This window comes from Dermacentor variabilis, chromosome 6, assembly GCF_050947875.1.
Source record: "Dermacentor variabilis isolate Ectoservices chromosome 6, ASM5094787v1, whole genome shotgun sequence".
NCBI classification, from domain to species: Eukaryota; Metazoa; Arthropoda; class Arachnida; order Ixodida; family Ixodidae; genus Dermacentor; species Dermacentor variabilis.
The window spans coordinates 21,721,979-22,010,336 of NC_134573.1; the positions used below are offsets into that span (position 1 = coordinate 21,721,979).

General features: G+C 47.5%; 1 protein-coding gene across 1 annotated transcript; it reads left to right on the forward strand.

Moving 5' to 3' along the window:
* The first annotated feature begins 28,646 nt into the window (after positions 1-28,646).
* On the forward strand, positions 28,647-235,964 carry LOC142584684 (seizure 6-like protein 2). Its single transcript, XM_075694871.1, has 7 exons — positions 28,647-28,836; positions 87,131-87,484; positions 115,014-115,395; positions 116,684-117,118; positions 124,850-125,095; positions 134,722-134,841; positions 228,028-235,964. The coding sequence occupies exons 2-7, from the start codon at positions 87,147-87,149 to the stop codon at positions 228,481-228,483; spliced, it is 1,977 nt and encodes a 658-aa protein (XP_075550986.1). The 5' UTR covers positions 28,647-28,836; positions 87,131-87,146; the 3' UTR covers positions 228,484-235,964.
* The last annotated feature ends 52,394 nt before the right edge of the window (positions 235,965-288,358 follow it).

Sequence of the window (288,358 nt, forward strand, 5' to 3'; positions counted from 1 at the left end):
TACTAAAACGCAATCCGCATAAGTTCTGGGGTTCCATTTGGCCTCGTGACAGCTCTTCTTTTTGTGCGAACAATGAAACGACTAGTGATTCGTTAATAATCTCCAACGCCTTCAACGCGCACCTTGAGTCCGTTTTTATTTGAGATAACCATATTGTTCCTGCTTTTTCAAACATTTATTCAACTTGCCTCATTGATGACATCTTAGTTAGCGTAGAAGGAGTCTTAAATCTTATACTGAATCTTGACACGAAGGTAAGGACCTGATGCTACCACGAATTTGTTTCTTGTTCGGTGTGCCTTATGGACTTCACGCTATCTAACTCAACTTCACACTAACTCATGGCATAGCGCCGTCATCATGGAAGATGGCTAAGGTGCTCCGGTTACCTAAGTCAGGTAGTAAGCAACATATTTCTAACCACCGGCCTATATCTCTAACTCCACGTTCATGCAAAATACTAGAGCATCTAATATACAAACACATTATAGAATTTCTTGAATCAAATAACATTCTCTCTAATGTACAGCATGGATTCAGACGTGGATTTAGCACAATAACACAACTTGTCAAGTTTACGCATGACGTAGCTTATAGCCTGGTTAAGGGGATTTCAAATTGACGCTACGTTCATAGACTTTTCCAAAGCCTTTCGATGCCGTACTTCATTCAAAATTACTTTACAATCTAAACGCCATTCTTAACTACACTCATTTAGTAAACTAGATAGAGAGCTTTTCGTCTCATCGCTCTCAATTAGCTTTAACTCGAGCAATTCCTCGGTGGTGCATGCCCCATCAGGCGTCCCTCAAGGATCGGTTCCTTTATTTATTACTATATATTATTGATTTACCGCGTGAGATATAATACAAAATCCAAATTTATGCAGACGACTGCGTATTATACGACATAATATCATCTCCCCTTGATCATATTCACCTTAACGAATCATTTGTCAGATTTTCCTAATGGTGGGCAAATGAATATTAACTTCCGTAAGACTGTCTTATGTCATTTTCTATTAAAGCTTGCCCGTTCTTTTTCAGCCGCAAATATAGTGATAATTCAATTGAACGCGTTTCCAAATGTAACTAACTAGGTCTCCCCTTTCACGACTAACGTGTCCTCGTCAAAGCATATACACATATTTATTCCATTACGACTAAACCTCTACAAGAACTCGGCTATTTACGTCGTACGCTCCTTAATTTTCCGCGCGATACTAAATTACTATTATATAGAACTATTGTCCACTGTATTATTGAGTATGGTAGTATTGTTGGGAAGCAGTACGAACTAGACGGAGTTGAGGCCATCAAAAGGAAAGCACTTAGATTTATCTACCATCGTTATGGCCACCAGTTCTTACCGTTGTCAGCCATCTCCTCACTTAATCTAACATCTCTCCTTGAACAGCGACATGTGAATTAAAAAAAATAATTTCACGGCCTTATTCATTCTTCCCGTCGCCTCTGCAGTAATATCACCTCTGGTAAATTATTTTCTAGTAAGAGGCATCATGGGGCGCTTAAAATTGCAGCCCTTTATGCGCGAACTAATAGTTTCAAATACAGCTTTATCCCTTAAACACTTGAAACTTGGAATTCACTACCAGGTGCCAACAGTTCTCTCCCACGAAACGAGTTCTTGTCTGTGCTTCCTGAACACTGCGCTTAACTCTTGTTGCTATATAGTCGTCAAGAGTTCGACGAAAGTTGGTCTGGTCAGGTATGAAGATGATGAAGAAATTGTGGTCACTGACGGGTCACTACGGGTCCCGAAACGTCTCTGTGTTATTTTCACCTTGACTTGGTCAGTGACCACAATTTCTTCATCATCTTGTGATTTTATTCTTTTCGTAAATTTTTTTACTATCCACTCCTGCTGTAGCCTCAGACTGGGCTGCGGCATGTGAAAATAAATAAATAAATAAATAAATAAATAAATAAATAAATAAATAAATAAATAAATAAATAATGTTCCGATTCTTGAGGAAGGGGGGCAACTATGTCTTAAAAAAGATGTTTTAAAAAAACTATGTCTTAAAAAAAACAAGGTTTCGGACGTGCTCCAGGTCTTTAAAGAACATTCCGGGGGATTCAAATTCACATTTGAGTTACCTAAAGACAAATTAATGCAGTAATTAGGCGTCATTCTTTCTTTTTCTTTTAATGAACATACTTGTTGGTGCTATCAGCCTAAGCATAAGAATGTCCTCCCTTTTGATAGTGGCCATTCAGAGTTAATAAAAAAAGGCATTGCCACCACGTGTATTCAGGTTGCCCTTAACAAATCATGTGAGCACAAGGCCGAAATCAATTTAGGAAACCAGACAGAAAAACTGAAAGCTGATGACTATCTTAACCGTGCTATCGCACCCGTATGTGAAAACCTTCTTAAGAAGGTGAAATGTAGAAAAACTGCTCATAAATGGGAAAAAAGGGGTGAAAGACCATTGCATGTTATTCCGCACGTTAATAAGCTTTCTCATAATTTGAAGAAAATAGTGACCAGATAAGAAATCAATTTGTTGTTTACCGCCCTTCGTAAACCTTCAAAATTGTGTCTCCTAAATAAGAATAGCAACAAGACTATTCGGCATTGCAACTTTGGTCATGGAAACAGGTCTACTGATTGCGAATCAGAAGTCGTGTACGAGATGGATTGTAGAAAGATATATATAGGTCAAGCAGGCCAATGCGGGGACTTAATAACAGAGCCAGACAGCATGCCTACCACGTAGAAAAGTGGGTATGGTCGCCATATGGCTGTGCATTGCAAAGAGTGCACATGCGAGCCATTATTCCACAGGCAATGTTTCTGAAAAAAAGCAAAACGATCAAGAAAGAAATTTCAGAAGCATTTTGCCGCGGATCGGTGCATTAGTACACCTTGACTTCCCCTATCTGATAGATGGATGGATGGATGCAAAACTTTAATAAGGTCCTGAGGTACGCGACTCAGCGCGCTGCGGGCCGCTCCCACGTTGGGACAGTCAGGCCTTGCCCGACCGCCGCATCGTGGGCCCTCTGGACAGCCCATAGTTGCGCCCCGGCATTGGGGCTCTTGATAGCGGAGAGCCACTTGTCCTCATTGATTTGTTCCGTGCCTTGTAACGAGGGGCAACGCCAGAGCATATGGTCTAGGCTAGCGATGTCATTGCAGTGCCTGCAAGAACTAGTGGCATAGGTGTCGGGATAAATTTTGTGGAATAAAGCCGGGTTGGGATATGAACCTGTTTGCAATAATCTGAGGGTCAATGCCTGCGCTCTATTTAACTTCTTGTGTGGAAGGGGAAAGTCTCTCCTGCCGAGATAAAAGTGCTGCGCAATTTCGTTGTATGTGGTCGGTTGATCTCTGTTCTCCACCACTGCGGGCCGGCGTTGGAGTTCTCCGTGGTCGCGGAAAGCGAGACCTCGCGCCTTGGAGTGGGCCAGCTCGTTGAGGTTTGTTGGGCCTCCCATGATGGATCCCATGTGAGCGGGGAACCACGTGAGAGTGTGGGTCGCGATGCTTTTGCCTTCGAGGATGCGACAGGCTTCCTTACACACGGCGCCAACGCTGAAGGCGCGGATGGCTGCCCTGGAGTCGCTAAAGATATTGGCATGTCCGTCGTCCAGGAGGGCCAAGGCAATGGCCACTTGCTCGGCCGCATGCGACGACGTGCTTCGTACCGAAGCGGCGTTGACGGTCGAACCTCTGTGGTTGATTGAAACTACCGTGAAATTGTTGCTGTTTGCATACTGGGCCGCGTCAACGAAGCAGCTGCCGCCTGGGAGTTCTGTTGCGCGGCGTAGGAGCGCTACCGCTCTGGCCTTCCTTCTTTCTACGTTGCGCTGGGGATACATATTGCGCGGGGCGGGCGATATCATGATGTTATCTTTCTGCTCTTTCGGAAGGCCCTGGTAGGCATCTTTTACAGTGGCCGGGGGGACGCCCATCTCAGTTAGGAGTCGTCTGCCCGCCCTGGTGCCCGAGAGCCTAAGAATCGGTGCCCTTTCTTGTGCTTCTGCAATCTCTTCCAGGGTATTATGAATACCCAACTGCAGGAGTCGGTCAGTGCGTGTGTAGTTGGGTAGTCCGAGCGCGCTCTTGATCCCCTCCTTATCATGGCATTTAGCTTGTCTCGCTCGGCCCTCTTCCAGCCGTGCATGGCCGCTACGTACGTAAAATGGCACAACAAGAAAGCGTGGACTAGCCTTAACAGATTCTCTTCGCTCAGGCCTCTCCTTCGGTTAGCTACCCGCCTGATTAGACCGATGACGCTATCCGTCTTTTTTGCTAGTTTTTGAATGGTGATGTTATTCGAGCCCGCCCCTTCGAGTGTCATTCCCAAGATTCGAATGGACGCGACTTTGGGAATGGGATCTCCGCAATTGGTGTAGAGATTAATGTCAATTTCAGAGGGGGGTTTCCAGTTCTGTGGCTTGCGGCCCTTTCTACTTGGGCTGTAGAGAAGGAGCTCCGATTTCTTTGGGGAGCACCGGAGTCCCGTGTCGGTTAGAAAACGCTCTGTAGTGTCGACAGCTTCTTGGAGAGCGGCTTCGACTTGTCCGTCACTGCCACCCGCGCACCAGACAGTGATGTCGTCCGCGTAGATCGTGTGACCGATGCCCTGGACCTTGCCTAGATACTTTGAGAGGTCGACCATTGCGATGTTGAAGAGGAGTGGTGAGATGACTGACCCCTGGGGTGTGCCTCTTATGCTCAGCTCCATTTTTTCCCATTCCAAATCTCCAGCCTTGAGGATGGCGCATCGTTTGTTCAAGAAAGACCTGACGAAGGCATGGAAGGACGAGCCCAGGTCGAGTTTGGAGATGGCGTCGAGAACGAACTCGTGACGGATGTTATCAAAGGCCTTCTCCAGGTCCAAACCAAGGATGGCTCTCGTGTCCCGAGTGCAGCGTTCCAGGATTTGGATCTTGATAAGCTTCATGGCGTCCTGGGTGGAAAGGCCTGGCCTGAAACCTATCATGTTGTGAGGGAAAAGGTCGTTGGTCTCGATATACTCGGCAATTCTGTTATGGATGGCGTGCTCTGCCACCTTCCCTACACATGACGTCAGTGAGATTGGCCGGAGGTTGTCCAGGCTCGGCGGTTTACCGGGCTTTCGGATAAGAATGGAAGTTGGCGAAGGTCATACTAATCCCTATCTGATAGAGAGCTTTCATTCCTCGGTCAACACTGTTATCGTGTATAATCGCATACGTGTTGTTCCACATGCGCCCGGTTCTTCCCCTGCATAAAAGCGCCCGGAAATTCTTCAATAAACTCAGTTGAAAGTCAGCGTTCTTTCCTGTCTCTTTGTTTTTTTTTCTTGCCAAAAATCGTTGGGCTGTACCTACGCGATTAAGTATGAACCAACTCGCCCGAATCAAGCTGTTGTGGCGGTTAGTTAATGTGTTGCAAGTTACCTTGGCAAATATTTTATGAAATACTGAAAGCAACAGTTGAATTTTATATTCTTTAACGTCTACCTTCATATGAATTTATATAACGTTGGCATTCTTGCGAAAATTATACTCATCGCCTCCGGATATACAACTACTTCTACCGCTGTGGTTGTATCGTCTGTTGCTCGGCGTCGCATTTACTAACACGTATGCTTTCTCAATGGCAAAGCGGACATTCTGGTGGCAGTTATTGTGGCAGTTTTGGCATCTTTTATTGTCGAAGAAGCTCTTATAAAGGCCTTGACGCGGTCGATATGCTTGTCTACGGTTTCGAGCGCTTCTTTCACAGCGGTTTCCCATGTGGCGGTGGTGAGAGGAGCAAAAGAGGCGATTTTTTCGATTGTGGTCATGACGGTGGTGGGCTGGGTCTCCCACACGGTGAGCCCTGAGCACGAGTGATCGATGCGTGCCGACTGTCGTCTGAGTCGGTTCACACAGTCACTGACGTCCGGCGGGCGCACGTCGACCGTTTTGGCATCGACGAACGTTGTCAACAGATGCAGGCGGCTGGGGAACTGGCAGCTTGAACTTAACCTCTATTCAAGTCGGGGTCTGTAGGCCCATGCAGGGGATCAACTTGTCTTAAAGGGCGCCTCACCAGGCCCACATTTTGGTTATACGCTGGAAGTTGTTACGTGTCCTGCAGGGAGCATTCTGCGTTAAAGATTTTTCAAATCGGCTCATTAATAGCCGAGGTAGCAATATTTCAGTGTGGCGAACCCACGATTTCAGGAGGCGAGCTTCACCGCAAACTTAACTGGAACAAAACAAAACTGCAAGCTGCTGCTCTACTACTGCACCCGCCAGTTTCTGTGAGAGATTTAACCCGATATTACTTCCTTCTAGCGCCCTTTCCATCGTCCCTATGTACACCATAGACAGCAGTGGGGATAAAGGTCACCCTTGCCTCAGTCGCTTGTTAATATCAACTTTCTACTCTCACCTCATCCCTTCCCATTCAACGCAAACAGTATTTCCTAAGTGCATCTTTCTCAAAAGCCGTGGACAATCGTCACCTAAGCCTTTCCCTTCCATAATATCCCACAAGGTGTTGCGGTCTACGTTGTACATACGCTCTTTTAATGTCTAAAAAGGCCACATATAACGTTCTGGTTTCTACTCTTGATATTTCAGTACACTGACTAAGAACAAATGAGTTATCATCTCAACACCTACCTATTCTGAAGCCATTCTGGAGTTCTTCCAAAATGCCATTATTCTCTGCCCAATCCTGCAGCTTTAATTTCATTGCCTGCATTGCTAATCTGTATATTACGACGTAAAGGTCAATGGTCTATACGAGTGAATTCTATCTTTCTCCTCCCCCCACCCTTACCTTTATAAATTAAATTCATTCTACTTTGTCGCAAACTGTCTGGTATTCGTCTATCTTTTAAAGTGTTTGCACTGTCTTCACCAGAGGTCCCTTACTTCTTGGTCCTAGTTCATTAATCAGCGTAACGAGAACCTCCTGTAGCCCCGTGGCTCTGCGCTTAGGAATTTTCTCTTCGGCTTTCTTCCAATTGAAATTTGCGAGCACCATCTGGTTCTCTTTCATGCTCTTTTTTTCTTCAAATACAACCTCGTCATTGCCATGGAAAAATTCGGCAGTTATTTTTTAGATTTACTTTAATGCCACTTCCCCTTCCAATTTGTTTCCATCTTCGTCTGGAATATGTTTTTTTTTTATTGATTTCCTGCCTAATAATTTTATGTGTTTCCAAAATATTCTAGGTGCGGGCTTCTTTTTCTCACGTATTTCTGACAACCAACGTTCCCTTTCACCTTTTATCTTTCCATGCACCAGTACTTGAACCGTATATTATTTTCTCCCTGTACCTTAAGTCTGTGCGGCATTGATTGCTTTTGAATTACTTTGCGACATTTTGAGGATTTAGATCCTGTGCATATCGTTTTTTGCTAGAAGGCACCTGTTCGGCATTATTATAGTATTATAGTATTTTCATTAGAAAAAACTGGCCATTTACTGGCCACTTCATCCTGCGGCAACTGCGCCTTCTTTGCCTGCCTGTGCTCTCGGAATGCTTTCTGTCGTTCTGCGACCGCTTCTCGTATCTCCCTGTTCCACCAGCCTTTCGGTTTTTTTTTCCTTTCCAACGAACATGCTGTTTCTCATTCCCTATTTCTGTCTTTATTACACTTAGAAGCTCACAATATTCCCACTTTTTACTTGATCTTTTGCCAAGTTCTTTCTCGACTCCTGTGACTGTATTTGTTATTTGTTCAGCGCTCAAAATTGGACTGGCCATTTTGTACTCCTTGCTTTCTTTCTCAACTACATATCCTATATTCGAAATGAGGCGCTTATGGTCCCTCCCTATGCTGCTATACCCATCCTTATCAATGACCATTTCTCTGAACTTATCATGAATTCCTTGTGTCATCAGACAGTAATCAATGGTCGTTTGCCGGTTTCCCACTTCCCACGTGATCTGTCGTTCATACTTATGCCCTGCATTCAAGATAACAAGGTTATGATGCTCACAAAGATCTAGCATTGACCTCCCGTTGTTGTCAGTATAACCATCTAGTTCCTGTGTGTGGGCGTTCAAGTAACATAACAGCATAATTTCGGCGTCATTCCCGAAACCCTTAATATCAGCACTTAGGCATTCCACTGAGTCTTGATTCTTTTCTGTGCAATCATTTCCGGCCCACAAATACGTTACGTCTAGCCAAGTTTTCTTTCCACTCACTTTTCTCGTACAGGCCCCTCCGGATCTGTGCGCACCACGATCTCCACTTGAGGGGGGAGCTCGCGCAAATCGTCTACCCCCGTCGCCAAGCGATGGGCTAGTCCTGTCCCTTTCTTGTTTAGGATGTCATTTAACCCACCTGCCACTCTTACAAGATTGCGCAAGTGGGCATTTTCCGCGAGCTTTGCCTGTGTTCGCTCCATGACAGAACCCAGTGTCAGCCCTCCAAATGTCCCTACTGCCACCCTTTTATTGCCTTTCGAACTCTCCACGCTTGCTTCTGAGCACCTAGGCAGGTTTAAGTTGACCGGCGATGATCACCATTTCACTCTCTCCTACGTCTCCCTGCTTGCCTTTGTCCTTTTCAGCGTGATTCGGATTTGGCAAGGGGCATTGCGCTTCCCTGCGCTCCTGGTTTTTTAGTGTGGCGTCTTCAAGGTAGGTGGCCCTCTTTTCAGCTTGAGCTTTCGCAGCGGATGGACGAGCCTTTTAGGGCTCCGTGGCGGCGACGACGACATCATAAGTTTTTCTGCATGCTTAGAGCTTGCTTCTGCTTTTAATTTGCTGATTTTTTTAGCCTTTAAATAATATTTGGGTAGTTTTTTTTTTGTCCCTCTTTTTTGTGTGCGCGGGTGAGTTTCGTGTACATTTGGTATTGCAGGATAGTCAGAGCGTCCTTTCGCGCCACGTGCTTCAACACGGGCAACCGGGTGGGACGTTAAGTCTTTATATCCTTTAAATAGTAGCTTGGAAGTCACAAGACTAATAGCTATTAGTAGTTTTACTGTGTATGTTGGTAGGAAAGAGAGAGCGTGGCCGTATGGTTGAACACATGCGAAAACGTGTCGTACCTTAAATCTGTGCGGCATTGATTGCTTTTGAATTACTTTGCAACATTTTGAGTATTTAGATCCTGTGCGTATTGGTTTTTGCTAGAGGGCACGTGTTCGGCATTATTATAGTATTATAGTATTTTCATTAGAAAAACCGTGCAATACATGGCAAGAAAGGCGGGAAAGCAGGCAGTCCCTCAAGGCAGATGAGGGGACGGATGAGAATGGAGAGGGAACCGAGTTAATCGGCAAACACAGTGATGTCGATGCGAGGCTGAAGAAAATGGAGGCTTTCCAGGAAGAGTTTGTCAAACAGGTTGAAGAGCTCAAAAATGATCTAAATAGGGTGCGTGATGCACGGAAGATAGTGGAAAAAAGACTTGAAGCAACCAAGGAAAACCTGAACAGGGTCGCCATTGTGAAAAAGAATGGTCGTGACAATGGAACGCAGCCCCCTGACGTGAGAGGAGAGGGAGTGTCAGCAAAGTACGTGGAATGCCGGCAACGTGGTGAGGGGTTAGCTGGAAAGAGCGGCACCTACCTTGAGGTCGCTAAGCAGAAAAAAAGCAGGAGCGCATGGATGAATGCGCCTTGTCAAGGCTGAATCACTCGGAAAAGGACAAAGGGAAGCAGGGAGAGGTAGGAAAGAGTGAAATGGTGATTATCGCCGGCGACTCAAACCTGGATAGGTGCTCAAAAGCAATTGTGGAGAGAGTGAAAGGCGATAAAAGAGTGGCGGTAGGGACATTTCCGGGGCGGACGCTGGGTTCTGTCATGGAGCGAGCAAAAGCAAAACTCGCGGAAATTGTCCACGTGCGCAACCTTGGCATAGTAGCAGGTGGCCTAAATGACGTCCTAAACAGGAAATGTACAGGACTAGCACATTGCTTGGTGAAGGGGGTGGACGACTTCGTCATCGTCATCCAGGGGCGGCAGGGTGGGCGCGCCACAATGCATTTTTTGCTGGGAAACGCATTGAATGAGACGGCCGGAGCAAAACCTGCCAGCGAACAATCTCGGAGGCCACGAATCCATCCACTAACCTGGGCATCCCCCCCCCCGCCATGGCTCCGACTGGCGCTGCATAACATCCTAGAGCTGGATCTAGTGATCATAAACACCTAGGTTAGTGAACCGATTGGTAGCCTTCGCGGTAGCAAATTTGATAGTGCAACGCACTCGCAATATGGATGTTGTGGGCTCGAATCCCACCGGCGGCAAAAGTGGACGGAAAAGTAACTTGCCGTGTGCTGTGTTCTCGCTGCTCTTCGCGTTAAAGCGATAGACAGGCCGCAGGTCACTTAGCTCGCTGCTGCGGCCGCGCTTGCTGACGCCAGCGTTTTGACAGCTACTATATCCGCGCGCTCATCGAGTGTGACGTGTCCATGCTCGCCTGTGCGCGCTGGCACCATGCTTGTTAATTCAGTTAGTAAGCGATTGTTTCCAATACGGCCGATAAAACGACTATGCTTACGTTGTCTAGTAATTTACCTGTTAATTTGCTATCGGAATTGATACTTCGACTTCCGGGCGAAGCTGCGACTTTTTTATCTCTGGTGGAACTTTGAGCTTGAACTTCTCCAGAGAGCCTCAGGCTTGACATGTAGACCGTTTTTGGAAGCGAAGATCTTTTTTACAGTGACCGTGTACGCGGCTGGGCGACCGTTTACACAGTTGCTTCGCATCTTCAAGTGTGCGCGCAACTGGTTCTCTTCCCCCCCCCCTCTCTCTCTCTCTAATTTTGCCCCTAATGTCTTTTCCTAAGCGCAGGGTAACAAACAGGACGTGGGTCTCGTGAACCTCCCTGTTCCTTTTTTCTCTGCAATATTTCTCTGTCTACACTGGCGTCGTAATTTTTTCATCGTCCAATAAGTGCATATCCAAGTGAGCTAGTAGCTCCTGAACGTTGCATACCGGCTCAGAAATCCTAATGCTTTCCAGTGCATAAATAAACTTGTCAAGAATTATAGGAGACAGCAAAGACTAAACGGCATACTTCTGCCGCACTTACTGCATTAGTGTGAAGTCTCCTCTGATTTCAGGGACTTTTCTACAGGTTATCGTGTGGAGCATTAGAATCACTGAAATTAAGGAACGACATATTATGCCCTCGGCGTTAGAGTTATTTGACGTTTTGATGCACAGGTTCTCCGGCCATTTGGCTACTGCTCCATTTGCGGTCACAGCCTTTTGATAGAAGCGGAATATAAGAGCGACGGCATATTTATGTTCACGTGACTGTAATAGAACGCTAGGAGGTGACAGATGACGCGGAGTCGTCAATTGCGGTGCCCTAGGTGTTGCTTTTGGATGTTAAACTACACCTATGTAGTTATCTGCATGCCTTTGAGGCGGACAGGTGCTACAAATTATGCAGGTGCCATGCCCATACTGGAATCTAGGTGAAGAGAAGCTTCCGTGAAGCGCGTATTCAAATGCTATAAACTTGGCCTTTCATTTGTGCGCCTTAGGCATAAAGGACGCTGGCGTGGGCATGTGCTTTCGCGCATCCGTGCTGTATACGCATTGTGGGATACCCTATATAGGCTTGTATTTCTTCATTTCTTCTTACTATTGTTTAACACATCGGCAGCTTCTTGGCCAGTCCCCGTAGTTCGTATGCGCCACAGTGTGCTGCATGGTGTGCACATCGTCATTTAAAGGTCCTATCTTGCTATCAATATGTGACATGTTTGCTAATGCTTGCGCGTTTCTCGCATATAGTTGTGGCGGTCGCACAACAGCGTCCAGACACCATTTCCCCTTTTTTGACTCGGTAAAAATCTTAGCGCGGAGTGTAAGGGAAAGGGAAGTGGTGCGATGGTGCGCAACCGAGCCGTAGAGGCAGGACGAACACAAAAATAAAGTCGGTTGTTGCTTGTTCTTCAGGGACGCATCACTCGCTTCTTTCTGCTGATTTCCAGCCGCGCTCGAGTTATCGCACAACATTGGTGACCCGAACGAGCACCAAGTGCTACACACCAAGTGCTACACACCAAGTGCTACACACCAAGTGCTACACACCTCAAGTCACCGAAATTCCGACTCTCCGGCGTCGACATCAAACTGCCTCCGTTTTGTACTCCGGATCCTGCATTATGGTTCATTCAGGTAGAACCACAATTCGCTGCACGGCGCATCACAGTAGATTCTACGAAATACCATTATGTGTTGAGCAGTCTGCCCCCATCAACCGCAAGCGAAATTCGACACCTGTTGCTTTTCCCACCAGCAGACAACGTTTACGAGGCGTTGAAGGCAACACTCATTCACAGGATCACGCCCCCCGAAAGCCAACGGCTACAACAACTTCTCCATGAAGCCAACCTCGGCGACCAAACGCGAAGCCAGCTGCTGCGTCATATGCAGCAATTATTGGGCAGCAAAGTGGATGGTCTTGATAGCCTGCTGCTCCGAGAAATCTTTCTAAAGAAAATTCCCTCGAATGTCAGAATGGCCATGACTGCCTCAAATCACAACGATCTAGCCAAGCTGGTCGAGTTAGCCGACAAGCTCATGGCGGTAGCTCCCACATCTGTCGCGGCCGTCACAAGCGAACCGTCTCCACATGAGCAGCTTTGAGATGAAGAACGAAATCTCGCTTCTCGTGGATCCCGTGGCCGCAATCCATACCGCATCACGGTCAACCAGTCAGTACGCTCAGCAGTCGCCTATAAAACGTCAAAAACTATGTTGGTACCATCACAAATTCGGCAAGGCTGCACGCAAATGTGTACCACCCTGCGAATTCTCGGGAAACGCCCCGGGCAGGCGCTGAGGGCGACCAGCGTTTCTGCCGTGCAAGAACGTCGCTCATCAGTATTTCTCCTAACCGACCGCAACAGCGGTTTCCGCTTCCTCGTCGATACAGGCGCCGAAGTGAGCGTACTACCAGCATCGCACGCGGACCGATAGCGCCCGAACACATCGCATTTGCAAGCAGGCAACAACACGGCCATCGCCACGTATGGAAACCGCTCCCTAACCGTCAGTCTTGGCCTGCAGAGAATGCTATGATGTATTTTCATAGTAGCCGACGTGAAATTCGCCATTCTCGGGGCGGATTTCCTGCGCCGCTTCGGACTGTTAGTCGACGCGCGTTACCGGAGTTTATAGGACCCTGTGTCACAAAGCGCTGTAAAAGGCCAGCCTTCAAGACATACGCCGCTCGGCCCTACGCTGATAAAGCCAGCAGGCCCTCTTCGTTTCACTTCCATATTGAACAAATTTTCTGACCTGACACACCAGCGCCAAGTCCAGTAGAACACGACGTGTTTCACCACATCACTACTACCGAACCACCGGTTCACGCTCAACTACATCGATTGTCAGAAACTGGGGGTGGCACGGCAGGAATTCGGCCATATGTTGGAGTTGGGTATCATCCAACCTTTTTCCAGTCCTTGGGCATCTCCCCTTCACATGGTTCATAAGCGATCATCGGGTGACTGGCGTCCTTGCGGGGACTATCGAGCGCTGAACAGTGTCACAATGCCCGACAGGTACCCCGTGCCACATATTCACGACATACTGGCAGGTCTGCATAGGGCCAAAGTTTTTTAAAAAAATTGATCTCGTGCGGGCATACCACCAGATACCTGTGTCACAGGAAGACGTCCCCAAGACTGCTATCACTACACCCTTCGGTCTATTCGAATTCCTGCGCATGCCATTCGGCCTTCGCAACGCGGTTCAAACGTTCCAAAGGTTTAACTATGGTGTTCTACGGGGCCTCAATTTTGGTCACGCCTACCTGGACGACTTGCTTATCGCGAGCACCACACGAGAAGAACATGAAGAGCACCTTGCGGTTTGTTTTTCGGCGCCTATCTGAGCACGACGTTGTCGTCAATGCGGCGAAGAATGAACTAGGCGTGCCTGAGTTATCATTTCCGGGCCACATCATTTCGAGCTCGGGAGTACGGCCAGTGGGGGGAAACTCCCCGGTTTCGGTGGCAGAGCTAATTGGCGCCATCTCTGTAATGGGCGAACGCAAAAATCCGTTTCCCTTGCATGACCTCGTAGATCGTCGCGTGCACGCGCGCCGATCCAGGTGGCCGAGCCCTTCCCCCTCCCCACCTCCTCTCCAATCGCCCTCCCTCGTTGCTACCCTCGCAACTCCCTCACCTTCGACCATAGAGTTAGTAGAACAACTCTAGAGGAAAAGCTGGGCCGGAAAAGTGGGAACCTCTAGGGCGCCGCCCTGTTGCTACTGGTCAATGTGGCCAGCGCAATTACTATTGAAAGAGCTGAAAACAAGTACAGATCACCTTATGGTTTGTCATCTAAAAACGCATACCTGATGGCTTTATGGACACAAGAGTAGAGAAGTGGACGGCGCTCGTGTTGTCCACTTAGACTCTACTCTTGTGTCCTGTCTGCACGCCTCACCTCCGTTTTGCATAACGAGTGCAGCAACCCACATATTAATAGCGTAGGCGTTTTATTAACTGTGCAATATTTTCAACACTTCCTTGCATGCCATTTCATGTGGCATATCTTTTCTGGTCACAAATTTGTGCAGCGAATCTATTTGCATGATCGACTCCGCGCCTGTGGGACCGTTCACTTGCACTTGATGCTGAGTCTTTTACATGTATCCATAAACTGCAGATATTCACATCAGATCCCTGCGAGCATTTTCAAAATTCAATTATTTTGGACAACAGGCACATATTCAATACTGACATAATCTCAAATACCACTAAGCAGCTGGGACACATTTTTGTTGACCATACTCGCAGGTAAAATAAGTAGATCATGTGGACAGCTCCAGCTCATTTTCCTTAAATCAGTGTGTACAAGGGGTATGCAAAAATATTTTTTTTCTCGCGCACCGATTATTTTGCTGTATAAGCAGGAGAACCCACCACGTTAGTGTAACATATCTTGTACATCACACTAATATGTGCTTTAATTTACCAAGTGAGATGAGTTGCTTTTATGACTCATTCAGTCAAATCACGCTGCAAGCTGCATTCATCAATCTTCAATTGGATTTTGCAAATGTTTAATGAAACATGTTTCCCTTTTATGCAGATATGCAATGGCAAGCCCTTCCGTGTGTTCCAAAGGTAAAATTTAAGCTCTAAATTAAAGAAGACATTTCTAGTCAGAAACAAGCAAAAATGGTGAATGCAGAGTATCAGAAGCCCAAGGTACAGAAATTATGAGAAGTGTTGAATGATTTTAAGGAAAGAATGCTATTTCAAAATGCAAAACTCTTTAGTGGAGGTCAAGCAAGTCACTATAGGTAGAATACTCTGCAAAATTATGCGAGTGAGGGGATGTCAAACAATGGGTCAGGAAATGCATTGTTTTTCTGCAAAACAAAAGCTGATTTCCATTACATGAGTCACTTTCGCATCATGACACTGCTGCTTGATAAATTCAGAAATAAACCAAAAAAGAAGACACGCAAAAATAAAGAACAATTTAATGATGCTCTATCCACACTGGGATAAATAAAAACAAACACATCAAATCTAATGTGGACATATTATACGCTTGTGAAACACTAAAGGAAAAATTCAGTTTCAAGCTATGGCACTTGCCGCATAGATGTGGGGGGCCTTGCACTAATAGTGATAGTTACCACTGCATTTAGAAATTGAAAGCATTCATGCAGACAAGGATGATTCTTTATATTTTGGCTACCACTTCAAATGCCTCCACCAAGTGTTACAATGCTGCACGCAGCCATACTAAGGATCTCGCAGCAACACCTGCTGGTAAAAAGCAGAAGCAGTCAAAGTGCTGGTGTGTTCTGGACACTATGTTTGAAAACTTTTAGGCAAGAAGAGTGCAAGAAGCAGACATAACAACTGCATTTATTTCCATAATTCCCCATTTGAATGGCCTTTTCTTTTCGCTTAGATAATGCCTACGCCTAGCCACAGCAGCTCCCTCATACAGACTCCGCAAGCCAAGAGGCCATGGAGGCAAATGCAGGTAAGAGGCAAGAAGCAATAGCACTGGTATCGACATTCATCTAATTTATTTCTTTTTCTTTCGTTTAGGCAGCCAGCACACCTCGAACAGCCACCTTGACTGCGGATGTGTCACCCTAGTCGCCAAGGAAACATTTGAGGGAAAGGGACAATCAATGTGATCAGCCACTTCTCCATGTAAACGATACTCTTTCTCTCGGATGACTCCTACGCCTCGCCACGCCAGCACACTTGTGCACAAAGATGCCGCGGAGGCACGTGCAGGTCAGAGGCAAGAAGCAGTGGTACTGGTGTCGACATTCACCCAATTTCTTTTTCTTACACTGAGGCAGCCAGCATACCTCGAACAGCCACCTTGACTGCGGGTGTGTCAGTAGATTCCTGTTGTACATATGCTCATAATAAACTTCAGTAAACTTGAACTTGATAATAAACTCTAAGGCAAATGGGACGTTGATGCATTGTTATTTTGAACATTTATTGTACACATACAATATATGTTATACTTTGCAGTGCTACAGAGCGTATTTTGAAGCTTCCACCTATATTTTGCACCTTTAATTACGTATGTGTTGTGTGGCCCTCAATGCAGTTCATGTTGTAGCAGCTGCTTTGTCTGTGTATCGCACATTGGCTTAAGCTCGTGATATCCATACTTCTCTCACATATACAAAATAAAGTTCCATGTAGTCCTCAGTGTTACAACAAAAAATGGAAGTAAGCAATCCGATCGTGGAATTGTATTTATTACAGTGATTCCCATGGCAGTTACTGACAAGTTGACAACTTGAACTGGTCAATCCGTCCACAGCCTCCTCTATTTTTCAAAAATAAAGGAGGCTGTGATCCGTCATGGCAAGGAATTGTATGTATACATTTAAAAAAAACGGGTGTGTGTGTGTTTGTAGTGGGGGGTATAGGATTAGGGCGGTACGAAAAAATGTACCAACACCGTCCTCTAGTCCCATTCCGTTAAGGTACCGTAACAAAGCGTATTATGCATAAAGTTCATACAACCAACTCTAATATTACTACACACGCCAGGCGACGCGAGCTACATTTGCCATGACGCATTCGCGACTGCACCAGATGCCCTCCATATTATTCTCGTTAATCGTGCTCACTGCACCGAGGCAAAAGAAAGATAATGGGCGCAGGCGCCTTTAAAGTATCTCGACCTTGCGAGGCACTGCTGCGCGTGCCAGGGGAGCTGTCCGTGCGAACACTCCCTGGCACACACCTGCCTCGGCGGCCCCAACCTACGTACCGTTCTGCTTCGAGCTTTGATCCCCCCACTGTCCCTTGGGTGCCCTGGAGTTCCTGCGCCGCCTGCTTTATTATAATCTCAGGTGCTCTCCTGAGACTTCCGTTTGTCGGTTACATGTGCCCTACAGCTGGATCAGTACTTATAATAATAAAGAAACCCGATCTATCGTCGCGACGATAGATCGCGAAAGCGGCTTTTGCAACATACCGCGCCCGTGCGAAAAGAATTACGGAACGCTAACGAGGAATCTGACCACAGCTTCGAGCTCGTAACCTCGTCGAGTGACACTCCTGCAACAGGCGTGACCGCTGAAAACCGCATACCGCCGAAAACTTAAACAGGATCATCCCTCGGTTGCATAACTGCCACCTGTACGGTCAACATGGACCACACCCCACACCGTCCCGCAACATAGAACAAAGAATCAACTTATAAAGCCCAAACACACGGCTGCACCCACACATCACGACACTACAAGCGAGACGCTGCTACGCTGCTACGGTTGCCGGATTAAAACTGACTGCTGTCACCAAGTCTAGCAAGCGTCTCAGGAGCTGGCAACCTCGGCGCGTAGCAACATGGCGCCGCTCTTGCGGTTCCCGATTTCAATGCATGGGCCCTATGGGTAGCTTGTCTTCTAGAGTTAGTATAGTAACTCTATGCCTTCGACTGTCTCCGCGCGCACGCCGTGCGGCCCCGCCGGCCCGGAGCCAGCTCAGCTCGCTGCATGACGTTTCATGTTTCGTTATCTGCTGTTATCGCGAAGCGTGCGCTGCTGTGCGTTAACCGGCGTGGCTAGTTTCGTCAGTTTCGTGGTCCTCGGTAGCTGTATGCTTGTGCTCCGCGATGTTTCACCCGTTTCGCGACTCGTACCGCTCGTGCACCGTGCAGTGGTGCACAAATACCTCAAAAACAAGCCCTGCAAGGTTGTTCCGGGTGCCTAAAGACAACAGGTGAGCGCTCAGACCCAAGGACATCAGAAGGCGCATGTACACGAACACAGCCCTGTCCATGTGTGTGCTCCATGAGGCTCCGGACGTCGTTGCGCCTTGATTGTGCTACACTTGTCTCTTCCCGGTAGAAAAAGCGGACAAATAGATGTTCCTCCTCATTGTCACCTGGTCTACGACTTGTGTTTTTCTGTTCCAAGTCTCATTCTGCAGATTCAGTGACTTGCCCAGCTTTCCATACCGCCTTCAGTGCTTTTTCTGTGTGTCACGTTCTACAAACCTACTAACAGCTGAAAAATTACTGTTCGTGTTTGTGTACTATCTCAGTAACCCCCGATGGGAAAACCGCGCGAACAACCTTCATGTGTAGGCATGATACGCTTCTTTTTTCTTCTGGAAAGCATGAGCATTGCAAGTGTGCTACATGCAGATTTTTGCAGTTCGTGTTTATTATACAAAGGAGAGCCCAGTAGGCACGACTTAGTGCCTTAAGTGACGTAATTTTATTGCTAAGCATTGCATTCGGGTCTAAAGAAAAGTTGTGTTGTTGGCTTATTTTACCTGAGGAATAAGCCTTTCTGCGAATGTTTTTCTATGTGCTGCTGCAAAAGCCGACTACCTTCTGTTCCCCTTGCCACCGTTACTCAAGTTGTGGCCAAGTGCAAAGTAATGTGATAATGTGTGTTTCAGTTTTTAGTACCGTGTTATTTTTTTCTGCCATGTTTTTTTTCAATTTGTTCAGCAGTAATCAACATGTCACGCATTTCTTATACTTTCGTGCAGGTTTATAAGTAAGCTCTTTCTTTTGGTATGGCTCTCAATCAAACAATGTTAGCATTCTATTTTTTAGGTATTTTCAGTTTCATTGTTTTTGTCATTACCAGTGAGTTTTCCCTTTCTATAGTTGTCATGACTATGTCATACAGGTCGTCCAATTTTGTGCAATATCTTAGTGCACATATCAGGAGCTCGTCTACATTTCGGTCTTGAGGAGGTTATATAAAAATCTTTTTTTATGTGTGTACATGAAACGGCCTTCGCGTTTTCTAGCGCTTTCTTTTGTTATTTCACCATCTGGTGAACTTTTATCTTTAGTACTCTTGTATATGTCATGCACCTTTCACGTTTGCTCATTTTTTGAGCGTGTATCACCACCACGTTGTAAGAAAAATCTGTTTTCGGAAACGAAGTCAATAAAGCGAGACTAAACATCTGTTCAGTTGGAAGTGGAATTTTTTTATGTCCCGGAACATGCTGGTATAAGTATGGGCAAGACTGCGTGCATGCCAACGCATAGCCCACTGCGCACCACGCGCCAGCTCGCAAGCAATGTCAATGCGCTGCGTAGCGCGCGCATTGCTGGCGAGCTGGCACGTGGCGCGCCGTAACAAGCGCGCTATACTAAAAAAAAACGCGCCGCTTAAGGGTAAAAACAAAAAAAAAGTGAGCGGCGCGCGCGGCATGGCGGAAAGGGAAAAAGGGAAAGGGGAAAAGGAAAGAAAAACGTTTGGGAGAGGAGGTGCCGAGCGGCTGCTGTTGCCATGACAACGTAAACAATCATGTGCGCCGTCATTTTGCTTCCACGTCGCCCATTGGTTAGGGCCGTAACTGAAGGGGACCTTGGCGCTAGCGTCGAAAGAGCGTCCGCTCGAAAACGGCCAATGGGAGCCATACGGAGTGTCCCTCCCCCCCCCCCCCCCCCCCGTTACGGCCCCACCCATCTAAAGAGCAGGCCATACAAGATTTTCCACTGCCAACCACGAAACGCCAACTACGTGAACTTCTCGGCTTGCTAAAGTTCTACCGCTGCATTGTGCCTAAATGCGCCCATATCATACAACCGCTTCACGGACTGCTTAAGGCAATGCAAGATCTTCGAATGACCTGCCTTGGTGCGAAGAAGCGAAAAGGGCTTTCAACCAAAGCAGGCAGGCCTTGGCAAATGCGGCTCTCCTGGCATACCCACGGCCAGGAATTCCCCAGTATTTAATGGTCGATGCCTCAGACATAGCCATCGGAGCCGCGTTGCAACAGCTGAGCGACGGCACGTGACACGCAACTGCATTCTTCTCGAGGAAGCTGACACCTACTGATCACCGCTACAGCACCAACGGGCGTGAACTGCTGGCCGTCTACTCGAGTTTACGCAACTTCCGGTATTTCTTGGAAGGCGACGAGTTCTTCATTTTAACCGACCATAAGCGGCTGGCCTATGCTCTCCGCTCTGTGCTTTCGGACGGTGGCACGCAGATGGCCCGTGAACTTCGGCAACTGGCATACATCTTCGAGTTCACGACAGACATCCGCCACGTAAAAGGGAGAGACAATGTTGTTGCCGACGCCCTGTCGCGGAGCGATATAAACGTCGTCAACGCCCCAGAAGGAGTTAATTTCGACGCGCTTGCGGCAGCCCAAGGAGAAGACGAAGAGCTAAAAAGCCTCCTAGCAACAAAAACGGCCCTCAAGCTACAGTGGATGCAGATTCCGGGATAAGGCGGCCAGATTTGCTGCTACACCTCCACGGGCAACTCGCGCCCCTTCGTCCCTGCCTATCTACGTCGCCTCATTTTCCTTTCTGTTCACAAGCTATCGCATCCAGGAATCAAAGCTATGCAAAAGTTGCTCACAGCAGGGTTCATCTGGCCAGGTATTAACCGAGACGTGCGTTGCTGGGCAAGAGGATGCGTACCGTGTCAGTGTGCCAAAATTCATCGACATACTGTGACCCCGTTGGCAATGTTCGCGCCTCCAGGCGCGGATTTCGACGTCTTAGACCTCGACATTGTCGGACCTCTGCCGCCTTGCCAAGAGTATGCCTATTTACTGACGTAACTTGACAGATTCACGCGCTGGGCGGAGGCCATACCAGCAGCGGGTATCACTGCTGACACGGTAGCCCGCGCCTTCTTGCACCACTGGGTTGCTCGTTTCGGTGCACCATCTACAATAACAACGGACGGTGGAATGCAGTTCGAATCATCACTTTTCGCCAGCATTACACGTTTCATTGGTGCTTCTCGCATCAGAACAACCGCCTACCACCCGATTAGCAAAGGCATGGTGGAGCGTTTCCGCCACCAGCAGAAGTCAGCGCTCGCCGCAACAGAAAAGCGTAGCTGGATGAAGGCACTACCACTCATCCTCTTGGCAATCCGGACAGCTGTCAAGACAAACATCGGCTGCAGCGCGGCCGAACTGGTCTACGGAACGACTTTACGCTTTCCAGGAGAATTCTTTACGGGCAGCCCGCAAGACGGTTGCACAGCCATCGCGGCCTACGCACTTAGGCTACGAGCCATAATGGAAAACCTTCGCACTACGCCACCGCGACGGGCAGCGCCACGCGCGGTGTGCGTACCATCAGTACTCGCTTGATGCACACACGTGTTGGTGCGCCACGACGCATTTCATCGGCCACTCCAACCGCCGTATAACGGGCCATTCCGAGTGCTGCGTCGAGGGGAGAAGCAGTTCACCCTTGACGTGCGCGGTCGTCACAAAGTGGTATCGCTCGATCGGCTGAAGCCAGCGCACATCGAAGAAGCAGACACCGTTTCACATGCACCGTCATCTCTGACCCTCCAAGGCTCTACTCGTCCAAACACGCCAACTCACAAGGACACGCAGTGGACGAGTCCCCAGGGCGTCCCGTCGTATGGACTTGTGAACAATTTAAATCGTCCTATGAACGTTCGCTAACTCACTAGGAGGGGAAGTGATGTGGCGGTCTCACGGTCGCACAGCAGCAGTGAGACACCCTTTCTCCTTTTCGACTCCATAAAATATTATCGCGGAGTGTGCGGGAAAGGGAAGTGGTGCGAGGGTGTGCAACCGAGCCGTAGAGGCTGGACGAGCACAAAAATAAAGCCAGTTGTTGCTTGCTCTTCATCACTCGCTTCTTTCTGCTGATTTCCAGCTGCGCTCGCGTCCCGCACAACAAAGTACAGGATGCAATAGATGCCATGTACAGGGTGCTTCTTTATGGAAGGGAACACGCGAGCGCGTGGCCTGTGTTCTCCTAAGGTAAAGTATCCTAGGCACTGTACCTGAGGCTGCTTAGAGCGCCAGCAACAGGCAACAAGGGGAAGCACTTCCACTTGTAGCGCCATCTCTTGGCGGCCAAAATAAGCAGGCACGGCTGATAGGCAAGCGGCTCTGGACTTCCTCCCACGCCTGGTAGATGCGCGACAGGCGGGGCCTGCAACCAACGCAGCGTCTGCTGCTATCAAACAGCACTTGGTACGCTAGCAGATTGGAAACGTGGAAGGGCCAACATTTGCCCGCTAGTTAATAGGCACTCCCAGCGTATTTGAATGCGTAAGTGTGCTTCTGCGAGCCCGCAGCACGATCTGTCCGCCACGCAAAAAGTGTAATGCCTGCCCAAAAATGCGTAATGTACGACGTTACGGCATTTATTCATAATAGTGTAAATGTGTAGCTTTATAAGCGACGAGCAGCAATTGAAAAAAAAGTTGATGACAGAGAATAACAATAGGGATACATAGGGTCCACAGAAAATGCACGGGAAAGCCTTTAGTTGAAGTGGGCCAACATGACATTTGGGTGCGGGCCAACATAAATTTGGGAGTGGCCCAATTTAAATTTTTGGATGCGCCATGGGCCAACTTGAAATTTGGATGTGGGTCAACTTGAAATTTGAGGGTGGGCCAACTTAAAGGGACACTAAATAGAAGAAGGATTTCTTCTGGATCAGCAAATTGCCTTCCTACTACATCAAAGAGACCACTCTTACCACGATAAGACGCTTAGTAAGCCAGAAAAAGCGCAAGAACGAAAGACGAGTGGCGGTGCCCCTGAAATTTCCGCACCTGGTCGCTGTGACGTCATGGATTCTGATGGCGTCTTCTAGGGCCTACTTAATTATATAGCGGTACAGATTCACTACATTGTGTTCTAAAGGAACAAAATATTCAACAAGGCAAGTTTTGGGAACCTTTACTCAGCCAACGCGGCCCCAACGCGGATCCAGCTAATTCTCGCAGGCGCTTGCCTATCGGCCGTGCCTGGTTATTCTGGCCGCCAACAGATGACGCCACAAGCAGACGTGTTTCCCAATCGCTACCACTTGCTAGCATTCTAATCAGCTTCCGCAGAGCACGGGCCACGAGCTCGCGTGTTCCCTTTCATAAAGGACTACCCTGTACACTCTTACACTCTAAAAAAACGTTTGCACCATTTGAAGTGTATCTCTGCCGCACAACGATAATCGTCATCTGCCGCGATGCGTTTCCTTTCTTGAAAACGCCGCGCCCAATACTTTCCTGTCCGGAATGCTATGTCATGCTGATAACGCGCATGCCATTCGTTACTGGATAGTAGCGGGCTCGTAGCGTTAAAGAAAAGAAACGCATCAAGGCTGAAGACGATTATCGTTGTGTGGCAGATATACACCCGAAAGGGTCCAAGCACTTTTTTAGAGTGTACACTCTTAGAAAAATTTACACCCTTTGGGGCTTATCTTGTCCCACAACGATAATCGTCATCTGTCTTGCCCGCGTTTCCTTTCTTTAACGCTGCGAGCCCTGTACTTCCCAGTCACGAACGGCACGCGCGTTATCAGTGTGACGCAGCATTCTCGACAGGAAAGTAGCGAACACCGAGTTTTCAAGAAAGGAAACGCAAGCTAGCCAGATGACGATTATTGTTGTGGGACAAATATACACCCCAAAGGGTGCAACCGTTTTAAGAGTGTAGGCAAAAGTACACCCCTTGGAGTGTATCTCTGCCACACAACGATAATCATCATCTGCCTTGCTTGCGTTTCCTTTCTCGAAAACGCCGCGCCCAATACTTTCCTGTCGGGAATGCTATGTCATGCTGATAACGCGCATGCCGTTCGTTACTGGAAAGTATCGGGCTCGCAGCGTTAAAGAAAGGAAATGCGGACAAATCAGATGACGATTATCGTTGTGTGGCAAAAAGGTGTAATTTCGCTTAAAGGGACCCTGAAACGATTTTGAAGATTTTCTACAAACGTATTGAGTCGTTAGAGTAGGTCCTTCTGGTCATTAATTGACACATCCAAGTGTTCCGGCTAAAGCGCGTAATTTAATAAAAGGCTTTAAAAATGTACACCACTGCTGATCGCAGCACACTGCTCGGCGGAATTTTCATCCGCCCCTACCCAGATGACGTAAATCACCCATATGACGGCATGTGGGCGAGCTATCCGGTTTGCTGCCCAGTATGGACAGCTGGGCTAGTTGGTTAGGCATTATGAAACATCGTTCCAGCGCACAATTGAACACAGACGAGAAGAGAAAGACAACACGAACGCCGGACTTCAACTAGCCCAGCTGTAACCAACCAGTTGAAGTCCGGCGTTCGTGTTGTCTTTCTCTTCTCGTCCGTGTTCAATTGTGCGCTGGAACGATGTTTCATATTGCTGACCAGGGCGTGTCATCGACGATTTTTCCACCTTTATGGTGAACAAATGATGTTCGTGAAAAAATTTCGAATGTTAGTTAATTTGTTTCTATAAAAAGAAAGTTACAGAAAGATAATGTATAAGAACAATTTATCACTACACTGTAGTAGGCCCCGCACACTCTCAAGTTCAACAAATCGCCACAGAGGGCGAAAAGTCAATCGAGGCGCGTTTCAGCGTAAGCGCGCAAGTGGAGCTACTGTAATTTGGTCGAATACTTTAATTTGTGCTTTCTCTGCTAGGGGCGCTGAACATGCCGAATTTTTTACTTTACCCAAACCATTGACATAAACAATCGAGGTGTCTAAGGATGTTTTGTTACCTCAGACAGATAGGCAGTTGATCTTTCTTCAATTTGATTGTTGAAGCTGCTTTTTAGTCATAGCATCAAGGTTTTTGTACTTGATTAACCACCGACAGCCTATTGGTATCGATGTGTTTCCTGGCCGTTGGCGTTCGAATACTACGGCGGTAAAACATTTTCGAAAGCATGCTGGTTTCGTCTGCGAGTCATTACATAGACTTGCTGTAAAGAGGTCTACTCTTGGCAAAAAATAGTGCCTCATTTTGTTTAGGCGTTGATTATCATAATGAATGCGGCGGAGGTTGAGGGAGTACGCTTGAAGGTACGTTTTTATGCCGTTGATATCCATAACATCGTAAGTACGCAAACCGATGTCACAGAGCACCCGATGCATCATTGTGTGTTCTCCGTCATCGCTTGTTTGCTGTACGCCTACTAATTCTTCATTTCTTCAAGTGTTGTATCCTCCTTTTGTCCTTGTTCTCTTGTGCTTCACTTACAGTATGTCGTTCCGTCAGCTGTAATGCGCATTTGCAAAACCAATACGTTTGATAAGACGCAGTGGTTATCATAATTTCACTACACATGTATTAAGCTGGCACATATGGCTCAGATACAGATGCCTGTATGCGCACTTGCACGACGTTGATACGAAGATTAGGATAATTATGACACCCGTAAGGAAGAGGCAGCTGACGGCCGTAAGCTGTTGCGTTCTTTCCGCCAAACTACCCGGCCTGGTAGTGCTGTAAAGATGCTGTATAGAAGTGACACGCGGTGACAGGGAAATTATTATACTTAGCAGCCGACCGTACGTTTTGTAGCTTAGGTCTTCTTTCTTGTGCGTTTGTGCCTACCCTTATTAATGAGCCATTTCTTGACTATGTTCTTGACTATGTAACCGCGTTTGTGTGGATGCGTAGACGTGTGCTTTTTGTTGTACTTGTAAAATGCAAATAAAATATTTTCAGGCTTACTCAATCTTTGGTGGCGTGTGCGTTTATTCCAGTCGAGGCCATCGTGCCACCTGGAAACCGCATTCTGTCAGTAGCCCTACACGAAATGCAACAGCTGGAGCGCGGCGGCACAACTCGGGGTAACGGTGGCGTAATAAACGAAAACCCGCTCAGGATGCCCTTAAAAGTCAGTTCAAAGTGTGCCTCAACTCGATATGACTCAGCGCTACATGTATTCTGCTGCGCCTCGATCGTGCTACCGCCAGTTTGGTTGCTGTGTGGCAAACGTAGCGCCTACATATACATGTAGGCGCTACGTTTGCCACACAGCAACTAAACTGGCGGGAGCACGATCGAAGCGCAGCAGCCAGAAACCCAGTAAAGCCACAGAACACCTGGTAAAGCCAACGGCCATACTGTGCAAAACCCCGTTTCCGCTTCCTGTTGTACAGCGCCACCTGTGGTCGCATACTTTAGTTCACGACGCCACCGCTACGCTTATTTCTGTAGCACTGTGGAAGGTACAGTTTCCCTTCTCTAAATTTGTATAGGTGTTCTGTGGTAGTACTTCCGGCACACAGCAAGCGTCGTCTGCTTGTGTTACAACGTGCTACATTTTGACGACAGCTCCGCGGTCAGAGTCGGTCGCAGTCTTTTCGCGGGCACTATGATTCGACCTTGTGGCGTTGTGGACTGCAAACGCAGCGACTGGCAATATGTCAAGCTGCGACATCGTATCCCTCTGCACGGCAGCAGACGAGTGGACTGGCTTCAGCGCGTCGGACTGCCGCTATCCGATCGGCGCCAGGATTTGCGCGTTTGCGGCTGTCACTTTCCCCCGGATAACGCAATAACTAACGGAATATCGTTTCGCGAGTCCGGTGTTAGGGTAAACGCAAGCACAAGGGGACAGGGCCTAGCCGTGTCCCCTTGCGTGTTTTTTCACGGGATAAGCAGAAGCGCAAATTTGAATGGTCTGTATGGTGCAGCCACCTGGTGGCACAGAGATCAACCACGCACAGTAGCAGTAAGAAAATGTATTCTTATTTAATCGTTAACACGTTGTTTTTGTAAATGTTTAAAATGTTTTACACTTGGTTAGAACAATGTCAGCTCTTTCTTTGGCTGGTTAAGCTCTGCGCCAACAGGTGGCTGGACCGTGGAGACCGATCAGGCAGCTCACGTACGTCTACGCTAAAGTTTCTTCATCAGCTTGAGTTTATGCTTCCGCCGTTCCGTCGAAACACCCGGGTAGCCTGTGGTTACCGGAATACCAGACACTTTCGGCGCTGCGACAGAATGCTCGCAACGCACACTGCTGATAGCTCTCGCTTGGGATTCACTGCCAAGCAGCTGGTGGAGAGTTTGGGGAGGCTTCGCGCGCTCGCTCCTAGAGAACAGGAAGTCGACGACACGACGTGCCATCATGACGCAGAGCCAGCGATGGTGGAGCTTAGTCCCGATCACTCGGTGAGCGAGTTGAAGACAAAATGCATGGCTATGGAGGAGGGTAAATTGTAATGATCCATAGCTGTCTTAATATGAGGCGTTTCACACAAATTGTGGTACGAATGATTAATTTTAGCTGTACCCTACGCGTCTACAAAATTTTCCGAACCGTTTCAGGGGCATTTTAAGAGTGTAGGAAAAAAAAGAAAGGAAGGTTGTGGCCTGCACTCTAAAACGAGTTTACACCCTTTGGGTTGTATTTTGTCCCCAAACGATAATCGTCATAAGTCTTGGCCGCATTTCCTTTCTTTAACGCTGCGAGCGCGGTACTTGCTAGTCACGAACGGCTTGCGCGTCGTCAGCGTGACACAGCATTCTCGACTGGAAAGTAGCAAGCGAGGAGTATTCAAGAGAGGAAACGCAAGCAAGGCAGACGACAATTATTAGCCAACAACGACTGGCACAGGGCGTAAACTTTTTTTTAGAGTGTAGTGGTTATCGTATCGGGGTGCTGCTTTCGGCTGCCGAGGTACGAATTCTGTCACTGGACGCGCATCTATTTTAACAGTGAGATGGAATCTACTCGGCGAGATGCAGACGAGTGACCCAGGCGATACTGCTGGATGGTAGACAAAAAAGATTTGCTTTTACATGAGTTTATCCTGCCTTTATAAGCTTATAATTCCTTGCGTGAATACTTCTATTGGCTGTTGCAGCTTTCCTGCGACATCACAGCAGTGTGAATGGGCTACTTCTTGTGTCCGAGTTCTCCCGCAATTCTGTTTTGGTTTTGCATATTTTGGGCTTTTATAGTTGGTTAACACTAGGCCTTCGTCAGAGTGGACCCCTCGCTGCGGCGGCTGATACAAAACGAATGGGACCGAAGGAAAAGAACGCCTATTATGGCCGTGATAATGCAATCCTATTCCAGTGGCGTTACTGTTACCGCTTCACTAGTGGTATCGGCCAGGTATCGGCCGTGACTCGTGGATGACAAGGAAGAATCGAGCGAAGGAGATCATTGCATTGCGCCGCTTACCGCATAACTACTGCCCAGCCAGTGCGCACTACCAAATAACGTGTCTGCTTTTCCCACGAACTACTATTCCAGAGACATCGCAGTGACTATTATTCTTGCCTGCTTGCCGGTGCCCGTAAAAATTCAACAACCCAGATTGAAAATGCACCTCCTGCGGAAGAGGAGCGGACATTCGCGAGGGGACACCTTCGACGACGCTCCGCCAGGGGACGCTCGTTTCGCCAGCGGGTGAGCGCTCGTAGCGGGTTGTTGCTTCCTCCTCGCCTTCGCGGCCGGCCGGGTGCGAAGTGGCGGCAGCGTGCGTCGCCGGTCGTTCGTTGTGTGTGCGGCGTCGCCTGTTATGTCGCGTGCGCCTTGCGTGAGGTTCCCGTCGCATGCGTGGCGCCCGACCACGCGCATGACGGCTGCCGTGCTCCAGTGAGCGCGCACTACGCCCGGCCACGGAGCAGCGGTCCCGCCGGCGCAGCTCGGTGAGTGCCTCGCCCTGTGCTCACAGCGCCGCACGCTGATCCTCGCTGCCGCCGCGTCACATCGAAGAACACTTGTTGAACGTAACAACCGGTAGGGGTCCAGTCAAGCAACTGGCGACGGTTTGTGTACTTTATACGGCCCCGAAAAAAATCAGGGGCAAAGTCGAATCCGTTTTTAATCAGAGATTACTTGCGATTACAGACGACCACGTATTCTTATGAACGTGACGGTTGTGCGGCATTTGCGTGTTTCTGTTCATATTTCTCCGACAGGTTATTCGCGCACTCTAGATCTGAGCTTGTCACCGTGCGAAGATTTGTCGAGCGGCAGCCTGCCGAAACGGCACTAGCATATTGTGTACAACATTGTAAGCGGCGCGCAAAGAATGTTTGTATACACTGCGGGGCGCCTTTTGCAACTGCATAGCATTCGATCCAGTTGTGACAGAATCTGCCACGCTGTCAGTCGTGTTCACTGCCAACCGAAACGGCATCTGTTGTTGAGCTGGGCGCAGATTGCCCCGGTTTTGCGTTTGCGCGATGTGCAAATGAAGACAACGTGTATTCGGCCAAATTGTAACTGTGGATATTGGAACCCATGTATAATGGTTTCCAGCAAGTACGGACGCGAGCACAAGTAAGTAGAACCCATGTAACCGTGTAAAATCGGGAGCACGTGCATATTCCTTTGAGCTTAAATCAAATTATTTCGCATCAAAGTTGTTCCGTTTACACAGAAATCTGTGGAATTTCCCGTTTACTATGTTTATGTGAGGATGCAGGTGAAAAGGCCAGAACACCACTCAGTGGCAGATACGGCAATGATGATCAAAATAGTAATTTTCGCGCAAAGTACATGCATTGAGGAAAAAATAAATTAACAGTTGTGTAATGCATAAATTACGGAAATATGTTATTTTTATTCGTTAATTCCGAGAAAAGTGCTGCATCTCAGGTTTGGATGGATAACCGTGGCGCCGAATCCTCAACTGAGCCACTTTCGAATATGTGTGCATAAATTACGATGGCGCGTAATAAGGCAGACGCACGGATCTTCAGACAAAACTGCTCATGAAGTGGAGCCGAATATCGCGCATTTCCAGCCTGACATTGCTTTTCAATTACTGAGAGAGTTGACTGTACATCTGAAGCCAGCAGATATATAATGAAGCCAAGGAAAGCATAGGGAAACTAACTTGTAGTTTTAATTGATGTGTCGATAGGATCGGCTGTAATGGAGAATAAAGTGGACGAAAGCATAACTTGCCGCCGTTTCCACTTATCATTTCTGCACTTCAATTAGAACTACAAATAATTTTCCCTATGCTTTCTTTGACTTGTGACTAACGCAAACCGGCCCCTCGGTTTCCTTCTCGTACTTGGCAGAGTGAAATTGCGTGAATAGATAGTAACCGAAAATGACATCCTAGGCATTTGAAGTTGCATAGAGAAGCTCTTCACGAACTAACGCAATCGAAGAAGCAGGTTACCATAAGCTATCGTCTCGAAGCATAAAACGCGTGTCGTCGAAATCGCATACATGCCTTGTTCTTCAACACTTGCGTCGGACTTTATTTGGCTCTGCTATATACGTGAAAGACCATCCGTGGGCGCCGAACCGAAAGATAATTGGTCTGGGCATGGTACAACGAATGGCAAATTATTGTCGATGTAATTCCGTTTATAGTGAATATTAAAGAGTAAATGCAAATTTGGTTTCACACGTCGCAGCGACTATGACTTCTAGGCGCGATGTCGTCGCTTCGATTACGGGGTGTGTTTTGGTGTGAGTTGAATGCTGAAAGAAGGAAGCCGTTTTGGGCGCAATGCGAAGCACCGCACAATACAGATGTCGCTTTAGGGCATTCGATCATCAAATGGAGGGAAATCTTTCTGGGCACGGAAGGCGCCGGGAAGTCGTCGCCGGGCCGCTGTGGCGATGCGTGCCGCGGCGAGCGGGGGTCCGGCGGCGAAGTCCGATGTGCGCCGTCTGCAGGCGCGCTCGATTCTCGCCGGACGCATTCTTGTGAGGCATCGTGGCTAAGGTTGCTAGAATATGAACCTTTTATTGAATGCGAGCATTAAAATAGTCCCTTCGCATACCCAGTCTACTTTGTTCATTTATTCATTTCTTGATACAACCATGCCGCCGTACTGTAAGGTATCCTGGATCGTGGAGGCCCATGCCACACGATCTACGAGTCGCAGTTCCCAAGACTGACTGCAGTCGTAGGAGCGCCTGCACACGTATATCAACTGCTGCTTGACACCGGAGAGTCACAGCTGGCTTAATGCGCATACTTGAAAAAAGAGCGCTCAGGCAGACGGAACAAACCTGAGCGTTCAGCCGCCGCTGTGGCTTAGCCGCTGTGACTGAGCTCGAGGTCGGGGGATGAAATCCCTGTCGCGCCGTCCTCATTTCGATGGGGACGATATGCAACAACGCGCTTGTCCCGTGCATTGACGGCGCATTAAAGATGTCATGCTGGACAAAATAAGTCGGCAGTCTCACACTACGCCCTGTCTCATAACGAAATTCTGTTTAAAATCGATTCAATCAGCGCCCAGCGTCCGGGTGAGGAATAAATTCTGTCACGTGGTTTACGCCTGATATTTTGGTTGAGATAAAAAAAAATTGCGTTTTTTTAGTCTTTGGAACATTTGCTCAGTAGCTTTGCAATGAAGTACAACACATTTTATTCAATATGTCCGCCCTTTGCCTTGACAACGGCATTTGAACTTTCGGGGTACGCTTCTATGCAGTTTGCCATTGGCATTCGGTAATAACATGTACAGCATCAGGACTAACTGTAATATTTTCTTACTAGCTATACATGAGTGCTTGTGTGGGCTAGTTGGTGGAAATTCCGCATAATGAAAAAAAAAAAGAACAGTGCACACAAACGACTTAATGAGGACAACAACACGATGGGTGACTATCACCTGGCGCTTTATCCGAAGGAACAGCGAGTGCGTGAGATATGGGAGCGTATATCATCAAAAGGGAGGTTCCGCGTGTGTCAGTGCGGCTTCTGGTTTACCGCTTAACGAGGATATTGCACATGTCGACGAGCGACATCAGTTCGAACTCTTATGCGCATTGTCATCCAAACAGGTCATTTTTTTTTACTATTGTTGCCTTTACTTTCGGGTTTGTCTCTTTTAGGGTTTTATTTTTTATTGGTATTGCGTCTTTGGTTCCTTTATGTCGCACCCCCCCCCCTTTCTTTTGAGCTTTCTTCTATAGAGATGCTTTCACTTTCATCGAAGGATGTATTCTGTCATAGTTGTCGGCCGGCCGTAGCTCTCGCCTCGTTTGGTGCCTGATAACTAGCCGCTGTTTCTAGGTTTCCTTCTTTTTTTTTTTTTTCTGACGGTGGCTGTCTGGTTACTTGCTGCCATTTTCCTGTGTGAACATAATTTCCTGTATCTGTTTTTGTTCCTTCGAATAAACCGCCACCAGTTGGCGGTCAGCCACCGTGTTGCAGGATTCCTTAACTATTTGCGTGTGCTGTCTGTCTGTATGGTGTCGAACTTAGCGTGTGTCGTGTCTAGATATTTCTAGCGTCTTGTGCGTTTGCTGCTTCGGTAGGATGCATCTGTACCCAAATAAGCAAGCTCTGTCCTGCTACACTGGTATTGGGTTCCTCATACATCTGCTCAGCGCGTACTCCGCAGAGCACCCTGGCTGGCTGCACCCGTGTACAGCGCGACGCTGCGAGCGTGGCTCTCTCCGTGCACCCCTGTGCGCTTCGCAGCGTGCGGAAGGCGTGGGCCGGTGACCGGCGTGGCAGCGAGACGACGCTGCGCCCCTCCCGCGACGCACTCTTGTGCGCCGCCGACGTTGCGTTTCCCGACCCTTCTGTGCGGCGTTTCTGGCTTTTGTGAAAAGAAACGGAACTGAGCGGAACGAGGGCGGCGCCACCATCGTCGTCACAACGCGCCCCGGCGAAACGTTAGTAACTGGGCTCTATTACGTGGCCCGAACTTGCCCCACCCGGCCGCGTGTAAAGCAGCGTGCATAGCTGACCATCAGCGTGAGAAACGAGGATAGTGACAACGGTCACCGTCTGTTTTTGTTGTCTTTTCTTGGGGGGGGGGGGGGGGGGGGTGGTTAGCCATTTACACGCATTCTTTATTTAACTGTTACTTCCTTTATTGCTTTCTTTCCTTTTTGCAGTGTGCCTCCAGTGTGCATCTGCGGTTTGCATACGTTGCCGACCGGCTGGCAACCTTAGTTGTTTCTGTGACATTGGCTGTATTGTTTGCCTCCAGTCTTCTTCCTGCGTATGCTTAGTCAACCATTATTTGCGGGGTTTTCCGTGCCAAAACCACGATATTTTATTACGAGGCACGCCGCACTGCGGCACTCCGGCTTAAGAGACGCGCAAGCGCATCCTTGTTCAGCGCACCGTTAATGTGAACGGTTTCTGTGTTGTATTTTTGGATCGCAATGCCGAACGGCTTCCGCGTTTGGAGGCGACGCCCACACACAAACCACAGCAGGAGCCGAGTAGGTAAACGGGACATCTGGGAAGCCCGGGGTCGTCAAGCGGTAGCGGTGGCTTCGAGCACACCCTTTTCCTCTTCAGCCCCGTCTAACCCGAACGCTTCCCGTTGAGCATCTTCCCGTTTGTTCCGAACGAGGACGTGCACTTGGCGGCTGTTCTGCGATGCAACCACTGAGCCGAATTTCTTTCCATGCGTGGGTGTCTTGCGCGTCCCCTATTCGCGGAGCCGACGCGCGTCCTTCGTTTGCGGCCGATAGAGCAGCGTGTGAAATGGCCCTGCGTTTTGCTGTACTCGCATAGACTGGGCCATACAACAACAGCAACACCATATACCTCGTGCTGACCGTTGCACTAGAAAGCAAGCACGGCCGGACATTCGCCTACAGTGGGGAGAGACAACAAGCGTTTGCTTAGACTGCTGTAGTGTTGCGTTCCTAAGCACGAGGTCGCGGGAGCAAATCGCGGCGGCCGAATTTCGATGGGGGCGGAATGCGAAAACGCCCGTGAATTGAGGTCACTTTAATGACTCCCGAACGGTCAGAATTAATCCTGAGTCCTCCACTACGGCGTCCCTCGTAATTAAATCCTGCTTTCGGGAGGTAAAACTCCACAATTCAAGCATTCACCAAAGCGAAGTGCAAATGAGAGGGAAGCCAAGCTGGAATTTGTAAGCAAGCGCTTGGAGGAACAAAAGAGGAGCCTTTTCCTTTGCTATTGCCGAGGAAATGCGCACTGTGGCAAAATCGATGGACGGACTTGGTTTCCGTGGTGCGCATTGGGTCAAAGGCTTCCACGCTGTGCACGACGGTGGCACGGGCTCGTGCGGTGCGAGAACGGGTGGCGCGCGTCGGCTCGAACCACGCGACCGACAGCGGTGGCGAGGTCGGTGCACGCAATCTCGAGTACGGATTTTGGCAGAGTGGAAAGCGCTCCCTGAGGAAGAGAAACTGGCAAGTTAAGCACACGAGGTGTAGCAGAGGAAGAAAAGTAAGATAGATACGAACGTATAAGTTTTAGGTAACGCGTAATGAAATTACAAGATACATGACTAATTACAAAAAAATATGCCGAACATACGACAGAATGGAAGCGACAAGCAACGCATAAGGAGGCTCTGGATATATTTACAAATGCGATACAATCAATGGTGCGCATGATTTGAAGCATTGATATACTTATTCACCCGTAGTCTTACGCTTTACATTAAAAGAATAGATTACTCCAGTCAGTAGGTGGTTCACGTGCTCACGGGATCTAAATTAACTCGATGCCATGCACTGCACGCGGGCACTTGTTGCATGCATTTGTGGGATTACGACGCGACAAATCTGTCGCACAATTGCAACATGGGCTCGTTTCTCCGTGAGTAAATGACCAACGTGAAATGAATCGCAGCAGAGTCTTAGGAGAACAGCAGCAGCGGCCATCCTGGAGCCCAGGGAAGCCACCCCGAGCCAGTCATGTCGTGAACGCGCCCCGCGGAAGCATCACCTCGCTGGGCACGCGGAAGCACACACGTGGTATGTTAAGCCCAACGTGCGAGCCCCACGATAACAGGAAATGTGGCATAATTTAAAATTAATTAAATTCGTAGGCTTTACGTGCGAAATCTGCGTTCAGATCACGAGGCGCACTGCAGCTCGTCCAGCGCCAACGAGGAGGCGCACTCGGCTGCACGAGGTTTGACCGACCGTGCGCCGGGTAACGCGTCCTCCCCTGGCCCGACCCGAGTCTCTCTGCTCGTACAACGAGATCTGCTGCCACAATTAGCTATCAGCAAGACTTTTGCCGCACTCCTCGGTGTGCAGGGCAGTCACTCTCAGACTTCTGCAAACAAGCACTTACCCCGCGGCGCTGCACACAATGTACCCCCAACGGTTCCCAAGCCCGGACTGCCCCCTGTGTGTTGGTTATGCGGACTTGGAGCATGTCCTGTGGGGCTTGTGGGGCTGCGCCTGTGCCGGTCGCCCTTTCACAAAAGAGGAAATGATGAAGCTCATTAGGGCCCAGGGCCAGACCTCTCAAATCCTGGTAGTGCAGAGGGCTCGCGAGAGGGCCGTCAGGTTTCACCTGATGGTCCCCGAGTCAGGGGGTGTTGAGCTTCCTCGCGTCTATTGTGGATCAAATAAAGTTGTTTCACTCACTCGCTCACCAGCTAGGATTCTTAACGTGCACATAAATGCAACTACGGCGTTTTTAGCAAGTCGCCCTTGCAACACGTGGCCACCGCGGCCGGCGTTGACCGAACGACCGAAGAGCGGTGCTGCAACGCCGCCACTGCCCCACCGCGGCGGGTGGCCCCTGAACGACCGCGCGATGTGTGTGACGCCGCCGCGTGCTGATTTTGCTAGCAGCTGCTTTATTTTTCGCACATTACGTTCTGCGGGAAACTGCTCAGTTCAAAAAGTGGGAATAGCCGGCATGCACACCTAGGCGGGAAAACTCTGGGAACAAGAGTGGGCTGGCTCCACATACTGCGCTCGTCCGCTCAGCCTTTTTAAGAAGAGCACCAAACCTTAATGTGCTCAATGTTAACGCCACTAATGAATGTTCAAGTTTTGCATATCCTAACAATAAACGCCAGCCACGAGTGTAGATGGTGGACATCGGGCCGTATTCTGGTTTTTCTGGCGAAACGAAAGAAAGGAAGGAAAAAAAGCCGCCTTGAAGCGACCGCGCCAGAAATTTGGAGAGGTTCTGTAACCTATACTCAAGTGGAACTTGATTCATTCGTGGTTGCAGTAATTGGTTTGGCCCTCTGAGTCAATTTATCAATATTACAAAAGATGGCAAGAATGAAAAAAAGAAAGGGGCTACGGGAACTTTAAGTGCCAACCATTCGTCAATGGAGGTTGTAATTTTAGGAACCGAATAGGAAAAAACCGGCACGTTTCACTTTGTTGCACGAAATAAACGCAGCGCTAACAATACTTGCTACATCTGGTATGTGCGTCTCAGTGCGTGGATGAATGCGCCGTGAACTCTCACAAACGTGTCAGCATGAAGTGCTCTATGTGTGGTGGTTTCGAAAATTGCGATGCCTGCTCGTGCTGAAAGGTCACGGAGGTGCAGGTCTCCGGTTTCTTTGTTGTTTACCAAATTGCGTGAATCTTCACCTATCGGAAAATAATTTCCGCGTCCCGTAATCGTGCTCTTTCCTGCATGAATCTGTACAGGAGCAAACATGATTGTGGTGCAGGGTACATCGAATTCTCCAAGAGGGAAATCTGACAGCATCAATGAAAAGTACGTCATAATAAATTACGAGAATTGGGCATTTTCTTTTTAATGTGAGAGGACATACGGCACAACGTTTCCGCGTCGATGTTCTTGCGATATGCACGAATGCAGCGACGGACAGCCGCAAGAGATCTGCTGTTTCGTCTTGCTGTCTGTCAATTGGTTGGTCGGCTGTGCAGTCGTTCTGGAATGGCAGCGCGCTAAGTTTTTAACTACTGTGTTGACGCCAGCGCGAGAGCTAACCGAAATCGCCTTTGAAGAAGCTTCCGCGTCTATGATCGGTGGCCATCTCTCCAAACGTGCATCAGAGCCTCAGACTGCAAATTTGTATGCGCGTAAGCAGAAGCGTTATTTTCCACACTCTAATCGCAGGAGTATGTGCTAGTGTTCCTCGTGCTGACGTGTAATCGTCTCGCGCGTGGAGGCGTCCGAGCCATGCGCAGCAGCGGCACGCCTTCTCTCCTCTTTGGGGGGTCGCCATTGATCAAGTCCGGCCACTCAATCGATGCGGGCGCCGGGCGAGTCCGCGCCGCCGCGAGCCTTTTCGGGTCGCCACCTTTAAGCGGTGCACCGACAGATGCGCCCCTCCGCTTCCGCCACACTGCAAGCGGCGCGCCGTCAACACCTCAATTAGCGGGAAAGAGAATAAGTGCATTGGAGCGGCTCTTCTTTTTCTTAGTCACATCCATATGAAGTAAGTGACAACGAAGTTGTTTGACAATATTAGTTTTTCTATTTAATTAAAACAAAATTCTCACCAATAGCAGGATCTGGTTGGGGCATACCGGGTTGGCGCACTATGGATTCATTTTTTCGCAATTTGAGGTCATCCTGCGTGCACACTAGCGCTTCCGGCATCGAAGCCAGAAGGTCGCCAAAGGCGGGAGTGCACCAAGGCGTCTCACACCGTCTGAGCTGGTCATGAGCGCTATCGTCCAACAGTGGGAAGCCCACTCTGTACAAACTACGCTTAATTAGTGTCACGTGGTGGTGACGTTGAAGAACACAGTAGCAATACCGTGAATCACAAAACCATCTTTTATTGGGCGAACCTGTGCCCACAAGAGAGAAAAACATTTATTCGGACCATCGAGGTGGTTGCTCTTGAGGTCGAGTGGGTGGTGTCCTCATTCCAGGACTCCACTGGCCATGGCTGCGCGACGTACTTGCTGGACGAGAGCTTCTTGTCCCGCCAGGGTATCGCCGGTCAGCTGTACCTCCCACCGCTCAAATGACGTGCTAGGAGTCTTTAAGTGTTGAGGTTTGCCCTCGCACCCCCACGAGATGTGAAAGAGTGTAGGGCGTGTGTCGCCGCACCAGGGGCAGATGCCGCGATATGTATGTGGGAACATTTTACTGTATCTGTGTAGGTTTGGAAATGTGTTAGTCTGTATAAGTCGGAGAGCTACGGCATCTTCAGTGCTGAGCTTTTTGTGAGGCGGAGGATAAATCCTGGAGAGGCTACACTTATAGCACAACGATAGCGGCGAACACGGTCGGCGATCGTCGGAAATCTGATCAGCGGGTCAAGCGCGTCGGCTTTTATAGAGCAGTCGTCGAATGTTCCAGACTAATCGTTGGGACCCGCGTGCCTTCCACAAAGTTCTGCACCATTCGCGTCAGGCGATGAAATCAGATAACATGAGGTTCGGCCACAGCAGACAGCGGATAGAAGCATCAATAACTTTCCAGAAACTTCGGATACATGCAGGCGCGTCCCGCGCTGTGCGATAACATTTGTTAGGCGGCGAAACGTGGTCGCCCGATAAAGATAAGTACACGTGTCATTACCCCCCTCAGAAAAAGCATGGACCCGATGCTGCAATCAAACGAAAGTAATAAAGAAAAGCACTCGTAGCAAAGAAAACAACAAAACAAGGAAGTTCGTCAGCGTCCGTAAAAGGGTTTAAGGCATAGAGTTTCTAAGTTAATACCCTAGAGGGAAATGTGGCGCGAGTGTCTACGGGGGCTCTCAAGAGCGTTGCCTCAACCTACATGGGAATGATGGGAAGTACAGGCTTCGGATTGACTTCGATCTTTAGACTAGTGGCGTTTGCTTGCGGCGCATTAAACGAAGCTATACTTAAGAGGAAGTTTTAGCTCGGCCTCAACTCCGACGCGGCCTATTCAAATACATGTAAAAACGCAAAAACGTTTTTCTGAGATAACCCCTGGACCGATTTTAATGAAATTTGTTGCATTTGAGAGGGAAAGTGAAATTCTAGTGACTGTTGGTCGCGGAATTTCTATTTAGGTCCTGAATTTTGTTAAAAAGATTTTCAAAAATTCGAAAGTTTGAAAAAAATAGAAGCATGAAGTTTACAAATTTATAACACTGCATCAAGAGCAGATATCGCGGTTCTGTAAACGAGATCCATCAGATCATTGAAAGCGGACAAATTCGATACGTCATTTTATATCTTACGTGAATTTTTTACGTTGTTTACAAGGGTTCTGCAAAACCTCTATTTCCATTTTACAATATTTTTTGACATTCGAATGTAAAAAAATATTGACAATTGATAGGTTACACATGATCATGTGTAACCTATCAATTTTGTCCGCTTTAGATGTACTATTAGGTGCAGTTCACGGAATTGTATTATCAATTTTCGTTGCTGAGTTACAGAGCTGTAAACTTGAAAGTTTCGTTTTTTGAAAATTTTCAATTTTTGCCAATTTTTAATAAAAAATTGACGACCTCAATAAAAAATCCGAAACCAACAGTCACTAGATCTTAAGTTTTTCTTTTAAATGCAACAAACCTCGTCAAATTTGGTGCAGTGGTTGCCGAGAAAAACGAATTCTGCTTTTACATGTATTTAGATAGGAGCACCCGAGCTAAAGCTTCCTCTGAAATATTATCGCGTAAAAACAAATTTTATTTTTGCAGTATATCATATAATGTACAACACGCTACATAAACTTTGTATGACTGTGAGATGGAAGCACAGTTTACTATGGTTTATCACCAGGACACACCAGGGTATGCATTCTTGTGCGATTCTGTTCCCGATTTAACGCCAGAGAATAATTATTTATTTATTTTTGCAACAGCTATAACAACCGTGCATTTACTTATATAAAATACTCATCAAGTATTTATGGAAATAAAAATGTTGTATTGTGAGAAAGTTTTGCGCCCTTGAGCGGAATGCTGCAAGTGTCGTCTGCTGCGGCACTTGCTCGCTGCAAACGCGAGACATTTCTCGCAGACGACAGGCACTTAAGAACTCTCTCGCTCTTCCGAAAGGCTGCGTCAGCTGTCATGATTGCTGAACGGTTTCAAGTACATTTAAGCACATCTGCTGCAGTGCTAGCTAGGACGCTAGTGGCCTCCTACGAGTATGCTTCATCATACTTTATATTGAGGTACCGCTTCCGAAGCGTTACGGCGTGGCTTTGCACGTACCCATTTTGCGACACTAGACTACAGCCAGGAAGCAGCAACCTTTCCTACCGCAAGTAAGTTTGTTTTCAAAGTCCTAAAACACGCATTTCAATGAGCACATAAACTAGCAATGCATGATGAAGCCCTCAATAAAATTTGATTGTCAAACCACTAGAAGTACAACTGTATATGTTTTGTATCAGTAGTGCCTTCTTTTCCCTATTCTGAAGTTTCATAAAACACGTAACGCTATAGCGCCAATCTAACACACTTAACAAACCAAAGTCCAAACGCTCAAAACATGTTCTTTCAACGTTTACGATGCCGTCGCTTTCTCGTCAGGACTTCGACACCACACCGCGACAAAAACATCGTCTCAGTCGCTGGCCTAGCGCGCTATCGCCACTTCGAGCAACATAACAAAGGCAGAGAGCTTTGCGTTGCACTGTCCCACTGCAGGTTATAGCAATTAAGCTTGAAGCGAAACCAAAACTGAAAAAAAATACTTGTTGGCTGGTTCGCCAGTCAACAGAATGCCAATGCGAAGCCTGTACTTCCCATCATTCCCATGATGGTTGAACGATCGCAGCGCCAGATTTCCCTCTAGGTATACTAATATGAAACTATGGTTTAAGGCTGTTAGATACGGGACCGTTTCCTGAGCCTACTTCGAGTTCACCAGACCACATCGAATCGCACCAGAGCTAATTAAGGAGCGCAGAAGCACGGATACCACATTCCTGAGGCGCGGCACGTGCAAACAAGTTGGCGGCCCCCACTTCGTGTGCCGCAGGTGGAGCTATTCACTGCTTGACTCTTCCCGAAAGTGAAGCGAGAGCCTGGCAATATTGGGGGTAAAGTGGGTCCCGAAGCAAGACGGCTGTAATGCGCCGTGAAAACATGACAGCGTCGCCCCCCATCCGCCTATTGTGACGGCGCATTGCAAATCAGCAAGACAAGACCGCAGGGAGAAATAAGCCCTCGGACAATTGAGCACCAAACAGCGACTTTCTCCGCCGGGTGTGACACCATCGCACGGGCGCCTACCGTTGGCCGAAAATGACGACACCCGAGCAGGCTCGCCGATTGGCCGAAAATGGCGTCACCTGAGCGGCCTCTCCCATTGGCCGAACGTCACGTGTCTTCGAGACACCGAAGGGCTTAAAATACGCAGAACAAGAGCAGCAGAAGAGGATTCCTAGAGCATTCCTTGAGTCATCTCTTTCGAGCTTCATGCCACGGGCCGCAGCGTCCGAGTTGCTGCCGGCCCGTAATGACTTTAAGACTGTTAATTGACTCTCACTGTAAATAATGTAAATAAACCTCTCAAGTTATCATCCCGACGTCCTCCTCAACTGTTACAAGGCGCACTACGTGAACCACTTCAGATCGTGTGCGACGCCGCTCTGAATGCGAAATGCCGTCTGGAACGACCTCACAGTCCAGCGCACAAATACGTCGGATGACCTTGTAGGGTCCGAAATAGCGTCGCAGTAGTAAACCACTGAGTCCTCGTCGGCGTATCGGGGTCCATACCCAAACACGGTCGCCGGGCTGGTACTCGACGAAGCGTCGTCGCAGGTTGTAGTGTCGGCTGTCAGTACGCTGGTGGTTCTTGATCCGTAGGCGGGCGAGCTGTCGAGCTTCGGCGCGCTGGAGATAGGTAGCGACGTGCGGCAGCATGGCGTCGAGCGTGGTCGTCGGGTTCCTGCCGTAAACCAACTTAAATCGCGTGATCTGTGTTTTATTGCACCGCCGTGCAGTAAGGGAATGTTACGTGCGCCAGGACCGCATCCCACGTCTTGTGCTCGACGTCGACGTACATTGCTAGCATGTCGGCGAGGGTCTTGTTCAGGCGCTCCGTGAGACCATTCGTCTGCGGATGGTAGGCAGTTGTCCTCCTGTGACTTGTCTGGCTGTATTGCAGAGTGGTTTGCGTGAGCTCTGCTGTAAAAGCTGTTCCTCTATCGGTGATGAGGACTTATGGAGCACCATGTCGCAGCAGGATGTTCTCGACAAAAACTTTCGCCACTTCGGCTGTGCTACCTTTCGGTAGAGCTTTAGTTTCAGCGAAGCGGGTGAGATAGCCCATCTCCACAACGATCCACTTATTTCCGGAAGTTGATGTCGGAAACGGTCCCAACAAGTCCATCACGCTCTGCTGAAAAGGTCGGTAAGGAGGCTTGATCGGCTCTAGTAATCACGCTGGCCTTGTCGGTGGTGTCTTGCGTCGCTGACAGTCTCGGCATGTCTTGACGTAACGGGCGACATCGGCGGTTAGGTGCGGCCAGTAATACCTTTCTTGTATCCTCGATAGCGTCCGGGAGAGACCGAGGTGCCCAGTGGTCGGATCGTCATGTAGGGCGTGCAGTACTTCTGGACGCAGCGCCAACGGAACAACAAGAAGGTAGCTGGCGCGGTCTGGTGAGAACTTCTTCACGAGTAGGTTGTTTTGAAGCGCGAACGAAGACAATGCACGCTTAAATAAATGTCCTAGGGACAACGTCAAGGTGCCCTTCCAAATACTCGACTAGGGTTTTTAGCTCCGAGTCTCCTCGTTGCTGTTCGGCGAAGTCTTCCGCGCTTATTATTCCAAGGAAGGCGTCGTCATCCTCGTCATCTTGCGGCGGCGGTCCATGGGGGCGCGTGATAGGCAATCGGCATCTGAGTGTTTTCGTCCGGACTTATATGTTACAGTGATGTCGTATTCTTGTAGTCTGAGGCTCCACTGTGCCAGCCGTCCTGAAGGGTCCTTTAAGTTAGCTAGCCAACAAAACGCGTGATGGTCGCTGACTACTTTGAATGGCCTGCCATATAGGTAAGGGCGAAATTTCGCTGTAGCCCAAACGATGGCGAGGCATTCCTTTTCGGTTGTAGAATAATTGCCTTCCGCTTTTGACAACGTCCGGCTAGCGTAAGCTATCACGTGTTCATGTCCATCTTTTCTACGGACTAGGACGGCACCGAGGCCTAGGCTACTGGCGTCAGTGTGGATTTCGGTATCGGCATTCTCGTCGAAGTGCGCAAGTACGGGCGGCGACTGCATGCGTCGTTTGAATTCTTGAAATGCGTCGGCCTGCGGCGTTTCCCACTTGAACTCGACGTCACATTTAGTTAGCTGTGTCAGCGGCTCAGCAATGCGTTAAAAGTCCTTGACAAACCGCCTGTAGTAGGCACACATGCCAAAAAATCTACTTGTCGATGGGCTGCGGGACCCTTGCGATGGCAGCTGTCTTCTGTGGGTCAGGGCGGGCTCCAGACTTGCTGATGACGTGGCCTAGGAACAGAAGCTGATCGTAACCGAAGCGGCACTTTTCTGGCTTCAGAGTGAGCCCTGATGACTCGATGGCCTCTAGTACTGTGGCAAGCCGCCTAAGGTGATCGTCGAAATTTCCGGCGAAGACAACGACGTCATCCATGTAAACGAGACAGGTCTGCCACTTAAATCCTGCTAACACCGTGTCCTTGACGCCCTGGAACGTTGCTTGCGCCGAGCACAGTCCAAATGGCATAACTTTGAACTCGTAGAGGCCGTCTGGGGTGATGAAGGTGGTCTTTTCGCCATCTCTTTCGTCGACTTCTATTTGCCAATAGTCAGACGAGGTCCATCGACGAGAAGTATTTAGCGTTGCAGAGCCGATCCAATGCGTCGTCTATCCGTGGGAGGGGGTATACGTCGTTCTTCGTGATCTTGTTCAGACGACGATAATCGACGCAGAAACGTAGGGTTCCGTCGTTTTTCTTCAGCAGGACAACAGGGGATGCCCACGGGCTTTTCGACGGCTGGATGATATCGTTGCGCAGCATTTCGTCGACTTGTTCTCTTATAGCTTCACGTTCTCGCGGCAAAACTCGGTAAGGGCTCTGGCGGAGTGGTCGAGCGCACTCCTCGGTGATTATGCGATGCTTGGCGACTGGCGTGTGTCGAATCCTCGTTGACGTCGAAAAGCAGCCTTTGTATCGTCGGAGCAGACGTCTGAGCTGCTGTTGCTTAATCACGGGGAGACTTGGATTAATGTCGTAGTCTGGTTCGGGAACCATGGTCGTCGGGGTAGATGCGGCGGAATCTGAGAGGACAAACGCGTTACTGGTTTCCAGAATTTCCTCGATGTACGCGATCGTCGTGCCCTCGTTGATGTGCTTGAACTCCTGGCTGAAGTTTGTCAGCAACACTTCATTTTTCCCTCTACGCAGTCGAGCAATCCCGATTGCGACGCAAATTTCATGGTCTAGCAGTAGACGCTGGTCGCCTTCGATGACGCCTTCTACATCAGCGGGTGTTTCGGTGCCGACCGAAAGAACGCTGGAGCGAGGCGGGATGCTCACTTGATCTTCGAGAACACTCAAGGCGTGGTGGCTTCGAGGGCTCTCCGGCGGTATCGCTTTATCTTCCTACAGCGTTACTGACTTCGACTTCAGGTCGATGATTGCGCCGTGTTGTTTCAGGAAGTCCATACCGAGAATGACGTCTCGTGAACACTGTTGGAGGATAACGAAGGTGGCAGGGTAAGTCCGGTCATGAATGGTAATTTTGCCGTGCAGATTCCAGTCGGCGTTATGAGGTGTCCTCCAGCGATCCGAATTGACCGGCCTTCCCATGTAGTCTTAACTTTCTTCAACTGGTCAGCGATGGGTCCACTCCTTACGGAGTGATCAGTCCCTGTGTCCACTAAGGCGGTAACTGCGTGGCCGCCGAGAAGCACGTCGAGGTCGGTGGTTCTTTGTCTGGCGTTGCAGTTAGGTCTTGGCGTCGGATCACGGCTGCGTCGTGTTGAACTGAAGTTGGAAAGTCGCGTCGTCAAGTCGTCTTTCGTCGGTGTAGTCTTGGCTTCCTGACTTAGTCGGGACGGCGGCGTGTCGTTATTATGTCGTCAAGATGGTCTCTTCGTCGTCTTCGTCGGCGGCGGAGGATCTTCGTCAGTTCGACGAACAGCAACCGCACCTCCATCGGTTACTGCTTTTAGTTTTCCCGATATGGGCTCGCTGACCGGCCCCGGGCCAGTCCAGTGTATGGTCGGCGCTACGGCGACAGGTAGCGGCCTGGTGATGGCGAACGAGACGGTCGTCGAGGGCTCCACTGCGTGGCGGCGAGGTAGTCGGCGATATTGCGAGGTCGTTCGCCAATCTGTGGTTGTGGCGCGTTAACGGCGAACCCTCGGAGTCCCATCTCCCGGTATGGGCATCGGCGGTAGATGTGCCCGGCTTCTCCGCAGTGGTAGCAAAGGGGACAGTCTTTGTTGGAATGTCGCGTGGGGTGACGGGTTGGCGTGCTGGCGGCGGGTGTGGTGGTGGACGACGGAGCTGTGTAGTCACTGGGCCCTGCCGTGGGCGCGGAGGGGGAATGTGACGGCGGGCTACAGTGGCGTACGTCATCGCATGCGGCTGAGGCTGCGGCGATTCAGGGTCTACTCCGAGTTGTTGTTAGAGCTCCTCACGTACGGCGTCGGCAATCGAAGCCACTGGAGGATGTGATGACGGGAACAGCTTCTGTAGCTCCTCCCACACGACCGCTCGGATAGTCTCGCGCAGGTCGTTGGTGGCCAGTGAGTGAATTCCGGCGTAGCTTGTAGAGTTCGTGCGGCGGTTGATTTGCCGGTTCCGCATTTCCAGTGTCTTCTCGATGCTAGTGGCCTCGCGAAGAAACTCGTCGACAGTCTTCGGTGGGCTTCGTACCATTCCGGCGAGAAGTTCCTCCTTTACACCACACATCAGTAGGCGGACTTTCTTTTCCTCGGACATTTCTGGGTCGGCGTGGCGGAATAGACGTCCCATTTCTTCTGTAAAAATCGCGGTGGTCTCATTAGGCAGCTGCACTCGGGTTTCTAGTAGTGCTTGGGCTCGTTCTCGGCGTACGACGATTGTGAATGTCTGCAGGAAGCCGCTTCGGAAAAGATCCCAGGTCGTTAAGGTGGCTACTCTGTTCTGGAACCATGTCCTGGCAGCGTCTTCCAATGCGAAGAAGACATGTCGCAATTTGTCGTCGCTGTTCCAGCTGTTAAACGCAGCGACCCTCTCATACGTCTCAAGCCAGGTTTCCGGGTGCTCGAATGTTGAACCGCGGAACGTTGGAGGCTCTCTGGGCTGCTGCAGCACGATTGGGGACGCTGGGGCTGCCATTGACGTTGCCTTGGCTACAAACTTCTTGTTTTCTTAGGTAGAAGTCCGTGCTCCGGGAGCAGCTACTGGAGACGGCGGCTTGCTCGATGTTACGGGACTACATTGGTGTTCTCTTTGCGGTCCGGCTTGGACCACGGCTCGTAGGGGGCGTCCGGTACATGAACGAAAAGCACCTCCACCAGATGTCACGTGGTGGTGACGTTGAAGAACGCAGTAGCAAATACTGTCAAAGTCAAAACTAACTTTTATTGGGCGAACCTGTGCCCACAAAAGAGGCTACACTTATAGAACAACGATAGCGGCGAAGACGGTCGGCGATCGTCGAAAATCTGATCAACGGGTGAAGCGCGTCGGCTTTTATACGGCAGTCGTCGAATGTTCCAGAGTAATCGTTGGGACCCGCGTGCCTTCCACAAAGTTCTACACCATTCGCGTCAGGCGATGAAATCAGATAACATAAGGTGCGGCGACAAGAGACAGCGGATAAAAGCATCGATAACTTTCCAGAAACTTCGGATAGATGCAGGCGCGTCCCGCGCTGTGCGATAACATTTGTTAGGCGATGAAACGTGGTTGGCCGATAAAGATAATTACACGTGTCAATAGCAGCTTCGTAGGTGTTCCTGGTACCGTATAACTCACTATAGAACTCTACTTTTTCCATTCAAATTGCGCTATTCATTATTGGTTTCCTACATGTTGTCCATGCATGGCCCCGTCGCACACAAACAAGGGTAGCGATGGGGGCTTGTCCGTGAATCGTCACGAGCACTTTTGATGCAGCGCGAAACGCGACACGCACACAAGAGAGCGCACATGAAAAGACAGCACACAGCGCCGTGCGTCGTCTTCTACAGCGACGCTGTTTGTGGGGACCCTGTGCCGTCGGGCTAAACGATCATCAACGATGGCTCGAGCATCGCAGTCTTCTTCCACAGCCGGCTGCGTTGATGCTCGTCATTGCAGCGTACAACATGACTTCTGTCGTCGTAATGGGGAGCCCGCGTTTACGGTGGTATGAGCCAGCCTGGTGTGACGGACAAATTTAATTTGGAAGAATCGCAAGCGGTGATGCTGGGCGGGTGCCGCTAACCACGTCACTGGGCAAACTCAGTACACGAAGCGACAACGGCGGACAGCGCGCATACCGTCACTGACGTCATTCTCTCCGTCGCAGCCGAACGTGTGTGTAACCGTATGAAGAAACACAAAGACGTCAGTCGTCAATCCAACCAATCGTCAAAACGATAACAGTGCTCTCACTGCCCTCACCTCCAGTGCTCGACCTTGCGCCCAATATACGGAGCTTTGGTTTAGTTCCGCACATTTTATCCCAGCATCTAAACACGAGGTCGCGGTATCGAATCCCGGCCACGGCGGCTGCATCTCGATGGGGGCGAAATGCGAAAACACCCGTGCACTTAGATTTAGGTGCGTGTTAAATAACCGAAGGTGGTCTAAATTTCAGCAGTCCCCCACAACGGCGTCCCTCATACGCAGAAAGTGATTTCGGCACGTAAAACCCCATAATTTAATTTCTTAGCTACAGCTATGGTAAGTAGTGCGTACTCCTCAAGAAGCGAGAGTTTACTCATGATGCCGCCCCCCAGCTGCGCGCAACAGATGCCGAGTTTAAGCGGCAGCCTGGAAGAACCACAAAACAAAGCACTCCTGAAGCATGCTTACCACGCGAAGCACGCAAAAGCGAAAATGAGGTGAAGGAATAGTGAAACAAAATATTTACTACATATACTGCTTGGGAAGTTTGACTTGCATGGTGTAACATTCGGGGTAACTAACACAGCTTCGCTGTTCCACCATCTTCACGGAGTGGAAGGGGTGGCGATGTTACTTGTACGTGCCTTGTGGGGTCCTTGTCAGGTTTCGCGCGGCAGCAAATAAAGTAAGCGAGCCACCATACGCATTTCTCGCTTCCTATTTCTTCAGTAATTCCTAAGCGCCATGGAACTCTAATGCGAAACTTAAGAAGCGCTCTGGTATGAATTTCATGTCTTTCAGGAACTATGTATACTCTGAAAGAATTTTTATCGAAGCACTTAATTACAACAAACCTACAAATAATACAGCATTTTCTTGCCCTTTCCTCCTCATTTCACCAACCCCTATCAGAGAAGACGACGCCGATTGCAGTGATCAGCCTGCCGCTGCTTTATTTCTTTTTCTGGCTTGCTCAGTGCACTTACGCCAAGCTATTTGTGTTCGTGTCTGACAAAGGGCCCGAGAATGACAAGGGAGTGGTGCGCAGGGCGCCGGGCCCCGTTCGGAACCGCCGGTTCCCCGTTCCCTAGATCTGAAGAGGTGCGCATGCACGAACACATACTGTATGCGCGTATATGGCCACGTATCAGTAGGCATATGTGTATGTGTAAACCCGTAAGTACTGCCTGTTAACTAAAAGCTGACTTTTCATATTGCTATTAAGGAGCGCAACTGAAGTGAACGCTATAATTGTTTGGCTTTGAGGTGTAATTGCGCACAGAAATATTAGAAATCAATATATTCCTTGCTGGGTACCTGATTATCAGCATCCGGACGCGCAGCGATCGAAAGCGCAATCGGCAGCAATCATGAGTATAAACGCGCGCAGCCCGGTCAGCAAATTCCACGAGCGGTTCTACTCGCTTACCAGCCTGATGTCGGCCCCCGCTTCACCCGAGAATTTTAAAGCAAGACATTGTGCCAACCGAGGATAGAAAGGCAAGAGGCGGGGGGCGTTGCACGGCTGTTTCGGCCGAGACTACCTGACAGTGTCGTGCCCGAGGCACCGATGCTGTTTGCTGCACCGCCCGTGTAAAAGTTGTCGCCCGTACGGGTGCAGTTTGTCGGCCGCCTGATGCTGAGCCAATATTCTTGGAATCTCTTTCAGAATACGTGCAACAACACATAACCTATGGCAGCAAAATAATAATGCTGGGAGACTTCAACTTGCCTGCCATAAGGTGGAATTCAGTTACCCCGGGGAATGTTACGCTTAACACCGTATCAGATATCCAGTTAGCATATAACCTGACGCAAATTGTCGACAATTCCCAACAAGGGTTGTCGGTGCCTCAAGTTCTCTCTTAGACGTTGTGTTCATTAGCGATCACTTCCTTGAGAATACTGGTCCCGTTGAATATCTTGAAGGATTATCTGACCACATGATAATCTTTTGTTCTTTACAATTACAAAATCCTGTACGAACGCTCGGTTCTATAAAGCGAATGCTCTCGTTCAAAGATGCAGACGATGCAGCTATCATGACCTACTTGCCTACAAATGTCACACTTTTTTTTGCCTCACTTCCGGCCAGCAGTGGTGCGTTAATGTGGTGTGGACCGAGTTTGAAACGATTGTGACGCACTGTATAGACGCCTTTGTTCCATGAGTTCAAAGAAAAACTAGAAAACACAGTCCTTGGATATGTCGAGATATGATTCACTTGAAGCACAGAATAGAGAGAGGAAAAGAAGAAAATCGCATACGTGTAGAAAAACTGACTCAGAAATAACAATGCTAATGACGTCAGTAAAAAGTAAAATACGCTGTGCCAAAAACAGTTTCCTCAAAAATTCATTACACAGCTTCATCAGGAACTCCCCTCAAAAATTCTGGCGCTATCTAAGCGCCAACCGCTCTAACGTACCCTCTCTGAATTCTCAAGAAACTAAGCAAAAAGCTAACGCATTTAACAAGTACTTTCAATCCATTTTCACCGTCGATAATGGTTCATTGAACCATTTCGTTCCTAGCCACTGCCAAGAAAGCGTTTTGGGCACCCCGAAAATATCACAAGCTGGCATATTATCGCTCTTGTAGAATTTAGACGAAAAGAAAAGCAATGGTCTAGATCAAATTCCGAACAGTTTCTTGAAAAGGTACGCAGAACCAGTATGCAAGTTTCTTCATTTAATTTTCATACAGTCACTCCGTGAGAGCCGCCTTCCTGCAGAAGTGGAAGGTTGCAAAAATAATTCCCATACCAAAATCAGGTGACACACCTTGCCTGTCTAACCACGGGCCAATTTCTTTAACACACGTGCTGCAAAATGCTCGAGCACACAATTTTGAAACACTCGACAGAATTCACGGAATCAAACAATTTCATCCATTCAAACCAGCACGATTTCCGAAACCGTTTATCAACAGTCACCCAACTCGAGGAAACCCTTCATGACTTAACTAAAAACATTAATGAACAACTACAGGTAGACATAATCTTTATGGATTCCTCTGAAGCGTTGGATCCTGTTTCCCATGTCAAATTGCTTCACAAACTTAACCGCCTGCTTGGTGATGGCCCCCTTGTTCGTTGGATCAATGATTTTCTGTCAAACCGCTCCCAATACCTAGAATACAACGATCGCCTTTCTGATACTGACCCGCCGTGGTTGCTCAGTGGCTATGGTGTTTGGCCTGCTGAGCACGAGGTCGCGGGATCGAATCCCTATCACGGCGGCCGCACTTCGATGGAGGCGAAATACGAAAACGCCCATGTACTTAGATTTAGGTGCACGTTAAAGAACCCCAGGTGGTCAAAATTTACGGAGCCCCCACTACGGCGTGCCTCATAATCAGAAAGTTGTTTTGGCATGTAAAATCCCATAATTTCATTAAATTTTTTTCTGATACTGCTCCTGTTTTGTCCGGCGTTCCCCAGGGTTCTGTTCTGGCCCCGCTCCTGTTATTGTTGTGCGTAGATGATATAACACGCCACGTCGACGTCCCCATTCGCCTCTTTGCAGACGACTGCATTCTTTATCGTACTATCTGTAACCACGAAGACCCAAGCAGAACTGAACAATTCCCTAAAATTGGTAGTGCAGTGGTGTTGCAAATGGTGATAAATTCCGACAAAACTGTCTGCATGTCGGTCACAAACAAAAAATCGTCTACTGTTCCCGTGCGGTTTCAATGGCACTCTAAAACTGGTACAGCGCAATGCGGAAAGGAGGGAACAAGCCGATCCGGTCAGATACTGGAACAGCACTCTGTTCCTGTATCTGGCCGGCTCGGCTTGTTCCCTCCTTTCTGTGTTGGGTTGTACAAGTTTTAGAATGCAATACCATCTCGCCCAATCCTCAACTCTAGTGAACTTCATTTCTTGTAGAAGGATCGACATTTGGGCGTGTTGGTACTGGTTGAAGATCCTGAAGGGGCAGCGAAATATGACGAAGACAGAAGGCAGGAGCACGCAGGACAGCGCTATCCTGTGTCTTCCTGCCTTCTGTCTTCGTCATATTTCGCTGCCCCTTCAGGATCTTCAACCAGTACCAACACGCCCAAATGTCGATAAAGCCACCACATTATCGCATTCCACCAGCCAGACGAAGCAGCTTGCTTACGTCAGCCTTATCAGGCTGGCACTCGAATATGCCAATATAGTACGGTTTCCACGTACCAAAAACCACATTCATACGCTTGAACGAATACGAAGAAGATCTGCCAGATTTATCTATAATTGATGTAAACGCACAGGTTCACCAACCGAACTTCTTTCTCGCGCAGGCCTCGCTACCATCAGAATTCGAGCTAAGGTTCTACGCTTAACGTTACTAAGTTGTACACAGTGCACTCAAGTTGGATTCCGCCACTTTTGTGAAGTACAAACACACCTGACCGACACGACAAAATCACGCTTTCACGCTAGAAGTATTTTTTTGTGAAACAGTGCTCTTCTCTTTTTATTATTTCCGCGAACTGTGGGGGAGTGGAACTGCTTAAACCCTGCTGTTACTGACAAGCCCACATTAGAAATATTTACAAATCATTTAGAAGAAATAGTCGTCACCACAATTTAGTTTTTTTTAGTAAGAACAGTTGTGTGAAGACCCATGTGTTATTCAATGATAGAAAGTGACGATGTTGCTATATGCTAACTTCTTGTTTGTTCATTGTTATTTTGTTCTCATTGTACTTTCTTGATGATAATGCGCCCACTCCTGTAATAATTTCTATCGGGATTGTCAGTATTGTTAAATAAATAAATAAATATTCTTACACGTCACTGCTACCATATCACTATTATCCTGAGCTCTTAAGTGAAAACGGCATAGCCATTTACATTTCTTCGAGTATACAGATTTGCAAGTAGCTCTACACTTTCAAAAATAGAGTGGTACAGCTTAGACAAGTTAGGCCAAAGGCAAATTAAACCAACGGTCGTCTTCGGTTAGTGGGCTATTTTTTGAAGAGCGATTTGTTTGCTAATTAGTTACTGTTGTTGGCAACATTTTAAATATGCGTTTAGGGCGTAAAACGGTCACGCAAAGAGCTTTTGTCGTTTGACTGCTCAGCATTTCACATCTTTGTTTTACATAACTGTGTGTTTTACGCGCAAGCTAGGGGCACTGGAGGCCGTCGAGGGCTAATGTGAAGCTGTAGAGGAGGAAGGTGCCTGGAGGTGGGAGAGGAGAATCGCGCGCCGAGGAATGTACGAAGGAGGATGGATGTATGGATGTTATGAGCGTCCCCTTTGGAACAGGGTGGTGGGTTGCGCCACCACGATCTTGCTATTGTACTGCCTAATGTCCTACCTAGGTAGAAAAAAAGAAAAAACACACACAATAAACTCGCACAACCAAATTTCCTCATGCCGTATTGTGAACTTTCCTTATGTAAGGAAGCGACCAAAAACGTCACCGTTTTTGGTCGCTTCCTTACTTTTCTTCTGCCAATCTTCCAATCCCCCATTACTAATCTCTGTTGCGGAGATGTTTACTTCCCCCCTGCTCTCGCTGAATCCAGTGGCTTCAAGGAGGCCAGTGGCGCCTGTAAGATTCGTCGGACGATCTCGCCGCTGCCACCATGTGTTAGAGTGTAGGCCGATCTCAACAGCTGCCATTCAGATGTAAGATTTGGCAGTCGTAGCTGTTGGAAGGAGCTTGACTCTTTGTCGGGACTTAGGAGAGCAGGATTTATTTACATGTTCTTTACAGTTGAACATGAGATACATCGACAGTCTAGCGTGACTCCCAAATGGCGCCCGCAAGACGAGCATACAGCAAACAGCTTACGAGCACACAGCTCACGAGTACATTTCGAGCACGACAACGAGCACACTCTAGCAGCCGACAATCGCTGCTTATAAGCACTCCGCTCGACGTCATAGTTCGACGTCATTGTAGATGACCCGCCCTTTTGGAGGAGGCGGGCTCTCGACTTGGAGGAGGAGGAGGACTCACACACACGCAAACACACACACACACATAGGTGCAATGGTCCGGAGCCGACGTCAGAGAGGCTTCGTAGAACTCTGATCCGTTCCGAGTAGCGCGGCTGGGTAGCACATTGTCTTGCGTCTTGGTCGGCGCGTGAGAAGGAGCCCTCGTCGGCGTTCCCGCGGCAACTCCCCCACTCATAGCAGAACAGGGCGGCGTTGTCGTGTTGCGCACAAAGCCTGCTTCGTCGAACTCGGAGCCGTCCCGGGTGGCGCGCCCGGGTAGCACATTTTCTTGTGCCTGGAAAAGCGCATGAGGGGGTACCGCCAATTACCTCCCCTCGAGAACTCCCCTGAGCTGACCCCTCGCCACGTGGCTGTCGGTTATCCGCAGTTCTCTGATGTGCGCCACCGTCCCGGTTGGATCGGAACACGTGCAGCGGGCTGAAATAGCTGCAGGCCGATCCTAACACGCCTAAATCTACCGCTGGGCAGATGTCTTCACATTGTAATAAAACATGCTTCATCGTTTCCCTAGCTTTACCGAAGCAAACACAAGCTTCTTCTTCCTTCTTATATCTCGCTTTGTAGGTGCGTCTTCTAACGCATCCTTATCTCGCTTAGAAAAGTAATGAGCTTCCCTTTGAGTTATCATAAATTGTTTCTTTCCTGATTTAGTTTTTTCCTATCAAAGTAGTTACTCATGGCATGTTTCTTTTCAATTGCCGCCACCCGTGAGATTATTTCAGCCTCTCTGTCTTTCCGCTTGACGTCCTTTGTTGCTGCGTTGCTCTCCCTACAGGCAGCATACTTGCTGGTAAGCGTTCTAGTTCTTTCCCTCCACTGTGAATCAATGTTTTTCCTGTACAGACCTCAATACTCTCCGAGCCTATTTGCTTTCTTCCATATTCCTCAGTCGTTCTTCATAAGAAGTTTTACTGTGAGCTTCCCTCACTTAAATGCTAGTCTAGCCCATATCGCCCTGCAGAGCTTCATTTGTAGTGTTCCCGTGAGCGTCCAGTGCGAGGCGTCCCACTTACCTTTGGTTCCCATCAAGTCTTCCCGTGAGCGCGCATTGCGAGGCGTCCCACTTACCTTTGGTTCCCGTCGAGTCCTACTTGTACCCTGATTTCAAGCAAACAACCGCATTTCCAAAAGTAAGTCCTGGAAGCATTACACCTTTCCACATACCCTGGAGCACCTCGTACCTATTGTATGCCCATAGGGCTCTGTGCTTCATTACGGCTGCATTTCTCTTTCCCTTTACTGTTATTGCTTTTTCCCGTGTTTCCATATATCTATAGCCTTCGTTTACCGATATACCAAGGTATTTATAATCTTTTACGCGAGTTATTTCCTGGCCCTGAATTGACACTCTGTGGTCACGGTTTTCATTGAATACTATAGCACCTAATTTGCTAACGCTAAATTTCAGACCTAAATTTTCGCGTTCCTGTCCACAAATATTAACCAGACGCTGCGTGTCACTTTGCTTGTTAGCTAACAACACAATGTCGTCCATTTAATCCGAACCTTGAAGCTGCTGCTCTGCGTATATACAGGTCTGTTTGTACGAGAGTATAAACGCGATATTACTTTCTGCTAGCGCCCTTTCCATCCTCACCATGCAGTGGCGTAGCCAGAAATTTCGTTCGGGGGGGGGGCTCACGTTGCAGCTTGGCCTCCTCCTTAAGAGGAAGCTTTATCTCGGATGCTCCTATCTAAATACATGTAGAAGGTGAATTAGTTTTTCTCGGCAACCACCGCACAAAATTTGATGAGGTTTGTTGCGTTTGAAAGATAACTGATATTCTACTGTCTTCTGGTTTCGAATTTTTAATTTAGGTTGTCAATTTTTTAATAAAGATTGGCACAAATCTCAAATTTTCAGAAAACGAAACTATCACGTTTAAAACTCTGTAACTTAACAATGAAAAATAATATCACAATTCTGTGAATCGCATCTTATAGTACATCTGCAGCGGACAAACTTGATATGTTACAAATGAATCTCAAGTAATTTAGCATTATCGAAATACGGCTTTTGCAGAACCCTTGTGCACTACGTAACTAATTCATGTAAGATACAACTTGAAATACCGAATTTGTCCGCTTTGACTCTTATAATAGATGCCGTTTGAAGAACCGCGATATCTGTTTTTGATGAAGAGCTTTTAGTTTTTTTAGTTTTTTTAGTCTTTTTTAATTTCAAATTTTCAAAATATTTTCATCAAAATTCAGGCCCTATATCGAACTTCCGCTTCCAAGAAATACTAGAAGTTCACATTCTCAAATTCAACAAATTCCATTAAAAGTGACCCAGGGTTTATCTCAGAAAAGCGTTTCTGCGTTTTACATTTATTTGAATAGGCCGCGCCGCAGTTGAACCCGAGCTAAAGCTAGTAAAAAATAGTAAACAACACCTTTCCGGCTGAAATGACGGCCGTTGCTTTCTTTGGGGGTGGTGAATTCGAATGTTTCCACTGTAAGCTTTGCCGTCGTGTTTCAGGCTCGTAGTAGTGGCACCATGGTTCGTCCCCGATCACAATTGCAGACAAGAAGTCTTCTTCCTCATTGTGATACCAGATCAGATGAGTCAAGGCAGCGCAGAACCTTGTTCTGGGGGTGGTTCAACATCTTGGGCAACCATTTCGCACGCAAGAGCCGATGACCGAGATATTTATGAATTATGGTGTGAACCAAACCGCGACTGATGTTCACACGCTCTGCCAGTTCATGGATATTTATCCTCCGTTCTTGTCTCATCAGCCCATCAACTTTTGCACTTGTGTTGAGGGTGATTGCACGATGGCTTTGGCCCGGTCTTGGAGCGTCTTCGCAACTTTCATGTCCTTTTTCAACCGTTTGCTCCAATGCTTCACCGTGTCCAATGAAATGCAATGTTCAACGTACACGGCAGCCATACGGCGAATAATTTCCTTTTGGGAAACGCCTTCAGCTGTCAAAAAATTCACAGCGCCCCGCTGCTCAACTTCTGAAGGGTCCATTACGTGACGCAACCATGCTCAATCCAGTGTATGCGAGCATTAAATAACTTTTACCCTCACACCTGCGTGTCACTTTTGTAAATGAAAGATGTCTGTGTGCTACGCGCATGCCGCGCAGATAATGAACCGAAAAATTATTGCGCGGACTGGGTATAGGCTCACTTTCATTTAACTCGCCCTCGTTCATTAGAAATGTGAAGATACAATGGAATATACAAATGCTTGGTAAAGGGCAAAAAAGTGTCACTTGGCTATGGTGTTGGGCTGCTGAGCACGAGGTCGCGGGATCGAATCCCGGCCACGGCGGCCGCATTTCGATGGGGGCGAAATGCGAAAACACCCGTGTGCTTAGATTTAGGTGCACGTTAAAGAACCCCAGGTGGTCAAAATTTCCGGAGTCCTCCACTACGGCGTGCCTCATAATCAGAAAGTGGTTTTGGCACGTAAAACCCCAAATATTATTATTATTAAAAAAGTGTCACTGGAAAGAAAGTTCACTGCACGTATACACAAAACCTCGCAACAAGATATTTAAATATACGTATAAGTCTCCAATAACTCAACGTATCTAAGAAAAAGTGACTGTATAGAATGCGTCAAACAAGGCAAATAAACTTGTAGCGCAATCACGGATTCACGGAATCCTAGAACCCGCCCCCATTCCATCCACTCCATCCTATGTATCGCGTGCGACGGAAGGCGGCGCGGCTAATTGCTCCCCGCTTTTCTCCTTTGCGCACGCAAGACTGAGCCACCATCGTCGGCTCACCCATTCCACCCCCCACCCTCCCACTCTTTCACTCGCACATACAGCATGCGGCGCGCGGTCACGACGTTATTGCCCTGAGACTTCATACGAAATATGAGGGCGACGGCGACAGCAGGAATGCGCCTGGAGTCTTCATATAATTGCTATCACAATAGTATAAGAATAGTATCCGGCAACCGAAGCGTGCCGTGGCCGATTACTTTCCGCAAAAGAAGTAACAAACTGTCACCATTGTTTGGGATCGCACCGCTGGTACGATCTGTTGGGAACTCGGCGCTGACGCCCGTGGTTGTACCTGGGTCGCAAGCCCCAAGGGTAGCGTTGGCCTGGCGGCCTGGGGTACAACTGGAAGCATCCGAAGGTCCCGGCAAAGCATGAGTCGACTGGTAACAACGAAACAACTTGTTTATTTTAACATCGCAAAGAGTTGGCGGTCAGGTTTGACCGTAGTAGAGAGACGGGAGAGCACTTCACTCAACAGAAGAAATCGGAGCCCTCCTTTTGGCGTCCGGGGGCAGCTGTTTTTATACTCTCGCAGTTGAGGGCAAGAAGGAACCCCTCAAAAGACGAGCACGTGAATGTACAATGGGCTAATGGTGACGCACACTGTCGTAGCGATGCCGTAGCACCATGTCGAGCACGATCTCGTAGCACCCTGTCGTGGCGCTGCCGGTCGGACACAATGACTGTAATGAGAGGATGGTCCCTGCTTTGGCATCGCCTGTTTCGGGCACAATGACTGGAACGAGATCCCTGCTTTGGCATCGCCTGTTTCGGGCACAATGACTGGAATGAGATCCCTGCTTTGGCATCGCCTGTTTCGGGCACAATGACTGGAATGCGAGGATGATCCCTAGGCGGTCGCATCGCCGCAGTCGCGCCTGGAAACACCTGGCGATGAGTGTTGCGGCGACGACGATCGGGCCAAAATGTCTGCCGCCCCGCCGCAGTCGCGCCGGCAAAACCACGTGTCGCAGGCGAAACGCAACAGACCGCCCCGCCGGGGGAAGGAGATCCCGATGGACAGGGGACTGCATCCGCTGTCCGGAGGGATGTCGCTCGATGATGCTCATAACCGAAGTCGGGCGTCCCTCGACGTTTCTTGAGCGCAGCGCACAGAGAAGGCCTCGTTCTCTTGTTCAGGTTCGCACGGGACACTGCAAAGTGACTTCGGGAGAGTTCACATTTTTGTTCTCGTTCCCGGCAAGCGTTAGAACTACGCTGAAACTCAACCGCTCAGTCAGCAAGCACGGCACAACCCTCACTAAGCCCTGCCAGGCTCTTTCCCCTTTTTATACCACTGCCTAGTTCCTTACAGTAGTCTAGCATCACTCAGAACGCGTCCACAAATTGAAAAATTGCACTAGAAAGCATATCATCACTTTGAAACACTAAACAAAAGCAATATGTTAAAAAAAAAATCCTGCCTCAGGAAGAAAACATCAGTAACAAACAATTTTGAGGCTGATTCCTACGTTAGGGGCTTCGACTTAAGCCATCGGCGTTACCGTTGAGACTCCCCTTTTTGTAACGCACCTCAAAGGAATATTGTTGTAAAGCGAGGCTCCAGCGCAGGAGGCGGCCATTTTTGGGAGAGATGGTCTGCAGCCATTGGAGAGGGCAGTGATCCGTCTCAATGATAAACCTCGAGCCGGCTAGATAGCATGACAATTTCTGAATAGCCCACACGAGACACGCACACTCTTCCTCGGTGGCGCTATACGCCTGCTCACGACTGGACAGCTTACGACTAGCATACAGGACGGGGTGTTCTACTTCTCCATTTTCCCGTTGGCACAGTACAACGCCCATGCCTCGCTCACTAGCATCGCACTGAACAACGAACCCTTTTGTATAGTCTGGCGATCGTAGCACAGGCTGGCTTGTTAGGGCACTCTTTAGGGCGCTAAAAGCTCTTTCCTTTGTCTCGTCCCAGACGACTGTTTGAGGCTCTGTTTTTCTTAGAGCATCCGTCAGGGGAGCCGCGATATCAGAGTACCTAGGGATGTACCTCTGATAGTAGCCGGCGACACCCAAGAACGACCGAATATCGGTCTTGGTGCGCGGTTGCGGAAAGTCTCGCACAGCGGCCACTTTTATTTCAGAGGGGCGGCGACGACCCTGACCAATCACGTGACCGAGGTAGACAACCTCGGCCTGTGCTAACTGGCACTTAGGAGCCTTGACTGTCAAGCCCGCTTCGCGCAGGCGGGTTAGCACTGCCCGCAAGTGTGTCATATGCTCAGACCAGGATGCGGAGAATATCGCTACGTCGTCTAGATACGGTAAAGCGAATTCTTGCTGTCCCCGCAACACTTTATCCATGAGACTTGAAAAACAGTATGGCGCGTTCTTCAAACCAAAACTCAACACTTTAGGACGGAATGTTCCCATTGGTGAAATGAACGCCGCATACCTACTTGCCTCTTCTGTAAGTGGAACCTGCCAATAACCCCTGACAAGATCTAGGGTGGAAATAAACTGAGCGCTACTAACTTTCTCAAGGCGCTCCTCGATGTTAGGGATCGGATAAATTTGATCCTTAGTGATGGAATTAAGCCTGCGGTAGTCGACGCAAGGACGAGGTTCCTTGCCCGGTACCTCAACTAAAATCAAAGGGGAGGTATAATCACTCTCACCTGCCTCAATAACACCGAGCTGTAGCATTTTCTTTACCTCAGCCTCCATAATATCGCTCTGGCGGGGTGACACCCGATACGCCTTGGATCGTACTGGCTCTGTGGAGGTAAGTTCTATATCATGAGTAAGTACAGAAGTCCTACCAGGCCTCTCAGAGAACAGACCTTGAAACTCTTGTAATAGCTGGTGTAGTTCGGTTTTCTGCTCGGGCGACAGCGGTGCTTTACTGATAAGGTCACTAATGACTTGACCGGTGTCTTCCCTGTTCGTCACTGAGCCTAGTCCCGGAAGCTCGACTGGAAGCTCTTCAGGAACGTTTATCATCATGCACACCACTGCTTCCCGTTGTCTATAAGGTTTGAGCAGATTACAGTGGTAAACTTGCTGTGCTTTCCGCTTTCCTGGCAGACTTACCACGTAGTTAACGTCCGACAGTTTCTGAACAATTCGTGCTGGGCCCTCCCACTGCACGTCTAGTTTGTTGTTTAGCGATGTGCGCAATATCATGACCTCATCGCCAACCTCAAAACGACGGGCCCTGGCTGTCCGATCATAATAAACCTTGGCCCTCTGCTGGGCCTTTGTCATTGCTTCACCTGACAACTCCTGTGCCCTTCTTAAGCGTTCGAGGAGCTTAAGCACGTACTCCACCACGACTGGGTCGTCGCCCCTACCTTCCCATGATTCTCGAAGCATGCGAAGCGGAGATCGAAGCGAGCGACCGTACACCAGTTCAGCTGGCGAAAACCCCGTAGCCGCATGCGGCGCGGTCCTTAAAGCAAACATCACCCCAGGCAGACACAGCTCCCAGTCAGTTCGATGTTCAAAACACAACGCTCTCAACACGCGCTTCATGACGGAGTGGAGCTTCTCAACGGAATTCGACTGTGGGTGGTACACTGAGCTGTGTAACAGCTTTACCCCACACCTTTCGAGAAAAGTTGTCGTCAAAGCGCTAGTAAACACTGTGCCCTGATCTGATTGGATTTCTGCAGGAAAACCAACTCGCGCAAATATGGACAGTAGTGCATTGACTATCTCAACTGAGCTGAGTTCTTTAAGCGGCACTGCTTCAGGGAACTTTGTCGCTGGGCAGATCACAGTCAAAATGTGTCTGTACCCCGTGGCTGTTACCGGCAGAGGTCCCACAGTATCAATAACGAGCCGTCTAAAAGGCTCCGTAATGATAGGTACCAATTTCAACGGCGCCCTCGATTTGTCCCCTGGTTTGCCCACCCGCTGACAAGTGTCACATGTCCTCACGAAATGGTCTGCGTCCCGAAAACACCCTGGCCAATAGTACTCTTGCAAGAGACGGTCCTTAGTTTTCTTAACTCCAAGGTGTCCGGACCACGAACCCCCGTGTGACAAGCGCAACAGATCCTGACGATAGCATTGAGGCACGATCAGCTGATCGAACTCCACTCCTCGGCGGTCTAGATACTTCCGGTACAGGACTCCACCTCTTTCCACAAAACGCGCAGTTTTCCTGGCGATACCTTCTTTGACATTGCAGCGCACGTTTTCCAGGCTGCCATCCTTTTTTTGCTCGGCTATCAAAGCCGTCCGGCTGACTTTTAGCAACCTATCAAGTCCGTCTGACGTAGGCGCGATGAGCAAATCAGTAGATAGCTCTTCTAACTTTCCCGCGTCGGGCGTTTCCTCTCCAGTATCTGGCGCCTTTAACGTTACAGACTCAAGTTTATTCAGTTCGGGCGTGCTCGGAATATCAGCTTGCTGCGCCTCTGACCCTTTTTCGTTGTTTGATAACGTCGGCCCCGCAACTACCGCCTTTGCAGCGAGCTCCCGAACCTTCGATCTGGTTAAGGCCTGAACACTAGCTTCACCAAACAAAAGCCCCTTCTCGCGCAGGAGGTGATCGGACCTGTTTGAAAATAGGTACGGGTACTGGGGTGGCAGCATAGATGACACTGCCGCCTCTGTCTCAAGCGCTCCGAAAGGTCCTTCAATAAGCACCTTTGCTACTGGCAGACACACGCTATGAGCTTCCACGGCTTGCTTGATCCACGCGCACTCGCCCGTGAACATATGGGGTTCTACATAAGACGGGTGAACTACATCCATCGTAGCTGCGGAATCGCGAAGCACTCGGCACTCTTTCCCGTTCACGAGGAGGTCTCGCATGTAAGGCTCGAGAAGCTTCATGTTCTCGTCAGTGCTGCCTATTGAAAAAAACACAACTTTTGGTGTTGTTTCCGGACACTGCGCCGAAAAGTGACCCGGCTTCTGGCACGTATAACAAACGCCCGCTCGCCTCATCTCGAACCGCTTTCTGCGTTCGGCTTCGGCTGCCGCCGTCTCTTTACGTTTGGTCGGACTGCTTTCACTTGCATCCTCACTACGCGTGTTCCCCTTTGCTCTCATGGGTGTGAACTTCGGCCTCTCAAACTTCGAGCCAAATTCACCCTTTTGACCGTCCTTAGCTCCGCGAGCTCGACGCGTCACAAACTCCTCGGCTAGCTCAGCGGCTCTAGCCACCGTACTCACGTCTGGCCTATCCAAGACCCAGTATCGCACGTTCTCAGGTAACCGACTATAAAACTGTTCTAGCCCGAAACACTGCAGAACTTTATCGTGGTCACCAAACGCTTTCTCTTCTTTGAGCCACTCCTGCATGTTCGACATAAGCCTATACGCAAACTCTGTATATGACTCACTTCTGCCTTTCTCATTTTCCCGAAACTTCCGACGGAACGCCTCCGCAGACAGCCGGTACTTTTTTAGAAGACTCGATTTCACTGTGTCGAAATCCTCTGCCTCCTCTCTATCCAAGCGAGCGACTACGTCGGCCGCCTCGCCGGGTAACAAAGTGAGCAAGCGCTGTGGCCACGTTTCCCGAGAGAACCCCTGCTTCTCGCACGTTCGCTCAAAGTTAACCAGGAACAAACCAATGTCCTCTCCAAGCTTAAACGGCCGCATCAGGTCAGTCATTTTGAACAATACGCGTTCTCCTGCACCGTGTGCCTGACTTCCATTACGAGCGCGTTCCATCTCTACCTCAAGACGCTTCATTTCCAAAGCGTGTTGACGGTCACGCTCTTGTTGCTCTCGCTCTTTCTGTTCTTTGCGTTCACGCTCTTCTTTTTCTTTTTGTTCTTTACGTTCACGCTCTTCTTTTTCTTTTTGCTCTTTAAGTTCGCGCTCCTGTCTTTTTGCAGTCTCTCTCTCTTCAATGGTCTCAAGGCATTCCGACAGCTCGTCATCCTCAGCCTCTAACTCAAGAATAGCCTTTATCAGTTCCGGTTTTCTTAGTTTGTCTGAGACATCCAGACCCAACTCTCTTGCAAGCTCCAACAATTTCGGTTTGCGCAACGACTTCAAATCCATGGCTGCTCTGAATGCTGCTTTCTCTACTGCTTACTATTGTCTTGCCGCAAACTAACCCGGCAGCAACGACAACCACAATTACCAGCTCTGTTTCTAACACTAACAAAAGCCTGGCAAAGCTCAGAAGAAGAAAGTCCCGCACTCACCAAACCTCGCAGGCAGGAATTCCGCGCAGTCGTTCCGCTGCAGGCAACCAGTCGTCACACAGGGCTCGTTGCACTGCTCCCGGATCGTCGTTGAGCTGCTCAGCATACAGTCAACTGCATCTCTTCGCTGCTGGCCTCCGTTGTCGCGATCTCACCGCTGGCAGACAGTTGTTTGACGTCGGAGGCGATCTCACCGCTGCCAACCAGATGTTTGGGATCGCACCGCTGGTACGATCTGTTGGGAACTCGGCGCTGACGCCCGTGGTTGTACCTGGGTCGCAAGCCCCAAGGGTAGCGTTGGCCTGGCGGCCTGGGGTACAACTGGAAGCATCCGAAGGTCCCGGCAAAGCATGAGTCGACTGGTAACAACGAAACAACTTGTTTATTTTAACATCGCAAAGAGTTGGCGGTCAGGTTTGACCGTAGTAGAGAGACGGGAGAGCACTTCACTCAACAGAAGAAATCGGAGCCCTCCTTTTGGCGTCCGGGGGCAGCTGTTTTTATACTCTCGCAGTTGAGGGCAAGAAGGAACCCCTCAAAAGACGAGCACGTGAATGTACAATGGGCTAATGGTGACGCACACTGTCGTAGCGATGCCGTAGCACCATGTCGAGCACGATCTCGTAGCACCCTGTCGTGGCGCTGCCGGTCGGACACAATGACTGTAATGAGAGGATGGTCCCTGCTTTGGCATCGCCTGTTTCGGGCACAATGACTGGAACGAGATCCCTGCTTTGGCATCGCCTGTTTCGGGCACAATGACTGGAATGAGATCCCTGCTTTGGCATCGCCTGTTTCGGGCACAATGACTGGAATGCGAGGATGATCCCTAGGCGGTCGCATCGCCGCAGTCGCGCCTGGAAACACCTGGCGATGAGTGTTGCGGCGACGACGATCGGGCCAAAATGTCTGCCGCCCCGCCGCAGTCGCGCCGGCAAAACCACGTGTCGCAGGCGAAACGCAACACCATGCGACAATTCGCTGTGCCGCAACAATGTATCTTCTTCTTTTTTTTTGTGGGACGGGGGCACCGAAATGAAAAAAAAAAAATAAAGGCAAAGGTGGGTATGTTGGCCACAATCCAATGCCTACTTTGGGCACCTAATGCGGCTACCGAATGAATATCGGAAGACAACGTGAGACTCTTGGTCCACCGAGAACCTACGCATAGTGCTCGGTATTTTACACCGGCGAGACAAGACTTACCGGAGAAGTTGCGCTCAAGCGAACACGGTGTAATCCGTCAAGTATTCACAGTGATGGCGGTGAGCGACCATTGCTTCTTTTTCTCCTCTGCTAGCCAGAAGGCTTCCAAAACTCTGCCAGGCGAAAATTCACTCGGCCAGAGAAAACCACACGCGCACCGAGGTACGCCGCGCGGTGGTTTCGGGGCAACACAAGAAAAACGCATGCGCTCTAGCTGGCTCTGGCAGCCCGCGGGTAGGGTAGCTAGAATAAAAAAAAATTAAGAGGCTCAATGTGTCCTCACAAATGAAAGTCAAAGTAGAAAAAATAAATAAGAACGTAGTTACCCTGGCTGGCTTTAGTGTCTTGAGATGGATGCTTTGGCCTAGGTGAAAAAAAAATATTGATATTTGTTTATGCCACATGACGGCTCAAATGAACCACCACGACGCTTCGTCTCATCGCATCTCGCTGCGTGTTTTGTCAACTTATCGGATAGTGTGTTGATTTGGCTTGTCTCGTTGTATGTTCCGATCTAAGACTTTAGAAATATCAACGCACCTTTGGCGTCAAATGTTTATAACAACATTAAGCCCACAAACTTCCGGCATTGAAAATCTAAAGCACGACTTTCGAAATATCAATGCACATTTCGCTTCAAAAGTTTATTAGAACTTTATAATAATAATAATAATAATAATAATAATAATAATAATAATAATAATAATAATAATAATAATAATCAGCCTGGTTACGCCCACTGCAGGGCAAAGGCCTCTCCCATACTTCTCCAACAACCCCGGTCATGTACTAATTGTGGCCATGTCGTCCCTGCAAACTTCTTAATCTCATCCGCTCACCTAACTTTCTGCTGCCCCCTGCTACGCTTCCCTTCCCTTGGAATCCAGTCCGTAAACCTTAATGACCATCGATTATCTTCCCTCCGCATTACATGTCCTGCCCATGCCCATTTCTTTTTCTTTATTTCACCTAAGATGTCAATAGACAGTTTTAGTACTGCGTACGTAGCGTACGCAACGGCGTTGCGTACGTAGGATCGCTGCGTTCTGCAAAGTGCGCATGTGCAGAACGCAAGACGAACGGTACGTGATGCGGACGCGGCCGCTGCGTACGCACGCATCCGATTCTTGCGTGGTTGGTTGGTTGGTTACAAACTTTATTTCTATTTACAAGAGAGCCGCGAGCTGAGCCCTAAGGGCCCAGCCCTTACAAAGTCTAGGGGGCGGTCCCTAGTCCGGGACCCCCGTGGCTTCTGCAGCGGCTTTGGCTCGGGCCACCAGGGCACGTTGTTCCTGGAGGGTTGAGCAGCCGAGCAGGGTGGCCTCCCAGTCCTCTCGGGTAGGGTGGGGGTTTGGGGGGAAAGCAGGGTTAGAGGGGCATGCCCACACCATGTGGTATGTGTCCGCAAACACCTCCCCACAGTGCGGGCACTCGCCCGAAAATGCCGGGTTGAAGTGTTTCAGCACCGCCGGGCACAGTACGGTATTTGTGTAGAGACGGAGAAGCCAGCGCTCCTCCGTCTTATTGAGGCCTTTGCAAGGGGGGAAGTATCGGCCGTGATTAAGCTGATACAGCTGTACGATTTCTTTAAAGGTGATTGCCGGTTTGAATTCAGGGACCTCGTCGACGGGTGATAGAGGCGACGCCCGGAAATGAAGCGCGCTGGCTGTAGCGCCGGCTACTTCGTTCCCCTCTATTCCCTGATGAGCTGGGGCCCAAATAATGGAGCGCCGGGGTTGGAATCCCTGGTTCTCACATTTCTTAAGGATTTGGAAGGCCCGATATGGAATTTGGCCTTGTTCTATATTGCGGCAAGCACCCCTCGAATCAGTGATGATGACCCGAGACGCTGGATCTGCGGCAGCAAGTGCGATGGCCACCTCCTCCGCGTAAGTAATATTGGGGGCCCGGAAAGTGAGACCATTAACGGGTGTGTTTTGATGGACGACTGCCGCCGTAAACCAACCCCCGTGGTGAGGGCCGGCAGCGTCCGCATAGAATACTCCCGGGCGATCTCCATATGTTCTGGTGATCCTTGTAGCGCGCGCTTGGCAGCGGCCCTCGTGAGTATCTCGTGTCACGTTGTAAGGGAGAGGGTTCACCTTTAAGGTGAGACGCCATGCGTCTGGCAGTGAGACTCTGGGTTCCGTGTGGGTTATATATCGGATGTGCAAGCGGGACAAGAGGCGGCTTCCCGCTGGTGTTTTGCTCAACCGCAAGAATTGATTGTTAAGATGAGCCTCGCGTAGTTCCCCAAAACTATTCGTCATCCCCAATTCGAGGAGACGTTTGTTGGACGTAGTTATGGGAAGATCGAGGGCTCTCTTATAGATTTTGCGTAAAATCACCTCAAGGGCGTTTTCATCGCATTTGCGTAGGTGGAGATAGGGCGCCGAGTAGAGTATTCGGCTGGTTACGAATGCGTTCGCTAGCCGCAAAGCGTCTTTGCATCGCAAGCCCCCCTTTTTATTTGACACCCTGCGGATCATACGACCCACTTGGTCCCCCACCTTACGGAGCTTTTGAAGAGTGGTATCAATTTTGCGGTTCCTATGTATGTAAAGGCCCAAAACTCGGATCTCGTCGCGTTCCGGGATGGGGCCTGTACATAGGGATAGGTTGAGTTTAGTGGTGCACTTCGGGTTGGGTCGTAAGTGCACAAATTCCGATTTGGTCGGGGAGCATTCCAGGCCGCATCGGCGGGCATATTCGTCCACAATAGCCGCCGCATGCTGCAGGTTGGCCTCGATTGCTCCAACCGATCCGTGAGTAGCCCACAATGTGATGTCATCGGCGTACAGAGCATGCTGCACGCCTGGGACCTCACCCAGTAGGGCAGGGAGCTTCATCATGGCCAGATTGAAAAGGAGTGGTGAGAGTACCGCTCCCTGCGGGGTACCTCGCGTACCGAGCTGGTACGGGCCATGTTCCGTGTCTTGTATCCGGATAAAGGTTTGGCGGTCTGTGAGGAATTGTTTAATGTAGTTGAAGGTGTTAAATCCACAGTCTACCTGGGATAAGTGGGTTAGGATGATTTCGTGCGTGACGTTATCGAAGGCACCCTTTAGGTCTAGCGCAAGGACGACCTTACCGTCACTAGGGTGTTCGACTGGCTCGAGAATCTCCGTATGCGTGCGTACGTAGGGAGCCTTGCGTGCTGCTCTCGTGGTTCTCGTTTGTTCGGGAGAGCGCGAGACAAAAGAGTTTTCCAAAATGGCAGAGTCAAAGGCGACCAGCGGAAGGCGGTACTTTTCAATGGCCTCCGATTTGGCTTTGCTGCTTGAAGTGAACGCGCAGAACCCATTCCCAGATCCTACACGTTGGGAATGCATAGCAAAAATAGGAACTTTGTTTTTGAGAAAGTGTTCAGTGTGTGCTGTTTGCGTGAAAGGCTCGACCTGTTTTTGTCGCAGTTTGTCGCAAATGACCGTGCCAGCCCCAGAAAGCAAGTACTCGGTTTTTATTTTTCTCGATGTGATTCGTGCATTATATCCGCATTAAAAGTAGGCCTAAATTAGTAAGTAGGCCAAACTATATTTAGGCCTAAAGGCCTAAATATAGTTTGACGAAGCGGTAACGCGCCCACACGTTACATCACGTTAGCGAGATCAACAGCGTCTAGTTTGGCCGACGGTTCGTCGTACTGGCGGTCACGGCCAATGCGCTCCGACGCGCCTGGCGTCTAACGCTCGCCCTCTTACGTACGTAGGCATTTCGCAGTGCCCAAACGCGACACGCGCTCCTACGTTCCGCAAAGCCCTTGCGTGCTGCGTACGTATCGTCATGACGCAGTACTAAAACTATTAACTCGCGTTTGTTCCCTCACCCAATCTGCTCTTTTCTTATCTCTTAACGTTACACCCATCATCCTTCTTTCCATAGCTGGTTGCTTCGTCCTCAATTTAAGAGGAAGCTTTAGCTCGGGCCCAACTCCGACGCGGCCTATTCAAATACATGTAAAACGCAAAAACGTTTTTATGAGATAACCCCTGGACCGATTTTGATGAAATTTGTTGCATTTGAAAGAGAAAGTTAAATTCTAGAGACTGATGGAAGCGGAATTTCGATTTAGGGCTTGAATGTTCTTAAAACGATTTTCAAATATTTGACCGTTTGAAAAAAATAGAAGCACGAAGTTTACAAGTTGATAGCTATGCATCAAGAACTGATATCGCGGTTCTGTAAACGGCATCCATTAGATCATTCAAAGCGGACAAATTCAATATGTCATCTTACATCTTACATGAATTTGTTACGTTGGTTACAACGGTTTCACAAAAGTTGTATTTCCCTATGATTAATTTTTTTTATATTCATGTGTAACATATCAATTTTGTCCGCTATGGATATACTTTTAGATGCAATTCACAGAATTGTATTATCATTCTTAGTGGTTGAGTTACAGAGTTGCAAACGTGATAGTTTCGTTTTTTGAAAATTTTTGATTTTCGCCAATTTTTAATAAAAGATTGACGACCTAACTCAAAAATTCGAAACCAACAGTCACTAGATTTTAAGTTTTTCTTTTAAATGCAACAAACCTCGTCAAATTTGGTGCAGTGGTTGCCGAGAAAAACGAATTCTCCTTTTACATGTATTTAGATAGGAGCACTCCGCCCTTAAACTGGCTCTCTTAACTACTACACGCAGAGACAAAGAAATAGCGCGCGCATGCGATCGCATAGATGAGATGAATACATATATATAGAAAAGCATCAGTCATAGCTCTCGAAGTATAATATAATATAATATAGAATAGCTCTAGAAGATAGCTATTCCGGCGGCTAGCTTCCCACGCTATGCGTGCCGCCCTCGCACCTGTGAAAGCTTTTCCTAGACGCTAGATCTATACTATCCCTGCGCAACCTTGAGGGATCGGAAAGCGCGTTTTCCACGCCTGGCCGGCGGAGAGGGGAGGCTTCGTTCCGGCCGCGAAGCTCTCCACATCCCCGTAAGGAGCCTGGTGGTGGTCTCGTGCTGACGATGCCCTCTCGGTGAGCGCATATTTCCCCCCTCATCTTTTAAGAGATTCAATACATACAAGCATTTGTCTCGCAAACCAGATTTATTTCAAGGGAATTTTCCACATCTCAATAATTTCTCTCGTCGTATTCGAGTGCTGATTGCCGTGTTATAGTTTGTTAACGAAGCTTCCCCTCAAGTCTAAATATTGTAAGGCAGTTTTCCTAGTCTCTAAAGCCGCTCGAGTTCACGCTGGTCCTCTGGCGGCCATTTTTCCTAGAAATTATGCCTTCCAACCACTCAGAATCGACTGTCGCGGACAACACCAGCCCCTTTGCACATAAGTATGAGGCTCGGAGCAGGAGCTATGGCGCTTGAAAGTAACCGCTGGCTTGACGAACCAACCGACTGAGCTACCTTTCCGGGCAACATTGAAGGATCACGAGTTCAAATCACAAGTTATGTTCCTTTTTTTTTCCCTTTTTTTTCTTTCTTTTTAATGTCTTTTCCTTCATTTTATCACTGTACGTAAAGCCTCCTAAAAAAAAAATTATATATCCTCAATTGTGTGTGGCCACACATGTGCAGGTCATAAATACCAGGTAAGCCTCCAGCTTTCTGCCCCCTAGGTGAGTACTGGTAAGACACGGCTATTATATACTTTTCTCTTGACGGATAATGGCAACCTGCTGTTCATGATCTGAGAATGCCTGCCAAACGCACTCCAGCCCATTCTTATTCTTCTGATTATTTCCGTCTCATGCTTCGGATCCGCTACCTGCCCTAAGTAGATGTATTCCCTTACCACTTCCAGAGCCTCGCTACCTATTGTAAATTGCTGTTCTCGTCCGAGACTGTTAAACATTACTTTAGTTTTCTGCAGATTAATTTTTAGACCCACTCTTCTGCTTTGCCTCTTCAGGTCAGTGAGCATGCATTGCAATTGGTCCCCTGAATTACTAAGCAAGGCAATATCATCAGCGAATCGCAAGTTACTAAGGTATTCTCCATTAGCATTTATGCCCAATTCTCCCCAATCCAGGTCTCTGAATGCCTCCTGTAAACACGCTGTGAATAGCATTGGAGAGATCGTATCTACCTGCCTGACGCCTTTCTTTATTGGGATTTTGTTGCCTTCTTTATGGAGGACTACAGTGCCTGTGGAACCGCTATGGATATCTTTCAGTACTTTTACATACGGCTCGTCTACACCCTGATGCCGTAATGCTTCCATGACTGCTGAGGTTTCGACAGAATCAAACGCTTTCTCGTAATCAATGGAAGCCATATTTAAGGGTTCGTTATATTCCGCACATTTCTCTATCACCTGACTGATAGTGTGAATATGGTCTATTATTGAGTAGCCTTTACGGAAACCTGCCTGGTCCTTTGGTTGACAGAAGTCTAAGGTGTTCCTGATTCTGTTTGCGATTACCTTCGTAAATACTTTGTAGGCAACGGACAGTGAGCTCATTGGTCTATAATTCTTCAAGTCTTTGGCATCCCCTCTCTTATGGATTAAGATTATGTTAGCGTTCTTCCAAGATTCTGGTACGCTCGAGGTCATGAGGCATTGCGTATACCGGGAGGTATACACTCTATACTCATAGAATGTCAGAATTGAAATCCAAGCGCTCCCGATTCCGCGGCCTCAGCGAGATGCCGCGACAAGCCCGCCGCCATGCCTTTGGAACTTTGTGCTCGGATGGAGCTCCTTGCGTTACGATATGTGACTCCCAGTGCACGGGCGTTGCCGCGAAATCCAGCCCGATTTCGCAATGTTCGCGCTGAAATGTTTTTTTTTTTTCGAGCATAAGAAGGACATTCTAGACAAAATCGAGCATGATTTCCGGCGCCGGGGGTTGTTTTGGCCGGCGGCGCATGGACAGCACGAAAAAATTTCGGGGGGGGGGGGCTGAAGCCCCATAACCCCCCCCCCTGGCTACACCCCTGTCACCATGTACATCATAATTAGGATTGGGGATAAAGGGCAGCTCTTACTCAGTCCCTTGTTGATGTCAACTTTCTCTTCGCTCCTCACCCCTTTCCATTCAACGCAAACGATATTTTCCATGTAAATCTCTCTGAAAAGCTGTACAAAATCGTCACCCAATGCTTCCCCTTCCAGAATATCCCAGAAAGTGTTGCGGTCTACGTTGTCATACGCTCCTGTAATGTTTAAAAAGGCAACATACAACGGTATGCTTTCTTTTTTTGATATTTCAATACACTGAGTAAGAACAAACAAGTTATCATCTAAACGCCTACCTTTTCTGAAGCCATTCTGAAGCTCCCCCAAAATGCCATTATTCTATGCCCATGCTTTAAACTTTAATTTGACTGCCTGCATTGCTAGCCTGTAGATTATTACATTGGGCAACGGTCTATACGAATGAACTCTATCTTGCTCTCTCTTTCCTTTATAAATTAATTTCATTCCACTTTGTCGAGAACTGTCTGGTATTCGTATATCTTTTAAAGTTTTTACCACTGCTTTCACCAGAGCTTCCTTACTTTTTGATGCTAGTTCATTAATCAGCCTAACGAGAACCTCGTCTATCCCTGTGGCTGTGCGCTTAGGAATTTTCTCTTCTGCTTTCTTCCAGTTGAAATTTGTCTCCACCAGCTGCTTTTCCACCTGGGCCTCTTTCATGCTCTTTCTTTCTTCAATTACAACTTTGCCATTGCCTTGGAAAGATTCGGCTGTTATTTTTCGGATTTAATTTATTGCCGCTTCTCATTCCAGTCTGTTTCCATCTTCGTCTAGGATATGTTGTATTGTTGTTGACTTCCTGCCTAATAATTTCATTTGTTTCCAAAATATTCTTGGTGCGGCCTTCTTTTTCTCACGTATTTGTGACAACCAACGTTCACTTTCACCTTTTATCTTGGCTTGCACCAGTATTTGAACCATGGACTTTTTCTCCCGGTAGATTTCCCATTTACTGGCTACTTCATCCTGCGGCAACTGCGCCTTCTTTGCCTGCCTGTGCCCTCGGGAAGCTTTCTGTCGTTCGGCGATCGCTTCTCGTATCTCCCTGTTCCACCAGCTTTTCGGTTTATTTTTTCCTTTCCAATGAACATGTTGATTCTGCATGTTTATGTAGCCTGTTGCATGGCGAGCTCTGTTGTTTTTCCCCTTTTTCTCTTATTGACGGCGATGCTATACCGAGGTTCCCCTAGGGGACATTTTCCATTACTGCCAGCACTGGCCTCCTGATTGCCCGTTGGCCCTCCAAAAAAGCAACCGTGTGACCAGCAAGTTGCCATCCCATTTCTCTCGCATGCCTGTGATTGAAGTGGATCCCGTCTCGTTCAACACCACCACACCTTTTAACTTCCCTGTTTACTTCTACAACCTCGATACATATCTCGGCTCGTCGTCCAAATAGCCTCATTAGCAGCCACTACGGCTTTTTGTACGACACTGTCTCGTACAGGCACCTCCGGCACCGTGCACACCACGATCTGCACGTGGGGGCAAAGCTCTGGCAAGTCGTCAACCCCTTTCGCCTAGCGCTCGGCTAGTCATGTTCTTTCTATTTGTTTAGTATGTGAGTTATCCCACCTGCTACTACGACGAGGTTGCGTCCGTGGGCATTTACCGCGAGCTTTTCTTTTGCTTGCTTCATGAACGCGCCCAGTGTCCGTCCTGGAAGTGTACCTACTGTCAGTCTTTTGTTACCTTTCACCCTCTCAACAATTCATCGGTGTCATCAATGCCATCAGTTTTTGTGTGATTCAGACTTTACAAGAGGCATTGACCCCTGCGTTCCTCCTTTTCCTTTGGGGTGGCCTCAAGGTAGGTGCAGCATTCCCGCTGTTGACTCCCCACGTTGCACGAATTTCACCTGCTTTGCTGACACTCCCTCTTCTTTCACGTTGGCATACTGCGTTTCATTGTCACGACCATTCTCGTTCACGATGGCGGCCCTGTTAAGCTTTTCCACGGTTGCTTGAAGTCTTTTTTTCCACCGCCTTCCGGGAATCGCGCTCCATATTATTTCATTTTTGAGCTCTTCGACCTGTTTGACAAGCTCATCCTGGAAAGCCCCCATATTTTTCAGCCTAGGATCGACATCACATTGTCTGCCGATTGACTCGATTTCCTCTCCATTCACATCCGTTCCCTCGTCTGCCTTCAGGGACCCTCCGCATAGTGCACGCTTTCCCAGCTCTATTACTATGTGTTGCACGGCTTTTCCTAATGCGAGTAGCGAAGCTTTCAGAGCACGTGCCTTTTAACAAAAACGGATACGCACAGAATCTAAACCCTTAAAATGCTGCAAAGGAATTATCACTAATGATTTAGAAGCAATAAATGCCGCACAGACTTAGGGTATGACACGTGTTCACAAGTGTTCAAGCACGCGGCCACGCTCTCACTGTACTACCAAAGCAGTATTCCCCTTACGAATGCACACACACTACAACTATTATTAGCTAATAGTATTGCGACTATGAAACTGCTATTGAAAGGCTATTAAGGCCTAATATCCCACACGGTTGCACGTGCCGAAACACGTTTCGCGAAACGAAGCTCTGACTATCCTGCAATACCAAATATACACTAAGCACACGTGCGCACAGGAAAAAAATTGAAAACTAGGTAATTACTATTTGAAGGCTAAAAGATCGGCAAATCAAAAGCAGAAGCAAGCTCAAAACATGCAGAAAAGAACTTATGTTTTCGTCGCTGCCACGGAGCCCTGAAAAAACACGTCCGTACGCCACAAACATCACATTCATGTTAAAACGATGCGGTGGAGGCTAGCGCCATCTAGAGGTGTAGCAGGGAACCGGGTGCGCCGCTCTGTAGCCTCCAATTCTTGCGCGAGCCGGCGCGCGCAAATGGCGGCCGCCGTGGCCCGTCTATGAATGGTAGAAACGGCGGAAAATGGGTTTGTTTGAGTTTTCGCCTAACAGAATTATGTTTTTTCGTATATTTAATTTACAATCCTGTGCTATCATGTCTGTGGTTGGTGTGTGTGTCGTACTTTACGATTTTTCTACATATCTTAGTTTGGGAAATTAATTTAGTTCAGTAACTTCCTTGTGCCTCATGGAGGGCCTAGGTATGCGTGGTTCGCAATTCTTTTTGTAGAAACGGCTTCCGACGCTGGAAGCCGACTCGGGACATCGACTCCGGATTAACCGCGGCACGCCCAGGGCCCTTTGAACGCTATCGCGTGTAAACAGAACTTCGGTGCACGCAAGAGGCCGCGTTTCTACCAGAAAGCTCGCCTTCGCGCACAGGTATCGCTACCAGCGTTTGCCGGTATACATTACGGTTACATAAGGTGCGGTTGACCGGATGCTTGAGAAGCAGACAGACATGATTACATGCTATTGCGTTCCACTGCTATTTATTTATTTTCGATACCCTCAATTGCCGAGGCATTGCAGAATGGAGTGGGTGACAACATATAAACAAAGAGTCTACTCAAGAGATAAGGAGTAGCCGGCGCCTTAAATTGTGCACCAACATCTCCTTATATGAATAAAAACAAGAACAGGATGAAGCGTGCAGCTTTATGCAGTATTAGCGACAGATTTTAACAGTGAAATAGAATATAACAGATTGGTACTAAAAATGAGCTGAACAGCATAAACACATACAATAAACAGCATAAACATGTTATACAATACTAGGGACAAATATGAGCGTAAGAGCTATTTGCGAAAGAGAGAAAAAAGGAACAGGAGAAAGAAAAAGAAACGTGAAAAAGCAAAGCAAGTTGCAGGCGTCGCGACACATGTAAAAAGAAAAAGAAAGGAGTGGGGAGGAGAGATACACGAGATGATTTAGCAGGGGTGCGCAGATAAAGCATGGGAAAAAAGAGAATGATCACAAACACCTTTAACTTTGTGTTTATGGTCAATCCGTTATGAATGATAAGTTGGTGGCCTGATAAGCTCAATACGTAGTGATGAATGACGGAATCCCTTATGAAGGGATTAAATTATAGGGTTTAACGTGCCAAAACCACTTTCTGATTATGAGGCACGCCGTAGTGGGGGACTCCGGAAATTTTGGACCATCTGGGGTTCTTTAACGCGCACCTAAATCTAAGTGCACTGGTGTTCTCGCTTTTCGCCCCCATCGAAATGCGGCCACCGTGGCCGGGATTCGATCCCGCGAGCTCGTGTTTAACAGCCCAACACCATAGCCACTGAGCAACCACAGCGGGTGGAAGACCTTACGAAAGAGGCAAAGGTGGAAATACTTACGACGCAGTGACAGAAATGGCAATGATAGAGCTTGTTTAATTGCTGTTATACTTTTTGTACTATAGTAATTAGAAAGAATGAAACGCGCGACGTTATTCTGAATTAATTCTAGAGACCTCATTAAATTTGTGTTACGAGGGTTCCAGGTGGCAGCAGCGTATTCTGACTTCGAGCGCACAAGAATTTTGGCGAAGCTTAAGGCGAAGCGTAAGCGTCCTCCAAATTCTTGTGCATGGGTGCGATTTCTACAACCATACGGCCGACACTTTGCTGTATCGCGCTAAACCCTCGAAACTCCCATCAAATCGAGCCGCGGGGCATTTGGATATACTGCTCTAGGGCGCTATTCTGGACACCCATGGCGGCTGCACGGCCGCCATTATCCGCCATGTTTACTCTCTGATTGGCTGTCGAGAGGTCACGTGTTTTGAAATTTGTGCCGGGAAGCGGAAGTATTGCAAAATGCAATTTTGCGTTTTCATCAAGATGACGGAACGTGACGTGGAGCTGCAGATTTTATGGACTAATACAATTTTTTGGTCCTTGGCAGCTATATTGCGATGTTAGCGCTTCAAAAAGAATGTGAGCGGTAGCATGCACAACCAGTGCAATTCATGTGCAATTGCGCGAATATGTGGTGGCGATCCAAGATATGCGCCATGCCAGCTTGCTGATTGGCTGAAGGAATATCTCGTGAGGAGCGTCACAGGAAGGGCTGTTTCGTAAACGTCATTTTGACGATGCGTGACGTGGCGCTGGGCCGCCATTGCTGAGATTTTCCGCCATAATTTTTGCTGCGACGAGCCGCGCGAATTATGCTAATGAGCAGCCATTTGCAACGGCAGCCGAGAGGAATGCGTATCGCCACATTTTCCCCGTCGTGTGGCGCCACGAAAATCTTCTGTTTGTAACGCGTGCTCATAGTATTTGAATCGCCCTCGGGTGGTGTTGACATTTGTGTTTGGGGCCATCATTTTTTAAAAGAACGCGTTTATACGAAATAATATTGGTTGAACATAGCAAGCTTTCGGCGATGTTGTCCACTTTTCACTGCTGCGTTTGTATTGTAATCAAGATTAATGCCTTTTCGCACAATCTAAGGTTATGACAACGGCCTCTTTCTAATTTATAAAAAGAAATGTAGGCAAGGCGGCGCCTTGAAGTTTCCTCCCGCGGTGCGAGTAACCAGCGAAATGAACAAGAGATGGCAGCGCCGGCGCTTGCGTCGCGCTAGTGGATATCTCTGGCGCCCGCAACGCTATCGGTGATATTCGGCCGTTTCTCAGTCAGCCGAGTCGGGCTGAGTCACTTGCGTTTCACGAGATAGCGATAACGTGGCCTAGAACGTGCGCGCATCACCACTGGTATGTCGCGTATGTTGTCTCAAGCAAGAAAACAAGCGCGTTGGCACCAACATGCGATGACTCATTGCATTTTCCGGAGACACGCATCCTAGCTGTTGAAGCAGACGACGGAAGCGAGAAGCGTTTTCGACGGAATAATCATACGCTTTGGGATAGCTGCTTTATTTTTACTGCGGAGGAAAGCTGTTTTGCTTTACCGATAACGCTACCTTCAGTGCCTTCATCTCCTCGACAGTTATTCAAGGAACTTTACTGAGAACGCGGAGATGCACGTTTGAATGAGATTCACGTTAATGTATCTATATTAAAAAGTAGCAGTTTGCCCGGCAAGGCGAAGCATCGATTGCGATAGCAAATTACTGCGCAGCTATATACGAAGGAAGGGTAGTAGTTTTAGCGGCGGTATAAACATGGAAACATTCTTATATTAACTGAATTCACAAGCACATTGTTGCACAAGTAAGGCGGGCAGCACAGGGGTAACAGCAGCCCAGTTGGCGAGGAGCAACTTCTGCCTCTTCTTGAACCGTGCCGGCCTAATGCGACAGACTTCTCGCGGCATCAAGCGAGAACACTCGCACCATCCGGCCGGGCTAGAGTGCAGCACCAACGGACGGGTGATACAGTTTTAGCCCGGGAACGTCTGGACCGGCGTAGATGGCAATGTTGGCTTTTCAGGTGCAGTCTCGTACTTCACGTCGGCAGCTTGACGCAGATCGCGATGAGGACCGTTGTAGCGTGGTAGAAGCGTCGCTGATAGACCAACTCGTCGAGTTGGCAACCAAAGGAGCACTAAGGATCCTGAAGCGCAATATACATCCTTATTACTGCAATTGTAAGGCAACTTGTGTGGTGCCTGTGACATCTTAAGGATGTCGCGCGCGATATGACGCGCTGCGTTTACCCTTGCCCTTGCGATGACATCTTACGCCTGCTCCGATAGCTGTTGTGGAGCGGGTGGTAGTGGCCTATCCATGGGGAGTATCGGTTCACGGCCAAAAAGAAGATAAAACGGTGAACAACCTGCAGTGTCGTGACGTCACGTATCATCATCATCATCATCATCATCATCATCCTGTTTACGCCCACTTAAGGGCAAAGGCCTCTCCCATACTTCTCCAACTACCCCGGTCATGTACTAATGTGGCCATGTCGTCCCTGCAAAGTTCTTAATCTCATCCGCCCACCTAACTTTCTGCTGCCCCCTGCTACGCTTCCCTTCCCTTGGAATCCAGTCCGTAACCCTCAGTGACCATCGCTTATCTTCCCTCCTCATTACATGTCCTGCCCATGCCCCCCCCCCCATTTCTTTTTCTTGATTTCAACTAAGATGCCATTAACTTGCGTTTGTTCCCTCACCCAATCTGCTCTTTTCTTATCCCTTAAAGTTACACCCATCATTATTATTTACATAGCTCGTTGCGTCATCCTCAATTTAAGTAGAACCCTTTTCGTAAGCCTCCAGGTTTCTGCCCCGTAGGTGAGTATTGGTAAGACACAGCTATTATACAGTTTTCTCTTGAGACATAATGGCAGCCTGCTGTTCGTGATCTGAGAATGCCTGCCAAACGCACCCCAGCCCATTCTTATTCTTCTGATTATTTCCGTCTCATGATCCGGATCCGCCGTCACTACCTGCCCTAAGTAGATGTATTCCCTTACCACTTCCAGTGCCTCGCTGCGTATTGTAAATTGCTGTTCTCTTCCGAGACTGTTAAACATTAATTTAGTTTTCTGCAGATTAATTTTTAGACCTATAGTACTCTTCTGCTTTGCCTCTCCAGGAGAGTGAGCACGCATTGCGATTGGTCCCCTGAGTTACTAAGGAAGGCAATATCATCAGCGAATTGCAAGTTACTAAGGTATTCTCCATTAACTTTTATCCCCAATTCCCCAATGTAACAAAGGCTAAAGTAACATCCCAGTCGTAGTGGTCGGCGGAAACGTACATGGAGAGCATGTCGGTTACGGTGTGATTCAGTCGTTCGGTGCGGCCGTTTGTCTGAGGTTAATAGGCGGTGAGGACCTTGTGTTTTTTGGCACATGAGCGAAGGAGGTCACCGATGACACGCGACAAGAATTAAGGACCGCGATCGGTGAGCAGCTGACGATCGAGGAGCTCCGTGATGCAGAATCACATCGTCGAGAAGGAACTCGGCAATATCTGTAGCACAGCTGGTTGGAAGTGCACGTGTAATAGTTCAGCGCGTGACATGGTCTGTCGCGACCCATTTGTTTTCTGATGCTGATGTAGGGAAAGGTCCGATCAGATCGAGGCCGGCGCGGAGATACGGCTCTGCTGGGGCAGGCTGAAGAAGGCCGGCGGGAAGCGTCGGCGGCCTCTCGCGTCGCTGACACACTCCGCAGCTGCCGACACGCTTCTGCACAGAGCGATAAAGGCCAGTCACGCCGCACTCACTCATAAGTGCGTGTTAGACCGCGAACACCCGCCGTGGTTGCTCAGTGGCTATGGTGTTAGGCTGCTGAGCACAAGGTCGCGGGATCGAATCCCGGCCACGGCGGCCGCATTTCAATGGGGGCGAAATGCGAACACACCCGTGTACTTAGATTTAGGTGCACGTTAAAGAACCCCAGGTGTTCCAAATTTCCGGAGTCCTCCACTACGGCGTGCCTCATAATCAGAAAGTGGTTTTGGCACGTAAAACCCCGTATTTTTTTTTTTTTTAGACCAAGAACGCCTGCGGTGGTTTCGTCGTGAGGCTACTGGATAGAAGTATAGCGCATGGGACTGGGCCCCACCAGCAAATGCTTAGGCCCTTCGCGGTATAAACTGTGGCGGCATAATGTTCAGCTATGTATATAAGGTAAACACCTGGATCAACTCGTGAGAGGCCCCGCAGCTGAGACGATCGATGATGGAACGTAACGCCGGATCACGCCGCTGATCATCGCCGAGATAAAAAGAGCACTGGCATAGGTGTTAGGGTTATTGTTGTCGAGTGGATCAACAGGATATCGGGACAGGCAGTCCGCGTCCTGATGGCCAGACTTCGACGGAAAACGAATACTCTTGTAACTGCAAAGCCCAGCATCCAGGACTGCCTGTAGGATTCATGGTTATATTGCGCTCAGTTTTACAAACACGATATTAAGGAAGGACAGGACGTGGACGGACGAAGCGCAAACTCCCAACTGTTTGATACTGTTAAAGAACGCGCTTATATACAAGGAGATATGGTGCGGGGGGGGGGGGGGCTACATATAAAAAGATATGACAAGGTGACGACATGTGATTATAGTTTGGGTCAGGCATACATCCTTCACATGCACCTGTTCGCCCTGGCAAACTCGACCTCAGCTTTAAAAAGCGCGATGGACGGAGTGCTTACGCACGTCTCTTTTTCTTTAGCTATCGCAAGCGCCTCCCATATTTCTCGCTCCGTTTTTGTTTTTGATGTTCCGATGACTGTGGTGCTTTCTATTAGCGTGTGTAAGCACTCCGTCCATCGCGCTTATCAAAGCTGAGGTCGAGTTTGCCAGGGCGAACGGGTGCATGTGAAGGATGTATGCCTGACCCAAACTATAATCACATGTCGTCACCTTGTCATATCTTTTTATATGTAGCCCCCCCCCCCCCCGCACCATATCTCCTTGTATATAAGCGCGTTCTTTAACAGTATCAAACAGTTGGTAGTTTGCGCTTCGTCCGTCCACGTCCTGTCCTTCCTTAATATCGTGTTTGTAAAACTGAGCGCAATAGAACCATGAACGTTCACCAACTAGCCCCCTTCATTGCTTTACTAAATGCCTGTAGGATCTTCCAGCGAGAAAATCCTGCAGAGCGAATGGTGTTCAGTCACTACCGTGAATGGACGGCTACAGAGGTACGGGCGAAATTTGGGGATGGTCCGAACACGCTCCGTAATTGAGTAATTGCGCTCTGGGGCAGAGGACGGCTCCGATTCCGTATGCACTGGCGTGCGTGCGAATTTCCGCAGGAGCAGATGGATCGAAGTGCGCCAACAGAGGAAAAGTGGTGAGGAGGCTGATAAGCGCAGAAAATGCATGAACTTCTCTACGAACCCATAAGAAAGGCGTATCTTTCTTAGGAAGTTCAATGAGTGGACGGGCAATGTCAGCGAAATTTTTGACAATGTGACGGAAATAAGAACATAAGCCAATGATTGAGCAAATGTCTTTGGTAGAGGAAGGTACGGGGAAATGCTTAATGGCGCGAATTTTTTCAGGGTCGGGTTGGATTCCTACACAGTTAACAAGGTTGCCGAGCACTGTTATTTCGCGCGGACCAAAGTGTTATTTCGATGAGTTGAACTAAAGACCGGCGCTGTGCAACACTTGGAGAATGGCCGACAGGCGCTGAATATGGCTGGAAAATGTCGTTAAAAACAATAACGTCATCCAGGTAACATGTGCAGGTCGACCATTTGAATCTTCGAAGGAGCGAATCAGTCATGCGTTCAAATGCGGCTGACGTATTGCGTAAACCGAAGCGCATAACCTTAAAGGGACACTAAAGGCAAATAATAAGTCAAGCTAAGGTGATGATTAGCGCTGGAGAACCTCTAAGGCGTCAATATTATCGCGAACACAGCCTTAATAATACAGAAGTTGAGATAAATGCAGGACATGATTAGAGAGCTCCCTGGGACGTTCAAGTACTTGCCCGATGTCGAAAGCACTCAGTTGAATTCTGTCGCTATTACTTAACCACTCGTTGCAAAAAAAAAAAAAAAAAGAAAGATATCCTTGCATTGTATTTTAAGATGAAATAAGATGCTACTTGTCCAGTTCTATTTCATTTTTAGGAGAAAGAACTCATTCAAATTAGCTTTACAACGACGCGGGTGGTCGAAAGGTTCGCTCGACTCTGCGCTGCCCACGCTTTGGCGCCTCTGTAGTTTTGTTATCGCGTAGCGCTGCACTTGTTTTGGTGGCTCGCTCGCGAACTCGCACGAACTGTAAGTAGCAGAGAATTTATCTTCCATGTGACGTCACGGAATGCGCGACCGGTCTACGCCGCTTGACCAAAAAGCAGCTGCAGCGGCGAATCCGCCGCTCTGCCTTGGCTCGGTACCGCCACCTGTCGGGCGTCGTTTTACTGACCGACTTTCGCAAAGAGTGGTGATGGCGAATGCAACGTCACCGCTCCCTTGTTTGGGTGGTGGGAGATCTGAATTTCGGAAAAGGTATTCGGACCCTTCAGATGCAATTTTCTCGTAAACTAAGTATTTTCTTCGCACGAAACAAGCGTTGAGAGGTTCCTGGAATGGTATTTAAACAGTCCTCGTCGACTTACTAGTTGGCTTTAGTGTCCCTTTAAATTGTTCTAGCCCGTGAGGTGTCGCAAATATGGCGTCAGCTCACACGAGCAGATATGAACACATCCCAGTCGATGAGCGCGGATACTCACTGTCAAAACGCTGGTGTGAGCAAGCGCAGTAGCGAGTGAAGTGACCTTCGTGCGGTCTATCGCTTCAAGGCAAAAGCGGCGAGCACACAGGGCGCACCAAGGTACGAGCCGTAGTAGTCGTAGTATAAACTTTATTTTAGAGTTTAGAGGGGAGGCGACAAGGCCCGTCCTCTTCTTTCTCAGGCGGCGGCCAGGCATTGCGCTCTGGCGGCGTCTTCGGCCATCTGGACGACCCGGAGTTGCAGATCCAGGTCTGAGCTGAGCAGTCTCCCACTGCTATCGGGTCGTGATGAGAAGGGCGGGGGAAGGTAATAAGCTAGTGCGTTTTCTTGTCCTTATCAGGGGACATGCCCACATGATGTCATCGGCTCCACCTGCGCATAATTTAGCCTCCGGGATAGAGTTGACTGTACGTCACTGGGTTTGGGAAAGTGTGCGTCTGTAGAATGCACCAGGTAACTGATCTGCAGATCGTTGTCAAGGTAGGGCGCGCGTTGCCGCTCGCGACTGCACAATGTCACACTGTGCACACCTGTCGCCGGAGTTTGAAGCCGTTCCCCCTCCCTCCCTCGCTGCCTCGCCACTTGCCTCCATATGTGGCGTGCGAGCCGGGGTCATGAAGTCCCCGTGCGCGCGGTCGCGAAATGCGCAGTTGCCGGGGTAGCACGACGCCTTCCCACCATCCCTTCCCCCACGGCCTTTAGCGCGACGGACAACGGCGCGTTTCCTCTCCGCAACCTTTTTTCGGGCGCGACAGATTGAGCCGCGAGCGTCGGCTTCTCTCGCGTGCTTTCACTAAGACATAGAGCACACGACGTGCGGCGACGGTGTTATCGCACTTAAACTTTATGCGGAACATCACAGCGATGGCGACGGCAAAAATGCTCTTGGAGTGTCTATACAATTGCTGTCGCAATGAAGATCAGGGAAGAAGCCGCCGCGCCGGCGTAAGCAACTTCATCCCGCACGACGCCACAGCCGACATTACAGGCCGACTGCCTCTCGCGCAAGCAGCACTGGTAGGTAAGGGTCACCAAAAAAAGAAACGTGAGCATTTGCTGTTTTGGCAGTACTGTGACTACAATTTTTCATTATACTTCTTTCACATAAGCCTTTATTGTTTCAGTCGCGGTTAGACGATGGTCAATGTTAAACGGTCTTATAAACAAATAATAAAGCTAGAATATACAAGCTGAGGGAATGCCTGAAATCTTGTTTAGCTGGTATGCAGAATAGCTGCACAACATGTTCGGTGTAGGTTTGCGAATAAGGTGGTAGACACAGGCACTCGTTGGATGATGGATAATACGGTTATGGAGGCATCGAAGCAGTTCCTGCGCGATACGGCGTTGGAAGCTTTTATCTAATTTCCTTTCATTCCTGATATTGCTTGCAGCAAGTCCTCCCAATATTAAAAAAATAAGTACATTCACGGCCGTTAGGAAGACACTATAGTTGCTGTGCGATAATATATGAACACACAGGGTATTCTGGCTTCGGTTAGTAACTGATGGTGATTTCTGCTATAAAGTTGGTGAAGTGTCTATGGGTATTGGGGATCAGAGAATCGTGTTTTATGCGTAAGAAATTTCTACAATGGTGTACCGTGCTCGACGGCACAACCTAGTCATGTATTTTCAGGACTTTTGTGCGTGCTCTAGATATTCGATGGATGGGATTGATGACCAATGATGGGTAAGAAATATCCGTAGCTACGTCAGACGCAGGCGCGAACAATCGACTTTGTCGCATGAGATATACGGCGGAATGGTGGATTCAACAGGAGAACGCTCTTCCCAAACCCTATTGTGCGAAGCTTCGCACTACAGTGACAATACAGTGGTTGAAATAGGTACAGAGCTGCTTGTCATAAACACATACATTCCCGTCATCACATGTGCGAGCTGGGAACCTGCACAAACAAAAGGAAGGAGTGGCGAACTGCCACGGTAATCAGTGCAACACTGTCAGACGGCTGGCTATCCCAACGAAAGAGGCGTTTCGACGCGGTTCTGTGCGTTAAATACGTTATCGTTCGAGATGCTCGAGTAGAGTGTGAATAAAGCGCGCTAGAATCGGCTTTCGAAACGCCAAAATTAACAAAAATAATGCGGCATAGCTCTTAATAGTTTTGAGGCAGTAGTTATGATGACAACTAAAATAGCCAATAGCCAAGCTTCAGCGGTGACGTTGAGGTAACGTTACCGCCTGCCACGGTACGTTCCCGGATTTCATTTCCCGTTGGCATTATTTTTTCTGTAGTGGATTTCTTTTTAATATTTTTTGGCAGTGTCTTTGACACGGCGCAAAACATTTTCCGTACCTGCTGATGGCAAGTGACAGCAAGCAGTGCGTTCCCCCGGCCACATGTCGTGCACCGTCAGTGCTGTAAGAACGGCTCGGCAAACTTAACGCGTGGTTCGGCAGTGGTGATGACACACTGCTGCTGGTCATCTTGCCTTGTCAGTTGTAAAAGGTGAGAAGGCTCTCGCCAAGTCAGGCAAAATACCGCCGACAAAAAAAAGGAAGCAAAAGAAACCCAAGAAGAAATAATGAATGAATTGGTGTCCAACCCAGGTACCTTGCCTTGCAATAGGATATTATACCGCAATGCTATAAATCGACGGCCGACTTGCGATAGTTTTTGTATTTGTATTGTTAACTACGGAATGCCAACTGTTCAGCTTTCTGCCACATCATTTTAATGATTTCGGCGCTTCTAATAGCCAATCGTTGTGCGCTTTACTTACTTTCTCCTCTAACCTTTTACCATTTAATGCACTGAAAGCAAGCGGTCACTGCTCGTTTCGTTTGGAAAGCGAGCTCTCAGCCATGTTGGCCCTGATTACCCTCGAAGCGAGCCACAGCACCTGCATTCTCGATCACGTTTGCGCAAAACCCCATCTATACAGCATTCACTTCTTTAAGTGGAGGAAGCAGCATCAAAGTAGAAGAGCGTATATTCTACTGACATGGCCGAAAATGCTCTCAAACGTATGCAAAACCATGACGTCGTATACCACCGTAACTCGTACTACCGATCTTTAAGTTTTTATTAGTGGTCAGCTGAGTGGCGTGAATAAAGCGGTCTGCTGAAGATGCACCAAAGGAGATCTGCTTGGGCGACAAAGCAAATGGTACGACAATGGTCACTCACGCCTGTTCTCGAACGAAAACTAAGTGGCCCTTGAAGACCGGTCAGCGGAGAAGAGTTGCGCTTCTCGCTTTAGTTCTGTAACGGTTCTGTTAAGGTATCAATTGCAATTTCGACTTGGACAGGTTCGTAATTCTCAAACCCTGCCATACAAGTGGGTTTCTACCAATCACTTAGTGGATCGAAGTAAATTAGATCATTGCTTTATTTGCGAAGCCCGACGTATCTTAACGTGAAACGCAGAAAATGCAATTAGGAGCATCGGGTGGACTTTCATACAAAATCATCCAGAAACTCCTCTGGCAGTTGCCTAAGTATGTGTGAACATTGTGGCCCTTGCTCATCTGAATGCAGCCCTGCGTCATCAATGTTATGAAACTCTATCAGGCCAATACAAACGGGAGCGCTGCGGTGACGCGAATGGGTGCTGCCGGCAGTGCCAGGTGAATTGATGACGCCAGCAAATTACTGCAGGTGGTCGTGCCAGGCGCGCTGCTCGCGTTCGGTTCATTATGAGCTATTATCGCTCTTTCAGAGCCTTATCCATCCCCGTTGAATCATTATAAACCGTGATCAACAGTACTCCGGCTGCGTATGGCGTGGCTGCGCAAGCCCATTCTTGAAAGCATTCTGCGATGTGGACAGAGTTTGCCGAGTGCTGATAGCTTCGTGTGCGCTATGTTCTTGTCGCTTAGTTCTCGTTGAAGCGAGAGGCAGCACGAAGGTCAATTCGCTCGCTGCTGCCGGCCCTGTCTTGAAAGCGATCGCCTTACGTGACGGACGGGTTTCCTAGTTCGGTAGGCATAGAAACGCTTACGCATTTAAAGCACTGCCGGATCACTCTCACATACCTGCAGATATAGTTGGAGGGAGACGTCTGACTTGCCTTTAGCCAAAGTCTAAAATTTAACTAAATGTACATACGTGAAGCGCGTATCAGAGAAGAAACAAAACTTCATCGACAGGCGCACGCCATCAGCGGAAATACTGGCAAGAATAACTGTGAGCACGCAAGGGAAGATGATGCTTGCACATCCCATCAACTAAGCTGCACATGTATTACGGCCACAATAGTGCATGGTTATGTGCTCGTACGTCGGCAGCTAGTTGTCCTCGCGCTCTGGTGCAATTAAAAATTGAGTTGGACCTGAAAGATGAGCCAGAGCCCTTGATATTCACAGTACTAAGTATATCGCTCGCTCAGATGCTCGCTAAGTGGTTCGCGCGTTAAACAGCGACAGGTAAGTCTGCTGCGCCAGTAGACCCTCCCACTTGCCGGGCTTACACACACGTGGAACTAGGAGGTTCACGGTCCGTACGGCTCCACGGGCTTCGAACCCTTGCATAAGAGAACAGCAGAAGCTGCGAGAGGCGGCGAAATTCTTTCTTCCGTGGTGCTTCACGGCGATTTCACGTGAGCAAGACGTTCAGGTCTCCGTGTACTGGTAAGCCTGCTCTAATCTGGCTGCATCGGTGAAGCTCATTTTTGCTGTTAAATTTATGCACTGAAGTCGCGTGAGCTCATGAGACTACAGGGGCACTGACTGGAGAGTATTGGTAAATGATGTTCTATGCTATTTATCGCATGACCTGGTGGGCTGGATATAAATTTGGGGCTACTCGCCATCGATACTTAGCGACCACTTTTTTACACAGGCGACTGGAGGAAGCAATGGCGTTGCCAGCCTTGGCCCTTGTGCTGCTGGTGGCGACCTGCAGCGGTGCCGAGGCGTGCGGCGAGACGCGCGACGGCGCCGACAAGGGCATCGTGCGGCCGCCTCGCCCACTCCGGGCCAGTGACCGGCTCAACTGTACGTGGGTGCTGCGTGCTGCCCCGGGATTGCGGCTGTTGGTGCGGCTGGACAGCGTGCAGCTACCGTCGCCGGCGCTAAGGAGCGCCGCGTTGCGCCTCAGCGTCAACGGCCGCGTGAGCGAGATCACGCGCGACTGCGTCAACTGCCTCGACGCTACGCTAGCCGGCGAGACAGTGGAGGTCCACTTCGTCTCCAGGTACGCTGCGTGCACGCACTGAATGCGCCCCGGGGCCTGCTCGGCGACGTAGGCACGCGATGTCTGGTGTATACACTCTTAAGAACAGTTTACACCCTTTGGCTTGCCCCTTCTGGTACACAAAAATAATCGTCATCTGCCTTGATGCGTTTCCTTTCTTTATCGCTGCGAGCCCAGAACTTTCCAGTAACGAATGGCACGCGCGTTATCAGCATAGAACAGTTTACACCCTTTGGAGTGCCCCTTCTGATAACGCGCGTGCCGTTCGTCACTGGAAAGTTCCGGGCTTGCAGCTATAAAGAGAGGAAACGCATCAAGGCAGATGACAATTATTTTTGTGTGGCAGAAGGGGCAAGCCAAAGGGTGTAAACTGTTCTTAGAGTGTAGCTTTGAGCAAAACATGCTGCGAGGGCTGCAGAAACGATTGACGGCGTGGGGGCAGAACAAGTCAAACCGCATGCAGTGCTTGTGTATGCCTTTGTCGGCGACCTTGATCCCAAAGCCAGAGGCGTTATCCGAGCACTCAAGCGAGAACATCCGCGAAAGTTGCGACAACAAAACGAGATAATCCGGACAAGCAGTCAAGACTGCATTGCATGCGCTAGTTACTTCTCAAGCAAGCTACGAAAAAGGTTGCGTCCGCGTTCTTCTAATGTTTGTTCACAATATCACTCAAGCTGTAACTTTTAGTACGCTGAAGCTTTATTCGTCATTTCCAATAGCGGCTTTCAAAAATGCAAAACACAGGGCACTTCATCGTCATCTTTTGGCGCTGAGTGCTCTTTTCAACGCCAGCAGTGCGCGAGGTCCGCGGCGCGTCCGGCGCGCCGGCTGCGTCCAAGCCGGCGGCGTCCGCCGTGCCGCAAATGGCCGTTTGACCTGGACCACACTTGCGCTGAGGTGCTGCCTTTGACAGGAACCCATTGCGTCCATATGCGGCAGTGCACAGTATGGCGTGGTGCGGTTTGGTGTCATCACAACGCACCATGCTATACGGTGCCATTGCGAACATGCACTACGGCTATTTTAAGATTGTGGCTAGTAGCATCTCCAATGAATTTATTTTGCCGGTAGCCATTTCATGCTTACATCTACTCTCGAATACGGGCGAGCCATCATGTCTTTTTTTCCCCTATAAATCTGCCGTGGTGGTGGCTATCACGTTACGCTGCTGTGCACGCGAGCGTGGGTTCGATCACTGGTTGGGCGGAGGTCGCATTCCGACGAACGCCTGATGCGAAAACGTTCTTGCACCGTGTTATGATAATATATAGTGGTGTAAATGTTCCGGAAATTTGGAAGCCATGAAAAAAAAAAGGACGAAGAAAAGTTGTTTTCTTTTTTATCGGATAATTTAGAGACAACGGAAAAAATGTGCTATCCAGTGGGCCCGGGCAGCGGTGGAAAGGCTATGCCACACCGCACATAATGCCCGGGTGGCCTGAGCCCGGGCTGGCAACCTCGCAGGTCCTTTGCTCATTAATGCTTTTTTCCGTCCGTACGTCCTGCCCTTCCTGAGCATACGCAAGTAAAAAATAGCAGTCGAAGTTATAAGGAAAGACTTGTTTCTGAAAGCTCTTTCCTTTCAGAAACTTTGCTTTCTTGTTTGCTTTGCTTTCTTGTTTCTTTGCTCGGAGATTCTTGCTTTCCGAATTCCTGTATACCGATCTCCAAACCTGTGACTTGAGAGTCGGGTGTACTCTCTGCAGACTACAGGACAGTTTGTTGAGACCGTCGATGTAGTTTATATTTGTTATCTGGTAATTACATGTTGTCTGTAGGCAATGGTATGGTAAAACGTTATTGTGGCCCTTCGGAACGCACGTCCCCTTACAAAACATTTATTCAGAAGCCATTGAAATATCATCGGTCAATGTTGAGTTCTGTATTGAGGAATCATGAAGAGTTTGTTGGAGAATTGTTGGGTTGAATGTTGAGGGCTCTTGAATATTGGTCACTGAAATTTAATTGAAACACCATTGGGTGTTTCGATGTTAAATAATTGTTAAGTTACCATTCAAAGGCTACTGGCGTGCAGCGGTGGCGTAGAAGTACAACATCCGCTTCGCGTGCAAGAGGACCGTGGTTCGAATCCCGGTGCTGCGCAATTTTCCACCGGATTAAAAAAATCTGCGTGTTGATAAAATTGCATAAACAGGCCTGGAGTGTGGCCTGATCCCGGTGACCAGAACCGGTAACGCACGCCCTCACCGGAGCAGGATTGGCCACCCTGGTGCAGTACTTGGCCACAACCTCCTATATGAAGACAAGAAGAATGATAGGTGCAACGTTAAGGGGTAATAAAAGAGCAGATTGGGTGAGGGAACAAACGCTAGTTAATGACATCTTCGTTAAAATCAAGGCATGGGCAGGACATGTAATGAGGACGGAAGATAACCGATGGTCATTAAGGGTTACGGACTGGATTCCAAGGGAAGTGAAGCAGGGGGCGGCAGAAAGTTAGGTGGGCCGATTAGATTAAGAAGTTTGCAGGGACACCATGTCCACCATTAGTACGGGACCGCGGTAGTTGGAGAAGTGTAGGAAAGGCCTTTGCGCTGCAGTGGGCGTAACCAGGCTGACGATGATGAAAGCCCGTAGCGCTTAGACAGATCGTTGTGTTCGTTTTGTTCAATGGTTGTTGGGTTACCATTGATGCTGCATTGAATTGACGTTGTGGTAGTCCAGTAGACATGTTGTTGACTTATTATTGCCACAGCACTGAAACGTACAATGTGGTCCAGTTGAAATGTCATTGAGATTTCAGAATTCGTCCCTGAAATATGATTGACGTTTCGCTGGGCTAGCGGATTTTCATTCATATATTGAAATTGCTTTGCTATTCACACTTGCAAACCCCGGTGCCTGCTCATAGCTTTCCCTAACACAAACAAAACAAAGGAGAGACAGATCAATTTGAGGCAACTTTATTTACACTAAAAATCCGTGCACACGAAACAATATTACAGTACATAAGGCACGACTACATGGAACCTGGAGACTAGGCTAGTACCTACAGCACTCTTAACAGTGTAAATACATCGGAAAAATGTGTACATTTGAATTCAATCAGAACAATCATAGTGGTCTTCCCTTGGGACTTAAGTTCATGACTGGAAGGAAAAGCGACTCAAAAGGCAGGGCTTAAGCATACTCTTGTAACAACCAACTTTGAACACATGAACTCTTGAAGCTGGCTTGCATGTGTGAATACACAAAAGACATTTGAATATGCTGCATTAAAATGTTTCACACACCAACACATCACAGGAAGAGTTACGGCTTCCTGTAAGGCAAAATAACAAATAGACTGGAAACAAATGACTTTTCGTAAATATACACAAGCTTTAGCAAACCTCTTTCACCACAATTAAAATTTAATGAAGTACCAAAGTAGACTTGTCTCTTTGAGCTTTTTGTCTTCGAGATGTATACATCTTCATGTTGTCCAATCATTTTATAAAATAACATCACTCAACTTAGCTATTAATTGAAAAGACATCATTTAGAAAGTTGTCGGGCATGGTGATGAACACATGAATCGTGTGTTTCCGATGAGCCAGGAGTTTGCTTTCTTCAGAAATAATTTTGTAAAGCTTTTGTGCACTGAATGGAGTTTATCTCCCTGATACAAGTCAAGAACTAACCGCACACCATTGAATTATGTTAATTTGGGGTACAGAAGAGTTTGTTGGTGGCATTTCCTCAATTTAGTGAGCTCATTTTCAGTTAAATATTCTCGACTAGCACAACGCTATGAAAGCGCTTTTTGGGGCCTTTTTCATTATACCGAGCAACTAAGTGGTACCTCTATCAATAAAGAGATAAGGCAGGACGAATACCTTGAACGATAAGAGAAAAAAATATTTATTTAGCGCAGAAAATTGGTAGTAACACACAGATACCACAATTCTAAACAGCCAAATAAATGGTCACCCGCACTTGCAGTGTCAAGTAGCCCAGAAATAGTCATAAAGGATGAGAAAAAGTTCCAATGACTGGACAGCCAGACTGGTGAGGCAGTGACCAACGCAAATAAATGTATACACGAAACACCGATTACCTCGATTGCCCAGGCAAAATGTTATTAAAGTACCACCAGAATTTTATTGCATAAAATAAATAAGGTTGCAGAAATATTGGGACAAAACAGCAACAAAAACGGAGGGAGATACATCCCCCGTGCGTAAAAAAGAATTACAAGAAAGTGATATACATGCATATTTAAGCTCACAATTGTTTCTCCAATATATACAAAAAGAACGCATCCACTTACGGCATAAAAAAGGTTCCTGCGCCTGGAGAATGCAGCACAGTACAAAGCAACGTGACGAGAACCGAAATGTAGAGCTTAGTATGTTTAAGAACTACGAATGGTTGCATAACTACAAACAGGCATGTGACATGTCATGCCTTGAATGGATGAAATTCATAAATCTTACACACAAATAAAGTTACTATCACCCTCATTGGCTTCCTCAGGGGATTCCTTGAAGTTGAACTAGAAGAATGTACACCCGTGTTAAAAACAAAGAGATGATGAGACCCTGTAGCGTTCTTCCTGAAATAAACAGCGCAAATAATTTAATCTATCAATTCTATGGCAACCACCCAAACCGATACGAGAATGATGAATTAAGATAGGAACACACATGAACGCTGACTCAACTGAAAGTTTATGCATGAAGACAAAGATTTTAAACACACTGGCCATGTTCACACAAAAAAAAAAGCCATGGAGGCGCATCAGAAACAGCCCGGCACAACAAAAAAGGAGCGAGAAACATGTCCTGTAGAATAAAAACATAAAAACTGAAAGGTTTGTCCTGTAAGTGATATTAACGAGAAGTACTGCAGCAACTATTTCCCACTAAGGGTCACAGAAATCTTGCTTATGAATTTTTCTTGGTGATCAATAAATAATGTTTCCATAATTCCTCTTGTGTTCTGGTCGTTGCGAGGAAACAATCGTTCTTTCTGCCCTATACCGCAACACCAGAGGTGTTACAGAAGCAATAATGATTGATCACAAACGCAACAAATGCATAACCACGTCATCTGTTGTCCTTAGTGGGATAGAGTTGCACTCTTTAAAAGAGTATTTCGCGTTCGGTAGTAGCACTTATCGGACAAATGTTTTGCTTTTTCGAAAGATTTGTCCGATGCTTCTCGTTTTTCACGCACGTTTATTCTACATGACATGGCTTTTCCATATTCTTGGTAGTCGCACGTGGCTGTTTCTGCGACGCATGCATGGCATTTTGTCTTTGTCAAGTTAACCAGTGTGTTTAATACCTCTGTCTTCAAAAGTAAACGTTTAATTGAGCCTGCGCTCGTATGTGCTCCTGCCTATTTTGTCGTCAGATCGTGGTTTTGGCACGTAAATCCCCAGAATTTAATTTAATTTTCAGCTACAATGTAGGCAAACTGGCACTAGTGCAGAGGCTATATGTTGGGCTGCTGAGCTCTAGGTTACGCGTTTGATCCAAGGAAGACGACGACGACGAAGTGTCCTGTGTGGAACGCTGCCTTTTTGTCTCTGAGAATTTAAAGCTACTTTGTGGGAGACGCCACTCCCTTAACTACGGCGATGGACGTGGAGTCGCCTGGAGAGGTTCCTGGTCCCTCTACGTCAACAGCGACCGCACCGAGAAAGCGGTCTAGTCGCCCGAGTGACACCTACAGCGAGGACACTGTGATCTACTCAGGGACCAGTGATGAAACCTCGGATGACAGCGACTTCGTGCCCGTAGCGAAGCACAAAGCAAAGAGAAGGCTCGTCAGGACGTCTCCTTCCACAAGTAAGGCAACTGTGATCCCGACGCGAAAGCCATCAGACCTCACCATTTTATATGTGCCTGTGGCTGCTAGCGACAATCTGAACCGGATCAACCGCCAAGCCACATCTGTATCGCTCGAGGCACTTGTTCCGGGTCAGATCAAAGATATAAGGATCAACGGCCGTAAGAACATCCTCGCTATAGATGTCACAAACCGCAGCGCGCTAGACATTCTGAGCAACGTTAAGGTGCTGGATAGCATCAACGTACGCTGCTATAAACAAGACCATCATGACTCTACGGCCGGCGTTGTGTACGACGTAGATAATTCCATAAGCGATGCTGACCTGCATATACTCATCAAGCCGGCGACAGAGGGAATTGCCATATTGGAAGCCCGCCGCCTGGGAAACTCGCAGTGTGTCAAGTTAACTTTCAAAGGAGACAGCCTACCGTCCCACGTCAAGGTCGGTCACTTCCGACACATTGTACGGCCTTTTGTGCCAAAGCCGCTTCAGTGCAGGAAGTGTCAAAGGATAGGGCACGTTAGTGCGGTTTGCACAAACGCTGCCGTATGCTCACGGTGCTCTGGTTCGCACAGCTCCGACGCCTGTCGTGCAGAAAACCAAAAGTGCGCAAATTGTCAGGGCTCTCACGATGCAACTTCGAAGAATTGCCCACATGTGAAAAATGAGGCGAAAGTCTTGAGGCAAATGGTCAGGGATGGTTCCTCGCACAGGGAGGCTGCCGCTAAGGTGCGACGTCGACGTTCACGTCGCCGGAGATCTAGGAAACCCACTGCTATTGCTAAGGATGCACCGCGTCCACTGACAGTCCAGCAACTTCTGCATACAACTAGCAATAGCAGCAATGAGATTCCTCAGCAGAATGTCTCCCATATCATTGCCTCAAGCGAGGAGTGGCCGCCATTGCCACGGCTAGATCCACCAGCGGAGCGACAAGATGTAGCACGCTCGCCGAATCATGCTTCACCTTCTGGCAGCAACCAAGACAACGACAAACAAGTTGTCACCATGATAAGGGCCCTTATGAACACGCTACGAGCACTGCTGACCGCCATACACACTCCGGCGGCTCGAGGCGCACTTCAAATACTGGATGCCCTGTATCCGGTACTGTCCGGTCTTGAGAAGCACCATGGCTGCTCCTCTACATTCGTTCCTTAAAGAGGTCAAGGAAGCGTCTATCTTCCAATGGAATGTCAGAGGCATTAAATCGCGTATTTCGGACTTTCGTCCGTTTGTTTTTAAGAACAAATTTCCAATCATCGTCATTTGTGAACCCAACGTTGAGAGCGCCATCCGCCTATCAGGATATGAAGCTTTCATGTCTGCCACCTGTACCGACCGCAGCAAAGTCATTGTTTATATCAGATGCGATTTCACATATGTTTTACACCCAGTGGCACCTGATGACGACAATCAGTATGTGTGTTTGACTATAAAATGCAAGAACGTCGCACTCACGCTCATAGGTGCCTACATTTCACCTAATAGTCGATTTGACAACGCACGACTGGGTGCAATTTTAACAGCGACACCTGGACCATGGGTTATTACCGGCGACTTCAATGCGCATCATCCGCTATGGGGAAGCTTAAAGATGGACTGTCGAGGCAGACGTGTACTATCCTTCGCGTCGGACCATGAGCTCTGCTGCCTAAATGATGGCAGTCCCACTTTTCTGCGGGGATTGACATACAGCAGCTGCCTGGACTTGACATTTGTTTCAAGATGCCTCAGTGCCAGTGTGAAATGGTTCACGGACAACGAAACGCATGGTAGTGACCACGTTCCAACATATGTCAAAATCGACGGCATACGCAAGTCACACTCTACTACAGTTCTTCATCACATCGACTGGCCTAAATACACATTGCTCATGGAGAAGAATTGCCAAGAGATCCAGGACTGTCTGCCTGGCAACATCGAGAAGCTAATTAACGCTGCTGCTCAAGAAGCCACAAGATCTTTCAGGCCTATTCCTAAATTTTCTGAATTCGAAGCAGAATTGGAGCGGCTTCGAGCAATCCGCCGTCGCGCGGAAAGAAGGTACAGGTGCACCAAGTCCATCTACGACCTACGGGAGGCGAGACGCATACAGAAGAAGATCCAGCGTCGGATTAACTCCCTGCAGTCTCTAAGATGGAAGACCTTCTGTGATACCCTTGATCCACGTAAACCCCTGTCACATATATGGAGAACAGTGCGTGGTCTTCGAACATCACCGCAACAACGCCACCCCTTCAAATGCCTGGCTCTCTACCAAGGTCGCAGAGAGATCGACGTAGCGGAGGACTTCTGTTTCAAAGTTGCTGGTTTACCGCCATCGTTCGCTATACGTGATCCCCGTGATGTTCCAATCTCGCGGGATTCTCGTATGGACAATCTGTTTTCCATCGAGGAGTTGCAGGCGGCGTTGGCAGCGTGCAGACGTTCCTCATCGCCTGGGCCTGACGGGGTGACATACGCAGCTCTTGGAAACCTCGGTCACACAGCCCGGCATGCACTTCTAGACGTGTACAATAATTCATGGCGTGATGGAGAAGTTCCAGCTGCATGGAAGTCCAGCCGCCTTGTGCCTTTGCTCAAGCCAGGTAAATCACCCCTAGATGTGGCGTCTTATCGTCCCATTGCTCTGGCCAGTTGTCTAGGAAAGGTGATGGAGAGGATGGTGCTGACGCGTCTAGAGTGGTATCTAGAACACTACCGGTTATATCCTGACGCTATGGCAGGCTTTCGACGCGGACGCTCTTCTATAGACAACGTTATAGATCTTGTCTCGTCTGTTCAGCACGAAAAAAAGCCTCAGGAGACTGTCCGCGGCGATGTTCCTGGATGTCAAAGGCGCATATGACAACGTAACCCATCAAGCCATCCTGGACGCCTTGGGTGAGGTCGGCCTAGGCGGCCTTGTTTTTCGGTGGATATCCAGCTTCTTGAAGGACAGGTCATTCTTTGTGCAAACAGAGGACGGTGCGTCATCACAACGCAACACGTACCGAGGCGTACCACAAGGCGGAGTTTTGAGCCCCACTCTATTTAACCTGGTGCTCATCGACCTGGTCCATACCCTTCCGGAATCCGTCCATGTGTCGATCTATGCAGACGATATATGCATTTGGTCATCAGGAGCGACGCGTCCTCAGGTGCGCGCCAGACTTCAAAAAGCGGCCACACTAACATCAGGTTATCTTCGAGCACGAGGTCTGGAGCTGTCCTGCGAGAAGTGCTCTATAGTCGCTTTCACGCGTAAAGCAATGAAACCGTACGTTATCAGAATTAATGGACAGCCAATTGCCTACGAGAAGACGCACCGGTTTCTAGGAGTGATAATAGATCGCGACCTTTCCTGGAGTCCTCAAATATCCTACCTAAAAAGGAAATTAGTCATGATAACCCACGTGCTCAGATTTCTTGCGGGCAAGTCATGGGGTGCGTCTGTGAGTGCGATGCTCCAACTCTATAACGCACTGTTCCTCGGTCTCCTGCGCTATAGCTTACCTGTACTGGGTGGGACCGGCAAGACCAACCTCCGTGCCCTCCAATCTGTACAAGCGCAAGCTCTGCGAATTTGCCTTGGTCTTCCCAGATGTGCGTCCACGGCTGCAACAATAGCCATCGCGCATGACCACCCCATCAACACGTATCTTCAAGTCGACACTTTAAGGATGCATATCAGGCACTTCGCCCGCCTTCCATCGCATCATCTCGCCTCCCTTCCTGCCGCTCGACCTCGTTCAGCGTTTAGCAAGATTATTGCCGCCAACCATGGAATTTTACCGTCAAACTTCACGCCTGCAGCACGACCACCTCAACCGCTGTGGTGCCTCCATCCACTCCAGGCTCTTCTTGCTATTCCCGGTATCAAAAGGAAAACGGAGATGTCCACTTTCGCCCTCAAACAAACCGTGCTTTCAGTGCTACATGAACAGCACAGAGGACGCATCCATGTTTACACAGACGGTTCTGTATCCTCTAATAGTTCAGCTGGAGCAGTGGTGATTCCCGCAGAGTGTGTCACCCTCAAGTTCAAGACATCTCACATTACGTCATCGACGGCTGCAGAACTCGCAGCTATCCGTGCTGCTCTGGAGTTTATAGTTCACAAATCATCACATTCATGGTCCATCTTATGTGACTCAAAGGCAGCTCTTCAGTGTCTGATGTCTCCTTTCAACCATGGACCAAATGAGCACCTAGTCGCAGACATCCGACTGCTCCACCATCACGCAATCAACAAGGGACACAACATCATCTACCAGTGGATACCGGGACACTGTGGAATTTCAGGAAATGACAGTGCGGATGACGCTGCCCGGTCGGCTCATGATGGTGCCCATCTTATACCCATACCGCTGTCAAGAACAGACGCAGCCACAAGTCTTCGCTCCCTCGCCCGCGAGCTTACGCAGAATCTGTGGAACACCAGTGATTTCACGAACGCACGTCTCCACAAATTGGATCCACGTCTGCAACTCCGCCTACCACCAGGGTTGCCACGAGCGGAAGCAACACTTCTGTGCCGCCTGTGGCTCGGCGTGGCATTCACGAACTCATATTCATTCCGCATTGGCATGGCCGACAGCCCTACTTGTGACACCTGCGGCTGCGAGGAGACGATTCAACACCTCCTATGTGACTGTCCCCGTTACGCAGTGCGAAGAAAAGTGCTCGTGACCGCTCTCGCAAAACTGGACAATCGCCCCTTTACAGAGGAAAAAGCTCTAGGACATTGGTCCAGACGGGCTTCGGCACTCAAGGCCTTAAGGGCTTTGTTGAAGTTTTTAAGGAACTGCGAATTGTGCGACCGCCTTTGAACGTTGTAGCGCGTAGTTTCGCGTTACTGTGTGAATTTTCTCTTTTTTTTCCATTTTTTTCCCTCTTCTTCTTTCTCCTTTTATTCCCTTTACCCCTTTCCCCAGCACAGGGTAGCCAGCCGGTACTTACACTGGCTAACCTGCCTGTCTTTCCTCTCCTTTGTCTCCTCCTCCTCCTCCTTTGATCCAAGCTGCGGTAGCTGATCCATTCTGATGGTGGCAGAATTGCACAATGCCCATGTACTTTAATATACACGAAACATATATTACAAGACATACCGTATTTACTCGCATAATGATCGCACCCCTGAATTGTGTCGTCAAAATTTGATTTTTTTTCTTTCCCGTGTAATGATCGCACCCTGAACTTGTCGCAGCGATATGTCGTGTGCCAAGTCTAGCTAATGATGATCGCACTTACCATCTGTCAAAGGCTACGCAAGCTATTCTTGAAAACATACCAAGAGGTCTGCATGCACCCAACATTCTTAAGCAGATGCGCCATTTCATTTTATCACTTTCTGCACGTCCATGAAAAAAAAAAATAAAAAACTACAACCAAGCTTGCCTCGGCTTTATTTGTAGGCATCATAATGGATTTGCTCAACAACAACATAAAGGGTGCCTTTCGATTCCTCTCGTCTGCACTCGTGGGCACGCAACAAATCGCGGGCGGCAACGATAGTGGCCACGTTTACACTGTTAGAAATGTACCCTATTCATACGCCGACGCTTGTAACGCAGCTAAGATATTCGCCCACCCTTAGTGGAAACGTGCCATATTAGGATAGCAGTGAAGACATATGTCGCAGTTTCCGCAGAATGCTCGCTATGTGTTTCTGTGTCACTGGCAGCTAAGCGTGCCCATCTATGTTTCTGTCCCTTCAAAGTGGACATGGCTATGTCGCAAACTTGCCGATATTAACATTATTCATTACTGACATGGAAGAAACTGTTTCAATGCGTGTAATGTACTCACGAGAAGAAAAATAATCGCGTTCAGCGCGTTCGGCTTGCTCCGCCAGCCGTCATTTTTGTTTTGCTGTCCCACACTGACAACGGCAGCAGCCTGCTTGTCATCGCGCTGCAAATGCGGGATCAAAAAAAGAAAAGTTTCTTTTCGTGGGAAATTTAACCCGTACAATGATCGCACCCCTGGATTTGCATCAATTTTTTTGACAAAAAAGTGTGATCATTATGCGAGTAAATACGGCATATGATCATATACGGAAACTTTTTTTTTCTGCCTCACTCATTCTGTTTTTGCAGAACCTTCATTTTTAAGTCAATAAGGGCCTTTTTTGCTTTAATGTTTTCCATTATTTGTGCATGTTCTGCATGCCTGTTCTCAAGTCTATCCTTATGATCCTCACGAGCAAGTTCCATGCGAAGTGCATGGTCTTCGCGAGTTAGCTTCATCTTAAGCAAATGCTCTTTCCTTTTTCTTTGAGCATCTTTTGTGATAGAAGCAAGCCGAGCGCCAAGTTCACTCCTCACAGCATCATCCCTTGTGCAGGATGACCGGCTTGCGTTTGTCCGCCTTTCAAGGCGGGCTGTCGGCACTGGCGGCACAGCAGCTGGCGGGGCTGGAGCTGGTGGGGATGTAGCTAGGGGTGATGCTGGCTCTGGTACAAGCTGAGCAGGTTCAGCATTTGGTGGCGCTGCACGCTGCAAAGCTGCTGCTTCGTCCTGGTTTTCAATGTCCCACTGCCAGGAGTCATCATAGTTCATGTCGGCATCTGCAAAGTAATTGCAATCGGAGTTAACATTAGTGTCGTTTCCACAGTGCTTGTACCTTTTACAATCCACTTTTACGAGTGGGCTGTGAGCTATACAGACATTTTTGCCTTGCTATATAATGCACCGATGTTGCTGAACAAAATACTGCACTGTACTTACTATTAGGACATACTAAAGAACTTGACACAATGTAAGCCCGTGAGCACACAACAATGCAGCATGTTCCTGCTGGTGCATCCAGCTGAAGCAGGTTGAATGAAACGGTGACAGTGATAACTACGCGGTTGCATTCAAACTTTTGCATACAAGCCGCTCATCCTCATATTAGGACTCATTCTCTGTTTCATGGGCCATGAAAATAACTAAACCAATGGTGTCTATGCTGACACTCAATGCTGGCACTTATTTGCATCACAGGTAGGCTTTCTGTGTATATTGCTTGTTGACGGTACATAATAAACAGGAAATTATGGGCACTATTGCATGGGAAAAAGAGGCGCTTTGGAAACGCTGGGGAGGTTTGTCCGATAGCAAGTCTACCTGCTATTCCCCACGCATATGGCAACAAATGAAACACACATATGACCACAAACACACAGCATATGCACCCATGAACATACACAGCTAATCATATGTCCAGTACACGACACAACATGGTCAATTTACAGTTGTGTCCACAAGGCATGGTCCCTCTCGTATGTTCAGTGCAGATAACATTATGACATCTCTTCTGGATGCAGACAGTGCAAGAGCATATCGATCCATGTGTACTGTACATTGCACACATACAAGTTTGGCGATGTAACCACTCCACTGTAAAAACTAAGGGATTTCCGTTTGCAACACTGACATGAAAACAATTAAATAATGCACAAATGCAACTGCAAAAACCAGTTTTGGAAGCCTTTGAGACAGAACCAATGACTGAATCATTCCTCGTTATAGTGTACATCATACCAAAACAAAAATAAAACCCTTCCTGCGCTGCTCCAACCTCATCACCATGATGTCCAAAAGTAATGTCAGCACTCCGACATTAAAACGTAGCTTAGTTTCTTGCACTACTGCTGTGTCAAATGCGTAATACAGAATGAGTTGTTCATTAGCCACCTGCAATGCCTCATTTGGTGCCTTTCTGTATTAGCAAATCTAGTTTCCTAAATAATTAGTACAGATATAATATTGCACATTAACTCATACTCACCATCTGCATCAGTGCTTCGTCCCGGCTGTGACGAAGCCAGCAGTGCTGCGACAGCTGGCGAAGGCTCTGTGCCAGGCCCAGTGCAGTCACTGTCAAATGGGTTGACAAGGCGTGTGGCCATGTGAGTTGCCACCGCACCGACCCTGAGCAACTCGTCATTCATGTGGCGTCCCGCCGGAGCGCCACCACCTTTGAAAAGCAAATATCAGCGTTAGCAAAATTTGACGATCACTAAAAATTCAACCATACCTCTTCAGTTCCACTGCTTCGAAAATAATGGCAGAACCATATGCCCACATCATGATGTAGCTGCCTTAAGTCATTTTGGAGCCCTTCTAGCTGAACACAAAGGAAATACAGACACAGGCCGCCGTGCTCACACGCGCATAGCACCAGACATATGCTAATGAACTGCAACTGTGCCCAAGTTTTCCTTACCCCTGGTATTTCATTACAGCACACGACAAGCCTACACACAAAGCTAGTTGATGGCGTTCGCCCAAGGACTGCATTAGCACGCTTTGCAAATAAATAAGGTAGCGTTTCTTTGAGGTAGCAAACGACGCCTTCAAGAAACCAAAACATGAGCAAATTTGCCGGTCGTGCAAGCGTGTCGCGGAAAACAAACATGCGTAGGCACATCCTTTGTTTGCCTGCATGTTACGATCAACCAAGTTTACTGCAACGTTATTTTTGGCGATGAATTTATTATGTCCTCGCCACTGTTCCGTATGCACACGCACAAGCTGTTGGAGACGGCGCTAGAAATCAGCTGTAGCGATGGCTTCCCGTGCTTTCATCAAATATATATAGAAGCAAGATGCAGAAATTTCGGCACATGAGGAATAATGCTCACCTGTTTTGAATATCTCACGCGTGTCTTCGGCTTTGGCACGGCGCCACTTTTCTTTTAGGTTGTCCCAGCACTTCTTCAATTGCTTGGACGTTCGTGGCCGCACGTTGTGGCGACTGTTAAATTCGTCGGCCAACTTCTCCCACGTCTTCTTCTTTGCGTTGATGGACACCGCATCAGTCCTTTTACACTCAAGCACATCTCGGTGCCTCTCCATCAGATCCATCAGGATGGTGCGCTCTTCGTCCGTAAAGTTAATTTCGCGCCGCTCCATTCTCAACGCGGTTTACCAAAAAAAAAAGATAATACTACGACTATTTAAACAACTAAACTGATTAAAAATGAGTAAAATAATACACAGCTAATTATAAATAAGCAAGAAAAAGCGAAGGAAGTAATAACAAGGCAAAACAAGACGGACGAAGGAAATACAAACACAACACGGGCAAAACCAATCTGGAGAAGACGGTACAAAAACGTGCGGTGCGTCGAGTGGACTAGACCAACGTGGCCAGACGTAAATGGCGGACTCACCAAAAACGGCGAGCGTTTCATCAAGCATTTATACATTATTTATGTACAGATGCTTGTGTGCATGCCATTATTGCTTTCTTATAATAAAAGCAGTTTAAACATCGTCAAGGTATATATTTCGTAGCAAAAAATTCTCTAGCCTCGCTCCCAGGTAAAACACTTAACGAATGAAGGGTGCCTTTCATAAGGCACACTTACGGCGCGTTAAGGTGCGTTTTCGAAACGCACCTTGTTCTTTCCTTATACTTTTCTCGTCCTCTCATAAGTGACCTTATCGCGATAAGTTAAGTTTGGTTTGTGAATACGGGGGTTAGTATTCATCCATTGCCACGTAATATACACCCCGAGCATGACAAGGGGCGGCGCAAAGCCCGTGTATGATACTGTAACGTGGTGGTGACGTAGAAGAACACAGTAGCAAATACTGTGAAAGACAAAAGTAACTTTTATTGGGCGAACCTGTGCCCACAAAAACAGGCTACACTTATAGCACAACGATAGCGGCGAACACGGTCGGCGATCGTCGAAAATCTGATCAGCTGGTCAAGCGCGTCGACTTTTATAGAGCAGTCGTCGAATGTTCCAGACTAATCGTTCGGACCCGCGTTCCTTCCACAAAGTTCTACATCATTCGCGTCAGGTGATGAAATCAGATAACATAAGGTTCGGCGACAACAGACAGCGGATAGAAGCATTGATAACTTTCCAGAAACTTCGGATACATGCAGGCGCGTCCCACGCTGTGCGATTACATTTGTTAGGCGGCGAAACGTGGTCGCCCGTTAAATATAAGTACACGTGTCAATACCCCCTCTTAAAAAGCATCGACCCGAGGCTACAAACAAACGAAAGTAATAAAAGAAAAGCACCCCTAGCAAACAAAACAACAAAATAAGGAAGTTCGTCAGCGTCCGTAAAAGGGTTTAAGACGCACCACGTGGACCACTTCAGATCGTGCGCGGCGTCGCTGTGAATGCGAAATGCCGTCTGGCACGACTTCATAGTCCAGTGCGCCAATACGTCGGATGATCTTGTAGGGTCCGCAATATCGTCGCAGTAGTTTTTCACTGAGTCCTCGCAGGCGTATCGGGGTCCACACCCAAACACGGTCGCCTGGCTGGTACTCGACGAAGCGTCGTCGGAGGTTGTAGTGTCGGCTGTCGGTCCTCTGCTGGTTGTTGATCCGCAGGCGGGCGAGCTGTCGGGCTTCTTCGGCGCGCTGGAGGTAGGTAGAGACGTCAATGTTCTCCTCGTCAGTGATGTGCGGCAGCATGGCGTCGAGCGTCGTCGTCGGGTTCCTGCCGTAGACCAGCTTGAACGGCGTGATCTGTGTTGTTTCTTGCACCGCCGTGTTGTAAGCGAATGTTACGTACGGCAGGACGGCATCCCAGGTCTTGTGTTCGACGTCGACGTACATCGCTAGCATGTCGGCGAGGGTCTTATTCAGCCGCTCCGTAAGACCATTCGTCTGCAGGTGGTAGGCCGTTGTCCTCCTGTGCTCAGAATGGCTTGGGTGAGCTCCGCTGTAAAGGCCGTTCCTCTGTCGGTGATGAGGACTTCTGGGGCGCCATGTCGCAGCAGGATGTTTTCGACAAAGAATTTCGCCACTTCGGCTGCGCTACCTTTCGGCAGTGCTTTTGTTTCAGCGAAGCGGGTGAGGTAGTCCGTCGCCACGACGATCCACTTATTTCTGGTTATTGACGTCGGAAAGGGTCCCAGCAAGTCCATACCGATCTGCTGGAATGGTCGGCAAGGAGGCTCGATTGGCTGTAGTAATCCTGCTGGCCTTGTCGGCGGTGTCTTGCGTCGCTGTCAGTCTCGGCATGTTCTGACATAACGGGCGACGTCGGCGGTCAGGCGCGGCCAGTAATACTTGTATCCCCGATATTGTCCGGGAAAATCCGAGGTGTCCAGCGGTCGGATCGTCATGTAGGGTATGCAATACTTCTGGACGAAGTCCTGACGGGACAACAAGACGGTAATTGGCGTGGACTGGTGAGAAGTTCTTGTTCACGAGTAGATTGTTTTGAAGCGTGAAACGTCGGTGTGCCCTTCCAAATATTCGACGAGGCCTTTCAGCTCCGGGTCTGCCCGTTGCTGTTCAGCGAAGTCTTCCGCGCTCATAATTCCAAGGAAGGCGTCGTCATTCTCGTCATCTTGCGGCGGTGGGTCAATGGGTGCGCGTGATAGGCAATCGGCATCGGAGTGTTTTCGTCCGGACTTGTAGGTCACAGTGATGTATTCTTGTAGTCTGAGGCTCCACCGCGCCAGTCGTCCTGAAGGACCCCTTATATTCGCTATCCAACACAACGCGTGATGGTCACTGACGACTTTGAATGGCCTGCCATAAAGATAAGGGCGAAATTTAGCTGTAGCCCAAACGATGGCGAGGCATTCCTTTTCGGTCGTAGAATAGTTGCCTTCCGCTTTTGACAGCGACCGGCTAGCGTAAGCTATCACCTGTTCGACTCCGTTTCTTCTCTCTGGACTAGAACGGCACCGAGGGCTAGGCTACTGGCGTCAGTGTGGATTTCAGTATCGGCGTACTCGTCGAAGTGCGCAAGTACCGACGGCGACTGCATGCGTCGTTTGAGTTCTTCAAATGCGTCGGCCTGCCGCGTTTCCCACTTGAAGTCAACATCACATTTAGTTAGACGTGTCAAAGGCTCGGCGATGCGTGAAAAGTTCTTGAAAAAGCGCCTGTAGTAGGCACACATGCCAAGGAATCTACGCACTGCCTTCTTGTTGATGGGTTGCGGGAACTGTGCGATGGCAGCTGTCTTTTGCGGGTCTGGACGGACACCAGATTTGCTGATTACGTGGCCTAGGAAGAGAAGCTCATAGTAAGCGAAGCGGCATTTTTCCGGCTTCAGAGTAAGCCCTGACGACTTGATGGCCTCTAGTACTGTCGCAAGCCGCCTGAGGTGATCGTCGAATTTTCCAGCGAAGACGACGACGTCATCCAAATAAACGAGACAGTTCTGCCACTTCAATCCTGCTAACACCGTGTCCTTGACGCGCTGGAACGTTGCTGGCGCCGAGGTATAATGTCCGAATGGCATAACCTTGAACTCGTAGAGGCCGTCTGGGGTGATGAAGGCCGTCTTTTCGCGATCTCTTTCGTCGACTTCTATTTGCCTATAGCCAGACTTGAGGTCCATCGACGACAAGTATTTAGCGTTGCAGAGCCGATCCAATGCGTCGTCTATTCGTGGGAGGGGGTATACGTCCTTCTTTGTGATCTTGTTCAGACGACGATAATCGACGCAGAAACGTAGGGTTTCGTCCTTTTTCTTTACCAGGACAACAGGGGATGTTTTCGACGGCTGGATGATGTCGTTGCGCAGCATTTCGTCGACTTGTTGCCTAATAGCTTCACGTTCTCGCGTCGAAACTCGGTAAAGGCTCTGGTGGAGTGGTTGAGCGCACTCTTCGGTTATTATGCGATGCTTTGCAACTGGTGTTTTTCGAATCTTCGATGAAGTCGAAAAGCAGTCCTTGTATCGTCGGAGAAGACTTCTGAGCTTTTGCTGCTTGCTCTTAGGGAGACTTGGATTTACGTCGAAGTCTGGTTCGGGGACTATGGTCGGCGGGGTAGATGTTGCAGAATCTGAGAGGACAAACGCATTACTGGTTTCCAGAATTTGCTCGATGTACGCGATCGTCGTGCCCTTGTTGATGTGCTTGAACTCTTGGCTGAAGTTCGTCAGCAACACTTCAGTTTTCCCTCCATGCAGTCAAGCGATTCCTCTTGCGACGCAAATTTCACGGTCTAGCAGTAGACCTTGGTCGCCTTCGATGACGCCTTCTACGTCAGCGGGTGTTTCGGTGCCGACCGAAAGAACAATGCTCGAACGAGGCGGGATGCTCACTTGATCTACGATAACCCTCAAGGCGTGGTGACTGCGAAAGCTCTCCGGCGGTATCGCCTGATCTTCCGAGAGGGTTATCGATTTTGACTTCAGGTCTATGATTGCGCCGTGATGGTTCAGGAAGTCCATGCCGAGAATGACGTCTCTTGAACACTGTTGGAGGATAACGAAGGTGGCAGGGTAAGTCCGGTCATGAACGGTTATTCTTGCCGTGCAGATTCCAGTCGGCGTAATGAGATGCCCTCCAGCGGTCCGAATTTGGGGGCCCTCCCATGTAGTCTTAACCTTCTTCAACTGGGCGGCGATGTATCCACTCATTACGGAGTAATCGGCCCCTGTGTCTCCTAAGGCAGTGACTGCGTGGTCGTCGAGAAGTACGTCGAGGTCGGTGGTTCTTTGTCTGGCGTTGCAGTTGGGTCTTCGCGTCGGATCACGGCTGCGTTGTGTTGAACTGAGGCTGGAACGTCGCGTCGTCAAGCCGTCTTTCGTCGGTGTAGTCTTGCCTTCCTGACTTCGTCGGGACGGCGGCGTGTCGTCATTAGGTCGTCGAGATGGTTTCTTTGTCGTCTTCGTCGGCGGCGGAGGATCTTCGTTAGTTCGACGAACAGCAACCGCACCTCCATCGGTTGCTGCTTTTAGTTTTCCGGATATGGGCTTGCTGACCGGCCCCGGGCTGGGCCAGTGTATGGTCGGAGCTGCGGTGAGAGGTAGCGGCCTGGTGATGGCGAACGCGACGGTCGTCGAGAGCTCCACTGAATAGCGGCGAGGTAGTCGGCGATATCGCGAGGGCGTTCACCTTGCTGCGGGCGCGGAGCGTTGACGGCGAAACCTCGCAGTCCCATCTCCCGGCATGGGCATCGGCGATACACATGGCCGGCTTCTCCGCAGTGATAGCAAAGCGGGCGGTGGTCGGGGGCTCGCCAAATGTCCGTCTTCCTCGCGTAGGTGCGCTGGGCGACGGGTGGGCGTGCTGGCGGCGGCGGCGGCGGACGACGGAATTGCGTCGTGTCAGCGCGCTTGCCTGGTCGCGGAGGGGGACCTTGACGGCGTGCGATGGCGGCGTATGTCAGCGGTTCTGGCTGGGGTTGCGGTAATTGTGGTTGCAGCTCGGGAACTCCAAACGATCGGTGCACCTCTTCTTTCACGATGTCGGCGAAGCCACTTGGGGCTGCGACGAAGGCAGGACCTTGCGCAGGTCTTCGCGCACAATGGCCCTGATGGTCTCCTGAAGGTCGCCGGAACCTAGTCCTTGGATGGCGTACTGCGGCGTGAGCCCCTGGCGGTTATATTGCCGGTTGCGCATCTCGATCGTCGATGCCTCTGCAGAAAACTCAGCTGCGGTCTTCGGCGGGTTACGAATAAGCCCTGCGAAAAGTTCTTGCTTGACGCCCCGCATCAGGAAGCGGACTTTTTTCTCCTCTGAAATTTCCGGATCTGCGTGCCGGAAAAGACGGGCCATCTCCTCCGTGAAATCGCGATCGTCTCGTTTGGCAGCTGCACTCTGGTTTCTAGTAGTGCTTGGGCTCGCTCTTTTCGCACGACGTTTGTAAGCGTTTGCAAGAAGCCGCTTCGGAACAGGTCCCACGTCGTTAAGGTGGCTTCTCGATTCTCGAACCAGGTCCTGGCGGCGTCTTCCAGTGCGAAATAGACATGCCGCTGCTTGTCGTCGCTGTCCCAACTGTTAAACGTAGCGACCCTCTCATACGTCTCGAGCCAGGCTTCCGGGTCCTCGAATGTTGATCCACGGAACGTCGGAGGTTCCCTGGGCTCCTGCAGCACGATGGGGGACGCTGGGGCTGCCATTAGGGTTGCTTTGTCCACAATCTTCTTGGTCTTCTCAGGTAGAAGTCCGTGCTCCGGTGGCAGCTGTTGAAGACGGCGGCTTGCTCGATGCTCCGGGACTACGTTGGTGTTCTCTTTGCGGTCCGGGCTTGGATCACGGCTTGTCGGGGGCGTCCGGTACATGAACGAAAAGCACCTCCACCAGATGTCACGTGGTGGTGACGTTGAAGAACACAGTAACAAATACTGTGTTCTTCAACTGTGTACTGTACTGTGTACTGTACTGTTACTGTCTACTGTAAACTAGCTTTTATTGGGCGAACCTGTGTCCACAAAAACAGGCTACACTTAGCGGCGAACACGGTCGGCGATCGTCGAAAATCTGATCAGCGGGTCAAGCGCGTCGGCTTTTTAGAGCAGTCGTCGAATGTTCCAGACTAATCGTACGGACCCGCGTGCCTTCCACAAAGTTCTACACCATTCGCGTCAGGTGATGAAATCAGATAACATAAGGTTCGGCGACAACAGACAGCGGATAGAAGCATCGATAACTTTCCAGAAACTTCAGATGCATGCAGGCGCGTCCCACGCTGTGCGATTACATTTGTTAGGCGGCGAAACGTGGTCGCCCGTTAAATATAAGTACACGTGTCAATACATTGACCGCATGCTTGCAAACATTCCGGAAACACATACTTTATACACGGACACATCACGCACTCAAGAGGGCTATACCTCGGCGGCGGTGGTGGTGGTGGTGGTGAATTGTAGCAACAGGCGGGTTTAGCCTGGCGAACAAGGCCGGCAATTGCTCCGCCCGAGCGCCTCGCACAATACTGCTGAAAGGTTTCACCATATGTCCATCAAACCAATCTCTCTTAGGAATTCGATGACGAGACGTGAAGTTTCTTCGCGGGCTATAACTGATCCCTCGGGAAATATAAGGTGTTGCAGGCGCGCATGCGGAAGGTCCTTGTTTTGCAGATTCTTCAGGAGAGTGTCTCTTTCATCTTGGAATTGCTGGCAGGACCACACAAAGTGCTTGATGTCTCCTGTCTCGTTGCAGGCCGTACAGTTCGGAGAATTGATTCGCCCCGTTTTAAATAACCAGACCGGTGTATTAGCAGATCCTGTCCTTATTCGATAAAGAAGTGAGGCTTCCTCTCGGTGCAATCTCTTGGTTAAGCAGGGCATATGCGGTAGAACCGAAAGCGACGCAAAGTGATTTCGAATGTCAGATTTTTGCACTTGATTACTCTTTGGAGCCTTGATTTTGGGAGTATGATAGAGCGCTGCGTATGCAAGCGCGTCAGCTTTTTCGTTTCCTGAGATACCATTGTGGGAGGGAATCCACTGAAACTTTACTGTGAAGCCTTTGTTGTTGAGTTCTTTCACGATGGCTAGTGATTTGCGTGGGAACTTGAGAGATGGCAAACCACGGTATACTTATTGCAATGCGGCCTTTGAGTCCGTAAGGACAACCACATTCTGCGTAGGCCAAGTCTAATTTGCGCAGAGCAGAAGCTATTGCTACGCCTTCCACAACTGTCGACGAGGGTATACAGTCCAGACGGCCAGACCACGTATATCTTAGAGAGGGAATATAGAATGTAGCTGCACAGCGGTCTTCGTCTGCTTTGACAGAGCCATCTGTGTATACTTGTAGGTGATTCGGGTATGTCGTGTTCAGGTGTTCCTGGACTAATGACTTGGCTTCTGCAGATGGAATGCAGCTCTTTGATTGCAATCGTGGTACACTTAAGTTGCATGTGATGTCCTCGAATGTCCAGGGTTATTCTATCCTTTCCCTCTGTCTCGAGCAGCGCAATCCTAATACGCGAAGCGTGTTCAATGCTGCATAAAAATGTGAACACGGCCTGTTACCTCTACGTCGTAAGAGGGCTCTACCAGGCGTAGACTCACTCAATCGTAGTTGCTGGATCATCAAAGCCTGGGAAGCCTGAAGTCGTAGAGGGCGTGACTCAGCTTCGTAGAGCACTTTCTTGTTTAACGCTGGCTGAGGGACTCCAAGGCAAAGCCGGATACCTTTTCTGTCGATGGCTTCTAAGGGCTCGTATTGGCTGTCTGAGGGTGACATCAGAGGTAGCTGATACAGGATTCGACTGGTAACCAACGCTGTATGTAGGCGTAGCGTCGACGTCGGGTGGTTGCCCCAGCGTTTGCCAGCGACTCGCTTGAGCACATGTAGCCTGGGTGACGATGACGCCACAACGTGGTCAACACCGTGGCGCCATAGTAGCCTGTGGTCTAAGGTAACGCCCAGAAATCGGACGTTGGTGACTTCTCGAATCTGGTATCCGTGCAAATTCAGCGTCAAACGTGTAGATTTTCTTTTCACTCCAGGAAATAGTACGAATGATTATTTCTCTGCTGATAGTGATAATCCAATCGCTGCCAAGTGGCCCTGAATGGCTTTTACTGCTCCCTGGGCTCTTCGTGCGAAGCGGCGATGCTGGTAGCCGGAGACCCATATGCAGATATCATCGGCATATATAGATATCTTCACTGGTGTTCGATGGTTTAGTACTCTTGGGAGGCTGCTCATGGCAATGTTAGATAATAAGGGAGGTAAAACACTCCCCTGTGGCACACCGCGAAATATACGTGTTTCATCGCTCAAAGTGTCGCCAAGACGAACTCTGATGCGACGATCGTTGAGGAACGTATGTATGAAGTGCAAGAGATGACCTGTGACGCCTATAACTTGTAACTGGCTGATGATGGCTGTTTGAGACACGTAGTCGTAAGCCTTAGAAACATCCATGAAAACAGCAAGCGTCGACTGGCGATCCGCACTGTACTGTTGTATGTGGCTTAGCAGGTCCAGCACATTTCTTGAGCGCTTAGACGCTGCCGAAACCTAGTCATGCACGATGGTAGTTTTCGATTCTGCTCGACATACCAAGTGAGTCTTGTGCACGCCATCTCCTCCATTAGCTTCGCTGCACACGAGGTCAGTGATACCGGTCTGTATGAGTCCAGAGCTGCAGGATTCTTTCCAGGCTTTAGAACCGGTACCACCCATGCTACCTTCCATAAATGTGGGATAACCCCACTGGCCCAGACTTGGTTAAAAAATGCCAGCATATCACGCCGTCTCTCAACCTGTAGATTAGTCAGCATCTGATTACTGATAAGGTCAGGTCCCACCGCACAGCGACGTCGGAGGCTGCTCATAGCTAGTTCCAGCTCTCTGAGTGTGAAAGGAGCATCCATTAGAGACGACGATAGCGGTGGAGGCGGGTTGGTTGTGCCGGCTGACCTGCCGAAAGAGTATACTTCAGCGAAGGCATTCGCAAGACAAGCGAGTGTCTTGCCTAACTTCAATGCCAGGGCTTCAAATGGCTTGTTTGGTCGAAAGTTTCCAGCAAGGTTATTAACGACCCACCATATTGTTGGAACTGGCGTGAACACCTATAGGCTTGCACAAAATGATGCCCATTGATCTCTTCTCAGTTTCCTTGTATAACGTCGAATCACTGCGTTAATCCTGTTATATATAGTCTTCATTGGTGGGTCGCCCTTCGTCCTCATCAGCCTCCGTTCCGCTCTTCTACGAGCAGCACATAGATTTTTGAGCTTTAGATCCGGAGCGGGGAAGTGGTCGGGTAGCTTCAGCTCAGCGGTAGCTGATCTCTTGTTACGTAGCATGTCCGCGAACGGGTCTCCAGATGTTTCGCTTAGGCCGTCCCTGTACGTATCCCAATGCGTTACAGGACAGGATCTTCGGCCGTTGGTTCTATATCCAGCAATGTTAACGAAGACAGGAAAATGATCACCGCCTATTCTATCTTTGCTAGTCATTGACGATGCGAGGATGTCCGTTGAGTGTAACGTCAAGTCAATGACACTGTAAGAGGCCGGTGGTCGAAAAAATGTTGGCTGTTTGTCATTTGCCACGCAGAGACCCTCGGTCTTTAAAGCACTAACAATTTGCTTTCCACGTGCATCAGTCGCCTTGTCGCCCCAGAGAGTATGGTGCGCGTTGAAGTCCCCACATATAATCGTCGGAGCTGGGCAGCTGCTGCAGAGGTCTCTTATATTTTCTCCCATCGAGACCTTCAGGCGAGAGCTCACATACACGGAGGCCACGCTGAGGCTTCGGTTTCCCAGCCTCACTTGTACCGCAGTGACTTCCAAAGCATTGCTGCAAAGGTCTTGAACTGGTAGAACGTAATGTGGTATTTCACGTCTCACAAATAGAATGGCGCTTCCGTTCGGAAATGTCGGAATACTTTGGTTTTCATGTGCGACATAACCAGAAATTGATCTGGAACTTCGAAGACCAGCCTCGTACAGGGCCAATATTGGCACAGGCATGTTGCGTAAGAAAAGCGACAGTTCAGGTAAATGGCACGCGAGACCAGCGCAGTTCCATTGCATAATAAGTGGCGCCTGTGGACGAGATGATGAACATTGTGTCCTGACCGCATCCATATTGCTAGGTACATTAAAAAGAGGCAGAGCTTCGAATCACTGACTCGAGAGCCAGGACTACTTCGAGCATTTCCTTCATCGAGCTCGCCGGCATCTTCTCTATGTGTGATCGCAAGGCCTTGAAGAGAGCACGTAGCACCTGCTGACAGTCCTCCTGTGCTGTGTTTTCATCGCAACGCGGTTGGGGTCGCTGCAGTACAGACACATAACTTCGCTGTTCCGGTTGTTCAGCAGTCTTCTCGTCTACGGGACTTCTGTTCATTGATTTGACTGCTTTAGCCGGTCCGCTGCGCGATGGTACCACTGTGTCCTGGATTCCTGGAGAAGGCTTCAGGCTTGGAAAATCAGTTTCACTTTTTGAGCTCCATTTAATTTCGTCTGACTCTCTATGACTTTTTCTCTTTTTCTTCGTCGAATTTTTCTCTTCGTTTCCTGTTGGCCCCAACATAAACGTTTTCTTACGCTTTATTGCCGCTGCCCGCGTAGGACACTTGCTACAACTAGCTGGATGACCACCACTACAGTTTGCATATAGAAAGTTCTCGCTGCACGCGCATGTTTTGAAATCGTGCGCTCCTCCACATCTCTTACACCGCTGCTGACCACGGCAGTACTTGGCCACAAGTCCATAGCGCTGACACTTGAAGCACCGAGGTGGTGTCTCAACGTGGTCAGTGGTCTCGTGTCTTGTGAAGCCCAAGTTGATCGTCTCTGGACGGTCTGTATTTGGAGCGAACGTAAGAACCACGGAGCTGGTTCGCCTGGACTCCCACTCAGTTTCGGAAATTTGGACGCGTCGCGTGACTCTCCTTGCATGGTAAACACCTTGTGGTTTTAGGTATAGCGACAGTTCCTCGTCAGTGTACCACTTCGGTACTCCTCTAATAATGCACGTGTTTTGCAGGTACGAATTGGGCACTCGTGCTGAGATTGCAGTCCCTGAGATTGACTTGCAGCTGAGAAGGGAATTTACATGCTCTTCTGTCTGTACATCTAGAAGCAGGGCTCCTTGAGCAGTAAATCGGCTCCTAACTGGCGATGCGCCAAGAATATTTCAATTTCCGTAGACAGAACAATGGGATTTACTTTTTTCAGGTCGGCTCCTTCTGTGGCAGGCGTAACAATCACTGGGATTCCGACGGTCCTCTTCTTGCGGTGACGCACAAGCCTGAAGCCTTCATCGTCCAGATCTGTGATGTCAGCTATGTCACAATTGTTAATAAGCGTAGACTCGTCGTCTGTTTCTGTAGCATTGTATCGCTTACAGTCACGGTTGCTCTCAGGGTCAGTCGGTGGCCTCTGGCGCGGTGTCAGGTCAACGCGTAGTCATGACGGAGCTCTCGCCGCTGCCAGATCGGGCTCTTCTGCAGGCTCCCATCAAAGCGACGGGAGGCGAAGGCCCCCCCGGCCTCCGGTAGGGAAGGTACCTTGGCGAGTCGTCCGACGTCTTCGAGAAATCTATTTGACAAAACGTCGAAAAAATTCAAGAACACTAGGGAGCGAGACAGCAGTGCGAAGAAGAAGTTTGGCTATACCTCGGTAGTTTTGGATGGCACCGAATCCCTGAAGAGACTCTGCTGCAATGCGCGGAACAAATGCCGCTTACGGACAAATTCTCGGTGTTGCTCTTGCAATTCGATACGCCATCCGTGTTCGTGAGGAAGTGTATATATTGACGGACTCGCAACAGGCATGCCGGGCGTTCCTATCAGGACATGGCATCCCGAGAGCGACGCACCAAGTTCTCAAACAGATCCTGCAAAATACACAAACCACACCTCCCCGCATCCACTTACTCTAGACCCCTGGTCATACCTCGCTGCCGGGTGCCGAACGCGCACATGCAGTTGCCCGAGAAATTTCCCTCCGGGCGACTCGGCGTGGTGAGACGACTAGTTCAGAGTGGGGGGATCCCTTGCTCCGTTACAAAGACATACTGCGTCATTATACACGCATTCGTCGCACCCACGCCGCACCATCGCCGTACTTCTCGCGGGAGGAAGCATTAGCATTACGCCTGTTACAAACCGCAACTTTTCCAAATCTTGTCTCTCAATAAATTCTACTCACACTGTTATGCAGATCGTTGCCCTGGCTGTGGCAGCTCGCCCACAATCTTCCACGTCACGATTGAGTGCACTGCAAACCTCTTTCCTCCCTTGCCAACTCTCCTTTACCCCCTACGCAACAAAGAGCTGTGGGACGATGCCCTCCGCGACGGACCTCCCGAGGTCCTCCTAGCTGTGATACAACGGGCTCGAAACATCGCCGGAATCATCTTAGGAACCCTGGACTGAGGGTTCCTCCCACACTGCTCTCGCCATTCAAATATTATCAATAAAGATGTTTTACTCTTTCTCTCTCTCTCTCGTCTTCGCTGCACCAGATAGCGTTTCCCTGTCCGCGCTTAGTGTCGGTATACCCTTTTTGTCATCGGGACCGCAGAAACGTCCTCGTTTCGCGCAGTCCCCTGGCCGATGGTTCGGAGCCGGGCAGCTTCCAGCTCCGCTACCGAGCCTTCGACCCCAACCAGTGCGAGCGGCCGCGGCCCCCGAGCCAGGGCTACGTGGTGGGCCGCGAGTGGCAGCTGGGCCGCGAGGTGCGCTTTGCGTGCAATCCGCCGCTGGACCCGTTGGGCCACGCGACCGTGGCGCGCTGCGAACCGGGCGACGACGGCGTGCCCCGCTGGAGCCGCGCCGCACCCCGCTGCGCGGCCAGCGACTGCCGCCGAGGCCCCGTGCGGCGCGACGCCGGTGCCGGCGCCATCGCGAGCCCCGGTTACTTGGAGAGGAGGCTGCCGGCCAACCGTCGCTGCGAGTGGCACATCAGCGCACCGCCCGGCCACCAGGTGGAGTAACGGCTGCTCTCTGGGACGCTGGTTGTTTGACGTCGTTCGAGTTAATGAATCATCGTAGTAAGAATGGCGCCAACTGTAGACAGCTAGGGTTCAGATGCGCTCGCTTGCCATGCCATCACAGGTGCAGCGCGGGGTGTGTAGTCCAGCGCAGTGTTTGCGTGTTCACGTGCTCCTGCTGACGGAAGGTGCTCCTTTCGTGTGTTCGTCCTTGCACTGACTAGTGTAGTACTTGAACGAAAAAAACCAGTCGAAAACACAAAGGACAAGAGGAGTGGTGTGAACCTCTCCTCTTGTCCTTTGTGTTTTTGACTAGTTTTTTTCGTTCAAGTATGTACCAACTGGCCCAGATTTCGACCCTTCTGCAAAACTTTAGTGCAGTACCCAGGCGAACAGTAGTAGAACACGCTGACGATATCGTATAAAGCAAGACGCACTACGTCGTATTGGTTCAGTCTGCACTTTCGCTATTACGGCGAATAGAAAGCAACTAGTTAAACCAGCAGTTATTCTGCACCAAAGAAACCTCAGGAGTGTTAATGCGGCATGTCGGGTGCTTTCCTGGAAGCGGAACTGGTATCAACTACACCTTCCGCTGAAGTGCATTGAGCGATAGACTTGTTAAGCGGCTAGTAAAAGTAGTACTTTTCCTGTCATGTACGCAGCGCGAAGCAGTTTCCATGTAGTGTTACCAGTGAAGCAAATGCGAAAGCTGTAAATATACGTACCAATGGTCTCTTGTGTGAGGAGTTTCTGTCAACCTATACCGAAGGGCTGATGTGTGTATATTGTCACGTCGGTTGTTTTTCCAGTTGTGGATGGCCCGGCAGTTCGGGGCCCGATGATATTCGTTTTTGCGGTCCGTTGTGTCTTCTTATGGCGCCTGCTATATGTTGTGCTCAAGGATCAGTCAACAGCATGTGGCGTGGAGTAGCGAGTTTGCGTTTCACCTCCTCTGTGTCTGTAACGGCATTGGCTCCAGTCTTTGGGCACGTTCACTAGAAGTTCAGTGCCATCACTGCACGGACGTCTGCTACTCGCAGAAAATAATTCTTCTCTAGTCACGTTCGGACACTTGTCTGCGACTCCTGCATGATTTACTTGGCGCTTTCTGATGGGCGGCCCCGATGATTTATGTGATCGCAGAGAAACAACACGTCCTGCGAGCGAGCCCCATAGAACTGTCTCAACCTTAAGGAATTCACTATCGCGCATACGCTTCTCTACCCTTCCACGTGGCGCGAGGAGCCGAGCGCGTGAACCTCACCACCTGTCGTCGCAGGTGTGGGCGACCTTCACGCAGCTGCGCCTGCCAGGTGCCACGGGTGGCGACGGGCCGCAGCTGTACCTGTTCGACGGCGACGAGTCGACGCCGCTGGCCAACATGAGCGGCGTGCAGCTGAAGCCGCCGCCGCTGAATGTGACGAGCGTGTCGAACCGGCTGATCGTGTTGCTGCTGACGAGCGCACGGCCCGCCGACGACGCCGTGGTGTACATGGAGTACGCGGCTCGGCCGGCCGCTTGCCCGGAGCCCGCAAAGCCCGCGAGCGGCACGCTGGTGGCCCACAGCCTGGGCGTGGGCTCGCGCGTCGCCTACCGCTGCGACAGCGGACACGCCATGGTCGGCGACCCGGCCGCCGAGTGCCTGCCGTCCGGCGAGTGGAGCGCCTCGCCGCCGCAGTGCGTGCCGCAGGAGGAGCCAGCCGACGACCAACAGGTCATTCTTTCTCGTTGCTTACGCCGGAACAAAACACACACACACATGCCTGAAGAGAATCAAACTCCGGTCCGGGTCCACTCAAATGAGCGAAGCGTATTCGTCGGACAGGCCAAGAACTTTAAGGTGTTCGAGCATTGCCTTCGTGATGTCTGGTGAAGAGTCTGCCAGCCGCTCCTCCAGGGTCGCAGGCCTTCGCGTAGTATGTATTTGACTCAGGCTCCCGCGCATGGCTGCATTACCACCCGCACAATGCCATATAATGTGGGCGTTGTCCGCGAAGCCACCGCACGCCACGCAGGAGGGAGACCAGTCCTTGCCTGAATGGGGCGAGGGGGGAGAGAGGGGAGTCAGTAGGGAGTGTGTTTGCCCATGCCTCAATAGGGCCGCATCGAGTCGCGTTATGGAGTGGGGCGGATTAGGACGAACTCTGCGGCTGGTGCACATTTCGTCTAATTTTGCGCGCCGGTCGTAACGCGCTAGAGCAAGTAATTCGCTACGCTTCAGTGAATCCGACCACCACAGGGGAGCGCCCGGGTGATCTACACGGGACGTGGCGTGTGCCACTTGATTCCCCCCTGACCCACTGTATTCTCACACGTATAGAAGGGCGGGCCTCAAAGTGGTTAGCTAGTGTAGTGTAATGCGTGTCTGGAATGTCACCTGTCGCGAGGGGGGCTAGAGAGTCTGCTTGAATAAATGTGCGTATCAGTAAATTACGGGCATGTGGTTGCAGTGTAAACGAATAGTCATATGCTTTTAGAACGCTATTCGCTTCATTAAAGGAGTGATGTGCCTCAAGACGTTTCACTCTTGCAGTGAATATATATAAGTGGCGGTTTAAATTTCATTGCGCAATTCTTTAAGAAGAGAGGAGTTAACCAGCACATCTGCAGCTCTGGCATAGGTGGCTATAGTGCATAGTAGAAGCCGATTCATCGTGTGTTGTCTCAGGTGGGACGACCGCTGGCGTGGAAGGTGAATGCCCTATGCTCCTCTGTGGCTTCCATCCTTCCTTAGGAACTTTCGGAAACGGTACCCGACAGGATAACGACTCGTGCACTGCGGACGCTTGGAACGGCCTAAAGGAAATCTTTGGTAATAGTTTTGAAGGTTAGTATTCAGTGGAATACTGATGTTGAACAGCCTGATATTCGAAGAAAAAAGGGTTCCAGGTTCGTACTTAGCCTCTTCAAGTACTGAACTGGTGTAGCTCCGGCTAACATTCTCGCGGGTGCGTGCACCGCCCTCTTATGGTCAGCACCGTGCCTCGGATCGCAGCTACAACAGCTATACGTATACCTTGAGGAAAGGAAGCCGAGGGGCCCGATTTTTATTAGGGATATCATAAGAAGCCTTCTTATGATTGACTATACAGGGTGTCCCAACTATCATGCACCAACATTAAAAAATATGGAAATGCCACGTAGCTGGACAGAACCAAGCTAATGTTGTTTGCGTCGCTTGCAGATACTCCGATTATATTTGCTCTCCGCCTAATTACATAATTATTTTAAATTAATTAATCAACTTCGCAAATATATTTAGATCAACAGTGTCAAAGGTAAGATTGTAAGCAACATGAAAAACTCCCGATACAGCTTTGTGTTGCTCAATAGGCGCTACGCAATCTTCAAATCTTGGTTCATCATAGTTAAGACAACCCGTATATATATACAGATATACTACGACACGTTCCTCTGCCACGTGACCCGCTTCGACCATTTCATACACATGCACTTTTTTTCCACTATGACAGTCCGAATGCTAACGCACTAAAACAGCAGATTGGTGCGGACGTTTTGCGCATACAACTCGAGCACAAGTTCAGCTGGTAAAGCGAAGGCTTTCAGCCTCAAACACAGTCCTTACGAGCCGAGATGTAGCGCTCACCAGCCGGCTGTGCTTCATGCGTTCCCGAGTGATAATTGAATCAGTTGCGAACAGTTTCTTATAAGATACGAAGTAAATACACTCATCGATACATGTAAAGATGTACAGAATACTGCCTTCATAAGTCCGCTCGTGGTGATTGTTTGAAAATCGCGTGTGCCTATCCGTATTCGGCGTGCTGTGCCATGCGATGCTCAATTATCGCTACATCATCGACGCTTATTATTCTTAACTCTAATCAGCTCGACATGCGGCATGACAAAATAATTCAGCGAAAGGGGTAATTAAATATGTAGCAAACTCACTTTTTTTCCGACTGAATAACTGATCAAGGAGTGTCCCCACTCGGACTCCAGAAACCCCTGCCATGCAGTCCCCCCCCCCCCCCCCCCCCCCCCCATACTCTGATTAGTTCTAAACAAATGTACATTTCCATGTTTTTCCTTTGTTAATGTTGTATTCACCGAGGTCTGCTGCATCTAGTTTGCATGTACAGGTAGAGTAGTACAGGCACTAGCGCAGCGTTCCTCCTTATGGAACATGTGTATTTGAAAGAACATAGTTTTTACAGAAGAGCGAAGATCTGGGCTTGTTGGTTCATGATCATAGGGTTGCATAGCGCCGGGCGGAAGGACTGCTAGAAAGAAGGGCGAGAAACACCCGGCGCGCAAACTGGCAATAGTGGTTTATTTTTCCAGAGCAAAATTTTAAGCGCTCGCACAAAACCAACACGCATGCGCAAATGATTGCCTCCCAAGACAATTTTTTCCAGCCTCTCGGAAACTTTTTGGGCCGAGTGTGAAGAGAAATACATAATCGCTTTCGTTCCCAGCAGTGTAGTTTGTGGGATCCCCCTCTCTTGCCGTAAAAGGTATACCTGGCAGACCGGCAGGTGCCTCAATGATGCAGAACACAATGTCAAAAATGGACGGGATGTGTGGCTCGCTATTCATAATAAATCCTTTTTGATGTTTCAGCGCAGTCACCGAATTATAAGCTTCATGCATGACAACGTTACAAGAAAATTCATTGAGGCTGCAGATATTTTGAGATTAGGTCTTTAGTGCAAAGCACCCTATTTGTGAACCTTTCCGGTAAGGAACTTAGGAGACAGTCATTTGAGCATGCATGGCGGCTTTGTGCGAGCTTTTAAAATTTTGCTCTAGGAAAATGAACCTCCTTTGGTATCCGTCAGCGTACATATTTGGCCTTGTGGGTCTAAAATATTGAAGTTTTTTCTTGTAGTGCAAAAAAAAAAAAGCACGAGGACGCAGAAGAGAAAGCAGACACACACAGGCGCTAACTTCCAACAACAATGTTTTTTCCGGGACGGATGCCACCTTTATGCCCTCAGATTGTCTCGCTTTTAAGCACGTGTCTACTGACAAGATAACAGAACAAATGATAGTACAACTCAATTGCAGACTAGCCAAAAGCTATCATGTTGAGCGCATGCGCAGGAATTCCAACTGCTTTTTTATAGTGACAAGGACGACTGGCTAACACAAGCGTTGCCAAACTCTTTCAACGCGCGCACTTTCAATGATGAGACGAGTGAATTCGCATTTGCTTCTCCCGATAATAACTGTATCTTCGAATCGCGGGACGCATCCGCACTTATGACACTGAATTGCGAGGAAGCCATCCGGCGAAGGCGTGTTTATTGGAGTGCTCTCTAAGCCTGTGATTAATGCATGTTCTGGTTTGTCCTATATAACTCCTTCCACGGGGCAATGGAATTCGGTAAATGACGCACGTCCTACGTAACATTTTCTGTGCTGCTTTTCGCACGCGTCCCTTCCTATATGGTCTTGTTTTTGCACACAAGCTGATGAGCGTGTTTTTCGGGCAATGAATATGACGTCAACGTTCCCACGTTGTCCTGCCTTCTCCAGGTTACGCGATAAGCGGTGGATGTAAGAAATTACGGCGAAGCTTTTCTTCTTACCAGACCCTGCGCTGGCTGACGTCGAGGCACGAGCCCCTCCAGACTGCGTTGCTCTGAGCATCGCTCCAGCAATTGACACCATTATTTGGAAAACCAGCCTCACTCAACCGCACTACTTGTTGTTGAAAACTGGTAGAAATTAAATGAGGGCACAACTTCTCTAGTGCATTGTTGAAATACATTTTCGCTATGCCCCTTTTAATAAGCTTGGAATGAGCAGAACTATACGATAAAAGAAGCCTATTAGCTCTAGGTTGGTAACACCAGCAGATGTGATTGTCAGACAAAACAAATGGTAGATCGAGAAAGCGGATGCTCCTATCTATTGGCATTTCGAAGGTTACATCAAGGGGACTAAGACATTCACAAATTATGCATGTGACACCTTCACACTTTCTTCAACTGAGGTTAACAGGTCAGATTGAGGAATAAAGTAATAAAGGCCTTTTATGTTAGCGGCGAATACGTTCAACCACTTGTCAGAGTGCACTTTAACAAATTCTAAAACTTCGTCTGAACTCTTCAGAAAGAAGGGGTCATCAATGTCGAGAAGATTTAGCGTTTTCAGCAGGTAAGTGGTTATTTCCTTCTGCCAGGTCCCTTTCTCAGACGCAATTACCCTGAAGGGAACGTTACTTTTGTGTCTTCGCGCTAAAAAATACCTCTCAAGACTTCCCGCTATTTTTCTCAATGCCTTTTACAAGCTTATTCAGATTCATTTTTTGCACATTTCAATAGCTTTTGCTTCGACTTTAGCTAACGAGACGCTTTTATGTTGCCTGAACACGCCTGAGATGGCTTCGTTAGCCTTACAGAAACAAGACCCATGAGTCATGAGTGCAAAATCACCCTCCTTATCGGCGGGTACTACACACAATGAATTATGTACTAAATACGAAGCTACGCGACGTACGGACACCCTTGAACATAGAGTTTCTAAGTAAATACCCTAGAGGGAAATGTGGCGCTAGTGTCTACGGGGGCTCTCCTGAGCGTTGCCTCAACCTACATTGGAATGATGGGAAGTACAGGCTTCGGATTGACTTCGATCATTAACTAGCGGCGTTTGCTTGCGGTGCAGTAAACGAAGCTGTACTCAAATATCGCATAAAATCTGATTTTATTTCTGCAGCATCTTATATAATGGAGAACACATTACATAAGCTTTGTATGACTTTGAGATTGAAGCACGGTTTGCCACCAGGGCACACCAGGGTATGCATTCTTCTGCAATTCTGTTCCCGATGTAGGCTGTCACGATTGGCGAGCGTCTTCAAGTACTTTTAAGCAGATCTGCTGCAGCGCTGGTTAGGACACTTGTGACCTCCTACAAGTATGCTTCATTATATTTTATATTGACGTACCGCTTCTGAAGCGTCTGCCAACAGCTGTTATGGCGTGGCTTCGCATTTAACCATATTTAGACAGCAGAGTACAGCCAGGAAGCAGCAGCCTTTCCTACCACAGGTAAGTTTGTGTTCTCAAAGTCCTGAAACACATATTTCACTGAGCACATAAACGAGCAAAGCGTGATGAAGCCCTCAACAAAATTTGACTGTCAAACCATTGGAAGTACAACTTTCTATGTCTTGTATCAGTAGTGCCTTTCTTTTGCTCTTCTGAAGTTTTATTGAGCACGTAACGCTACAGCGCCAACCTAACACATTTAACAAACCAATGTAAAATGGTCAAAACACGTTATGTCAACGTTCGCGATGCCGTCGCTTTCTCGTCAGGGCTTCGACACAACACCGCGACACAAACCTCGGCGCAGCCGCTGGCCCAGGTGCGCTATCGACACTTCGAGCAACAAAACAAAGGCACAGAGGTTTGGGTTGCACCGTCCCACTGTGGGTTATAGCAATTAGGCTTGGAGCAAAACCAAAACTGCTAGAAAATACCTCTAGTCTGGTTCCCCAGTCAACAGAATACCAATTCGTAGACTTCCCATCATTCCCATGATAGTTCGCAGCGCTAGATTTCCTTCTAGTTATAGTAATATGAAACTCTATGCCCTTGAACGTTAAGGCTTGGAGTGTTTTAGAGCGTCGACGCCTTCGGAAATTACTTTGCCGGCTTTCTCCTCCGGTGCTGGCCCCGACAGACTTGACGAACTAGGGAAAGCTGTCGTGGCCGGTTCCTCTTGATTTCTGCCTGTCTGTTGCAATTTCGGTCTGTGTGCAAGAACTTTCCGGATTCTTTGAGGAGGGGAATCTCATCGTCAACGCGAACCTTGCAGGTGTGTGTCCGGTGATCCTTTTTCACACTGTCTCGCAAATGTCTAAACTGAAGTTGCCACAATCCTTCTGTGACTTGGTCCGCCATAGGCACGTGTTTTCGAATTTCTGAGGTTTTTCCGTGTATGGTTCAAATGCATCGTGCATTTGTGCGCTTAAGTTGGTCTGGTATACCCGCGCCTGGCGAAGCCATTCGGCTCGTAGAATTTTCAGAATCCTAGTTGCATGTCGGGGTGATGGCAGACAAGCCTCGAACGTCTTCAGGCAAGAACTTTAATGCGAAATGCCCATTGGCCGCGCTCTACACACGGCTGCAGCGATCGGGGCGACGGTGCCGCACGGATCCCGCGTAAGAAAGAGCCCGTTGCACGAGACGTTGGTAGTTTGCTCTCTGTGGGTCGTCTTGGCCTGCTTTTTGTGTTCTTTCTCTCCGCGCATTTGAACCAGTCGATATCTTTCACAGCACTGAGGAAGTCGTGTCGTGCAACCGTCGAGCAATAGCATGAGAAATTTGCATGGGGACACGGTCGCTGTTTCTTTCAGCGGCAGTGAACAAATCGGATGCTGTAAGCACGGGCGCTGAGTGATCTCCGTAGTCCCGAACATATTGTGTGCAGTTAGCCTATTGCTCTCGCCACCATACGAGGTCGGAAAGCGTGTAGTTGACCTTAAGCCATAAAAGAATAGAGATGTACTATAGTAACGGTGCCAAAATCACCGCTGACCTGCCATGCATAGGTGAAACATTGCCCCGCGTTTTACAAAATTTGATTTCAACATTGCGCACCCAATGCCCATGAAACTCCAATACGAAATTTCTGATGCAAAGGACTTCGGAGCAGGCGACAAAAACTCTCAAGTAATTTGCAGATCACCTTGCAAGGACAGCGTCTTCTATTACATTGGCGAAACCGTCAACTTGACATTAAGACTTAGAGAACACGACTTGCAGACACTTATAGATAACAGGGACCTGACAACGAGACTTAGGCTCGTGTCACTTTTAACACAGGCGACACCTAAAACTGTCAACCGCACGGCTGGTAACATTGCATTGCTGAAATTTGCTGACTACGTCACGTGCGACTGACCATGCACGTCCGCTGCATTATGAACGAGGCACCCATGCCGGTTCCCAAATGGCAAAAGAAGATTTCATCTGACCTTATAATTTTACACTGTTTGTAGGCTGCAATATTGTGCTTCTCAATGGGTACGCCGCGGCTGCTAGCGTCGTTCCTGCGACCGTGTCCGTTGCGAATGCTTACGGTAGGGAGCGGTGCCATGCTCACTTTTTTGGTTACGTGTCGCTACATGCAGCGTTGGCACGTGTATGAGCACAGATGAGGCGGCGATGATGGTAAAACTCTGTTTAACGTTGCACGTGGAGTTGAATTCAACATGTCACTGAATTAACGCATCAAGCTGGTCGGGTTGGCCACTAAACTGCGCTCCTATCGTTTACATCTTTGTTCGTTCGTCCGGGTTGTGCTGCCCACCCCTAGGAACGTGTCTCACTCCCTGCTTTGAGCCCTTTTCCTTTGCCCAAACAAATAGCACGAGTCTTTGTGCGGCGCGCCTGAATCGTGTGGCCGAGGCGAAGTTAGTGCGAGCGTTGTGGCTTGAGCGTTTCTTCGTCCAATTGCGTCGTAGGGCGTCTCGGAGGACGCGCACGTGGTCGCGTCGGCCCACGACGACCTGGTCGTTCCCCTGGGCGGACCGCGTGGATTCACCGTGGCTCCGGCGACCACCACCGACCTCGCTGCCCCAATGGTCAACGAGCAGGAGCCTGTGACAACCGCTGTGACGACTTCGCCGCCGCTGGTGCCCACTACTACTGTGCTGCCATCTTCCGAGGAGGCGCTCGACCCGCTACCGCAGAGCAGCAAGCTGGACCGGGTGAGTCGCTGTTGCTCCGTGACGAGGTTTCCGTCCTTTTTTTCATGCCAGGTTCGTCAATTGATGCTGCATGGTCAACAGACGTCAGCAACGCCGCGGCCAGGACGTGTTTCTTGCTCCGCAATAACTTCAGCAAAAGCATAGCCTTCGCGATCAATCTCTGTTACTCAGAGGCAAGCGTTATTGGAGCGGAGCTTTGGACACCACCTGGTAGCGGTAGAGTTTATTATAGAAAGGCAGCTGAGTAGGGCCGGACGTGTGCACTGTATCCCGATGCTTGGCGCTTGAGAAGGCGAGTGATAAAGTGGGAAGGAGGATGATGACAAAAATAGTGCACCCCACTACGGCCTGCTTTAGAATACGTTCGCGGTTCTGGCAGACAAAGTAGCCCAAGTTCAATAATGTGATTTGTTTTTTAATAAAGTGTCTTTAGGATGGAGCCAAGGAATAAAAATAATTGAACCTGAGAATAGCTAGCTTGGCGTCAATGTTTCTCGTAGGGAGGTTCATAAAACGTGCTTGCTATGCAAGCATATTTTATATAGAAGCATAATTGAAGAACACGAATGCGAACACCACGTAGCTCGATGCAGCCATTCCAGCGATATTATAGTAAACAAGAGGTGCTGAAACGCCAACCACAGGGCTAAAAGACGACCTAATCAACCATGTTCCTATCACAAAATTTACATTACTGCGTTTATGGCTAGTTTGCTGCCACATTTCAAGCCTATGTTTGACAAAATGCATTCAGTTCTGAAAAAAATTTCTCCTACAATTTAAGGCGGAGGGTGGTTAATATATGGACGACCAAGTTTTTCATTTACGGGCGGGCGTCATTTAAAGATCGCATGTCACCAGTTTTGCTAGTGACGTGACGCCAGCGGGCGGTAAGGTAATCACACCGAGATGCACCTTAATTAAGCGCGCCTGACCTGGCACCAACTTATACAGGCCATCGTACTGTTTACAAACATGTATCCTCAAGGCTTCCGATTGTCACTACAGAAAGACAAAAAGTTCAGATAGATTACCGTACGTCAGGTGTGTGGCAAAAGAGAGCCCGCCGATAAAAAAAAAAGAACTTCATCTGCAGCTAATCACAAATGTACAAATCAATTTTGCCGTGCAAGACCCAGAACATAAAATTGTTGGTGCTTAAAAGATGGAAAGCATTTCTTTTATAAAAATAATATCAGTGCCGTTCCACTCTGCAAAGGTGGATGACAATCGAATCAGTGTATGTGGGCCCCTTAATGGCGAACTGTCCATTGCCATGAGTCAAACGCCGTATCCACATAAATGGGAGGCGAGGCGCGACTAGTCGCTCCTCCTCGATGTTGAGCCTTTGAAGATGATGAGCCACCGGGGTGTATACATAACCATGTATTATTGAAAAACGCGGCACGACACCTTATACTAACAAACCCCGGCACATAGATTGCACATGCACCTCACCGAAATTCCAGCGCACACACTGCTTCACAGTAGCCAAGGCGATCGTGCGTTGGTCGACGTCCTGCAGTGTAGTGATGGTTGTGAGGTTACTCGAAAACCAGAAGCGGTCACACACAACACAGGTCACACAAAATTGCTTCTCTACAAACTCCCCCCGAAACCTGGCCGTTGCTCAGGTGAAACGTTCCGAGTTTGCGGGAGCGGGGCCACAGGGACGTTTCGCGTTTATGTCCGCCTCGCGGTTCTGCAGGCAGCACGATTACGGGAATGCCACCATGGGAGAGCGGAAGGAAATTAAAGGAGATAGGCAAGCGCTTGGGAACGCCGACAAAGAGTGCGGTGCGAACGTAGGCATGGCCGATGCGGGTCAGAGTGCAGTATCTTTTCTTATAAGCTTAATATATGATACGGGTTGTATTTGGATCTAATTCGGAAATGTCCTTAGCCATCGCCTAAGAGACGCGGAGACCAAAGCCTTGTAAAGCCTACTTTGAATCACTTTAATCCACCGTAATCCACTCTAATCCACCGAATGCACCTTATTCCACCTTAGTTCTCCCTAATCGACCTTAATGCATCCTAATCCATCTTAATGCACCACAGTTCATGAAAATCTACCTTAACTCACCCTAATGTACTTTAATCCGCCATAATACACCTTAATCCTCCATAATTTACCTTATTTCCCGCTAACCCACCTTAATCCACCCGAATGCGCGTTAATCCTCCTCACAGAACCTTAATCGGACCGCTATCATGATTCGATATTCATGCATCTCTCATACACGGCTGGTCATGCTTTGGTTCGCTTCTGGCCTTCTTTGGGTCATGTGTTCTTTTCTGTACTTCAAAACGCGACCTTGAAACATATAGATTTATGGCTTTCGTCTCAATAAAGAAACATTTGCCCAAGTCGGCGGAATACTTAAAGCCTGCTTCACCTCCGCCGCGGGTCGACCCGGTGTTGCGCTATCTTCGGGATTGGCCAAATTAAGGGGGGAAATTCTTGATCTGCACTGCTCCATAGACGCACACAATTTTTCAAGAACGTAACCCCCATATACAGCTTCGCATTAAAGCATATAAAAGCGCGTCTTCTACGTATGGCTAACTTGAAAACACGCTTTTTGTCTGCAAATTATCTGTAATATTTAGTTGTACTGTGTAGAACATTGGAGCGGAAGTTTTTTGGTGGCCGCAGACTCATCGCGGCGTAATGTCTCATACGTAATTATCTATACAACAGGCCTTAATCAGCACATATATGAATGCGCCCTGCAACGCGAGCGTTCTTTTTGTCGGCGCCTTTGATTGAAACTCCGGCGAGCGACCTCCGACTGCGGAAAAGGGCGACAGAGCCACAGAGTGCTGTTCGCTCTCTTTTTAAGCCTGGAAAATATCCCGGCTCACGCCACGAACGGGTCTCTCGAGCGCGAGGATTACGCCGCAGCTCGTTGTCACGCGCCGTCCTGGCCAGTGGCCGGCGTTCGATTGTCGCCGCCTCACTTCGTTCCGACCTGCGCGGCGCTGCGTCGCAAGTGGGTTGGTCGCCCTCGGTTGATCAACCACGCCGCGGCCTATTTCCTTCGGCCACCAGAGGCCGCAAAACGGACGACTGGGATGCCCCGGTGGCTCAAGAAGAGCGAGCCGGTCGGAGCGCGTCTGTTGTAGAAAAGGCGGCGGGGATTTCGCAGGCAGAGTGCCGCTGCGGAGCATGCGCAACTGTTCGTATGCCTCTGCGACGAAGCGAAGGTGATCCGGAATATTCTTCCGTACGCAGGTCATTTGGTTATAAAGGTTTATCTTTATTTTATTTTATCGGATACTCATGCACGAAGAAACATAAAAAGAGGCAAAGATTGCGTCTCTTACAGCACTAAATGAACCGATATGTGCGTGCTGAAACAGAATAGGCTTTATTCTTAAAATGCTGTGATGTTCACTTTGATAGATCAGTGGTTGTTGTTTTTTCTTCGTGCGCTGTTTCACGGGGTAAGTGATGTCCAACGATGTGATACGAGCGAGGAGGAGGAGGAAAAACTTGATTTGCTCAAATTGGGTAGAAATTAGCGGTGGCAGATGTGGTCGGCCATCTTCACGGTCTTCTTCCCCATCTGCGCAGGGTCGACGCCCCTATTCCTGGGCACCACGAGCGAGAACGTCCTCATTTGACAGCGCCGTCTGTGGCGCGCAGTTGAAAGAAGTGTAATTGTGGTAACGGTTCTCGAGTCGGCCGTCAATGTACAGTACGGAAAATAATCGTTGTCACTTTTCATTCTCACCGCTCTAGGAAGGCACATATACTACAGGTGCTACATAGAACAATTTATTCTCGCGATCCAGCGATTGCCAACATGGCGAAAATGCCACTCTGTTCGGGTAACATGCTCAAGTGAGAGAGAGAGAGAGAGAAAAGGGAAGGAAAGACAGGGAGGTTAGCCAGTGTACGTACCGGTTGGCTACCCTGTGCTGGGGAAAGGAGTAAAAGGAATAAAAAGGAGAAAGAAGACGAAAAAAAAAACGCGAGACATTCACACAGTAACGCGATGCTCCGCGCTACAACATTCAGAGGGGGTCACAAAATTCACAAGCCCTTTAAGGCTTTGAATGCCGAAACCTGTATTTTCACGGGGTGGTGACGTTGAAGAACACAGTGGCAATACTGTGAAAGAGAAAACTAACTTTTATTGGGCGAACCTGTGCCCACAAAAACAGGCTACACTTATAGCACAACGATAGCGGCGAATGCGGTCGGCGATCGTCGAAAATCTGATCAGCGGGTAAAGCGCGTTGGCTTTTATAGATCAGTCGTCGAATGTTCCAGATTAACCGCTGGGCCCCGCGTGTCTTCCACAAAGTTCTACATTATTCGCGTCGCGCATACATGCAATCAGGTTACACAAGTTGCGGTGAAGGACAGTGGACGGAACCATCGAGAACATTCCATTAACTTCTTTTACATGCAGGCGCGTCCTGCGCTGTGCGACAACATTTGTTAGGCGGTGAAACATGGTCGCCTGATAAAGATAAGTACACGTGTCAGTATGGACCAGTGTCCTAGAACGTTTTCTTCTGTGAAGGGCCGATTGGCCAGTTTATCGAGCGCGGTCACGAGCTCTTTTCTTGGCACATTGTAATGGGGACAGTCACAAGGAGGTGCTCGATCGTCTCCTCGCAGCCGCAGCTGTCGCAAGTAGGGCTGCCAGCCATTGCAATGCGGAAGGAATAGGCGTTTGTGAATGCAACGCCGAGCTACAGGCGGCACAGAAGGGTTCCTTCCACTCGTGGTAACCCTGGCGGAAGACGGAGTTGAAAACGTGGATCCAATCCGTGAAGACGTGCGTTCGTAAATTCATTGGTGTTCCACAGAGTCTGCGTAAGCTCGCATGCGAGGGAGCGAAGACTTGTGGTTGCATCTGTTCTGAACAGTGGTATTAGTATTATATGGGCACCATCGTGGGCCAATTGGGCAGCGTCATCCGCACTGTGATTTACGGAAATTCCGAAGTGACCCAGTATTCACTGGTAGATGATGTTGTGCCCCTTGTTGATTGCGTGATGGTGTAGTAGTCGGGTGTCTGCGACTAATTGCACATTAGGTCCGTGGTTGAAAGTGGACAGCAGACACTGGAGAGCTGCCTTCGAGTCACAGAAGATGGACCATGAATGTCGTGATTTGGGACCAATAAACTCCAGAGCAGCACGGATAGCTGCGAGTTCTGCAACAGCCGATGATGTAAAGTGAGACGTCTTGAATTTGATGGTGACAGATTTTGCGGGAATTACCACTACTGTTCCAGCTGAATGTTTCGAGGAGGCAGAATCATCCGTGCAAACGTGGGTGCGATCTTTGTGCTTGTCACGTAGGAATGAAAGCACGGTTTGTTTGAGGGCAAAAGATGACATCTCCGTTTTCTTTTTCATACCGGCAATGACAAGAAGAGCCTGCAGTGGATGCAGGCACCACAGCGGTAGAGATGGTCATGCTGCAGGCGTGAGAAAGTTTGACGGTAAAGTTCCCCGGTTGGCGGCAATAATCCTGCTAAAAGCTGAACGAGATCGAGCGGCAGTAAGGGAGGCGAGATGAGGTGATGGAAATCGGGTGAAGTGCCTGATGTGCATCCTCAGAAAGTCATGAATATACGTATAGATGGGGTGGTCACGCGCGATGGCAATTGTGTGGCTGCCGTGCATGTAGATCTGGGAACGCCAACACAATATCACAGAGCTTGAACTTGCACAGACTGGAGGGCACGGAGGTTGGTCTTATCGGTGCCACCCAGTACAGGTAAGCTGTACTGTACGAGGCTACAGGAACAGTGCGTTATACAGTTGTAGCATCGGACTCACAGGCGCACCCCATGAATTTCCTACAAGAAATCTGAGGACATGGGTTATCAGGACTAGTTTCCTTTTAGGTAGAAGACATGAGGACTCCAGGAGAGGTCTCTATCTATTATCACTCCTAGAAAGTCTTCTCGTGGGCAATCGGCTGTCCATTAATTCTGAAAACGTACGGTCTCATTGATTTGCGCGTGAAAGCGAGCACTTCTCGGAGGACTCCTCCAGACCTCGTGCTCGATGATAACCTGATGTTAGTGTGGTCCCTTTTTGGAGTCCGGCGCGCACCTATGAACGCGCCGCTCCTGATGACCAAGTACATATATCGTCTGCATATATCGACAGATGTGCGGATTGCGGAAGGTTGTGAACCAGGTCGCTGAGCACGAGGCCTTGAGCCCCACTCTATTTAACATGCTCAAGAGACTGTGTGAATGCGAATAGGTGTCGTTTATTTATTCCCGAAGGGGCGTTGTTTTGTCCGCTCTGCCTTCGGACTGTGGTTGGCGAACAAATGCCCACACGTATGTGTGCAAAAAGGAGTGTTGTGTTCGTAATAAGTGCTGTGCTTGTGGCGAATTAGCAGCAGGATGGAATTGCATTTAGGTACTGAAAATGTAAGCCCATTGCACGCAAGTTAAAGCGGAAGGCAGTTCAACGTCGGCTAGAGATAGTGGAGAGACCGAAGTCGTCAGGAGGTCACCCATCGCACGTTAGGACCGGGGCATGTACTTTACAGGGATCATGTAACGGTACTATTCCAGATCTCTGGCTCATCGCGCTTTGTGAGTTGTCCGAGCTGCCTGCGTTGTCACTACAATCGGCCTGTCGTGATCGACGCGTAAGTCATAAAATCGAGCCGAAGGAATCACTAAATTAGGCAGTCTCCGACTACATCCACACGTCACTTTCTTCTCGATGGAAGGAACATGGAGCCACAGTAAGTGGGTCATTCTTTGTTTTACAGTAAGTAAATAACAGCAAAAAATAAATAAACATAAACCAAAACAAAGCAGGAAAGAACAACAACGATTCATAGAGATCGACCAACCACTTTATGATATGAAAGCTAACCTGACGATGTTTCTCTACACCCCCTTTTTCTTAGACGCTCAATGTGCTAAATGCTTGAAAATTTTGCATTTTATTGAGCGTAACGCTGCGAGTCTCGCTCGCGCCCTGTGGTCGTGTGTTACAGGGAGTACCGCCTCCTGGTTGGCATTCCATGATCGATGGCCGCCTACTTAGTCGGGAAATAGTGAACGAAATCCACTAAAATACGAACGCCCTCGGCAGGCGTTACGCGCCATCACACGCCTCATGTATACTGGAGGGGTCCCGTAGGGATCACTACAATGACTACGTGATGCGAGAACAAAGAAAACCTAACCTACAACGACCGAGAAGCAGCAAGCTTTTGCACAATCATGGTACGGATAGGCAGACGTGCAAACACGGACAAAAGTGCAACGGGAATTCCAACACAAATGGTTGCTATCATTTGAAAGATCGCATTGCACCGGAAAAGGCTGACTGATTGATTGAGTGATTCATTCATTCATTGGGTCGGACGTGTCAAAGCAGCAGTGTGGCTATAAGAGAACCGCAATGGAGGGTCGCGGATTAACCTTTGGTTTCTTTACCGTGCACTTTCGTGCATTTTCCATTTCGCCCCCATCAAAATGCGGCCAATGCGGCAGGGATTAGAACCCGCGACCTCGTGCTTAGCAGCGCAATGCCACAGCTGTTGCGCTACCGCAGCAGGCGGTTTCGGAAAAAGTGAAATAAGCAAAACGTGTCGGCGTTCCTGTTTTTTTTTTTTTTGTTCTAGTGTTGTTCGTCTTCGCATGCATGCCTTTATGTATGATTAAAAGTGAACTAAGAATGACGGGGTTGTGAAAAGCGTTTTAATCTAATGCGGCCGGCAATAAAATGATAATTGAACGAATGGTTGGGGGCGTAAATTGGTGCAAAGATGTTTCGGCGACACTTGTTTCATATGTAAGGTCGTCAAGACTGCAGTAAATTTTTAGGTGTGTATTGGTGACGTTCCTCTAGTGAGGTCGAGAGTACGTACGTATAATTGTAGACACGGCGCAGATAATCGTACACCTTTAGGATGGCCCTCAAAATTCCTTTAATCGTTTGACTCTTTGGTGGGGCCACGCCACAAAATTTTGAGGAGTAAAGTATTTTCGACGAAAATGAGCTCGAGGAGGACGCATTTCTAGGTGAGTGAATGTTCAAGGCTTTTTTGCTAGCTGGGCGGGACGTAAGGTTGCCCGTTGAATATGCGGCATCCAGGCTCGGCTCGCGAGCTACGATTGCGCAAGCGGCGTGGGCTTCCGGTCCAGTGCGCACGCGTGGTTCGAGTTGCGCCTGAGCTGGCGAGTTACGCGAACATCAGTGGCCCGGTCACTGATCAGGCATCTGTAAGCGGATGCGGCACGCGTGGCTTCCGGTCTCCTGCCCGCCTGTCATCTGCATCGGGGGCTCGCCGAAAGCGGGGGCGACGGAGGGAAAGGCCTCTCGGCACGCGGGGCATTAGCTGCCATCCGTGAGGGCGAAATCTGCCAGCGCAACAAAAAAGGCAAATGATTTTTTTCACGGGACCTGTTAAGGCGGCACCGCAACTTCGTGGCCACGTGGACAGTTAGGGTTCTGGTGCTCACCTTTTAGGCGCTTCACGCTTGCGCATTGACGCTCACTTGTTAGGAAACGCAGACACGTCTAGCCATTTATCGCTTATTATGTTGCAAAGCTATAGCGAGATGCGTGCAACGTTATCTTCTCCTGGCACGCACTCAGTATCAAGGGCCAATGTGAATTTTCCTAGCTTTCCAACAAAATATTGCTCTAGTCATTGTTCCTGGCTATGTACAGTCGCTATTGACGAAGTGAATAGTTTGCCGAGCACACTCTGCGTGATCAAACACGCAGCTGAATGGAAAATGCGTCGCCTTTCGCCTTGTGAACGCAGTGCAGCCGAGGAGTGGCACTAGCGCACGTTGCGCGGCAACGCAGTCTCTCTGCTCGACTGCGATCAGTCGCAGTGAATATTTTCTCGCCTATAGCATTCGGTAGTGGGCTATATTGGATAATAGTTGGAAGGGCTACCACCTGTGTGTCCTGATAGGAACAAATCCAAGTATGCCTTGTTGCGACCGATTAATTGATATCGATTTGTGTGGCTGGATGTTCTTGGAAACCCGGCAAATTGCTCATAGATGCGACGGCCTGTTGCCTGCTCCAAAAGCACGCACTCTGTGATAACGTCAATACAGATGTTACAGTTTTGGCATAAATGTATAATGAAGGCGTTTAATATTTTGATGGCGAGATAATGTAAGCCTTTTGTAGGCTGGAATAGGAGCGACAATAGTACACAGGCAATAATTTTCGGAATGTCATCAGTGAATACATGTACAAGGGAAAGAAATATTAGAAAAAATACATAAAGTGAGTTACAAGATGCAAGAAAGTGGTTCACAATGTGATCAGTCCTCAAATCACAAGACACAACATGAGACAAGAAATTAACGTAACAAAAAACCAGACTCCTCAAATTTTTTGCAGCACTTCCTAGGACAACTACAAAGAAAACTTTTTTTTTGTAAAAAGTTGGAAGGCGTGACTTCTGACAAACTCGCCTTAGCATTTACAACGTCCTTTGGCAGCCACATTTCGACAGATGCCTAAAAAAAATAATGAATGTTTGTGTGTGTTACATTTTCAAATGTAAGGTCTAATGCATTTCTAATGATCAGTTCGGCTCGAATGTCGAAACGGGTGCTTTCGCTAATCATACACGATTGTGGTACAAACAGTACAAAAACTTCATGGAATCTACAATGCATGCACCGCTCCAACCTGGGGATGCCTGGGGAGCCAACCTGGGGATGCCTGGGGAGCCAACCTGGGGAGCCAACCTGGGGATGCCTGCTCGAGTACGCATTGCCGTCGCACTTTTCCTCCTGAGTATTTCGATTGCACGAACCTTAATGCTCTGTCCTGTACTTTTCTAATTGATAAATTTGCCATTTAAAATAAGGGCTGTACGTAATGTGAGCATATTCGACGATGGGTCTTAAGAGTGTCTTATAGGCCGTTAATTTAACATGAGATAGCGTTCTAGTTGGCTTTCTTCGTTGAAAACAATCTTGTTTAACTGCTTTTGAGCATAATCCTTCTATGTGTACTTCCCACTTGAATTTTCCTGTGAACGTTACCTTAAATATTTAGCAGGGTTCGTTTTCATTATATCCGTGCCCATTGAAGTATAATTAAACTGCAGGAGAATATCATTGTGTTTATGGTTGTAGCTATCGTTTTGTTGACATTAATTTCCATTCTACAAGTTTCACACCAAAAAATATTATCGAGTGAAGTTTTAATCAATCATTAATCATCCACAGAACGCACCGTTGTGTAACGCAGTGATCGGCAAAAAGCCTCGATGTTACACCTGTTTGGACGCGAGATTCAATATTATTAACATACATAAGAAATAAGGTAGCGCCAAAACAGATCGCTGCGGCGCTCCAGCAAGACGTGGAGCAGCGAACATTCGGCACAGTGAACGGAAACATAGTGCGCACGATTTTACTGCCAATATACTTTAACTTCTGGTACCCGCCGTGGTTGCTCAATGGCTGTGGTGTTGGGCTGCTGAGCATGAGGTCGCGGGATCGAATCCCGGCCATGGCGGCCGCATTTCGATGGGGGCGATATGCGAAAACACCCGTGTACGGAGGTTTAGGTGCAAAGAACCCCCGATGGTCGGAATTTCCGGAGTACTCCACTACGGCGTGCCTCATAATCAGAAAGTGGTTTTGGCACGTAAAACTCCATAATTTCTTTTTAACTTCTGATTTACTATTTGGTGTACAACGCGATCAAAATCCTTCCTAATATCTATAAAGAGGATGTGTGCTTGTAGCCCTGAGTTCAGAATTCTGGCAAATCCATGCTTTTTTTTCAAGGTGTTGCGTGACCGTTGAAGGTCCTTTTCCGAAACTATGCTGCCTGCAATGTGACAACTCATTATCCTCCAAGTAACTTATAACGGCTTTATTAACATTGTGTTCCATTAATTTCCGCGTAGAGCAATGCCCGATTCGGTTGTCAACCACCTCTGGCCTCTCCGAGTCGTGCATTCCTACGGAGGCGATGGGGGTGGGCGCACGCGTGAGCACTGAATGAAACAGCAATAAATGAATTTGCTATAATATGAGGATCTTCAATAATCGTGCTTGAAATTTCCACTTTACTGATATACTCTTCTGTGCTGGACAGGTACTGCGAACATTTACTGCATTCTTCATAAAGTAAATTAACGTGTTCGGGATAAACTTGTTCCTAGTATTTCTAACTTTATTTTTAGTACCCTCGACGATTAGTAATATTTGCGCGATTTCCTTTTTTACTGCGCATTCTGTGAAGCTGTTTTCTTTCAGATGCATAATTGTGCGTGAGACCTGCGGTGATTGGCGCCTAGTTTTTGAGTTTTTGATGGAATAGAATTTGCTTCACAGCAGGGATGCCCTGTTTTAGTTTCAGGCTTAAAGCATTAACGATTGATGGTTCAGTAGAAAATGCTTGTAGCAATGTCCTAAGAAAGTTTGTTACGCTGTCATCCTTACCGCCATTATAATCTTTTGCTGTCACACGTTGATGAGCGCCAGTATGATTTCTTGCCCTACTTTGGGTTAGGAAATATTAATAGCAGCATTGTACGGTCTCAGACGCCGTCCTTTAGCTGATTTCAGAGTTTAATGAATGCGATACAAAAGTAACATGTAATACTTAGGAAACGGCCTTGAATGCGTGTTGGCTCGTTAACGAGTTGTAACAGTGAATAGCTGAGCATTAAGTCAAGAGGCAATTGACAATTTCTCAATTCTGTATTGCAGGCTCTTAGTTGCACCGAGGAAACGCCTGGAAGATTGAAATTGCCTCTTACCACCATTTTACTTTGGTTATCTGTCCTGTGATGTACGAAATCACGCAATTTACAACGATAATCTTCTGGAGCACCAGGCCTTCTATAGATACCAGCGATTAATACCGTAATGTCACTATATTTTAATGAAACCTCATGTGCTTTCATGATCAGCGATATCTTGCTCTATGTAAAACAGTAGACTACGCTTAACTGCGAGGGCTACTCTGCCCCCGCGGCCATCGCGATCCCTGCGATGCAAAACGTGGGGTGCAGGAACGACCTTAGAATTATGTATGGAAGCGTTCGACCAGGTTTCTGTTATCACAGTGACGTCAAGACTGTGCAATAGCAGTAAATCCCCTAATTTGTCTATTTCGTTCTCAGTGCTCCTTGCATTAAAAGACGTTCATCTGTAAGGTGCAAAATTTTTATGTGACCCACTGGGAGGGCTCATTGCTGCCACATATCTATGAATTCTACATTCAGCCTATTTTCGTTCTCGCCCCAAACATATATGTCGCCATTAAGTCTGGCCTCATCAAAAACTGGAATCACTTTTTTGTCGTTTACAGATTAACCGCACATGATTTTCATGGTTTTCTGCTTGTCTCATGAACTGCTGTAAAAAAAAATCTTCTGAATGAATGTGCCCATTCGTTCCAACTAAATCTCATTATACCGATCTGTTATCTTTTCTGTGGAGTAAAATTTGGGCATCAGAGGGCTAATTCGGGTTTTCTGGGTACCCAGTGTATTAGTTCTGCTGATTTAACCGCAATGACAAAAAGTATTTTAATATCTCCATTAAAAAACCAGCTGTTCCAAGGCCAGTCGCGTTTTTAGTGTCTGTTTCTTTCAACTTGTAAATGACTAAGCTGTTCCTCCTGCTCCTGGTTTCGTAGTCGTAAATGTTCTTTTACAATTTTGTGTAGACTCCCTGCGCATGGCGCCAAACGCTGCTTCATGCTTTGCAACTTTTTCAGGACGCTGCCCTAGTGCAGCATGTGTTGTTTCAATGTGTCAAAAATTTTAGTGCGCGCTTTGAAGTTCGTTTTCTAAAACAGATTGCGCATACTTAATGCCAGTGACGATACTAAGAATCTGCTAAATATTATCGTTAGTAGGACCACAGTTCTCCTCAATGTCACCGGCAAGCGGATCATAAGCAAGGATTCAGTTCAACAAAACACATCGGCGCTACCGCTCACGACGGGCCCGACTTTATCAGGCTCTGGCTTTGCAGCGTCAGCCTTCTGCCAGAGTGCCAACTAGTCTTGTACATAGGCATATAGCCTTCGAGAGACGTTTCAATTCACAATGGCAACTCATAATTCGCAACGACATTCCGAACCAGACGTTTTCCAATAGATGTCGCAGGTGGTTCTTGCAGGTCTTTTTTCTTAAGCTCGAATAACACTTGCGCCGTTCCCTGTCGGGCAAAACAATTACGGTGGTCCGGTTACCGTCGGTTGTGGCTGCTCACCCGCTCGTGCTCACCCGCTCGATCCCCAGCGTGAGCGCCATCAGTCTTGCAGATTTTTGGATGCCGGGGATACGCAGCAGGAACAGTCGCAGCTGGTATTGCCTGTGCCATTCCTTGCGACGTCATTGAGGACGATTGAGTGAGCTCGTGTCTGTGTCGCTTCCCGAAGATTCACCAAATGGCCCGCAGGAGACGCAGGTGGAACGTAGTCAAAACACATGCGTCAAAAGACGCAGTGGCAGACACGCAGGGTGGTACAATAGCAGCTCTAGCAAAACGGCCTGCCATACCAGAACTTTTTCACTGTGTTGTGCATGGTCGTGTACTCCGAAGAGCTCCGTAACACTATGAATGTGGCACAATATAGTGCGACTTTTCCAACTGGGAGTCTGGCCTTTGTGACTGTGACCGCTGACGACGCACCTTTTTTTACTTACGCTCGCATGCCGATGCTGTGTGTCCCGCAACACCACTTTCTGAACATCGTTATGCTAAGGCCGTACTCCTATGAGTAGTCATCTTCACACGAAGAAATTGCTTGCCTGTTCTGATACATTTATTTAGGAGCCGCCAAGTAGGGCCGCGCGAATATCCGAAATTTGGAATGAGAATCCAAGTGTCTGTGCGATTCGTATTCTTTCAAGGAATTCAGTATTCCAAGTTATCTAATATTCGTTTCGTTCGAATAATGTAAGGGACAACAGCGCTTGTTGAAGGCTACATGGAGGATGACGGATACAAGCGGAGACTCTCCTTTGAATAATTCGAATAGACGAGAACGGCGTTTGTAGCCCCGACGAACCAGTTCCTCGGTGAATGTTTGGAGATCACTCCTGTTCTGCAGTTCACTGTAGTATACACGTCTGTACGTAGGCACTATACAGATTTTCTTTCTCGATTTACGCAAGCGAAGTAATTACGTAGCTAATCTCACTACGTTAAGACTTCATAAAAAGGGTGCGTGATGGTGTAGTACTGCACTTAGTGCTTTCAACTAGTCCTATACTATTTACACGTGTTGGCGTGCTGTCTTTCATTTCATGACTTCCATTGTCACGGTGCACCATGCACGCACAATCACATATACTTTGTTTTTCACTTACAAGCATATCAAGTGACCTGAAATCCAGTGGTTATTGGCGTTATATGTTTAATATAACGTAAATAAGCGTTCCCATTTTGCGAGACTTCACGTAAACTGTATATGTCGCTTTCTTTAGAAATTGGAAATATTCGCTATTCGATTTAGTTTTCGAAGGTCATTTTCCAGAAATGTTTGTATGCAACCTGATTAAAAAATTTCGCTATTTGAACGCCACTATAGCCAAAGAAAGCAGTTGTTGCCTTCACAAAGACAAATCTTGTCGAAACGTTGTTTCTTTAGGCCGACACTTAGCTCGTTCATTCAGTGTTGATGGTATGACGTCTTCATGTGACTTCTTTAGGATTGTAATGTTATATGTGCTCTTTTAATACACCATACTTGATCATGAGAAAAGGCATCATTGCTATGATTATCAGGATGTTTTATATTACTGCCTAAAAGTGGTATTCATTATTTGGGCATTATTAGAAAACTATATATTACATTCCATTCCGGCACTATTCAATTCGCATATTCGGTGTAGTCTTAAAATCCACTATTCCCGCACATGTAAGTTCGATACCCAGCAGGGAGAGCAGACAAGGGAAGCAGTGGCAACATCAACGTAATCAGTCGGAAGATAGATGAGAACTGGTTCAAGGTAAGGTAGCTTAGAAGATCAGCTGCGCAGATAGGGGACTGTAAGCTTCACAATTGCAATCAGCACAATCCTTCACAGCTAATACACGCATGCACTTGGGAACTTGAAAGTACCGGGAAAGGACAGGCAAGATACCTGAGAAATATGATGTGGGGACAAGATACGCCTCAAAAGGTTCATGTTTATGTTCCAGTATGGGCTGTAAGGCTTTCTACAAAAGATACGTCTTTAATTCTTTTTTTCGCTTATTTATATATACACCTGAACATTAACTAAAACAAAATGGGGAGGACGAATAAAAAACACCACGTCGTAGTGTCCACCGATGAAAAGGAGTCTGACAAGATCATTGACACTTGGAGAATGACCATGACTCTGGTGCGCGCGCACTTGATGAATGAGCGGAATTGTCGGTCAAGGAGACGGGGAAGGACATCAAGAGACGAGAAACTCCAAGCGAAGAAGGAAGCTAGCTGACGAAGCCACCAGGTGAAATGATGAGGTGTTGGTGCGGTTGGCACCTGTCAGAGAACATCGGACGGCATTTGAAGAAATCGTTTTCCGGTGCTTTTAATGATGAATCTTACTTTGGACGACAGTGGTGTTGATGAAGACTAGATCACACAATGCCTGAGGGGATCCAGACCAGCACAGTAATTATAAAAGCTTTAACTTGTCCTGCGTGCCTGTTGGCGCCGTACACCTCAGGTTAAACAGTATTGACTAGCCCACCAGTCTGCTCTTTTTAATGAGTGGGTCAGTGCATTGGCGCCACATTAGTCATGTATCTGATTTATTTTTCTAACATGCGTGCTTGTGTGAGAATGCGTATTGCGAAAGCTTTCCACGCATACTTATGATTATGTTTGCCGGTTTTCCATCTCTTTATGAGGCAAGCATGAGGTTAGCGTATTCGTCAATTATTTATGCAGGTCATCTTTTACGCACGAGGCGCCGCGTGTATTTATCCATCTGCCCGCAGGATGGGGTGCTATGCATCCTAATATTTTAACGACAAATCTCTACCTATGTTTTATTGACCAAAAATGTGCCAGGAGCGGTACCGCGGTACAGTGAAAAAATATTCGAAGCAAATATTAGTCTGTTGACTATACCCGTCATCAATAGCTTATGCTGAAATTAGGACAGGTTGATGATGAATGTGATGATGATTATGATGACGATGGGCACTGAAGAAAACTGCCTAGATTCTCTCATAGGGCGACCCGCCGCAGTAGCGCCCCGTGTACGAGCGCCGTGCCGCTGCTGACCTCAAGGTCGCGGATTCCGTCCCGACCGTGTTTCAGTGGTGGCGAAATGCAGGAACGCTGCTCGTCCACGCTTAGACGCACCTTGAAGAACCCAGGTGGGCAAAGCTAAACCTCCCACTGTGGCGTGCCTGATAATCGCACCTTTGGTTTTGGCATATCGAACAACAGAATGTGCTGCAGTTTTTCGTAAGAATGCATGGTTTGACTAAACGCCTTGTTCAGTTGCCGCAGCGTCTGCTCCTGTCCTCGGCGGTCTTACTTCCGGCCACTGCGCCTTTCCGCTGCGTCTGGGCGTCGTCTCGCGCAAGTGTGCCCGGGAGTGGCGGCGGGACGGGGGGAGGAAACTGCATGTCTTGAGGCGCGGTCTGGCCCTGATCAAGAAAACATGAACGCGCCCGCACTAAGAGGGGGTAGTGCGGAGGAAAACGAGGCAAGTGGAGAGAAAGCCGGCGGAAAAATAAAGCTCCGTTTCTTCGACGACTCCGTGGTTGTGAGTTATGCAGGCATCTAAGTGGTTTCTTCGCGTGTCCGTTGGTAGGCGCGATAACCAAATGCCGTCGACGGCGCTTTGGCGTTTCCGCGAGAGGACGACGCCCGCGAATAAGGCTTGTTGGCGGGCAGCAAGGCGATGTCGGCGGCTGCGTAGCGGTGAGCTCGGTTGTCAACACCCGGATGGTTGCAAATATCAGGGCTGCAAATGTGTTACGGATAAATGCAGCTGGAAGTGATCTGCAGGTGGGTGGGAATAAAGAGAGCACAACTACTGCAGGTAACTATAAACCAACATTACCAGAAAGTTGGTTTAAACGACACTCATTGTTCGGGCTGCGCCACTGTAAGGTGCTTGGCAGGTGTATAATGCTGTAATAGTCTGTTAACAAGGCACTTCTTAAGACCGCGTGCACCCGCTAGTGCCTTGAAACTACTTGTGAAATAATTTGGTGTGTATCAAATGGTTGGACTATTAATATAACGCTTATAACTTGTACTCCATCGTTTATACTCACCGACGCGTACGTCGGTTGGCGTGTCGTAAGCAACCTTATTAGCGTGCTGTAATGACCCCAGCACATCAGGCCAGCTAGCTCTTTGAGATGATCGCCGCGAGAGTCGGATTGCGTAGCGTGGGTGGGCGTGCAACAGCTTCCTTTGTGCAAATGGCTCGGGCATTATATAGGCAAATTTATAGCGATTCGTCTACTGCTTTACAAAAGCTTTGCTTCGCATAGGTCTCAAGATGTAGGCTAAATCTGCGCTTTTTATTTGTCATAAAAAACAGAAAGGGGTGGCTACTGTGAATGTGTTTTCACAGACGTCATGGCGTCGGGTGAGAGTCAGCGGCGGCTCCGTATAGGCGCTCTGTGTATCGTTCGTATGGTCAAAGTTTCTGTAATGGCTGCTACCTCGCAGATCACCGCCAGTGGGGTACACTGTCTCTACGTTCTGAACTACTCGCTTTAATCGCACACATATGGTCTCCAAACCCTGACGACTGACTCTCATCGCTGCTGCAAGACCAGTGCTGTGCTCACCGTAGTGCGCTGTCGTTCTCTTTCGCATCATTCCTCATTGTTTGGCACTCATTCGTCAAATGACTGAGCGTTAAGCTCAGGATTTATCAATGTCAAGGATAGAACTATGTGCGGGAGAGCCAACTCGCGGTTCCATGAATTGCGAAATAAGTGGAGTATTGTGGTACTTTTTCAGCTTCATGCGATGTTCCACAGTTGCGTTTAGACTTCAAATACGCAGTTAACCGCTACAATTTTAATTTCTGAAGTAGTGCTCAAGAAAGGGAAAACTTTATGCAAGCCTGCGAATCAGTTTGTCGTGGCAGTTATCCTGTACATTTACAAGCGTCACCAAATCCGTAGCTGCCTACTGTGTGCGCTGTGCATTAACATCATCTACAGTGCAGCTACAACACATTTTTTGGTTATAATGAGGCTGTAAAGCCCAACAAACAAAATTTCGGGAGATGGATGTGCGAGTTTATAGCAAGGCCGGTAACGCCGACGTCGCTCAACCTGGCACGTCGTGGCAGCGGTCTGATCCCTTGTCCATCCTGTTTGGTTGATGACGCAGTGCCCCGAATAGAACGCGTCCAGGTGGGGTGCAGGGCGATGTTTGCGCCCGACTAAGCCTCACGCGTCATCGCTTTCGTGAACGAGTTCTCGTTGATGAGGAACACGAGGGAAAACCTGGTGGCACGTTGAGAGGCGCCGTCTCACGGATGACCCATTGCAGTCGAGCTTATTCACAACCCGTCCTTTTCCTCGTGGGAGGCCACTCTTCGGCCCACTTGCTCGTTATGACCAGCTCTGGCTGGTGGACCGTGCTTGCCTAGAGATGTCGGCCAAGAGGCTTCCGGACGTGTAGGGGCCCAACCACATTTGAATAGATCCGATAAAGTCTTATCCATCCATCCATCCTCGAGGATCGATTTTATCAGAACCCACGTTTGAAACAGCGTGGCATCTGGGTTAACGGATATAAGCACTGTGTGTTCCTGCAAAATAGTAAACCTAAACGAAGCCGACTATGCACGGTAGGCAGCACAAGTCTCCAGCGCGTCTTCGAAATTGCCAGTCTTGTATGGATTCGCACATTTCGACCGTGTACATGCATTGTACATTTGGACGGTGCCTAAGATAGATGTTTCGCTGATTGTGCTCTACCAAGATGAGAAGGAAAGCATTTTTTAAAGAGTGGTGATATATAAAGTGGAAGTACCCCTTTCTTTAAGAAGAACCTCAGCAGCGAGTCAGCGGCAAATGCGAGAAAAATGACTGAACATTGCGTCGCACCACTTTGAGGTCACGGATCCATGATGTGAACGGCATTCACCACATTTCCAAGTGTGTTTCAGGAGCTCACTCGACACACGTCCTGCGTCTTCGAGGAGTGAAGGGCAACGGACCGCAGCATACCACCGTTCATGGTTATACTGCGCTCAGTTTTACACACACGATATTAAGGAAGGACAGGACATGTACGGCCATAGCGCAAACTGCCAACTCTGGTTGGTAGTTTGCGCTACGTACTGTTGCGTACTGTCCTTCCTTAATATCGTGTGTGTAAACTGAGCGCAATATAACCATGAACGTTCACCAACTAGTCCCCTTCGTTGCTTTACTAAATACCACCGTTGTCCGCACTTTATGTACATAGACACACACACGCTCTTCTAAACTCTCCCCCCCCCTACCTTCATCATGCGACCGGCTTCCCATGCTTCAAACACACACACACACACACACACACACACACACACACACACACACACACACACACACACACACACACACACACACACACACACACGCACACGCACACACACACACACACACACACACACAAGCTGCCAAAGATGTTGCAGTAATTATCTGCATCATTCTCTGGAGCTTATTTTGATGAAGCGAATTCGGGGTCTGTTTTTGTGTATATAAGGTATCTCCGGAAATATGTGCAGGAGTTCTCAATATACGCGCCAGAAATTCAATTTCATCTCTTACGGGAATTTTCGATTGTGTGGCACGGATTGCATCATAGCTATCCAGGTTCACTTTTAGAAATGGTCGCGCACTTTGGACCCTATCTTGTCCCCAAACAAATGATCATCTATCTTTTTTGTTCTTTACGGCGTGCGCCAGGTACTTCCAGGTCACGAATGGCATGTGCGTATCATCGTGGCCTAACGTTCTTGACAGGAAAGTAGCGGGCACAGAGGTGTAAGAGTGGAAACGCAAGCAAGACAGATGACGATTATTGTTGGGGAACCAGGTACGTCCCGAAAGGTCTGTTTGCGTGTTGTTACACCGAGTTTATTTTCTATGATCTCATTTGTTGCTTGCATGCATTTAATGAACCTGATGACGTTATCACAGCATGAGATTTATTTGTCATAGGCAACGTAAGCGTTCCGAACTGCTCGTTATATCGTTGACGTGTTCGCTATCTCGTTGTTCTCTTCATGACACATATGTTGACCAATAAGCTCAGCAGGTGTAGACGAGTGCCGTAAATTAACCTTTGGCATCAATGCGGGAGCATAGCTTGATTGCATGAATTTGCTTGACTTCTACAGTCTTCCTCCATCATGGCTGTTTTAATACTGGTGCTACACATACATTGTGACAGTCGATGAGAGGCTTGAAAATTTGTACACAAGGTCATTTGGACCATTTGATGGGATTATTGATGTTATGGCTGATAAACGATTCGATTCTCACGCTTGCTTGCGTTTAGCATTCTAATCTTTTTGAGGGAGTTTTCGATACCCAAAATGGTCTCTATACCGTGTGTCCTTGCTAAACTTAGCCAAGATGTTCCACGAAAAAAAAGAATGAGTAAAAAAGATAGTTAAGATAAAATTGCCAGACCCGTAATGTGTGACCTTTCACGACGCAACACCGCAAATCTTAAAATTGTATCTTGTGCCCTCATTTTTAAATATCTTTTATTTTATTGAAGAACTCGGCTAACGTTATCTGGGATACCGTGCATGCTGTACTTTGCTTTCAGTGACAGGTGCCCAATAACTTCCCCAGTTAACCAAAGAATCACAGAGCTTGTCCGAAAAAGGCCAAAAGCTAAAGCTTAGGTATTCTCTGTAAACTTGTTTTGATGCCGTGATTACCGCTGCCGAGAGCAGCGCTAGACCACTTAAGCGACACTGCTGCTGGAGGGGAGGCAAAAGAAAAAGAGAAGCGCTCGTAGGCTGTGGGCAAGCGACAGGTACAAGAGCACCGACTTTTGGGCTAGTTGGCTACGCATAGTAGATTACGGTCAAGCGCGCGCAAACAATGAAAGGACAAAGTGCGGAGTAGACAACAGGGTGCGGCGCGTTCTCAAGTATCATAGCCTCGTGAAGACTTCTTATATGATATCAGAACCCGCCGTGGTTGCTCAGTGGCTATGGTGTTGGGCTGCTGAGCACGAGGTCGCGGGATCGAATCCCGGCCACGGCGGCCGCGTTTCGATGGGGGCGAATTGCGAAAACACCCGTGGTGCTTAGATTTGGGAGCACGTTAAAGAACCCCAGGCGGTCGAAATTTCCAGAGTCCTCCACTACGGCGTGCCTCATAATCGGAAAGTAGTTTTGGCACGTAAAACCCCATAATTTAAATTTTTTAATGTTATCAGACGGAGGCCTTTCATCCTTTCAGTGTACTGACTCCAGCACCGAGCTGTGCTGGACGATCATTTTATGGACAGCACATTTGAAACAAAGACTTTACCTCCGTGGCTTTGCTCTTAAAGCCCCATCTTTATAGCGTGATATTGTTATGCCTTTGAGATTGCTTTTACAAAAGAACCAATGGTTGGCAGCCGTGGCAGCAGGTATGAGCGAGGTACTGCTACTACAAGACAACAAGATCATGCCTTATGCTTGGAATCTTTCCCTTGTTGATTGTACCCATGGTTTTTGAGCTAGTTGGAACCGCTGTATCGATAAGCGGCGCTGTGCCTCTAGCTCTATTTGTCCTCGTCTCTTCAAGTAGTTGAAATGGTGTACCGGCGGGCACGCAGTAACATGCTTGTCGACGCGAAGCTCTCCCAGCTTTGTAGCGAGTATTGCAGTCCCTTTAAGGTAGCAAGCAAGACGCCTTAGTGAGGCTACCACCGCTGCCATACCTTTAGCGAGCTGCTACTCAATATTCGCCATCGCTAGCTTGTGTGCGTGGTGCCGCTCCACGCTTACTCGAGGAGCCGAGGCTCTGTGGGTGAATTTCGGAGGCCGTATCGTTTGTTGGCAGCTGCGGAAGTTTTCGACAGGTTTAGAACGGACAGTCGACTGGCTTTATTCGAAAGTAAAAGCTGTTTGCCGAGTGGCAGTGATGGTGCACCTGTCGGACAGCCACGTTGGTTGGAGTAGGGGGCTATGACCCTCACGGTGGAGACAACGAAGTGACAGATGTTCGCTACAAGGCCTTCCCTCATAGAATGCCGCAGGCTTGGGTTTGAATAACGGCAGGAATGAAGAGTTAATTTTCAAGATAGGCTGGCTCCACGCGGTCGCTTGACACTGTCTCTTCTTTACCGCGAACGTCAATCCTGAAGGTTTTCTCTGAACGCGAAACCACATGAAAGGGGCGCTTAAAGGAATGAGTCAATGGTGGCTTGACACTGTCGCGTCGCAGGAAGATGTGCGTGGTTTTGTACATTGTCGCGAAACTAAGCACAGGCTGCCCGTGGGCGATTCTGGGGATGTTGGTCGAAACTCTTCGAGCCAGGAAGGTAGCCTTGGTGCTGTGCGACCTGAAACTGGCCTGGAACACGGATTGCTTACCCGTAGAGAATCTCGGCTGCACTGACTCCGACATCATTCTAGATCAACGTTCGCAGCCCCAGTAGCACTATGGGTATCCTTTCCACACAGTGCTGTGTGTGGAGCGTGGTGGTCAATGATTCTTCTGTTTTTGCTGGAGACGATCGACCGTGTCTGTGAGTGGTTGCTCTGCGGGTGGTAAGCCGTGGTGGTAAGCCGATGCACCAGATCATTCATATTTCCCAGCCTGATATTATTTGCCTTCGTTATTTATATAACAGCTTAGTTTTTTTTTGTGCTCATTTCTGTCCGTGAGCACCTGTCCTGTAATTTCACTGTGTGTATTTTAACTTGCCGCACTTTCCACTGTATGCCTTGTAGGGGGCATGAACCTCTAGAGGGCATGGCCTTTTCAGAGCTTTCTGTCCGTGCCCCTAAGCATCTCAGGATGTTTGAATAAACTGATTTGGTTTGATTTGGTTGGGTGTTAGGAAGGCGCGTCACGAGCAGTCGCGCCAAGAGAGAAAAAAGCGTGCTTTGAAATTGCTGGCCTTGGTCAGCAGTTATGTTCAAAGGGCAACCGTACCGAGACACCCACGTAGTAACAAATTCTTCCACCACTGTTTCGGCCGTAACGTCTTGTAAAGGCGTCGCCTCAGGCCACACTGAGTACCAGCTGACACGCGTGAGGAGGTACCTGAAACCTTGGCAGGGCAGAAAAGGCCGCATCAGGTTAAATGTACGTCATCGAAACGGCTCTCCGGTGGTCAAAACGGCTTCATCGCTGAACGCGTGTGTCGGCTCACTTTCACGGCTTGACTGGCTTGGCAGTTTCTTGCCTAGCTTCGAGCATCTTTGTTGATACCTGGCCAGACGAAGCGGTCTGCGATAAGCCTCTGTGTCGCTCTGATGCCTGGATGCCTCAGCTCGGGCAGTGAGTCGAAAATAGTCTGCCGGAACTTACGGGACACGAACGGGCGAGGAGCTGCGCACAATGTGTCGCACGTGACCAGTGTTGTATGGGGAAGCGGCGCCTCCACAGCCTGGAACCACCAGCCTTTTTCCCCCGATTCGCGCAGCTCAAGCCCGTCTTGCTAGGAGGAGGCTAGAGCTTGGAAATCCGCAGAGCCATCAGGCACAGCGCCGATCCGCGACAGTGCGTCAGCTGTCTTCGTCGGTGCGGCTTACTGCGAGAATGTCGTCAAGGTAGACTAAAATGAACAGGGGTCCGCACCCGCCGTGGTCGCTTAGTGGCTATGGTATGGGGCTGCTAAGCACGAGGTCACAGGATCGAATCCCAGCCACGGCGACCGCATTTCAATGGGGGCGAAATGCGAAAACTCCCGTGTATTTAGATTTAGGTGCGCGCTCAAGAACCCGAAGTTGTCAAAATTTACGGAGTTCCCAGCTACGGCATGCCTCATAATCAGATCATAGTGTTGGCTCGTAAGACCCAATAATTTATTTTTAACGCGAGTCCGGCGTCACCTTGTCCATGAACCTTTGAAAAGTTTGCGCCGCATTCTTAAAACCGTAAGGCATACGGACAAACTCAAATAGCGCAAATGGAGTAGTGATTGCTGTCTTTGGAATGTCGCTGGGTTCTACAGAAATTTGGTAACACGCGCTCGTCAAATCGATCTTGCTGTACATTTTGGTTCGTTCGAGAGGAGCGCCGAAGTGATGTATGTGGGGAAAGGTATATTGACCCGGAGCAGTGACGGCATTCGAAGCTCACTAATCACCACAAGGCCGCCAGTCGCCACTGTGGTGCTTTGGAGCCAGATGGAGAGGTGAAGACCAATTGGTGGAGGAGGGACAAATAACGCCGAGCTGAAGCACGTGTTCGAAATAACGGCGGGTGACTTACAACCTCCGTCCAGTGAGCCTCCGTGGCCGCGCGGCGACAGGTGGGGGGTGGTGGTGACATGATGCGTCACCTTGTGTTTCACGGGCAGCGCATCGTTTCGGGGATTCGTAAGTTGCGGGTACTTGGAAAGTATCTTGTCGTACGTTGAGACCGGCCGAAACGTATTGAGGCTAGATGAGGTGAGTTTGGACTGCAGGCCAAGTACATCGAGAGATGTGACGTTATCCTTTAGGTGCCGATCGGGAACACTCACATCTAGGTTGAAATGGCTGAGGAAGTCCTCTCCCGGTATGGTAAAGCTGGCGTTGGCGATCACAAACACCTATTTATGCAAGCGCCGTGGTCCGATGTCTAGCGTTATTGACAGTAGCCCATACGACGCGATGACAGTGTTTTTCACTACGTGAAGCGTGGGTGTGGACTTGCCGCGTTGGCAATCTGCGGCCGTGGCGGGAACGATAGCAGCTCGGCTCCGGTGTCGACGAGGAGGTGGGGGCCGGTGATGCGATCGACTACGAAGAATGGGCGGCTTGCTCAAAGGACGATGTCGCACGCCACCGTTAGCGACTGGCCACTAAGTTTCCCGTCCACGAACAGGGCAGGGTGCAGCGATTTGCTTGTTCGCGAAAGTGGCAGTGGTGCCTGCACAACTGCCGCGGCGAGTCTGTAGATGCGCTGCGAGACTGTGAAGGCGAATGCTTGCACCGAAGATGGTCGCCAATATTGCCGCCGGTCGTCAGCTTCTCCAGTGTACTGGTAAAGCCGTCAACTGTTTCCTCAAGGCGCGAGAGTCGGTCTCGTGACTCGGATACTCTCGCAGCGGCGATAGGTAGTTGTGCCGCAAACGAGTAGTCGCATATGCGGTGAGCAGGTGCAGCGTTCCGATCGAGACTATTCGCGTCGCAACTCGCCGGTGCCATGCGTACGGACTGTGGGAGGCTCTGCAAGAACAGCTCGAGCAAAGTTGGAAGTTGACTTTTGTTTGAGGAGCTCACTCACCAGTGACTGACGCAACCGGTGCAGCAATTGTGACGAATTTTGGTCACCGAGCTCATCGGAGAGGAGCACTTAGAGCCTAGTCGGTTGCGATTGTTCGAGGCGCTGCAGGACCGTGCGCACCAGGTGGTCGTATGCTGTGGTCGAAGGCATGCCCGCTAGCAAATGGCAGCGGCAATGTCTATGGCAGCGGCGAGGTCGGAGGGCAGCGCGGCGATGACGTGCCGGTACCTTTTCAAGTGACGCGCCGTAGTTAAAAACGTACGTCTACTTGCATAAACCAAATTCGAGGATCCTTGGGCGAAGAGCTGAAGCTCTGCGGTGGTGACAGTAGACGTAATCGTGGCGTCGTCTCTGTCAGCAGGAGTTGGAGCAGCGTCGTCCATGGCTACTGTTCGAAAAAGAAAACGTAAATGCCCTGGGCCACCACTTTTTGGGAGCTGGGTTTAACGGAGGCCAGTAATACACGTTTTGACAGGTTGAGAATGGAAAGTCGACTGGCTTTATTCAAGAGTAAAAGCAGGTTTGCCGAATGGTGGTGCCCCTGTCGGACAGCAACTTCGGATTGAGCAGGGGGCGATGACCCCCACGGCGGAGACAACGAAGTGACGGCCGGTCGATACACATTCAATGATGCCGCGTACGAAGGTGACGTCACATTAGTCAGTGAATCGCAAAGCCATTGTCCTTGAGATGCTGCTGCTGTGAGAAATTAGCGCAGTGAGTTCAGAGGCATAGGAATAACTAAAGCCTACTGATGTTTTTTATCGTTGACCGAGAGACGGAGAGAAAAGAGAAACAGAGGTAGGTATTTTACGAATTGCGTGTGGTTGGCTGAGCAACGCAGGGGCGGTGAACATGAAGATTTTGGGTGATATAAAGGTTACACGCGACGAAAACGTGTTCGTGCGCAAACTGCAGCTGCTGGTCAAACAGTCAGCACATGCCGTTTGTCCCCCAAAACATAGAAATGTTTTCATTCTAAATGTGGACAGCTGTAAAGGTCAGCTATCAAGTATCGGGAGAACACATAGTGGCCAGTCATGCAGCCGTTAAAAGGCGTTGAAGAAGTGTCGTGATGACGATTCAAATCGCGTATAACAAAACAATTGGTGATGAGCGCCCTCGTCAGCAGCACAGACGTTGCTGCCTTCTGCGCCTCTTGAAATTGGATTCTAATTCTTCTAGCACTGAATGGCCTTCCTCGGAGCACTGTCCACGCGCTCGATTGTTGTGTATAACACTAAACTTTGTTCAAAACTGTTAAGTATTCTTTTGTTTTCTAAGACCATAAACACGAATGTAATAAACTTACTAATCGAAGCAGGCTTACAATCATCCGTAAAGCTTTTTGCCTCAGACCCTTGAGCAGTGATTTGTCTCTGACGTAATATTTTCTGTTTACGATTTATTAGTGCATTTTGCATATGTGTTTAGTCCACGTGAAACATGGTGCTGCATGCGCGAAACACGTATTCAGTGTGCACTTATTTTTTGCTTTGTCTACCATTCTCAGAAAGCTAGAAAATATAAATCCACCCGGCTTAAACCCCACATCGTGGTTGCAGTATTTATAAACGAAATAAGAATAAATAATCTTGTACAAGTCAGGGTTATTATTTATCCACGTAGATCCTGAGAAAAACTGCTTCGCCTGATCTTTACCACGTGTCCGGCCCCTCATCTCTTCGAGTTCACCCGTAAAGAAGTGGCTCATGTCTCCGCGACTGCTGCCGAGCCCGCTTGCTGGGGCGAGCTCATGGCCTGTCTGGACAGCGTCAACGATGCTTCGCGGGAAAGAGATGCGCGTCGGGTGGCCGCTTATCCTCGCGGTGTCCGCTTACCAGCTCTGCGCCCTCCCCTTTGACGTGGCCGCACCTTTTAGCACGCTTGTCCTCTGTCTGAGTCAGCGCCTGTTGAAAGAGCGACGACCAGATTACGTTGTCGGATGATATAGTCGCCCCACTTGCGCGAAAAAGAGAAAGCCGCCTGTGGGAAGTCTTGCCGTTTCAACGTTTGCTGCTTATATTTTATGTCCAACAACGGAATGGAGGCTTGTGTTCCGCGCTTTCAGGCGTGATTTTCTCGACTCCATTCGAGAGACAACTCAACCCGATGTCGTGTGCAGAAAAAGCCGACTCTCTTGAACGCAGGAACTGTGCGAATGGAAGTGCATAGCAGAAACTTTGGACACCAAGCGCGATCCGATCGGGCCACTTAACATTTTAGACCGCAGCCCTCAGGCACCCGTTCTTGCGTTGGGCGTTGGCATAACCGAGCACAGTCAGGGATGAAGGAGTGAGCGGGGGTTGGAAGACAGCGGCAGCGAAGAGCGCGCGAGCAGGAGGTTTCTGCGAGACCACGAGGCTCGAGAAGCGTGAGGAGCGCAACGCTGCTCAAAACGCGTTCTGCGGCGACGACGATCGCTGCCAGGTGGCGCCGCAGTAGCGCGCGCCGTCTGTTCACCGATGACAGCGTCGATAACGCATGCGGCGACGCGTCCAAGGCGTAGAAACAAAGCGTTCACGAACAGAGGTCTGTCTCGGGTGGCTGCTGTGAATCGAACCAACGCGTTACCCGTGCGTTAAGGTTGTTTCACATGGCGCGATTTTCACTCAGCGACTCAGCCAGTTCCGTTGCTCAGCGACTGCCGTGACGTCGCGGGCTCTCCTCGACTGGATTTAAACAAGTTGGTCGCCCCGTCGCTGAGTCGCAGCAATCGGCGCGATGTGGGCTGGGTCAACATGTGACATAACAGAAAGAGGTGTCGAAATAGGCGCTTTCCTGTTTTACCACACGTTGGTAGCTCTGTGGAGCAATATCGCACTTCAGTTTTACCGCCGTATTCAAATGCGGAACTTAAGTTGAAGCCCATGCTTAACTTGGTCTGACTGACATCTGGCCTGAATGTGGGCGCTCATTGCGTTTCCGCGGGCGCGTTCACAACAGGCGTCATCTAAATCAAGTCAAGCATGAGCTTCGACTTAAGTTGCCTTCTTGAATATGGGGGTTCGTGACGTTTTGATAGGGCGTACACACCAGCGCCTGCGGCTTAGTAGTTTCATTTCTTGCGCACACGCAATTCCTTTAAAAGGAGAAGCTGTCCAGGTCGGGAGCCGCCTTCAACATAGGGCACGTACCCACCTAATTGCCATCGTCCTCAACCTCTTCATCGCTACAAATTGTGCCAGCTGCTTGTACATGCAGACTCAAAAGTGGCCTATTCTTTTGCAAAAGCAAATACTCATCCAGGAATGTGGCTTCCGTAGTAAAAAAAAAATTGGAGGACGCTTAAGCTTCGCCTTCAAGAGTGGAACGCGGCAGCGTCCCCGTCGACCCGCCAAGGGATGTAAGACAATGGGCTACGGCGCAGCGCCTACGCGCCCCGCATCGGACGCGGTGAGCGTCGAGCAACGCAGCGTTCGGCGCGACAACGAAATGTGCGCATGAGCAAGCGACGCACGCCTGAGCCTTAGAAACAGCTCGTTTCTAAGGCAACACCGCGTTCACTAGAGGCGCTTTTGTACCGCTTTGAAGCATCGAACTCGTGGCTCAGTGGTAACGTCTCCGTCTCACACTCCGGAGACCCTGGTTCGATTCCCACCCAGCCCATCTTGGAAGTTGCTTTTTATTTATGAAGTGCCTGCCGTGATTTATCGCTCACGGCCAACGCCGCGGACGCCGACGACACCGGCTTTTCTGCGACACGAGCTCCTTAACGCTATCGCGTTAAAACGAAGCTGGAGGGCGCTGAACGGAACTTCCGACGCCGCACAAGCCGCACGCTCTCACTTGCGGTGTTGTGCAGCGTCTCGCTCACCGCATCGGCAAGCGATCGTAAGTTCTGAACGCTTTTACATGTTGAAGAATGGTGTACTTATTCTTTTTTTATAATAATAGGAAAATTCTAATATTTGACTAGGTTCTATGTTGTTTTTCTTTAGTGATGCAGGCACGGATACTTCGTTAGCAGGGGGCAACCTTTGGCAATCGCTGTAGCGGAAATCGCGCTGTCGCGGACGCATGTGAAAGCTGCCAGCGAAAATATCTCTGCGACGTGCGCGGCAGAACGCTTTCTTTCGCCCTAATGGCGCCACGTGAAACAGCCTCTGCCCGCGCGCTGCCTCTCCTGATTAGTGGCGCAGTCGAGCCACAAGCTTTGCTCCGTTTGCAACGTGCTGCACGATACGGATTGTCCGCGCCAGTTAACATATCGTGGCATGAAAACACGTGTATAGCTGCGCTCAAATTTCGCGTTAGAAAGTACCGTAGTCGTCAGTGATTTTTTTTATTTATTTATGCAAAATACCTTACAGGTCCGCAGAATGGGCATTGGGTAAGAGTAGCTTGAATATATTACATTGCATAGCCGGCATGTAATTACACAAATCTTAAGAACACTTTCGAATAATTGTACAATGAAGAATCAAGTGTATGCAAACTCGAAAATCCTGAAAGGAGAAACACAAGAGCAAAGTGCAGACAAGACGCAGCGCTGCAAGTGTGCTAAAGGAATGCGCGTTTAAGAGATAAGATTGTGGTGTTTCACGTGCTAAAACCACTTTCTGATTATGAGGGACGCCGTAGTAGGGGACTCCGGAAATTTGGACCTCCTGGGGTTCTTTAACGTGCACTTAAGTCTGAGTGCACGGGTGTTTTCGCATTTCGCCCCCATCGCAATGCGGCCGGCGTGGCCGGTATTCGCTCCCGCGACGTCGTGCTTGGCAGCCCAACACCATAGCCAATAAGTAAGCACGGCCGGTATGCGCGTTTAAGCGATGATCTAATTTTCCTTTCATATCTTCTGCTACCGGGATATCGGGAAGGGAACATGAATTAAAATCGTCTGTTTAATCGAAGATGGGCGTGAAAGAACGATTATTATGGAATTCTTGTTACGTGAATAGGGAAACTTGCTGACTTAACAAGGATGGTCTTGTTCCGTGTACGTACTTGTTAAGCAGTGATCAGACTGCCAAGTCGTCGTTTTCGTCAATCAGTGGCGAACGCTGTCGAAGGTGGATTCGCTTGCCGAATAGTCCCCTCCCCCATATATATATATATATATATATATATATATATATATATATATATATATATATATATATATGCAAGCTGTACAGAAATACTCTTCACGAATAATCACAAATAATTGACGATGCCTTTAGACGGGCCGGCTGCCTCGACCGAAAAGATCTCATCTCATGTTAACAGCTTGCCGCACCTGCCATTATGCAAACATGTTTGACGACATCAGTGTAACAGTAATACAGTCAGTCTTCAAATCGCACTGTGATCGGGGAGTACGAGAATCTTTCCTCATTTATAAATTTAACACTGTGTCATCCGTTATCAACGAGAGCGTACGAAAAGCATCGTTCCTTTCTGGCATATTTAGATGTGTATGTTATTGTATAGGCTTGCTAAAGCATGCAAAATTTCTTTGTCCCTCGTTTTGCCATGTTGCAGTTGATATAATTCTGTAACGTCGCGTACAATTATCGTGACACCATATTGACTTTTCATGCGTATCATTTAGCGCGCTAAGTTATTCCTCCTGTTTTAATTTTCTTGTATTATTTGCAAGTGTAAACGTGCATGGACTGCTTACTATACCCACGTGCGCATGTCCATAAGAGCGGCTGGTAGCTTGTATCTGTGTTTATAGAAAGGAAAGCCGTGCAACGGCCGAAACTAGCTATGCACCGGACCTACAGAACTTGACATTGAATATATATATATATTCAATTCCATTAATTTACAATTTCTTTATTTCAACAGTAAGTTCCCTCGTATTGTCATTGGCGTCTGTTTGTTGGGGCTTCTCGTGCTATATATATATATACATATATGTATATATATATATATATTTGTGACGGCACAGTAAGGGCCGACCTTTATTGAGCCTGAGAGACGCGGCGACGGACCCTAGGCACAGTCCATTATGATGATGCGACTACCCGCACGATGAAGAAGAAGGGTACACACATGATGATGACAATATACAGATGATGCAGAGGTGCACAATAAATACCCACACTAATTTCCCCCGCACGAGAGCGGCCATGCATCCTGGCCGCAGCCTAAAGGTACGGGGAACGCCGCGTGAAGGGCTTCATACGAGAAACGTGGATCACCGGCAGAGCGGCAATGGCAGTCAGTTGAGGGAACAACAGGGGTCACACGATAATTAACGGGAGAAGTCGTTTCCAGGACCGTGTATGGGCCAATAAAGTGGGACTGAAACTTCTCGCACAACCCATGAGTGCGAACTGGTGTCCATAGCAGCACTTCATCGCGGGCTGGTAGAAAACCACGCGCTGAGATGCGTCATAATTTTCCTTGCGATCCTGTTGTCTGGCTTCGGTGTTGAAGCGGGCACGCCGGCGACAATGGTCAAGGCGGGAAACATTCTCCGCAGGAAGATGGAGATAGGCTAACTGGGGCAGAAAAGATAAAAACATCGAGAAAGGAACTGGGCGAACGGCCATAAACAAGGTAGAGTGGCGAGTAACCGGTTGTTCGTTGAATGGCGGTGTTATACGCGAAGGTGACCAATCGCAAAATTGCGTCCCAATTTCCGTGATCTGGTTGAATATAGGCGGCTATCATGTCAGAGAGCGTACGATCAAACCGCTGTCAGTCCGTTTTTCTGAGGATGGTAACCTGAAGTAGTCTTGTGAGTTGTGCCAGGGACTCTGAGCACTTCGCCTACCAGTTCTGAAAGCAATGTCTTATCGCGGTCGCTCAGAAGGGCACGAGGGACGCCGTGACGCAGGATTATGGCTTGAAGAGTGAAAGTAGCTACTTCCGAAGCAGATGCAGAATTGACACAAGCTGTTTTGGCATAGCGCGTGAGGTGGTCGACGGCTGCAACTCTACATCGACTACCGGCTGGAGTCATGGGAAGTGGCCCATAAAGATCAATGCCAACAACCTCGAATGGTTCCGCAGGACATGAGACCGGTAGTAGCTGCCTGACAGGGGCTGATGTTGGCCGCTTTTGACGCATACAAATGGCGCAGGACAAGACGTATCTCGCCACACTAGTAGACAGGCCATGGTGGACAGTGGACGCGACTTCTTATGCAGTCGTAAGTTTTCTGGACTTCAAGGTGGCCAGCAGTCAAATGGTCATCAGAGGCCTGAAGGACACGAGCATGAAGGCAGTAGGGCACCCAGCGTTGTCCGTCAGGATGATGGGTATGGCGGTATAGCACGGAGTTTGTAGTTTGAATTGTGTCAGCTGTCTGCGGCGTCTGGCATTAGGCGGGCGCGAAGTGCCACGTAGGCCGTCTATAATACGTCGACAGTACGAATCGGCGAGTTGTTGAAAAGAAAATGATTTATGGTCGTCCGAAGTGAGATGGTCAAGAGTGGCGAAAGACGAAATCGTTGTAGAAGAGACGTCAGGGATTGCGTCCCTGGAGGTGGTTGCGAAGTCATTTATGAGTGCGGCTGTAGGAAGCGGGCAGCGAGAAAGAGCGTCGGCGTCTTGGTGCTTCTTACCAGACTTGTAGATGATTTCAAAATCATATTCTTGCAGACGAAAAATCCAGCGACCAAGACGACCTGACAAGTTCTTGAGTGCGGAGAGTCAACACAAGGCGTGATCGTCCGTAACGATGGTGAAATGGCGGCCGTGGAGATAAGAGCTAAACTTGTGGACGGACGAAACGACAGCCAGATATTCCTGCTCGGTGATGGTATAGTTCTTATCGGCAGGTGTGAGTGCGCGGCTTGCATGTGCATCGACTGTCTCAGGCAAAAAGGTGTCTCGCTGAAGAACAGCACCAATGCCATAGCCGCTAGCGTCCGTGTGAAAGATGGTAGGTGCAGTCTCATCAAAACGACGAAGGATAGGTTCAGGTGTGAGGGAGCCCTTCAGCTGGTCGGAGGCAGATTCACATCCCGGTGACCACACGAAGGGAGCACCAGAACGAAGTAGGTTGTGTAAAGGAGCCGCTGTAGAGGCGAAGTCGCGTATGAATCGGCGAAAATAGGAAGCGATGCCAAGAAAACTGCGTAGTTCTTTGGTCTTTTTTGATCGGGGAAAGCAAAGCACCGCCGAAATTTTGTCACGATCAAGTCGAATGCCATCCTTGCTCACAATGTCACCTAACACCTTGATCGTCTTGCTTGCGAAAAGGCACTTTTTGGTGTTGAGCTGAAGACCAGCGTTAGCGAGGCATGTGAGAACCTCGTCGAGACGTTGCAGGTGCCGGGCAAATGTCGATGAGAAAATTACGATATCGTTCAGATAGCACAAGCATGTTTTCCACTTCAGGCCGCGCAGAACAGTGTCAATCATGCGCTCAAAAGTTGCGGGAGCATTGCAGAGGCCGAAGGGCATGACGCTTAAACTCGTAAACGCCATCTGGGGTTGCAAACGCAGTCTTTTCTTTGTTGTCTTCGTGCATCGGAATTTGTCAGTAACCTGAACGTAGATCCAGGCTGGAGAAGTACTCGGCACCTTGCAGAGAATCGAGGGCATCGTCAATGCGAGGCATAGGGCATACATCCTTGCGCGCAATCTTGTTGAGCGCTCGGTAATCGACACAAAATCGCACGGAGCCATCTTTCTTTCGGACCGAAACGATGGGAGACGACCAAGGGGTAGCAGAGGGGCGGATTACCTCACGTTGCAGCATGTCGGCGACGTTTTCGTCAATAATTTTGCGCTCGGCTAGAGACACCTGATATGGCCGGCGACGTACGATGGATCTGCCGTCTGTCTGAACGCGATGCGCTGTGACAGAAGTCTGACCCAATGTCGAAGAATGGGCGTCGAATGAAGTTTCATGCCTCTTCAACAAACTATGTAACGGTTGCCTCTGCGAAGGGGTCAAGTCGGGGCCGATTACGGCTGCAAGAGCGGAGGTAAAGGGAGAATGTCCAGCGTAAGAAATTTCGGGGCAAGTCGCCTTCAGGGGAACGACACAGAGAGGCTTGGAATCAACAACGCAAGCCAAAGTGGCGCTTTTAGGAAGGAGAATTTCTTCGGGTGTTGTGTTCCTTGCGGCGAGAAGTGCAGACACATGGTCAGACCTAACTAGGACTGATACAATCGTTATCCCCTTTATGAACCAACGCGAAGAACGTAATACTGACGTATATCCATGGTCGCTGATGTCGAACGTGATGGTCAGAATTTGCTGGCAGCCTGGAGGTAGCACGGCATCTTGTGCAGCGAGGAGACGAAGTGTCTTATACTTTTCATCGCCAAGCGAATAATCGGTCATATGTACGACACGTTGCCCACAACAGATAGCAGCAGAAGCAGATGCAAGACAATCCCATCCTAAAACGAGCTGGTGGGAGCATGGCGACCGTACAGCAAACGGTATGTGGTCGATAATGCTGTCGATCATTACACGCGCAGTACACAACATGGAAGGGCGGATAGAGTCTCCTTGAGCTGCAATCAGCAGTGGTCCATCGTAAGGCGTTGTAACTTTCCTGAGACGCTCACACAAATCAGCATGCATAACAGATAAAGTGGCACCAGTGTCCACCAAACCTTCAACTTGCACACCCTCAACGAACACAGAAATCATATTACAAGGGCGCGCTGGAGGAATTGTAGTCCTGTCGGTAAATGCAGTTTTTTCTCGGAAAACTGCATTACTTAGTTTTCCGGGCGACGGCAGAGGTGAACGTGGCAGGCCGAAGTGGTGACGAGGAGCGGCGGAAGGGCGAAGGTGAGCGGCGTCTGGTGCTGCGGTAACCATTCGCTGTCTCGGTTGTTGCGGGCGGAGATGTGGAACGGCGCGGAGGGGACGCGTAACGCCGGTTTTGAGAAGTGGCACCACCAGAATATGCATCGCGTTCACTCATGTCGTACCCGCGACGTTCATCTTGGCGCTTGCGGAAAAACGCGATATGTGGCCGCGATAACCACAGTAATAGCATATAGGACGAGATGGTAGCCAAGGCGGGTAGTAGGGCCCGCTCGATACGCTATGAGATAGTGCGGTCAGATGAGTCAATGAAGGCTCAAGGGGTATTGAGGGAACATTGGCCGGAGGAACGACACCAACCTGCGCTTATGAGGGTAGAGTCAACGTTGAACCGACGCCGGTTGGAGGCGCGGTAGCAACCTGGGCGTATGCTGGCTGGAGGCGAGGAGCAGGAGAGTCAACATGCGCAGAGCAAGTCATGGACGCGAGCTCCTCCTTGATGACGTCGCGCAACGCTGCACCAGAAGGCTGAGGAGGAAGAACCAATGGAGATGTAAAGCCAAGTGATTGAAGTTCCTTGCGGATAATCGCCCGAATCATTGAACGCAGGTCAGGGTCCGCCGTAGGACGGTGTTCGCAATCCGGCTGCAAGCATATGGACGTGGACTCGAGCTCATCGAGGTGCTGGCACGTCAAGATGATGTCAGCGACGGTAGCCAGCTTCCTCACAGCGAGCGCGTTGAAGACCGCAGTCTCGATGCCTTTAAGAATATGACGTACCTTGTCCGACTCAGCCATAGCATCATTGACACGGCGACAGAGTTCAAGCACGTCCTCGACGTATGATGTGTAGGACTCACCGGAGTGTTGTTTGCGAGCATCAAGAGTTTCTTTCACAAGGGCGAATACTTGTCGAAGCTGCCGCTAAGAAGGTGGTCCAATCGGAGCAATTAATCTCATGGTTGAAAAAACAGGTCTTCGCCATTCCCGTCACATAGAACAAGACGTGGCGGAGCTTGAGTAGATCATTCCAACGATTAGCAGAGCTTACGCGCTCGTAATCGTCCAGCCAGTCCTCAACATCTTCACCGCGAAGACCACCGAACAGATGGGGATCACGCTGCTGGCCACTGATGATCAGAGAAGGTGCGGCTTGCGGTGTCGAGATGGTTGCGGTAGAAAGGCCAGGCTGCTCGTCCTGCGACATACTGGCGGACAGTCGGCACAAGCGGCGACCCGAATGAAGCTCCAGGGAGTATGCCAGGCGTGCAAAGGACGGAGGATCTAGAAGCGCCTCCACCACTTGTGACGTCACAGTAAGGGCCGACCTTTATTGAGCCTGAGAGACGCGGCGAAGGACCCTCGACACAGTCCACTATGATGATGCGATTTCCCGTGCGATGAAGAAGGGTACACACATGATGATGATAATATACAGATGATGAGGAAGTGCACAATGAATGCCCACTATTTGTTTATATATATATATATATATATATATACATATATATATATATATATATATATTGAAATACCCGGGTCGAGACAACGCTTTATTCCGAGAAGGAAAAATGGCGTCGATGCAGAAACGAGCACGAGCCGATGGTTGATGATAAATTTGTACAGATGAAGATGAAGTCCGCATAGGCGCTTGCACTACTTTCCCCCGTGGACGGAAGCGGCAAGCCTGGCCGCACGTTAGACAGTGGAACGGAGATGAAAGGACTTCAGGCGAGAAACGTGCACGATCTCTGTTCCGCGGCAGCGTCGGTTAGTTGGGGCATCAACAGGTGTATCGCGATAGTTCACCGGCGAGGTCTCCTCTATGACTTTGTAGTGGCCAATATATTGAGACTGAAGCTTCTCACAAAACCGGGTGTTCGTGCAGGTGTCCATAGGAGCACATTGTCACCAGGGAGGTAGGAAACGACGCGGTGAGAGGCATTGTACCGATGTTTGCGATCGTCTTGGCTGGCTTCAGTGTTCATACGGGCGTGACGACGACATCGGGCAAGACCAGACAAAACTGGTCGCAAATGAATGGTGAAGCGCTGACGGGGCCAGAGAAGAAAGAAACGTCGAGTGATGAGGTCGGGTGGCGGCCGTATAATAAGCAAAACGGGGAGTATCCGGTGGTCCGTTGAACAGATGTGTTGTACGCAAATGTTACAAATGGGAGAATCGCATCCCAGTTACGATAGTCAGGTTGAATATACATGGATAGCATGTCGCACAGCGTGCGATGAAATCGCTGTTAGGCTGTTGATTTGAGGGTGGTAGCTAGACGTTGTCTTGTGCACGGTGTTGGACGCTTGCAGAACTTGATTAAGAGTGCTTGAGAGAAATGCCTTGCCTCGGTCGCGCAAAATAACGTGAGGCGCCCCGTGACGTAAGTAGATAGCCTGCAAGAAGAAGGCCGCTACTTCTGAGGCAGCTCCTCAACGTATTGGAGCTGTTTCAGCGTATCGGATCAAGTGGTCAACAGCAGCGACGATCCATCTGTTGCCGTCTGGAGTAGGTGGGAGCGGCCCGAAAAGGTCAATGCCCTCGACAGAGAAGGGTTGTGCTGGACAAGGAAGTGGTTGTAGCGTCCCGACCGGAGCAGTAGTAGGTCGCTTACGGTGTTGGCAAAGCGTGCACGAGGCAACATATCTAGCTATGCTCGTGGAAAGACCTGACCAAGAGAATCGGCTGCGTATGCGCTCGTGTGTTTTGTGGTAGCCCAAGTGGCCTGACGTAGGGTCATCGTGTGAGGCCTGCAGAACAGCAGCGCGAAGAGAGCGCGGTAGAACGGGAACCCATCGATGGCCTTCCGGGTGAAAAATGTACCGGTAGAGCACGTCGTCTTCGAACTTGAACAGTTTGAGCTGTTTCCGTAGGCTGGCATTGGGTGGAGATGAAACACCGCTAATGCGCTTGATGGTACTATGGCAATAAGAATCGGTGCGCTGGTGAGTGGAAAGCACTGAAGGGCGGTTTGATGGAGTCAAGGAACAAAGCGGTGTAATACACAATGCGTCCTCCGTGCAGCAAATTTGACTAGGGGATGTGACGTGCTCCGATGATGGTCGTAATGGGCATCGTGAAAGAGCATCGGCATCTTGGTGCTTCCTTCCGGACTTGTATATGACATCGAAATTGTATGCTTGTAATCGGAGTATCAAGCGGCCAAGGCGTCCAGACAAGTTTTTGATTGTCGACAACCAACATAGGGCATGGTGGTCGGTCACAACCGTGAAATGCCGACCGTGTAGATATGGACGAAATTTCTGAATGAACCAGACAAGAGCCAAACACTCTTGTTCGGTTATTGAGTACTTCTTTTCTGCGGAAGTGAGAACGCGGCTTGCATATGCAACAACCTTTTCGCAGAGTTCTTGGTCGCGCTGCAGAAGTACGGCACCAATTCCTTGACCACTAGCGTCAGTATGCAGTAATGTGGGCGCCTTGTCATCAAAATGACAAAAAACAGGTGGGCATGTTAGTGCGCGCTTGAGTTCTTGGAACGCAGCTTCACACTGATCGTTCCAATCGAAGGAACTTGAACTGGCATGGAGGTTGTGGAGGGGCGTGGCAATGCTGGCGAAGTTTCGGATAAAACGTCGAAAGTATGAGGCGAGTCCAATGAAGCTGCGCAGTTCTTTTGCACGAAGTGGGCGTGGAATCTTGAGCACTGCGGAAATTTTGTCCGGCTCGGGCTGGATGCCGTCTTTGCTAACAAGATGACCCAGGACTTTAATCGTTGTGCTAGCGAAACGGCACTTCCTCGTGTTTAGTTCATGTCCGGCATTAGAAAGGCATGTGAGCACTTCATCTAAGCGTTGCAGATGGTCAGTGAACGTCGAGGAAAACACGACGATGTCGTCGAGGTAACATAGAAAAGTTTTCCACTTGAGGCCGCGAAAACAGTGTCGATCATTCTTTCAAATGTGGCCGGAGCATTGCATAGACCGAAAGGCATTACGCTAAACTCGTAAGGACCATCCGGAGTAGAAAAGGCGGTCTTTTCTTTCTCCGCTTCGTGCATTGGAATTTGCCAATATCCGGAGCGAAGATCAAGGCTGGAAAAGTATTGCGCGCCTTGCAAAGAATGGAGGGCGTCATCGATACGGGGCATCGGATATACATCCTTACGGGTGATCTTGTTTAGCGCGCGGTATTCAACACAAAATCGTACTGATCCATCCTTCTTCTGCACTAAAACGAATGGTGATGACCAAGAACTGGCGAGGGACGTATGATGTTTCTTTTCAGCATATCGGCGACGTTCTCCTCGATGATTTTGCGTTCGGCCGAAGAGACTCGGTAGGGACGACGGCGTGCAATAGTGAGGCCATCGGTGTCGATACGATGGAAGGCAACGGAAGTCTGTCCGAGTGACGAAGTATCCATGTCAAAGGATGCCTGATGCTTCGTGAGCAATTTTAGCAACGCTTCACTCTGAGCAGCAGTAAGGTCAGGAATTATCACGGAAGCAAGGGCAGATGAAGCAGATTTGCCCTGTTGACGAAGAGCTTGCGAGGCGGCAAGAGGAAGCAGGGAGACTGGTTGGGTATCCACATAACAGGTCACTGCGGAGCCTTGAGGTAGGAGGATTGTCTGAGTGGTCGCGTTTAACGCGATGACTAATGCCGAACTTTCTTTGAACCGCACCAGGCAGGAAGCGAAGACAATCTCACGGGCAAGACAGCGGCCGTAAGGAGTGATAAACACATCGCCGTTGGTGATGCCCGTAGAAGAGAGACTTATGATTTGCTCGTGGCCGGGAGGCAGTACAGAATCTGCAGCAGTGAGAAAACGCACTCGTGGCTCATCGGCACTCCCGCTGCAATGAACAGTCTCGGTCATATGGACTACACGTTGACGGCAAGAAATTAAAGCGGACGCTGACGCTGACGAGAGAAAGTCCCAACCTAAAATTAGTTCATGAGCGCACGGGAATAAACTCGCGAACTTAATGTGATGACGGATACCACCATAAAGGCGCGTTCTGTTCATTGGGCTGATAGTCGAATGATTGCTCCATTAGCCCCAATCAGGGATGATCCAATATAAGGCGTCTTCACTTTCCGCAGACGAGAGCACAAGTCCACCCGCATAAGAGATATAGTAGCTCTCGTGTCAATCGGAGCTAACAAACGCACACCCTCCATAGACACCAATAACATGTTGGAAGGACGTTCAGGAGGACTTGGAGCACTTCGCGGCGATGCAGTTTTCCCTCCAAAAACTGCACTCGCTAGTTTTCCGGTCGCTGGACATGGAGTTGGGAGACAGGTCGAAGTGGCGAAACAGAACGTCGGAGCGGCGATGGGGAGCGATGTCTCGAGGCACGTGTGTTGTGTGCGGTGTTGGAGAACTCAGCCGGAGATGGAGATCGGCGATCGGGAGGATTATCGTCATAAGTGCGGTAGACGCAAGGAGGTGGCTCATCGCGTTCAAAGGGAGCGTAACCACGACGTTTGTCTTGCTGGCGGCGTCGGCAAAACCGGGATATATGTCCTCGAAAGCCGCAGTAATAGCAGACAAGCCTCGACGAACACCAGGCAAAGTAGTAAGGCGGGTTCGGAGCTCGGGAGACTAAAGGTGCCAGGTGATCGTGAACAGGCGCAGGTGGTGTGGTTGGAAACGGCGCGACTGGCATTGCAGCAACCTGGGCGTAAGACGTCGGTTGTGGGCAAGGAGAAGCGTTGGGATGGTGGACGTTCTGCAGCGAGGCCAATTCCTCCTTTATAATGCCGCGCAGGTCAGTAGAAGCAGGTTGGACGTGAGCGCCGCTGCAAGGGGGTGAGCCATGCGCTTGCAATTCCTCGCAAATTATGGCTCGTATGATAGACTGGAGCTCAGTACAGTTTGCCAGGAGGTTGTCGGAAAAGTCCGGTTGCAAGCGGATTGATTACAGGGCGTCGAGGCGCTGACAGACGGAGACGACGTGCGACACCGTCGACGGGTTTTGAGCGGCCATTGCGTTGAAGTTAGTAGATTCTATGCCCTTAAGGTGTCGCACGCGGTCAGTTTCTGGCATGGCACTGTCGAGACGGCGGCAAAGCGCGAGGATGTCCTCAATGACGAGGTATACGACTCGCCATAGTGCTGGACGCGCTCAGACAGCCTCTTTTTCGCAACTTCCGAACGAACCGTTGCTGCTGCCTGAAAGACGACCAATCACGGAAGTCCCTCTCGTGATTCAGGAACCATGTCTTGGCTGCTTGAGAGACGTAAAATGGTACGTTGTTTAACCTCGATGTCTCGTTCCAGTTGTATTCGCTGACACGATCGCAGTTTTCAAGCCAGTCTTCAACGTCCCCACCAGGCAAGCCAGCGAAGATTTCAGGATAGCGATACCGGTTGTTATCAGGGCCGGGAGTGGGGGTGGCTGGCACATGAACCGACATGGTGGACGCTGCGGTCTGGTCTTGCGATATGGTGGCCTCTTAGCGTAGGCGGCGTCCCGAACGTAGCTCCAGGAGAGATATTGAAGTGGATTGAGGTCGAAGGGATCTTAAAGCGCCTCCTCCAATTGAAATACCACGGTCGAGACAACGCTTTATTCCAAGAAAGAAAAATGGCGTCGATGCAGAAACGAACACGAGCCGATGATTGATGATGACTTTGTGCAGATGAAGATGAAATCCGCATAAATACTTACAATATATATATATATATATATATATATATATATATATATATATATATATATATATATATATGGTTATGGTTATGGTTATTTATTTTAGAAGAAAGGGGGGCTATCCAATGGGCCCAATTTTGATTAATCAAATCAGGAGCCAACAAAGACACCAAGGACAACATAGGAGAAACTACTTGTACTTACGAATTCAATTCAAGAATGGTTAATCAGTGGAAATGAAAGTGGATGACAAAACAATTGTCGCAGGTCGGGAACGATCTCACGTCTTCGCATTACGCTGCGGTGCTCTTACCAACTGAATACCGCGGCGCCATTTTCCCATCCACTTTCTTGGGTATTTATGTTTTGCTAGCGCCACCACTCACAAACCTTGCCGGTGGATGTGGAACCTCAGGCGTCACGAGTGCGTGATTCTTTTGGGTGAAGGAAACTGGTGAATAAACCCACACATGCTGCCTGAATGCATCATGTTGCCGGATTCGACACGCACGCACAGGCACGCACGCACGCACACGCGCGTGAAATTAATTTGGTATGTATAATGGGCAAGACTTCACCGTGATTCCTTCACTTGAAGTGGCTAACACGCCTACTGGTGTAAAGTAGCGCCAGCTGCACGTGCGTCTGTTGTTTAGAATAAACGATATTACATATTTCTACGCGTGGCTGAGTGCACGTATTGCTGCAGCACTACGCGGGAAAATTTCAACTACTGAGGGTTTGGCGTTTCGTCATAGTTGGCACGCCAGTATCGCCTGGAAAATTAAAAAAAAGAAGAAGTGAAGCGTGCAGACAGGACACAAGAGTAGAGAAGTGGACAACACGAACGCCTTCTCTACTCTTGTGTCCTGTCTGCGCGCCCCACTTTTTTTTTCATAATGAATCCATACCAACTAGCTCAGCTTTCTGTCGTTCTAAGCTGGAAAATTTTCATTATCGTAGTACGGCGCCCTTACATCGAGAATATTCCTGGATTCGACGCCCCGTTCCATTCGCTCCCGTGAGCTAAACATAGGCGAGCTGCCTCCCGTAGTGATGGGCACGAGTCGAACGACATCCTGCGGTTCGGAGAGCGCCACCCTCGAGAATTCTTAATGATGCTTGTCGGCAAGGACGGCCACGCAAAGCAAGAAAAGACGGAGAGAGCTGAAGCGTGCGAGCACCGTGAACGTGGTGGGGGCTGGGCCCCGTTTCACTCTGTCTCTCTTCTGTTTTATTTTGACCCGTTCGTGATGCGTATGTACCGTGTTTTCGCTCGTTTGTTTGTTTTTTGTTTGACGCATATGAACGGGGGGCGGGGCACTGTATGGGTTAGTATACTCAGTATTCGCATTTTCCCGAAAGTTTTGGCTTCACCTCATCACTGTATTGGAAACTACTACGATGCCTTTTCAGATAATAAGGGCATGAAGGACAGGAGCTAATACGCATAGTTTACTATATGTTTAGATTCAAATGACCTTCGACCTTGTTGCAATGATATTTCGTGAAGCAAATCTGGCTCGACATGTTTGTCAGTCGGTGAAAATTGACAGCTTCTGAATGCCTTGTTAAGGTGTCGTTAGGGCTTCGCACAAAAGAGTGTTTGGATTATTTACATGGGGACTGTCTCTGTCGAAATATCACCGTCATGTGATTCACTTTGCGAATTATCGAGAAGAATGATCGACTATGGCAAATATTGCTCTTCTGCTAGAACGTACGGGGGCGCGATGAATAATTAGAATAATCACTAACGAAACGGTCCGAGTGGCCGTACCAAAAAAAAAAAAAGAATTAGGTCCTTGTACTTACTGACTGCCTACCGTCGACGATAGAAAGTCAATGCTGAAACGTGGAACTTTCTAAATTATCCTAAATTTACTGCTACGAAGGCAGCTTCACCCGCTTTTTTGTTTCTTTAGATACCACAGTGGGAAGACGATTGAATTACCACGAATGTTGGCTTTCTGGTGAAGATAAGCAGTGTTGTACACTAGAGGCCGCAGAAAATTTGTTGTTCTATTTAGTTTCAAAAATTGTCCTTCGTGGAGATCTTTAGGCAAAGTTGTCTGTGTCTTGTAAGAAAGCGTGCGTGTTTCTTGATATCTTACTTGTAGGCATATTTGAATTTAAGACATTACTCTTGTACGCATTTTGACTCTTAGAGACCCAGAACAAAAGGCAGGAGGCCTGATTCTCTTTGAAACAGGGACGCTTGATTCACACAAACTGTGACGGCAAGACCCAGATGTTAATGTAGAACATGTCAACTAAATATACACGAATAGGGAATAAAGAACAAATAAAACTGCAAGAACTCGGACGTACGTGGTAAAATATCCAAATATCTACAGATAAGGGCCCTAAATATATGCATCTTTTACATTAAAATGCACTAGGCGCTATGATTTACTAGAAAAAGAAAAGAAAAAGGAAGACAAGAGGTTTCAAAGCAGTGTTGGGATTTAAATGACACAAAGCTTGTTTTATGACCTGCAAAGAGCATTATCAAACTTAATAAAATGCCATTTCCTGGAGTCTTCCCTATGACTGAGGGCACCAGCATAGCCTTTCATACAATGATTACTAGAGGGAGCTCTGGCGCTAGTGTCTACGGGAGCTGCAATGGGAGCGGTTGTACCGGCATGGGAATTATGGGAAGTATATGGGTTTGCCTAAACGGCGTCCTTTTGGCTTCAAACAGCTTTGTGACATTGTAAAGTGGTCATTTTCAGCAATGTACTGCGTAATAAATAATTAAATGATCATCATTAAAATTGCCCGGCGGCAGGATTAGAAAACAGGAACTCTAGCACAGAAGCCTGATATTGACACCATTAAGCACCGGACGCACGCATCGACAAGCGATGTGAAACGCCCTTATGCATTTATCGCGGGCATGCCAATGCCTTGAGACGCTTGGCGCGTTTCGATTTGGCCACGTGGACAAGCTCAATCGTTGCAATTAATAGCCGTTGTGCGTGTTCGGGGCGTCTTCTGCACTTCGAAGAGTACATATTGCGCTGAAACTTACGCCAATAAGATTTATATAGCGTAATATACAAAGCCACAAGAACGTCTGAATCCACAAGCACGCAGATCAGACAAATCCATGCACTTCCCATTATTCCCATGGTGGTACAACGACTGCAGCGCCAGAGTTCCCTCTAGTAATTATTGTAGGAAACTCTGTGGGCCCCAGGTCAGTGGCCATGCATGCCGGCAAAAGCATCTGGGTGCCCAATGAAACGCTTCGCTCTCTCTCTCTGTACGAGCTCCCCCAAACCAGCCATTTGATAAGCATCCCAAAACAAATGTGTCATGAACTCAGTTCGAGACAGACTGTAGAGCAGTGGCCATGGCGTTGTGCTGCTGAGCCCACAGTCAGCTTCAACCTTTTCAATCCTTCTAGCGGGCACCAGCAACGTCCTCCTGGGGTGCGATCGGAGATATTTTGTTCGATACGCGTTCTGTTCGGTTGCGGCAACGTCACAAAGTGGCAGTATGCAAAATGTGTGACAATGGGGTGGAGAGAGCAGCGAATCAGGAACCGGTGACCTCCCCGGAAGTTTACTTCCGTCGTTTGTCGTCTGCTTGCAGACAGTACTTATTTATTTATTATCATACCCCCAGGGCCCAATGGGCATTACAGAGGGGGTGGGTACATGGTTTACAAACAAAAAGCATTCAAGCGTATAACACAAGGACAAGATAAACAGACAGTAAGAGCAGCAAAATAAAAGAAAAAAAACAGCAAAATTCCAGTCATTTTAAAAGATGATCTGTCACAGCGGTCTTCAATGATGACGCATCGGCTAAGGTGGCGATAGAAGAGGGAAGGCGGTTCCACTCAGAACAGGTTTTCGGCATAAAAGAATGCAGGAACATGTCAGTGCGACAAAGAGGAACAGCTACCTTATTGCTGTGATCGATACGGTAGGATAAGTACACTGGCTGCGAAATCAGTCGCGGATTCAATGAATGGTGATGGAACACTTCTTGGAATAAACAAAGGCGCGAGATGTTGCGCCGAGTTTGAAGGTCAGGAAGGGTAAGTGACGATTTCATCTACGAGACACTAGCGGTACGTGAATAGTTCGATATAATAAAACGAGTTGATCGATTTTTAAGGGATTCTATGGATTAAGTGAGAGTGCGGTGTGCCGGATCCCAAACTGCACACGCGTATTCGAGTTTCGGACGAACGATAGTTTGATAAAGCATTAATTTTAGGCGCCGTGGAGCTTGGAAAAAATTGCGTCGGTAATAACCGAGAGTGTGGTTCGTATTGCCTATGATGTAGTCAATGTGAGTATGCCATGACAAGTCATCAGATGTGTAGACACCGAGATACTTGTAGGCAGACACGCGCTGCAGTCTGATGTCATTAATTCTGTATTCTGAAGACATTGAGGCATTAGTGCTTCGCGAAAATGTCATGTGCTTGCATTTACTGATGTTAAGGGTCATTAACCATTTATTGCACCATTCAGATACTTTATTTAAGTCAGATTGAAGGACAAACGTATCATTAGGGTTATTGATTTCGCGATAGATAACGCAGTCGTCAGCAAATAGCTTTACACTAGAGTTAATGTTATCCGGAAGATCATTTATTTAGATCAGGGATAGTAGTGGACCTAAAACGGAACCTTCAGGGACGCCATATTAAACAGGACAAGGAGAGCAAGCGTGATGGTCAGCGATAACATATTGGGTTCGGTTAGATAAAAAGCATTCGATTCATTTGAGGATATTTGGGTCAATTTTCAAAGTGCTGATTTTTAGTAGAAGTAGTTGATGAGGTACTTTGTCGGAAGCCTTAGAAAAGTCAAGAAAAATACTATGAAGAAACGAGCCTCGGTCTAGAGCTGCTGCGATGTGATTAGTAAATAACAGAAGCTGTGTTTCACAGGAATAGTTTTTCCGGAATCCATGTTGGCAGGAGCTAAAAAAGTCATTAGATTCAAGGTATGAGACCAAATTAGAGTAAATTACATGTTCTTGAAGTTTGCACGGGATACTATTTAAAGAAATTGGTCGATAATTAAAAGGAGAATGCGTGTTCCCAGATTTAAAAAGTGGCACCACTTTCCCAACCTTCCAATCTACTGGCAGCATACCAGATTCAATGGACTGTGTAAAGAGGTATGACAGGAAAACTGAAGAGTAAACTTTCGTGTTCTTCAGAAACTTTGCATTAATTTCATCGTCACTACATGAAGACGAAAGCTTTAGTTTCTCAATTAATTTAGCTATTCCCTCAAAGTTCACTACAATTGCATCCATGGGAAAGAAATCGCGATTATGCAGCTACGGCGTGACAACGGCAGGTCACTTTGTAAACACGCCCGCGAAGACGTCATTCAGAACAGTACAACATTCCTCATTGCGCAGCACGTGCTCAGCAGAGTCAACAAGTAAAATGGTGCGGCTTTGTGCAGGTTTAACAAAGTCCGAGAACTTGTAAGGGTTGGTGGAAAGAAGAGAAGGGAGTGTGCTCTCCAGAAAAAAATATTTTGCCTGTTTGATAGCAATGCGATAGGAGCACTGACTATCACGATATACGCGGCAGCGAGCAAGACTTTGTAGACTTCGCTAAACGAAAAAGACGCCTTTCTTTTGTACAGTAGCCTCTTTAAGCTTGTGTTAAACCAAGGTGCCCGTTGTTTCCTGATATTTTTTGTAACGGTATGTGTTCGTTAATGAGACTTGTAACTTTATTTTTAAAAGGAATCCAGTTTTCTTCCACTGTAAGATCGAAAAATGTTGAAATGCAGCCATCCAAGAATAGTTCAAGCTCCTTATTAATTGAGACATAATCTCCCTTTTTGTAATTTCTAAACGTTTTTGTTGTCGAAGTCTGGCGCGTGTTGCAAGTTGTTATAACGAAATGAATAAGGCTGTGGTCACTTATACCAGGCATGTATGAAATCGAGTGTACAAGTCCAGGTGCTGTTGTTAAGATGAGATCAAGAATGTTAGCCGATGTAGGACCAATTCTAGTAGCCTGGGAAACGATCTGAGTGAAGTTGAAGTCTGAGCACAAGGTAGCAAAAGATGAAACACCAGGTAATGTTTCAGGTACAACTGGGACTTGGAGTTAACTTTAGGCATGTTCAAGTCACCTAAGAGAAATAATGGAGAGCGTGGGAATTGTAGAGCCAGATAATTAAGCACATAATGTAATTTTTCACAGAAATCTGAAGCAGCATTTGGCGGGCGGTAGCATGCGCAAAAAAGAAAATTTTTATGGTTTAAGGAAATGCAAACACAAATAAACTCCAAGTCTGAGTTAGTTACAATCATATGCGATACAACATTATCGGCCATAGCAATGAGCACGCCACCACCGTGTTTGTCGGAGCGATCACAGCGATAAATCGCGTACTTTTTTCACACTCAAATAGCTCAGAGCTGTCAATTCTTGACGATAACCAGGTTTCAGTAAGTAGAACCACATCGGCGGAGCATGTGTCCAAGACTGATGACAGTGCCTCACGTTTATTGACAATGCTTCTAATATTCGTGAATAAAAAAGATACATCACGGAGAGTAGCGGGGCTTTTAGTTAGGATAACAATTGACTGTGAGAAGCCTACGCCGATGCAGGTGATGCATCTGTCAAAACGGAAGCACCATTACCAGATTCAAGGACGCAAACACGGTCGGTAGCTGAACAGTAAACGTAGCACTTTTTGCCGATATAGAGCTTACTATGCCGGATTAAAAAGTGCTTTCTAGAAGATTTGCCAGAATCAAACAATTTTTTCCGCATAGCTCTTGTCGCTCTGCAAAAGTCTTCGGTCACATCCACTCCAGATTTCTTCAGATTACGCTTTGCCGCCAGGATACTGTCCCAAAGTTTCAGTGAAATAAATTTAACAATGATAGGTCGGCATTTCCCAGGGACGTATTTGCCGAGTGGGTGCGCACAAGACAGGCGGTCGTCACTGCAATTTAGGTTTAGATTCATTGTGGAATTCAGAAGGGAAATAATCTTGCCCTCTGACTGAGCCCATGTTTCGGCGCCGGTGTCAGTATTGCCGTAAAATATAAGGTTAACCCTGCAGGAACGGTCCTCAAAATCATCAAGTCGTTGGTTAACAGCGACTACTTCGGCTGCTGAGCTTTGTCCGACTGTGGCTTCGGCCGATGATAACCTAGTTTCAACTGCGAGAAGCCTGCTGTATATGTTCGAAACACGTCCCTCAAGTGATTGCTGAGCCTCTTTCAGCTCGTTAAGGGCGCTCATAAGTACATGTTTTTTATCCATTTTTTCATGCAACGATTTCATGAGAGCAACAAGCTGGCTGTATTGCTGACCAGAGGGATCTTCCCTAGGTGGCCCTGGATTTAACTTAACGTGAACGCACTCGCAGAATAAAGCGAAGAAAACATTTGGGCATGGAAGTACAAGTAAGCAAAGGTCGTTTGACTTTCTACAGTAAAGTGAAAGGGGGCGACCAACCTGCAACAAAAAACGGAAAGATGTTGGCATGCTCTGCATTGTCCTTGCATTTCCATGCCCACTGAAGAAATCAACGGGAAGGCGGTCGCTTAAAAAGCGCGTTCCTGATGTAGCTTTCGATGCGGCGGACAGCAAAACGTCGAGTTCCGGCCGATGTACCGCAAACAAAAACGGCGCTGGCGCTTGACAGGGAGGCGAGTTCACCGTCGTTAGCCGGTGGCAGTTTTCCGCGCCCTGTATTGCGCATTGCGGCTGGCACAGTTGCGCACTGACGAAGCCGTACGATAGATCCCAAATGGATCCAACAATCAGCATCTGCATCGAAAAACGGCAAGATGTTGGCATGGCCTGCATTGTCCTTGCACTTCCATGCCCACTGAAGTACACTACAAAACGAAATGTATCTTATCTACTCAGATGATAACTGCAAGCTATGCAGCAGGGCTCACGCAACTCTTAGACACATTCTCTGGGAATGTAACGTTATATGCGAAGAAAATGCAGTTTCCCCAGATGAAGCTGCGGCGCGATGGTCGGCTGCGTTGCACAGCTCAAACCTCGAAAATCAACTATGGGCCATCCAGCAAGCCCGTGAGGCGGCGAGGAGGCAGGATCTCCGGACCTCCTCGGGGGCGGCCTAGGCCCAGGCCACGAATTTGCCGGATTGTTAATAAAGTTGTTACCACCATCGTCTTTCAAATGAAGGAAATCTTTATCTAAAAAAAACGTATTTTTTCTTCTCAAGCCGAAACACGTTCTCAAATAGTAGTACGCGTGACTACTGCAATTTATAACCATTAGTTTATTTGCGTCGTCCCTAGGTGGTGTCCCGCACAGCGAGAAGAAAAAAGAAAAAAGACGACTGGAATAGTGGCGCACTTTTCAAGAGGCAGCGACAACATTCCAGTGGCTCGCTGGCACCGACGATGGGGTCGATTTCGCTGTACAACCAACGAATTATTTGTTTCGAGAAACGAAAACGACGCCGGAATTCACTTTCTGCCATTTCTTCAAACGCGTTTCGCACCGCCACCCGCTCTCCTCCTTCCTCTAGAAACGCCAGCGCAACAACCTAAGTTCCCAACGGAAGCGCCATTTCTCGAATTAAACGATGGATTGTTTCCAAGCGTGCCATGCCGCAGCCGCCAGTTGGATCCAATCTAATCCACCAGACACGCCATGCGAAGCCGTATGATCGCTCTAAACTTCCCAGCTCCCGTCGGGTTCGGCGCCTAGCAGACGAAATGCTCGGTGGGAGGATGATTGACAGGAGCGTGTCGTCATTTTGACGTCACCAAAAACGTGGCCGCGCCCTGCGGCTGGCGACGTCGGCGCGGAGTAGGCCAATCGCGCGCGCCGGTAAACGTACGAACGCGCCGAACAACCATCTCCGATCGCACACCTGGGCTCGAAGCTGCCGGAAGCAGCTTGGCTGGACCGAGGAGGCGATGTTGTAGACGACAGCGCCATAACAGACGGTACTTTCTAAGAAATCTGTATAGCGCAACAAAGTAAGGACACAAGAAAAAACGAAGACGTCTTCGTTTCTCCTTGTGTCCTTGTTTTGTTGTGCTATAGGGATACCTTTCAATGATGACCGACCACCAAGCCCATATCCCCACCCTCGTCGGTACTTTGTACCGTAAACGTTAAACAAAGTGAAGCAGTTCAACACGTACTGAAGTTAAACAAAATCAAGTTTAACATTTTTTTATATTATTACGATATTATCGCTAGATACCCGAGAGGCGAGCCGCCGCGAGAACGACGACGAAGTGGGTCTGTGCCCTTGGCTCGGGTGAACGTCGGTCTGGTGCTCTGGCTCCAGTCCAGTGTAAATAGCCTGTAAATAGCCTCTTTCGTCTGTGTCTTTGTACACGTAACATTATGGTGGAGGTCAGCGATCCCCGTCCTCGCCACGGAACTCCGGAGTGGTCGGTACATCGAGCTTGCCACCATGCCTCCCGTTGACGAGCCCGCCTCTGCAACGGCTTCGGCTGGTTCGACTGCTCCAATCGTCACGGTTGCCCAACATCGCGACCCGGGTGTGTTCTCTGGCCTGGACGGACAGGACGTTGACGAACGGATCAAGCTATATGAACATGCCAGCGCTAATAACAGGTGGGACCCAACAATTATGCTCGCCAATGTCATCTTTTATCTTGGCGGCACCCCACGCGTGTGGTACCAGACGCATGACGACGAGATGAACAGTTGGGGCACTTTCAAAGAAAAGCTACGGGAACTGTCCGGCGACCCCATTGGCCGCAAGGTTGCCGCGAGAAAGGCTCTTGCGTCTCGTGGTCAGACATCTACAGAGCCGTACGTTTCATAAATCTTCGAAGTCTTGGCTCTATGTCGCAAAGCTGACGATGCTATGTCTGAATCAGATAAATTGTCCCATGTTCTAAAAGGCATCGCCGACGACGCTTTCAATTTGCTTGTTTTCGGCAGCGTCTCGACAATCGACGCCATCATTAAAGAATGCCGTCGCCTTGAACAAGCCAAGAGCCGCCGTATCACGCACCACATCACGCGGCTACCCAACACCGCTGCTACGTCGACATGTGAGGGTCGACCGTCGACCTGTGACGACGCCACCAGTATTGTTCGCCGCGAGCTCGAGGCCGCCTGTTCGCCAACTTTCTCCACGACGCCTCCCGATCCGCCAGCAACCATGATTGCCGTGATTCAGGCCGTAGTCAGGCAGAAATTTGAGAACATGGGTCTGAACTCCGTGTGTTCAACATCTACACCCAGCATTCCCCAGTTCTCTACCGGCCCCGACAGTCCTTTTCTACCACATCTCGCCGCAACCCGTCCGAATGGCGTACCCCTGATGACAGACCAATCTGCTTCCACTGCAGTCGCATCAGCCACGTCAATCGTCACTGCCGCAACCAATGGCCACCGCCTCCTCGGACATACGCAGCCACTTATTCCCGCACCTTTGGACCTTCTGTTCCCTATGCCACCCGCCATGAACCCACTGCCGCTGATGCCCCTGCTCTGAACCTTCGCTACAGCCGCTCGCCCTCACCTAGTCGCCACCAGTCTCGTTCGCCCCAACCCCGCTGCTTCTCTTCGCCGCCGATCGCCTCCCGGGCACAGCCGGAAAACTAGGCACTGCAGCTTCTGGAGGTGAACCTACGTTGTCGACACTGCCCTCAAATCCTCTGATCACATTAAACACGAACCAAAACCTTCTTGACGTTGACGTTGATGGCTATCCTGTCACGGCACTCATCGATACAGGCGCACATGTTTCTGTTATGAGTGCTGCCTTCCGACGACGACTGAACAAGCTCTTCACCCCAGCGTCGGCACGCGACACCCGCGTTGCGGACGGCGGTACTCTGCCTATCATCGGCATGTGTACAGCACGTGTTAGCATCGCCGGCCGCCACACTCCTGTCCTCTTCACCGTGATTGCTCATTGCCCCCACGACCTCATTCTCGGCTTCGATTTTCTCTCCGCGCATTCTGCTCTTATTGACTGCTCTGCCAGTACTCTTCGCCTTGAGTTGCCGATTCTCGCAGAATCTTCTGACGCACCCCAGTGCCGCCTACGCCCCACTGGCTTTATTCGCCTGCCGCCAAAATCAATAGCCTGTATTGAACTCTTGTCTTCCCCAGCAGTCCCTGATGGCGAGTACCTCGTCACTCCTCTGCCCGACATTCCACTACAGTATGACGTTACCGTGCCTCACAGTATACTTACTATTACTGCGAAGTGCACTCGCATACCTATCTTTAACTTTGGATTGGCAAAACAAATTCTACCGCAAGGTATTTGACTTGCCAACGTTGATTGTCTCGGCGACCATCACGTGGCAGCGTTATCAACCGATGCTTCTTGCAAGTTTAGCCGGCCTATCGTGCCAGCCTCGGCCGCCGCTCCCAAGATACAGAAAATGGTTGCGACGGATCTGTCTTCTGCGCAGGCTGAAGACCTTTACCAAGTATTATCGTCCTACAGAGATATTTTTGACTTCAACGATCGCCCTTTAGGTCAGACGCTCGCGGTCAAGCATCGGATTCTTACTGGCGATGCTACTCCTATTCACCGACGACCGTATCGAGTTTCTGCGTCGGAACGCCGAGTAATTCAAAGCGAAGTCAACAAAATGCTAGACAAAAACATCATTGAGCCTTCTTCGAGTCCCTGTGCGTCACCTGTAGTGTTAGTTAAGAAGAAGGATGGCACATGGCGCTTCTGTGTACACTACCGCCATCTGAACAACATTACTAAGAAGGACGTCTACCCGCTCCCATATATAGACGACGCCCTTGACTGCCTTCACGGTTCCAGCTGTTTCTCTTCTATCGATCTTCGTTCTGGATACTGGCAGATTGCTGTTGACGATATGGACAGAGAAAAAACCGCGTTCATCACACCTGATGGCCTATACCAATTTAAAGCAATGCCGTTTGGATAATGCAACGCCCCTGCCACCTTTGAGCGTATGATGGACTCCTTGCTCCGTGGTTTCAGATGGACCACTTGCCTCTGCTACCTCGACGACGTCATCGTCTTCTCGCCCACGTTCGACACTCACCTTGAGCGTCTAACAGCTATTGTAAGATTGTAAGATTGTCCTTAAATATAAGTTCCTTTTCAAGGGTCCGTAGGCTTGTATCATATTACAGACAGTTTAATGAAGCTGTTGATACTGCAATAATAGATGAACTAGCCTTCTCTTTTGAGAAGTTTGAAAAATTAAGTCAAACTGAATCTGCGCATATCGATGAGTTGTGGTTAAACTTTAAGCGAACGGTTCACAAATGTATATGCCGCTATGTACCTCTCAAATGTAAAACAAAACGAATGCACAGCCCATGGATTACGAGAGAGATCATACAACTGAAAAGGAAAGTGGCAAGGCGTAGGACACTTTATAAGCGTACACATGATTCCGCTGTTCGTGATGATATCTCAAACTTAAGTAAACAGCTAAAGTTAATGATGAAGGAATCCAGGGACAAGTACTATGGTGTCACTATGGATACTTTTCTACGTGAATCAACCCAAAAGTTTTCGAGGCACCTGGCGTCAACTAAGAAGGTAGTCACTAAAATAAGCACAGAAGAGGGACTTATTGAGGATAAAGGCCATATAGCGGACGCCTTCAATAACTTTTTTGCTAGTGTGTTCACCAGTGATGACGGAAAGCAGTCAAAATTTGAGGTACACCAACAGCTACCTGTTGCACAGGAACTGCGGGTAACGTATGAAGGAATATTAAACTTGCTGCTTAACCTAAATACAAAGAAATCGGCAGGTCCTGATGAGATACCAAATCTGTTCTTAAAGAGGTATGCTGAGTGGACTGCAATGTACCTCTTCATTATCTTCACGAAGTCACTACGGTCAGGCACACTTCCGGCAGAATGGAAATTTAAAGACGGTGACACCACGTCTACTGCCAATTACAGGCCCATTGCACTAACGTCTGGCTGTCCTAAAGTGTTAGAACATATTGTTCCTAAGTAAATTCGGTTGTTTTTGTCACAGAACAAAATTCTTAGTAACTATCAACATGGGTTTCGCGAGGGCTTGTTGACCGTAACACAATTCCTAGAAAGTGTTCACGATTTCAGCAAAGTTATCGATGCCAAGGGACAAATAGATCTGATCTTTCTCGACTTCAAAAAGGCATTTGATAAGGTTAATCATAGAAAACTGTTAATTAAACTAAAGGCTATTTTAGGAGACACAGGTGTAGTCAAATGGGTGGAGGACTTTCTTACTGATCGCCGACAGTTCGTCAGTATTGATGAAAATAGGTCCGAGGACTGTGAGGTCGAATCAGGCGTGCCTCAAGGTTCAGGTCTTGGGCCTCTGCTGTTTCTGGTATATATAAACGACCTTATCGAAGAATCGGCCACAGTTACAGCGAGGTTATTCGCAGATGACTGTGTCATATATACAGAAGTGAAATCTATTAGTGACCAGATACCTTTAAATAACTTCTTAGAAAAAGTGCACCAAAGGTGCAACACGTGGCAGATGTCTCTTAACCCAGCAAATACTGTATGTATGACCATCACACACAAACATGAACCTCTGTCATTCACATACACTCTACAATGTGAATCACTTCATCGCGTAACCGAGTACAAATATCTCGGAATTTTAATAACTTCTGACCTTAGTTGGACACCACACATTAAAAAAGTAGTAAGGAAAGCCAACCAGAGATTAGGTTATATTCGACGTGTCCTTAAGCTAGCATCTCCAGCCACGAAACTGACTGCTTATAAAGTGCTCGTGCGCCCAATATTAGAATATGCATGTGAGGTGTGGGATCCGTATTTGAAAGATTCACTGGCAAAATTGGAGCAAGTTCAAAGATGTGCATTGTGGTTTATTTATTCCCGATACCACCGTCAAGACACCGTAACACCACTTTACGCGAGAGCAAACCTGCCCCTACTTACTGTCAGGAGGAAGGAAAAACGACTTAGCCTTTTCTATTTAATCATTAATGAGCTTCTGCTTGTTGATAAGTCTCGCTACATAAATGAATCTAAGACCCGCATAGTGCGAAATAAACATAGCAGACACGTTAATTAAAATCGATTTCACAAGCTTGCTACAAATACTCATTCTTCCTTTCGACAGCACGGGAGTGGAATTGTCTCCCTGCAAACATTGTAAACGCAGGGACCCGCGAGCAGTTTTCCGAACTTTCGTCCGAATATTTTCAACAATATCGCATATATTGCTCTATCACTGTATTCTATTGTTCCGTTCACTGCTAGCTGTACGTTGATATATTGTTACCACTCCTGTCTTGGTCCTGATGTGGACTGACAGTACCTGTAAATAAAGAAAATAAAGATAAGATCTACATCAGAAAACAAGTGGGCTGCAGTCGCGGCTGACTACGCGACCCGCTACGCCGTAACCCGTGCTCTTCCGACCAGTTGCGCAAGTGACGTTGCCGACTTGCTTCTACATGATATCATTTTGATGCGTGGTGCTCCGCGTCAATTGCTAACAGACCGTGGCCGTACGTTTTTGGCGAAAGTCATTGACGACATCACGCGGGCCTGCCCATACAGCATAAATTTACTACCTCCTACCACCCTCAAACGAACGGCCTCACTGAGCGTTTGAAGCGCACCCTTACAGACATGCTATCCAAATACGTTTCAGACGACCACCGTGACTGGGACCTGGCTCTACCCTACATTACCTTTGCATACAACTTTTCCTGTCTCGAAACTGCCGGCTTTTCCCCGTTTTACCTCTTGTATGGCCGCGACCCGACGCTACTACTAGACACCGTGCTTCCGTCCAACACAGCTTCAACTAGCGCTTATGCCCGTGATGCAATCGCCCGTGCTTACCATGCTCGTCAACTTGCGCGCGTTCGTCTACAAGTCTCTCAAGACAAACAGAAGCGACACTACGACCTCCGTCACCGTGATGTCCATTTTGCGCCCGGCACCCTCGTGTTGCTTTGGTCACCATCGCGTAAAGTTGGCCTTTGTGAGAAACTGTTTTCCTGTTACACCGTCCCATATCGCGTGCTCCGCCAAGTGACCGATGTCACCTATGAAATTGTTCTAGCCACGCCCACTACGTCCTCCGGTGTGACAACCAGTGACATTGTCCACGTCACCCGAATCAAGCCCTACAACTCTCCACGTGCCTTGGATATTTAAAAGCACCGTGACGGCGCTTTTGCCGCCGGGGGATAGTATTACTATATTACGAGCCGCCGCGAGAACGACGACGAAGTGGGTCTGTGCCCTTGGCGCAGGTGGATGTCGGCCTGGTGCTCTGGCTCCAGTCCAGTGTAAATAGCCTGTAAATAGCCTCTTTCGTCTGTGTCTTTGTACACGCAACAATATATAAACCCCTTGACGAAATAACTGTCGTCCAATACAGAAACAGACAACGTTCAAGCATATCTGATAAGATTAAGAGAAAACTCAAAGATGATCTTACAATTAGAATCGTCATACATGAATATGTAGGTGGTCCCGGCTAGAATTAACGAGAGTTTAAACATACGCCAATGCCACGTAGCTGGACAAACCCCAGGGAATATTTTTGCCATCGCTTGGAGAGGCTCAAATTTCTTAATTACACCGAATTAAATAATTTCGCCTTGATTAGTCAACTTCTCAAATAATGTAATTAGACGAAAACTGCCAATAAGAAATTTTTAGGGCAATATGAAAAACTCCTGATACAACTTTCTGTCGCTCAATACGTGCTACATGAAAGTGTTTTTCTGAGCGTCAAAGAAGCCGGCGAATACGCGCAATGCCTAGAGCGGCCAGTCACGCGGCTTCGTGAGGAACGTCAAGGACGTGGGTTGGGAGAACACCGCCACGGAGTTCGGCAGCGACCACTACATTCTCGAGACCAACTTCAAGGTGTCTGGGAGTAGGGTCAGGGAATTCACGTTCATCGATTGGAACCATTTTCGCAAGATTCGCGAAGAACCCGGGAGAGCCAGGGCACCTGCCACTCTCGAAGAATGGTGTGAAGGCATCTGGAACGACGCTTCCACGGCCACCAAGAAAGTGGAAACAGATCTCGACGTCGAGCGGATGGACAGCAGACTCGCCCACCTAATCGAGGCCAAAACCGCCTTGCTCCGCCGATGGAAGGGTCAAAGGCTCAATCGCAGACTCCGAAACAAGATTTCTGAGCTCAACAAGGTCATAGATGACCACTGCAAGGCGCTATGCCTGCTGCAGTGGGACGAGCTCTGCGAATCCATCGACGGACAGATGCGCAACGGCAAATCCTGGGGTATGCTGAAGCACCTTCTCGACGAAAGCGGCTCGAAGTCAAATCAAAGGCATACGCTGGCCCGGGCCCTTCACGAAGCCACCAGGTCTCACACGGTCGATGAACTCGTCGCAAAACTCATACGGAAGTACGCCTGTCCATCGCGACGGAGATCCGTCGACCCAACTCCCGGACTACCGAGGCCCTCCACGCCCCAAGCTGGACGGACTTCTCCATTGCCGAGGTCAGACAGGCCATCTTCGCGCTCAACCGCAAGTCTGCGCCGGGTCCGGACGGAGTCACCAACAGAATGTTGAGAAATCTCGACGACACGTCGATTGCCTTTCTGACCGACAAGATAAACGAGTCCTGGAAGAGCGGCATTGTACCTGTAGAATGGAAGACGGCCTCACGGTGCTCATACCCAAGTCCGGCAAGGCCCCGAACATCGAAAACTTCAGGCCGATTTCTCTTACCTCCTGCGTTGGCAAGGTCATGGAGCGCGTCGTCCTCAACGGGCTTAACGGGTACCTCGAAGACAACGAGGTTTACACGTACAACATGATCTGCTTCCGCGCCGGACTCTCAACGCAGGATGCCATGAAACTAATCAAGCATCAGATTGTGGATGGCCGTTCCAGAGACGTCAAGGCTCTGCTCGGTCTGGACCTCGAGAGGGCTTTCGACAACGTGCTCCACACCTTCATCGTCAAGACCATTTCAGACCTGGGTCTTGGTTCCAGATTCCACAGCTACGTCAGCTCTGTTCTAAGTGACAGGAAGACCAAGCTTTGCATGGGAGACTTCCGCTCCGAAGATGTGCCTCTCGGAGGGCGGGGCACTCCTCAGGGCGCCGTCATCTCCCCAACACTGTTTAACATTTGTATGATTGGTCTTTCCGAGAGGTTGGCGCGCGTCGAGGACGTCAAGCACACCATCTACGGCGATGAAAACACCATATGGTGCTCCGGCGGCTGCGAGGGCAAAGTCGAAGAAGCCATGCAGGAGGCGATCGACGTGATCGAGCAGTTTCTCCGCCCCACCTGAGTTCGATGCTCCCCCGCCAAGTCGGAGCTCCTACTTTACAGAAAAGAGAAGGGAGGCAGACCCAAAGATTGGAAGCCAGTCTCCGAAAGCAGCATAAGACTTCGCACTTGTGACGCGGCGGGGGAGGGGGGGGGGGTGATACCCAGGGTCGACATTATTCGGGTCCTGGGCATGTTTGTCGAATTCAGCGGCGGGAACGGAACTGCTCTCCGCAAGATCATCGCAAACACGGACAACGCTTTTAGCCTCGTTCGCAGAATCGCAAACCGGCATCGAGGCATGAAGGAAAACAATCTTCTCAGGCTGATCAATGCCTTGGTACTCTGCCACCTCACGTACACGATTTCTATGCACAATTGGCTCAGTGCGGAGCGAGACAAGCTCAACGTTCTTATTCGCAAAATAGTCAAGAGGGCTCTTGGGCTACCCATCAGGACCCATACCGAGGATCTCTTCAAGCTGGGGGTACATAACACCGCCGAGGAGATTGCCGAAGCCCAAGAACGCGCGCAACTCAGTCGCCTGTCCACCACAGCGGCAGGTAAACGCATCCTCGAAGAGCTGGGTTACCACCCTGCGGAATTCCCGATGGTCAGTACCCCGATCCTTAGGTGCATTCGAGACAAGTTCGTAGTGGCTTCTGTGCCCCGAAACGTCCATCCCGTCCACAACGAGGGCAGACGCAAGGCCAGAGCAGCAGGTCAAGCAACACGACATTAGAGCAAGCTTCGTCGACGCAGCAGAGTACAGGGACGGGAAGACCTTTGCCGTCGTTGTGGTGGACTCGAGCGGAAAGATTTCCAATAGCGCCTCGATTCGCGCTTCAGACTCCGGAGTCGCCGAGCAAGTCGCCATGGCCCTCGCCCTGCTAGAGTGTCGTGGGTCCGAAATCTATAGCGATTCCAAAACGGCAGCTAGGGATTTTCAGAAGGGTTGCATCGCCAAGGAAGCTGTTCGTTTTCTTAACGGCTCGAGTCCACATGCTCTCACAAACGATTCAATTCACTAGTTTCCCGCTCACCTGGGATCGGTCGAGGGTACTCCCCCAAACGTCAATGAGTCTGCTCACGGGGCTGCGCGTGACCTCACCGACCGCGCTTCCTCTATAAGGAGCACTGGCTCCCCCCCTCTCTACGGTCACAGGGACGCTCCCGCTACTCACAGCGAGATTATTAAATATTTCTACATGTCCAGAAGGGTCTTTCCACCCCTTCACCCCAAGTTGAATAGGGCGCAAGCCGTTTCGCTTAGGCTTCTACAGACCAAGCACATATCCGTGTCTGTCCGCTCTCCACGAGGCTTACCCCGACGTGTATCGCGACGACGCCTGCCCGTCCTACGGCCAGACCTCCACTCTACCTCACATGCTCTGGGAGTGCGGGTCGACATACCCCGAGTTCATCAAGGAGGAGTGGGACTCGCTTATGCGTAGCCCCGCTCTAGAAAAGCAAATCCTGGCCGTCCGGTGTGCCCGCGACCGGGCCGGTGGACTAGACCTGCCGCTCCCGACGTGGGACTAGCCGGGTTCGCGACGAGTTCGCGTCCTCGCCGGACCTGCAATAAAGTTTATTCACTCACTCACTCACTCACTCACTCACTCACTCACTCACTCACTCACTCACTCACTCACTCACTCACTCACTCACTCACTCACTCACTCACTCACTCACTCACTCACTCACTCACTCACTCACTCACTCACTCACTCACTCACTCACCCAGTGTCTCGCGGCTGTATTACACGCATTTTGCGCGCGAATTGCAGCAAACAACATTACCTTGGTTCTGTCCAGCTACATGTCATTCGCACGTTTTAAAACTCTCACTAAAGTTAGCTGGGACACCCTTTATATGAATACATGCGTGTTTACAAGGGCACAAAATACTTCTTCAATTCGCTGAGAGACAAATTAGTAGATATGAGGGATTTTTGGGAAATGGTGTTTAATGGACTGTAATCTGTATTCAGTGCGAAAGCATCGTAAATACCAAGGATATGGGCTTCTAATATGTACTGGTATTTCATGGAGCTGCAGGGTCGCTATGGATGTAAGCCAATTTCTTAACTCTTCATTTGCAAAGCAAACTATCTGTAAAACACGTTATTCGTAGTATCGATCTACCCATATAACCTGGTGTTTCTGTGACAAAGTTTGCGTCCTCGATCGGGGATCGGTATTGGCAATGTTCCGGAGGAGCGCCCTTTGTAGTGTAATTAGTTTGTTCATGTTCGTTTGCGTTGTGGGGCCCCATACTAAACTACAATAATTGGGAGGTAAAAAATTCATGATAACTTTGTGGCTTGGTTTTTACCGGCATGAGAGCTTTAAAACAAGCCAGCACACCGTCTTCGGCAGAAAACTTACAGTTGATTATACATGAGAATCGCCATTTAAATTAGAGAAAAAGTTACACTTGTTGGTGTTCGTTAATTAGCTCAATATTTTATATAAGTAATTAAATAACTGTTCCAGTTTAAAACATTTATTTCTTGCTCTAAAAAGAACAGTTTTCACCTTAGCAGGATTAATTCTAATCCCATTTGACTGTGACCACTCAGGCAGTTTACGTAACAGTGCATTACACATAATAATCAGCTCGTTTGCATCCTTTTCAGGAAAGAGTAAAGTGCTATCATCTGCAAATACAAGGAAATTAATCGTAGCATCAATATTTACTAAGTCATTAACATATAAGGTAAATAATAGTGGGCCCAAAACACTCCCTTCTTTCACCCCATTTTTAATCGACAAGGAAGAACATTGGACGTTATCAACACATGCACATAGAGCCCTGTTTTTCAAGTATGATTTCATCAAGGCAAGGGCATTGGCGCGAACTCCATACCTTGAAAGCTTACATAGATATAAGAATATAATGACTGAGGCAATCAAACGCCTTGCTGAAGTCAATGAAAAGCCGGATGGCGAAATTCCCATCCCATAGGTAGCCTAACACTTTGCTTCAGGGATAAAAGAGCTGTCTTGGTAGATCTTCTTTTTGTAAAGCCAAATTGTGAATTTGTTATAACGTCATGTTTGGGTATAAATTTGTTAGGCGTATGGAAATAATTTTTTCTAGTGCATCGCAAAAAAGAAAGAAAAATACCGCCGTCTTTGAATAACACCGATATTCTAGTTCGTTTGATAAGATATGGGAAAGTCGCTGAGTCTATTGCAAAATTGAATACGTGAACCAACGCACGAGTGAAGGGCAAGTGTTCTAAACGTAATTTATTGTGTTGATTTGTAACTAATCGATGTCTAATGCTTTGCGCTAATTTAAGTTTACAATTGTTGTAAGCACCTCATGTCATTAGTTGGTTCCATAAATATAGTCTTTGTAATACTATTATTCAATGAATAAGCAACGCGGTGGTCATGGCTGTGCAGCACTATGCCTGCGTACACAAAACGAGTATTAAGGTGGTTAACCCTGTCTTTACCGGTAAGTTCACAATTGTTGTCAGTTAGAGATTTGGGTATGTTAGCTTTAGTTTCACCTCCTAAGACGCAGCTTATTGCTTTCAATACCGCATCCACACGCTTGTTAACTTTAGAAAGCACACGTTCATAGTAATCTATTTTGGCTTGCCTTAGTATTTTATTTATTCTATTTCTTTCTGTCTTAAATTCCTTAAGGTTATTTCTGATCTCGAATGCAGGAACGTATGATGAAGGCGGTTTTTACTTTTTATTAGCATGACGTGCTCGTTCCTGATCCACGCTTTTCGTATCTTCTTTGAACGTCTAATCGTTCTGAATGGATAATGCGCAGTGTAGAGAGAGAGAAAGAGAGAGCCAAACGAAAGACAAGGAGGTTAACTAGAGATTATCTCCTGTTGGCTACCCTGTACTGAGGGAGGGGGCAAAGTGCTGCGATAGGTGAGAGAGAGAAAACGATAAAAAACGAAAAAGAAGAGAATGAAACACACACACACACACACACACACACGATGCACGCAAACTGCTTCTGTGGGCACTGTCACGCAGCCTGCAAAGGCGATCCTAGTGTTACGCAGTGTCACAGTACAATCCCACGTCACACAGTGTACAGTCACAGTTTGTTAGAAAGTACCGTGTCTTTTAAGTACCGCCGCAGGGCCTTCATAGCTGATCGCGCTGATGTTCGCAGTGTAAATGCTCACAAAGGCTTCAAGAAAGTCGTTATATGCTTCGTCTACATTCTTCTTTCTTAACGGAAAATTCCAGTCGTGCGTGATTACAGCCTTACTAAATAAATCCAGCGCTTCGTTAGAAATGTCATCGCTATCATCATCAGCCTGGTTACGCCTACTGCAGGGCAAAGGCCTCTCCCATACTTCTCCAACAATCTCAGTCATGTACTAATTGTGGCCATGTCGTTCCTGCAAACTTCTTAATCTCATCCGCACACCTAGCTTTCTGCCGCCCCCTGCTACGCTTCCCTTCCCTTGGAATCCAGTCCGTAGTCCTTAATGACCATCGGTTATCTTCCCTCCTAATAACATGTCCTGCCCATGCCCTTTTCTTTTTCTTGAATTCAACTAAGATGTCATTAGCTCGCGTTTGTTCCCTCACCCCAATCTGCTCTTTTCTTATCCCTTAACGTTACACCCATCATTCTTCTTTCCATGGCTCGTTGCGTCGTCCTCAATTTAAGTAGAACCCTTTTCGTAAGCCTCCAGGTTTCTCCAGGTTTCTGGTTAGAAGTGTGTCTAAAGTAAATAATTCTTCGTGTTCTTTGATATTGTTGCTCATCGAATACACTGCAAAAAGTTGACAATGATCGCTACTATCGTAGGAAATTGCAGCGGTAGTACATACAGGCGTTTCAATATTTGTAACGAGAAGGTCGAGGGCATATTAAGTGGAAGGTGTAACCCTTGAGTAAAGCTAGATGAAAGTGGTAGACTGTTTATGTCGTGTGCATACTTATCATCCTCCAGAATATTTATGTTAAAATCACGTCTACAGACAAAATGAAAATTTTTGACTAAGCAGAATTCCAAAAGATTAAAAAACAAGCCAAAAAATTCTCGATATTGCCGTTCGGAGGGCGATATATTACTGACAACACAATTTTAGTGTGCTTCACAGCTAGCACTTCGTAATTACGACTTACGAAGGAAAAAGCTGGCACCATTTCGTGATCACAATTATATTTAGCATAAAAAGCGATTATCTTGAAGGGGCAGCGCAAGACGACGAAGACAAAAGGCAGGAAAGACACAGGATAACGCTGAACTCACAACTAACTTTATTAGAAGGCATACACAAACTTATGTACTACAACCAATACCCACGTGCTCTCCCATCCCTTGAAGATGTTCAAGCAGCACAAACTCGCTCAAATGTCGCTTCTTCTACAGTATATAAAGCTACTCCGCCTCCTGGGCTATTCTGACGGTTCATGTAAGATAAAGTATGGCCTTCCACTTGGACATCATTGGGATGTTATTGGGTGCGGGATCACTCCAGCAAAAGGCAGAAGTAGCGCCCAGAAGCACAAACACACATCAGACTTGTATTGACGCACACAACATATATAAACGGCACACACACGCGACAGTTCCCCAAAATACCCCAGATGACATGCAGCTATGTACTTGTATCAGTCAATTATAATCGGCCTACAGTTCAGGCGGGAGCGCGTGTCGCCGTGTTGGAGACCTTGTGGAACCGATGTCGGCCAGTGGAGTCGGCCAGCCGCGTCGGACGGCCGGGTCGGACCGCCTCGCGGGGCTCAGGTGGCCGGCCGCACTCACCGGGTCGCGTCCGCAGTTGGCGGAGTAGCCCTGTGGCCGCTCACTCGAACGCTCGATCGCCCCGGTTCAGGACCGCCAGCCCTCCTGGGCCAGTTGCCCAGCGGAAGAGCGGGGCGAGGTAACTTCCAGCGGGCGACAGCGTTGGCTCGGGTGTGGCGCAGTGGCGCGGGCGGCGATAGCTCCTATGGGCCAGACGCCCAGCGAGGAAGCTCTTTTCCGTCGAACGCCGTACCTCGCGCACTGCTAACGCCACGGGCCACACTCTCTCGCGCTACGCTTTTTGAGGCGCCACTGCCGACGCTCTAAATCGGTGTCGATGATGATGATGGCCCTCTTCACCACCACACGGCGCACTGCCTTCATATGTTTAAGCTTCCAACTCCCGCGTGCCATATATTATCACAATCATAGCTGCTTTGAAACCAAGTTTCACATATCAATGAGTCCAAACTGGCACGAAAATTGACTGATAAGACAAATAATGCTGTCACCCTTGCCAACAGCGGAACGGGAATATATATGCAAGACAGAGGTATGTGTAGTATCTGGCGGGTGAATATTTTGCGGTAAAGCAATATCAATCAACGCAACATTCATCATATCTTGAAACGATTTTCGTCATACTCTATCCTTAGGATTGGTGTTCGTCGTTAGACTGTCTCGCCAAAACCGTGCCATTGTTCGACCAGACCGATTGCCATTCGTGATCACGTTTTCTGCCGAGCGCAATTCCAAGCAGCCGCTATAACCTAGGGCACAGGTGCTCGTTCACATACCATCTTCTCAGAGTCTTAGTTGGAAAGTCGCGCTTTCCTTGCTTTCTTCAGCGCAGCGTCACGCATGCTTCGGGACTTGAACTGTGCAGTGATGTTCCATTTTTCTGGGTCTCGCGTTGGAACACGATGAGATGCTGCACTGTCAGGCTCTCTAATTTCTTCTTTGATGGCTTCCCTGATTTAAGAACGCCTTGTATCTCAAGATTCTTGTTTGTTGAGTACTGTTCTGAGCGCATAAACCTTTTTCAAGCTCTCGGGCCCTGAATTCAAGGGCTTGACATTTTTCTTGAAGCACTTTATTTCCATTTTCTAGTTTCTGTCTACAGGTTTCTTCAGCTCTCAATTTTGCGTTCAGTTCTTCAACCGAGGCGTGACCGTACTCGATGCTCTGAGTAGGATTTTTTGTGTTCTACCTTCAGTTCTCGAATCTCATTGCGCATATCCCTTTCCATTGCCTCGCAGCACTGCCGTACTTGATCGATAAACTCTTGCTTTAGCTGAACAAGTGTGGCTTTTATTTTGTCTTTCAGTTTAGCCATTTCCTTGGTCATGCGCTATCAAAAGAAACAATCCGCTACACGGAGAAGTAAGCCAATGCAAAAAAAAAAAACAATGCCTGGCGGCAGCGACGATATGCAATAGCAGTAATGAGCTGAAAGCACAAACCTGCAATGAAAAGGCAGACAAGCGCACTTCCTCGCAACAACGAGCCTCAGCATGGTATCGTTATTATGGCACGTACAACCGCGAAATTTATTTGTTATGTCATAATGATCGAATTTGTTCATTTGCAACCTGTGAAATTCCAGATGGCTGGTGTACAGCGCGCAATATGCCTATGCACAAAAAGGGCGTTCGTTTATCGCTGTACTGCTAGCGGCCTACATCTCTTACAGCAAGCACTTGTTGTAAACTGTTGGAACAAGCGATTTCAAAGCGTATTCCCGAGTTTTTCGAAAAGTGCAACGTATTATGAGTGTGTAAACATTTATTTAGAAAGCATGTATCTGCAGTAAGGCGATATCTGTTGGCTGTACACGATTTTGAATATATCCTTGATATATAGAGTTAGCTGACGCCTCATTATTTAAGATCATTCTACGGTATTTGTTAAAATGCCTCATGTGCAATTATTGCGCAGGTTAAAATGCATGCGTGTTTTATTCAAAATCCTTTTATAAATTAGAGCCTACCTTCAGGAAAGGGTACAACTTGTACAGATCATGGGTCACTCTAATGAACGTTCTCTCAGGAGTGCCCCAGGGAAGTGTATTACAACAGCTAATGCTTTATTAGATGTGAACGACTTGGTAGACTTTATTCGCGATAAGGTTTTTATCCGACTTTGATGTTCACTCGTCAGTTCTGAATCTCTTACGCAGTTATCTTCTTGATGGATCATGTTATGTTAAGGTTAATGGCAAAACGTCTTCTTTTTACATGGAAACTTGCGGCGTCCCTCTAGGATGAGCATTAGGACCGCTCCTCACTTTAATTTTCGTTAATTACTTTCTTGCCGCTATTCTTAACTGTTGTTTCCATCTATAAGCCGATGACGTCATGATTTTAAAGAAAGTTCACACTATTGATGACTGTGGCACCTTATAGCCGGACCTGTTTTGTTTTTCTAAAAGGTGCAAAGATAACTTCACCTTGAATGTTGCTAAAACCAAAGTAATGACTTTCACACACAAAATGGTCATCATTCCTTTTTCCTATTCTGTCGGTTCGGTGCCATTGTATAGGGTGTGTGAGATCAATTATCTCGGTGCATTTTTTGATGCAGCCTTACACTTTTCTGCTCCCAGTAAAATCGCTGCGATGTGGGGTATGCGCTTTCATGGCTGTTTGCAGACTATAGAGGGAATTCAAGACTCGTGCATCGTTTCGGACGTTGTACACAACTTGCGGAACTCAGCAGTTTCAACTGGAGTATGCGTCAGTCGTCTGGAATGGCTTTGCGAGATGCAGCAGTGATATTATAGATCGGGTTCAGAAAAAGTTTCTAAGCAGATACCATCAATGTTTTGCAAACACGGGCATTGGACTTTGTCCTAACATTGTTGGATTATTGTCATTGCCCTTATTTTGCTGCCAGCGTAATCGCGCTTACCTTCTGTTTCTTTTTTAACTCATTCATGGTATCCTCACCTGTCCTGAGTTCAGTTGTGTCGTGTTTCGTGTTCTGCGCAAGAAAACTAGAGAACATGAACCTTCCACGCTCTCGCTTGTCATCACCAACACTCAATGGTCCGCAGAATACAGTCTTCGTAACGCATATTTTTATGATCGCGATATTTTTCTTAACTTGCAATCGTCGTTCTTTTCCTAGCTTTGCCTTGTGTCATAGCTTCAGACATAGTTCAGCTGCCCTTCTGCTCTTTTATCTTTTGTATTCACCTTGCACTCTCTTGTAGCTACCCTCTTCTTTTCGCAAGTGTCCTTTTTATTCATTGTTACTTTGTAAAATTATATTCAACAGCAGTAGGGAAACTGAGGTACTAGATTTTGCTAATAATAATAATTATAATAATAATAATAATAATAATCAGCCTATTTTATGTCCAACGCAGGACTAAGGCCTCTCCATGCGATCTCCAATTACCCCCGTCCTGCGTCAACCGATTCCAAGTAGCACCCGCAAATTTCCAAATTTCGTTGCACCACCTAGGCCTCTCCGGTCCTCTACTGCGCTAATCCCTTCTCTTGGTACCCATTCTTCACCCTAATGGTCCAACGGTTATCTAATCTGCGCATTACATGACCTGCCCAGCGAACCATTTTTCCCCCTTAATGTCTATTAGAATATGGTCTATGCTCGTTTAGTCTCTGATCCAAAGCGCTCTCTTTCTGTCTCTTAAAGCTATGCCTAGCATTCTTCGTTCCATCGCTCTTTGCGTGGTCCTTAACTTGTTCTCAAGCTTCTTTGTCAATCTCTAAGTCTCTGCCCCATATGTCAGCACCGGTAAAATGCACTGACTGTAGACCTTCCTTTTCAATGATAACGGTACCTTCCAGTCAGGAGCTCACGATGTCTGCCGTATGCGATCCAACCCATTTTTATTCTTTTGTGAATTTGCTTCTCATGGGGGCGCGGTTCCCTGTGATTAGTTGATCTAGGTAAAGGTACTCCTACACGGACTCTAGAGACTGACTTGCGATCCTGAACTCTTATTCCATTGCCCGGCTGTTCATCATTATATTTGTCTTCTGCATATTAATCTTCAACCCCACTCTTACACTCTCCCTGTTAAGGTCCTCAATCATATGCTCCAACCCGCTGCAGTGTTGCTGAATAGAACAATGTCGTCGGGAAACCGAAAGTTGCTGAGATATTCGCCATCCATCCTTACTCGTAAGCCTTCCCAGTTTAATACCTTGAATACGTCTTCCAAGCATGCAGTGAACCCTTATGAAAATGACTGTTTAAATGTTGTTGGCATATTGTTGACGAATTGTTGACTGAATAGCCATTCAACAATACCTCAATAATTGTTGAAACCACAAAGCAGTAATTCAAGAATAAAGTTATTGGGTAGTTCACAACAAAAAAGTCGTTCACTAAATTCTGTTGCTATACTGTTGAATACCATAGAGTATTATTGAGCCATTGTTGATTAATTTCAAACAATAAAGTCGTTGAACAAATTCTGTTGATATATTGTTGAATAGTATTGAGTATTATTGAGCCATTTTTTAGTAATTTCCAACAATAAAGTCGTTGACTAAATGCTGTTAACTTATTGTTGAATAACATTAAGTCTTCTTGAGCAATATTGAGTTTCAAAGTATATGGCGAAAAACACAAGCACATGTGTATGTGTGTGTCTTTTGTACATATATGTTGTTTTACTGATCAGTTGATCACCATTGCAAATGTACAAGGTGGTGTTTCACGTCACTTGAACCATACACGTGACCCCTGCCCACTCAGTAGATACGCCATTGGTTTAAGTTGCGTGAAATGCCCTGACGTATATATATATATATATATATATATGCCTTCATAATAAAGGTATCTATAGCGGCCGCAAGGTTTTATTTGAACAGTTGATGCACGTACTTGAAAAACTCTCTCATTCACACACGTTTTCTTTGCCGGGTGTCCCAGCTAACTTCAGCCAGAGTTTAATAATATGAAATGCAATGGGACTGGATAGAACCAAGCTAATTTTGTTTGCCGGCACTTGGTGATACTCAAATTATTCATTTTTTCATTCTGTCTTACTGGATAATTAATATTAATGAATTGTCCCACTTTTCAAATAATATAATTAGATGAAAAGTGTCAATGAGGAAATTTTTAAGCAAGCTGAAAACTTCCGATACAGCTTTCTGTTGCTCAACACGTGCTACATACAAGTGTTTTTCTGAGCGTGAAAGTAAGCATTGGAGAGATTGTGTCTCCCTGTCTGACCCCTCTCTTTATAGGTATCTTGGTACTTGTGTAGAATTAAGGTAGCTGTGGAATCTCTGTAAATATTTTCCAAGGTATCTATGCATGTGGCTTGTACTCCTTGATTACGTAATGCCTTTATGACTGCTGGTGTCTACTGAATCAAATGCTTTTTGGTCATCTATGAAAGCCATATAGATACCCTTAGTGTACTCTGCGGATTTCTCGATAACGCGATTAATGACGTGGATATGATCCATTGTAGACTATCCCTTCCCGAAGCCAGCCTGTTCCCTTGGTTGCCTAAAGTCCAGTGTTGCCCTCATTCTAGTCGAGATTATTTTGGTAAATATTTTATGTAATACTGGGAGTAAACTAATGGGCCTATAATATTTCAGTTCTATAACGTCTGCCTTTTTTGTGGATTCGTATAAAGTTCGCATTCTTCTAGTTTTCTGGGACCCTTGGAGTCGATAGACACTTTTTATAGAGAGCCGCCAGTTTTTCTAGCATTATGTCGCCTCCATCTTTGATTAAATCGGTTGTTATTCCATCTTCTCCTGCCGCTTTTCCCCGTTTCATGTCTTGCGAGGCCCTTCTGACCTCATCTCTAGATATAGGAGGAGTTTCTCTACCCTGTTCGTTATTGTTTCGAATGGAGTACCCCTCAGTCTTCTGGGTAATGTACAGGTCAGTATAGAATTCTTCCGCTGCTTTTATTATAGCTTCGAGATTGCTGATGATATTACCCTGCTTATCTTTCAGTGCATGATTTCAGTGCTTGGTTTGTCCTATGCCAAGTTTCCTTGTCACTGATTTCAGGCTGCGTCCATTTTTTACGGCTTCAGGGTTTCTCACGTTATAATTTCGAATATCACTTATTTTCGCTTTGTTGACCAGTCTTGACAGTTCCGCAAATTCTATCTTATCTCTTGAGTTGGACACTTCCAGTCTTCGTCGTTTCTTTATTAGGTCCTTTGTTACTTGAGAGAGCTTGCCTACTGGTTGCCTTGGTGCCTTGCATCCCACTTCAATTGCTGACTCTGAAGCCAGTCTCGTTACCGTTTCATTCATTATTTCTATGTCATCATCATTATCTCTCTGTTCTAAGGCTGCATATTTGTTTGCAAGTACGAGGCTACATTTGTCTGCTTTTACCCTTACTGCCTCTAAGTGGACCTGTTTCTTCTTGGCCAATTTTACTCTTTCTCTGTTCAAATTGAAGTGAATTCTAGGCCTCACTAACCTATGATCACAGCACTTTACCCTACCTATCACGTCTACATCCTGAACTATGCTGGGATCGGCTGACAGTATGAAATCGATTTCATTTCTTGTTTCACCATTAGGGCTTTTCCAGGTCCCACTATATCTTGCTACGTTTCCTGAAAAAGGTGTTCGTTATTCTCAGCTTATTCTTTTCTGCGAATTCTACCAGCATCGCTCCTCTAGCGTTTCTAGAATCGACGCCGTAGTTGCGAATTGCCTGTTCACCCGCCTGCTGTTTTCCCACTACTTGCATTGAAGTCACCCATTACTACTGTATACCGAGTTTGCACTTTCATCGTCGCTAATTCAACATCTTCATAAAACTGATCTACTTCCTCATCATCTTGACTGGATGTTGGAGCGTAGGCTTGTACTACGTTTAATCTATACCTCATATTAAGTTTGATTACGAGTACCCTCTTATTAATGCTGTAGAATTCGTCAATGTTGTGCGCTATGTTCTTATGAATTAGGAATCCTCCCCCGTAATGCTCCTTATAGACCTCTATAGCAGAGGACATGTCCGTTATTCAGCAATATATAAGCCTCGCCATTTCTTCTAATCTCACTAAGGACGATAATATCCCAAACAACGTGTGATAGTTTCACAACGAGTCCTGCTATGCTAGCCTCAGTCGACAGAGTTCGGCTATTAAAGGTTGACAGGGTCAGTTTCCATTGGCGGCCGGTCCGGACCCAGAGATTCTTAGCACCCTCTGCTGCGTTACAGGTCTAACCGCCGCCTTGGTCAAGTGCTCCGCAGCTGCTGGGGACTGAAGGCCATTGGTAAATTGTAGGTATCACCAGGGAGATTGTGGCCGAATACTGCACCAGGGAGGCGAATTCCTGTTCTGGTGAGGGAGTGCCTTAGTTCAAGCTTAGTGGGCTTTCCTAATTTGGTTGTACCTGGATTAGTATAGCCCCACTCGCTCCCGGCATATTTCGTCGGTGTCAGGCGTCTCTCCAAGCCTGCAGATGCAGTGCACTGGAGAATCTCAAATTCAGATACACCATCGTAAAAAAAAGTGAGACGGGGCGGGGGATTTGAACTCCCGACTACCGCAACTGATCATTCGACATATCTCAGTGAGATAATCCCGCAGGCGCCTAGGGTACCTCGGAGAAAAGTGCGACCCAAAAGGCCGTGCATGCCTTAGAGATGCGCTGAATTGTCCGCCGTTTGCGGGTTTTTGGATAGCCGTCGGCGTAGCTGAATTTGTAGTGCAACAGACGCGTAATGCGGAGGTCGTGGGTTCGGATCCCACTTGCGACAAGGTATCTTTTCGACCGCTATCATTTTCAATTTCTTCATTATTTTCTAGGTTCCAAGTGAACGACAGTTCATTTCGCCGATGCTTTCGTTGGCTTCATTGTCTCTTGTTCTTATGTCGTGATGATTCTGCTGCACTGTTATTGTTGGTTTAATGTGCGTGCGCAGCCACTCAGACCTTATGCTTGTTCATCGGCATGTTAAACAAACATGATTAATTAACATCAACTTTAATAATAATAATATTGTCGTGGTGTAACGGCATTGTTCAGCATCTTTTACGTACGGTTATGTGTGTGCTTCTGGTTGATAAGTGATGCCGAAAATCCGTTCCATCATCTCCGCGCAACTTAGGCTTAGGCAATAAGTATTCTCCGGCTAATCTGTAGAGCGCAAGTTCATGGCACGTAGGTGACCCACGCTCGTAGGACCTTGTTTGATCGCTCAGAGCGTGCACTGTTTCTGAGCGTTTGCAGACAAGCTGGGTTGTGCGCCGTCGGGCAGAGTGCCACGCGCGAGCTTATGCTTTTGCCAGCGTTGCTGCGTACCCGCCTCCCCCCCCCCGCCGCGGCCTTCGCACTCTCTGCCGTCTGCCGCTAATGAGAGCGCGCGCGAGGTCATCGAAGCCTGCTCGCGGAATCGTAGCCGCTTCTCTTCCTTTCCGGTGCCAAAGAACGCGGGCGCTGATGTGCGCGCCCAATGCCAGCGCGGCTCCGGGTCCAGCGCCGCGTGGCGGCAGACTATGCTGCCCGTGCGGCGCCCCGTTTCGTTTTTTTTTTTTTCTTCTTTTTCTCGCGCGGAAGTTCGCAATCTGCGGACGACACTCTCGACGCTCTTGCCAGACTGCGGCGCTTGCCAGCGAAGGCGACATCGGGTGGCGAAAGTCTGGCCTCTGTCAACGGCCGCGATTCGCCGCGAGTTGTGCGCTGGTGAGCTTTTTTGCGGCAGTGGCGGAGTGCGGCTTAGCGCGTTAGCGAGAAAGGTTACTTTCTAGGGGGTGACGATACAGCTTTCTGTAATGGGCGCGCTGGCCAACCGAGGCTCTTTACTGAGTTCGCAAATGTTGATGACGGACATATTAGTTTTAGCACAAATCCGATAATGTTCTGCTGTGTATAGTGCAAAATGCTTGTTCAGTATTTGTTTATGCCTCATCAATAGCAGGGAATCAGCCATGATCGATGGTTTCCGAGCCTTCCTTACCCGTGGTGCCGTTTTCGAATGACTATTTTCGAATAAACTGCATTAAAATTTACTAAGAAAACATCTTTAGTAGTAGCTGCGTTTGAAGCGTTGAAAACATATTCCCAGCTACTTTTAGAAATTGCTTTACTAAATAATTCCTGTGCGCATGGCCTAAAATGTGACATCTGCTTTTTTTCCTACTGTTTGTTTATAATATTATAATATTATAATATTATAATATTATATATTATAATATAATATTATAATATTATTATAATATTATATATATATATATATATATATATATATATATATATATATATATATATATATATATATATATATATATAATGAAGAAGTGTACGACGTACTATCGGCGTCAAATGAAAGTTTGAAAGTTGAACAGCGGAGCGCGTAGACCAAGCATTAGTGAAGATATAGTGCGCGCCGTCCAGTCATCACCATTGACAGGCGCGCACATCCAGTTTGGCCGCACTGCGCGAGGTTTGGGAGGGAAACCATGTCAAACGGCCAAACGCGCTCGGTATGCCGGCCGCCGTCGCGGCTGCCAGCGATACCGCGCAGCGCAAGTTTGCTGATCGAAAGAAAGAATGTTGCGCGCAAGGTGCAAACCGCGCGGGCGAATCTACCTCGCGATGACGGTGCAAACTGCACAACGCGCACCGCTGTTCGCGCCGACAGCGCTTGTTGTTTCGGAGATCTGTACGATAAGACTCGCCGTAAACTGCAATATTCTAGCTCAATCTTTATTTTTCCTTTTCTCCCTTTCAAATGTAAGAACCAGATCTGAAGCGACATTATCTCACTAGAGGGGGATCGCGCAGTGCGGCCAAAGCGGATGTGCGCGCCTGTCAATGGTGATGACTGGACGGCGCGCACTATATCTTCACTTATGCTTGATCCACGCGCTCCGCTGTTCAACGTTCATTTGACGCCGATAGTACGTTCAATAAGCACACTATATTTGACTAACGTTTCGGCTGGTCGACCAGCCTTTGTCAAAGTAACATGTACATGCATTTGGGTTTCCTTATAAACCCGCGATACATCAGATAAAGTTGTGGGCAATAATAACAACAAGAAAAAACAACATAAATACAGCGATACCATTGGCGATAGCGATACCACACAAGTGGCGCACAGTACAGAAATGAATCGTTCGTTTACTCAATATTACAATGCAAACCACTTGACATCAAACAATAAATAATAAGTTAAAAGAAACGGAGATAATAAGGCACCGAGCGATCATACATTCAGGCTTCGGGTGAAGCGCACTACTCAGTAGTCGTTATAGCGAGCAGGATGAATGACCAGGGCTTTTATTGGCATGCGTACGGTGGAATACACTGTCGTGTGCAGACTATGGACATTATGTGACACAGCATTGACGCAAGAGCGAAAAAAAAAGACAATGATAATAGAGGGTTCTTAGAAGAAAGCTGCGTCTCATGGCATACATAAGGCGTCACGGCCAATGTCAAGGATGCTTAGTAGGCACGCTGGTTAGTGTGCCTGTGCTTTCAGTAATGCCAGATGACACGCTGTTAAGCTTGTAGATTCGGTAGGACTCGGGGACTTCGCGATCGTGATGGGAATGAAAGCCTGATTCAAGTATAGTGGCCCTGAGTTTTTCAAAAGAATGGCCTGGTAAGCGAATATGTCTTGATAATGATAGGTTAGGAAGTGTATTAGCATGCGATCTGTGGTTAATAAAGCGTATTCGAAACAAGGTTTCTGTTTGGCCGAAATACTGTTTTCTGCAGACTGTGCACACAAGCATGCATACAACATTCGAAGTATCGCAATTGAAAGATCCGCGAAGTTTTAGGGTGAAGTCTGAGGACGTACTAATCACTCCCTCTGTGGTTTGCGTGTGCACACACCTTGCAACGCGCTTTGTTGTATGGGGCGCAGCCAAATGTCTTGTTGTGCTCATTTAATTTGGAGGAGGTTAACGTATCGCGGAGGTTCTTACACCGTCAGTACACGACGCGAGAGGGTTCAGGAAAAATATCCAGAAGATGTTCACTTTGGGAAAGGATATTGTGGTGGCGTTTCAATATAGAAGAGACTTTTGGCACTGATGCCGAGAATGTTAGTACAAGATTGGTGCTGTTACGTTTTTCGGGTAACCGGTTTTCGCTAAGAATGTCGGCTCTGCTTCATTGATCTGCTCGGCGTATGGCGTCGTCAATTAACTTTGACGGATACTGCCGTTTAACGAGAGCACTTTTGAGTTGTTCGCAATTAGAAATGAAATCTTTGCGATCCGAACACAATGGCTTGAAGCGGTGAGCCTGACTGTAGAGGATACTGGTTTTGCAATGTCGCACATGGCTGCTCCGGAAACGTAGAAGCTAGTTTCTATCAGTAGGTTTGCGAGAACGTTTTGCCAACAATTTACCTTGCGATAGCGTACCTGTGACGTCCAGAAAGTTGACCAAAGTTGACGAGTAATTGTGCAAAAATTTGATTGAAGGGTGAAAGTGATTGAACCCTTCTATGAACTTTAACAGGCTAGCCTCTCCGTGAGCCCCAATTAAGAAGATATCGTCAATAAAGCGCTTATGAAAGAAAGGTTGCAGGTTAGTACTGGATAAAAAATTATATTCCAGAACACCCATGCAGACATTAGCGTAACTTGGGCCTATCGGAGTTCCCATAGACGCACCACTAATCTGAACGTAATGGCAATTATTAAATGCGATGTTATTGAGCTCAAGAATAAACTTTAACAACGATCCCAAGGTTTCTTTATCAACAGGTTTCTCGAAATGGGAATCTTCATAAGTCTTAAGGACTGCTGCAATTCCATCGGCATGCGGTATGTTACTATAAGAGAGGTGACGTCGAGTGTTACAAGCATTGCGTTATGCGGAATGGCAAGATTTATTACATCTTGAGAAAGTGATTGGTATGTTTTACAAATGACGAAAATGTTTCGGGAATCTCGTAATTAAGGGTGTCTACGTAGCGCGATAGGTACTCAGTTGTAGTGTTTACGCCGGAAATAATCGGGCGGCCCGGGTTTCCTTCTTTGTGAATCTTCGGGAGCGAGTAAAATCTACCACCCACAGGACCGAGAGGTTCTTTTCATCTATCTTTTTTCTCTTTTAGTAGTGCCACAAGCGTATCCTTCGAGATTGCCTCGAAGTTATTGGTTGGGTCATCCGGAAGCGGTTCGTAGAAAGTGGCATCCGAGAGTTGTCTGGTAGCTTCCGCTATATAATCCTGCTTATTAAGGAGAACAATTGCTCCTCTTTTATCGGCACGTTTAATAGCGATGTCATGGTTATTGCGTAATTGTTCAAGCGCTCTTCTTTCTTCCTTCTTCAGATTCGGTCGGTAAGGAATTCGGGTCTTGTATGCCTCGAGGATATCACGTTGTACAGCATTGATGGAGTACATATCGAGACATCGCGTTGCGGCGATGGTGTCCAGTGCTTGTGTGTGGGTACAAGTAGCCGAGCCTAGCAAGCGCCGTCATGGTTGTGAAAGCATTCTTCAAGGCGCATGTTTCGAGCAAAGTTGTCCAGGTCTTTTTAAAAGCTGAAATTCACTGAAACCACCTGAGGCTGGGCAAAAAGTAAGACCTTCCGATAAGGCAGTTATATGAGCATCGGAAAGAGTAACCGTGGAAAGGTTTACGACATTGTTGTTCGGTGCAGCGAGCTTACTTATAAGTGATGGTTCAACGAGGACATTATTTGTATTGGCAATATATTCAGAAGGGGCTACGCCGTCACGAAAAAACTTATTGCGTTTGAGCGCAGATAAGTTGTTCTTAGTATGTTTAAAGGCTGCCAAGTATTCAGATTCACGCGTCCCCAACCGCATTGCGAGGCGCTTTTCTTCGCTGTCAAGACGTAACATACACGATTTGTAGTGATCAACAACTACATGCAGTAACTCCAACGAGGCATTATTTAATCTGTTGCCATTTTGTTTTGTTAAAAGCGGAAAGTTCGGAGGTGGCCGGTTTCAGTCTTAGCTGTAAGCCTTTTGGAACTACAGAGCCGCTCAAGTAGTCAACGTGGTGACATGCAACTCAGAACGGATGCCTTTCTCAGCAATCTTTCTAACTTTTAAAAGCGTACGAGAAGGCAAATGGGGGTTACCGGGGACTGGTAGTCAGCAGTGTTGTCTCGAGTGGAGGGCTTGCGGACAGGGTAGCGCCGACCCACAGACGGAGTTGTATCGCTATCGCCGATGGTATCTGTATCCGTCGTTTGCGCCAACATTGCTCTAGAGGATCTGGAAAGTGCCGCCTTATCTTCATTCGAGACGCGGCCAAAGCTATTTCTAAGATACGTGGACGACTGCTTCTGCATTATCCCTCGCCGGCACGCAACACATTTCCTCGACTACCCGAACTCCTTTAAGCGGAGTACACAGTTCACGGCAGAAGAGGAAAACAATGGGCGTATTCCCTTCCTGGATGGCCTCGTAGAGAGGACTTCAAGCGGCTTGAGGACTACTGTCTACAGAAAGCCAACGCACACGGGAAAGTACCTGTGCTTCGACTCGGCGCACCCAACTAGGCAAAAGCGATTCGTCGCAGCAGCACCCTTCAACCGGGCATTCCGCGTCGGCTCCAGCCCGACGAAACGTAGGCAAAAGCTACAGGTTGTAAAACGGAACCTGTTGAACTATGGCTACCCTCGACAACTGCTCGCCGTGAAACGGCGAAAGAAACAGTGAAGCGCGCGGCGGTACCCTACACAAAGGGAACAAGCGAAGCCCTTGCACGAATTTTTATGGGCTACGGTGTTCAAATTGCCCACGTGCCTTCCCAAAAACTTGGACAACAGCTGGTTCGCGCAAAAAACCCTTTGCCACACACGGACTACCCGGGAGTGATATACAAGATACCTTGCAAGGAGTGTGACGTGTCATACATAGGCGAGAGCGGAAATTTTTAACGGCGCATGAAACAACACATGTATGACGTCCCCAAGGGCCACACAGCAGCGAACGCCCTGGCGGAACACCAGGAACTAACCGGACACACCACTGACTGGGACTCGGCAGCCATCATCACTAAAGAAAAACACTGATCTGCCCGTTTGCCTGAAGAATCATCTTACATCCAATCAACTAGGCACACGATAAACAGGACGCGGGGTAATCTTCCCTAGGTATATACACGAACACTGCGCCACCTCACCCATAAATAGCCGCGCGCTCATGCTTACATCTTCATTGTGGTCAAGGGACCCGCACGGGACCCGAAATGTCGGTTCTTTATTTTTATTTTATTCTTGGCGAGTGCACGCTTTTTGGCACCATTATGTTTCCTCGCCAGACGAGCTTTAAATTTTGGGGTTTTACGTGCCAAAACCACTTTCTGATTATGAGGCACGCCGTAGTGGAGGACTCCGGAAATTTCGACCACCTGGGGTCCTTTAACGTGCACCTAAATCTAAGTACACGGGTGTTTTCGCATATCGCCCCTATCGAAATGCGGCCACCGTGGCCGGGATTCGATCCCGTGACCTCTTACTCAGCAGCCTAACACCATAGCCACTGAGCAACCACGGCGGGTAGACGAGTTTTCGTGGAACATTTGACTATATGGTATCGCTATATTTATGTTGTTTTTTCTTGTTGTTATTATTGCGCACAACTTTATCTGATGTATCTCGGGTGTATAAGGAAACCCAAATGCATGTACATGTTACTGTAACAAATGCTGGTCCACCAGCCGAAACGTCAGTCAAATATAGTGTGCTTATTGAACGTACGTCGTACTCTTCTTCTTCATTTCACTACCGGGGCCAGCGTGATTTCCTCAGTTATATATATATATATATATATATATATATATATATATATATATATATATATATATATATATATATATATATATATATATATATAGGGGGGGTGATCACCAAACTCCGTGCCAATAGCTCCAGATATCAGTTTTTAAACGTGAATGAGTGTGGCGAAGGTACGCCTATACCGAGTAGATGTAGTGGTGTTGTTCGCGCATGTATTTGAGTCGAGAATGGCAAACATATCCCGTGGGGTGCCTGTATCCTTTCACATATTAACATACAGGTCACCACCTAAAACATTTTTATGATCGTTTTCATTAATCCAGGCAAATAATTTATTTATAAAGGCTAAGAAGGCAGGTGCGCTTCCCGTTGGGTGGCAGTAAATAAAAAAAAGCACAGACACATATAAACCGCAAATAACTGCTAATACTTCAAAATCAACTGTAGTTTGAGGAAGTTCTTCGACTAATCATATCGTATATTTTTTTTGTTGTCATTAAAAATGTACTTCCGTCCCCTTTAGCGATTTAAGTGCTCCTGCCAGCGCTTATATAGAGGTACCCGTAAATAAAAAAAATCGCTCCTTGTCGAAATTCATTTGGATTCCGCCACTACTGTGTGCCGTATAATCAAGTCATTTTTGGAGATATGTAGCGCTAACGTTTAACTTAATTTTCTTTTCATGCCGCGGCGTTCTTATTCTCGAGCGTGTTCAAATGACATCGTTACCTTTTATTTCTTTTGAATGCTTAATGCACTTGCTTCATTTCATGAGGCTTCTTCAATACCCTCTGGTGGGTACGGTCCATTATTAGAAAACTAGTCGAGCGACACCCTCAGATTGTTTCATGCCACGCAGTTCTTCATCTAAAAATCGGTGCCGTAGCTATGGCTTTGTTTTTTTCTGTTCGTGTCCATTTCAAGTCATTCAGGGCCATAATCATTCTTTGAGAACTTACCCAGTTTGCGGTAAGCCTGTCTGTCAGCGGGTAACCTTTTTCACGCCTACTTAGGTCACTGCGCAGACCATTGACTAATGGCTATAGCATTGGGCTGCAGCACTCAGATAAACGAGTTAAAAACCAACTGTCGGGCTAACTGGCTGGTTATGTGCCACTATTCAAAGAACCTCTATGACGCGAACCTTACCTTGTCACCAGGTTTCTGCCACTGGGTATATGTGCTGCTCATCAATAGAACTCTTTGATGCTAACTTGGGTCAGTAGTTATTCATACAAATCAGCAAAACATAAAATATCATCACCAATTATACACCCATTATGAGATAGATTGCTAATCGGATTAGCATCGCCAGTCATCTCGAAAGGAAGGCTGCGTCGCCAATTTATTTATTCTTGCATATGGAATACCAACACGCCCACCATTATTGTTTGCGTAGTGTTTTAGAGGAAGCTCTAGGTAAACTCCGCTGCTGCCCATTAAAATATATGTCAAACGCAGAAATGCTTTAATGGGACAATGCCTGAACCGATTTAAAGAAAATCTACCGCACTTGAGAAAGTTACATTCTAGTGACTGCAGCAAGTAAAATTTGGATTTATGCCTGTAATTATTTACTTATTTTACTTATAATTTTAGAACTTAAGTGTATTTGTTGTAAGAATATTTATAAAGGTTCTACGAAAGTCCTGCTCAAATATTAGTGGTCTATTTGAAAGTGGCGTCAATTTCGTCCGCTTTGCGTGCGTCGTTGGGCGCCGACGGAGACAGAATCCCGGCATTTTTTTTTATTTGCTGAGTCACGTTTTTGTAATCTTGATAGTTTCTTGTTTCTAAATATTGCGATTTCTAACAATCGCTACTAAAACAAGGTAGTCTAAACAAATATTCTTTCTTCATTTTCAGATAGAACAAACATAATCGAATTCGGTGTTATGGTCGCCGATAAAGACGATTCCTTCCTTCCTACGTACGTAGATGGGAGCCCAGAGCTTCCTCTTTAGAAGAGCACAACTGTGCCCCATTTGCTGAAATATGTTTGGGTACGGGTAAGAGCAACCCACGGAACCAACGCAGGACTGCACAGACAGGACAAGCGCTACTAAGAACTGTGAGTGTTCATTGGAACATTTTGCTACTGCAGGGAAACGTGCCAACGCACCCTGCTTAATAGCTTGCACCAAGAGCTCGCGGGGTATTTTGTACGATAGACGTTCCGAAAGTAAGATTCGTCATCTTTTTTTTAAAGTGAGAATGGTGCACTAGGTGAAACAAACGATCGCCATAAGAATCAACGCCTATTGATGGTTCAACGACGCGAGGAGCGTCCGCGGAGGAGGAATGACGCATGCGCAGAGCGGAGAGTGGCAGCAGACCGGGCTGCCCGAGGGCGTCGCCGCCGTCGTCATGCTAGTCCACGGCAGGACGAAGGGCTCTCCCTGCGATCGCCCTTGTATAAATTACGATGGCAGACAGACGCGTGCTGACGACGTGGTCGCCAGTGGAAGTGCGCGCAGTTATCCGGTGCGAACATGTTCCCTGCATTGAAAGCTGCTCTCTCGAGACGTCACTTCCACAATAAGGCCCAGGTGGAGTAGTCTCTGCCGCAGGTCCTTGCATCGCAGTCCACCGAGTTTTACCGGAGTGGTTTCTTCAAACTGACTGCACGCTACGACAAATGCCTCAATGTCGGTGGCGACTATGTGGACACATACTGCAAAGTGTACAGGTCATCATGTCTTGGTGTATTTTGTATGGCAATAAATTTTCGGTGTGAAAATAAATGACAAAAGCTACTTTGGGGACGTCCCTCGTAGGTAGCCCGTAGAAGAGGCGATTGTTTGAGGTTGTCATCAGTGTTCAAGATTTCGCATGAAAAATTAGCTTCTGCGGTTTTGCGTGCCAAAACTGCGATATGGTTTATGAGGCGTGGCCTGACTTTGGATCCATTTATAACCACCTGGGGTTCCTTAACGTGCACCCAATGCGCGGTACACGAGCGTTCTTATTTCGCCCCCATTTAAACGCGGCCACCGGGATTTCATTTGCAGGTGAGCAAGCAAGCGCTCCCGATTGATCCCTAGAGATAAGCATCGGCGAATTTGTTGTATTCCTATTGTTTCACATCGATACTGTAGACTATTGCACAGCCCGGAATGCTTGATCACGTGTAACGTTGCGGGGGCTCCAAGCAGCGGGGGCTCCAAGCAGTCATCATGTGGATGAGCACGAAAACGCACGGGTTCAAAATCGTTGCGCTGCATACATATCTCGGCGCAGTTGAGTGAAAACAAGTGCATTCGCTACTTATCTCGCACGTTGATAACCATATCACTCGTAGTAATGTTGAAGCGTGATAGAAAAATATTGACGAACAGGCGGACACTGACAAGCGCCAAGTTTCAACTAAACAACAATTTCAGATGGCACCGGAACATTAAAAAAATGAGAAACAGAGAGAGACAGAAAAACAAAAGCAAAATGCAGACAAGCTGGTGAACTTGGGGAAGAAATAGGTTTGTTTTCAGATGCTTTCATCAATGTCACCCATGAAAACACTTTGGGAACTCGGAGCCCTTAGCGCCACAGTTCTTCACCACAAATAAAATTCGACTGTGGGACACGTAGTCGCAGAGCATCCGCCTCAAAGTCTTGTGGGTTTCTTACTTCTAAGCCACATAATTTGGCAGATATTTCTCTTTGATTTTCTTTTCTGAAATTTTGAACGTGATGCTATAAGCAGCGGAGGTGTTACAAACAACAGTGGTTTTACATGGTTGTCCCGATGCTAAGTTCTTAACTGCTTAGAGTAAGAAATCTAATAATGAAGATAATAATAGTTTTACGGTATTGTTTACAAAGTACAAGAAAGGGGCCGGCCAAGTCTACAGCGGCACGTCTGGAAGCGCCCGCATATGGTAGCGTCAACATTGAGCATTACTCATCACAAGCTGCAAATTGAAAAAAAGAAAATAACAAGCGAAAAGGCCAGAAGAAATTGCAAACTTAAAAATGTTCTATGTACATTTTGATACACAGAAAGAAAAGGAGCAGAGAAATACTTAGTGGAACAGAATTAAACAATCACTCACAGACGAAATGCACTTAGTCTTTCCGCGACTGTGGCAAGAAAGTACTTGCCGTGGTGTTTCGTTGAACCCACATAACATCTGAGAATGGAAGGAAAAGGAACGAAATAAACGGCATTAGTGATCAGCTCTCTGCTCTTCCCGTGTCCTACAAATCTGGGTTTTTACCACAGGAACCATTCAGAAGCCCTTTATAATTTTATGCGCGAGACAAGAATTGCATGTCACATTTTATTGCTATTTTCCTTTTATTTTTCTCATTTTCTGTACTTTAATGCTGACGTATTAATCACTGGGTATGTGTAGCAGTTAAATTTCTCAACTTTCACTTGGTAACGCCGTTTGAACCTGTTCTCAAAATTTCACACTTTCATCAACCCTGAATTAATGGCCGATTCCACCGAGTGGGTTGCCCCATTGCACTGTGGAACTGTGGTGTGTTCTTCACCGTGTGTGCGTGCACACGATTCACAGTTTTTGGCGGTATTCTAGATTTGCGCAGACGACCTCCGGGCGCGTAGCCTGGAGGTCGTCGGAGGGGTCGCGACGGCGCCCCCTCCGACGAACGAGGCGGCCCCGTGCGAACAGCGTCGTCGCCGGTCCCGCCATCGGATACCAGCCCCGGCATAAACTGCGGCGAACGCTGAAAGCGCTTCCTTTCAGCGATCAAAGCGCGCGCCACCGAGTGAGCGCCTTGGTGGCCGCTGGGGTCAGCCGCTCGTCGCCGCGGTCGATGATGTTGACCAGAACGCCTCCGCGGGGCACGTGGGTTGGGGTGGTTGGCCTTGACGGCGGCGAAAGACATGACGCGCCATCCGTAGTGCGACGCGTCTCCAGCGCCCATGAGTGTGGGCGTGCAGCGTCTGCGATGCGATAGAGTTCAATAGAAGCTAACCCAAATGTCAAATAGAGTGGCAGGCGTTGTAGATAATTAAGTATATTTTGTGCGGTGTATAAAAATTCATTAGTAGAGATCGCTGAATAGAAGCACTGAACTTTTGTAGCTTGTTTCTGAACAATTGCGTTTCTAGCGGCCCTGTTAAGATAAGCCGCGGTGTTATTGTTTACATTTATTTTCATCTCGAAAAATGCGTTTGAAAGCAGCCGGTTAACTTTTTGCAATTGCATTGACTTCCGTTTCATTTATTAGTAGTTCATTTCGTAGGCCACATCGTAAATTAGGAAGCAGCGTCATTCGTGTTGGACTCGTAAGATATGCTAGCATGCTGAACAAACGCGGCAACTTATTATAAGCGATATCCCATTTGCCGACTGTCATCTACCATCCTGATAGGACATAATGGGAAGGCCATTTGCTCAGGCACCTCATTCCTGTGCTCATATTTAGGTGCAGTCAGATGGCAAAAACGCCTTGGTTTTGTTGCAGCTGACCTCATCCAAGCGTACTTAGTCTCATTTAAAAAAATAGTGCTTATGACTCTTGATAGCAGATTTCATTTATAGGCTCTGACACTTTAGCAAGAACTCAGTATAAAGCGTTTGCGGACAAAACTATCTTGTTATGGGGTAGAAATCCAGAGAAAAGACGGGGAATGCGGGAGATGGAAATTCAAGACGATGAGCAAAACGTGAACAAGGTGAATGCAGGAGCCAACGTTTCGACAAGTGGACTTGTCTTCTTCAAGGCGGCATATGCTTTCCTCGCCACAGTATATATAGGTGGGGTTCTTCTAAAGGGGAGAGGGTGTGAGGCGGGAGGACGCGGAAACGAGGGAAAATGTGTTAGCGTGTCGAATTGAGATTAAAGAAACGCTGAGTACAAGGTCAAAGCCAGGCCCCCCACCCCGGTCTGTCAACACACGCGCGTTAGCCGGCGTGTCAAGGGCGTCTGACACGCCGGCTTACAAAAAAAGAAAAAAAGAAAAGAAGGGAAAGGGAACGGTAGAAGAAAAAAAAAGGAAGGGGGGATACGCCAAGAAATTAAACTAAGTGTTGTTGCCTTTAGCTTGAAGTTTAGCATAGCGAATAGATTCTAAAGCTCCCTTTGAAACGTTTATGCCTATTGGTTGCAATGTCTTGAACTTATGGATAAGGTATGATTCTCTTTATTTTCTTTCTCGTTCACAACGGAAATTTGACTGTAAGATGTAGAGTTTAAGTTCATCAAAGTTATGACCTGGTTGGTTGAAATGCTCGGCGACGGCTTTGGGAAGCTTTTAAGCTGTGTCCGCGCGATGTCCGTTTAATCTAACGTTCATTGATTGTCCTGTTTCACCGATATATTGTTTTTTTACAGAAGGCGCATTCAAGCATATAAATCACATCCGAACATGTGCAAGTGAAGCTAGATTTGACTTCATGTGTTTAACTATTTGCGGTGCTTTTAATTTTAATGTCACTTTGAAGGTGCCTGCAAGTTTTGCACCTAGGGCGACAACATGCTTTTATTACGGGGGAATGCTGCTGGCTGACTTTTGCGTGCACTAACATGTCTTTAAAGTTCTTGTTTCGGCGATAGGTAACCCTGGGTACATCCGGGAACGCTTTTCGCAGACGCTCGTTACTTGATAATATTGGGTGGTGTTTTCTTAGGATGTTGTTTATGTGTTGGGAGTGCATTAGAATATTTTGTTATAAAGGCCGGCGGTCTGTCAGATTCTAATGTGGGCTGTCTCTTCGCCAATTCCGACTGTCTCTTCAATCTTGACGCGGCATCATAAGCTCTATCGAGAGCAACTTGGGGATAGTTCCTTTCTGCTAGCGTTGATTTAAGGTCATTCAGGTGGTGGATATAATCGTGGTCTTCGCTGCAGATTCTTCTTATGCGTTTCGCTTGTCCGACGAAAATTCCTTGCTTGCAATGTCGCGGGTGATGGCTGTTGTAGTGTAAGTATTGCTGGCTATCTGTAGGCTTCCGGTAAAGTGTCGTTCTCAGTTTTCCGTTTTCTATGTAGACCTTCGTGTCCAGGAAGTTGCCCTGACTAGGAGAGTGGTGAGCAGTAAATTTAATTCTCGGGTGAAAACGATTGAAATGGCTAATTAAGTTGGTTAAGGCGCTTGTGCCGTGTTCCCATATTATAAATATGTCGTCAATGTAACGAAGATAGGTGTGGGGTTTTAAAGGGTAGGATTTCAGCAGGTTTGCTTCAAGCTGTCCCATGAAAATGTTCGCATACGTGGGAGCGAATGGCGTACCCATGCTAGTGCCGAAAATTTGCAGGTAGTGTATAGAATCGAATTCGAAATAGTTGAGCGTGAGAACTAACCTAAGGAGCGATAAGTAAACTTCAGGAGCGTGCGCTTGGAGATTGATTGCGAGGGATCTAGAAACGGCTTCAATTCCTTCACTCATGGGAATGTTGGTGTAAAGGGCAGAAACATCCAAAGTGACTAGAATAGCGCGGTCAGAAAGGATTAGGTTGGCGTTGATGCCGTCGATAATTCGAAGGAAGTGCGGCGTGTCTTGAACGAAAAATGGGAGGGTAGTGGGTATGTTTGACAGGTGGGGATTTAAGAATTTGGATAGCGACTCAGTAGGTGTGTTGTTATTAGACACAATAGGCCAACCTGGGATTTCTTCTGTAAATATTTCTTCGACCGGAACTTTATGTATTTTAGGAAGAAGATAAAAGCGGCCTGCTGTTTTGTTCTTGGGCATCATGAAGCGATATTCAGATTGCGTGGTTAGTTCCCTGGACCGGAGGTCCGCTATTGCGCTTAACACAATATTGCTGTAATTTGAAGTTGGGTTAGAATCAAGTTTTCTTTAATGGGTGTGGTTGCTCAGTTGTTTAGAGGCCTCATTCTTGTACTTTTCTATAGGCCAGATTACGATACTGCCGCCTTTGTCTGCTGGTTTTATTACAATATCATTCCTTTTTGCAAGTTTTTTAAGGATTTGGTGTTGAGCGGGGGTCAAATTTTTGCGTTTCCGGCAATGCCGCGTTGACTCTAGAATTTCCTTTGATATCAGTTTTAAGTATAAATCGAGGTCTGGGCACTGTCCGGTTTCCGGTGTCCACGTGCTAGGTGGTCTAAGCGAGTCTCTATCTTCTTTTCCTACATCTGATCTACCGAAAAAGAACTCCTTGATGCGCATGCGTCGTGAAAACTCTGTTATATCTTTGTGGAGTTCGTGTTCGTTTACTGCGTTGTTCGTCGGACAAAACGTTAGACCACGTTTCAGGAGATCAACTTCTTCGGGGCTTAGACTCTGGGATATGTCTACTACATTGCTGCAGTGCTCTGGATGCTCGCCTGTAGGACTGTCGGTGGAGCTACGTGCTGCAGGGGTTACATTAGTTTCTTTGGGTGGATCTGCAGCTATAATATCTTTGCGCTGGTATTTATCTAGTAATTTTTCCTCCTTAGTTTGGGCGATTGTTTAAGTTCTCTTCTTTCCATTTCAGTTAACTTTATGCTGTCGAGTTAATCAGAGATTATCATAAGTTGTTCTTTGCAGTGTCCTTCGAGAATGTCGATAAGGGAGAGCGATGCATTTTCTAGGACAGCATTCCACTTTAATAATAGCCTGGAGGGTAAAGAACCAAGGGCGCATCTAACCTTAATTCTGAAACCTTTTGGGATTTTCCTCTGTTTAATGCAGCTAGTGTAAGTTTTTAGGTGAAACCTGTAATTTGTTTGTTTGGCGACGAGTTTGCGGGATTGAAGGAAAGGGCGAGATTTGTTGTTGCGTGTGCTATCCCTAGTGCGTGGTAGTCATTTCTGTTTGGCTCGGGCAGACCTCCGGGGCGAAAAATCTTCAGGTGGTGTCTTTTTACGCTTAATTTTCTTGTCGAGGCCTGCACCGATCTCTGTCTGCGTATCGGTTTGCTTGTTAGTGTATGTAGCTGTTTGCGTGAAGGCTTCGCGGGTGGTTATGGGCTTCCGTATGCGCGCACGTTGTAAAGGTGGTGTTGGTTCCGCGTCCACCGTTTGTGTAGATGCTTCTTGGGTTCTAGCTTCGGTGGAACGTGCGTGCGAGCTGGTGTTGAAAATATCAGGCGTGTGTTCCTGTGTTGGAGCTAACTGGGACGCAGGATTTATTAGTGTTGTAGGTTGCGTCGATTAAAAAAAATTCCTGAGCCTGTACTTGATGTTATTAGGGATTACCTTGACGCCACAAAAATTGGGGTGAAGTCCGTCCCGGGCGAGCAGAATGTCGGGGTTCTGGTGTATTTCAGCGTGGTGGATGACATCGACGTTTTCGTGTTGATTTCCAATGTCAAGAAGAAAATCATTGAGCTTACGTGTTCCTAGTGCGTGAGCTATGTGTCGCTGATTGTTGAATATGTGGCCTGTGTTTGTTTGCGATCCTGGGAAGTACTGTTGCCAAGGTGATTTCTGCGTTTGGTCTGTTGCTGTGCAAATCGTTTATGAGCGTTTTCATGGCCTCAACTGTGTTGTCACCGGTGTCGTGGTTAAGGCCATTAGTCCCGCAGTGAATGAAGAAATGTGTGATGTGCTGTGGTGCTGCAGCAATGAGGTCTCGGATGGTGTGTGTTGCTCTTTGATGCTGACTTAGGTCATGGGGCATCACAACACGAACCTACGTAGTGACATCTGTGTATGGATGTAAGTGTGAGCTGGAATTGTCTGCTTGGATTTTGTTTCCATGACGACGACTAGTCCCCTTGTTGAATTATCTTCAGCCTGAGATATCACCTGTTTGTCTACCGTTATCACATTATGCCCATTTTGCTGTGAACTTGTCATGTTCTCTAGCTGGCAAGCTCGAATTTGAGGTACTGCACAGTGCTAAGGAAATTGATTCAGAGTGGGTGGTACCACCTCTGCTTCTTTGCAGCTGCGTGTTACATGAGAGAATAAGTTGTACGTAGATGTCTATTAGCAATAGCGTAGGTACTGAAAGGTATTTCATTATGTTCTAGGTCATTGGTGTTGTCTGGCCTCATTTGCATCATTTTTTGTCGCATGCTCGTTTACATGCAAAAACAAATGTGGCCTGTTCTAATGCATGCAAGGACTGCCCAATAGCTCATGATGTTTTGAGCCACTCAATTTCAGTCTTGGCTGCACTTGTGGATTTTCAACTGTACTGAAGCTTGCAAAATGCTTGAATTTCCTGTCAAACTGGTTTGCTTGTTTGTATGCAATTTATTGAATTATTTCACTTTCATTATGCTAATAGTCATTGATTGTACTATCATGCTGGCACATTTGATTCTGGAACTGCAATAAATTTCCAGACTTTTATTGCTTTGTCATGGTTTTTGCACTCGTCAGACACAATCTACTAAACACACACACAAAAAGAACTCCCTTCGACCTCTTAAAATTCCCAAAAGGCGCATAATAAACTCCCAGACCTACCTGTAAAAGCTCTAATAAAGAGCTAAAATGCACTCCCAAAACATCTGTTTAGAACTCCCTTAGTAAAACAGCTCCATAAAGCTGTAAAAACTCACTCCCAAACATTATGCTATATGTTCCCATAAAAAGCAAAAATTGAACTCTCAAAACTATCCATAAGTGCTCCCTTAAGCGGAGCGCCCAATATATGGGAACGGTTGCTTCCAGGTTTACACATAAGCACTCCTACAAGGACGTAAAATAATTTCCCAAAGGTATCCTTCTAAACTCCCTTAAGAAGCCAAATATTTCAGAAAATATGTACGTAAGAACTCCCATCGCTTCTATAAATTCCCATAAGAAGCAAAATAATATACCCATGTCAACTTGTAAAAGCTCCCAAAGCTTCTCATAAGAACTTCCATAGTGCTGGTGTTCAAAAGAGAAATGAAAAACTCCCAACGTTCCCCATACAGACTCTTGCAACCACTCAGGGGTTGGTGTTCAAAGGAGAATTAAAAAACTCCCATAATTCCCATATAGGCACCTGCAACCACTCAGGGGTTGGTGTTCAGAAAAGAATTAAAAAACACCCATAATTCCCCATAAAACCACCAAACACAAGGGTGTGAAAAGAAACTCCATTCTAGTGGAGGATATTGTCCTACCTTAAGGGCTGAAGTTATGCAACGAGGCCAAAACTCCCTAAAAGGGTCAAACCTGTTTACAGTGTGGAGTATCCGGAACCTGTTTCCTGCGTGAAAGTACGCAATTGCTAAGAGCAAACTATGTGAAATATATTGTTGTAGTGGGCTCTCTGTGCGACGAATAGGAGCATAACAGTGCGAGGATTCAATGCAGTGATCGCACGGGTTCGCAGCGACCGCGTGCGCGTCTCCTGCGTGCATTCTTCACGTTCGCTGCGAGCGCGTTTTCGCTCAGTGCCGTCAGCTTTAGCTCGCAGCACATGAGCAGCACACAAGAAACCATTGTTCCGTGAACGCTAACAGAGCTGTTCAGAAGCAATTTCATTCCAACTAGGGACTTCAGGATGAGAATTTTTTGCTAGAAGTTGGGTCACATTATAAGTATTTAGTATGCAGAAAGCGGTCCCGTAGTCAAAGAATTTATCGGGACCTCATGTACAAGAACAGTTATGATAGTTAAAATCTCAAACCAACAGTAGCATAAAATAAAGTAGTATACAAGCAACAAGAAATGAACGTTAATAGGAAGCTTTAGCTCGGGTGCTGCCTCCTAAATGCATGTAAAAAGAGAATTCGTCTTTCTCGGCAACTACTGTACGAAATTTGACGCGGGTCTAGCATTTAAAAGAACAGCTTAAAATCTAGTGACGGTTTGTTTCGAATTTTTCATTTAGGTCGCTCATTTTTATTAAAAATTGGTAAAAATCGCAAATTTCCTACAAAAAGAACGAAACTATCAACATTACAACTCTGCAACTCGGCAATAAAAAATGATATCACCAACCTGTGAATTGCATGGAATATTACATTTAAAGCGGACAAAATTGGTGTGTTACACATGAATTCGAAAAAAATTCGCAATATTGTTACGCGAAGAACGAGTCAGTAAGACGAGCAACTATTTGCAGGTTATATTTACAATGGCGGTTGCAGCACTCGCCCGTTAGATTCACAGCGCGAGCCCAGTTTGTTCTTACTCCTATTTTCTCGAGTGATGGCGATCACGCGCCTTGTTCAAACAATCAAATCCACACGCGTGTACCATAATCCTCCGGCGGCAGAAGCGACGTCCCGGAGCGTCTAAATGTCATCACTGGGAGGGTGATACTACTTCAGTCGTGTAACGTGCACGACATCACTGGACTGGGGATCAGATGGGGCGTGAGGGGCGATCTCGTACGTGACGTGAGTGACGTCACGAAGCACTCGGTATGGGCCTCTGTAACGAGACAGCAGTTTTTCTGACAGGCCGACCTGACACGACGGAGACCATAGAGGCACCAAAGAACCAGGCGGGAAGTGCACGTCTCGGTGTCGCCGTCGTACAAACGCCTTTGACTGTCTTGGGATTTCAGAAGGCGTTCACGCGCAATTTTCCTTGGCGTCAAGTGTATATTCACTGGTCGGTGCCGCATGAACAGGGAGGGTTGTGTCGAGGGGCAGCGCTGGTTCTCGGCCGTACCGAAGAAAAAATGGGGAATAAACAGGTGTGTCGTGCCGCGATGTATTATAAGCAAATGTGACAAACTGTAGAGCGAGGTCCTGCTCAGTGTGGTCTCAAGAGACATATTTCGCGAGCATATCTTTGAGAGTGCGATTGAGACGCTCCGTGAGGCCATTTGTTTGCGGATGGTATGACGTGGATAGCTTGCGCCTCGTGGCACAAGGCTGCAGGATGTCCGCGATAACTTTTGATAGGAATGTCCGGCCACGGTCTGTGATAAGTTGTCGTGGAGCTCGATGTAATCAAATCAGGTCGCGTAGAAGAAAATCGGCGACATCTGTGGCGCAGCTTGTAGGAAGCGCTCTGGTGATGGCTTAAGCCGTGGTCACAGCGATCCACCTGTTCCCAGAGGTAGAAAGAGGAAAAGGGCCAAGTAAGTACAAACCAACCCGAAAAAATGGTTTTGTGGGAATGTCTAGCGGTTGAAGGTACCCAGCAGCGAGCCTCGATGGTGTCTTGCGTCGCTGGCATTTCTGACACGTAGCTACGTATCTTCGAATGCAGCGAGCAAGCCCTGGCCAAAAGATGCGTCGGCAAATCCGGTGTAGGTACAGGACACGCCCAGGTGACCAGCAGTGGGGAGGTCGCGAAGTTCGTGGAGAACAGCCGAGCGAAGGTGTTTAGGAATCAAAAGGAGTAATGCAGGGCCGTCGGGGTGAACGTTGTGGGGATAGAGTACGCCATCTTGAAGTGTGAATAAGCGAAGGGAACTGTCGGCGAGTGAAGATTCCAGGCGGTCAATGATGATACGCAAGGACGGGTCACGGCGCTGCTCGTCGGCGACATGGAGCAGTGGAAAAGCAGATAGGCGTTGGTGTCAGTAACAGACGTAGACGTCGCGTCTTTGACTGGGTAACTAGAGAGGCAATCTGCGTCCTGGTGTTGGCGTCCCAACTTGTAAGTCACTGGGTAGCGATATTCTTGTAGTCGCAGGACTCAATGTCCGAGCCGTCCAGTAGGATCCTTGAGCGACAAAAGCGAATGATGATCTGTGATCATGATGATCTGTGATTACTGAGAAGGGCTTGCCATATAAATATGGGCGGAACTTTGAAACAGCCCAGACGAGAGCAAGACATTCGCGCTCGGTTCTCGAATAGTTGCGCTCTGCAGCTGTCAGGAGCCGGCTAGCGTGGGCTATAAAGCGGTCGTGTCTGTGTTGGCGTTGCGATAAGGCGGCACCAATCCCATAACCACTGGCATCGGTTCGGAGGACCTATGTAGGTGCGCACGGGTCGAAGTGGGCTAAGAGCGGTGGATCGGTGAGAATCGTGATAAGGCGTGAAAATGCGGCAGCCTGAGAGGAACCCCACGTAAAAGGCACGTCTTTCTTCAGAAGTTCAGTGAGTTGTCGAGCGATTGCTGCGAAATCTTTCTCGAACCGTCGGAAATAAGAACAGAGCCCCACAAAACTCCGGACGTCTTTGACAGACTCAGGTACAGGAAAAGACGTTACTGCTCGAACCTTCTCCGGGTCGGGCTGTACTCCGGAAGCATCAGCGAGATGGCCTAGTACTGAAATCTGTCGGCGCCGGAAGTGTCACCGCGATGAGTTTAATTGTAGTCCAGCTTTGCGGAAGATGTCAAAGATAGCTACGACGCGCTCAACGTGTGTCTCAAATGTACGAGAAAACACAAGGACGTCGTCGAGGTAACAACGGCAAGTGGACCATTTGAAACTTTGAAGCAATGAGTCGATCATCCTTTCGAACGTGGCGGGGGCATTGCATAAACCGAACGGCATAAACTTGAATTGGTACAGGGCATCTGGAGCGACAAAAGCGGTCTTTTCTTGGTCTTGCTCATCGACGGAAATCTGCCAATGACCAGATCGAAGGTCGATGGACAAAAAGTATTTGGCACCGTGAAGACAATCAAGAGAGTCGTCAATTCGTGGTAAAGGGTAAACGTCTTTTTTAGTAATTGGGTTAGGTGGCAGTAATCAACGCAGAAACGCCACGTGTCACCTTTTTTTTTTTTGATGAGCACGACCGGCGACGCCCAAGGACTCGACGAGGGCCCAACAATGCCTCTGGCGAGCATCTTGTTTACTTCCTGCTGAATAACTTGCTACTCTGCCGGGGACACGCGATATTCTCGGCGGTGAAAGGAAACAGCATCACCAGGGCTTATCCGATGCTTAACAAGGGACGTCTGACCAAGTGGTAGATATTCAGTGTCAAATATGTCACAATAGGAAAGCAAAAGTCGATATAGGGCGGCTGCTTGGTCACATGCGAGGTCCGGAGCCACCATGGGACGTAATGGGCCGTCGAGGTTCAAGGCATCCTGCGGGTAATCAGGAGGCTCTGGAGACGCGTCGGATGGAAAAGCAGTGACGTGGTCGTTTGTCACTGACCGGAGCGTGGCCACCGCTATGCCTTGAGGTAACACTTGCTTCGTCAAGCCAAAATTTATAACGGGGAGACACATCCGATTCGCGGCAAGAGTTAGGATGGAGTGTGGCACAGAGATGTCGCGCGCCAGGAGATCACGAATAGGTGCGACGACATAGTTGCCATCAGACACGGTTGCCGTTGAGACCAATCCGATGATGCTTAGGGCTTTTGCAGGTAAGCGAACAAACGCTGTAGTGCAGAGGGTGTTCGGTTGTTCGGGGCGAACGTCTGAAAGAAGAGGAAGCTCGAGGCACAGCGTACCGGTGGAATATTCGATGAGGACAGAATGCGTCGTCAGAAAGTCGAGCCTGAAGATTAAATCATGAGGGCAACTGGTCAGCACGGTGAACAGGACTGGAACTTGGCGGCCAGCAAATCCTATGCGAGCAGTGCGCATACCCCTGACGGCAACAGTGGCGCCATTGGCGACGCGTACGGCTCGAGTGACGGCAGGCGTAAGAATGCTTTGAGGCGATGACATAGGTTAGCGCTCATTATTCTCTCTTAGACTCGAGTATCAAAGCCTTCAACGGAACACCTTCTTTTTTCAATTGCATTCGGGCACTCTCCTTGTGAAGCCATGGCTACAAAGCAAGGGCTTCTTTGTTCCACGGTCTGTTAACTGCATCGTATGTAAGAAACCTGAAACTATTGAGCACATCTTCTTGGATTGCCATGACTCCGTTTTCTTGTGGGATGTTCTCAAACGAACTCTGAAGAAAGAACTGCCGTTAAGTACTTTCGGTATTCGGTTCTTACCATGTACAGACACAGGGGGAGTGCCGGCTGACTTGTTAATGCATTTGTGTATGAGCAGTGCGTGGGACACGCGTATGGATGTCAAGAATGCCCGCGTAGATGAAAGGTCTGCGAGGGAACACCTAAGTGAAAGTCTTAGGTACACGCGTGATGCCCTCAAGCACATGATTAAACCTCCAGAGTGGTTTCAGGGGCCTGACACTTTGGTGTGTGTGATATCTTCTTTGAGGGCCTTTTAAATATGTACAGACTCTCGAAATCATGTAATATTATTTTTCTGCACCAAGTGAACTACTTTGTACGCGTTTGCATGGTGTTGTAATTAGGTAATAAAGAGAAAAGAAAAAAAAAACGATCTACGTCTACTTCAATTAGGTTTGTTTTGGTGAAGAGCGTCAACGGAGGATTTGGACAGGACGAACGTGATGCAGCACTACCTCCAAGAGCTGCATGGCCTACTTTTGCTTCCGTCGATTTGGCGAGAAAAAGCGGTGAGGCTGAGGTGACGGAAAGCGACGGCGTTGAGGCGACGGCGTTCGCACGGAGGAGCGGCTGTCAGGGGCGTCAGAAGTAAGGTACAGATGGTAATGTGAATAACGGCGAGCGTCGGCATATGGGCGAGGAGCAGGGAATGAGCCCCAGTACGGCGGCATCCAGGCGGGGCGGCAGTGGCGGTATACATGACCAACGTGGTGGCGGAAGCAGATCGTTTTGTCGTCTGGGGTTCGCCATTCGGCAGGATTGCGTTGTCTGGGAGCGAAATACTGGTCATTACAGGTTGTGGACATTGGAATGGGTGCCGAATCAAGTCGGGAGACAGAGCAGGCGGTAGGGATGCCAAGGTTTGCAATTTCTTGCCGCACAATTGCTTGATTAACGGAAATAGTGGGGGTCGCTTGGTCAAAGGTACCGTCAAGGGGTCGTGGATGAAGGGGGGCTAGACTCGCCGCTTCAATCTCGCGGCGAACGATACGTTTGGCGTTCTTTTGAAATGGTCGTGTAGCGGTAAGAGCGGAGCAAGAGGATGTGGCAGGGGTGTTTGGGAGCCGGGAAAACTGTGGGACGACGCGGCGGTTTTTGGCTACCTCGAAGCGGCGGCATTCTTTGACGATGGCGTCGACGGTAGAAATGTCGTTATAGACGAGCAAATTGAAGGCTTCGTCCGCGATGCCTTTTAGGATATGGCCCACCTTGTCAACCTCGGTCATGTGCTCGTCGACTTTCCGGCAAAGCGCGAGCACTTCCTGTATGCAGGAGACATACGATTCGGTCGATGACTGGACACGGGTGGCAAGCTCTTTTCGCGCAGCCTGCTGGCGACCTGACGGGTTGCCAAGTAAGTCGGGAAGCCGCTCTTTGAAAATGTCCCAGCTGGATAGCTCCATCTCTTGGATGCGAAACCAGACACGCGGTGTCCCGTCCTGATAAAAGACGACATTGGCAAGCAGGATGGTAGGGTCACAGTGGTGGCTTTAGCTAACACGCTCATACGTGCTGAGCAAGTCGTTGACGTCAACGTCATTTGAGTGAAGAATGTCCCAAGATCACGGAGACTAGGAACCGTAACGTACGTTGTAGTTGCAACCGCAGGTGTAGGTGGCGACGGGGTGGTTCCATCGGAAGCCATGGCTGAGAAGACGACGTTGCAGCCGCTTCGGTGCTCCGTGGCGAGGACGGGGAACGTTCCACCTCCACCAGAATATTACGCGAAGGACGAGTCAGTAAGACGAGCAACTATTTACAGGTTATATTTACAACAGCGGCTGCAGCGCTGACCGGTTAGATTCACAGCGCGAGCGCATCTTCGTCCTCTTTTCTGGAGTGATGGCGCCCACGCGCATCGTTCAAACACTCAAATATCACACGTGTCTAGCAATATGGAAATTGAGCTTTTGCAGAACCCTTGTGCGCAATGTGATGAATTCACGAAGATATATATTGACGTACTGAATTGGTCCGCTTTGAATGATCTAATGGATGCCGTTTACAGAACCTGGATATCTGTTCTTCACGCACAGCTATCAACTTGTAAACTTCGTGGTTCTATTTTTGTTCGGACATTCAAGGTTTTGAAACTTTGTTTAACAAAATTCAGCCCCTAAATAGAAGTTCACTAATATAGTCATTAGAATTTAATTTTCTCTCTCAAATGCGACAAATTTCATTTAAATCAGTCCAGGGCTTATCTCAGAAAATCATTTTTGTGTTTTACATCTATTTGAATACGCGTCGACGGAGTTAGACAGGAGCCAAATCACTTCGGATTTATTTAAAATGCCTGAGAAAGGAACACCTCAAGGAGCTATATTATCTCCTCTTCTCTTCAACATGGCGATGCGTCACCTCGCGCGCGATCTGGATCGGATACCCGACCTAGGTTACACGCTCTACGCGGACGACATCACGCTGTGGACGAGCAGAGGTTCACTAGGGGATAAGGAATATACGCTTCAAAGCGCAGTATTAGCGGTGGAGAAATTTTCTACATGGAGTGGCCTGAAGTGCGCACCCGAAAAATCTGAGGTCATCCGGATACACGCGAAAGGCTACAAATCCAGAGGATCGATTAACATCGTGGTTGAGGGCCAATCAGTCCGAGAGGTACCCACGATGCGAGTCCTGGGTTTGTGGCTTCAGAGCGACGGGAGAGCACTACAGACAGTCAAGATCCTCAAATCCACAGCCCACAACATAGCCCAAATGATACGTCGCGTGACGTATCGAAAAGTGGGAATGCGAGAAGACGATACCCTAAGGCTCGTAGCGGCCTTAGTGGTTAGTCGAATCACGTATGGCTTTCATCTATTTAACTGGACTAATGGCATTTTGGGAATTACATAAGCTATCATACAATTTCAAACGCAGGTTTTTTTCCCGAGTCTTTAGGTCCGACCACTGGAGAGTATCTTTAGCCTCTGACATGCTGAGTATTCGGTCGTTGTTTGCTAGGGCAAACCTGGCCGCCCTGTTTTGTATTTTTTGGAGTTTGTTAATTCTGAAGTGTAAGGGTTCCAACATAGTAGTCAAGTGCTGATCGTACACGGGTGAAATATTATTGTTGCTTCAGACCATTGTGTATGGGACTGAATTTCCGCCTCAGAAGACTGAGAACTGATAAAGGGTGTATGAGTGTCGAATGCAAGTACCAGCAAGCCGGCTTACGTAAACATGGCATGCTGACCGACAAAGTAATGCCAATAAATTCATTTCTGTTGTGCGTGATAAGAAAAAAAAATTCAGCGCAAGCCTGATAATTTATTCGCAGGTCACAGGTATCTCTAAAGCACACCGGGCTCTTAATGCAAGAGTGCGTTAATTCATGAAATTCTAGGTTCACTTGCTTTGCGATGATTTAGCCATTCGGTATGTGCCACTGAGTGTGTGCCCGTTTTTGGCCAGTCCTACCAAATGGGTGTGTGCTGCCGTGAGACAGAAAATACAGAATCCCTTAATGTAGCTAGATGTAGGCCGTACTTATGTGGGCATGCAGCTGTCACTGCTTCCATCAACAAGCATTACACTTCGCCTGTGCTTCTGACATCGCTGCACAGATGTGTTACGCTTTGCATCCGCCTAAATGTGTGTGTACGTTTCTGCACACCTTGCGAGCATAAACATGAACATTTCGTAAGGTTAATGTAGCAACTTTCGTGGTGGATAAGACAAATTATTGCGTATGACTGCGCGTTGCTTAGAATTATTGCAGACACGTGTGTACGGATCGCCGTTATGTATGTAGCATTTAGTTGACCGCTTCACTACAGCTTCGCTTCCCATTGATTGCATAATGAGCGTTGGATCTGCTTTTGTGTACGTCTCGCTGGCTTCAATCGATGAGAAGACAGGCAAACACGACGAGGTTGAGTGCTCCTTGCATTTTGATGCCTTTTAGCTTTCACTTCAACAACGATAACAATTATTGTGGGTTCCCGAAGGGAGATCTTTCAGATCGAATAGAATGCGGATCCAAATGTTTCAGAAGCGAGTCGAGTCTAATGTCGAATACTTTCGAATAATGAATAGCTGTTATGAGAATTAATATAAAACGATTTTCACATTGCAGCATTGTTAAAGTTAGCAAGTCTCTGTCATTGCACAGTGCATTATGAAGTGTCCTTTATTAAAAGCACAAACGGAGCATTAGAAGCAAACAAGCGTTTCCCTCGCAAGCACAGGGCTCGTCACAGAGTGCGAATGATTGTGGTAAAGCAAAATGCAACATTGTTTTCAGATTTCAATTTCTTAAGAAGCGAGAGTATAAGCCACGTGAGAGCCTGTGCATATGGGCTGGGTGGGTTTCATCTCCCTAGAACGGAAGCCCTCGGAGACTGTTGAATGGGGTCCCTTGTGTGTGGCATGTTTTTCGCTACCTCCCCCCCCCCCTCCCCCACCAGCGTCCTGTGAACATCCCGAAGGAGGGGCGCTTGGCCGCCCATGGCGATGTCATTCATTAACGCGTATCGTGGTTCCAGAGGAGCTGCGTAGTATCGAAACTAGCAAGGTCGGATTGCTGCAATGCGAGGAAACATCGACAGCTAATTTCGTTTCGCTACTCCTCGTGGCTGACGACCTCGACTCCAGACGACAACTGCAAGCGTGCATCATTTTCGTCGGCTGCACGTTGTTTCTATTTCGGGTGTCCATCACTGGAAATGGGAACCCTGCTGCCTTTCTGGGCGCCCTTTCGATACAACTGATTTCGCGTTCCGACGCTGTGCCTTGTTTTGAATTTCTTTACAAACAGCCGAACAAACTGATATTCAAGCGCTTGTGCTGTGGAGCGCGAGAAAATGGAAATTTCTTAGGATTGCTTCTGCCATGTCGCATGATTTTCAATGCCTGATGTTCATGAACGAGAACAGTTGATGCAAATACAGGCTAGCAATATTTGATACAAATACACAAGGACGCGGCCCTGCCAGAGCGTTGACAACATTTTCGGGTGACCAGTTTATGGAAATATTTTTTGCACTACGGAATAACAACATTGCGCCCTTGCTTCGCTGGAAGTATTTCTTTTCGCTCACTAAACCTTCCTGCGTCACTCTCCTCTCTTGCTACTGAGCGGACATCCACGTCGTGGCTCCAAAGCTTTCTTTCCCGACCAGTGGTCAATTACAGGAATTGTAATCGACGCTTATTATTCACAAAGGCTGATGAATGCCTTATCACCTCAATGCTTGTAGATTTCTTTAAGGGCGCAAGCTGAGTTGGTCAGATATTTTTCGGCTTTTATTGCATCCTATTGCATTTTTTCACATGTTTCGGTATGTAGGCGCAAGATGCCTACCATACCTTTCAAACTATGTACGTATAGGGTTTATTTTTACATCGCACTTTCACCCTAAAGGCCGAACAATGATTGCGATAGCAATTTATTAGACACCCATGCGAAATTAAGTTAGCAGTTTTCTAGCTGCATAAGGTGCTGTAAACATTAGCTTGCTTAATAAAAGATGTCATGCGCGCACAGCCAAACACGGAACACATCTCACTCGATGATCGCGGACACTCGCCGCGTGCGACATCAGGCCTTTAACCACTACATTTCTGTCGGAAACTGCCAGGTCTCCACTCAATATAGTAAACAGCTTATTTGTTGATCGATTCCGTTTATTGCATTGAAGAGGGTGGCATCGGTTTGACAGAGCGACAAGAAACGAAGATTCACCAACGATTACGATACTCCCTAATGCGAAATTTGAGCGCACCTCTTTACGTTGTTTCATTTCGCGATATATTCAGGCCTATAATTTGAGCGAGACATATAGCAGAGTCGGCAATCGTGAAAATTCTGATGTGCGGGTCAAGCGCGTCGGCTTTTATACATGACTTGTCGAAGGTTGTAGTCTAATCGCCGGTGTCACTTGGCTTCCAGAAGCTACTACACAATTCGCGTCATGTGTGTGAGCAGGTTACAATGCAATCGCAAATCATGATAACTGAAACAAGCGCGAACGACACTAAATCAAGCAAACTAAACGAGCGCGAGTGAGAGCTCACGCGAGCCGGCCATAGTAGGGAACTAGCGGTCCGGCTGAGAGCAGACACGAGCGTGCATCGAGCGGGTCCGCATGAAGCCAGTTTGCCGCGCTCACGCTGCTGAACAGGCCGCTCTCAGTGAGGCAGTTTGCGCAAATTGTCTCTTATAAATAGGGAAATAGGGAATTGAACACGGGGGCAAAAGAATAAAAAACGATTGCGACATTAGGCATGTGTGCCCTTTAGTGCCTCCAAACACTGGCACCGAGGACAACACAGGGCAAATTATTTGTGCTTAATGAATGAAACAAAGAAACGATAAATGAGTGGAAATGAAAGGGGACGAAAGAACAACTTGCCGCAAGTGGGCAACGATACCACAACCTTCGCATTACGTGTTCGATGCTCTACCAATTGAACTACCGCGGCGCCGTTTCCCCATCCACTTTCTTGGTTATTTATGTTTCCTAGAAGAAACGGCGCCGCGGTAGCTGAATTGGTAGAGCAATCGCACGCGTAATGCGAAGGTTGTGGGATCGTTCCCGACTTGCGGCAGGTTGTTCTTTCGTCCACTTTCATTTCCATTAATTTATCCTTTCTTTATTTCATTTATTAAGTCCATGTAACTTATCTTGTGCTGTCGTTGGTGTCAGTGTTTGTTGGCTTCTTATGATATGACTAATAAATATCGGGCCCATCGGTTAACCCCCTTTTGTTCCCTTTAATGCCTTGTGACACTGGTATAGTTTATCTGATTCCACTCAGGGGCGGGAAGGCTTACATTGGGCTGAGTGGCAGGTGTATCAATGTCAGGCTAAAAGAACACAAACAATAACTTAACCCTAATGCTTCACATCTAAGGTCGCATTGTTTCAAATGCGGCTGTAAACCTTTGTTTCAAGACACAAATGCCGAACCACACACGAAATAATTGAGGAATTTCACATTAAAAGATTAGGAGAGACTTGTATTTGCCAAGCATCAATATCTTGGTTAGAAAGCGAATTTCAATACTTTCTCAACACGTACGTCAATCTCAAGTAGTGCCTTTTGTTGTTTGGTTTTTATGACTTCCCTACTTCTTGATGTCTTTAACTGACAGTCTTTAGACCTTGTCGTGTTCATATGATGCGGTATTTGCGATGACTTAAATATTAGAATATGTAGTTGATAGCGCTCGTCCTGTGTTCTTGTAGTCTATGTTTGTCACTTCGCGCTACAAACCAAGAATATGTTTCCGTGCCAACTCGCCCGACTTTTTATCCTTGTAGCGTAATATATATATATACATATATATATATATATATATATATAAACACGTTAGCGTACTACAGCATCCCCGAGATTCTATGACGTCGTAGGGCGGCTTGGCCATCTTCAGTACTTTATTGTACGACACCTGCTGCACACAAGTGAGCATGGATATAGGAGCTGAAACGTACAAAAAGTTATTCTAAAAATTTGATTTTTATGCATAGTACGAATGAGCCTTTACGGCTGACGTGTGCAACTGCAGCAGAGGAGCACGTTCCTCCTTCTTAAAATAGCTAGGGCATGCAACCATTGTTTCGCTTAGCAGTAAAGTAATACGCCTGGTACGACTTGTCTGCCTAATATACTGAGTTTCAGTGTTCTCTTTATCACTGATGTAAGACCAGATGCGCTCGCGCGCTGTTTCATGTTTGCGCACTTTACTATATATATATAACGGGACGCGTCAGCGTCATTTTAGCATTCGAAAAACCTGGAACAGCTACATTTGACGGCTTCAGGCAGGGCCAACTAGGCTAGAGCAGATTATTCTGCAACTTGATGAGCGCTGTGATTCCTTGTCTCTGTTGCAGGATCGCTGGAAGCCATACGAGCAGGACATCAACCGGGCTGCAGTACTGGCGAAGGGGCCTCCACGCAAGCCTTCGGCACACATGGATCCATGGCGTCCCTCTGACAACGCCGCCGTATTGGTTGGAGAAGAGCTCCTTCCGCACGGCACCGAGCCCGGTGACGTCGCAACCTCCGGCGTCGATGACGACCTTGACATCCCGGATCGAGGTGGTAGCGATGGCATGGAGGATGGTCTCACGGTAACCATGGTAGCTGTCATCATCGCCGTCACTGCCCCTCTTGCAATCGCTCTACTGCTGCTAATTGTGCTCGTGGCGTACCGGCGGCGCTATCCTGTACGCATGAACTTCGGCCGCAAGTTTTCTACTTTTGAGAACCCGGCCTACGTACGCAAGGACGTCCAGGACCCCCGGGAATTGACCCGGCTTTCGATCGCTGACCGAGACCGCTTCTGAAGCGGAGAAACTGCTCGGCAGTCGAGTCGTTGCGGGGCAAAGCGAAATTGCCACGCGGATCCGGCAACACAAAATGATAGGACGAAGCAACCAAATGGTTATGGCCGTTCTGCTCATAAACGGCATATGACGTTTTTCTTGAATGTGGTGCTGCTTTTTTTTTTTGCCTCGTGACTTCTCCTGCTCACTTGATTTTTCAAAGGCAACATTTTAGCCCTTCTACCGTCGGAAGAGGCCCACTGGTCATTTGGCATTACCTTTGAACTCAACACTCCTTGGCCCGGTGACAACCCGGTGTGTCCAGCGATTGCCATGTTTCAGCTGATGATCGGTCTGTGGCAAAACTTTTTTCTACTGCCGTTGATCAGCGGACTGTTGGAGCGTGTGTGGTGCTGGAATGTGTTGCATAAGTGACAACAGGGGTGGATGGCGTTCGAGCTGCCTCCGCGTATTCTCGTCTTGGGCTGCTTTCTGCGGTGTTGCTTCGTACCTTCTCGTGGAATGCTCTCCAGGACTGTCGAGGGGGCGTAAAGGTGATGTGATCCGGGGATCGTGGACCTTAGCGTTCGAAAGGCTTTCGAAGGCCTGCACATGAGCAACAGTATCTTCAAGACAGCGAAACGCCCAGGTGCTGCATTGTGTGTGTTCGAAACTTCTTGAGCTCCGCCTCCGCCTAATATACGCGTGTTTGATTATTGTTTCTCTGAACGTACAACTAGTGTTCACAGGAGTCATACTTCTACCATTATTAACTTACTTTTCTGCATACGGAACAGCGCTTTATACACCAGGCAAATAATGAGCGACACCACGTCGTCAGCAATTTTTCAATCATTTTATTTCTTATTTGTGTACACGAGTATATACGAAGCAACAAACAAGATGCACAAGAATAAGCGTTACATCAACGGTATTCTTGCGTGCTAAGTGCCTCCTTCCGTCTTTCGTGCACTAAAACAGTGGTCAAGATGCATCCATAAAAGCGCGTTGTTTTTCAGTAAAGTGGACGCTTTTGCGTTTGCCCTGTAGGTCAATAATTAACTGATTATTCATTGTCTTTCTCCACAGCTGTTTACAGTGTTTAAAAAATTATTCCGGGATCTTATAAAATAGGAAGAGAGCTACTGTCGTGTCAATGAACGCCGAAGTAACTACAGGGAGCTTCTGAATCCTTTTTATATTGCCGACTGAACCGCTTGTTCAGGAAGCGACCGGTTGGCGCTTTGTCTTCATAGACTTTGCCTTCCTGTCCCCGTTGTTTCGCACGGGCAATTCCTTGTCCAGATAGCGGCAATTAACTGATCAGATCGTGCACCTGTGTTATTTTTACGCACAAAGGTGCAAGCTGCAGGAAAGCATGTAGCTGTTCTAGAGGGGTTTCAAAGGACAAACTAATGAATGTTAGCTGCCAGTGGTAGTGACCAAGAAGCAGAGATATGTCATTTAGCCGCGATAAAAAAACCCCGCCACTCTCAGTTTCATACTGAGAGTAGTAGGGTGCAACTGGCAGTAGCGTTTGCGTGGGTCGTCGATGCAGATACGAAACTAGCGTAGAATCACTGCGAGTGCACCTGTTCGCCTAAATTCAGCTAATGCGTTTTCCAACCCCTTTGTCTATTTACTTCCTGGGGTGCTTATACGAATGGAAATAGAATAATTGTGCGTCTTGTTTATCTAACTTTAGTAACATTAAAAATGATCCGAACATAAAAAAATGAATTTCCTATGGTGTCTGTTACTAGGGATATAATGCACATAAAGCGTCATGAATCAAGTGTCGCAATGAATTTAGTGCTGACATGTGCGCAATGAAATGACTTGTTGTTGTTGCAAAACGCTTAGCTATTCCGAAAACACGTACGCTTGAATTGTGAACGAAAGTTTCTAAACCCGCCGTTTGCTATGTCATTGAAGTCTTGCTAAATTGTTTAAAAAGTGCACGTCGTACCCACGATTGCTTGGTGGTTGTACACTTACAAAGGTCCTGTTACTCTAGCAATGTTATATAATTTTCCACGTCGAAAGAAAGATCCGATATTCAGCGCAGTTTCGCATGTCGCCATCGCGCTTCTCTCTGCGTGAATTCGGCTTCGCATATAACTCTGTGTCACTCTCCAAGTAGGTACAGATCGAGTCAAGAAACACACAGTAATAACGAGGCAGGTTTCAGGGCGTTCCGTCCGGTCCCACGCCTTATTTTGTGAAACACGTACTTGTTGGACCTATTGATGCAAGTTTTCTTTTTTTTAATCAGGAATTGTAGAGCAGCTAAAGAGCAGGCAATACAGAACCTACATATCTAGGCTGTGTCCCTGTCCATGTTGGTTCGGTTGTGCCTGATCTTTTGCTGCGCCACCATTCCGATAGTAAGGATACTTACACCGTCTTCGCCTGTGTGAGCTGTGCGTAGTTTTCACTTTTCGGCTCAAAATTACACAGGGACGGAAGGAAGAACACACGAGTCGAGAGCTCACTAAAATATGAATGCTTCTATTGAAGAAAAAATCGCTTAATATTAACAACAATAGCCCGAAACGCACACTTATACTGCGCACAAGTTCTTGCAAAAGGGGGGCTTACGTCGCTTACAAGGGCATAAAAGAACGCTATTAAATATTTCTGGAAAATTTTTCTGAAAATAAGCGTGGTCAACGAACTTGGACAGGAGAGAAATATTCTTTGAAATAACATCTGTGCAAAGCAAGTGCGTCTGACAGTGTTATTTGTTGTTTGCTTTAAACTTGCGTTCAAACTAAACGTTGTGTTTGTGATGAGCGGTCGTGTCGTAATGTATCCCTTCCGTCCCTGTCTGATTTTTGCACTGACAAGCCACACACTTGCCAACTCGCTACCTTGCCCTAAGTACTTGAAATGTCTCACTGACTATCCTGAAGAAAGGTGTCAGTTTCTATTGTAGTGCAATGAACATTGTGGGCTTTAAGCTGTGGGAAAGCTAAGTTACAACACGAAATCAATCTTTTAGCTCGCGTGTATTTGTCGTCTGCAAGTCATGTCTGATGCTGGTGGTGCAGGAAAGCCATGCCGCAGGACGTCCCAAAGCACCTTTTTATGGCATTTATGGTATAGTTGTTATTGCTTGTATACGCGTAGCGAGTGTATTATTGCGTCATTGAGATATTACATAGGCGCGGTAGACCAAAGAAATGCTCAACGGCAACGTACTGAATGAACCTGCAGGCTGCAAATGAGTGTTTAACGACGTCTAGTTGTAAGAGTGCACTTATGGCGTGGTAATATACAAGAGCGACCGTTATTGTTCGGTTGCGCATGCATATATATATATATATATATATATATATATATATATATATATATATATATATATATAAAAGATGTGTCGCTCACCCTGCAGCTAACTTAGCTTTATGCGACTAGGTGCGAAAGTATAGATAATCGCTGCGAACCTGTCACGGTAGCTTCCGTAATATTTTATGAAGTGGATGAATTTGGCGTACAAAAGCGCGATATGCACTAGCCTAATGTGACTTCCTTTTTTACAAAATAAAACCACGCATTTAGAACCGTAAACACATTTTAATGACAAGATACAGTTTCCTCCTCACACAACGGTAGGCTCTCAGTTGGAGAAGATCTACCTTCGTGTGCCAAACTTTTCACCCATGGAGGCGAATCTGGCGCAAGATAAAGTCACATGAGGACTGTGCGCAAAGAGCGCGACAGCATTTGAAAGAAAACTGTTATTTTCGAGGCTTCGGCAATTAGCTGCTGTTTGTTTGCAAGCGTCACCATTGCGAAGATCCAACCCACAACGAATCCTTTTTTGTTTCTCGCGGCAAGGTGTTATGGCGTAGGAATGAGGAGGCGCTATGACTCTGAGTTCAGTCCTGTTCATATATGTATGGCGCTACTTTTTGTGGCCCAAGCGGAGATCGCGGTGGCAGCTTTATTGGTTTAGTCCTCAAATCGTTTGGGGATCCGCAAACCTTCACATTGGGAAGGAGCATAGCGTTTATGAAAGTACTAAGCTCCGCAAATGAGAGTAATTGTTGTGTATATCGTTAACACGTGCGTCTTCTGTTAGCATACATTTTGTGGCGACACATGGCCCAGTGATTCCATGAATGCTTTGCCCCAGCATGCTTGCCCTCTCAGCCCAGAAAGGGGCACCACAGCTCAGGCTTTGAAAGAACTCATTGCTTGGGTTTTCCCACGTAAATGACCTGCTCCCTCTGTGCGCTATCGTGCCTTGAAGAAGACAAGTCCACTTGTCGAAATGTTGGCTCCTGTTTTCACCTTGTTCTCGTTTTGCTCATGAACTTGAATTTCCATCTTCCGCCTTCCCCGTGTTTTCCAAACATGAATTGTGTATTACAAAATTATCTAAGCATCAGGCAGCGTGTTCGTGAAATACGTTATTGTTGCACCTTGAGACATTTTTTTTTTGGCTTCCAGCTTCGTTCTGCGTCCTTGGTAGAGAAAAAATAAATGTATGTGTTTTTAGTACTTATGCAAGCAAACGTAGTCCGGCCTCCCTAGGGAAGTATCGCCAATTGAAGTCTGCTGGCGCTTCCCCATTTCCTACGCGAATAACAACATCTTCTTAGCCTCCTCCGTTAAGAAAGGGTTTCGTAGAGTATCAGTCGCCTTCACACGCATCGCCGTAGTATTGTGGCGTATTTCGACATCACCTGTGTGAAATTGTGGCACGTCAAAATATGTCCCATGATTTCTAGGTAGTTCTCTTGCGCCGAAAAACCACACTAGGTAAATTTTTATTGCGAGGAACGAGATTTAATTCGGCGAAGAAGGAATACATTTGTACTGCCTGGTGGCGCGTTATGAACTCATGCGTGTAAGCTGCTGGTCGCCGCGAGCAGTCAGCAAGTGCACAGCCCCTGAGATCCTTAACAATACCGCGCAAGCGGCGACCGCACGTCATGTAGATGCTGTCTAATGGTGAGAAGCGACTAGAATGACTGTAGCCTGTGCAAAACGATGGGCGAAACGAGAACAAGGCGAAAGCAGGAGCCAACGTTTCGACAGGTGGACTTGTCTTCAAGGCGACATATGCTTTCCTCGCCTAGGCAGGGTTCTCTTAAAGGGGAGAGGGCGTAAAGCGGGTGGGTACGGCAACAAGCGAAGGTGTGTTAGCGGCGAGGGTGTACAATTGAGAATAGAGGAGTGCTGTGTACAAGGCCACGGACGCGGCCGTTTGTCAATCACGTGCCAACGCCCGTCTGTCAGCCGGTGTGTCAACGGCGTGTACAACAGCCCTCTATTACCTGTTTCGCTAGTGGTCGTGGGCTATCGCGTCTCTGAAAGAGGTAATAGAAGGCGCAGCAGAAACCGGTGCTCGCGAAAACAAAATACTGAAATGCAATAAATAAATAAACATAAAGAAAAAAGGAAGGAAGAAAGAACGCTTAGAAACCAAACTAAGTGTTGTTCTCTATAGCTTGCAATTTAGCATAGCGAATACATTCTAAAGCTCCCTTTGAAACGTTTATGCCTGTTGGTTGCAATGTCTTGAACTTATGGATAAGGTATGAATCACTGTATTTTCTTTCTCTTTCAGAATGGAAATATTGCTATAATATCTAGAGTTTAAATTCATGAAACTTAAGACCTGTTTAGTTGAAATGCTAGGTGACGGCTTTGGGATGCTTTTTAGCTGTGTCCTCGCGATGTCCCTTTAATCTGACGTTCATTGATTGTACCGTTTCGCCGATATATTGTTTCTCAGAGAAGGAAGGTCCAAGCAGTGAGGCTGCACAGGAGCTGGCCCGAGCTCTCTGCCACCGGGTGGCTGCGGAACAGCCCGAAGGCGGGGGAATGAAAGATAGTGCAATCGCATATCATGAAATCACTGAACATTACAAACTCGAAAGCAGAGGCCTCCCACCTCCGGTTCAGTGTGTCTCCTACAACGAGGCCCCCATATTGCAAGCCGGTAAATACATCTGCCCATTTTTGGCCTATCTTACGTAGACAAGGGAAGAAAATGACGCCAAATGTAAAGATTGCGGCGAGAGGGGTAGGCTAGATCAAATAATATGGGAATGTGCCAGTTCCCCAGGGATAAACCAAAATATAGATAGTAGAGAAGCCTGGGACGTCTGGCTGCGGAGTGAATACCGCAACGTCCAGCTGCAAGCCATCCGCCTTGCGGCTGAGGCCGTGAAGAAGCAACTTCACTAGTCCTGGTGTAGGTGTAGATTCTGGTGTAGACTGTTTCGTCGCTAATTCCGACTGTCACACCAGAATCTGACAGACCGCCAGACTTTATAACAAAATATTCTGATGCACTCCCAAACAAACAAACAACATGCTACGAAAGTATCACCGAATATTATCAAGTAACCACCGTTCCCGGATGTACCAAGGGTCACCTATGGCCGCAACAGGAACATTAAAGATATGTTAGTGCGTGCAAAAGTCAGCCAACATCATTTCCTCGTAATAAAAGCATGTTGTCGCTCCAGGTTCAAAACATGCAGGTACCTTCAAAGTGACATTAAAATTAAAAGCACCGCAAATAGTTATACACACGAAATCTAGCTTCACTTGGACAAGTTCGGATGTGATTTATATGCTTGACTGTTCCTTCTCTGAGAAACAATATATCGGTGAAACGGTACAATCAATGAACGTCAGATTAAACGGACATCGCGCGGACACAGGTAAAAAGCATCCCAAAGCCGTCGCCGAGCATTTCAACTAACCAGGTCATAAGTTTGAGGAATTTAAACTCTACATCTTACAGAGAGTTTTTGGTTGTGAACGAGAAAGAAAATACAGAGAATCATACCTTATCCATAAGTTCAAGACATTGCAACCAAACAGGCATAAACGCTTTAATGGGAGCTTTAGAAAGTATTCGTTATGTTAAATTTGAAGCTGAGGGAACAACAGCTAGTTTGGTTTCTTATCGGTTTTTTCTCTTATGTCCGTTTTTTCTCTTTAATTTATTTATTCCATTTCAGCATTTTCTTCTCATTTGCGCCACTTGCGAAGAAAGAAATGCTCTTACGTAATACTCACGCTTATCACGCACACTTGTGCTCCGTTGCTTGCGCAGGGATAGTTTGCTCGTATATAAATGTTCATGGTATCAGAATCTCACATGGAAGCTCCTTCTGGGAAGGCGCCTTCGGTGTAACACTGTGTTAACCCAATTGACTAAATCGCGTGTGGTGCGTGAATGGTCACTGCAGGGCTGTCATCTACCTGTAACGGTTATCACGCCAAGATATGGTCTTAGGAGGAGTCTTGTGAACGTAGCAATGGTATTGCGTTTTAGTTTGCCGTTTTAGCTAAGGTTTTACCGTCTGTTACAACAGTTTTGCCACTGCACCATGCTTTAAAATGTTTTGTCTTCACTCTGTACTATTCCAACTGCAACAGTGAGGGACACAAGCGGATGAACTGCCAAAGCCCCGGAGAGTATGCTTTTCTGTTTGTATTTACGAGCCTTTTGAATACAAGTTTACGAACCCCTGTTTCCGCACAGTCTATTTTGTTGTGTTCTCGTGGTTGTGCGCGGCGAAGAGCGCAACTCTCTGCTCGTAGTTGTACGAACGCTAACGGGTTGCGTCACATTTGTTGGCTGCTGCTCGACGAGGCGAGCCGCACTGTTTCGCTGCTGCAACTTGCTGCTGCCGAGCGCCGCGTCGCCGGTCCAAACAACGCAAGCAAACACGTCAGGTAGACACAAGAAAACCACTTCGGTGGGACTCCTTTGAAAGTGCATTGAAAATATTCGCACTTCCGCCCGAAAGGCGAAGCAGCGATTGCGATAGCAAATTAGTAGAAAGCTGTACGAAGTAAGGATAGTAGTTTTATCGACCCTATAAACTTATAAAGATTCGCTTACTGACTAAATTAACAATGATGAAATGCGTAAGCGTGACTCAACGAGGACGGGGAAAGAAACAGACACACAGAGACAGCGCTGTCTCTCTGTGTCTGTTTCTTTCTACATCCTTTTTAGTCGCGCTTACACATTCTATAATGCATTCAAACCAACTTGCCCGTCAATGTGTTTTAACTAAATTAACCAGCGCGGTGTAACGCGCGTATAGGTAAACATGAGCACATCTCGCTCGATGACAGAGGAAAGTGTCTGTGAAAACGCTAGGCATCGCGGCAGCACCGCGAGCCGATTAGCCTGCGTACTTTCAACGCGAATAAAACGTTGAAAGTACAGAGCATACGAAGCTACTGCCACTACGTGCACTCTCCAAAAATCGCAGATCGCTTTCAAGATGAGGCCCACGCGTGCGCGCACTTTACCCACGTCGCAGACCGCTTTCAAGACACCTTAGCGCCGACAACGCGTCCCTACGGCGTCCGCCAAAGGCGTCTACATATATATATATATATATATATATATATATATATATATATATATATATATATATATATATATATATATATATATATATATATATATATATATATATATATATTGTCGCGTGGTGGTGACGCTAAGAACACAGTAGCAATACTGTGAAAGACAAAACTAACTTTTATTGGGCGAACCTGTGCCCACAAAAATAGGCTACACTTATAGCACAACGATAGCGGCGAACACGGTCGGCGATCGTCGAAAATCTGATCAGCGGGTCAAGCGCGTCGGCTTTTACAGATCAGTCGTCGAATGTTCCCGATTAACCGCTCGGACCCGCGTGTCTTCCATAAAGTTCTACACTATTCGCGTCGCGCATACATGCAATCAGATTACACAAGTTGCGGTGAAAGACAGTGGACGGAACCATCGATAACATTCCAGAAACTTCTTTTACATGCAGGCGCGTCCTGCGCTGTGCGATAACATTTGTTAGGCGGCGAAACATGGTAGCCCGATAAAGATAAGTACACGCGTCAATATACGCACGAGTCTGCATATAATGCAGGTTGTAGTTTCTTTTCTTGTTAGTGTTGTCATTGTAATCGGTATACATTACAGTTCTTGTATCCAGTTTTGCCATATGTATAATGCCAGCCGATATTTCTTTTTTTTTTCTCTCTTCGTGTTATACTTCTTCCCACCCAACCTTGTATTTGCCGTCATACCACATTATCATCGATTCCTCTCCTTTATGTTAAACTGCAAATTTGAGCGGTACGTTGTACACTGACAAGTTACTTTTTATTACCCCCCTTACTCAATGCCCTGTCAAGGGGCCTGTAAGGTATTGTCACGTGGTGGTGACGTCAATAAATAAATATAGGGGCAGGACCCCCCTCGATCCCCCTAAATAAAATCCTGACTGCCCCCGTGGCTGGAACAACTCAAAAGTTTTTTTAAGCATAATCATCATATGTACTTTATTTATCGTCCGAGCGAGGGGAGACTGGGACTAAAGGCACGAAGGCCTGACAGAGGTCCCAGACCCCACGGTTACAGCAGCGGATAAAATCAGTACAAATTAATACATATATAAGGTACATACATTTCGCACAAGAGATCCTAATTTCAGTAACAAAAATCATTACACTATTTGTTCGTTAGAACCAGTAAGCCGCATAAACATTAGCACAAATTCAATCAGTATGCACTCTTTGTTAGGTCATACATGTCTACACACAGATGCAATAAAATGAAAATGTTAATAATTAGGGAAAGCAAATGTCATCGGCGAGTAATAATGCATTAAGCTGTCTTTTGTAGGAGCTTTCTAAAGCACTAAAGTTTAACAGTTCTCCTACCTTGTTTACTATTTCTGTCGACTGATATATGAATGTTTGTTTACCATAATTTGTTCTTGTTTTCGGTAAGTGTCTGGTATTCCGGCGCAGTGAATAACGAGGTATTTCATCGTTGTCTATTTTGGTGAATAATTTTTGTTTGTGTATGGCCATTAGAAGTTTCTTATAATGTATTCTGTCTGCTCGAAGAAGGGAGTAGGGTTGAAATAATGGAGCTGTTTCAAGGTCTACAAAACGGCCATGACAATTGCAGTATATAAGAAGGATTCCTTTCTGTAAAAGAATTAAATTGTTGTAGTTTGTTTTTGAAGTTGTACCCCGAACCAGGACCTCATAGCAGAGTTTAGAGTAAAGGAGATTATTGTATAACTGTTGTTTGAGCCAAAGCGGAATCAGCTGGATTATCCTGTTAATGATACCGGCAGATTTAGAAAGGTCATTGCATAGCATCCTTATGTGCGAACTCCAAGATAAATGCTCGTCAAACCAAGCACCTGGGAATCTTTGTTCTTGGACATGGTTAATTGCTGTACCATTGTAATTAATGTTAATTTAATTAGATATATTCTTGTTTGGAGCCCTGAGTAAAATTCATGTTGTTTTTGCAGTATTCAAGACTATTTGCACTCAACCAAACTGATAAGCGATTTAGATACGCATCAACACTGACGGAAAGTTCAGAAGTGTCACTGGATGTAAAAAAACACTTTGGTATCATCGGCATACACTGCCAAGTCAGGTGAGTCGGGTATTCGTACAATATCATTTACATTAGTTAAGAACAATAGTGTGCCAAGTTGTTGAGCCCTGAGGTACACCCTGTTTTATAGGCAAAATGTGAGAGGTAATAGAATTGACCTGAACAAATTGGCTTCGATTCGTTAGGTATCTTCTTATTAAATCATTAGCGACGCCGCGTATTCCGTAGATTTCTAGTTTATGGAATAATATTTTATGATCGATCTAGTCGAAAACCTTCCGCAAATCTAGAAATAGGCCAAGTGTAACCTTCTGTTTTTGGATGTTCTCGATTATTTTATCCTTGATATTTAGAAGGGCTTGCTCTGCTGACTCATTCTTTTGGAAACCGTATTGGTACTTTGAGATTACATTGTGTTTAGTCAAGAAAGACCACAGCCTGTCAACCACGACGCTTTCGAAAAGCTTTGAAAATATATTTAAGACCGAAATTGGTCTGTAATTTGAGACTTGATCTTTCGCACCACCTTTATGGATTGGTGTTATGCGAGCGGTTTTTAGCGCATCCGGAAAGATTCCTGAAGATATTGACAAATTAACAATATGAGCTAGAACGAGACTTATTTCGCTTCAGACATATTTGATCGGCTCCGGTTGAATTCCGTCGGGTCCGGCCGAGGCTGTGCTCTTCATTTTGTGTATCAGATTTTGCATCTCAACGCTATCTGTGGGTTGTAGAAAAATGGAGCTGGTCACCAGTGAGATGTCGATTGCGTGAACCACTCTTTTTTCGCCTCCCCTCGATGTACATGAACCAGCCTGAACGAAATGTTCGTTCATGCTCGTCATTTGACTTTTGTGCAGCAATGGTATCTTCGACGCGATACTCGACTTATTACTTGTTATATTACTCACTGCGTTCCACATCAGTTTCGGTTCGTTACGTATGCTAGAAAACAGTTGTAGATAGCAATCTTGTTTAGCTTAGAACGACAGAAAGCTGAGCTAGTTGGCAAGGATTCATTATGCAAAAGCTTTCTTCAGTTTGCTTTGTAGGTGATTTCTGAACTTTTTAAATGTCACCAACTCTTCTTGATCACGTGTTTTCATGAAAAGGTTGTACATCGCATTTTTCTTTTTTATGTTATTATACAAATGATGGTTTATCCAAGGTTTTCGTACTTTCTTATTGCTGCTACGTTCATATCGTAGCGAGAAAGCCGATTCATAAGAAGTTTGTATGCTGGAAAAAAAATGTTGAAAGCTGCGTTAAATCACTTTCATCGTAGACCGCCTACCAGCCTATAGCTACAATTAATTCCCGAGAGTGTTGTAACGAAAAATTATTTATTATTCGACGATGACAAGGTGTCCGGGTAGCACGATTGTTAGTGGAATTGGTAAAAAAATCAGCGTAAATGGTCACTTATATGACTTGTAAGAACACCGGCAAGTACTTCATCTTCATTTAAGTTTGTAACACAGATGTCAATCAATGTGGCACTAGTCTCTGTAACTCTGGTTGGTAACTTAATGTGGTTTGTGCAGGCGTGGCAAGATAGAACTGATTTCAGATGCCATGCCCACGTGTCATGTGAGCTCATGTCTATGTTTATATTTCCCATGATTATCACAGGTTCATTGCTAGAACAGGCGTGCAATAGCAACGCGTCTAAAAAATTGCAAAATATTCCTTTCTCGCCAGAAGGAGGTCTATATATTACCGATGTCATGGTCTTTCCTACATATATAGCAGGGCATTCTACGTGTTCAGTAATTACAGAGAATTCCTCCACTACGGTAAAATGTAATCTCTCTTTTATGTACGTAGCTACACCACCTCCCCTTTGATTGATTATAGTTATGTGCTGCGAGCGATATTCATCAAGAATAGGTATGTGGTCGTTTTGTCATAACCATGTTTCGGTGAAACATATAACATCAAATTTATTTTCTATTGTCGACATCATATTCTGAATTTCGTCTACTTTGTTACTTATACTTCTGGCATTTATATGCATAGTCGAAAAACTGTTTAAACCTGTGGTTTCTGTGTTGAGAGGAAGGATATCATAATAAGTGTCGTTGACTGATTCAAATCCCATCCTAAAATAATTTTAGATGTAGTGTATGTGTTCCTGGTAGCCTATTCGCTCTCTAAGCCATTTCTTCTAGGTCATTTAGGGAAGTTATGCGGATCTCCCTTGAAGTTTCAGTTTTCCGTGCCAACACCCGTCCTTTTGATGTCCAAACGAACTGCCAGTTTACCTCGGATTTCTTCTTACGCCCGGCTGCGAGCAGTTTCTTGTTTGTTTGTGCCAGGTGTTGATTTACATACACCGCGTTTTTCGAATCTAGATCTAGTTCTTTACATGTCAGCCCCTTCTTTCTCGCCTTGGCGAGCAATTCATCGCGCTTCCTTCGTTGGACGAAGCGGACAACAATGTTCACATCCTGTTTCGGTGTCGGGACCCAGTGGCATGTGTCAATGTCACTTTCCCGGATGATTTCCTTAAGGGCCGCGCCTACTTTTTCCACCATTTCCATGACGTCAATTGTTTTCTCGGTTTTTGGAATCCCCCTGACTTCGAGATTATTCAGTCTTTGATACTGTTCAAGGTCTGCGATTTTTTGTGCCAGTTTTTCGTTTTTCTCCCTTAGGGTGCTATTTTCATTGAGCAGCATGCTTAATCTCGTCCCTTGAGGCTATGAATTCCTTTTTGAATTCACTCACTTCATCGCATGTATCGGCACAGTATTTTACACTGTCTTTCAGTTCTCTCAACCCCGTTCGCATGTCACGCTTGAAGGCATCAAGCTGCCTAGACAGATCCTTTATCTCTTTGGCGTCATCTTTCCCACCAATTCTCAGCACTATCAGGCAAAAGCGGGCACAAACACAATCAATTCGGCAACGGTGCGCACGAACGAAGTACAAAGTTCGATGAAAGACCAGAGCAGCAGCAGCAGCGACAGCAGAAAAATAATATGTCAATGTAAAAGTACTATAGTTTCAGGACTAACCTGTACAAGAATAAGAGGCGACTCAGATGCTGCACGTTATGCTGTCGCCGCTGCTACTTTGACGGTCCGGTGATATTGGATTGTATATTGCCACATCCTATATGGTCGCCGCGGGTATGTGCCAGGCGATGAGAACGACGCTGAAGTAGCGCGCGAGTGGAAAAAACAGACGACAACGACGTCGCGTTGACTGCTGTGATAAAGTGTTTCCATACGTCCTCTACGCCTGCTTTCCCGTCCTCTACTAGGCTGCGACACTGGTGGAGGTGCGGGGTAGGATTGCCTCATGCTCGGCACCCCTTCGCGGAGCCATACCTCGAAAACAGAATCACCTTCGTTCGTCGAAACTCCTGTTCACCGGTACAGTCGCCGCCTGCTAGGCCTGACGCCCGAATTCAACCCTTTGCAAGACCCTGCTGGAACGCGTCTACCTACTTCCGCCACGGCTACTGCAACTCCATCGCAGGTGACGCTGCAGAATCCTAAGATACCAGAAAGTTTCCATGGCGACGCTCTTGAAGATGTCCAAGATTGGCTGGACCAATTTGAGCGTGTCGCCAGTTATAATGACTGGGGCTCCCAGCAAAAGCTGTCTAATGTCTATTTTGCGCTGCAAGACAGTGCGCGGACGTGGTTTGTGAACCGGGAGAGAAGTTTGACCACATGGGATGCCTTCCGCACCCAGCGGCTAGACACGTTCACTAGTACCGACAGAAGAGACACTGCGCAGCGCCTACTCGAATCCCGTATTCAAAAACCAAACGAGAGCGTAGCCATGTATGCAGAAGATAGGACCCGCCTTTTCCGCAGAGCAGACCCTGAGATGGCCGAAGAAAAGAAGTTACGCTATCTCTTGCGCGGAGTGAAGGAGGAACTGTTTGCCGGACTCGTGAGGAACCCACCGATGACAGTGGTCGAATTCACCAAGGAGGCTACCGCTATAGAACGGGCACTAAAGCAACGGTACCGTCAATATGATTGCGCGAACTCGCCGGTGAATGCTTCAGTTCTACCTGAGAGCTACGGCACGTCTCTGCGAGAAGTCATCCGGGAGATTGTGCGAGAGGAGATCCGGCAGCTCGGGATTTCTCCTATGGCACCAGCGGTGGCTTCTGTCGCTGATATCGTTCGGGAGGAAGTTCGACAGGCCTTTTCGTCCCCCGACCGGCAGGCAGTGCCGCGACGACTAACCTACGCGGAAGCTGTCTGTCGTCCACTTCCCGCGACTTCGATGCTGCTGACACCGTCGACCACTACGACGCAGCCAGCACCGCCACCCACGATGCCATATTTTCGCCAGTTACAGCCGCCGCCAGCTACGCCGTATCGCCGCCAGCCGATCGCTGCGCCTCGGCCTTACGGCGAATCCCCTGTGGGCTACCCGCTTCGAAAGACCCATTTGTGGCGCACCGCTGACCGCCGGCCGCTGTGCTTTCATTGCGGCGAAGCAGGAAATGTTTATCGCGCGTGCCACTACCGCGCGGCCGGGTATCCAAGGTTTCCCAACTGCAATTACCCTGTGTTTGATGCTGCACGTACCTGCGACGAAAATTCTACAAACTTTCGGCCGGAAGGTTCAGTGACGCCTCGATCGCGTTCCCCTTCTCCGGCTCGTTATACCCCACCGACGCGTCGCGATTTTTCTCACGCCTCTAGGGGCAGGTCCCCTAACCCGCGCCGGGGAAACTAAAAGCAGCGACCTCCAGGGGTGAGGTTGCAAACCGTCTAGCTTTCCAAGAGCCCCCATCACCGACGACCGACTACTCTAAAACTCCGACGTCTCCAACCGCACCCCCTGTAACCGATGCCGTCAGAGCCGATCTTGTCGTTTGCATTGACGGCCACCAAGTGGCCGCTCTCGTCGATATTGGTTCGCATTTTTCGATAATCAAGTCAAAAGCTGGCCGACAGGTTGCGAAAAGTGAAGACGCCGTGGACCGGGCCCAACAACAGAACTGCCGGCGGCCAGTTGATGACGCCGATCAGAAAATGCACAGCCAGGATAGTAATCGCCGGTGAAACCTGCGTCGCCACCCTCGTCATTCTCTTTGAGTGCTGCAAGGAACTTATATTGGGTATGGATTTCTTGAGAGAGTACGGTGCAGTGATTAATGTCCGTGCCCTCGTCGTCACATTTTCTACGAGCTCAGACGACGTCGACCCCGCGGAGCACCAGCGACCCCGCTTACGTATCGCCGACGACGACGTCACGCTTCCGCCGCGAAGCTGTTCCCTCGTACCTGTTATCTGCGACAACTTGAACACCGGGACTGGCGTCGCTGAACACATCGACGCACTGGTACTGAGTCAAGGGGTTTCCGTCGACAGGGCCGTAATTAACGTACACGACGGACGTGGTGAACTTCTGCTGGCGAATTTTACCAGGGAACGTCGACACATTGTTAGAGGCACGGCTGTTGCTTACTTTGACGAATTTACCTCAATACAAGACTGCCTCTCAGTGGAGCACGCGACGGCCACCGTGGCCATGCCTGCCCCTGTGGTTGATATCAGTCCCACCTTGTCACCCGTCGAACGTAACAGCCTTCTTGAGCTCATCCATGAGTTGAAGAGCTGCTTTTCATCTACGTCACGAGTCAGCCAGACGCCGCTCACTAAGCACCGTATTGTCACCGAAGCCGACGCCAAACCAATTCGGCAGAATCCTTATCGTGTGGCACCGAAAGAGCGCGAGGCGATACAAACGCAAGTGAAGATGATGCTTGAGGACGGGGTTATTCGGCCATCTAAGAGTCCTTGGGCATCGCCTGTCGTGTTTGTGAAAAAGAAGGACGGTAGCCTGTGCTTCTGCGTCGACTATCGAAAACTCAACCAGATCACAAAGAATGACGTTTATCCGCTGCCGCGTATCGACGATTCACTGGACAGGCTACGAAACGCACATTACTTTTTGTCGGTGGACTTTAAAAGCGGCTACTGGCAGATAGAAGTTGATGAGAGACCGTGAGAAGACCGCTTTTGTGACGCCCGACGGACTTTATGAATTTAAGGTGCTCCCCTTCGGTTTGTGTTCTGCGCCAGCAACGTTTCAGCGACTAATGGACACGGTACTCTCAGGCCTCAAATGGCAAATCTGTCTGGTGTACCTCGACGACGTGATTGTTTTCTCCGTCACGTTTGAGGAACACTTACGGAGACTAAAAGGCGGTCTTTGAAGCAATACGCTCAGCTGGTCTAACTTTGAAACCTGAAAAGTGCCATTTTGTCTTTGAAGAACTTCAATTTCTCGGTCACGTTGTCAGTCGTGAAGGTGTCCGGCCTGACCCTGATAAAGTCTCTGCCGTTGCTAATTTCCCAACGCCATCAGATAAAAAGGCCGTGCGACGTTTTCTGGGCCTTTGCGCCTACTACCGACGCTTTATTGCGGACTTTTCACGCATCGCATGGCCATTAGCGCATCTAACCAGAGAAGATGTCCCCTTCGTATGGGGTGAATACCAGCAACGGGCATTTCACGACCTACGGCAACGGCTGCAGACGCCTCCAGTGCTCGCACACTTTGATGACGACGCTCCTACGATTCTTCATACCGACGCTAGTAATGTCGGCCTTGGCGCAGTGCTTGTACAGCGGCAGGACGGCGCCGAAAGAGTGATTGCTTACGCCAGCAGGACGCTATCAAGGACGGAGGCCAACTACTCCACTACAGAGAAAGAATGTCTCGCACTGGTGTAGGCCGTCCTGAAATTTCGGCCATATTTGTATGGTCGGTGTTTCACCGTTGTCAGTGATCATCATGCACTTTGCTGGCTGACTAATTTAAGAGATCCAGCTGGTCGGCTAGCGCGCTGGAGTCTTCGTCTCCAAGAGTTCGACTTCATGGTTGTCTACAAATCAGGGAAACGACACACCGACGCCGACTGCCTTTCTCGGTCTCCTGTTCAGACTGCAGTGCACGACGATGATGACACGGCTTTTCTAGGCGTGCTAGATACTGTCGCCGTTTCACGCCACCAACGCGAGGACGCAGAACTGGTTCCTCTTTTTGATTACTTAGAGGGAAGAACAGGCAGCGTGCCGAGGTTATTCGCCAGAGGGCTGCCTTCATTCTGCTTACGCCACGACGTTCTGTATAAAAAGAACTTTTCACCTAGTGGCAGCAGCTACCTACTCGTCATTCCCGCATCTCTTCGCGACGAAGTCCTACATGCCTGTTACAACGGGCTGACCGCTGGTCACTTGGGCTACACTCGGACATTGGCAAGAATTAGGCTAAAGTACTATTGGCCGAGACTTGCGTCGATCGTGGAACGTTACACACAGACATGCCTGGATTGCCAGCGCCGCAAAGCCCTACCCGGCAAGCCAGCTGGACTGCTGCATCCTGTTCAGATACCGCAAGCGGCGTTCGAACAAATTGCCATTGACCTTTTAGGTCCGTTTCCACTGTCTACTGCCGGAAATAGATGGATAATCGTCGTCACGGATTATCTTACGCGATACGCCGAAACAGGTGCTATCCAACGTGGAACAGCAGCCGAAGCAGCGCGATTTTTTGTCGAAGCCGTCGTCCTAAGGCATGGCGCTCCCGCAGTGGTCATAACAGACAGAGGATCTGCGTTCACGGCTGCGCTTCTGGATACCGTGTTGCGACTAAGTGGTACCACTCACCGAAAGACCACGGCTTATCATCCCCAAACCAATGGGCTGACAGAACGTATGAATAAGACTCTGGCAGACATGATGAGTATGTACATCGACGTCGACCACAAGAACTGGGACGAGATATTACCATATGTTACATTTGCGTATAACACGGCTCGCCAAGAGACAGCACGTGTGACGCCTTTCAACCTCGTTTACGGACACGAAGTGACAACAATGTTGGACGCAATGCTGCCACACGAGTGCGGTGACGACGAGACTGGTGCCGAAGAGTTTACGCAACGCGTAGAGGAAGCCAGGCAGCTTGCGCGTTTGCGAATCAAAGAACAACAGGAATACGATGCCCGACACTACAATCTTCGACACAGACCCGTCACGTACAACGTCGGTGACCAGGTGTGGGTCTGGACTCCGATTCGTCGGCGGGGGCTGTCTGAGAAGCTCCTGCGAAGATACTTCGGCCCGTATACAGTTCTGTGCCGCATCAGCGTTGTTAATTATGAAGTTGTCCCCGACAGCCATAACTGCTCCAAATACCGGCGGCATCTGCCCTAGGTTGTGCATGTACTTCGTATGAAGCCATACATTTCCTCATGTCCTCAACTTTGCACCGTCTGTGCACAGCCTTCGGACGTTGGTGCATCGGGACGATGCCTCTTTATTCAAAGGGGGGGCAAATGCCACATCCTATATGGTCGCCGCAGGTATGTGCCAGGCGATGAGAACGACGCTGAAGTAGCGCGCGAGTGGAAAAACAGAGACAACGACGTCGCCGCGTTGACTCCTCTGATAAAGTGTTTCCATACGTCCTCTACGCCGGCTTTCCCGTCTTCTACTAGGCTGCGACAATATATAGGCAAGGGCCACCGGAAGCAGGTAGACTGTCCCCGGAAGGTGGGCATGCGCAGGTGCAGAGGAACCCACGTATCGTCGGTCTCAGGAATGATGCCGCTGGTATGTGAGGGTAACAAGCGGTGTGGGCTGGACTGATGAAACCGGGAAATTTGCCTGTACAAGAATAAGAGGCGACTGAGATGATGCACGTTATGCTGTCGCCGTTGCTGATTTCAAGTTCGCGTGCAATCCCACAGAACCTCACAACAAAAAGCGGTGCAATGTTTTTCAGAATGCTTATGAAGTTATCTCGCTGGGGCCGTAAGGGAAGAAATGTTTGAAAGGCTGTTTAAAGAATACTTCACACAAGTAAGGCGTGCAGTTATGTGAGCGCATTTTGGCTGCCGAAACAAGCCCATTAAATATCGTCGCCAAGAGAAATATCGTTACTGCAGTTACGTCAAGGACCGTTAGAAGAGCGTGATTTATCAGTAACCTCATTGACCGTCGTTTACAGCAGCTGTACCTTTTCAATATATGCGGTGCAGACACGTAGATTTAAACGCATTTCAAATGTTCACATGTGCAGTTTTTAGGCACAGCTTATTTTTACGATTCAGTCAAACCACACACTAAACAGCTGCTTCGTAGCAGCAAATCTCCAAGTGTAAAAAGATTCAAAATGCAGGAGTTTGTAGATGAAATTTATTTCCTACAAGGGAGTGGATGACCAATGGCTGTTGGTAGCAGGGCAAGAGTGGTGGTTCTTGGAGCCTTGGGAGGCAGAATTCAAAGCAACTGGAAAGGCAACAAGCTATTAAGGGCAACAACAGGTTACTTCTATTGCACTGATCACATCAAGATAGCAAACTTGCAAATTATTATTCACACATTGCAGACTGCAACATGAGAACACATTTTTCTTATTAAACACGGTGCTTGTTAAATATACAGGTGGAATTTTACATTCCTCATATTGACTGAGGTTGATATAACAAGCAAGATATTGCAGGCGGCAAGTGGTGAAGCTATCACAGCTGTCTAATAAGCGGGAACATGTGAGGTTCTCGCTTACTACGCAGGAATGAACACTAGCACATCAGTCAACCAAGGTGCAGCGGGCAAATTGTACCTGCTAGTATTTACACTGTTTTGAACACGCTCTTTGAGACCCGCATAGTCAGAACAATCGTACAAGCAGCACAGAAAATCGGGCGAGTTGGTAAGTTGACATTCTTGGCGTATATGGGCAGCGCGACACGGACATATCGTTCATTCTTCGTCCCGCGTCTGTGTCGCGCTGCGCACATACGCCAAAAATCGTTCAAAATGGGTACAACGTCTGATGCCAGGCGTTCGCATCTCGCCGTTAAAAGTGGAGTTACCGTGCTAAATGCTGCTTTAGTGTAAACAAGGCGAACGCATCTCGCATATTCTGGTCACTTTCGAAGCCGGCCGGCCTCGGGCCGTACGCAGTAGCCACACCCGTCGCCGGCGCACGTCTGCCCGTTCGCACGTCATCGCGTAAGAAGCTTTGCTGCCTTCCGTGCGGTTTGTGCAGTTTGGTGCCTTGCACCCCGCCATACTGGAATGCAAGTGTCACTAGGATGTGTTTGGGATCGCTTCACCGGGGTCCGTGAATGCAACGCACGCTCGACAGTCCATTGATTGCTATGTCCATGGCACTGACGGAAACGAGTCGGCATCGCGCACGTAAAGTCAGCTTTACAGCGGTGCAGTTGAACATTTGACGTCAATTTCGCGCCACGTGATAGCGCTCGGCAAATAGCGCTGCGAGCGGCGCCGGAAAAGTTATGCGCAACTTTGCTCCCTGCAGGAGCACATACAGGAGCACTATCACCCCGCTGCCTCGCGCGCCCCCGGAGAGGGCACACATCTGGGCAGCGATCCTAGCTTGCGCCCGCGAGATTGAACCACGTTCGCCAGCTGACCGTCACAAGCTTTTCCTCATAGGGAACCTCACGGCGACGCCTAGGGCGACGTTAGAAAGGCGTCTGGAGTGTCCATATAATTGCTATCGCAAAAAAAAAAAAGATTTTATATGCACTTTCCGCTAGTCGAACATGAGCAACGTCACATCCAAGCATGACCTAACTGTCTGAGGGGTGGGGCTGGGGCAGCTTTTTCGGGACATTAATTACCGTATCCGAAGAACCGGCAGATTTGGTCGAAATTTGGAGTGTCCTGGGCGAATCAGAAAAGCTGGCAGGGTTGCCTTGGCTGGTGTGAGCAAACGACTGGGGAATGTGGTTGGGAAGGCGTGGCAGTCTAGCGCAGCTCCTGAATGTGTTCACTGTCACTTGTGAATAATGCGAGAAACACTGCACTTGACGCACGCGCCAATTATCTCTAAAATATAGTTAGCCGCAGCAGAAGAGTATGCGTGCGATTCTGGCGCAGTGTAATATTTAGAAGAAAATCAGTGATCGTGGCATAATGGCTAGAGCCTCGGGCTACTGTGCTGGAAGAAAGGGTTTGGCTCTCACCATCGATGACGTGTTTTTGTTGTCTGAGACTGTACGTAGTTAAGAAATGGAAACTGGGTTTTACTTTCCCGTCTGTCTATTCCGTTACGCGGACGACGACCTCGTCGACATGGACGTTCTTTTGTCGCTGTTATGCAGCCTGATCATTCTCAACTTTACCGTCGCTATTCGTGGAGAAAGAAAAAAGGAAACATGGTTAACAGCCGTCGCCATTGGTCTTCGCAACTGGCTTAGCCGGAACATGCGTCTGCGAGCGCTAAACCCTGCGGTCACCCACTTTTCCCATTTCAAGGTATCTCTTACAGTAACCTATAAAAGTAAAAGCACCTGATTAAAAAAAATTAACTTATGATGGACGCAGTAAAACGATACCCAGCACTGCCCACCCATAGCAACATACCATTTGCATAGAACAAAGTAACATGCACAGTCCCGCACACACAATCATCATCATCATCATTATTATCATCATCATCATCAGCCTGGTTATGCCCACTGCAGGGCAAAGGCCTCTCCCATACTTCTCCAACTACCCCGGTCATGTGCTAATTGTGGCCATGTTGTCCCTGCAAACTTCTTAATTTCATCCGCCCACCTAACTTTCTGCCGCCCTCTGCTACGCTTTCCTTCCCTTGGAATCCATTCCGTAACTCTTAATGACCATCGGTTATCTTCCCTCCTCATTACGTGTCCTGCCCATGTCCATTTCTTTTTCTTGATTTCAACTAAGATATCATTAACTCGCGTTTGTTCCCTCACCCAATCTGCTCTTTTCTTATCCCTTAACGTAACACCTATCATTCTTCTTTCCATAGCTCGTTGCGTTGTCCTCAATTTGAGTAGAACCCTTTTCGTAAGCCTCCAGGTTTCTGCCCCGTAGGTGAGTACTGGTAAGACACAGCTATCATACACTTTTCTCTTGAGGGATAATGGCAACCTGCTGTTCATGATCTGAGAATGCCTGCCAAACGCACCCCATCCCATTCTTATTCTTCTGATTATTTCAGTCTCATGATCCGGATCCGCAGTCACTACCTGTCCTAAGTGGATGTATTCCCTTACCACTTCCAATGCCTCACTACCTATTGAAAACTGCTGTTCCCTTCCGAGACTGTTAAACATTACTTTAGTTTTCTGCAGATTAATTTTTAGACCCACCCTTCGGCTTTGCCTCTCTAGGTCAGTGAGCATGCATTGCAGTTGGTCCCCTGAGTTACTGAGCAAGGCAATATCATCAGCGAATCGCAAGTTACTAAGGTATTCTCCATTAACTCTTATCCCCAATTCTTCCCAATCCAGGTCTCTGAATACCTCCTGTAAACACGCTGTGAATAGCATCGGAGATATCGTATCTCCCTGCCTGACGCCTTTCTTTATTGGGATTTTGTTGCTTTCTTTATGGAGGACTACGGTGGCTGTGGAGCCGCTATAGATGTCTTTCAGTATTTTTACATATGGCTCGTCTACACCCTGATTCCGCAATGCCTCCATGACTGCTGAGGTTTCGACTGAATCAAACGCTTTCTCGTAATCAATGAAAGCTATATATAAAGGTTGGTTATATTCCGCACATTTTTCTATCACCTGATTGATAGTGTGAATATGGTCTATTGTTGAGTAGCCTTTACGGAATCCTGCCTGGTCCTTTGGTTGACGGAAGTCTAAGGTGTTCCTGATTCTATTTGCAATTACCTTAGTAAATACTTTGTAGGCAACGGACAGTAAACTGATCGGTCTATAATTTTTCAGGTCTTTGGCGTCCCCTTTCTTATGGATTAGGATTATGTTAGCGTTTTTCCAAGATTCCGGTACGCTCGAAGTCATGAGCACACACAATAGGCACTGAAAATCATTTGACTAAAATGCGGATCGCGCTTAAGCAGAATGGTAACAATTAGTACGTCACCAAAATGGGTGTAGTGTAAGGACTTAATTTGGCTTAATTTATGTGAACATGGACATAGTGAGAACGTTTGAGGGTTTTGATTTTTCTGTTGTAGAGGATGAAGAAAGAAGAAGCAGAAGAAGGCGAGCCAGGGAGAGCTTGCGCCCTTGGCAGCATCAAAAAATTGAAGAGAAAAGGAACAAGAGAGGCGGGTGCCGAACGAGCTCGCGAGGGGCTCGTGATTTGGAAGACGCAGCCCAAGGGTGAATCGCCGCATAGCTGCCATTGGCTGTTTTCGAGCAGACGATCTTTCGACGCCAGCGCCAAGGTCCCCTTCAGTTACGGCCCTAATAGGACGGCGATGCTCTAGCAAAATGGCGGCACACACGATTGTTTACGTTGGCACGGCAACAGGAACAGCAACCGCGCGGCGCCTCCTCTCCCTAGGGTTTTTTCTTTTTATTGTGCCGACCTAATCCGCTCCCTTTCCCCCATGGCGCGCGCGCCTCTTACTATTTTGTCATGACCTGTACGCGGTGCGTTCTCGTTTTGTGTCTTATCTCTCTCTCGTTCGCGCTACGGCGCACCCCGAGCCAGCTCGCAAGCAATGCCAATGCGCGCTACGCTGCTCATTGGCATTGCTTGCTAGCTGGCGCGTGGTGCGCCGTGGGCTATGCGTTGGCAGGCACGCAGTCTTGCCCAAACTTATACCAGCATGTACCGGGAAATAAAAAAATTCTGCTTCCCACACAACAGATCTTTCGTCTCGCTTTATTGATTTCGTTTCCGAAAACAAAGATGTTTCTTATAACGCGGTGTGATACACGCTCAAAAAATGAAGAAAAGTGAAAGGTGCATAACATATATGTGAGCACTAAACACAAACATTCGGACAGTGAAATAACAAAAAAGAAAAACGCTAGAAAACGCGTAGGCCATTGCATGCCACACACACATGTAAGAAAAACAAGATTTTTATTCATTCATTCACAAAACTTTATGTCAGTCCTGAAGCCCGGTCTTTTCAGACCGAGGCGGGCCGCGTCCACGTCGGCACCGCCAGGCCGAGCCTTATGGCGTCATCGTGGGCCCTCTGGACAGCCCGCAGTTGATCTTGATATGAAGAGCTTGATATCATCTTGTGCCTGTAAAGCCATTTTTCTTCGGAGTCGGCGAGAGTCGCGGGACAGCCCGCCAGCATGTGTCTGATGTCAATGATGCCGTCGCGCACGTAAAATTCTTTCCGAATTTCTCTTTCGGGGTGGATGTTATTTATGAAATACGGAGTGGGGTACGTCCCGGTGTGCAGTAAACGTAGCGTGACTGCCTGAGCCCTGTTCAATTTCACGTGTGGCAGTGGGAATTGCCTACGCCCCAAGTAGTAATATTTAGTGATGTCGTTGTAAGTGAGTACGTGATCTTTATGCTCCCTAGAATGGTAGTTGGCGTCGGTTCGGTCCTGACCGGCACGGCAAACAAGATTTTTATATAACGCTCTCAAGACCAAAATGTAGAGGAGCTTCTGATATGTGCACTAAGATATTGCACAAAACTGGACGACGTGTATGACATAGTGATCACAAATAAAGAGAGGGAAAACTCACAGGGTAATGGCAAAGACAATGACACCCAAAATACTTAAGGATAGAATAAAATGCTGATTGTTTGATTGACAGCCATACCAAAAAACAAAACAAGACCTTACTTATAAACCAGCAGGAGAGTACATGAAATGCGTGACATGTTCATTACTACTGAACACAATGAAAAAGACATAGCAGAACAAAAATGACATTGTACTAAAAACTGAAATACACATTATCACATTATTTTGCTCTTGGCCACAACTTCAGTAACGGTTGGAAGGCGGAACAGAAGCCAGTCGGCTTTTGCAGCAGCACATAGAAAGGTCTCGTAGAAAGGCTTCGTAGAAAGGCCTATTCCTCAATCAAAGACCAGGTATAATAAGCCAACAACAGGACTTTCTTTCACCCCGAATGCAATTAGCAGTAAAATTACGTTACTTAAGGCATTAAGTCCTACCTACTGGGCACACCAGCTGCTTTGTATTATAAACACGAGCTGCAAAAATCTGGATTTAGGACACTTGCATGCTCATGCTTTCCAGAAGAAAAAAAAACCGTATCATGCCTTCGGCGATCACTGTGATAATACACAAACACGAACAGTATTTTTTCAGCTGCTAGTACGTGTATTGAAGGTGACACACAGAAAAAGCACTGAGGGCGGAATGGAAAGCTATGCAAGTTGCCGGAGTTGTAGAATGAGACTTCGCACAGTAAAACAGACATAGACAGTTGAAAATGAGGAGGAACATCTATTTGTCAGCTTTCTCTACCGGTAACAGGGAATTATAGCAAAATCAAGGCGCAACGACGTCCTGGAGCTCATGGACACCACACATGGACAGGGCTGTATTCGTGTACATGCGCCTTCTGACGTTCTTGGGTCTGCGCGCTCACCTGTTGCCTTTAGGCGTCAGGAACAACTTTGTAGGCCTTGTTTTTTAGGTATTCGTGCACCACTGCACGACGCACGAGCGGTACGAGTCGTGAAACGGGTGAAAGATCGCGGAGCACAAGGACACAGCTATCGAGGACCACGAAATTGACCAAACTACCCACGCGGGTCAACGCACATCAGTGCACGCTTCCTGATAAAAGCAGATAACGAAACATGAAACGTCATGAAGCGGGCTAAGCTCGCGGCCGGCCGCCGGACGCGCGCGCGGAGAGTCGAAAGTGAGGGAGTTACGAAGGAATGATGAGGGAGGGCGATGGGAGAGGAGGTGGGGGGAGGGTTCGGCCACCTGGATCGGCACGCGTGCGTGCGATGGTCCACGAGGCCATGCAAGGGAAACGGCTTTTCTGATCCGCCCTCCTCATAGATGGCGCCAATTACCTCTGCCACTTAAAGCCCCTTGATAATTTGAAAGTAGCGACACTCTCCTCCTCACGGCGCTTTCCTCCTCGATTTTCCTCGCCCGCCGGCTGCGCACGGCGCGCTTTTCCTCCTGGGCTCCCGTCCGCGGGAGCCCAGGACAATTCAACGGAGGTGTGTTATTTTGGGCCAGTTGTGCGCCCCACTGGGGTTGAAAATTTTGAGAAATGCTAATAACAGCATCGATAATGCTGGAGGCAACGTTTATGAGGAGGTTGGTTTTTTTCTTAAAGCCGCATGAACGGGGTATACCGATGTAAAAGGAGCTTTTAGGGCGAATTCTGTGCTCCAGACAATTTTTCTGCCACATGATCAGATGCTTTACTTCGTGCGTCTGATCTAGTATTGCTTTTGACACATCCCTTTGTGCGTGGTTTATTAAGCGAAAGCCTTAGACCTCTGTTTCAAGGTCCCGTTGTGGGCTACAGAAAATATCACGTGAGCGAAGGACGGCGGGAAGCGAACCAAAGCATGTGCAGCCGCGCATAGGAGATGATTAATGATTAGCAAAGTAATGATTGATTAGTGATTGGATTAAGCTGAATTCGGGTGTATTAAGGAGGGTTAAGGTGGATTAAAGTTGATGAAAGTGGATCAAGGTGCATAAAGGAGGACAAGGTTGGCTTAAGGTCGATGAAGGTGGCTTAGGGTGGGTGAAGATGCGTTGAGGTGCATGAAAGACGATTATAGTGGGTTAGGGTGGATTAAAGTGCATGAAGAAGGATGAGGTTGGATTAAGAAGGATTAAGGTGCATTAAGGAGGATTATGGTGGGCTAAAGTGAATGAAGGAGTATAATGGTGGATTAAGAAGGATTAGGGTGAACTAAGGCAGATGAATGTGGATTAAGGTTAATTAAGGACGATTATAGTGGATTAGGGTGTATTTAAGTGATAAGGAAGCAGTAGGGTGGATTAAGGAGGATTAAAGTGCATTAGGGAGGGTTAGGGTAGATTAAGGTCGATGAAGGTGGATTAGGGTGCATTAAGGAGGACTCTCGTGGATTATGGTGGATTAAAGTGAATGAAGGAGGATTAAGGTCGATGAATGTGGATTCGGTGGATTAATGTGCATTAGGAGGATTATGGTAGACTAACCGGTCTTAATACTCAATGAACCCTAATTCACCTTACTCCACCCTATTCCACCTTAATACTTCTTCATCCACCTTAATCCAGCTTAATACTCCCAATCCACCTTACTACAACCTAATCAACCTACATCGCCCCTAATGCACCTTAGCCTACCATATACGGTCTTAATCTTCCTTTATCAATTCTAATCAATCATAATCCGCCTTAATCCTCCATCATCCACCTTAATCCTTATTCATGCACCTTAATCCAACTTAATCCTGCTTAATAGTGCCAATCTACCTTAATACACCGTTATCGACCTCTATCAAACCTAATCGAGCTCCATGGTCCCTAATACACCTTAATCTACCCTAATCCATCCTAATCGGCCATAATCCTCCTCTAGCAAGCCTAATTCACCCTAATCCACATTAATCGAGCTTAATCTTACTTTAACCATCAAATCCCCCTATCCTAGTTCATGCACCCTAATCCACCCTAATCGGTCCTTTCATCAACCCTTCACCTTAATCCACCATAATCCGCCTTAATCATCCTTCACCCACCCTAACCTTTGATCATGCATCTTAATCCTTCTTAAGGCACTCTAATCCACCTTAATCTTCTTTAATACACTCTAATCAACATGAATCCTCCCTAATCCACCTTATGTAAATCACTAATGATTCATTAATTAACTTGGGTAATAATTCTCTTATACAGGGGTGGACAGGAGTTGGGTCACCTCTGGCCTTCCTTGGGTCACGTGATACTTCCAGTGTACAACGTGACCATGAAACATAGAGATCTAAAGGCTTTCGGCTTAAAACTTAAAAAAAAAACTCAATGTTGACTAGCTAACGCTCATCACCTGCAATACCACGGGTATACTTGCCACTAATTTTTTCAGGGTGCAAAGCAGAATCTAAAATGTTGCACTTCCGACTGAATAACAACAGTTAGCGACGTGCGAGGGGAATATTAAGCATACTGAGGACAACCGCAAAAGCGCTGGTGAGCAGGCCGGAAGAATGAAAAAAAAATGCAGCATTACGGGATGCTTTGCTACGAGCTATAAGAAAGACGCCTCAGCTCGCAAACAACGCTGTTCTTTGTCGGAACAAAGTTCTTTCGGCCAATGTCATGCAGCCACTGCTTCCTGCGCAAGCCGTCACGCTTTCCTTGTGGTATCATAAAAACGGCAAAAGCATCTTGAGGCTTCTTGCTGCAGTTGTATGCGCGACAACCCGGCATAGAGCAGGAAACACGGCGTACAATGTTCGCTACGCCGAGCTAAAGCGCCGAGCCAGCCGTGGTCAGAAGGAAAATGGCGCGAACGAAAAAGAAAAACACAAGCAAAACTCAAGATCCGCGCGTTTCCAAAGGCAACGCAGGGAGACCAATCGTCGTGCAAAAAACGGGGGCAAAACTGGTTACCGCGGGGGAACACGCGAGGGGCGAGGAGGTCGCGCGGCGACGGCAGTGTTTCAAATTGTCATTAATAATGTCCACCCATGACTTTCAAGTTATCAAGGGACTTTACTGCCACTGAAGCCGGTAAGTTTCCCAGGATGCAGGACCAGTGGGCTGTACCGGGAGTTGCTGCTGCCGCACCTAAAGCCGCCCTGAGGACGCGCCTGCCTGTTGGTACAGATGCGTTGTGCCGCCTGGTGTGACGCCGTTTGTAGCAGGCATGGCTGTTGCCTGCTCGTAGTCGGAGCAGCGTAAGGCCGTGTCCGGGACGAGGCCTAATTGAGGCGTTTTCTTTGAGGCCGTCTCTTGCTCAATGTGGCACATGGAGTTGTGGTGGTGGAAGCCACCCGCCTGACATCGGTTCAAGTGCGCTGGCCACGGTAATGCAGCCGGGGCCGTCGTCTGCCTCGTCTGAGGACCAGTGCGGTCATTGTGCCTTGGCTCGCCTCGAACAAGAATCTTCGTGACACATCTACCGCCGATCGTCGCCACCAGGGACTTGAACCTGTGAGACGTTTTCACTCTTTTTATGACAGCTGCGTGGAGGACTTAATGTAGACATGGGTTTTAGTGACTTTGATTCTGTACTCTGTGTTTACTGCTTGTTTTGTTTTACTTCTACCATCTTCGATAAATGTTTGTTTCCGTCAGTCTCTGACGTTTATTACCGCTTGACTGCACACAGATATACGTGACGAACAACTGTTACAATGGTGTACTGGGGCGGTCGAATGTCATCGTCGTCATAAATGTTTTAGGTGTAGAGATATTTTATTAAAATGAAGTCTCGGATGAATTATCTATTTGGCTTTGTGGTCTATTATTCGCACTTACCGGAAACAGTGCAAATTCCCGTGAGAAAAAGAAATAACATATGGACAGCTACATTATCATCAGAGGTTGGCAGCAGGCGTCACAGAGTATCAGGATTGATGTCCTAGTCTTTTTATAAAGTTACTTGGAGAACATCCTAAAACAGGTTGGCACCATTACAGGTAATAAAACAATGCTAAATTTTCTATGGCACATCGGAGATATGGTATTCGAGAAGATACGAAAACACATTTTGGAGCTATATTGTAGCCATATAGGGCGTCACCTTGAAATTTCTAAAAGAGCGTTCTGCCAGAAGATGTAAACCTTTTGCGAACTCGCATTAGTGCATTATGCCCTGGACAAAGCATTGTATAGTGTTCACTAAAAGGGAGGCGGATAAAGCGTGCATATTATATACTTTTACGCTAGTCTACGTGGATCTGAGTACAAATACGCAGTGCAAAAGTAAATTTCAAGAAACGAACAACGAAGTCAACTTCATGCGTGAACCCTCAGCAGCAGGAACGGAAAGAAAAATTCGACGAAACAACCCACTCAGGTTAGCAAGTGGAAGCTGCACGATGACAGCGCGATGCGTAGAATGGCGGAAAGAGAGGCGAGACGCTTGTTGCCGCACGCGTGCACGCACCAAGCCCACCCGCGCTCACTGCCCTGAAAATATCCTCACCCACCTTGGTCCCAAAAGCTGACGACCATGCGAATCTTGCGAGAACTCCAAAGCAACGTAGCATGTCAAGTTCCTCCAGTGAATGACTTGCAATACGTAGTAAGTTGCATTTCCCAGAGCTTATAAAAATGCGATGTGAAATAAACGCCCGAGCGCGATTCATAAAAGCGGAAACTTGCTCTTTCCGATTGCGCGCGCTCAATTTATGTGCGACCGGCGCCATGCCAAGTTAATCTGGCGAAACGCGAGTATATTTTTATGCCTACGAATTTCCCCGCCGTACGGCACCATAAACTGAACCATAAGCCAAAATATTTGATGGTTTCATCTGTAGATCGGACGCAGTGCGAATTTTCTGTATTTTAATTAATTAATTAATTAGTGTTTTATGGCGCAAGGGCTACAACGGCCAAAGAGCGCCAGCAACGATGTTTAGTAGTGCGGTAGAATGTTATAAACATGTCAGTGGGTATAATAGGTGGCAATGCCTGTGACGTACTGCGGTGGCTGTAAAGGCCTAGGAATTAGAATCATAAGGCTTGCATTTCTTGGGAGAATTTAAGATGATTATGTCGGATTTCGGGTAGCGTAGGGAAGATGAGTTTCAAAGCGGTAAGATATATTCTTCAAAAAATTCACATCATTAAGATAAATTAACAGCCGGTCGAGGGGGAACATCGGCTCAGCCGATAGGAAAAATGCAGGATGCATAGGTAAATTGGTGCGGTAAAGTTCAGGAAAGTATTTTTTTCGCGTGGCTTCCATGCCAGGGCATTGTATAAGAACATGAATGACTGTGAGTTGATTTCCGCATCTAATGCAGACCGGTTTCTGTATTTTAGATATGGCGGTTTGAAATGGGCTGGTCTGTCCGTAAGAGCGCTAGTTAATTTGTGTAAGCTAAAATCTTTACTTGATTGTCCAATATGTTGAAGCCATGGATGCAACTACACACGCTGAAAGATTGCGGCTTACAGTAAAGAGCAAGGAGCAGTGGGGATATCGGGAACCCTCGCTTTAGAAAAGAGCAAATGGAACCTTGTGCGGAGAGATGGCGATTAAGTACTTAGCGAGCAGAAGAACGTGTGCAGCAGAATGCGATACCGTTAAGGAAAACTGAGCCGTTATTGATGCATTACAGGAAATAAATTAGATAAGAATGACTTACGCGATCAAAAACTTTAGCAACATGGACCTCGAGCATCGCGAGCTGCTCATGAGAACCACGTGACTATCGAACAATCGTACGGGCAATATTTATGTTGGCTCGTATTTAGTGGCCTGTAATTTACCACGTCTGATAGGTACCAATGAGAACTGATATCCGTCTTGTAAATATGCGAATAAATCTTTTGCGAAGCTCTTATAGTCAGCGGTTGACAGTGTCATTGTTCTGTAGCTTGCAAGAACACAGCCTTCCCTTGTCAGAACAGTTTGGAATTGAAGTTGTGCGTCTTTTGTAAAAAGACTGCGGTAGGACTTCCACCTCTAAACTTGTTTGCAGAATGATCACTAATATAAAGGTAACAAAGTCTGTGAAAGCTTTGTGGAATTCACCTGAAAATTCTTCAGGACCGAGTGTTCTCCATTAAGGCAGCTGATCAATAGCTCGCTCAATTTCTTGTATCGTAAACGGTCCACATTTGACGGTGCGGTCATTATCATGCAGAGGTGTTACAACTTACACAAGAACCTATTAAGAGCTCTGTATGGTGACCGTCTGGAGGGGCACCGAGCAACATACTATATTCACAGTGCGAGATTACGTCAATCGTATTTATCACAAGGTAGCTCTTGGATCACGGAATTACTCGCGAACTTGCGCGGCGTCGCTTGTCAGGTAAAGCTTGACGGGCTGTGAGCGCGTCTGTCCCGAGATAAAATGTGCGTGGCTCAGTAGCTCATTGAATCACACTTTTCTAGCTCACAATGTTCGGAACTGGTTTTGTGCTGAAAATCAGTTATCAGCTAGCCCAACAGCAAACTGACATTTGAGATTTTATATCTCACTCGTGTGTCTTGCATTTCGAATTCCGTCTGGTAAAGGCTGAGGAGCCCCTTTAAAAGGAGTCTTAATTTTTTCTACTCGTACGAAAAATTCTAGTGCTTTATTGAAGGTTTATTGATTTTTTTCAAAAATACATTGTGCGTAAATTGAGCTTTTATGAATTTTGTTACTGACTTTCTTAAGCCAAATAACAACCGAGTTTTACTAGATGGTTGGTTTTTATGAGTCAATTGAATGCCTGTTGAGTTAGTGAAAAAAATTGGTAGGTTAGCTTTACTCTAAAAAAAAAAAAGAAAGACACCTGTGCCCCTTGCTCAATTTAGAGCAAATTGGTGATGTCTGCTGCGTTAGTTCTTAAATGAAGTAATTTCCCTCCTTCATGCATGGGATGAACCGCTCGTCCCTTTCGAAAACCAGCATGGCGGGCGCAAGACAAGCGAAGCGATGTATGGGATGAGGCTAGCGAATAGCACTCATTTTCGGCTAGCAAACAACGTGCACGTCGTACGCGTAAGGTACTTTACAGATATTTGCGAAGAGCAGTCTCGCTAAGCTTCCTTTTGCGCAAACAGGGAAGCCCAAGAAAGTACCACACACTGACTTGAGCAGGAGTTTAACTTACGTAATTATAGGGAGCCTCCATACACGTAATGTATAGTACCAACCATCATGATGACTACCGTGAACAACGTGCTGTCGAATCAAAAAAGCATGGCAGCAGATACAGCAGATAGGAAGAGCATATTAAGCGGTCTAGAAGTTAACTCGTCCCCCTTGCAGCCCCTAGAACTAGAACTAAACTGTGAAGTCGAATATCACGACTTTGAAACAACACGTGCCCTATCTGCAGAACAAATTATATAGGCTTGAAGTTCCCAAACAGTTCTAGAAACACATTAACTCAAATAACCGTAAACCATTATTATTATATAATGACGATAACAACCGTGTTCCTGACCATAAAGCGTCTGAAGTACTAAACTCTGTATTCTCTTCCGTGTTCACTTCTGAACCTAACACTGGCCTCCCGGACAGTCCTTACCTCAACCACTCAACCATGTCAGACATAACACTTGGGGCATATGGTATCACCAAACTAATAGAATACCTCAAATTAACATCCTCGGCCGGCATCGATGCAATCAACTCCAAAATGCTTACGAACATGGCGCACATCTCTAGTGTAGTCTTGGGTCATATCTTTCAGCAATCATTATCATCTGGAGTGGTGCCACAAGATTGGAACATAGGTAAGATAATTCCAGTCGAAAAAAACGATCATCCTCATCCTGCCACAATTGCCGTCCAATTTCTCTCACCAGTGTTTCTTGCAAACTAAGGGAGCATATAATTTATTCTCATATTCTAAAGTATCTAACATCCGCTAATTTTTTCAATCCTAATCAACATGGTTTTAGAAAAGGCATGTTCTACGAGACTCAACTAGCTCTCTTCGTTAATGACATCAGCTCGAATCTTGACGAAAACGCACCCATAGATGCCCTCTTCCTAGATTTCTTAAAGGCTCTCGACAAGGTTTCTCATGAACGGCTCATCCTAAAACTATGGCGTCTTAATCTTAATTCTTGTGTTTTCCGATGGATACGCAACTTTCTGACTAACCGTGAACAGTTTGTTTACGCTAACGAATGCTCGTCTAATTTATCACCCGTTATCTCCAGTGCGCCACAACGCACTGTCCTGGGGCCACTACTTTCCTTAATATACATTAGCGACTTACTGAGATGTTGTTCCTCAAACATTCCTTTATTTGCTGATGATTGTGTATTCTATCGCCCTATTACTAATTACGCTGACACTCGTGCTCTCCAGTCCGACCTTAACGTCACTGAAACTTGCTGTAATAATTGGCTAAGGTCTCTCAACGTCAAAAAAAGAAACGACGCTACTTACCTTACTTAGCTACTTATTTAGTTAATTAGTTATCGCCAGTTCTGAAACATGCGCCGCGACTTCTTATAGTACTTTGGTGTTAACTTTCCCGGTAACCTCCTTTGGTCCACGCATTTGCAGCATTAGAAATGACGCCAAACGTGTAGTATGCTACCTGCCCCTCTAATGTCTTGTTACCCCTTCAGTAAGAAAACTTGCATATTTAACACTTCTTCGACTGAAACTGGAATACGCATGATCAGTGTGGAACCCATACCAATCTAACCTGGCAACAACACTTGAATCCATACAGAATCGTGTATCAAGGTTAATTCACTCTGACTACACTTACCACACTAGCGTCACCAAAAGAGGCACTAAAGGATAATATTAAGCCAACGTGGACTGTTTAAAAACCATCCCATAAACCTCGAAACGCTTGTTTCGTGCGAAGAAAACTTATTTTAAGAGAAAATGCGTTCTGAAGCATCCGCGTACCTATGCCGCAGTTCAAATCGCCCGCCCTCCGATCGAGGACTGGTGACGTCATGGTCTCATAGTCACGTTGTGCCGTCGGTGAGTAAAACGGCGCCCGCGGACGGCGCTACGGCGTTTCTGCGCAAAACGCACACGCGCGGCCAGAAACAGAGCCAAGACGGAGCTGACAGCAGCGCGAAAGCGGAACTATGGTGGCTAGCGGAAGGGAAAGCGTGCGGCGATAAGCTGGTTCTTTATTTTATGGCGCTAACTTTGACGCTCATTGCAATAAACGACCCTGACAACGACACATGGCTCGCGATGCTGGGCTCGACTTCAGCGATTTAAGCACTGATGAACGTGACCTGCTGCTGAAGGCTCGAACTGCCGGCGTCGTTGCGTATACTACTACGAAGGCAACTGTATGTCATGGCTATACATATTCGCACATTTGTAGCTTTTCCTTCGTGAAAACCAAATGCCGCCCTCACCGACCTGCAGTTGTTTTTGCGCTTCGGACAATGCAGGCGAGACCAACGGAACAGCGCTAAGGGAAAGCATTGCTTTGAAACGCACTCCACACGACTTCAGTAAGTCGGCGTTGAACTCGTAATCACTTGGACGAAAGCACAGCGAGCACACTATGCAATTTTTCGGCTCTTTTCCAACGCGCTGTAGCACAGGTACGGCACTTAACCACTTCGAGCGGAGAGGTTTACTCGTTGGCAAACAGTGATAAGTAACATTGGATTCACCGTTGCAACTGCCCTTGGCCAAGTTCCGCGGACCGCTTGCGCATCCCATGGCATGACATGGACGTGGCAGTCTCGCTGCTTGTTCCAAATGCACGTTTCGTGAGCAAGCAGAACCAGCGCTGCACGACGCGGTAACGAAACAACTGAAACTCCAAAGCGCGCGCGGCGCATAGTCGAGCGCGCAGTCGAGCGAAAATGAAATCTTTCGGCCACCCATACTAATGAAGCATAACGTCAAAATGTTATTTTTTCTTAGAATCGAACAGAAGTAGACAAGTAGCATTTTCTTCCGTCTTATAACCTAATGTAATTATCTTTATAATACGAGCAGTTGAGTACTAGTGACAAATTATGACGAGGAGTGCTTTCAACATCGGGCTAGTGGAATGTCGCTAGGGGGTCTGAAACCTTGTCATGCATTTACCTCAATTTCTCGGTTACTAAAGCTCTGTTCGCGATTATATTGACGCATTGGACGTTCTAGAGCACTGCTTTATGACTTTAACTTGACTTCATAGTAACTTTTAGTGTCCCATTAAGTCACCTCTGAACGTTTCAACCTTTGAGCACGGCTGCATAAACAGCAAGGCTCAAAGGCCCTTCTACAAGTTTTATCACTCGCTTCTTCGCCAGACCGACATCACGCCTGCGCAGTGCACTTCATTCCGTCATAGCCATTCAAAGGCTGCTTATCCCCCCTCTAGCTCACACCGCCGCCTAGCTTCGACGGGGCGGCCGGACGTGGGACCTACGGCATGAGGCCGAATGGCAGGTGTGCGAAGCGCCGCAAAGAAGAGCCAGACCAAAAAAACAACTTTATTCCAGCGAGGGGAAACGCAGCTACACTTAAAGCGTTTGGCGCTAGGTGGCGTCCTGACGTAACGGTTCGAAACCGAAACTGGAAGCCGGCACAGGATATCGCACCGCCTATTTCGTTCAAATAGCGAAAGACTGACTACACTCTAAAAATTTTAACACCCTTAAGGATGTAAATGACTTGTCACACGGGTGACACCCTTTTTGGGTGTATTGCTACACGCCAAGCAGAGGGGTGTAAATTAACACCCCACAAAGGATAAGGTGTTAATATGACGTCACCTTGCCTATGGGTGTAAAACAAACACCCTTCCTATATAGGTGTAACACAGACACCACCCTTTAAATATGGGTGTAGCATGGACAACACCCTTCCAAAAGAGTGTTATCCCTGCATTTAGCGTTCACTACAGCCATGTAGTTAATGGACAGACTAGCTGTTGTGAATGCTGCCTAGCCTTAGCCATGATACTACCTTGTTCAGTATGAATCACAATGTGTGAGGCGTCGTCATATCGCGCTTCTGGTCTGACATGGGGTAGTATGTATAACGTGTGACCCTTTCAGGAACAAAATTTAAGTTTCACGATCGCAGCAATGCACACACCCTATGCTTTTCGTCAACTTCCTCTGCAGTGATAGTACACCGCCGGCAGGATGAAGAGCGCAATAACTACGCACGCTGCACTAAGGACACAGGATCTCCCGCACCTTGGTGCACCAGTACTTATCACTCCATGGAAACAGCACACAACCAAAAGCATGTTACATGCATTTCTGAAATAATTAAACACCTCCACTTTTTTTGGTCAAAAAATTTCGCAGCAACACCAGCTTGACCAGGAGGGAAAGCCACCACAGCTCGTTGTTGTAGCTCATATTGAATGCAAGAGAGCGCAAGCAATGCATGCAAGTAACCAGTGCAGTACTACAGAAGCATACGTTTGCCTGTCAAGCAGTTTTTTGCCGTTTTAAGCACATATTTGATACCTCTATTCAGAAAAGTTGTCATTTATCTCCACGGGATGCTTCTACTAGTACCTTCACATATATAATGACCTAAAGGTAGCACTGAAAGCCAAAGAACAAAGTGCAACAAAGCGCTTCCACTTAGAATAATGTTTCAGCATTTGCAAACAAAACTGCATGTGTAGCTGTGCGTGCTGTTTAATATATAAGCATGCACTATTTCCTGAAATTTATGTATGCTCCATTTACTGCCAGTGACCTACTTATACCCAATAATTTAGTTTATTTTTCAACATGTGCTTGCACTGAATAGCCCACGGGCATTGTAAGTTAAGCTACTAGAATAAAAATCAGCTAGTCTAAGGTTACCTAATTAAACAAAATCATCGCAATATTTCTGACGAAATATCAGAAAAAGGTATTTATTATTTCATTGAAGAGAAATGGTTACATAATGATGTTTGCATATTTTAAAAGTAAAAAGGAAGACAAGGAGTAAAACTATACCAATACAAAGACATAAGGACTGAATAATGGCACAGGCTTGTTCAATTAAATTTTAAGCAGAAACGTTTGCTTAAATAACCTCACTACGAACTATCACATGCTTTCATTCGAAAAGCACTGCATTTTATCCTAAAGTACGAAAATAACCGGCCACATAACAATGAACAAGTTTGAGTGTGTCTATGTGAACAAAAGCATAGAATGTTGGGTGAGTTGGTACGGTAACATGATCTTGGATTGTAGTGCAAAGTGACACGGACACAGACTAGAAGCAGACAGGACGAGCGCTAACTCTCAACTAAATGTTCATTGAAACGAAGTACATATATACGTAATTACGAAAAACCGCAGCATAAGAACATGACAAGGTATGAAGACATCAGTTAAACATATCAGGAAGTAAGGAAGCCAAAAAAGGAAACAATGAAAAGACACTACTTCAGATTAACACACATGTTGTGAAGATACTGAAATTCACATTTTAACAGAGACAAAGATACATGGCTAACGCAAGTCTCCTAATCTTTAATGTGGAATGCCTCGATGATTTCCTGTGTGGTTTGGCATTTGTGTCATGAAAGAATTTTTGTGTCTTCAAACAAAGGTTTGCAACCATAATTGAAACAATTTGATGCTAGATGTGAAGCATTGGGATTTTAAAGTGAATGTTTGTGTTCTTTTAGTCTTATATTAATACACCTGCCGCTCTGTCCAATGTAAGTCTTCCCGTACTTGAGAGGAATCTGATAAGCTATACCAGTGTTTCAAGGCACCAAAGGGGACTGATGTCTACGCCGCAATCATCTTTTCTTTTTTGCCACCCTGTTCCGGTTTCCTATTTATTGTAGGGCACATGATAGACAACTTGTGGGGGGCCGAGAAAACTGTATGGACGTAATATCTATTGGCTATGTTCCGTAAACCATGGGATAATCTATGTACATAGGGCACCACAGCTAACCTTTCTTTCTTTTTAGTTGTTCTTGTTTCTTAGCGGGGCTTTTTACCCATTTTAAAAGCTTTTCGCAGGTTAGTGATAATAAATGCACAGAATAACTAGCCTTCTCGAGCCTATGTATTCGTTGTGAAAAACATTGTTTCATATTGTGTGGACATGACTAGCTTACTCAGCTCTTAAGTCTGCCATTACTAAGTCGTGTGCACACAATATGAAACAAAGTTTTTCACAACAAATACATAGGCTCGAAAAGGCTAGTTATTCTGTGCATTTATTATCACTAACCTGTGAAAAGCTTTTAAAATGGGTGAAGAGCCCCGCTAAGAAACAAAACAGAAAAAAGGTTTACTGTGGTGCCCTACGTACATAGATTATTCCATGGTTTACGGAACGTGGCCAATAGATATGACGTCGACACAGTTTTTTTGGCCCCCCGCAAGTTGTGTATAATGTGCCCGATGATAAATAGGAAACTTGAACAGGGTGGCAAAAAAGAAAAGATGATTGCGGCGTTAGACATGTGTCCCCTTTTGTGCCTTGTAACACTGATATAGTTTATCAGATTCCTCTCAAGTGCGGGAAGACTTACATTGGACAGAGCGGCAGGTGCATTAATATTATACTAAACGAACACAAACATTTACTTAACCCTAATGCTTCACGTCTAGCGTCACATTGTTTCAATTGCGGTTGTAAACCTTTGTTTGAAGACACTAAAATTCTTTCAAGACACAAATGCCATACCACACGGGAAATAATCGAGGCATTCCACATTAAAAGATTAGGAGAGACTCGCGTTAGCCACGCATTTTTGTCACTGTTAGAATGCGAATTTCAGTATCTTCACAACACGTGTCTTAATCTGAAGTAGTCTTTTTGTTGTTTCCTTTTTTGACTCCCCTACTTCCTGATGTCTTCATACCTTGTCATGGTCTTATGCTGCGGTTTTTGCAATCACACACACACACACACACACACACACACACACACACACACACACACACACACACACACACACACACACACACATATATATATATATATATATATATATATATATATATATATATATATATATATATATGTTCTTCGTTTCAATAAAAATTTATTTGAGAGGTAGCGCGCGTCCCCTCTGCTTCTAGTCTGGGTCCGCGTCACAAAGCGCTACAATCCAAGAACATATGTGAACAAAACATGGCTAGTAATAACTAGTGAGCACAACACAAAAGTTCAACCTGAAAACAAGTAATAGTGAAGACATATACTTCGCTGAGCTGAACTGCAAAATATTGCACATATCACAAAGACAGCATAAAAACTGGGCAGGACAGCACATTGACTGTTAGACACAGTTGCAATATGCACACCAAATCTATACGTAAAAAGTGAAAACTAAACTGCCGGAAATGCTCATGTCTCTCCAAGAGACCACTGAGGAACAAAAGGTATACTTTTTATAATTCAATCTCATAGATTACTGATCTAATTAAACTTTAGACACTTGACCCCTTGTATGTCACAAATGCCCTGTTCTTATTACCTATGCATGATTACCACCCTTGTTGAAAGAATGACTTGCACTAATTTTTTGAAGAAACAATGTTAAAAATGCTGCTGGTTCTCAACTTTCTGCTGTGACAGCACACTTGTGTGCAGTTGTGAACGCAGTTGCCTATAGGGCTCAAACAATGTTTTGGCTGCACAGGTACCGTCTACCGAACACCTGGCTCGAGATAGCTTGCATCTCGGAGTGTGCTGCCACACTGGTGGCACAGCATTCTTTTTTCACCTTGCCAGTTGATAAAGCCTCAGCAGCTGCAATCACCTGCAACTGCTCGTAAAGGTGCCATAAGGCCAGGCAGCAAACAGGTACCACGTAGCAAAACTTTCACAGCACATGGTGTGAGTCGAGGTGTGCAATTCGTGCTATACTTCGGCAGCATTGCCACAGTCAGAACTATTCATTGCAGCTCCTAAATTTCAACCACATCAAAATAAATTAGGACACTTCCTTCAGTACGATGGCAGATGCTCAGTTGCCGGCTTTCTAGAACCACGCATTATCTTCAGACAGTGCCAGTACAGCCCGTAGCACATCTTTCAAGCACTCCAGACAAGTACACCCATTACATTGTACACAGAGCATCTGGTGTCCATTTAGCTATAGAGGCAAGGTAGCCCCTAGAACACGTTTTGTGACAGGCATGCTGGACACTTTGTCCCTTGAAATGCAAGTGCCATTTGATACTTCAGTGCCTGTAGTGTCCTTTACATCTAAATGAATATTGAATACATGGTAATAACTTGAAGACGACAAAAAAGCCATCAGCAATCAACTGTGTGGCAAATCTGGGTGCAAGCTATTCTCTTATCAAATATACCTGTAGGCCCTGCAACCAATGTGCTCCCATGATTTATGAAGCATTAGTCATTGCAGAGCTGTAAGGACATGACAATCCTAGGATGATTATGTTCGTGAGGCTTTTTCCCCCACTTTTCATCTTTTGAAACGTGTATACTGCAGTCATGAAAACAAGAATGCTACAACTGGCGTGTGGCGAGTTTTGCGTCTTATTTCCAAGCAGCTCATTGAAATGAGCCACGATGACAAATTGGAATGCTGTTACCTCATCAGACATTCAAATTTTTAAACACTAACAAAACCAGATAGGCATTAGAGTGAGCATCACTTAAATACATTACACTGGTTTAAAGTTATTGCACCGCTTTGTACCAGCTAAAAATGTTAGAAACATCAAAAATATTCAGATTCTACGGCCAATCGGGAAAATTAAATAAAAACATCATTATGCTTTCTTATAGGGGTCCAGAAGCTTTATAACTGGCAGTCTTGGCGATGGACACGCTGATAGATGAGCAGCCATTCCACTGAGACGAGAATGTTGAGGGCTTCGCATGGAAGTCTGCGAGACACTGAAGAGTAGTTCTTGGTCCACATGACGGAGGTTGCTTCCATACACGTCTGGGCCACCATACTGAATGCATGGTGTTACCGGAACATTTTCTCCCGGCGTTGTGGTAAAGAAAGCAGGGTTAACTTTAGACGATATTTAATATGCATAAAAGAGGTGAGGCGTGCATACAGGACACAAGAGTAGAGAAGTGAACAACACGAACGCGAAAAACACGAAAAATTCCATGAGATTGTTTTAATACATAATTTTTTTTGCTATGTGTAATTCATTATGAGTGTTCATAACCACAACATATTTCATATATAAGTAGGTAGAATTATCAGCTTGGTCAGTTTGTACAAGCTCGTTTGAGGCAAGAAATCGAGTTTCACAAAGACAACCTCAACACTCTTGATTGAAAAAGGAACACCTCAGATGACATGCATTCCTGTGAGTGGGAATTGCACAGTTCAAGAAAAGCAAATTAAGACTGGTGCACCGATTCTGAAAAAAGAATAAGCACCTGCTACTGCAAAAAGCTAATTCAGTGATAGGTTTTAATCGCACAAGGGCATCTTTGGCTAAAGAGCGCCCAGTCTATTGGCCTCGAGCTCCACCACTGGAAAAGCTGGCGCCACCGTCGGCGTGACGTGTTATTAGGAATCACGTGGACATAGCGACCGCGTCGGCTGCTTCGGGAGCGCCGAATGGAGCTGAAAAGGAGAGTTTAAATTCCCTCGTACGCTGCGGTCCTCTCTTAGTGGCGAGATTTTCCCGCTTCGAGTGTCTCCTTTACAACGTTTAAAAGCACTAGAATAGGTAGTGGCTGCCTTTGAAGGCGCACAACATGGTTGACTACTGCTCGGTGCCACAGTGCCGGACGTACGCAATGGAGCCCGGTGTCAGCCTTATTCACACGTAGCCGCAGGAAAAGTAGCTGCGTGAAGCTTGGCTCGCGAAACATAAAACCGGCAAACAGTCATCGGCTACAATTCAGGTATGCAACAAGCACAGACGCGAGGAATATTTCTGCTACTGCGCCGGGTCTGCGATGTTCGGAAAACGCGCACTGAGACGCTCACCCGAGTCCGCTGTCCGACTAATGTCATGACGGTTTTGTCTATGAACTTATCGATGCTATACATACTGGCAAGTTCACTGGAATGCAAAGGGAGCGGTAAGATGCACATTTAAAAAAAAGAGGCATGGCATATGGTCATGTTTGTACGTGTTATGAATTAATGCACTGGATTACAAAAAAAAGTAGCAGCGGGAATCGCACGCTGAGAAAACCGATAAACATACAGTGCTACGCAACTCGAGATATAATATGGAGACGTCCAAGAATTTAGAAGAAAAAAGAAAGATTGAATCGTTGCCACGGCACATCATAGTCCCCGTAGGCGAAGTCTCTACAATGAAATTATTTTTGAACCACTCTGATAGCGCCCACGCAGCAACGGTTGCTTGTATAGTGCTAAATGCTCATATTCTGCTGCCCAAAGCTCATGGCACGGTGCGAAAACGCGCACGCGGCGAAAGCGAAATTGCGCGGACAAGCATGCAGACGTGCAGTCGGTCGCTGTGAATCTGTGCGATCGCTGCATTGAGGCTTCATTCTATTACGCTCAGTTTAGTTATCAGACACTATAAGAACATATTTCACACAGTTTGCTGTCAGCGTTTACCTACCTTTCACGCAAAAAGACCATCGCGGCGACCGCGCGCAGTGGCGTTCACTGTACGTATTCGGTAGAGATAGCGTCTGTAAACGATTCTGTGCTTTCAGTTTGCCCAAGATTATTATTTAGACAGTAACAAACTTCTCTCGTTTCGAAAGTACTTAGAGAAATGTCCGGGAAAGCTCACGCGTGGTGTTTTCAGTGAGCGCTGAGAGCAAAACCTATGAGGAACGCGCCGCGTGATCCCTCATACTACGCCAGCGAGGCGCTTCCGAGAGATGGCGACTCCGTAACTCCTCGCCGCCAATACTGCAAAAGATAAACTTAGCGCATCTTTACAAAGCAAACATATAAAGATGACTGATGCCTCTCTGCACTACAGTTGCTTTGCTCTAGCATGAAGTCATTTTAATGCATGCACACGTACATGCACACGCTACACGCAAATGTAACAGCTGCAGAATTAAAATTGGGCAGCAATGAAGTTGCAACCTTTAACCCTTGATCCCGAGCTGTACTAGTAACTGGAGGTAGTACCAATATCACCAATGACGAGTCGCACTCTTTCTGCCCGATATGATGCAGCTCTCACTGTCGAAGATGCGTTACAGTCGACATTGCAGGAAAACTGCCCTCAAGAGCAGCTTTTATTTTTGTGTTATTTCTAACCAGAGACCAATGTAGTATTATATTTTTTTAATGATGATGACACCGAAAAAGTGAGTACATAAAAATTTGAAAAATTTGGTACATTTTTCTGGAATTAACTTGGGGGTTAAAGGGTAAAGCGGCAATCCAGAATCTAAAACAAGTTTTGACATGTTTTCTACCAGTGAATACTAAAAATATCTTGGCATTCTGTAGTTTTGTGCAACAATGCAAACGGGATTCTTAATAACTAAAGAAATAAATGGAAAGATATCGTGAAGTATATTTCGTGAATGTAATGCAGAATCACTCAACTTCTGTTACTATATAATCTCCACTCGATTAACCTGCACTTTCTGAACTACTTCAGGACGTGCTGCATTTCACTACTCGTTCCACCAGTTCAACATGGCAGCAACTGCACGTTGTGATTTGTTTTACTTAGTGCAGGCTTTCTACAGGGCGAGTTCACAGCATTCCCTGCACTTGGCCGAAAAGTAGTGCATGTTTAACGCAGCAGGTGTGGTGCCGCTTGTGCACGAGCGAGGGGCAGAAATCATAGAGTTTCATACAATAATTACTAGAGGGAACTCTGCCGCTAGTGTCTACAGGAGATGAAACAAGAACGGTTGTAGCAGGATGAGAATTACGGGAAGTACATGGATTTGCAAAAACTTCATCTGTTTGGCTTAAAACGGCTTTGTGACTTTGTAAAGTCGCCATTATCAACAATATACTGTGTAATAAATAAATAAGCATCATTAAAATCGTCCGACGACAGGATTCGAACACAGGAACTCTAGAATAGAAGTCTGATATGGAAACCATTAAGCCACAGAGGCATGTAACGACAAGCGAGTGCAACGCCCTGATGAACTTATCGCGGGCATACCAGTGCCTTGAGACGCTTGACGCATTTCGATTTGCTCACCTAGACAAGCTCAATCATTGCAATTAATAGCAATTATGCGTGTTGGCGGCGTCTTTTGCACTTCGAAGAGTATAGACGGCGCTGAAATTTACAATAAGATTTATATAGTGTATACTATACAAAGCCACAAGAACGCCTGAATTCACAAGCACGAAAATCAGACAAATTCATGTGCTTCCCATCATTCCCATGGTGGTACGACTGCAGCTCCAGAGTTCCCTCTAGTAATTACTGTAAGAAACCCTATGGCAGAAATAACCGAAATGCCTGGCATTTTGTTCAGGAGTAACAAACTAACTTTTGCTGTCCCATAAATCTTACTGGTCATTAATTCCAAGCTTTAGTGCAGTAACATGTCTAGCATGTCTAGTACTTTGCATAAACATTGCAAAGCCAACTGTGATGAATGTTCACTCTGGTAAATTGGTTATGATCGAGTAGCATAGACTACTGAAGCAATGTCAGCAATCTCTGGAAGGATAGCGAAGTAATTTTCTTATTAGCAGCCTTTAAACAGCATTCGAGCATATAACACATGCACCTGAGATATGGAGATATTTCCTTGACTCCGCAAGAAGCGATGCTTCATGTTCCACGAGGCTACTCCAATCAACGCGGTATTGGTGCTCTCTAAAAACAATGCCAGTGCAGATGACCCAAATATTTTCAGTGGCAACAGTTATGTTTGAAATCATGTGAGACTAGTTTTTTTTTTAAACACATGATCTGACCATGTTAGAAGTGCTTCTTAAAATCCTCCTATTTATTAGACTAGTCATATGTCTGTACGCAAAGGATACTAATTAAGTCCCATGCTATATCATCATTTTTTTCTTAATCTTAATCACAGCTGGGAGATGCCAGAGAAGGCACGTGGAAACCTATTTGTAATTTTCTATTTAAATGTAGAAATGATAAAGGCAAATGAAAATGGTAAAAAAACAGCCATGGGTGGAGAAAGAACCTACAACCTTTGCATTAGGCATGCGATGCACTAACCACTGTGCTACCAAGACAGCATTCAACAACCCACAGTGGCCCCTCAGATTGTCGACTCTCGAACGTGGCCGTAGTACCACAGTGGTTAGTATATCACATGCGTAATGTGAACGTTATGGGTCCGTTCCCCACTCACAGGTGGATGTCGTTTCATCCACTTTCATTTCCCTTGAATTTATCATTCCTATACTTCATATAAAAAACTTAAAACATGTATCTGTATGATTTCCTTGGCCTCATTATCTGCTGGCTTCTTACAGTCCTGTTACTTCCAACACTTATAAATATTATCAAATGGTAAGCAAACAGCTTTTGCGCGATGCTGGAATGCAATATAAAACATTATTGCAGGGCCGTGTTATGTAGAAAGCCTTACATTGCCCAGGCAAGGTGTATTAATGTAAATATGAAAAAAAAAAACAGTTCCCACTCTAGACAGCAATGCTGTGTACTACTGTGTGTAACAGGGTTTAAAGAAAACAACTTGTCCAGAAATAAAGCCACCAAACAACGAGGAAATATGAAAACTTGATGAAAACTTGTGCAGTTGCATGTTAAAAATTTAGCACAGCAACAGATGAAGACATAATGAAGGAAGAGCGAGGATGGTGTATTTTGGAAACACGAGGCAATATACTTGAAACATGCATATAAGCTTACATGTGGAGAAATATTGTTTATGTAGCAGATAAACTACGAACAGGCCTAGAACACACTGATAGAAGGTGTCGAGCATGTAAATTTCATCGTGCCCTTAAGTCAAAGAATCATGGCTTTCTCATGATTCGCTACACATGTCTGGCTCACATTACTTAGCCGCATCTATATATGTCTTGTAAGTACCAGGTGGTCTGTGAGACTTGTGCAAGCTTTAAATATCTACAAGTACCACGTAGCCGGACAGAACCAAGGTAATGTCGTTTGCCATCGTTTTGAGCAAGTGAAACCAATTTTTGAATTTTTGCTAATTAGGTAATTAGTTATAACCGATTATTTAACTGCTCAAATATTATAATCAAAGTAAAAGTGTCAATACGAAAATTGTAGAGCATCCTCAAAAACTCCCAATCCAGCTTTCTACTGCTCAATAGGTGCAATACAATTTTTTTTCAAGCTTTAAGGAAGCCTGTGAATACATGCAAGAAGTGCTGTGCAACTAACCACTCGTCCACCTGAGCACCATTTGGCTCCTTCTTTCATGCTAGAAAAAAAGCTTTTGAGAAGAATATTTTATTAATTTATTAATTAATATTGACTACGTTTTAGGCAAAATCCTTTTTCATGTCCAAATCCAGCTATACATGGTGCGTGTTTTGAGCTGGTTTTGTAATTTAGGCTGGTTTTGACTAATTGAAGCTTCGCATCCTATTAATGGAGTCTACAGCCTAAAAATAAATTGGTACATAAATGGTACTTCTTTAACTTAGTGCAAAGTGCTTGTGAGCCAAGAAGTTGGTAATTATAGCAGTATTTCTCATTCTGACCTGGTGTTATAGCCCAGTTACTATGATAACATGCTGCTCTGTCATGCTGGTCTCAGTTTCAATCTAGGCCATGGCAGCTGCCCTCCAAATGGGGTAAAATGCAATAACGCTTATGCACTTAGATTTCATCATCATCATCAGCAGCAGCCTAGTTACGCCCACTGCAGGGCAAAGGCCTCTCCCATACTTCTCCAACTACCCCGGTCATGGACTAATTGTGGCCATGTTGTCCCTGCAAACATCTTAATTTCATCCGCCCACCTAACTTTCTGCCGCCCCCTGCTACGCTTCCCTTCCCTTGGGATCCAGTCAGTAACCCTTAATGACCATCGGTTATCTTCCCTCCTCATTACATGTCCTGCCCATGCCCATTTCTTTTTCTTGATTTCAACTAAGATGTCGTTTACCCGCGTTTGTTGCCTCACCCAATCTGCTCTTTTCTTATCCCTTAACGTTACACCCATCATTCTTCTTTCCATAGCTCGTTGCGTCGTCCTCAATTTCAGCCGAACCCTTTTCGTAAGCCTCCAGGTTTCTGCCCCATATGTGAGTACTGGTAACACACAGCTGTTATACACTTTCCTTTTGAGGGATAGTGGCAACCTGCTCTTCATGATTTGAGAATGCCTGCCAAACGCACCCCAGCCCATTCTTATTCTTCTGGTTATTTCAGTCTCATGATCCGGATCCGTGGTCACTACCTGCCCTAAGTAGGTGTATTCCCTTACCACTTCCAGTGCTTCGCTACCTATCGTAAACTGCTGTTGTCTTCCGAGACTGTTAAACAATACTTTAGTTTTCTGCAAATTAATTTTCAGACCCACCCTTCTGCTTTGCCTCTCCAGGTCAGTGAGCATGCATTGCAATTGGTCTCCTGAGTTACTAAGCAAGGCAATATCATCAGCGAATCGTAAGTTGCTAAGGTATTCTCCATCAACTTTTATCCCCAATTCTTCCCACTCCAGGCCTCTGAATACCTCCTGTAAACATGCTGTGAATAGCATTGGAGATATCGTATCTCCCTGTCTGACGCCTTTCTTTATAGGGATTTTGTTACTTTCTTTGTGGAGGACTACGGTGGCTGTGGAGCCGCTATAGATATCTTCCAGTATTTTTAAATATGGCTCATCTACACCCTGATTCCGTAATGCCTCCATGACTGCTGAGGTTTCGACTGAATCAAACGCTTTCTCGTAATCAATGAAAGCTATATATAAGGGTTGGTTATATTCTGCACATTTCTCTATCACTTGATTGACAGTGTGAATATGGTCTATTGTTGAGTAGCCTTTACGGAATACTGCCTGGTCCTTTGGTTGACAGAAGTCTAAGGTGTTCCTGATTCTATTTGCGATTACCTTAGTAAATACTTTGTAGGCAACGGACAGTAAGCTGATCGGTCTATAATTTTTCAAGTCTTTGGCGTCCCCTTTCTTATGGATTAGGATTATGTTAGCGTTCTTCCAAGATTCCGGTACGCTCGAGGTTATGAGGCATTGCGTATACAGGGTGGCCAGTTTCTCTAGAACAATCTGACCACCATCCTTCAACAAATCTGCTGTTACCTGATCCTCCCCAGCTGCCTTCCCCCTTTGCATAGCTCCTAAGGCTTTCTTTACTTCTTCTGGCGTTACCTGTGGGATTTCGAATTCCTCTAGGCTATTCTCTCTTCCACTATCGTCGTGGGTACCACTCGTACTGTATAAATCTCTATAGAACTCCTCAGCCACTTGAACTATCTCATCCATATTTTTAACGATATTGCCAGCTTTGTCTCTTAACGCACACGTCTGATTCTTGCCTATTCCTAGTTTCTTCTTCACTGTTTTTAGGCTTCCTCCGTTCCTGAGAGCCTGTTCGATTCTATCCATATTATAGTTTCTGATGTCCGCTGTCTTACGCTTGTTGTTTAACTTAGAAAGTTCTGCCAGTTCTATTCTAGCTGTAGGGTTAGAGGCTTTCATACATTGGCGTTTCTTGATCAGATCTTTCGTCTCCTGCGATAGCTTACTGGTTTCCTGTATAACGGCGTTACCTCCGACTTCTATTGCGCACTCCTTAATGATGCCCATGAGATTGTCGTGCATTGGTGCAACACTAAGGTCCTCTTCCTGAGTTAAAGCCGAGTACCTGTTCTGTAGCTGGATCCGGAATTCCTCTAGTTTCCCTCTTACCGCTAACTCATTGATTGGCTTCTTGTGTACCAGTTTCTTCCGTTCCCTCCTCAAGTCTAGGCTAATTCGAGTTCTTACCATTCTATGGTCACTGCAGCGTACCTTGCCGAGCACGTCTACATCTTGTATGATGCCAGGGTTCGCGCAGAGTATGAAGTCGATTTCATTTCTAGTCTCACCATTCGGGCTCCTCCACGTCCACTTTCGACTAACCCGCTTGCGGAAAAAGGTGTTCATTATCCGCATATTATTCTGTTCTGCAAACTCTACTAATAATTCTCTTCTGCTATTCCTAGAGCCTATGCCATATTCCCCCACTGACTTGTCTCCAGCCTGCTTCTTGCCTACCCTGGCATTGAAGTCGCCCATCAGTATAGTGTATTTTGTTTTGATTTTACCCATCGCCGATTCCACGTCTTCATAAAAGCTTTCGACTTCCTGGTCATCATGACTGCATGTAGGGGCATAGACTTGTACCACCTTCAATTTGTACCTCTTATTAAGCTTCACAACAAGACCTGCCACCCTCTCGTTAATGCTATAGAATTCCTGTATGTTACCAGCTATTTCCTTATTAATCAGGAATCCGACTCCTAGTTCTCGTCTCTGTGCTAAGCCCCGGTAACACAGTACATGCCCGCTTTTTAGCACTGTATATGCTTCTTTTGTCCTCCTAAACTCACTGAGCCCTATTATATCCCATTTACTACCCTCTAATTCCTCTAATAACACTGCTAGACTCGCCTCTCTAGATAGCGTTCTAACGTTAAACGTTGCGAGGTTCAGGTTCCAATGGCGGCCTGTCCGGAGCCAGGTATTCTTAGCACCCTCTGCAGCGTCACAGATCTGACCGCCGCTGTGGTCAGTTCCTTCGCGGCTGCTGGGGACTGAGGACCGGGGTTTGATTGTTGTATTCATATAGGAGGTTGTGGCCCAGTACTGCACCAGGGTGGCCAATCCTGCTCTGGTGAGAGAGTGCGTTACCGGTTCTGGTCACCGGGATCAGGCCGCACTCCAGGCCTGTTTGTGCAATTTTCTCAACACACGTTTTTTTTTGTATTTTCCAATGGAGAATTGCGCTGCACCGGGATTTGAATCACGGTCCTTTTGCACTGGAGACGGATACTCTACCGTCCCCGCAGGAGGTAAATTAAAAATTGGAGAATGGGGATTTGCGTGACAAAACCACTTTCTGATTATGCACGCCTTAGTGGAGGACTCCGAAAATTTCGACCACCTGGGGTTCTTTAACGTGCACCAAATTCTAAGTACACGGGTGTTTTCGCATTTCGCCCCCATCGAAATGCGGCCGCCGTGGCCGGGGTCCGATCCCGCGACCTCGTGCTCAGCAGTCTTAACACCATGACCATTGAGCAACCACGGCGGGTCCCGCAGGAGTTGTACGCCTCATTTAACCTACAGTGGTGCCCAATTTGATCAGTCAAGGTGGGCCAATCTGAGCTCGGTTATACCGCATGGATGGCACTCGGCTAGAGAACCTGGTATTTATGACCTGCACATGTGTGGCCACACATAATTGAGGATATATAATTTTTTCTTTTAGGAGGGTTTCCGTACAGTGATAAAATGAAGGAAAAGACATTAAAAAAAAGAAAAAAAAAGAAAGGGAAAAAAAAGGAACATAACTTGTGATTTGAACTCGTGATCCTTCAATGTTGCCCGGAAAGGTAGCTCAGTCGGTTGGTTCGTCAAGCCAGCGGTTACTTTCAAGCGCCATAGCTCCTGCTCCGAGCCCCATACTTATGTGGAAAGGGGCTGGTGTTGTCCGCGACAGTCGAATGGAAGGCATAATTTCTTGGAAAAATGGCCGCCAGAGGAGCAGCGTAAACTCGAGCGGCTTTAGAGACTACGAAAACTTCCTTAAAGTATTTAGACTTGAGGGGAAGCTTCGTTAACAAACTATAACACGGCAATCAGCACTCGAATATAATTATAACCCTAATAATAATTGTAAATATTCATCTCATCTATAGGATCTAAAGCGCGCGCTGTTTCTTGCCTCTGCGTGTAGTAGTTAAGAGAGCCAGTTTAAGGGCGGAGAAGAGGGAAGGAAAAGAAAGCAAACTTGCAGCGCCGTGGTTTTAAAGCGCAACCGTGGTAGAGAAACGGAAAGGCGATATAAGCATGCGTGGCCATGATACGCACACGACAAACTGCCTTACAATATTTAGAATTGAGGGGTAGTTTCGTTAACAAACTATAACACGGCAATCAGCACTCGAATATAATTATAACCCTAATAATAATTGTAAATATTCATCTCATCTATAGGATCTAAAGCGCGCGCTGTTTCTTGCCTCTGCGTGTAGTAGTTAAGAGAGCCAGTTTAAGGGAGGAGAAGAGGGAAGGAAAAGAAAGCAAACTTGCAGCGCCGTGGTTTTAAGGCGCAACCGTGGTAGAGAAACGGAAAAGCGATATAAGCATGCGTGGCCATGATACGCACACGACAAACTGCCTTACAATATTTAGACTTGAGGGGAAGCTTCGTTAACAAACTATAACACGGCAATGAGCACTCGAATACGACGAGAGAAATAATTGAGACGTGGAAAATTCCCTTGAAATAAATCTGGTTTGCGAGACAAATGCTTGTATGTATTGAATCTCTTAAAAGATGAGGGGGGAAATATGCGCTCACCGAGATGGCATCGTCAGCGCGAGACCACCACCAGGCTCCTTACGGGGATGTGGAGAGCTTCGCGGCCGGAACGAAGCCTCCCCTCTCCGCCGGCCAGGCGTGGGAAACGCGCTTTCCGATCGCTCAAGGTTGCGTAGGAATAGTATAGTTCTAGCGTCTAGGAAAAGCTTTAACAGGTGCGAGGACGGCACGCATAGCGTGGGAAGCTAGCCGCCGGAATAGCTATCTTCGAGAGGTATTCTATATTATATTATATTATACTTCGAGAGCTATGACTGATGCTTTTCTATATATATGTATTCATCTCATCTAAACATCTTGAATGGGCAGCGCGAAAAAACGACGACAGAAGGCAGGAACACACAGGACAGCGCTGAACTCACAACTAACTTTATTCGAAGGCATACATACACTTAAGTACACAACCCATAGCCACGTGCTCTCCCTTCCATGGCGTCATATCACTGCGCAGGCAAAAAAACAAAAACACGCGAAACCATTTAATCTAATACTACGTTATGGAGCAGCTTAAAAATTCAAATTCACTATCATGCAAATTTATCGATGACATGCTTACACAGCGCGACCCTTTTTTTCTGATATAGAAGGCCTCAATAATCTCCAAGATGTTCAACCATTACCAACTCGCCCAAATGTCGATCCTTTATCTCATCTATGCGATCGCATGCGCGTGCTGTTTCTTTGTCTCTGCGTGTAGTAGTTAAGAAAGCCAGTTTAAGGGCGGAGAAGAGGGAAGGAAAGGAAAGCAAACTTGCAGCGCCGTGGTTTTAAAGCGCAACCGTGGTAGAGAAACGGAAAGGCGATATAAGCATGCGTGGCCATGATACGCACACGACAAACTGCCTTACAATATTTAGAATTGAGGGGTAGTTTCGTTAACAAACTATAACACGGCAATCAGTACTCGAATATAATTATAACCCTAATAATAATTGTAAATATTCATCTCATCTATAGGATCTAAAGCGCGCGCTGTTTCTTGCCTCTGCGTGTAGTAGTTAAGAGAGCCAGTTTAAGGGCGGAGAAGAGGGAAGGAAAAGAAAGCAAACTTGCAGCGCCGTGGTTTTAAGGCGCAACCGTGGTAGAGAAACGGAAATGCGATATAAGCATGCGTGGCCATGATACGCACACGACAAACTGCCTTACAATATTTAGACTTGAGGGGAGGCTTCGTTAACAAACTATAACACGGCAATGAGCACTCGAATACGACGAGAGAAATAATTGAGACGTGGAAAATTCCCTTGAAATAAATCTGGTTTGCGAGACAAATGCTTGTATGTATTGAATCTCTTAAAAGATGAGGGGGGAAATATGCGCTCACCGAGAGGGCATCGTCAGCGCGAGACCACCACCAGGCTCCTTACGGGGATGTGAAGAGCTTCGCGGCCGGAACGAAGCCTCCCCTCTCCGCCGGCCAGGCGTGGAAAACGCGCTTTCCGATCGCTCAAGGTTGCGTAGGAATAGTATAGTTCTAGCGTCTAGGAAAAGCTTTAACAGCTGCGAGGACGGCACGCATAGCGTGGGAAGCTAGCCGCCGGAATAGCTATCTTCGAGAGCTATTCTATATTATATTATATTATACGTCGAGAGCTATGACTGATGCTTTTCTATATATATGTATTCATCTCATCTATGCGATCGCATGCGCGTGCTGTTTCTTTGTCTCTGCGTGTAGTAGTTAGGAGAGCCAGATTAAGGGCGGAGAAGAGGGAAGGAAAGGAAAGCAAACTTTCAGCGCCGTGGTTTTAAAGCGCAACCGTGGTAGAGAAACGGAAAGGCGATATAAGCATGCGTGGCCATGATACGCACACGAAAAACTGCCTTAGAATATTTAGAATTGAGGGGTAGTTTCGTTAACAAACTATAACACGGCAATCAGCACTCGAATATAATTATAACCCTAATAATAAATGTAAATATTCATCTCATCTATAGGATCTAAAGCGCGCGCTGTTTCTTGCCTCTGCGTGTAGTAGTTAAGAGAGCCAGTTTAAGGGCGGAGAAGAGGGAAGGAAAAGAAAGCAAACTTGCAGTGCCGTGGTTTTAAGGCGCAACCGTGGTAGAGAAACGGAAAGGCGATATAAGCATGCGTGGCCATGATACGCACACGACAAACTGCCTTACAATATTTAGACTTGAGGGGAGGCTTCGTTAACAAACTATAACACGGCAATGAGCTCTCGAATACGACGAGAGAAATAATTGAGACGTGGAAAATTCCCTTGAAATAAATCTGGTTTGCGAGACAAATGCTTGTATGTATTGAATCTCTTAAAAGATGAGGGGGGAAATATGCGCTCACCGAGAGGGCATCGTCAGCGCGAGACCACCACCAGGCTCCTTACGGGGATGTGAAGAGCTTCGCGGCCGGAACGAAGCCTCCCCTCTCCGCCGGCCAGGCGTGGAAAACGCGCTTTCCGATCGCTCAAGGTTGCGTAGGAATAGTATAGTTCTAGCGTCTAGGAAAAGCTTTAACAGCTGCGAGGACGGCACGCATAGCGTGGGAAGCTAGCCGCCGGAATAGCTATCTTCGAGAGCTATTCTATATTATATTATATTATACTTCGAGAGCTATGACTGATGCTTTTCTATATATATGTATTCATCTCATCTATGCGATCGCATGCGCGTGCTGTTTCTTTGTCTCTGCGTGTAGTAGTTAGGAGAGCCAGATTAAGGGCGGAGAAGAGGGAAGGAAAGGAAAGCAAACTTTCAGCGCCGTGGTTTTAAAGCGCAACCGTGGTAGAGAAACGGAAAGGCGATATAAGCATGCGTGGCCATGATACGCACACGACAAACTGCCTTACAATATTTAGAATTGAGGGGTAGTTTCGTTAACAAACTATAACACGGCAATCAGCACTCGAATATAATTATAACCCTAATAATAAATGTAAATATTCATCTCATCTATAGGATCTAAAGCGCGCGCTGTTTCTTGCCTCTGCGTGTAGTAGTTAAGAGAGCCAGTTTAAGGGCGGAGAAGAGGGAAGGAAAAGAAAGCAAACTTGCAGCGCCGTGGTTTTAAGGCGCAACCGTGGTAGAGAAACGGAAAGGCGATATAAGCATGCGTGGCCATGATACGCACACGACAAACTGCCTTACAATATTTAGACTTGAGGGGAAGCTTCGTTAACAAACTATAACACGGCAATGAGCACTCGAATACGACGAGAGAAATAATTGAGACGTGCAAAATTCCCTTGAAATAAATCTGGTTTGCGAGACAAATGCTTGTATGTATTGAATCTCTTAAAAGATGAGGGGGGAAATATGCGCTCACCGAGAGGGCATCGTCAGCGCGAGACCACCACCAGGCTCCTTACGGGGATGTGGAGAGCTTCGCGGCCGGAACGAATCCTCCCCTCTCCGCCGGCCAGGCGTGGAAAACGCGCTTTCCGATCGCTCAAGGTTGCGTAGGAATAGTATAGTTCTAGCGTCTAGGAAAAGCTTTAACAGGTGCGAGGACGGCACGCATAGCGTGGGAAGCTAGCCGCCGGAATAGCTATCTTCGAGAGCTATTCTATATTATATTATACATCGAGAGCTATGACTGATGCTTTTCTATATATATGTATTCATCTCATCTATGCGATCGCATGCGCGTGCTGTTTCTTTGTCTCTGCGTGTAGTAGTTAAGAGAGCCAGTTTAAGGGCGGAGAAGAGGGAAGGAAAGGAAAGCAAACTTGCAGCGCCGTGGTTTTAAAGCGCAACCGTGGTAGAGAAACGGAAAGGCGATATAAGCATGCGTGGCCATGATGCGCACACGACAAACTGCCTTACAATATTTAGAATTGAGGGGTAGTTTCGTTAACAAACTATAACACGGCAATCAGCACTCGAATATAATTATAACCCTAATAATAATTGTAAATATTCGTCTCATCTATAGGATCTAAAGCGCGCGCTGTTTCTTGCCTCTGCGTGTAGTAGTTAAGAGAGCCAGTTTAAGGGCGGAGAAGAGGGAAGGAAAAGAAAGCAAACTTGCAGCGCCGTGGTTTTAAGGCGCAACCGTGGTAGAGAAACGGAAAGGCGATATAAGCATGCGTGGCCATGATACGCACACGACAAACTGCCTTACAATATTTAGACTTGAGGGGAAGCTTCGTTCACAAACTATAACACGGCAATGAGCACTCGAATACGACGAGAGAAATAATTGAGACGTGGAAAATTCCCTTGAAATAAATCTGGTTTGCGAGACAAATGCTTGTATGTATTGAATCTCTTAAAAGATGAGGGGGGAAATATGCGCTCACCGAGAGGGCATCGTCAGCGCGAGACCACCACCAGGCTCCTTACGGGGATGTGGAGAGCTTCGCGGCCGGAACGAAGCCTCCCCTCTCCGCCGGCCAGGCGTGGAAAACGCGCTTTCCGTTCGCTCAAGGTTGCGTAGGAATAGTATAGTTCTAGCGTCTAGGAAAAGCTTTAACAGGTGCGAGGACAGCACGCATAGCGTGGGAAGCTAGCCGCCGGAATAGCTATCTTCGGGAGCTATTCTATATTATATTATACTTCGAGAGCTATGACTGATGCTTTTCTATATATATGTATTCATCTCATCTATGCGATCGCATGCGCGTGCTGTTTCTTTGTCTCTGCGTGTAGTAGTTAAGAGAGCCAGTTTAAGGGCGGAGAAGAGGGAAGGAAAGGAAACCAAACTTGCAGCGCCGTGGTTTTAAAGCGCAACCGTGGTAGAGAAACGGAAAGGCGATATAAGCATGCGTGGCCATGATACGCACACGACAAACTGCCTTACAATATTTAGAATTGAGGGGTAGTTTCGTTAACAAACTATAACACGGCAATCAGCACTCGAATATAATTGTAACCCTAATAATAATTGTAAATATTCGTCTCATCTATAGGATCTAAAGCTCGCGCTGTTTCTTGCCTCTGCGTGTAGTAGTTAAGAGAGCCAGTTTAAGGGCGGAGAAGAGGGAAGGAAAAGAAAGCAAACTTGCAGCGCCGTGGTTTTAAGGCGCAACCGTGGTAGAGAAACGGAAAGGCGATATAAGCATGCCTGGCCATGATACGCACACGACAAACTGCCTTACAATATTTAGACTTGAGGGGAAGCTTCGTTAACAAACTATAACACGGCAATGAGCACTCGAATACGACGAGAGAAGTAATTGAGACGTGGAAAATTCCCTTGAAATAAATCTGGTTTGCGAGACAAATGCTTGTATGTATTGAATCTCTTAAAAGATGAGGGGGGAAATATGCGGTCACCGAGAGGACATCGTCAGCGCGAGACCACCACCAGGCTCCTTACGGGGATGTGGAGAGCTTCGCGGCCGGAACGAAGCCTCCCCTCTCCGCCGGCCAGGCGTGGAAAACGCGCTTTCCGATCGCTCAAGGTTGCGTAGGAATAGTATAGTTCTAGCGTCTAGGAAAAGCTTTAACAGGTGCGAGGACGGCACGCATAGCGTGGGAAGCTAGCCGCCGGAATAGCTATCTTCGAGAGCTATTCTATATTATATTATACTTCGAGAGCTATGACTGATGCTTTTCTATATATATGTATTCATCTCATCTATGCGATCGCATGCGCGTGCTGTTTCTTTGTCTCTGCGTGTAGTAGTTAAGAGAGCCAATTTAAGGGCGGAGAAGAGGGAAGGAAAGGAAAGCAAACTTGCAGCGCCGTGGTTTTAAAGCGCAACCGTGGTAGAGAAACGGAAAGGCGATATAAGCATGCGTGGCCATGATACGCACACGACAAACTGCCTTACAATATTTAGAATTGAGGGGTAGTTTCGTTAACAAACTATAACACGGCAATCAGCACTCGAATATAATTATAACCCTAATAATAATTGTAAATATTCATCTCATCTATGGGATCTAAAGCGCGCGCTGTTTCTTGCCTCTGCGTGTAGTAGTTAAGAGAGCCAGTTTAAGGGCGGAGAAGAGGGAAGGAAAAGAAAGCAAACTTGCAGCGCCGTGGTTTTAAGGCGCAACCGTGGTAGAGAAACGGAAAGGCGATATAAGCATGCGTGGCCATGATACGCACACGACAAACTGCCTTACAATATTTAGACTTGAGGGGAAGCTTCGTTAACAAACTATAACACGGCAATGAGCACTAGAATACGACGAGAGAAATAATTGAGACGTGGAAAATTCCCTTGAAATAAATCTGGTTTGCGAGACAAATGCTTGTATGTATTGAATCTCTTAAAAGATGAGGGGGGAAATATGCGCTCACCGAGAGGGCATCGTCAGCGCGAGACCACCACCAGGCTCCTTACGGGGATGTGGAGAGCTTCGCGGCCGGAACGAAGCCTCCCCTCTCCGCCGGCCAGGCGTGGAAAACGCGCTTTCCGATCGCTCAAGGTTGCGTAGGAATAGTATAGTTCTAGCGTCTAGGAAAAGCTTTAACAGGTGCGAGGACAGCACGCATAGCGTGGGAAGCTAGCCGCCGGAATAGCTATCTTCGGGAGCTATTCTATATTATATTATACTTCGAGAGCTATGACTGATGCTTTTCTATATATATGTATTCATCTCATCTATGCGATCGCATGCGCGTGCTGTTTCTTTGTCTCTGCGTGTAGTAGTTAAGAGAGCCAGTTTAAGGGCGGAGAAGAGGGAAGGAAAGGAAACCAAACTTGCAGCGCCGTGGTTTTAAAGCGCAACCGTGGTAGAGAAACGGAAAGGCGATATAAGCATGCGTGGCCATGATACGCACACGACAAACTGCCTTACAATATTTAGAATTGAGGGGTAGTTTCGTTAACAAACTATAACACGGCAATCAGCACTCGAATATAATTATAACCCTAATAATAATTGTAAATATTCGTCTCATCTATAGGATCTAAAGCTCGCGCTGTTTCTTGCCTCTGCGTGTAGTAGTTAAGAGAGCCAGTTTAAGGGCGGAGAAGAGGGAAGGAAAAGAAAGCAAACTTGCAGCGCCGTGGTTTTAAGGCGCAACCGTGGTAGAGAAACGGAAAGGCGATATAAGCATGCCTGGCCATGATACGCACACGACAAACTGCCTTACAATATTTAGACTTGAGGGGAAGCTTCGTTAACAAACTATAACACGCCAATGAGCACTCGAATACGACGAGAGAAGTAATTGAGACGTGGAAAATTCCCTTGAAATAAATCTGGTTTGCGAGACAAATGCTTGTATGTATTGAATCTCTTAAAAGATGAGGGGGGAAATATGCGGTCACCGAGAGGACATCGTCAGCGCGAGACCACCACCAGGCTCCTTACGGGGATGTGGAGAGCTTCGCGGCCGGAACGAAGCCTCCCCTCTCTGCCGGCCAGGCGTGGAAAACGCGCTTTCCGATGGCTCAAGGTTGCGTAGGAATAGTATAGTTCTAGCGTCTAGGAAAAGCTTTAACAGGCGCGAGGACGGCACGCATAGCGTGGGAAGCTAGCCGCCGGAATAGCTATCTTCGAGAGCTATTCTATATTATATTATATTATACTTCGAGAGCTATGACTGATGCTTTTCTATATATATGTATTCATCTCATCTATGCGATCGCATGCGCGTGCTGTTTCTTTGTCTCTGCGTGTAGTAGTTAAGAGAGCCAGTTTAAGGGCGGAGAAGAGGGAAGGAAAGGAAACCACACTTGCAGCGCCGTGGTTTTAAAGCGCAACCGTGGTAGAGAAACGGAAAGGCGATATAAGCATGCGTGGCCATGATACGCACACGACAAACTGCCTTACAAT

Coding starts and splice junctions, on each gene's coding strand:
- LOC142584684 (XM_075694871.1), top strand. CDS start 87,147: ATGGCGTTGCCAGCCTTGGCCCTTGTGCTGCTGGTGGCGACCTGCAGC. Junction 117,119..124,849: donor AGCCAGCCGACGACCAACAG/GTCATTCTTTCT, acceptor ATTGCGTCGTAG/GGCGTCTCGGAGGACGCGCA. Junction 125,096..134,721: donor AGAGCAGCAAGCTGGACCGG/GTGAGTCGCTGT, acceptor TGGTACAAACAG/TACAAAAACTTCATGGAATC.